Source organism: Manis javanica, chromosome 12 (genome assembly GCF_040802235.1).
Source record: "Manis javanica isolate MJ-LG chromosome 12, MJ_LKY, whole genome shotgun sequence".
Classification (NCBI taxonomy): Eukaryota; Metazoa; Chordata; class Mammalia; order Pholidota; family Manidae; genus Manis; species Manis javanica.
The window spans coordinates 21,699,024-21,987,381 of NC_133167.1; the positions used below are offsets into that span (position 1 = coordinate 21,699,024).

Consider the following 288,358-nt stretch of genomic DNA (forward strand, 5'->3'; position numbering starts at 1 on the left):
TATTTAATTCTTAGAGTGATGCTATGAGGAAAGAGGCTATCATTACAGATAACTCCAGCATTTAATAAATAACAGATAATAAGTGGTGAAGCCAGGACCCAGATGCAGGTATTCTGGCCATAGAGTTCACACCCATAAGCATTTCACTGCAGTGCTTCTTACTGGGCTGCAAATTTGATGATTTCTTTCCCATCACTCTTCCTCACAGACAACATCCATAAACTTGCTTTATTTCTCCCCATTCCCAGCATTTTAAAGCTTTGACTTCTTCTGTCATATGGATAGGCATCATCTAGCCTGAGTCATGGAATAGGATAAAGGAAAATCTTGATTTCTTATTACCTGACAAGACCTTTGCTTTGGGATTATAGCGTTCCAGAGTTCCACACCTGATCACACCATTTGCTGCTGTGAGTGCCTTATGTCAAGTCAGCACATTACCAACATCCTTTCAGTCTTAAAAATTGAAAAACAGTGACCATAAAATTTGATACTACTCATTAAGTTAAATGTAAAATAAAAATCTTGCATAAATAAAATTTAGCACTAACTCTTTTCAGCATGAAGGGTTATATATTAAGAATACTGTATTTTAATACAATGAAAGAATTTCAACCTTAAAAATCAATTTCCTGGTTGGACTGTATGGCAGCATCCTGGGGTTGTCATAGTATAGGGTCTTCATGAAAGAGTTTTTCATATCTGCAAGTTAATCCAAATTTCTAATCACTTATTTTGTAAAACAAGATTTGTTTCAAGGCTTTCCAATGCCATCTACAATTAGCTCGTCACAGAGAATGAAACTATTTGTGAATAAGGACTGTCATTAAGGCTCTTTCTCATAATATGCATGCACACTCCGAGAGCAAGAGAAGCTTTCTTTCAGTCTATTTTTTTTTATATGACTGCATGAGCTTAGCTGCATCCCTCCCCGCAGAACTGAAGATGTGTTTTAGTCCTGGGATGACCAGGAAGAGCCTCTGGTGGCCTAAGTGGTCTCATCTATTTACTCCATAGCACTGTATATACACTGTCATTTTCAGTATGTACTGTATATCCCAAGCATGTAAAGCACCAGCTAAGATATTGGCAGTGTTCCAGTTTAGTCTGTTGGTATGTCAATCACCTGTACACTGGCACATGCACTTTCAGTGAACAACTGACACAATTTGTCATTATCTTTCCCTATCTTATATTTGTTCTGATGATATTTATTGAGCCCTAAGTTTATGTTTGTTGGATCTAACATTAAAAATAGGAATTTATACTATGTATCTTTTTTTTAATGTCATTTTTCAAGTAATGCATTTGTATTATTTTACAAAGGTATCTGTCATGATGTGTGTGTTGGGGGTAGGGACTGGGGAATGGTCCTTCAACGTTGTTTGAGAAGCAGTGCTCCAGGATATATCTCCCTTGATTAATAGCAAGTTGAGGCTCTCTTCTCCTTTTCTGATGGAATTTCTCCATGTTTCTTTATATTCCAAGGCTCAGGCTTCTTTTTATTCTCTCTACATTCCAGAGTATTGGGAAGATGGTGGCATGAGTAGGGAAGCAGAAATATCCTCCCAAAACCATATATATTTTTGAAAATACAACAAATAAAACTACACCTAACAGAGAGACCAGAGGATACAGTACAACAGCCAGGCTACATCTACACCTGAGAGAACTCAGCACCTCATGAAGGGGGTAAGATACAAGCACGACCTGGAGGACCCAAGTGCTCCCCTGACACCAGCCCACAGGGGGGAGGAGAGGAGTCAGAGTGGGGAGGGAGTGGAAGCCCAGGACTGCTAAATACCCAGCCCTAGTCATCCGCACTGGGAGTGCAGACACACAGTGCATGGTGTGCTGGATATTAGGGAAAAGGAGAAGTAAAATCTGCGAGCAGGTCCCCGCAGCCGGCACTCCCTGGACAAAAGAAAAGTGAGTGCTTTTTGAAAGTATTAAAGCAACAGGGGCCTCACAACTGGATGGAGTATCCCAGCACACTCAGTCCGGCAGCTGGGAATCCTGGGGAACTTCAGGCACCCTAACCCTGTGGGTGGCAATGCAGCTCTGAGGCCCCTCACGGTGATAAACAGTCTGCCAGTCATTCGCCTCTCGTGTGGCCCCGGCAGAGCAGCCTGGGAATGGCCGCGCCCACAGAAGCTGCCCAGAGCCTCCTCCGGGCTTGCAGCAGCCTGGGCCAGACCTGGGGCCACCGCCAGTGTGCAGCTGCCCTGACAGGCAGAGGCACGAAGGAGCGCCATTCTCACAGGAGAGCACACCCAGTGAGCCGGACACTCCCCGCAGGGCTCTGGGCTGCTCCACCGGCCACGGCTCAGGAAATTAACCCAGAGCCTGCTCCCAGTGTGTGGGTAACCAGTACAGGCAGCGGAGAAGGGCAAGGTAACCAGCAAGCAGGAAGGGATTTTGTTCTTGCAGCTAACACATGCGCTACCTGCCTATGACTACCTCTATTGCCATGAAAAGTCATAAGAATTTGGTCCAGTCCAGAATCACCCACCAACCCCTGAGAGAGGGCCTGGGGAGATAGATTTAACCAATCTTCCTGAAAAAGAATTCAAAATAAATTCAAAATAAAGGTCATAACCATGATGATGGACCTGCAGAGAAATATGCAAGAGCTAAAGGATCAAGTTGGGAGGGAGAATACAGAAATAAAACAATCTCTCAAAGGACTTAAGAGCAGACTGGATGAGGTGCAAGAGGCCATTAATGGAACAGAAATCAGAGAACAGGAATACAGAGAAGCTGAGGGAGAAGAGATAAAAGGATCTTCAGGAATGAAAGAATATTAAGGAAGTGTGTGACCAATCCAAATGCAACAATATTCACATTATAGGGGTACCAGAAGAAGAAGAGAGAGAAAAAGGGATAGAAAGTGTCTTTGAAGAAATAATTGCTAAAAACTTGCCCAAACTGGGGGAGGAAACAGTCTCTCAGATTGTGGAAGTCCACAGATCTCCCAACACAAGGGACCCAAGGAGGACAACAGCAAGACATCTAATAATTAAAATGGCAAAGATTAAAGACAAAGACAGAGTATTAAAGGCAGCCAGAGAGAGAAAAAAGGTCACCTACAAAGGAAATCCCATCAGACTTCTCAACAGAAACCTTACAGGCCAGAAGAGAATGGCACGGTATATTTAATGTAATGAAACAGAAGAGCCTTGAACTAAGAACACTGTATCCAGCATGATTATCATTTAAATATGAAGGAGGGATTAAACAATTCCAAAACAAGCAAAAGTTGAGGGAATTTGCCTCCCACAAACCATCTCTACAGGGTATTCTAGAGGGACTGCTCTAGATAGGAGCACTCCTAAGGCTAAATAGATATCACCAGAGAAAATAAAATCACACCAAAGAAAGGAGACCAACTAAATACTAACTAAAGGCAAAAAATAAAATCAACTACGCACAAAAGCAGTCAAAGGAAACACAAAAGATTAAAACACCTAACATATAAAGAATGGAGGAGGAAGAATAAGAAGGGAGAGAAATAAAGAATCATCAGACTGTGTTTATAATAGCTTAATAAGCAAGTTAAGTTAGACAATTAGATAGTAAAGAAGCTACCCTTGAACCTTTGGTAACTACGAATCTAAAGCCTGCAATGGCAATAAGTACATATCTTTCAATAATCACCCTAAATGTAAATGGACTGACTGCACCAATCAAAAGACACAGAGTAATAGAATGGATAAAAAGCAAGACCCATCTATATGCTGCTTATAAGAGACTCACCTCAAACTCAAAGCATACACAGACTAAAACTAAAGGGATGTAAAAAGATATTTCATGCAAACAATAGGGAGAAAAATGCAGGTGTTGCAGAACTTGTATCAGACAAAATAGACTTCAAAACAAAGAAAGTAACAGGAGATAAAAAAGGACATTACATAATGATAAAGAGATCTGTCCAACAAGAGGATATAACCATTATAAATATATATGCACCCAATACAGGAGCACCAACATATGTGAAACAAATACTAATAGAATTAAAAGAGGAAATAGAGTGCAATGCATTCATTCTAGGAGACTTCAACACATCACTCACTTCAAAGGACAGATCATCCAGACAGAAAATAAGTATGGACACAGAGGCACTGAACAACACACTAGAACAGATGGACCTAATAGACATCTACAGAACTCTACACCCAAAAGCAGCAGGGTACACATTCTTCTCAAATGCACATGGAACATTTTCCAGAATAGACCACATATTAAGCCACAAAAAGAGCCTCAGTAAATTAAAAAAGATTGAAATTCTACCAACCAACTTTTTTACCACAAAGGTATAAAACTAGAAATAAATTGTACAAAGAAAACAAAAGACTCACAACACATGGGGGCTTAACAACATGCTCCTAAATAATCAATGAATCAATGACCAAATTAAAATAGAGATCAAGTAATATATGGAGACAAATGACAACAACAGCACAAAGCCCCAACTTCTGTGGGATGCAGCGAAGGCAGTTCTAAGAGGAAAGTATATAGCAATACAGGCCTATTTAAAGAAGGAAGAACAATCCCAAATGAATAGTCTAAAGTCACAATTATTCTCTCTACATTCCAGTGAGAGCTCACACCTGCCCCTTTGAGGTTGCAAGAATCATCGTCACTTTTGATTGCAACTGGTAGGGTCACCAAACACAAAGGCCTGGTGTTTCATCTGAAATCTGACTAGTAAAAGTCCCGCTTCCATTTGCTTCCATAAGATTAGTGCTAGAGAATCTTCTCCTTGCCTGCTGAAACCTTAGCAGGACTGCTAGTGATAAATGCTCTTTCTGCTCATTACAGTTTTCTGGAAATTTGACTGTCAAAACACTTCTCTCATTGTTACCCACACACCAAGACACCAATGTTCAGGCTTGTGGGATTACCTTATATAGCCTGTCCCCAGGTTAATAGGGACAGCATGTGTTCACTGTTCCTCATTGATCTGGAATCATCATTCTAATTTACCCACCTCACCTGGTATAAGGGTCAGCCCAGCAGTCCCATTTATTCCTACCCTTATGCTGACTTTATTATAGTGGGAAACTGTCCTCCTATTCTACAAACCCTAAGTCAAGGCTGCATCAGCTCATCCCAGCAAATTTTAACAAATGTGACTCTCAAGTGGAGAGGGATTGGGGTCTCAATCCCTTTTCTACCAAATAGCAGTTGGGCTTGATCACCAGCTTCACCAGCTGGCTTCAAGCTTTGCTTATCAATAGCCTTTACCAAAGAATATGCATCACATATATTCTGCTTCCAGGAAATCCCCTTCCATATTTTAAAATTTTTGTTAACCTTAACAGTTTTCATCATCACAGTTAATTGTAGACTTGAGCACCTCTGACATTATCCTGACAGTCAGCATCACCATAATATTTAAGTATGTGGCCTCTCTTCTTGTGTTTTGCCAATTTAAAATCTGATCCTGTCAGTTATTTCCTGGGAAGTTTCACTGGTTTCGTTCAACACTTTGCTCTGTCATTTTTTTCCCCACATGCAGCCAATATGCAAATGACAGGTCACTGGCACCAATTTACCTAATAACTTTTTTTAACCTTTTACTGGATGAAACTAACAGCAAGAAAAGACAAGAATTTATTAAATGTTCTGCTTTTGAGAAAGGAGATTTTTCAATTGAATATGTACTTGAAGTCTAGCTTCGTCATTTGCACTCGGTGAATTTAATCCAGTCACTTTCTGTGGTCAGGTCCTCTGTAGTATACTCGTACAGGGATAATACTTATTAATATTTATTGATAATACAATTAATATTTATTGAGCACCTCCATTATGCCAGGAAATTTATATTTAATCTCATTTAATCCTCATGGCAACCCTTTGAGGTCAATATTATCATAATCCACATTCTATAGGTTAGTAACTGGAAGCGCAGAGAGACTAAATAAATTTTCCAGAATGTTACTGTAAGTAACATTTAGGATAGGATCCCAGGCAATTCAACTTCCAAGTTCAGCCAAGTAATCACTATGATGTACTACCTCATTTTGCTTCTGATCTTCTTTTAGCTTCACATAAATATTCTCCACAATTCTATAGAATTTTTATGAAGGAATGTATCTTTTTAGCACATAGCTATGCTCTATCTTTTTTAATAACAGTTCTGTTTCTTTTGAACCAAGGATGGTCCTTTCATAGTGTATTCCAGTAGTGAATTCCCTCCTTTCTTGGCTCTCAGGTCAGATTTACTTCCTTATGCCACAACCCAGTTTCATTTTGTTTATCAATCATGTTTTTAACTGCTCTGGCCCCTAAATAATGCAAGGAAACAAATAAACAAGCGAACAAACCAACAGATGGATCGGCCAGATTAACATACCTTGCTCAACAGTACACAGGTTTTGATTAATACAGGGAGGAAATTGTCCCTATATTCCTATTGCTTATCCTAAATATTTTAAAAATAAGAATGTTGGAAGAAGGGTAATTTGTAACACTAAGGTTGGATGAGATTTTGGAATTCATCTAATTCAACAATCCTTATTACCTTGGAAAAAATGATGCCTGGAAATGTTAAATCACCTGAGAAAAGTTAAAATCTAATGTCTTAAATTGTTGGGGCTTTTTTTCCCCCAAGCAATGCTTTCAGCAAATTGTCAATGATTAAAATGATATTTAGCTTTAAATTTATTTATAATAACTGTCATTCTCTAACATTTTCCCCCCAATTTAATAGGTGGTAGATTTAAAATATACCCTTTTATCATTTTGTATTTTGAGTTTTTAAGGATAGACTTGTTTTAATAATATCTATAGTGGTGGATTCAGAATGGATAAGACTAGATATAGTGACATAAAAACTTATGCTTTAATTAGGCAACACATATTCTGGAAAAATACATGTGAAGGCAGTGTACACAAGAATTCTATAGCATTTCTGGTGAAGAAAACTTTCTAAAAATGTCAAATATAGGTAAAAGGAGAATAATAAAAACAGAGCATGAGTTGTAAAAGCAGTCTCAACAACAAGGAAACATCTATCAGTGGGAAAGTATACCACCACCTTTTTCTCTATTGCTTTTTCTTTTCTCCCCTTCGAAATACACAGATTTCTTCTCTTATTCTAGTAACACTGTATTTGAAAAGGTAACACAGCTATAGTTGATTAATTCATTATTTTGCCATTAAGTGTTATTTATTGACACACTTTATCAAAAATAGTCTGGTTTTAAATGTAAGCATTGACTTTAAAAAACAGCACTATGAAGAAATAATATTTTCAAAATCTATAATTTGATGATAAAAATCTTCATGAGTAAGTCAAGCTGGATATCCAGGAAGTTTGAGAAAATTAAAAATTGTGGAAAAACATGGAAGTTTCAAATATGATGTAGCTCCGATTATAACCAAACTCATATCCTTTTATGCATGTGACCTTTATATTAGAAATAAAACCCAAAGGTAAAATGGAAATTAAATTTCATTGCATATTATATATTTCATTTATGAGAATAAAATTTATAAACAGGGGCGTGTGGGTTGGTTTGACAATGATGTAATGAAAAAGAACTGATCTTGCAATAGAGTCCGTTTTGTTTCAGCATATTTCCGTTTTTTTTTTTTTTTATGGTAGTCAACCATTCTATCAAGGGCTTTCTCCTTGTAAGCCTTTGTTATCCTGTTCATGAGGGGCTTAGCCTCAGGAAGGAAAAGACTGGTAATGGACTAAAAGTACACTATCTACTTCTAAGACTTATGATTTCAAACTTAAAAAGGGATCATGTTTCAGAAAGCTAGTAGTTGACTTTTAAAATAAAAATAAATAAAGGTACTTATTATTGTGGTCATTACAACCAAACTGGCTATACACACGTCATCAAAAAAGCCAGGGCTTCCTCTGAAAGGAATATTGGATCCAGAAACAGAAGAGCTTGAGTTCCAGGCCCTACTTTGCAGCTATAAAAACTGCTAATAATTTGAAGCAAGTCATTTACCTTTCTGTTCTAATAATTTCCTCATCTATAATACTGAGAAAATGCTAAGTGTTGTATAGTCTCCATTTATCATTCTTTTAAATTTACTGGTGCATTTATACCACAATTTAATGTCAAAATAAATCTGCAGCACTTTTCAAAATAAATAGAAAAGGTTAAGTAGGAAGGTCAGAACAAGAGGGAAAATATGGAGAGTAAAATAAAATGAAGTCAAGGGAAGGGTTGGTAAACAGGTTGCCTGATATTTTATTTCCATGCAAGCTTTTCCAAAGCCAATGACTCTCTCCTAAGTGTGAATTGATGTATTCATACCTTTGCTATCAGAGATAAGCTTTTCATAGTGGGAAAGAGCAGAGAAAGTATAAAAAGCCCTAAATTACTAAGGAACACAGGGTAGGCAAACATTCTTTTATTGTTTTTCAGTTTTGTCTCCACTGGGATGTAATTGAAAAGAAAGGAGCAAATTTCTAAAAGTTAACGTACACCAGCATTGTTACATTCTCACTATACATCCAAATCATCATATAAGTTTTAAAATAAAAATCTCTTAATTCCAGAAGTTAAAATATCTTTTCCATTGATGCTGATGCAGGAAATAATCCTATAAAATACTTGCTTTCCTGACATACCCACCATTAAAATATATAGAATATTCATGAGGGACTAATACATGTAAATACTTCAATTTTTTGCCACTCTCCAATTTTTTCTTTCTCAGCCCCTAATTATAGAGGTAGTTTTCAATGTCTTACAGATGCATTTCTTTCCAATCCAAAATGAGCCTTCATAATGTTAGCATTAGAAATTAGTTCCATAGCAACTGTTGCTGGAGCTTCCATAGGACACAGATTTCTAGAGAAATTATGTTTGTAACTCACAGTAGGACAAAGAAACTTACACCAAAATTATCTTTTGCATCTGGTAGGAGAAATAGGAGTACTTCAAATATCTTGAGGATGTTTCTTAAGAGTTCTCCCTAGGTCTATTAAGTCGTATTATTTTGCTACCAAGCTCACACCACTTTAAAGCAAGATTCAGAGCCTGGAAGTGATACTAACCTCTTCTAGCTAAGTGTTTTAAATGATCATGGTTTTCAAAAGATAAATACAGAATAACTTTGCCACTATATTTTGTAATTTCCTTTCTCACATATAAAATAATTTTACTGCTCTAAGAAAACCTGCTGAGTTAATACAGAAGACATTTCCACTACAGGTACTAAAAATTCACAGTAACCCTTACAGTTCATAGAAAGAAAATCAAATTCTATTTTAGTGAAGTTGTCATAACAGCCTTTGGCTAATAATGTTGAAGAATCGTGATATATTTAAGAGATATTAATTCTAGTAATAGTCATTTATCTTTGATGTCAGAGAGAGACAAAGGCTTGGGAAATACAAGATTTACGATGACATATTATAGACTCACTTGGTAGATGTTAGATTTTTTTACTCTTCCTCTGAAACGACAGATAATGAAGCTGTATCAACTTCCTTTTATTAAGGCTAAAAATACATCCTATAATAGGATCATAAACATTTAATGGAACTCACAGCTGTACTGAATTTTAAAATTAGTTGAGGATGGACAAGTAGTTCATAGAAAAGTAAATCAGCATAACTCATACATTATGAGTTGACAACCCAGCTTGTATTAATTTAATATATCTTTGGGTCTGACCTCCCTCCTGAAGTTGGCAGACATATATTGCCAACTTCCTAAATGAGCCAGGATATCCAAAATGAGTTGATTTTTCTTCCCAAGCAAATCTGAATATCTGAGACATGTCTGTGGAGAAAGCTTAAGTTCAAGAAGATAGACCAGGATGACTGATCTTTCCTTTATTCTTATACTGCTTTCTGGGAAGGTGATGGAAATTATTAACATCTGTTTTAAGTTGGGTTCCCAGAAGCAGATGCTGAAATGAGGATTCATGTGAATGTGATTAATAGGAAGTTTTCCCAAGAACTATCAATATTGTAAGGAAATGGGACTGGTTATGGTAACTAAGCAAGGGCATGTTATCAAAGAGGCTAAGTTTGGCTCTATACCACAAAGGATGTCTGAAGACAGTGTAGGTCACACCTCACATTTATCCTAACCAAGGCAACGTAGCTGGAATATTTATTCTCCTGCACCTGTTAATCATTGGTAAAGAACTGCCAAACAACCAGGTACTTCTAACAAAATGAATTGAAGCAGTCTGAGGTCAATCGTCTAACAAAGAGACACAGTGCTGGCAACTTAAGAGTGAAAATACCCTGGGAAATAGTGTGTGTGGAAATTTAAAAAGATCCAAGCAAGTTATGGTGGGGCCCTGACTGGGTCTGCTCCAATCTCCATGCTAGTTACTGTTTGAACTTATTTTTCTGATACGTATCTTAATTCTCTTTAATTTCATTTGCACATATATTATCTTCTTTATTCCTTCTCTGTACATCCTGGGTGGGGGTATCAATTGCTGAAAGCAGAGTGCTATATATGAGTCAAAGTTGCAGCTCCTTCCTTCTATTCTGTTCCACAGTTTAAGGAGGTCAATTGATGTATATTATTGGTTAGATCAGTGTTTAAAAAATTTGATTATGAATGCCTTCAGATGAAGCATGTTCTCTCTAGTTCACCAGTTTCAGCTGCATGTAACAAAAAAATCCAAATAGTGATTCTCAGAGTATGGCTCCCAGGTCAGCTGTACCAGCATCACCCAACAGCCAACAAATAATATGGTTGTTCCATTATGTGTGGACAAGAGACCTAGTCTCTTCCCACCTTCATGGCATGAGGAGGCTGCTTTACCAGCCCCATCACCTCCCCATTCCAAGCAGGAGGATGCAGGAAGAGGCAAGAAAGGATATGCCATGAACTTATGTGAGGTGTTTTTAAGGGAGAGGAATGCAGTTTACAACTCCTTGTCCTGAACCAGTAGTATACTGGTAAATGTTTGAAAAACACCTTCCCTCTGATTTCATTGTGTAAATATTCCTGTCATGGCTGATTTTAAGCTACCAACTTGACATCATTGAACAGAGATAAGGACAAATGTGCTCAGTTGGTTCTCTGAAGACTGGCCAGCTACCTAGAAGGCTAATCTAGAGCCATCCATAGCTGTAAGGGAAGCTTTGAAATTAAGGCATTATTCCAAGGTATTAGGTGCCCAGGTTAAAATTTGAGGTTATGTTGTTAAGGATTGTGGATAAAATGAGAGGTCCTGTGGCCAGGATTCTCACCTGGCTGTGGTTGACTAGCTCACTGCACACCTGTGGGCAATACATGGCTGTTGACTCTATAAAAAGAGCTCCACCCAGTCTTCTGGGCATGACATGGTGGCAGGGATGCAAGGCTGCAGGACAGCAGAGCAGAGGCTGGAGTGATGGCAGCACCAAGGACAGAGGCCCGGAGGATGTCTGTGCGGGATGGCTGTGCAGACAGAGGAGCCTGGAGAACGGTTGTGCGGGACGGCTGTGTGGACAGAGGGGCCCGGAGGCAGAGACCGACTTGCTGCCTGAAGACTCACTCTGAGTGAATGGTATTTTAGTGACTGACCTGCGACCTGGAAATAAAGTTGGGTAAAACCCTTTCACCCCAAGAACGTTTTGCTGTCATTTTTTTTTGGTCACACTGAATCCATAACAAACTTGCCCAGGGCTGAAACCCACTGGCAAGACAAGGATGAAAGGAAGAATGGACCTTGCACAGATTAAGTGGCTCTCTGCCACAACTTTATTTCTTTTTGTCCCACACCTGATCTATTCTATACATTTATGCTACCTGCTTGGACCCTGTAAAAATAAGTCTCTGCCTTAGCTGGTACCCAAGTTCCAGTGATATGCTTTCAAATATAAGTAATTAATCAAGAAAAATACTAGGGAATGTTTTTTATATACCAAGATTAATCAGAATACATTGCATACGATCACAAATGAAAAACAGCACAAATGTGGAGATAGACAAAGCTCATTCAATAACTAAAAATATTGAATTTTGTTCTTTGCAGCAAGAAAAAATTAGAATATTCAACTGTCCATTTGGTAATGCTATGAGAAGCCATGTGGTACATTAAAGAAACAGGCTCTGTCTATTGAAGTTTGTTCATATTCTTGAAAACTGTATCCTCATAAATAAAGAACTAGTTAGATAAAAAAGGAACATATTATTTGCTACATAATTGTTCACATATACACAAAAATCCCTTATATAAAAGAACAACATTAAAAAGGAATCCCAGATACAGTACCATAGCAACATATCATAGCAAAGGATATTCCTGTTCTGTTACTCATGTGGTCAGAGTATGTTAAAGAGCCTAACTAGCTCATTCGTTAGTTCAAGAATCTCCTTGTAGAAAATAAAGCCATTAAAATTCTCCTGCCTTCTCCGCACAGAATTTCACCAGTCAACATTTGTTATAATTTTTGGTCCTCTGTGGGGAAAATGGAAGTTCCTATGGCCAGGATCCTCACCTAACCCTAAATTACTTGATGATGTAATTGGCTTACTGCTAGGCCACTGTTTCTACTTCCATAGGCAATAAGCTTTATTGACTGAGTCACTATATAAAGAGCTCTGGCCAGTGCTCTGGGCAGAGGCAGAAACGGAGGATTACAAATCTGCAGACTGCTGGATGAAGATGTGATTCTACTGCTTGACCTATCACTTGGAGAATAAAGCTGGGTATAAACCCTTTTATGCCAAGAACTTTTTGTTGTCATTTCTTGGTCTCACTGAATCCATAGTGAACTCGCCTAGAGCTGAAACCCTTAAGCAAGATATCTTCTTTTCCAAAACATATTCCAGCAATGGTGGTTGGTGATGGCTCTAACTATGAAAATCTATCTGAATTGAGTCTGTAGGGAAAATAGAAATTTTATGGCCAGGATTTCAACTCCCCTGATTCTAATATCACCCATTGTATACATAATTAGCCTGCTTCCATGCCCATTGGCAGTTTATGGGCTGATAGAGCCCCTGGGAAAAATCACAGAAGTGTTGGCCCTGGGGGGAAGAGCAGAGGGAAGCAGGAAGCAGAAGCAGCAGAGACCCCTCGTAAGCAGGAGAGATAGGAGCCTGACAGAGGGAAGTCATGGAGCCCTGTGCTAGGAAGCAGAGAGAGAAAGCATGGAGCCCCATGCTGGGGACAGGTGATGGAGCCAGCAGAGAAGGCAGTGCCAGGAGCCAGAGACCGAGACAGGCAGATGGGAGTCTAGCGCTCAACCTACTGCCATGCGAATAAAACTTGGTACGAGCCTTCCTTTATCCCTAACATTACATTGTGGTTATCTGATCTCATCAAATTGATAGTAAACTTACCCAGAACAGGGACCCCCTCCTCCTGGAGCAGCAGAGTCTCATTTATATTCTGTCACTAAAGGACTCGTGTTGTGATTATATTACAGGGCTCTAAATTCAGTCCAGCTGAGGCTGAATCTTTGAATTCATCTCAGCCACTTACTAGTTTAAAACATTAGGGATCTTACTTTACCTGTGTGTGTGTGTTCCAATAAAATTTTATTAATGGACACTGAAATTTGAATTTTAAAGAATCTGCATGTTATGAAATACTATTCTTCTTTTGACCTTTTTCAGCAATTAAAATTTAGAAATGTTCTATGGGGAAAATTATAGGTCCCATGGCCAGGATCCTCACCTGATCCTAAACTACTTGATGATGTAACTGGCCTACCTAGGCTACTGCTTCCACACCTGTAATAGCAATAAGCTATTATTGACTGAGTCACTATATAAAGACTCTGCCCAGTGCTCTGCGCAGAGACAGAGGCAAAGGAGGATTACAGACCTCCAGACTGCTGGATGCAGATGTAAAGCTAGTGCTCAACCTATTGCCAAGGAGAACAAGCTGGGTAATAAACTCTTTTACTCCAAGAATGTTCTGTTGTCATTCCTCAGTCTCACTGAATCTACAGTGAACTTCCCTGGGGCTGAAACCCATTGGCAAGACAGTTCTTAACACACATTTTGTACAAAAGCAGGCAAAGGGCCAGAATTGGCCCATGGGCTGAAGTTTGCCAGTCCCTTCTCTGTTTAGTATCTTTAAAAAAAGGCCAATAAGCAAATGGAAGGAAGAAAGGAATCACTGGTCCCAAGCAATTGAGATTGATTATTTCTGAGAATACATAGCCTGGATTATGTGCACAACCTTTCTGACTCCCAGAGTTGAATGTGATCCCAGGAGGGCTTTTCTTGGCTGTCTCCCTAGTTCTGTCTATGGAACTTTTAACTACTCTGCAAATTTGCTTGTATCAGACCTAGGAGTCTCCTCTTAATTGCTCTCCACCAAGATTTCCATTGTTCATGACAATAGCCTTAGGTGTGAAGTTCTCCACTGTCTGTTCCCAGTAAGACCAGTTCCCTCAGGTAAAGCTACAGAGCAGTGTCCTTACGGCCTGCCTTACCACCTGGGCAAAACCACTGTGCCACTGCACCAGAGCTGGGGATCTTATTTTCCGGGAGTGATACTTCCACTCTACAGGTGGTCATAAGGACAGGTGGTGGCTGCCCCGGGTCTTCTTGACTTTACACTCTCACCACGGAACTTCAATTCTATGAGGGAACTGGGAGAAGAAGAGAAGGGGAGGGTTACTATCAGAGTGTCTCTATTCCTAACCTGTTGTACCTGGGGCAGAGCTTCTGCCTTACAAATGGAAGTCAGATGGGAAGGGGAGTCTCTCAGCCATGCCTATCACTACAATATGGATTGGGGAAGAATAAGAACTTCTGGCAGCCTACCGCTCACAGGAAGACATTATAGAGCCAGACTGGGAGCTGGAGAGATAGGAAGCCCAGTCTTGGATGAACACACTGGGATAGAGCTTTCACAACACTGAGCTGGAAAATGGAGTGGGTCATTGTCCAGATTTTACAGAACCTCATTGTTCTTACTGAGATGTAGTATATTTTCTTGAGTGAATGCTTCCCCTTTTGCTGTGTGCTCTTAGGACAATTTCCAGAGGCTTAAATGAATTCTTTTTATAATGTTATTCAGTTAATTTTTTCCTCTTTTTTTGCAAAGGAGAGTTTTCCTTATTCTAGAAGTCCTGCTCCCTAACCTTCTTGTCTCATTTTCCTCATCTATAGAATGGAGATGGTGATAACGGTTATATGTGGATTAACTGAGATGTATTTTCAGTAGCTGGGAGATACTAAAGACAAAAAAAAAGTTATCTATAACTAGAAAAATACACATTTATATTCTTCTTCAATTGGAAACATTATATATTGGTAAGAATCCTTAATTGATACAGAAGTAACAGCATTACATTATAGAACAGAAAAAAATTAGGGATATGATTCTCAAGCTACAGAATATTCCAAATATGTAGACACTCAAGTTCAAATTTCAGTTCTGTCATAGACTCCTAATGGAATTTTCAATAGTCTAGTCTACTGCACAAACATTGCTTCATTATTTAGTTTTATTCTTTATTTTCAGAGTTTACAAAATGATGAAATATGAAACCTGTCCTAACGAAGGAATAGCTTTCTCAAGGAAAAGTATTTTTTTTTTCATGTGAAATGTAAATACAAAAAATAGTCCTAAAACACATTCTTGTCAGGAAACAGCAGTTGGTTGAATAAATGCATGAATATTTGTGAGATGAAGACAAAATGTTTTACTACGAGGAGGTAGTTCCATCTTTCTTCTTGGAATGCTGACACTCTATTTGACCCTGGAACAAAACTGAATGGAAAACAATCAGTTATTTCAAAAAATAAGATTAGCATTGTAGCTTCTGGTGACTCACTTAGCACTTGAACTTGCCCAAACTGGTTTTAGCTGTTCCTTTTTCTGCATTAGCCAGCCAGAAGATTATCCAAAGTAAACTGGTCTTGACTTCAGATACGAACTAAACCTGTTACTTCTTTAGTTATATAAATGGGTTTGTACACTCATTCTTCTACAGTTTCTTCCAGGAACAAATTCTATGGATTTTTGCAAATCACAAAACCTGGATGGGGGTATTAGAAACACTGCATTAGAACTTCATGACACCAGTTTTGCAAGGCCAGCCTCAAATTCAAACAACTTTCATGATGTTTCTGAGCACTTAAAACTCCAGTATGTTTTAAAATACATCACCCATTTCATTGTTTGATGCCTGTAATTCCATTCAAATGTAATTATCTGATTTTAAACCATTAGCTCTTATTTATATACAAATATTAGAGGAGTTATTATATTAACCTCTGATGGATTGGTTTATTGTTTTATTTCCAGTTGCCCAATTCTTTGAGATAAGTCTTTGGTAAATGGGAGATTGAGAGCAAAGGAAAGGCTCTGAGAATGGCTATCAATGGTCTAGTCTTTCAACACTGAAAAAATGGCATTATGAAAAACTATAAAGTCCCCAAAAGGAAAAGTAGCATCTCCAGCACACACACGCACAAAATGCAATCCTTTCACAAATGTCCCTCAGTCAATACAGAATCCTAGCTATTCTACTTTAAAGTGTTATTTAGAGGTGTACCAAAAGGCAGCACTTATGTGTGTGTCTAAAAAGCCTCAATGATTGTGTGTCAGGAGCAGTGATGCAGAGCTGTTTAAAGGGAATCTGACAGCTCTTCATAGCTCCAAAACAAGCATGAATCAAATGAACAGCATGGAAAAATCTCGCATTAAGACATAGGATTATTTTTCAACTGTAACTTCATATAGAAAACAAATAAACATCATTAACTTATTCTAGTTATGTCTCCATGTTCATTTTAACACTTATTTGTACCTTCTCTTTGTTCTTAATAAATTTTACCAGTCTCAACTATTTTATTGGTTTTCTTTATAGTTTATATTTTATTTCATTAATCTGTGCATTTGCTTATTATTTTCTACTCTCTTCTATTCGTGTTCTAAGTTCAAAGCTTACCTCATTATTTTTTCTATTTTTCTTGTTTTCCCTCAGAAATATGTATAAAGAGCTAAGAATGCTTCTGTAAGAACTTCTCTAACTGGTCCCCACAAATTTCTAATGTATTCACTGAAATCCAGTTCTAAGTCATAATTTACATTATTATTTTCTAACCCACAATTATTTAGGATCTAGTTTTTTAGTTTGCCAAGAGAACACTAGGAGTTTTCTTTATTTCTTTTATAAAGTAATTGCATTTTGGTCTGAAAATGCAGTCTATATATCAATTTCTTATTGTTTATAGAGATTTCCTCTGAGCCTAATATTTGATTATTTTTATAAATAATCTATATTGATTGAAAAGTGTGTATTCTCTGTTTGGGGATTCTATAATTGACTAATAGGGTTTTTAGATGTGTTATTCATTACCATTACCAGTATTTGGATACCTAAATTTATTGACTTTTGGGCAAGGTGTTAAAAGGATCTGATTATGATGGTGGATTTATCATTTGTACTTACAATTCTATCCATTTTTACTTTATGTATTTTGAGTCAGTGTCGTTATGTGCCGATGCCTACTGACTCAGAAATATTTTATCTTTCTGGTGAATTGAAACTTTATAATTAATTATATACCTTATTAACACTATTGTTTCCTTAGGTCTATCTTCTCTGGTATAAGTTTATCTATACCAAATTATTTTTAGTAATTATTTTGTAATATTTATTTTTCTATATACATTCTATCATGGTTTAAATGAATGTTTTGTGCAGTCATGTTCTTAGTGAATCTCTTATTAACAACATGTAGCTGGACTTTCAAAAAAGTTTGGTTGGAGAATTTTGTCTTTTGACTTCCAAGTTATACTAATATATACTATGATAATGGTACCCAGTATGCCATTTTGAATTTTTCCCTACTGTATTTGAACTTTCCATTTATTGTGCATTTTCTTTGCTTGTTTCTCCCACTCTTTCTGTGTTCTCATGGGTGGATAATTTTTCTTTCTCCCTTTTTTCCTGGAACTGGTTTAGAAATTTATATATTTTATTTCTATACTTTTAATGATAACCCTTATTATATGTTTATTAACAAAATTTGAGAGAAATTTTATACAGAAGGGTCTAATTAAATAATTTTCTTCAAACAATAGGTTATAATAAATGTTTTCTTTAATTAGGCATTCTTATATTCACTGATACAGAACAATTTCCAATTATGCAGTTTAATAAGAAAGTGCAAAGAACACTTGTGTGTTAATACATTTCTATTTTTGCATATATATATATATATATGTATGCAAATAAATGAACATGTACAAATATCTCTGCAAGTATCCCCAAGAAACTGGTAACATGGGTTGTCTCTGGAAAGAGGAAATAGGCACATGTAGAATAAGGGCGGGAAGGAAAATAATTTTTACTGAATATCTTTGCACATTTTCAGTTTTATACAATACATATATATTGGATTTTCAAAAAAACCAATAGTAATGTAAAATACGTTAACCAATACCTCTTCTCCCCCAAAATTCAAGGAACTTAGAGTGTTTTAATCCAATATTCCTTGCTTTTACACCTTAAGTAGTATCTAATCCATCAGTTAAGTATTGCTGCCTTAATTTACCATCGCAAAACCCCAGGATCATTCAACAATAAGCAATCTTTCTCACTCATGTGTCGGGGTCATCCGGGTATGGCTGAGCTATGCTGAACCTGGCTGGGCTAAACATCAAGTCCAAACTATACATTGGATCCAGATCTGCTCCAGATGCCTCTCATCTTCCTCAAACATACTCTTCTTATTGCAAAAAGTAGGACACCAAGAACAGGAAGAACAGGAATGCACATTTCAAGTCTTTTTTCTCAACACATCTGTTAACATTCCATTGACCAAAGTAAGTAACAAGTCCAGCCCCAACACTGTTGAGATGGAAAAGTATATTCCTCCCATGGATGCGAAGGGTAGAGAGTGAGTGAATATTTGCTAAACAATGGCCATATCTATCAGATCAATTACTTTAGCACTTTTATTTTGAAATGTCTCCCAAATTAGTCTCTTTTTAACACTCAGTACTTAATTTGACTTGCTTAAATTCTTCACTAACTTTTTGGCCCAACATTGCTACTTACATTTCATTCCTTTATACTTAGTCTAATTTCTCTTTTAGTACCTATTTCTTACAAGTTTTTCATCCTTAAGTAGCAGCCTTTCATTGTCTTTATTTAGAAATATGATTTTAATGATAGTTAGCTATAGAGCAGAAATGGCTGGAACTTAGAGTCAACAATTGAGTGTTTTATAGTATTAAAATATAACTTGGATTCAGTCTGATGAAAATCAGAATTTGATTGGGAATGAATGGCGTTAAAGCATGGAAGGAGTACAACTGGGTGTACTCAGACAAATATGAGGACTTGGAGCTGTCAAATCTCCCTGAGCCTGCCTTGTCAACAGAAGCAGACATTCCCCTACAATCCCAGAAAACAACTATTTGCTTGCTTGAGGATTCTGTAATAAACTCACTAACATAAGGTTACCTTGCAAAGTAAAGCCTGTTTTCTCCATGCCCTCCGAAAGCCTCCATTGTCTCCAGACCTATAACCAGAGTCAAATCCAAGTATGTCCCAGAGGAAAGTACGGAGTCTGATGACCATACCTAAAGAAGTGTGAGATTTTGCTAATCTAGACATTGACAAATTTATGAGGAATTTGATTTAACAATGTTAGATCAAGTGGGATGAAATCAACATTGGCTCAGACCAAAGTTATCAACATGAATTACTATATAGAAATTCTGCATTTAATGTATGAGTTCCAACAGCTGACTTTAAAACTTAGTTTGTTTGCTTAACTGGAACCTCGATTTCAGTGATGGATTATGACTAATGAGGTGAGATTCCAGAATTTCGTTTGCATAATTTAGAGGAAATAATACAGAAGCTTAAGAAGATGGGAGTGTCAATGTGTATATATCAGTTGTGTCCTGCACACCCATCTTCTCATAATGCCCCTCAGGAGGAGCCAGAGTATATGCCCTTCTTTAAAACATTGAGAAATTCATAGCAGACCCATAGTGTCCTGGAATAGTACTGTAAAATCTGATCTATGTAGGCCAGGGAAGATGGTGAGAAACATCATCACTGAAATGCACTTCCTGATTTCAAAGTATATGATGACATCTTGAAGTGTCAAGGCTAAATAGATACAGTCTCCTAGTACATAGCAGAGATGTAGATTGCCTGTATTTCTTATTTGCAATGTATGTTCTACTTGGAGACATCTGAGAGCTTTCTTCAACGAGACAGTGTACCCCATAGCCCATTCCTCCAAAACACACACACACACACACACACACACACACACACACACATGCACACACACGTACACAAAAGAGTCTTACGTTAGCTCTTAAGATACCATTTTGGACCTTATTATGAATATGAAAAATACTTTAAAGGAAATATTCAGGACAGTTTGGCAACTTGTAACAGGATCTTAAGGCTAGCTTTATTGTCCCAGAATTAGTTACTAAGACCCTAAGTTCAGGGAAAAAAAGCCTCACTCTCCAATAAAGTAGCAAATAGCTGAGTAAATAGTAAGATCTAGATACCCATTTTAGATATGAGGCAGCTGAACCAGCAATTTTCTCCCCCCAATCTCCTAAATATCTCTGCTGCAAACCTGTCTCATTGTCTATATAAACAGAAAACATAAGAAGAGTGAAGTGTAATGGGGTTATTTATCTTTTTCCCCCACACCCCACTCACTGTGGATGAAGACAATAGAATGGGAAGGGTGCTCCCCTTACCAATGACCAATGCAAGAGGAACTCCCTAAAATCATTCAAAAATAAAAAAATCCCTGCCAGACGTAGACAGTGACATCTCATCCAGTTCAGTCAATGAATTTGTTGTTTTGCTCTGAGCCTACCAGAGCTAAGAAAAATATAAATGGAAAATGATAACAGAACAAAAGACAAGAGGGTAATGTATGAGCCAGCTCTGCTACCATTTACTATTCCAAGGCTGCCCAAATTTCATATGAGCTAAGAAACACAAGGGGAAGGTTTGCTCCATCTTGCTGGTACCTCAGAAGAGAAAGCCTACCAATGAGAGGATGATCAGCAGAGAGTAGCCATGGAAGATAATCACGGGAGCTGAAGGGTTTTTGAAAAGGAGAACCGGGGCACTGCTGGTGCTAGGCATTTGGGGAGAATAGAACCTTCTCCAAATGTCATTAAAGAATGGCAAAGTTTTAACCATTGATTGAAAACAGTGTTTCAAGAAAAAAAAATCATTTTTGTGTTTCTGTCAGTTTACTGAGTTCAAAAGATTGAATAAATAGGTTATAATCCCATAGAATGCTGAAGTGGGTGAGCCAAAGAAGAAATAAAAAACACTCTTAGGTTTCAATTTTGAGCAAGTTGGAAAATGATGAGTCTCCAGACCAAAGGATAGGGAGGGAGAAGATGAGTTGGGAGGGAGCTGAAACACTGATCAGCTGGACATCTGAGCTCCAAGGAGTGCTGGGATTTCCAATTGAAAATATCCAGAAGGTAACTGGAAATGTAGGCAAGAAGGTAAAAAGGAGGTCAAGGAGTACAGAAATGGTAGCTGTTCAGAAAGAGATAATCACCAAATATGTGAAATGTAATGACTTTTCTATGGTAATTCTAAGGTTGTTCCTTAGGACACTCATACATCTTTCTAAGTCATAATGCATGGTTGCTTTTGTCTACTTCAGGACACAAACAGAGAACTAAGGTATTTAAATATTGCATTAAATCAATGATGCAAAAATCAAAACAGAGTGGCCTGTGCCTTTTAACTATTCTTATTATATCATTGATAAAACCCTAAAGTCTTATATTAGAAGATACAATTGTATTTGTAATAAAATCTTTTCGATTTTTTATGAAAAGGGCATTTCTTTTCAAGAAAAGTTGAACTTCATTGAAAGATCCTGCCATTTAGTAAATTCAGCTTTATTATTTAAACAGCCTGGATTTGTCCTTAATGGCCAGACAAGTGTCTGTCATTATAAAATGAAGCAAGTCAAACTTTTAACTTATGGAAACTCATAGTTAACTTTCAGAGAGTCCTCCACAGGAATGAGAGAAAAAGAGTCTAATTTCCTAAGGATATCATCTTCCTCAACCAAACATGTATGCTGTATTTATTTTCTTCCATAAGTTTGGCTATTATTAGTTGAACTTCATTCATAAAACTAAAAAAGATCAGACCATTCATTTTACACTGGGGAAATGTATATATCTAGATGTTCATGGTTTAGTAAAGCATATTCTAATATGAATAATAAAAAAAACACCTTTAGTCCGAAGGCAAGGGTGTTTTTTTCCCCTGTGGCACTTTATGACACTTGGCAGCTCATTATCACACTTCACAGAGTCTCATGTCAGCATGTCAAATTTTGACAGAATTAAAGTAGTGCCATTTGATATAATTGATATTGTACAGTTAATCAGGCAGTGGCTCCATAACAGAGTAACATTCTCAAAAGGCTTAATTACTGAACTGTGAAGATTTACTGCCATCTGGAAGTTCCTTCCCAAAGTTCTGTTCCTGAATTTTATGTAGGGTTCACAAAAATAACTTGGTCCATTTAGAAATCATGCCCTCGATTTGAAAATTAAAATTGTTATTTTTGGAATCTCACTTGGCCTAGAGATCATAGAAACCTTATGAAAAATAAAGGAGCAATGGCAAATGAGAATGAAGGAAATAAAAGTGGAAGCTCTGGAAATTATTTTCTTGATGTTATGTTTAGAAGAAGCGAGATGATTAGATTTCAAACCCCACTTCCACCACTTATTAACAGTGTAACCTTGGGTAAATTACTTAAACTCTCTGTGCCTCAGTTTCTTTTTCTATAAAATGAGGGTATTAATAGCACTTATATTACAGGGTTAGACTGAGAATTAAATATGTTACCATTTGAAAAGTGCTTAGAACCATGCCTGGCACATTGTAAGACCAATTTAAGTGCTTGCTATTATTGTTGTATTAGATTTTTAAAACTACTTTGTCCTCAGGATTGTTCTCATTCTGAAAATTACTTGCAAACATTCTTCTGGGCTAGTAAACTTTGTATGTCTAAAGAATAAGTTAAATATAAAGTAGCATCGTCATTGTTCAGGACTCCTATAGCCAGAATCCCTTCTTTTGAGTAAAACAGTGAATTGGATTCCCTCCAAATTCCATTCTGGTCTAAAAGTCTATGATTCTATAAAGTAAGTTATAATGAGAGATATGGACTAAATTATGTTCCTCCAAAATGTATATGTTGTTGATGCTACACCCTGAATTTGATATTATTTGAAAATGAAGTCTTTGTGAGAGAGGTAATTAGATATAGATGAGAACATGAGGGTCGGGCCCTCATGATAAGATTGGTGCTCTTATATGAAGAGACAGCAGAGCTTACTTTCTGCTCTCTCTTTCTCTCCACATTTGAAGACACAGCAAGAAGGTGGCCATCTGCAAGCCAGGAAGGGAGCCCCGACTGGGGAATCTAACTGAACAGCACACTTCCTTAAGAAAGAAATTCCTACTGTTTAAGCTACCCAATCTGTGGCATTTTGTTATGGCAGCCCAAACTAATACAACAGATAAGTGATCAGAAATTTCAGAATAGGAGGCTTTTATCCAAAAAAAACATTAGTTCACCACACTTTATTCTGCCAATGCAATATCTATAAAGAAGAACAAGAAAAAGAAGAATGAGAAGAAGCCAGAAGGAAGAGGAGGAGAATTTCATTATTATTATTATTATTACTATTATTATTATTATTATTATTATTCTTTATTTGTAGGAAATTGAAAATAATTTCTAGAGAGAAACTAAGGTCTTCTGTATCCTGAGTAGAAATCCAGGAATCCAGCAGGGTATAGGAAGCTATATAGGGAAACAAATAAAAGAAGTACATAAATCTTGGTCATTTCCAAGAATGAGAAAATTCCAATTCAGATTTAGACAAATCTGAATTGACTTTATAAAATCAAGCATATATTTCTGACTAGATTTTTCCAATTTAAGTTTTATTGTGAATATTTATATAGCATCATATATGCTTCTATTATTGTGTTTTCTGTTAGGGATCCACAGTGTTTATTTGAATGGATATACCACAATTTATCAAACAAACCCTGAATTGATGGGAATTTACATTGCTTTCATTTGTTTATGATATGATGGATTTTCTTAAGACTATAGTATTGGGCACCTCATAAGACTCCTTTAGATTCATTCATTCTTACCTCTTTATTTCAGACATGTCTGTGGCAACCCATGTTGTTCAGGCTCTAACCAGTTGCACACAGATACAATCAGATAGCATCTTGATGAACCTCTCACCTCCCATCCCAGGAATTCTCCATTGACTCTAAGGCATGAATTTCTAGGGAAACCCTTAGTGCCCATACCTCATGGGATGAAATTTTCATTAAAAGGAATGAAAACTGGTGGATATATGCTTATCATCTTGCTGTTGCAGGATGGATAGACTTGATGTGCATTTCATAAGGTCTCAGATAGTCCTATAGGATTTATCAACAGCTGTCCATAGTGATTTTCATCTTTCTCTTATTTGCTGTCCTTGTCCAAACATCTCCAAATAAAGCACATACATATAAGCCTTTGGTTTAGGTTATGCTCCATGGGGGGAAAAAAAGTCGAGAAAGATGGTATCAGAAATGATCTTAGAAATAAGATCTTTACAGTAGGATTTTGGAACTGGAGTACTCAGTCATCAGACACTGAGGGCTCCCCACCACACATGCATGTACAATGATGGCAAGAAGCCTTGTCATGCAATGGCATCAAAATTACTAAGGCTTTCTCCTTTGGTAGCTTGAAATGAGATATAGATAGCAGGTAAGAAATATGAATGGTATGGGACCAATTAAAACTATAGTTATTATAAGGATTGCAGTGAAGGCTAGCTTTTGTTAATTGTATTGGAAACATTAAAGAAGATAATGAAGCCTCATAATAATAGCCTGTTTTCTGCTTTAGCAAACTGTGAAACTCAGAGACCTTCTATGGTAGTTTTGGAGGAGAATCTCAGCTCCTCCAGCTATAGGGTCCACTTGGCTGAAAATCAGGCTCAGGATATAGTTATATATGTCAGGCTCAGGATATATGAAGGGTATCAGAACTAAAATGAGATTATGAGGCAGCATCTGGCTGGATCTCTGTAACAGTGTCAGAACCCTTATTAGTAAAGGGTCAGACCTAAGAACTGAAATGAGAACATTTAGGTGAAAAAAACCTAAGAATCATAAATACTCATACTCTTCTGAGCTTGTCATTTTACTAAAGCAGCCCCTTTCAGAAGCGGGGACTCTTCCCTTGCATGGAGAACGTGAAATGACCTCACCTTAAACTGATGTTTTGCAAGATGATGCAAGACCTGCCACTGAAATGTTTCATTGCCTCCAGGACAATAACTAGGGTCAAATCTCTGAGTGCATTCACAGTCTTTGCTCATGAGAGACATAGCTCAAATGCCAAGAAACTGCAGGACGTTGAAAATACGTATCAGCAGAACGTGTAGAAATTAGGAGAATGCAGAAGAATGGCTCATAGGCATGATTAATAAAGGTGTTGGAATAAAACTCTGTATCAGGGAGAATTTTTTTATATAGGGATGCACCTCCATAACCCAAAACTAAGGTTTCAATGTCTCATCAAGGATATCTGGAGCTAGTTCAGTACTTCTGGGATAGGTCCTTGAAAATTATCCAAGTTCCATTCTGGTCTAAGAGATGATTGTAGGTGCCAGAATTTCCTTGGAATGGTATTAAGAAAGTGGTCAAAAGGTTCATTGAGGTGGGAATATAAAAATGGACTATGTGAGTCCAGAGAATACATGTGACAGATTATATTTTCCAAATATTGCCATAACATTGTCTCATATGCCATGTCAGTCTAGGATATTGCTACTCTTCCATAGTGGGCAGGCCTATGACTACTTCTACAAAGTGCAGCAGAACTGACACTACATAATTTCTGAGGTTAATTACTAGTTGATCAACTATACAAATGATATCACACTAACTGGACCTGGTGAGTTGCTGACTGCCTAGAAAGAACCACAGCTGCCAAAGATCAGGTGATAAAACCCACAGAACCCCAGGAGCCTGCCACAGCTACAGATGGCATGCTAGTATCTAAATAAAGATGTGAACGTGTGGCCCAGATAGCCCAGGTCAACCACTCTGTTGCACAAATACCTCCACATCATTTTAAACTTATGGCTTCAAGGGGTTAGAGGGTCTTCTCTATAGTCCAATGGATGGAGGAGGAAAGTAACCAGGCGTGGTTCAAAGGTGGGTCAACATAATACTCTTATATTAACTGGAAATGGACTGATGGTGCATTATAGCACCCCTCAGGGATGACCTAAGTGACACTGGTGAAAGGAATTATCTGAAATGACACTGAAGGGGAATATGGTAAATGATACACTTGGTTGTTCAATTCAAATTGAAAGAAAAGTAACCTAGGGTAAGGGTCTATATAGAGCCTTAGGCAGCAGCAAATGGCTAGACTGATTTTTCAGTGATCTAAAGAGACAAGTTTAGAAAATTGATGATGAGCCAGTTTCTGAAAGAAGCATATGATTGGACCTGTAGCCCTGGGCACAAAGGATGAGGATTTGCCTGACATCAGTGCCCAACCGAGTACTTCCACCACAAAGAATAGTATGACATACCCAGTGGATATCAACCTGTTGTCTCTTTAGTCATACTAGTGCTAGGAATGCTGTGGCTCTTGTAAAAGTGGTAGAGAATATGCATGACCCCAACAATATGGCTTCCTTCTCATCAGTGTTGACCTAATTACTACCTCTGCTGCATGACCAACCTGCCAGCAGCAGCGATCAACATGTGATACAGCATCATTCCTTGAGAGGATAAGCTAGCCAGATTTTGGCAAATTGATTACATCATATCCCCTTTCATGCTGAGGGCCCAGTGCTGGCTCTGGGTGAGGGAAATCTTGAATTGATGGCAAAGAAAATAAATGATAAATAGCATTATCTCAGGACCAGCAGCATTAGCAGACACTGCAAGGTGTTTTGTCGTTTTTTTTGTTTTGTTTTGGTTTGGTTTAGTTTGCTTGTTTTTTACTCATCTTCTTACATTAAATCTTTGTGGACACCATGGGTATCCTTCACCTTGAAAGGGTGTCTGGCAAATTTGACTGATACTTCTCCTCTTTCAGGGAATGCACAATTCCTCTTCCAGGGAAGAAGTGAGGACAATTTATTCTCACAACAAAATGAAGACCCCATATCAGAGTAGGAGAGATGTATGTAATGGGAGATGCACACAGATCTCTGTGCTTCATGGGATGGACTTCGGTGGGTATCTCCTAATCACCACATTAAAGCCTCTCAGTCTCCTATTCAAGACAATTCAAAGATATTGATAAATGAGAGATGGGAGCAGGTTCATGAATGCTGCCCTTTTCCCCTTGTTTATGGCTTCCCAGAGGATTTTATGATTTCATGCAACCTCTTGCCCATAGTGATGACTGAATCGATCATGCATCCTTGTGCTAGCTCTCTCTCCTTCCCTCCTTTGCCCCCTTGCCCTCACTCCTGCTCCCTGGGATAATGATTCAATAAAGAATTCACATATATGGCTTTGTTTAGGGTTAACTTTTGAGGAATGCAGGCAAAGACACCAACTTTCTTCACATATTTATGTTTTCTTAGGATAAATTCCTACATATGGAACTGCAGAGCCGAAGCACATGGTTAAAGCTTTAGAAGCATATTGCCAAAATTGCTCTCCAGAAAGACTTTGCAGTTCACTCTCCTGAGGAATATATGAAAGTGGTTATTGCTCCACATACTCATTGATGATTGCAGTTATTTTTAGTATTCTGCAACTCAGTATGTTAAAAAATGGCACATCTTTGTGTTAATTTTTATTTTTCTATTTAAGAATACATTTGGACTTTATTCAATAAGAATATGCTTATTCCTTACATGTTTATATTTGCAGAAGTTCATACGCTTTTACAATGTAACATCATTTTTTAGGTAACTTCAATTGATCTTTAATTCATTAAAGTTATGAATAAATCCATTATCTTTCTTACATGGGGAATGTATTTTTCCAGTTTGTTTTAAATTTCCAGTTTGCCTTTTAAATTGTTTATGATTCTTCCTGACATACAAACAGTAATTGCTGTCATTTAGAAGTCGGTCCCATTGATCTGGCTCTTCCTATATCACAACATATTGTTTTATTATGACAGTTTTATTGTGTTTTAATATCTTAAGATGCAAGCCTCCTATTTTCTTTATTTATTTTTAAAAACATTCTTAGCTATTCTTATATAGTCATTCTTTCTAAATCCTACTGGTATGCTGAATGAACAAATGACTTGGGATATCTGAATTAAGAGTTCACATGTCTTCGTTTTGACTTACTTACACTGTGAATGATAGCAGTATATTCCCAAATTAGACAATTGTTTAATGTTGTGAATAAACTCGACATAATCTCACTCTCTATTTCCACTACAGCTACCTTAGTTTGGACTCAGCATTTTATATTTTGATTTATTATAATAGGCTCCCTAAAAGAGTTATTACCCTACAAGCTTGCTTTCTCTTCAAATCCGTAGGGTTTTCTTCAAAGAATCAGATCTTATGAGTTTTTCTGGTTCTCCATACTCTTCAGCATCAAGTCCATTTAACATAGTGTAAAAAACCCTTCATAATCAATCTAGCCTTTGACTATCTGTCCTACTCCATCCGCTACCATTTCCTTTCACCTCTCCCATCCCAACTCAAGCGGGCCACTCTAGTTCTTTCGTTGCTTAGAATGGACAATACACTGTCACTGGTGCCTCTGCCCAGGCTGCTGCTTCTGCAAAAAATGCTGCCTCTGCTCATCTTTATCTATTCATGATCCTTGCTCAGCCTTCATCTTCTTTAAGATGCTTTTCTTGATCCAATTTTCAATTTGTTGTCTTTCCTATGTGTTCCCAGCACATCGCATACACAGTGCTATCTTTAACAACGCTCATAATCCATGGCCATTGTTGCTAAATCTTTGGAGTCAAGGAAGATGCCCAATTATTTTTGTATCCCCAGAGTCTAGCATAGTGGCTGGCAAATAAAAACCAGTTCATATATGATGATTGATGGTATGAATGACTTATTTTCCACATCTGAAAAATGAGGAGGATATTTCAGCTGAACAATATTATATAATGATAAAATTAAATATATGAGTGAGCTTTGAACATTGTTAATTTGTATACAAATGCAGGGTAGGAATCACAGATATCAAGTTATATTCCCAATGATCTTCCCAAATGATTGGAGTGAGAGGGTTGTTACTTCCTCAATTAAAGAAGAAAGTGTTACCATTTATATATTCATTTTGTTTTAAACCCATTGATTCTCTGGAATGATTCTGAGTTTATAAACATTTCATTTGAGATTTTTTTCACTAGTACTTAAAAATGTGCTTAGGATACATAATCACGGTTATTTCCACCTAACCTTTATAGTTCAGTAACATTCTCAAGTTTAGAAACTTTCCTTTGTTAAAAGGTTGTATTTTACCATTTTCTCTTGTACAAAGCAGTTTACCAATTACTTCAAAAGAGTAAATCATATTTTTTTTTTACAATCTGAATTTTTATTCATGGAGTGGATATTTATATTCATTTGGGAATATTTTAAAGGGCAAGTATGCATTCTGAATAACAAGTTACATATATTAAGTGAGTATAGAATAAGCTGGAAGGACTGATCGTAGATATCTAACATTGCTAACATTCTTGCCACATCAAAAAAGGAATATGCAGTGGAAAGTTTTTTAAGCTACCCGTTAAAAAGCAGTTTATAATTGGACTGAGAAACTGTGATATCCTAAATCTTTTTTAATTAAAGACAAGTTTTTACTTTAACAAATGTACTAAACTGATATATAGAGGCTATAAAATTGCTGAAAGCTTTTAAATAGTTTCCTTTAGCAATATGTGTGCATATGCTTGTTTTAATATAAATTTACTTTTCAGTTGTTTAAAAGTTAATTTAATGCAACATGGTTATGATAAGTATATTGGAGACAAAATTTGTTTGGGCATACTAATATATATTTTAGGAAACAGTAGGAGTGATTCGAATCCTGTACCTATTTAATGCATATTAATTGACTAAACATCTCTCTAAAACACTCAGAAAATTGTCATAAGAGTTCACTTCTGATTTTCTTCAAGTATGACCTTCTAAAAATTCATGCTCCTTCCCATATTAAATTTTACTTTTGCATTGATTAAATGACCCTTCAATTTTTGCTTCTTTTTAAGTGTCTTAATATCTTAAGCAACGGCATTGCTTTGTTCTCTCTTTTGAGCCTCGTTGCTAATATTAGATCAGTGTGTAAAATATTTGAAAGAACAATTTTTATCTTTTGATAAGGTAATACATACATAACAGAACATTTCAGGATAGAGCATGACTCAAAATGTCAGGAATTAAAATAATACATTTCCTCAGGAAAAAGCAAAGCATTTCTGTTGGGTGTATGTTAGGGGAAAGGATAGGCAGTAGTTGTATGTAAGAAGCTTCCAACTAGCAGTTACCAAAGGGAAAGGGGTGGGGAGCGTGAGAGGGGAGGGAAGGAGAAGGGGATTAAGGAGCATTATGATTAGCACACGTAACAGGGGGGTCACGGGGAAAGTAGTATAGCACAGAGAAGACAAGTAGTGACTCTATAGCATCTTACTATGCTGATGGACAGTGACTGCAATAGGGTTGGGGGACTTGATAATATGGGTGAATTTTGAAACCTTATTGTTACTCGTGTGAAACCTTCATGAGATTATATATCAATGATACCTTAATTTTAAAAAAAGCTTCTAAATACTAAATTACCAATGCTCATCCTTTAACCTTTTTTGTTTGTTTTTATTTCTTTCAGGCTTTCAGTGTTTTGATTTCACCATCCACAGGGTCTATGACCTCTTATATACCTCATCCCCTCTCTTACAAATAGTCCTTTCTTACTGCATCTTTACTGAGCAAATATTCCATCCAACAGATGTACAAGCAAACCTTTTGTTGAAGGGAAGCAAAAATGATAGTGTACTGGACAGTATGATGTGTAATCAAAACCTAATAATCATTCCTTTCTTGTTGACTTCCTCTTTAACCCTAAATGCAAAAGTTCTATGCATTGGTACTTAATTGGACTTATGATAAATAAAAAAAATATTTTTCATCATTTCGCACTTGGCTTGTTGAAAGTAGTTCAGTATGCTTTTCACTCCCATTTGAAATGCCAGCATGGAATTTTTAGCATCCTGGGTATGTTGTGGGATCAACACAACAGACTGAGTATTGAGTCCGTAAAACGTGAACTTTGCATATTTTTAAATATACTTTTTACTTGTTAGGAAGCAAAAAAGAAAAAAAAATCAGAAAAATGAAATTAACCAAAGTCACATAATATAAGGTATAAAACAAATTGCCAACAAAGAACGTCCTATACCATATGTAATATGGACATGTGTGACTTTCTAAAATCAAATATACCCCTTTATAAAAGACCGAATACAAAAATTTGCTTAGTGAACAATACTCATGTAGCAAGGAAGTAATAATTCACATATTAAGAAAGAGAGAAATTACTGAAAACTTTCTGTAATCTTAAGAGATGGTATCAAATTTGAAAATCTGATGCCGACTTCTCCGCATTAGGGACAGACCTCCACTTCAGGAGAGACACTCTGGGGCAAACTCTTGGTTGATGGCGGGGCTGCTCTCCTCATCATCCAGCTGTATTTCTCAAACTCTTTCTCATCAGAGCCAACGGGCCCTTCTCATTTAGCACGTTCCATCTACAGACAGCATAAAACTTTCACAGGAAAGCTCGAAGTCCATGTTCCCCAAATGTTTAAGCCCATAGACCTTATAAGGTCTTTTCTCTGTATTTTCTGAGCCTCACAGAGCAAGAATCTCTTATCTACTTTTTTTTCTGTCATTTAAAAAATATGCTTTTTGTATATTTTTAAATACACTGTCTGGATATAGAATATGCTTTTTATTTCTGCAAATTGTTGATTTAAAAAAATGAAAATAGCTTTCTTTTCTGATTAGCAAAATATAGTATGTTCAATGTAAACAAGTCAGACTATACATAGCCACTTTTCATCGTACTTCTATTTTTACAAAAATAGGAACCTACTTTGACCTGCTTTTTTTCACTTAACATTACATCTTACAGATTCTGCGTCCATATCCAGAGAACTGATCTAGTATGTATTTCTAAATTACTGAAGAGCATTCCATGGTATAACTGGTATCTTAATTGGTTCATACAATCCCCTACTTACTAACATGAAATTTGTGTTCTATTTTCATTGCTTGAAACAATCATACATTCTTGTGCATACATCTTTTGCTCACCAATTGGACTATTTCCTAGGGTAAAGTCTATGAAGTGGAAAGACATACACATTCTTTTAATACGCTGCAAATCATATCTTTGAATGATGTTGCAAACTGCCCTGCAGTTTACTCACCCATCAACATTGTAAGACAATATTTATAGCCCTATATGCTCATGAATGCTGGGATTTATCAACTCCTTAGAAAATAAAATTAATGAAAAATGATGTTTTCATTTTATTTGAATTCCTTTTACGTCTAATGAATTAATGGTTATTTTCTGCCTTTGAGGTGATACTTAGAAAACATTTCCTGTTATTTCCTCCCATGGCCTTTTCTCTGTGCACATGCACCCCTGGTATCTCTTCCTCTTTTTATAAGAACACCGTCATGTTGGATTATGGCCCCACCTTTATGACCACATTACCTTAAATACCTTTTTAAAGTCCATGTCCCCGAATATAGTCACATTGCGGGTTAGGGCTTTAGCATACAAATCTTGGGAACCCAGTGAAAAAGCAGCCATCTACAAGCCAAGGAGAGAAGCCTCCGAGGAAACCAGCCCTGCCTGCACTCTGATCTTGGGCTTCCTCTCCAGAACTGTGAGAAGGAAATGTCTGTGGTTTAAGCCACACAGCCTGATATTTTGTCATGGCAGTCAGAGTTGACTAATACATTCCCCACTTCAAGATTATGACATTAGTAGTCTAAATTTTCTTCTCTACTTTATGATCTTATTTTTGCAAATCATAAATCTCTAATTTTAAATCTCAAATAGGATTCCTTTTGGTGTAAGTAGGAGGTCAGGTTTCAACTATGTATTTTTGCAAATGCTAGGACACTTTTTCCAGAACATTTTTTTGGGAAAATTCATTCAATACCATACACTGATATGAAATATCACCTATAGTGCTTACTAAATTTCCGCTTGTGTCTGCTGATTGACCTGTTTATTCCTATATTGTTATCACACAATATCCCACTGTTTCAATTGTCACACCTTAACAATATGATTTAATATGTCTTTGGTAAATTCTTACTCATTACTCTTCTTTCTCAGAATAATTCTAAATAATTCTACATATTTAGCCTTCCAATTAAATGATGATTATGTTGTCATGTAAAAAACAAAAAAATGAAAACAAAGGGGATCTCTGTGGTTAGTAAATAGGTCTGTAGAAAATTTACACCTTTATGATATCTGTTCTTCCAACAAGGACATGAAATGACTGTCCATTCATGCTGATAATATTTCCTGTCCTTCATTTAGTTGATTGGTTTATGTTTTTTCTTTATAAAGGTTGTATATATTTCCTGTTAAGTTTATATTCTTGGCATCCTTTGTACTGGGCCTGGGCTTTGCATGGGAAAATATGATGTCCTGCTGTGTTGGGTTGAGTCTGAAATTTACCCTTGCTTCTCTGGCCTGGCTTATTTAAAAAAACACCATTCTTGAAGAACTCGATGGGTTACTGATGAATTTTGTACTTGTAAAATCTATCGTTTAAAATACAGAACCAGAAATTTTGAGATGAGTCTTCTCCCTGTATGGCCACATCCACCTTGTCACTGATTCTCAGTAGCTGCAAACCTGACCTGAGAACAGGCCGGCAAAGCTTTGGTTGCTTAGCAACAAATGGGACTAGCTCCTCCTCTGCCCATTCTTTTAGAAATAAAGGCTTAAGCCTCAGGGCCCTGAAGGGAAACATCAGTTAGAACTTGCAGTAAAGGGATTTTTTTTCCTTAATCTGCCTTCGTTTACTTCCAAAAGCCCAAACTGCATTCCAGGCTTTGGTCACAGGAGGGATTTATAAAGGGAAGTCTCATCACTCCTGGGAGGAGACCTGCACTGGAAAGAACCTCAGAGAGGCCAGGGTGCCAAGGATTTCCAGCTCTCGCCATTCTCCAGGATAACATTCTCCTTCCCTGTCAGGGTCCCAGTCTTAACCAGAGAAACAGAGCTTAATAGGGGTGCTGTCACTCTGTGGTCTCAGAGCAAGAAGCAGGGGCAGGAACCACTTCCTGCACCAGGGATACAACATATCCACCCGTTTGCTTAGTCCTCTAGTGGGCAGCCCAGGGCCAGCTCCCTTCCTGTGTCCTTTTCCTACTACACTTCATTTAAGTCTACAAGGAGTTAACAAATGCGCTCCACCAACACTCTTCCACTCAACTCATTTAATTCTCCAAATTTAAGAAAGAAATCTGATCCTCTCCAAAGACTTTTTCAGCCAAGACACAAAGGGCAGGCCACGAGGCAGACCACAGCTTGGCTATCCTTGTTTATGTGTCCATCTCTGATCCAATCAGCTGGTCGCCAGGGGCCGGCCAGAGTCATGGGATGAAGAGTATGAACTTTATCCCATGGTGGGGATGGTATTACAAAGAGGGAATGTGACTGGGTGATAACAATGAGCTCTTCTACCACAGGTCCTTTTACACGAACTTTTGAATCACTTTGTTTTAGTTATCTTTTATACACTACAGAGACTGTTTCCAACTTAATTGGGTTTTTAAATAAATGAATTGTTTTTAAATAAATGTTTTTTAAATAAATCACTTTTTGAGTAAATGAGAAGTCCATTTTCATTTAGACTTAATAACAATGTTTACTAAACTAAATGCAACAAATTATTTAATTTAATAAAAGCTATCAGCATTTATGGAACATATTGCATGTGCTCTAGGTATTGCCATAATCCCTTTTTATATAAGTAATATATTATCATTTAATTGTCACATGTGAAGTGTTTATTACCCTCATATGATAGATAAGGAAACTGAGGCACAAAACAGTTTAAGAAACATGCTCAGTAACATACACCCAGTAATCAGTGACCCAGGATTGGAACTTGAGGGAACTCACTGCAGAGTAAGCTTTATTCTGTCATCTTAGTTTCTGTTTACCATGCTTTACAATCTGCTTCCTCTATTTAATTCTTTTTTCTCTTTGCCTTGTGTTTGATATTTTCTTCTCTACCTCCTCTGGTCACCTATTTCAGTATTTCATAGAAGAAAGCTCTCCTTCTTCCTCTGAGGGAACTCAGACAGCTATCAAAAGGCCAGATCAGAGAAACAAAGCGAGTAGGGCCCGGTGCTCACTTTACATTCCAGGGATGCCAGCAGGGCCTTGGAATGTTGTTGAACTGTGGTGGGAAAGAGGCTCCAAGGCCCCATCCTTTCTCAGAGCAGGGCTGCAGCTCTGATCTGGGTCCCTCAAATATCAGCAGGCCTTGCCAGAATTTTCTCTACTGCCCTTTAGATTGTTATACTCTTCAGAGAAGTGGCATCTTCCTTTAATTTGCTTCTAATCTCTACTCTTAAGTGGAAGAAAATCTTTTTCCAAAGATTTGTTTGGTATGATTTCCAGAGCAAGCATCTGCCCTCCCCCATTCCACTCCACCTTACCCATGTGGTTAGTTTACTTTAATCAAAGAGGTATTTTTTTGGCTAGGGGTAGAATATATGCCCTTATGCTGCCATCATCCTAGAACTGTTAGCTTCCTTTAGATTCATCCTACTTCAGGTAATCGTCAATTGATTTCCATCTACATGAGGAACATTTTTCAGCTACCCAATATCACCATTAAAACTCTCTCTAAATATTATAGAAATGAACAATCTGTAAGAATTTATTGTTTCTGTATGCAGACTCCATTTAAGTGGGGTACAAAATAACAATAATGAAAATAATAAATGGTAATGTTAATATTTTATATAATAAAATCATTAAATATATGTATATATTATAAACTACTACTTATCTACCAGGAATCTAAATGTCATTATAAATGCTACGTATTTATCAAAAAATCCCACTGAGACCAGGAAAAACATTAAAAGAACATTAACCTTCTTTATGGCACAAAGTTCACCAGTTTCTCATTTGTAGTTTGTATTCTGGGATGTAGCAATGAATTAAATTCTGGATGTCTGACAAAATTTCACCAACTCCAGTAAAAGTCAATGGAAGTTTTGCATGAGTCAGATCATGTTCCTTAAGTTATTTAAACACTAAGTATGAATTTGCATTAATAGATAGAAGAGAAATTGATTAAGGTCAAGAAGTTTATAATTAATGTGGAGACCAATAAGCATTACAAAAAGTTTAATTCCAAAAGTTATTCTAAAGTAGGACAAAGTAATTTAAAAATTAACTGGGAGAGCCCTTATTAAATCTTTATTGAAGGAGGTAAACAATGGTGTAATGATGTCTTCTTCTAAAGGTATTACAAATACTAGCTAAAAAATGCTCATATTCCATGTGAAATAATCTGTGATAGAACTACATTCCTGGAATACTACTAATAAAAGTAGAAATATATATATATATTTTATTATATATATTATAATATATATATTAAATTTATAAAATATATTTTTATGATATATATATTCTATTAGTGTTTCAAAAACTAATAAAAGAAAAAATTTCTTAAGTCTTCCTGGTACAGAAATATAGCAGTAAAAAAGTCTAAATATAATGCTGCTAAACCTCATAAAACACAGAATCCTTTCTCACCACTAAAGTCCTAAAAGGGGGATGCAACATGGTCAGAATTATTTCTGGTTTTGAAAACATCAATTATAAAAACCATTAGGATTGTGTTTTTACCAGCAACTGCTTACCACATATCTGGGAATTTGGTATAATTTTCACAAATGAGGTAACTAATGCAGTTTTACGCTATAACTTACCTCAAAATAGTACCATGCCTCTCAAGGAGCATCCTAGGTCTTGGAGACATGTGTGCCACACAGGAAATTATATCTATGCTCTGCAGGAAAAAGAAAAATATCACAAGATGTGTAAAACCATGAAAGGAAAGCCTGTGGAGCAGAAAGAAAACAAAAAGAACAAAAAAGGAATTAAAAACTTAAAAAGAAAAAAATCACCTCTATTTGACTATCAAATAATGATTTTAATATGAAATATTTTCCATTGCTTTCTTACTTATACTTCATACATCTTCAAGACAAGAAAAAACACTTAAAAATTGTGGCAAATGGCTAAAAGCTAACCTTATACCCTCAGTGAGAGGGCAATTAATTCAGACAGTGATTAGCATCTAATTGTAACCCTATGATCCCTACATTCACCTACTGACAAATCTGGTTCATAATGGTTTCGAATATCATTTTTTCACACTGAATCATTTCCATAATAAATTACTTTTGTGGCTCTTTTAATTGTATCTGAAATAATTGCCTCACTTAAAAAATTAAGGTAGAATGAGTCTTCTTTACCATTTTTAGGAAAAGAGATCTTTGGAAAAAATGTCTTCCAACTGTTGGGTCTCAAGTCTGAGGACTGATTGAAGCTAATGGATTGATATTGTCTTTCCCCAAAAGATACCCAAACATGTATACTATTATTCAAGGCAACCTGGTAATATCTCTTGGAAACACCACTCCTTAGCCATCCACACTTCAGCTACCTACAGTGTACCAACTTCTTCGACAAGAAGTTAAAGAATTTCGAGGTAATGAAACATGATCTTGATATGCACTGAAAAACATGTTTACAGAGTGGATTCCTTCTAGCTTTTTATTTCACTGCCCCAGCTGACACAGGTCTGGAGTTAAGCGAGCTGGGAGTAATGACAACTAATTTTATTAGTGATGTGGCATTTGAGACAAATAGCATGTATTACAGCATGCATGGAAAGGACCTAATGAATACAATAAAATAAAAAGTATCCAGAAAGAAGGACTACTCACGTCCAACAAACTCCTGTTAAAAGAGCCAGACATGTGCTGTAGATGAGTGAATAGGGTCTATGTGAGGACATGTGCATAGCTAAATGGGTAGCGGGGACTGTGGCAAATTAAAAGAGAGCAAGTCCTATCTAAAGTGTAGACTAATAATCTACTGAGATATATATATCGAATTTGTAGATACATACCTTTTTTCTTTCAGGCAGAGACATTCATTAAACATGTTTTGGCATACTCCTGGTCGACACTCAGTGCCCAGTATCCTCATGCAGTCCAATGACTTTAAATCCATTTTATGCAAATGACAGCCAATGTTATCCCAGTTCAAACTGCTCACCTGAACTTCAGATTCTCTTACCCAGCTGCCTGTTTAATGTCTCTACCTGGACCTGTACCAGGGTCTCAAATATAACAAATTCTTGATCCTTGATTCTCCCCTCTGAAATCCAGATGGGATCGTCCCTTTTTCTTTTCTATCTCAGTGAATGACTCCATCACAGGTAGTTTTTCAAGTTAAAACCTTCAAGTAGTCCTGGACACTAATGTTTCTTCCTATCTTTAAATCCAATCCCTCCACAAGTCCTATGGGCTTTATTTTTGAAATCTGCTCAGAGTCAGACTATGCCTCACCACATCCTCCATTACTACTATAATTTAATCTGTGCCCTGGATGATTGCAAAAAGCGTCTTAACCCACTCCCTGCTTCCCCTTTTGTTTCTTCATAGTCTTTTGTCCATGTAGTAGCAAGAGACACTTTCAGATACTGAAATAAATAAAATTTAAAGTGTCCTAGAAACATTTAGCTCCAAGTTGATCATAATTGGGAAAAAAATGCTATTCAATACATCTCTACTTCAGAGATTTGCCCTCTTTTTTCCCACCCCTCTGAATGTCACAAGAACATACATCGATCTCATCACAAGAATTGCTCTAGGGCCCTCTATCATTATTTGACGTACTGTACTTGTGAACTGTTCGGTTCATGCCTCTAGAAGGAAAGTCCAGAAGGGTAAGCTTCCTCTGTGTTCTTCACTGCTTTATCCACAAAGGAAAAAACTGTGCCAGGCACACAGTGGTTGCTCAATAATCGATGGCTGGATGGACGGAAGGATGGATGAATGAATAGTTAAGATCTAAATCCAGGCATGAAAGGTAATCTCAAAGCTTATGCTTTCACCACTAAACAGCTTGACCCCTGGATAGTATCAGGTCAAGAAAGGCCTTCCGAGTCAAAACAAAGAGTTTCCATTCTATTCTGAGAAAAAGAAGTTATTGAAGGACTTAAAATGGAAGTGACACAATTAGAGTCACACTTAAGAAAGATTACTTAACAGCATCCCTAAAAATATTGTGGATGGAGGGAAACCACACAGGAAGATTTGCACTAATGTAAGCAAGAAATGCTGGTGGCTTGGAATAGGATTGTAGCAATGGACATGGAGAGAAAAGGAACACACAGAAAGATTTCTTTTAAAATATACTCATCACAGACTTATGGACTGTGGGAGGTAAGCGAGTGAGAAATTAAGGATAATTTACATGTTTATGGTATCATTCTTTGCATAGGTTGGCTTGGGGGATAATTAGTTCAGTGTGGTGATGCTGAGTTTAGATGTCTGTAAATCATCCACATGGAGTTATCACAAGGCCACTAAGAGAGAGGTCTAGCCTAGTGGTTTGAATTTTGGAGTCATTTACTAAATAGATTATTACTGGACTGGAGCTATTGAAGCAGTGATTGTTCAAGCAGACCATGAAGATTAAGAGTTCCAGAGAATCTAGGATAAAAACATGAAGAAGAATATGTAAGAGATAGGCAGGAGAAGAAAAGCTTGCCAAGGAGAATAGGGACTGGTCAGCATGTAAAATAAAAAAACCTACTGTTGTTTGCCCAGAAAAAACTAAAGCAGCTTACTGAAGTAACTAATATATTCTCAAGAAGTAGTATGTAGCAGAAGGCTCTGAATCAAATTATGCCATCATCCCAAAGAGCTGATGTGTAAAATCATCAGAACAGAGTGGATGGACAAGGTGGAGAGACCTAATGGGTTGATCAATACAATGTCATGCTTGGTATTAAATATGGTATATGATAAATAAGCAATAATGGACAGCAAGGTGCTGGGAAATGTCAAGTAAAGAAATGATGATGGGGGAAATAAAAGAAAGGGAAATGAAATATCATACGGAGGCTAACAGCCTCTATACTCACTCTACCTTAATCTTTCCACTATACTCACCATTCACATCTAAAATTTTGCAACACTTTGAAATCTCTAAGAATTGCTCCTTTATGGACATGTGCAGGTGTGGGGGGGGGGGGATAGCAAACTTTTGTACAGGTTTTATTGTAATTCTATTATATACAGTGAGTCAGTTTTTTATTATTAATTCTTATAATAAAGAAGTAATTCCAACAGCAAAATCAGCTAATTTTCACTGACTGTTTCAGAGTACTATTGCAAAATCTGTGAGACAGCTCTTTTAACAATTGTAAATGCCATTTTTTCAGTATAATTTTTCATAAGTAAGATACTCAGAACTATAATTGAGAATACTTAAAAAAATACATCTTGTTTAGTAAGCACTCACATTTATGAATGATTATTATATATCTGGGAATCTTTTACATGCCATACATGGACCAACTAATTTAACTAGTGCAACAATCCTATTAAATAGGTTTTATTATTATTGCTCTTTTACACATGAAGATGCTAAGGCAAGAGAGTTTGTGTGCTTTGCTTGCTCAGTGGCAGAACTAGAAATACTTGCCATCTGATTTCGGCACCCAAACTCATTTTCCTTTAAATTCTTTTGCCTCCAATATTTCATCATGTTGGCCATTCACTTACCAAGATTTATATTTTTCCATAAGAGCCAAATCTCATACACTACGCTTTACAGAATGACCCGGAATGCCATTTCATCATTTGATATGAAACAGTATCAGTTTTCTTACGTTAACAGTAGGAACAAATTCTACTGTGTTGCCTTTTGAATTGAACAATCAACAGAGACTGAACTCAATAATGCAGCACTTACATAGAGATTTTAATATGAAATAATTGTAAAATTGTGATCAATATTTAATCTCTTACAAATATTTCCATTCACAAATGGAATTCCATTTCCATCCATATGGGCTTATTCCCATTTCCTGGTGAGAAAACCTCCAGAGATTTCAGCTGACAGAACCAATGACTAGGAGGGGACACAGTGGGGCAAGTGCTCTCAGAGCAGCTCCTGAGGGCCTCGTCTCTGCAACGACATTTTTTTAAGGGTTCATTTCATAGCACACCGCCTGAGTTCATCTTCCTATATATCCATTTTGCTGCCATAAATTTCAAATTTTCTGTACTTTCTCACACCTTGATCAATGCATTTAATGGCTGATAGGTATTTCTGGCTGTAATTTCACTCATAAAGTATATTAATAATCTGGGTATAATTTGTATTATAATATATTTAAAATACATTAAATATCTTGTCTGTTTAAAGTAAAATACAATATGCATTTATATTTTAATATTTTCCATACATGGACTTAATGTCACATACATGTGATAAACATTAATAAAATGCTGTATATAAAAGGTGAAAGAAGATGTTGGAGTGTTTAAACCAGATAGCAAAGTCATGGTTTGATATTAATAATATTGACTAGATGTCTGTAGTTCAAATAAGTGACAATTGACATGGAGTAAATAGATGAGTCCTTACAATCTCAGTTATATTCTAGGAAGAGAGATAAATATGTGTAAAGATGCTAAAGAAATGTATGCATGTTCACAAAAATACAGTCGGACGTGTCTGTTACTGAGTGTCATTCAGGGAAACTTACATCCAAAGTGGATTTCCATTTGCATATGAACCAGGCCCTTTGGAACCCAGTAGTAGAACTAGCATGTGTTGGGGTGCTTGATTCATAAGATTGGTTTCTTTGTTCATTCAGTTTTTTTCTTTATTAAGTTATTTTTAGTTTACAAGTAAGTACAGAAGGAATGAACAGAGATGATGTACTATCAGAACTGTGCAGTATCTTGACTGGGGTGGGTACAGAAATGAACACGGGTAAGAAAATTGTAAAGAACTACATTTGTGTGCGCACATGTTCACAGACTCACAAATAAGTACAAGTAACACCTGGGATCTGAATAAGATTGCTGGGTTGTATCAATGTCAATATCTTGGTTGTGATGTTAAATTGTAATTTTGGAAAGTGTTACCACTGGGAGAAACTGAATGAAGTGTATAAGGGATCTCTCTATATTATTTCTTACAACTACATATAAGCATATCATTGTGATGAAAGGTAATTTTAAATTAACTTTATTCAATAGTGGAGCAAAATAAAAATTAGTTTTTTACACCTACTTTTTATGAATTAAAAAATCTTTGCATATGAAATTCATTTTAACAGCTACTGTTTTTACTTTATTGAAAAATACCTTCTATTTATACAATTATTTTATTTTTTATAACTTTTGTACTCTTTCAGGGCATGTTTCATACACTAATTTTCTCAAATGCAGACATATCTGTTGCCTGGGCATGTGACTGAAAAAGAGTCCAGCTGTTTTTTAGGAGGTATATGGGACAATTATTTTATCATGAAGCAGCAAATATGTTTTATTGTACCTGAAAGTAGAAATAATTTTTACATGGAAAACTGCATGTGCTTACCAATCTGGATGTGAATAACAATAATATCAGAACAATAAGAGGAAGGAGGAGGAAGAGAGACAAAGAAGAAAAATAGCATTTATTATGTGTATATTATGCATGACATTAATTTAAGTGTTTTGTTTTATTAACTTATTTGATCTTTATAATAATCTTATAAGATTGATAGTATAATTATCTCCATTTTATAGATGAGAAAACTGAGACCAACAAAAATAAAATTATTCTGCCAAGGTCGAACACTTTTAAGAGTCAAGGCTTGAATTAAAAGCAAGGAAGATTTGTTTTGGTTTGGCTATCTTTAATGTATCTAAATTCTAACGTAGTTCTCTCCTTTATTCAAGATAAAGTTGCATTAGCTAACTAAAATTTCAAGATACTCAGCTTTTGGCTAGAATTACACCAACAGAATTTATACACTGATTATTTCTTGCTAATCTTTAAAACCTTAGATGAACTGTCATGACATTTTTGGACATTTTGTGGTCCATGTGGAAGAAAAAACAGAAATTACCATTAGAGCATTTCCTATAGCAAGGAACAGAAACGAGCGAATAAACAAAAAGTCAAACAATAAAACAAGGATGGTTTCATATTCAGTTGATTGAACAATTTTAGAATTATTAATGTGTGGTAAATATAGTTTGGTGCTAATGAGATCAAATGCACAAGTTCATATGTTTGATTCATTTTTCAAATATTTATTAAACACTACACATTTACTACATGTAAAGCAGTATTCTGAAAGCTAGGAGAAACATGGAAATATTTAAATTGCAGACCTTGCCCTCAGGGGACTCAAAATCTGTGTGGAAAGATAAGAAATGTGGCCAGATAAATTCAGGGCTGGACAGCTTGTGCTGAGATTCAAATAAATGGGTTAAAATAAACTATTTTAATAGATGAGTATACATGTAATTCAGAATGGTATCTCAGTTATGACTCTTGAGTCCAGAGTTAACCCACTTTTTAGACTATAGCTTATAAAAAGAGCAGGTAAGTCTTGATCCAGCAGCTCTATGGAATTCATCAAGGAACACTTTTGTTTCTCCAGTTTTTTTTTCTAGTGTAGTAAATTTATTTCTAGGCTAGTTACCTCATGGTTAAGAATGGTTACAAATAACCAACATTAGAGGATGGCAGTGAGAGAAAGAGAGAATGAGAAAATTATTGATTGACTAAATTTCTTAACAAAAAGCACCAAATTAAGTCTCAGACTGACTTTCAACCCAACCACTTAAGTCCTCTACTGGCCCTTGGCCCATCTCTGAGACCAGGGGAATTCCATGTATTGAGTTGCCTGAGGCTTTGATCCACATGACTCATCACCCCGTAAACCAATCTTTACTGTAAGCCGGATGTATCACTCCGATTGGCATCATCTATTCACAGTTCAATCTTAGAAGAGCTGAAATGGGTTAATTTTACTCAAAACATGTGGCTTCTAGTCAATGATGGTGATGTAGAGAGCATACAAAGCAGCCACCTATGTCCACTGCTGTCCACTCCACACATCCATACACATCTTCCTTCCCATGCAGAAGCCTTCTGGGAGCAGGAGGCATTTGAAGTGACCATTGAAGAGCAAAAAATAAAGGCACACTTCATTCTCTTCTTGATGATTTCAGGAGGCTCTTCAAAATCTTTTAGCAAATTGACGATATCATTATATTCAATTTGTTCGAGTGAAGAAACGCTGAAATGTCAGTTATACAAGTCCCCCAGACAGTCATTCAATTTCAGATGGAGGAGGCAGTTTCTAGAGGTAGAGTGGTTTTTGGTTCCCATTTTATCAAGATTCTGCCCTTCTATTCCTCACTTCTGCAGATAACCTCACAAAAATCAAGGTTTCCAAAACTGAAACCTTATCAGTTCTATAGGAGAGGGTGCTTAATACACCATGAGATAGTCTATTCTAGAAAGTGCAACTGACCCTGTACACCTGTGTTTGTGGAGAGGCTAGCCTCTCCTGATACCCTGTGCCTGCAAATGTCTTCATGTTATTCAAAGGCCTCTGACCCAGCTTCTTCCCCTAATTCCTGTCACTTACATTGCTATCTGAGATTCAAAACTTCCCTACTACAACTTAACTCTCTGATTTGACTCTACTCTTTTATGTTTTCATTTCTCCAGTGAGTCTACTCTTTCTACTGTACCTTATAAAATGCCTACCTCACTTGTTTAAATTTTCCTTTCACAGTTCTTTATTTATAATTGTCACCTTAAAATGTTAGTTATCATTTTCTCACCTTATTTCATTTTCCATTTTCCTGAAGCAAGAATGATTTCTTCCAAAAATACCACAGCACTTATTTACTCTCTATGACTATCTACCTTTATTTGCCCTTCTCTTATCACTCAAAGGGTAAAAGAGAAATAGACTCATCCAGGGTTTCCAGATCCTTAACTCACCATTATTTTTCCATTTTTCTTCCTTTGATGTTTAGAACATCCACATAAACTTCTTTTTATCCTTTTTGCACTTCCATCTTTCTCTGTGCCTCCATCCCCCATGCCTCCCAAGAAACACTGACCCTCCCTTGTTATTTTCAGAATTTAGAATCTGGCTCATGTTTTTCTTCTAGTGTTTAAAACAGGGTGCCATCCTCAAAAATTCCAAACCCTGTGTTTTGAACCCTCATACTATATGAGGAACTTAAAATTCTTTGCTCTCTTTAGATCCACTAAGCTGTGTGTCTTCTCTATAATGGTTCTCTACCAACATAACCAAATCTTTGCAGATAGCATTCTCACAAGGTTCAGTCTCACGAAGATTTCAGTTTTGATCTTTTCCATCTTTGGCCATAAATTTGCCTACACTCTGTCCCTCTCCCACTTCCCTCCATCCAGAGCTAAATTATTTGATCCCTACCACTTCACCCAGTTCAGCTGACCCTTCTTACTACAACCTTCTAGGGCCCAGGTCCCTTCCCCTTCCCACAAGAGAAAGCTTTGGCTGGACCTTCAAGACTGTCTTTAAATGTTTCTCATTTTCAGTTTCTCTCTCACTATTTCCCAATACAAACTATACGTCCTAGTTAAACTGGTTTAATTACTATCTCATAGACAAATCAGGCATTATTTTTTACCTTGTAATCTTTCCTATAGGTAGAAGTAGGTGTACAGGTAAGTTATTGCTCCTTCTATAAATGTACTCAAATTTATGCACTTTCTGAGGAATCACTCAACTTCTACATCCACACGATTTCTTTGCTCACTCAAGCACAGAGTGGTTCATCTGTCTTTTGAACTTCTATGGCACTTGTTTGTACAACTCATTTAGAACTTTCTTGTATAGATATTATGATTATTCAATTTATCATATATATATACACAGGCTCGTATTCTCAAGAAGATAAGATCCCTGAGGGCAGGGTCTATGTCTTATGTTTCTTTGTCTCCTCTACCAAGTACATAGGAAAGGCATGGTACAGAACTGTTGGATGAAGTAAATGAAGAAAAGATTTGTTCTAAAGCAGCAAAACCCCATTCAGTTCTCCTATTATATGGCTATACTACATTTCATTTAAACTACATTGTTTAATGACAGAATAATGGAACAATGTAAAAAGAAAGAACACAGTTAATTTTATTAACCTTTCTATGAATAAAACATAGTAATCATGCTTGCATGTTCTAGATTCCACAACATTTGGGTTTGAATTCAAGCTTATTAAGTGTGTGAGAATGGGCAAGTGTCCTAACTTTTCTTTAAGTCTCAGTTCCACATCTACAAACCGTATGGGGTTGTTTTAAACATTAAAGCAATGTATTCAGCTCTCTGCTAAATCCTTAGTAAGTGTTCAAGAAACATTAAATATTATTATTGTTATTATCAAATATCTGTAATATAAAGGGAACCTAGTAATCTAAGGGAGTACTATGTACTTAGGTGGCTTCCTAGAAACTTAAAAATATTCTCTATTGATGCACACTGGCCCAAAGCATGCCAGTTATTATTATATGAAATAGTAGCATATATGTTCTGTTAACAGGTAGCTTTGAAAGACCTGAAGTCTCATGATGTTAAGCAATGAGAATTCTCCAATGAGAAGCATCTTTTATATACCAAGTCCTATCCCCCCCAGTCCAAGTGGCTGCCAAAGCCACCCTAGGTAATGAGAATTCTCTGCAGAGGTGATTGCTAACTGTTACTCCCACATGATCAGCATCATTGTTTTCTACTATCAGGCCTTTCCGTTGAAACTCCCCTTAGCCAGTGGCCATTTTCAAATTCACAGTGCAACCCATCATTTAAATGCTCCAGATTTCATTAAGAAATGATTTCCCATCTTCAATGCAGGGGCTATTGATTTTTGTTTGCTTTTGGACCATTAATGTACTTTTTCCTGCAGAATCCACAGGTTTAAAAATAGGGTGCTAAATTATGAATTTCCTCTTCTTAAGGCTTCTCTCTTCTATTGACAATTCATTGATCTCCTCTTACACTTTTTTCAGAGTAGGAATCAAGTTTCCTCTATTGAGTGCCAACTACATGCTAGGTACAACTTCTATGTGAAGAATTAGGACCTCTGCTCCCAAGAAGCTTATGTTCTAAGGCATGAGGTCTGAGGGACAAAGAGGTAGTCACACTCCCTAATTTTGAGTATATTCATTCTCCTCGTTGGGCTACCAGGCATTGTCAAAGCTACTGCAAACTCATCCAAGGTCTAATAGCCTTCCTAGCCTTTCCTGAGGTTGATCTACTCCTCAAGATGTGTCTCCTTTCTTGTCCTGGGGCTGACAAGGAACTCCAGGAGATTTCAGGTTCTCTCTAATTAAGCAATAAATAGAAACTGTCAGTCTCTTGGGTATATTATAATAAGCTGTACCTTAAATGAAGCCGAATGCTCATCAGCTCCTAAAATATTTGCGCAGAAGGGCAATTTTAAACTTCCCTAAATCTACCTGTGGTCAGGGGTCATAGCTCTAAATTCTTATTCAAAGTAAGCAGAATTTTTATTCTCACTAAATCTTTGAAATATGGCAGTGGTATCTTCTTCCACGACTCTTTGAATTATTGTCCTGAGCTACTGAAGATGCACAAGATTTCAAAAACTAAAAAGAAAACCAATCCAACCAACAAACAAAAACATCTTTTAAATGGGTTTAGATCTGGAGTGAGAATTATACAGTCCTCACTTTATCTCTTGGCAATTATTTTTCCATAAATCTAAAATCAATCTAAAATGAAAAGTTTATTTTAAAAAAAATGGTTTCTGGCCAAAAAAAATAGAAGAGAATGTTGATATCATTCGTCTCCCATGTTAATCTTTCTGTTGTGTCAGATCTAGATGAGAACCATGAAGTCATTGCATAGAAACTTAAAATTTTTTCATTGTATAAGCTGCGTTTTAAGAGGTTTCTTATTTTTCTTTTTAAAACCTCTTGCTTGCTTTGCTGAGAGCCAAGCAGATTAAAAAAAATAGTAAGTCATTCTAACCTTCATACCAGATTTAAAAAAGACTTAAGTGCATTGACATAATACACTGTTCTTTCTATGTAATCATAAGGCTGACATACTGTCAATAGCATTCAGCTTAGGGCTGAGCAGTGGTGACAGGCGGATCCTGAGCCATCCGCAAAGAGCCTGGGAGCATGTTCAGTGGAAAATGGCCTAAAGGTTGTCCGGGTGTGGGCCTGGGACTAAACCAATTCGGGTGCACCTGCATGAGAGACAAAATAGTGTTAGAGGCAAACTAAGTACAGGTTTAAAATTATTCCTGCCTTTGGCCAGTGTATTTGCCAGGAACTGAGCTAGGACTAAACTGGATATTGGTGATCCAACAGTGTACCCTTCAACCCGATGGTTTCAGAAGTGGCATATGTGCATCCTAAGGGGGCTGCCGAAAAATCTCTTAGGGTTGAAAGAAGAAAACATTAGAACTTGAATTTTTATGTATTTTTATCTAAAAAGAAATACATTAAAATGTATTGATGTTGATATAGGGGTTGACCCTGACATTGGCACCAAATCTGTTCGGGTGATTTTCAGCAGCAGGGAACATTATTTTCTCACCCCTTGCTTCTATTAGAAGGGACTTTCCTGGCAAACCCTCAGTCTCTCCACTCCTCTGACCGAGTGCAGTCAGGCTTACCTGAGCAGTCTTCTCTCCTGGGGAGATCTGCCCCAGTCTAGCAATGTCTGGACTGAAAGGCTACATTTGCTAGTTCTGGGGCTTGGTTAGGAGGCCTATTTGACTCTCTCACTAAGTTAGATTTTTAGTAATAACAATGACAATTTGTCTTCATATGCTACATGTCATTTTATTTCTCAATTTAGTTAGGGGAAGAGGCCTTATAAGAGACTCCAGCAGTCTTTTGTCATGTAAGATAATATACAGTTTTCTGAGAGAAGTATTGGAGTTCCAGAGCTGTGGGCTTGACGATGGTACTCATTCATTCATTCACTTTTAGTCTTTCACAGCTCACACGCGTATGAGTATGATTTTAGGGGTGGGCCAGATATCTTTTTATCAGCTCTTTTGGATCTGTTCTTCACCCCCTTTACACTCTTCTTGGTACTCTGGAAGCCCAACCGCAACAGGCCATATTCAAGACTTGACTGTCAGTTTCTGGTTGGTGACATATTCTGTGATAAGCAGTGCTATACTGCCAAATAGACACTTGAAAAAATGTAAGTTATCGATCCTTTCATACAGAGGTAATGTTTTCGTGATAACTGAAAAATTAATTACTCTTAAAAATATCTCATGCAATGGAGGACACATTTTGAAAAAAGAATTTTTGAAATGATTTCTGCTATAATCTTTTTTGTAGCTGAAACAGTGTAAGCAAATCAGTTTTCTTTAAAAATGCTTCTCATACCTTGATACTTAGAAAATTTAAAAAAACAGAATTTTCTGGCTTGCATAAAAATGTATCAGTGAGTTCGAAGTGCATCTGTCAAAAACAAAACAATCAGTCTTTTGATTGCTTTGTTAGAACTACTGACTGACATCAGGGAAGATAGAAATTTAAATCTACAAGTAAAATTTCCATAAGATATTTGTCTAAATTTGTGGACAGGATTGAAAACAGAGCGCCATGATTTTTTTTAGTGTAGGCAAATATATATTTTTTCCATTTGGCTCTACCTCTGATTTTTCAGCTGTCATAGCCACTAAAAAGCAAGGATTAAAATAAACTGAACTTCTACGCAAACCTTTTAAATGCACTTCAGTAATTATTAAGTTTTAAAACAAGATTTTTTACATCTGAGTTTTAGTAATACAAAATAAAATAAGTTGAAATAGAAGAAGCCTGGTTCTCTTAATGACTGAGTGGGGTCTCATTCATTATAATGCCACAGTAATGTGTTATATGAATAAAAATAAGCAGTATATTAAGGCATTGATCACTGTTTTTTACAATAGCTATACTATCTTAGTAAGTATAGAAATTGGGATTTTGACCTGTGCTGCTGTTGTAACAAAACCCAGAAATAAGTGGCATGAGTTTTGTGACTGGCCAGCAGAAGGTGAGGATACAACATAGCAGGCTAGGTGGGTGCCTGGGGAGCTGCGCTATGTATGCTTCAGCAGATTTTCAGTAAAGCTGCCATGGGAGAACGTGGGAGGCAGAGCACAGGTCTACTGAGCCGGTAGCTCTTGGGGAGGTAGTTGGAACTGTCAGTGCCCTAGTGTGTTTTTTTGGCCACTACTTACACAGGAAGACAGGCACTCAGGTGAGGGTGGGCTGATTTTCAAACAGAGGATGGCAGGAGTAGAAAGGTCAGGGATTAAGGACCTTTCATGGTGGAAAAGTTGATAGCTTTGTGACCTGAAATAAGAAATGGCCCTGAGTGACTAAGGGCCAATGAGATTTCTCAAATAACTCAGCCCTTCAGTGAACATCAGATTAAAGAGGAACTTTCAGTTAGATTAAAGAGGTTCAGATCACATTGTTTCAGATAGTTCGTGGTACCTGCCGTTAAGTCGCAGGAAAAACATGGAGACCAGGAAACAAGGAATAGGCAAGTTTAATAACTATTTAAAAAGCTCTGGCACATGGAACTAACCAGAAGCAAATAGATCAGATACTTACTAAAATTTTTTTTGAAGAAATTGCAGTGTCAAAGAGACAGTGAGCCAGGGCTAAAAAAAAAGTCCTTAAGATCACCCTTGGGCAGGAAAAGAGATGTGAAAGCTCACAATCCGCAAGGAGAACCATTTCAGATTTTTCTGTGGAGTATAATGCTTAAGGAAAAAACTCTCCATGCAGAGAGAAGCGAAGGGCCACAGAAAGAAAAACAGGGACAGAACAAGAAATTACCCACATCCTGGGTAGTTGCCCTTCACACTGCCTACCCAGAAGGATTTAATAATCTCTATGGGCCATTGACTGCTATGTGTATACTCTTCCCTTTCTTGACTGAAAGCTTTTACTGCAGTAATACTGGGGAAAGGACATAGATCAGCAGACCAAGAGAAGGCTACAGAATTTGTGCAGCCCAGTGTAAAATGAAAATATGGGGCCCTTTGTTCAATAAGTAGAGAAAAGTTACCACTAAAGGTATGAAAATGTCTTGACTTATCATGGTATTTTGTATTTGCTACTTAATATCACTCTAAATAGAGGAATACTTATTTTTACTATTCATTGTTTTATTGTGCAATGCCATTTAAATGCAAATATGAAAGCATTTACTCAAATGTGAATGTACTGAAATTATACAATTCTTACTTTGTGGGTCAAACATGCATGTGCATTTTGTTCTTACTAGAACTGCACACAATTATTTCAAATGTCTTTATTTTGCTTCTCTGTGTGTGCACATTCTTTCAATGCTCTCTACCTCTGGCTTACTGATGAGCAAGATGGAATAAAAGACGGAACTCGGGTTGCTCTATCTTTCCCATTCCTTCCATGACATTCTGGTGTAAGTGGTTGGCTAATACAGGGAAAGATAGCATGAGAAAAAAAGGATATACTAGAGTTCATTAGTTCTTTGTGTCTCTTAAAATGCGATTACCTCTTTCTGTGTTTGAAGCAAGTGTTTGATTCAAATGGAAAGCATAGTCTAGCCCAGAGTGGTCACTGCCCTGCTCACTTGGTCACAGATACCATGTGCTTACCTGTTCTCACATCAGGTATTGCTGAACCCCCAAGCATCCTCAGTCCACTGGAATTCTGTGCTCACAGGCAACCCAAATGCTATATGGGAATGGGGTAGCAAGGAACAGAGGACACAAGAACTGCACATATCCACTCTGCTCTTTATCCCTTTGGACTTAGAAGACACGAGTTCAAAGATAAAGTTATGAATTTCAGGGCAATGAGGGCAGAGCATGAAACCACTTGGAGGACCCCCTCCGAAAATGGGAAGCTGCTCAACCCTACACACCCCTGAGGTCAATCCTGCCTGGACTCTCAAGAGAGCCGCAACAGACATGACCCTGGATAGTCTGGACATGGAGCCAGATTCAGCGATGGGAGAGGGCTTTGGATGACGTCACTTGGTGAGCAGAGGTGTTTCTTTGTGTGGGAAAAAGAGCAAAATGGGTTTGTTTGATGAATAAAAAGATACATTACTGTACAAACCAAAACCCATTTTTTTTTTCCTTCAGGCACATGGTTAGACCATGCTCCCCAGCTTCTCTGCTAGTCAGGACTGCCGATGACTGAGTTCTGTTCAGTGGGGCGTGGACAGAAGAGACGCGCAGCAGTTATGTGCCTGGCCCACAGCAACTTCCCCCAAGGTCCCCTGCTCTCTTCTTTCCCTTGTCTGCCAGGCAGGTGCAGCAGAGTCAGCAGGGGATCCCAGGCCCCCAAAGGGATGATTCAGCAAGTTTGAAAATATCCTGAATCTCACCAAACACTTTGAGCAACAAACTTAAGTATTAATACGCTGAGATAGTTGGGCTTGTTTATTATAAATGTAGCTTCTTCTGAATAGAAGGAACTTCCACCCTCACATTAAGACTTTTTTTTAACTCAGATTTTTCATCAGGGGGACTTAAATAGCAACAAGATAAACCAGGTCAAGGATGCCAGCTGACCTTGGGGACCGGATCACATATGGGATCATTCAGGGATGTGAAGGAGATCTTGGTGGTGGGAATCCCTGGGTGCAGGAGGCCACTGGTTGATTATGAAACCTGAGAGAAGGACTAACCAAGGATATGTGTGTTAAATAGCTATAGTTTTAAAGTTGACGGCCATGGTGGCTGGGGGTCGGGGGCTGAGGAGTCAAGAAGACTTTTTAAAAATCAATATTACTCTGTGAGACCTTCAATGATACCTAAGTAGCAGCCCTCCACCTCACTCCTGGTACCACATGAATGGCTATCCTATGTCCGAGCTCAGTCTTGCTTGACTGATTCATGCAGTCGGACCTCTACAATAGTGCCCACCCCACTGCTTACTTAGACTCTGCCATCTGCATGTCATTGTGACCTTTGCTCAATACCTGCCCCGCTTCTGCTTAAGTAGATCCCCTTGACTTTCTTCTCTGGATTATGACACTTTGACCTTAGTACTTCTGCATACCTTCTTGTTCCTGATGTAGGAGACTCACAATTTTGTGTTACCAAGATAACAGACACTTGCTTCATACCAGGTCCAGGATCATGTACCTTATTGCTGACACTGAGTCCAAGTGCACCCAAACAGTAGCTGCTCCGAGCCCTCCCTCTCCAAATTTCCTTAGACTTCAACAAACAACAGCTTATTCAGGCTCAGCTCTCCAACTGTTCTGAACTAAAGTGGTTCCTATCAAATGGACACTTTCAAAAATAAAATGGGACTGTCCAAATAAAGAGGAAAAGGATTTGATTACAAAATGTTTTAGTAGTGATGAAAAAAAAAGGTGACACTAATATAGACACTGATCTCAAAGAAGGGCTTGAGAGGTCAGGGACTGTGTGTGTCCTACTTTATATCCCACACGATCCCCAGCACAGGGCTCTGCACACAGCAAATACTTGGTAAATGTTTCTTTATGGATTGCTTGGTTATTGTGACTAAAGCTTCATAATTTTGACAAATATTGATGTAGTAAGACATGCCACAAAGTCTTTTCCTAGTTCCAGTCCTCTATAGCAGCCTTGACTTGCTATCCAAATGATTATGTTCTGAGGCCTCTCATAGCCACATTTCATCACAGCAGTGACAGCATTGAAGTGGCTGAATGGATGTAGTGCCTGTTCATAAAATTATTTCAAGTAAAGGGCTTCAGGAACCTTCCAGCTGTTATTCAAATCTATATCATTATTTACTGTAGAACATAAAACACCAAGGTCTCATATATTTCCTCCCTCATTGAGCTAACAGCAGCCAAGCCACGTGACAGGGCATAGAGGTACAATAAAGTTGGTCACCTCAGGATTTGTTTCCTCAGCATTCTATTTGTTCTCTAAATTGCGGATAATTGGAATGGACAGTCTCATGGACCTTAAGGGAATTAAATGCAATAAGGCTAAGCTTTGGTGCTTTGAAATGAACAGGCCACACAATGTGCATGCAGAAAACTGGGAAGTTATTATATATCTGTTGTGAGATAAAAACACTTTGCTGCTGCTGACATTTTGTAATTTTTTATTCTATTTTCAAAAAAATAGTAAAGCAAACTAGGTTGCCTTGGAAATGATTATGATGTCACAGAGGATGATGACTTCTCATAATGTATAAGCAGCAGGAGCAGATGTGCTTGTAAGAAACAAAGATCTTGTTTTCATACAAATGTCCTCAAAATAAAACACAAAGGAAGAAAAATACCCAGAGCACATAATGCAAAGAAAAATAATTACTTTTAAATAGAATGTTTTACAAAGTTTTCCATAAAGCCTCAGCTGCTCCTCAAAGCACAACCAGCTTGAACATGGATAGCAGAAGTGAAATTACAGTACTCACAAAATTAGAATTCAGGTGGCACAATTTCTCCTTTCAAAGGCTTCAAGCCTACTTTATGCATGCACAATTATAGAAGCAGGTAATGAGAGATTCTGATTTTACCCTACTGTTGTTATTGTACTTAGCTAGATAAGTCTTGATAAAAATTGCTTTGTTAAGAACAAATCTGAGCAATAATTTATTACTTCTATTGAAAGATCTTTTGGCTTTTATTATAAGATACATTGGGTAATTTTTCTAAAACACACATTATTCTGTCCATGGAGATGGGTAGCAACATACCAACTTTTAGTAAAGACTCAAAGCTCAGTGACAATTAATAACCTGCAAGCTATAGTAATTTTTTACAATTTTATTATTCCACATCACAATTAATTTCACTTCAATTATTAGAGATTTTTAAAAAGGATACTCAAAGTTTATGACTATGACCTCCTGAAATACATAGATAGGATAAACAATATATCAAATAAATGGGTTGTGTCAAAATATATTACAATGCTTTCATTACATCACTGTGAATTTAATCCTATACCTTGATGGTCATTGATACCTTCCTAAGTTAATTCTTCAAGTTCTCAAATATCTCCCATAGTAACCTCAAATATTTCTTAGAATTAATCAAGGTTTAAATAATAAAAATGAGTTAATTGTAATAAAGTTCTCACTCCCTGCAATAAAAATACTCTCCATCCAACTTGTAACATGGATTTGCCTTTACTTTAAATTCTTATATAGCTAAATGAGACATATGAACTGAGTGGAAAGAAAATAAATGAACAATCATGACAATTTGTAAAATATATTGCTCCCAAGGAAATCTACTCTAAGACAATATTTTAAATGAAAAAATAAAAGATAAGACTAAGATACATTGGGCTAGAATTCTGCATATTATAAAGTGGTAGCATATACATTTTATTTTACTTTCAATTTAGCATCAAATTTAATTTTTCTCTTTCATTCAAATGAAAATTAAATCTGTCAATCTCATTAAGAAATGTGAAAGACTAGAGTTGCATAAAAGAAAAATGAAAATAAAAGAGTAAAAATTAAAAGCTCACTACACTTCCAAGCTTGAGTTAAAGGAAATTGACAATAAGTAACAGGTGCTTCTGAAAGCTAGACTTTAATCCTAGTTTTAGTTCTGTGATCATACTGAAGTCATCTACTATTTTAAGACATAAGCTCACTTTATAAAAGTATGTAATATGAATACAATACTCTAAAAGGACACCAATATTTGAGGTGTATAGTGAGAGCTGAAATACTATGATAATAAAACTTCAAAAAAAGGACCAAAATACTTGAGAGACAGGCTTTTTATAAACAATGCAAAGATTTGGGAGAAACCAAAGAGATATTTGTTTAATAACTGCAGAAGGTAATAATAGCTTGGTTGATTTAGCCAAAGTGCAAAGACCTAAATAAAGAAAAAGCATAAATATTTGAAAACACAGAGAAAGTGAAAGGAAATTGCATTAATAGTGATTTTTAATGAATGAATGACTAGACAGCACTGAAATATTTTATACTATATTGACAAAGGATTCCATCTCTATGATAATTTTTATTAACAACAATAGCACTAAATCTGTATAAATTACTATATTAAGAAATAGGAACATTATAAAAAATGATGACCCAGTCTTTATCTAAAATTGCTCTAATATAGTAGTGGAGATAGCACACATGCATGAAATGTATTTAAAGGTGAGCTAAATTATTGATGTGGACAGTAGATGCTAAGTAAGTTAAGTGGAATTACAAAGCATGTGTTTATAATGTATGGCAACAACATAGTTCTGGAGAACAAACATAAAATGTGTTTTAATGATTCAATAGGACTCAAGCTGCTTATAAGATGCGATACAACATGTTGTCTTTTCATATACAAGGTTTTGTCTGTAATTAGGTTTTTTAAATCTTTGATTACATTAAAAATGCTCCACTCAAAATTTTCCATTTTAAAGACTCCCAGGGAGGGTGAATAAACAAAACCTAGATAGATTTTAGTCTTTAGGGAAAATACCTTAGTTTTCAAATTGTTGTAAACCTTGCACCCTCTTTGTGAGTGTGGGTTAACTTAGCAGTTGGTTGTTATGTGAGGTTTCTCTGGGCAGTGATACAGATGTTCCACTTTACAGTTGGCCGAGGTCTGTATTAAAAAAAATTTGAATCTGACATGTTTTACAAAGAGGATTACATTTTGAAGAGCAAGCAAGAGAAATGGACATTCTGATCCATGAGGCAGAGAATATGTTTTTCTTTTTAAAAAAGTGGAAGATTTAAAAATTGGGAAAGAAATCAATAGGAAAATAAGTATAAACCAACAGTCAGCTTTTATGTCACTATACTAATTAACTGTACTAACTGCAATCACACTAATTGAAGAATGACTTTGTCAAAACTCCTATTCAGAACATTTTCTTGCTTAATTTATTAAAGAAACACGTTAGCACCCTTGCCGGGGTGCAGGGCTATTCTCGGCCTTGATTTGATCAGTTACAAATATTAACTTATTTAATCCATACACGTCGGAGATAAAGTCTATTACTGCCCACTTTTATAGATGAGGAAACTGAGAGATTAAGAGCCTTGTCCAACTGCTCAGTAACATATACGTGGTAGAGCTGGAGTTTGACCCTAGGCCTTCTGGATTGAAGCCTTATGATCACTGTACCACCAATGACACTTCTGTCACTATCACCTGGGTCAAATCCCTGTTAGAGCACTGAGCTGCGAAATTTTGTGTGTGTGTTTGCGCTGATGATTACACAACCTTGCTAGACAATTAGAGCAATTAGTGTGTTTCCTCTTTCGCCTTGTTGCTGTGAGTTCAGAAGTAAGCTTTGTGTTCAGTTGTGGCTATTTCATAAATGGAATTTCTTAATTTTTTCTTTTCCCTTTGTTTCTTAGTTTCTTTTATGTTATAGGTGTTTTCATCTTATTGTTCTCTGAATTTATTATGAGTTCAAATTCTTTTAGGAAGTATTGAGGGATCAATGAATAATCAGCTTCCAAACAGTAACCAAATATCAGTCTTGAACAGAACTCCTTCCTGTTTTCCAATTCATAAATCAAAGAACTTCAGGAGACCAGACATGGGTACTATTAATCATTTGAGATTGGCCAAACTATGGAGAAAGACAAGTACCAAATGATTTCAACTCATTTGTGGAGTATAACAACAAAGCAAAAACTGAAGGAACAAAACAGCAGCAGACTCACAGACTCCAAGAAGGGACTAGCGGTTACCAAAGGGAAGCAAATGGGGAGGGTGGTGGGGAGGGAGGGAGAAGGAAATTAAGAGGCATTATGATTAGCACACATAATGTAGGGGGGCATGGGGAAGGCCATACAGCACAGAGAAGACAAGTAATGACTCTATAGCCTCTTACTACGCTGATGGAAAGTGACTGCAATGGGGGGGGGTCTTGATAATATGGGTGAATGTAGTAACTACAATGTTGATCATGTAAAACCTTCATAAGATTATATATCAAGGATACCTTAATAAAAATTAAATAAACATAAAAAAGGAAAAAAGACACAATTGATAAAAAAAGAAATCATACAAACTTGCAATTAAATTATGTTAACAAAGGTAAAAAAAAATTGGTTAAACCAAACTGAAAGTTCACCTGAAACCAGTGATCTTAACTTCTTTTATTATTTACCAATAAAACACATGCACATTTAATTATATTTGGCCTTTTCAAAGCATTCATTCTTTCCTTTAGTTGCACTCAAAGAACTGCTGGTCACTAGGTCCACTTTACATGGTGAAGATGAAGATATGGCGATCTCTTGACTTTATGGTCCCAGATAAAAATACCATGTCCTTTTATCTTACATCAAAGGCAGAGTTAAATGGTTGAGAATGAAAAACTGTCATCCTAGATAACTTGCCTCTGTCTAATCTGAGTTGTACCACTAACTAGCTGGTTAACATTAAGACATTTAAATTCTATGGGTTGAATTTTGTATGATTAAAACACATCCTCATTACACAATTCCACCTCTCTTTCCAGCTGAATACTTACATCTCTCCCTGGTATTATCCTTTCATTTCCTAAGTGAAGAAACAAGGACCAAAGAAATGAAGTGAATCAATCAGAGTAAAACAGTACAAAGGTCTGACTTCTAGAATTTTGTTTATTAATAAGTCAAACATTGCAGGTACCTCCATCCTTCTCCCTCTCAACCCAGAGGTTACTGCCATTCTGAAAGTGATATTCTTTTCCATTTTATTATAATTTTACTACATGTAAGTAAACAATACACAATATTGTTTTAAATGTTTTTAAGAATTAATGTAAGAATCATTTTATACTGGCTTATTTCACCCAACATAATAGCTTGGATTTTGTCCATGTTGGTGTATACAGTAGTATAGAATTATTGTACAGTATTTCAGTGAAGTGATGATACACCTCAATTTGTTTTCTTAAACAGTGGCTTCCAGCCTTTTTTGAACATGCAATCTATAGGGAATAAAAATATATTTTATGTGATGACCCAGTAAATCAATATGTGTATCTACAAAATCAAAGTTTACTTTTTTATTTATTCCTGTTATATATGACACACTCTTTTCCATTCTACTTTATTTTTTTAAAATGCTTGTTATGTCACACTAAATATATTGCCCATTAATGGGTTATAACCTGACATTTGAACATTGTTCTAGGGGAATATTTTTCAAACTTCTACAACACTTCCAATACACTGATATTCCTCTAGGATGGAGTGGGGAGCTAGAGGTGTGTGGGTGGCGGGAGGTGGGGGTTAGGGGTACATCCAGCTTAGATTGTTTTCAGGCAATGACAGATGTAACCAAATAGGAATACATTAAACATGTGGATGGCTTAGGTGCAGAAAACAAGTTTGTGAACCACAGTTGTCAGTAAGTGAGGCTGATTTCTTATCATGAGGTAATTCTGAAAAACTGTGTATAGATTTGTAAATAAATGATTCATATTTTAAATTGATGCTGCAAACATACTACTTGAAGGAATGCTATGGACAGTGTATTTATAAATTGGTATGAGTATTTTTAGAAAATGAATAAAAACCACTCATTTTAATTTACATATTTATTTGTCATCATGATTGAAGACTGTCCATAGCTCAAGGAAATAGCTTTATCTATATTTTAACAAACTACATCGATAAGCTTTATGTCTTAGGTGCATTAAGGTATATTATTTGCAGACTTAAATACAAATGACCTCATTGACTTAAAGGTCTCCTATGAAGATGTTATAATGGTAGTTTTTGTGTTCAGTGGAAGAAGGACTATTTCTTTTCAAATAGATCATCAATTCCAGTATGGTTACGGGTTATATTGGTTTTTGAAGGTGCATTTTAGCCTGTGGCTGTGATTAGAGACTTACAGACCTAAGAATATTTTGTTTTTAGCAAGGTTGATAATTTCTATTTGCTATTCGGCATTGTCATTTAACTTAAGTACTCTAATCGTTTTGTCATCTGCTCTAGTATACAATACTTGGCAAAACCTAATGACTTCTATGAATAACCCGGTCTTCATATTATTCAGAGGCCTTAAACTGTCTAGTTTTCTTACCCTGGTTTTGAAGGAAATAATGGAGTTGGGTTGGCAGAAAGAAAGCTGAATCTGCCAGAACTCAGAAGAAAGAACACTCAAAACAAGTGCAAGGGGAGACAAGTGTTAGGAAGCCATCATCCCAGTTAGGAACCATTGTGTGGCGATGATCCGTAGGAACTTGCATTCGGTGGAACATTTATGCAGGTCTTTTACTTGAATCTTTCACTTTGCCATATAATAACTGCTGCAATTTCTGGCCACCGTGTAAAGATAAAAATACTAGTAGGCATATCTACCTTCTAAAGGCATGGCTGTCCATCTGATTCCAGATTCAAGGGGTCAGAAAAATGATGAGACTGAAATGGAAGATGGAAGCGACAGCTGAAGTCAACTCATGTCTTCCGTGCTCAGTTCAAACATGCCTTGATGTTTCCTCTCCTCTGATTCATATCCCACTGCTCCATCCCCTCCCAGACCTTTCTTACTATGGTCCCTAGCACTCTTTTCTCAAGAAAACAAACCCAATGTCATCCAAGCAATTTCAAGCAAATCATTTTGTCTTACATCCTCTCACTTACTTTTAAGAAAATATTTATTTCCTATATGAAAGAGCTCTTTCTTGAGGCCACTTCCTTTTGAGTTAGAGTGAATATGTAATTTACGATAGAAACTAGGACACTTCTACCAGTAAAAGAGGGCACTACTAATAGGTACGTCAGGTATAAACTGGGATTGTATTGGCAAACCAGATTATGTGGTCACCCTACCCATAGTCTTCTCAAGGGAAGGCCACTTGTTTTCTTGTAATTCATCTAACTCAGGGCTAGAAATTGGGGTCAGCATCCCCCATACAATCCAGGCCATTTTTTTCCCCAGAATATTTACACTCGTGTGGAACAACAGTTCTTCTGATGCTCCTCTCCCGCTGCCTCCTCCCTACTCTTCCTGCCTGCTACTCCTTATCAGCCTTTCAGAGACTCATTCTTCAAAGACTTCAACACCTAGTTCAGTGCTTTCCTCTGTTCTCTAAGACCCAAGATAATCTCCTAATGATCCTATCTTTCTGATAATCTAAACCTCCAGAAGGCCACGACTTCTCAACTTCCATTCTGGATCCTGGCATCTTATTCTCCAGCAAATATACCAAATTTCTACTTACAGTCCTCTATACTTTCACACCTCCAAGTATTCCCTCTTAGACAAGTTCTTCAGCCTCACTGGGATCCAAGGTCCCTAAGTCCCTCTACTTTCTCCTGTTGGTTAGGGGAGTGTTTCTAGCTTATTCACTCTTTTTAAACTATTGATTCAGTTATTTTCCCCTTCACTCACAGTAAATAACATTGACACCGTCTTCAAGCCCTCCCCAGCTTCTCATCACATCAACTAACTTACTTGCATCCATAACCATCCTTTCTTGCTTGGGTACAAAATGTATTTTCTCCTCTATCTGAAGCTAATTATTTCACTTGTGCTCCAGATCTTTTTTCTGCTGTCCTCTCAGGGATTCCTTCACGTTACCATTTTCTTCAATTTTTGCTTATAAAAACCAAAACTTCCCTCAGCCCCACACACTCCTCCAGCTACTAGCCTGTCTTCCCTTTTATAGTTAAACTCATTGAAACTATCATTCTGCACTCAGCCTCTAGTCCCTCGCTTCCGATTCTCTCCTCAGCAGCTCTGTTTTCTGCTGTCATCACTACAGGCAGCATTTGTTGCTGTGAATGTCTGCCTTTCTCCTTAGATCTCCTGGCCTTCCTCTTCAGATTTCAGAATGGTTCCATTTAGACAGCTTATCTCAGAGATGCTGACCCTCATGAATCTCCTTAAGTAGGCTGGCCTGGTAGGAGCCCATGACATCCTCAAAGGTTGGGAGAGAAGACTGGCCAGATGACAAGGGTCTTGTACAGAATGCCATAATGACCTTAGTGAGCTTCACTGTCTAGGATCTCCCTTTAGCTTTCTGGGGTTACAGAAACTCAAGTTCATAGGTACACTATTATTCTTAGAAAAGACAGCTAAAAATGTCTAAATCAGTAAGGCATGGCTGTATGAAGCCCGGAAACATCATTTATTTATAGGGAAAAATATAACTGCTAAGTCTGTTTTCTCCACATAGGGAAATGACATGAAAAGTGGAAATATTATAAAGTGTGAATATTGGGTTTGAATTGATCAAGGGGTTCTTTGTATGATAGACTGTCTAATGGGACAAGGTCTTAGGGCTTGCAGTGTCCACCTCCACATCAGGAGTGATCTCTGAAGGCAATTTTCCCAAAGACTTGGAAGGAGGATACCCCTCTGTTATCCATATTAGATGGTGAAGAATGACAATTCCCATCTAAATATGTAACTAGGCTTCTGTTAAATATTCATTCTGTAACATAAATATCAGCAAATGTTAAATTATTTTTAAGACTGTATTATGAACATACCAGGTTTCTTGTTCATTTGTCTGCTATTTCATGTTTTGGGAAGCTCTTCTGGATTAGACAGATCATTCAAAATGCCCTAGAGTGAAATTCTCCCAAAGCCATCAGTCAGCTTCCTTGATAAATAGTATATTATCAAATAAAATCATTGCCATTTTTAAGGAAATAAAGAAGCTTGCTGTGTGAAAACATTTAACTTCCATACATACACAACCTGTGACAGAAAAAAGTAATAGAATGGTTATTTCTCTACTCCAGTATTCACTTCCTTGGAAATTAAAACAGAGAAAAATCCCAATCTCAGAGGCTTTTAATGGATGTTCAAAATGTTCAAATTGGCCTTTACTATAAACTGAGAGCTGCTCTTCATTAAAAAAAAAATCTATTTCTTGAAATTCAAAATGTCATTTAAGAACATCATGAACATTTAAAATACAGGGCTCACCATGGAAAGTCATTCATTCATTCTTTACATATAAAGGTGAAATATGTCTACAAAAAGGAGGAGTTTTGATGCTTACGTTTCTGGGAACAATGAGTCAGAAAGATCACATTTGAAACAAAGTATGCAAATATACTTGACGATTCAGAATTTAAAGTTAAGTCCTTGTCCATAGCTCTTTGTCACCATCATTGTTACTCTATTCTTTATAGGGTTATCTTTTAATTCATTCTCACTGATTCTCTCATGTCATTCACTAGTCCAGAAGGTATGTACAGATGAGTGTCTCATGTTTAAGTAATAGATATTAAATAGGCCATATTTCACACACAGACAGGCACTGAATTTTGTAGAGTTCTATGTTGATATACCATCTGGATAACCTTCTAAGAAGACCATGCATATCTGCTTTTCCTTTCAAGTAATTCAATATTGGACAGTATGTTACCCAAATGGCTGGATTTGACTAATAAATGTTATGTATGATCAATAAATATTCGGCTCTTTAGGAGGTAGTATGCCATTGGCTTTCTAGAACTTAAACCTGTCTCTGAGTCTAGCTCTGACATTTGGGGACCCTGGACAAGATAATATGTCTCCAAGCCTCAATTTCCTTATGTAAAAAATGTGGCTGATATTGTCTCCCTTAAAATGTATAGTTAAATGAGATAATGCATGTAATGTGTATATGATGATGCCTGTCATAAAATGATGTTGATGATGATGATATATAGGGCTTCCCTAGTCTCACTAATACTCCCAACTTCATTGAAATTAGTTATATCATCAGTCTGAAATGCTATAGATTCTGTGTAAGGATTTTTCAAAAATGGTATAATTCAAAAACAATCTTTTAATGAAGCAGTTCTAGAATATAGTTTATAGGACTTTTGATGATATCCTTAATCTACTAAGTGGGACTTTCCCAGGTATCTAGTACCTCACCATGACCTCAAGTTTTAAGTACCTTTTTGAAATTTAAACATAGCTGCTATGGGGAAAGATACTGATGGTATTATTCTCATCTTCATATATCATGTCTTGAGACAGTTCAGAATGCCACACTAACCTCTACATTAATCTAACCTTTCTCTAAACCACAAGTCATGAGAATTGGGGGAAGTGACATTTGACTTTACTACCTGTAAACGACCTTTCTTTGATTCATTTCCCTCTTCCACACCACACACCCTTTTTCAGAGTTATCAAACAGGAAACAGCTCCCCACTTCTATCCCTGACAGCTCCTAAATCCCTAGGTTTACAAAATCTGGCTAAAAAAAAGGTAGAAGGCAAATCCACAGATTCTTTCCTTCCCTTTCTGTTAGTAATGCATTCTTCTATTTTCTTCAATCTGTATAAGATTACTTAAATATGTGATTAGACTTTGCAGTACTGTGAAATAATTTTGGTTTACAAAGAGTTGAGGCTTCTCACAAACACTGGGCATGTAATTCCATGAGCTTTTTGCAGGTTAAAAATAAAACAGGATAATATGCCTATTGCACTGGTTTAACTATCAAATATTTCTCTTGAGATGCAACTTACCATCACTCTGCTTTAGACTATGGATATTTACAGCAGAATCCAACTGTTGGTACAATAGATCTTTGGGTTAGTCTGTCCTACTTCCACCTCTCAATTCCAAAGTCAAATGACCTCTTTTGGTTTTCCTTCTTTCCCCAGAGAGTGTTTATTATCTTGTATCTAAATTACGGATCACTAGATAATATGTGCTCATGATACTGTTCTCTTATTTTGTGAGCTGCATCTTCAAAAAGTTGAATCATCTTTTTCTTTTCTTGTACTAATATTTTACTGCAGGTTCCAATAACCTCATTATACTTCTTGTATTGGATAATTTTAGGGTTTCTTAGAATGTTTTTCCCAATGCCTTATAGGGTTGTTTTTTGAGCATTTGCTATCTATACTTGAGCCAGCTCAAAGTTCCTTCATTTTACATTAATGGAACTCTTTTCTACAAATGCTGAACATACCTGAATTTTAAAGCTACTATGATGGATTTTTAACGGCAACTTTTAAAAATGCGTGTTTTCATTTTTACCTAGAAACCTCTCTAGTCCTCACCCCCATGGTCTAAGTTTAACTCTTACAATTTATAATTCTCATTTGGGCTAGAGCTAGTTTATCTTCTGCTCTCACATCAAAATGAGCCCTCTAGAAGAAATCTGATATTCTATCAAAGCATGAATTTCAGTCATAATATTATCTTTTCTAGGGACTGGGTATTTGCACAAGAGCCTTATCTCTAATTGCAAGTGACACTCTTAGAAATTATTAAAAGAAACTATTGTTCATGGTGGATAGAATGCATGTGGGATTCGCATTCCACAAGGATGGACCCTCGACTATCAATGTAGTCAGGGAGGCCAAGTTGGGAGGTGGTAATATGCCTTACTTATGAACTGGATTTGGGATCTTTAGAGTATTTTCTTTGAAACTATGGTTCCATTTCAGGTTTCTTTGCTTCTTCTTAGTGCCAATCTAGGTCGACAGAAGAAAGTGAGACCATTGTTCCATTTCCCACTTAGAAAGAGAATACCATTTCAAAGAGGAACACAACACCTGACAAAAATAAAACAAATTATCAGTTTTAAAACATTGTGCCTATATGTGCTTGTTAATCTTAACCTTTTCAGGGACTCAAGTTATTATAGGGCACCTACCCTGGGTGATTATGTTCTATATCTACCATGATCAGGCCAAAAAAATTAATACGTAATTTGTTTCCAAAAACTTCTTCGACATTAGGAAAGTATTGCAAAGTTTTGAATTGTCCCCATTAACTATCTGTGAAAGATAAAACCAAGACTTGAAAACATGGGGTTAACTCTGTGAATGAACAAAAATACACTTTTATCCAAATTCCATTAAAGGGTACTAGGGCTTTAAGATCTCAAACAATAAAATAAACCACCAAAGAAAACAAAATACTTTATAATGTACCTTTTAGCTACACTGCCTTATAAAATTTTCTTTTACTAATTGTACTTAGTGGTTATAGAATTAATCTGTTGCCTTCCTTCACAGTCACCCTGGTTCATGAATGATCAGGCATTAACATGAGATAATTTGCTTATAAAACACAGGAGTCACATAAATATATTTTATTCAGAATTATATTTGATATACAATTTTAGCCACTTTTACTAGTTAAACAATTTATATTATCTACTAAGGCATTCACATTTTTCATGTTGACTATAAATCAGAGAGGACCTGCTAAGGATATTTGTAACATTACTTATGAGCCAACATTTGGCCAAATTCTTTACAGAATTAGAATGTATCTTTGATACCCTACACCTTCTGTCCCTTGAAAATGGAGATTAACACATGCATATGTGTATTAATGAATGCCAAACACTGTGCTAGTTTTGAGAAAACAATTGTTAGCAGGACAGACATAATCCCTGTCCTTAAAAAAGATGATATTCTAGTGGGGGAGAGAGATTTTCTTTTAAAAACTGAACAAATGAATAAAATATTTACAAATTGTATAATGAAGGACATGTGCAAGGTGCTAAGATAGGGGTTGGTGCCAGGAAGGTGCAGTTTTGGTAGGACGGGACAGAAGGATGAGAAAGAACCAGCTACATGAACAATGGTGGGGGGTGTTTTTTCCCTATCTCCTCAGCTCACCCCAAAGTGAAAATTTAACTGTCTAACTTGATATAGTGACCAAAGAATCTGGGTCTGCACTTCCCTGTTGCTACACTTCAATGCATAACTATGTATGTTTTTTTCAAATGTGTACAGTGTAGTTATGGCAAAGGATGGAGATAAATGTATCTTCTAGTATAAAAATACTGTTGAGAAAAATTGAGAAAAAAGTGAATTACTAGTTTATACAAAGGTTCCTCCGCACAAGTGGAACTGTGATCCCGAGCCTGGCCTATCTGACTGCCAAAGAACCAACAGAACCAGTCCCTAGTCTTGTTATGTAAACATTAGCTCGACTTCTTTGGGGTGAGCTGGCTGTATGATCTGCAAATGTGAAAGGAACATAGAATGTTACAAAGTGGGAAATTTCCCAAAATGATCTCACAAGTGGTCATGAGACCTTTGCCATTCTAAAATTTGGGAGCCATTGTTCCCTGTCCAAATCCCCAGTTCTTGGGGAGACGGGGTCGCCACGTGTGAAGTGTCTGAACATTTAGCCACTAGAGGGGGAGAGTGTGCCTCTGGTGGTTAGGGAACGAATGAAAGTAACTTAAAAAGTATAGGCTTTCAAGGGAGCTAAATTAAGCTTCTAATCAGCCAGGGGCAAGGACAATATCAACTGTGGTAGCTTCGGGAAACTTGAGGATGTTTCCTTAAAGACTTCACAATGGGTCCTCTTCAATGACATAAATTGGTTAAACTATCCACTTATTTCATCTTAATATTGAATATGTTTTAATTTGTTTTCTAAGGACCTACCTAACTGCAGATAAACAGGCTTAGTTTTAGGAAGGATTTATGGCAATTTAGATAAGTTATAATACCCTTTATATATTGGGAATTTATATATTATGAACATTCCAATTTTTAGGGTAATTTAAGATTAAAATCTTTGCTGTCTATTGGGATGATTAGAATGATTTGTGAGGTTCTACACTCAGTCTTTCCCAAATATGACTTTAGGAAAATTATTTTTATTTAGATAACTGATGATTAGGTTAAAAAAGAACCCGTTTGATCAGTATGTAAATCAGAGGAACTGCAATTTTTAAAAAAATGTCATAAAGTTGTTGCTAGCCTGAGTGCAAATGATTTGCTTTCCAATGAAACCTGTTTGCAGTAATGGCACCAGTTATCATTTCCCATAATTTAAAAAGCAGCCTATTGGTACAATTGTCACTTAAATATAATTTTTAAGTAGTAATTCATTGTAAAACTTAAATATGGTATTAAAAGTTATATGGTATCCATTATTTAGTATGTATTAATGTGAATTAATTCCTTCCACAACCCAGTATCTAAAGAAAAGTCATTATCCAAAATTTCCCAGATTGTAGAGAGTAGTGCTTAAGACACAGCTGAAGATTTTATCTTCAATGTAGCATTTCTCTTTCCTCAGCAGAAAAAAACCTCACCAACTATTTCTGGGATTCTTAAAAGGAGTAGGAGTACGATGTCTGCTCCTACTCTTTCAGCATTGATTTTCTTCACAATCTGTGATATGGTTTCTCAGAAATGCTGTTTGCAGTCCTGATAATTTCGTGTTTTCAAACTTAAGCCATCCAGACTACACAGTTCAGTATTTTCAGCTCCTTTCATTTTCCTTTTCCCTTTAATTATAGAAGTCTCGATTCCCTCTTTTTGCAAACGTGGTCAAGAAAGATACTAAATGCTACTATTTGTAGAAAGAACATAAATTTGTTTTTCTCATGACGACCCATGTAAGTTCTTCAAAAATAAAAAAGCTCTGCTATAATTAAATGATGCTAGTGATGGGCAACACTTTACTCGAAACAACTTTGAGGACCCTCCCGCGTTCCCCTGGCTTTGGTGTATGTGGCACATACCCGGGGGAGTAAAACCAAGTGCACACTCTAATTTTAAACTTGCACTGTAAAGCGTTTTCAAAATAGCAATAGTTGAGCTTCATCCCAGACCTGAATTTCCTTCTCAATCCATTCCCGAGAATCCCTGCATCCTGATTCGTGTCCTGGTCTATTCCGGCCGTTTTCTGAATCTGTACCGCATAGTTTATTGCGAAGCCTGAGTGGGTGGGTCCACGCGCACACCCCGATTCCGGCCGGGACGCCGATCCCGGAGCTCGGCGTCGGGCGTCCGCATCGCCGTCCGCCTCCCTTCGCCCGGCCTCTCCGCAAATCCCAGTCGGAAAGAGAACTTCACGCGGCAGAAATGAACCTCCCCTTGCCGCTCCAATCCTTCCTTTCCAGCCAGCAGAAAACGTGAGATTTATTACGACTCCGAGGGGGCGTGGGACGGGGTCTCCGGGGACTCTCGGAAGTGGGTTACCTGGTCCCCGCGGGGGCGGGGTCCGCCGGCTCAGGGCACGGGCGCCGCGGCGGGGCGCGCGGGTGGGCTCGAGGGAGTGCGCGCGTCGCGGAGCCGCGGGGCAGCACTTGTCCTGTAATCGATTGCCGAGCGCGCCGAGCGGCCCAGCGCGCAGACACGCGCACTCCCAGCCCGCGCGCGCGCGCACACACACACGCACCGGCGCCGGGGCCCCGCACACACGCACACGCGCGCGCGCGCACGCACGCACGCTGCCAGCTCCGGGGGCCCCGCCGCCCGCCGCCCTCCGCCCGCGGGCGTCTGCGCGAGCCCGGCCGGCGGGGGAGATGTGCTCGGGCTCCGGCGGATCGGTTTCTCGGGGTTTGACCAGCTGTCCCGGGCTAACCCTGCTCCTCGCTGAAGATGGAGGAAGTAAAAACAGGATTACCCTTAGCTACAGAGCCACTGCCTTAGTTTCCACCACCAACTGCAGTGCACAAACACACGTTAGGCACAGGAAAGAAAGAAAGAGAGAGGACACACTAACAGTAAACACAAACAAAAGGGTGATGGGATTATTTTACTGCATGCACTGAGGTAAATCTCCGCTTGGCTTTTGCGTGAAGGACAGCTCTTGTTTTATTTGTCTTCTGATTCATGGATTATATATAAATATGTGTATTTGATTTGCAAAGGGGGGGTGTTTTCAAAGTTAAGTGTAATTGTATAGCATCTCGTTTTGCACCGATGTGATCAAATGACTTGTTGCTGTTAACCAGTAATAATAATTTATCTTTCTCTGGGAGGGGTGGATTGTCGTTATGATTAGCGTAATTATTTCTGTAAAGGACGCTCAGGGAATCGTGTTGAAGATGATATCTTCTGCCTTAATTTATCGTCCCCTCTTTATAATCTTTCTGGGATGTTAATCGATTAATCAATTTTCGTCCCTGTAGCTGTCATGGATTTGGACTTGTTTTGCTTTGTTTTAACTTGAATTCCAAGAAAGGTTGGGGAGCCTGGAATAAATTGCAGCTGTCCAGATAGAAGGTAATATCCAGATCCTGCTGAAATCTAAAAAAAAAAAAAAAAAAAAAGCAAACACAAACAGCTATGACACATGTAAAAAGGCAGCAGTTAAATCACTTTGACAGGTTCTAGTATGGGCGAAGGAGATGGAATTAAGATTTAATTTTTTTTTTTTTTTTTTGCCAAGGGCGAAAAACAGTCCTGTGAAGTAGCTGGCCTAGGTTCCTTGCTGGGCTCTGCCTGACTGTCCCTCCCCTCTTACCCCCCGCCCCCCCCACCTTTTCTTTCAGTTTTCTTGTCTTAGCTTTTGGTCGATTCTTAAGGAACCGGTGGATCAAGTTTTTTCTCTTGTTAATCGCATTGCTGTAGCACTGACTGACCTCTCTCTCTCTCTTTTTTTTCCTCTTTCCTGAAAGTACGTGGTGCCATTCCTGAGTGACTTTTCCTACTAGACCATCCCAAAGGGACGAGGGGGAGGGGTGGGAGGAGGAGGAGGAGGAGGAGAAGGGGGGTGTTCCTTCTCTCTCATTTCTTGGTTTTGTTTATCAGCCGATCTGTTTGCTGGATTTGGGCTCGGAATGACCCACCTGTAAAGTGCTTTTCCTTCCTCCTCGCCTTGAACTCTGCAGGGGGCTTGGCTTGGAAGGGGCAAGGGAGGGAAGAGAGAAGGGGGAAACACAAAAAACTTCTTTCTTTCTCTCTCCGTTTATCTTCAGCCCGACATTGTCACCTCTTTGAGGGGTTAGAAGAAGCTGAGATCTCCCGACAGAGCTGGAAATGGTGATGAATCTTTTTTAATCAAAGGACAATTTCTTTTGTATGTACATTTCGTTTCTCTTTTTCCTTTTCTTTATCTCTTTCCTTCTCTGAGGGTTAATAGCCATTTCACTGATGGGGCAGACTTCTTTCGCTTCTCCCTGACGTTTCTTTCTTTTTAATATGTATGTGTTAAATGTGTACATTTTTAAAGAGATAAACTCATTTGTAAAATATCCGAAGAAACTGCTCCCCTTTTAAACTTTACGGATGCCTTTCTTTAAAGCCTTGTGTAATCATAATTTGAAGAATTTTGATAACAGTACAGCAGGTTGAAATTTAAGTGCTTATGTAGTGACTGAGTTGGGAATTTGATCTGATTATTCCATAAAGAAAGAAAGAAAAGTTTTTTTGGGGGGTAGGGAGAGTGGTGGTGAAGAAGGGGAGGGGGGGGAGAAGGGAAGTGGTTTTGGAGACAAGAAGTGAAGCTGCCTGTTTTCCAGTAAGTAATGGAGAAATTCCAGGAGCCAGGGCTAAATATACTTGGCGATCAATACAGAAATGGCTCATTGTGAATAATTTAGCTGCTGGTGCAGTGAGAGTTTTGAAACTAAAGGCAAAAAGGACCAGGGCCAAAGGAAAAAAAAAATAAGTAAAAATCTCCTCAGGACATGTCAATTCTTTAAACTTTTTCCTTCAAAGGATACAGTTAGCTTATCGATCTTTTCATTATGTGAAATCAAAGCTAGGGGGTGTCATCTCATACAATTTACTTTTGTTTCTGAGAAATTAAGTTCTTGTTTTGTGTCACTGGTGCATGAAAATAATTCCCCAAACTTTAAAAAAAAGTGATGCCCTTCCCCACAGCAAGAAGTTTATGAAATTTTCGAAATCGTTATGTATTAAGTAGGCTTGGCATTTGTATCCAACCATGATCTGGCAGGAAATTAAGGTTACATTGAACAGGTGCTTATGCATAACTTGGGGTAGGCTAAAATGTCAATACAAGTCTGGGAGTTGGGTAACTGCAGAAACCTTCCAGACACACTTGGGCACTACATTTTGTTTTGTTTTCTTATGTTGTGTGTCTTCCCCCCTCCCTATTAGAACATGATGAACTAACTTGCAACAATTGTGAATAGAGCTGTCTGTGTGCTAGGGAAGTCCTCAAACTGTGGGAAGTACTGAATGGTAAAATGCTTCAAGTCCAATTAAAAGTGGCACATTTGAGGTGTACCCTCCCTAGTTTTTCTCATTAAGCCAAGTAAATTCATAGTAAGAGGGTCATTCCTTTCTTGCTACAGCCCATCTCACAGCACACTTATCTTTCCTATCCTATCTCCAGAAGGAATCAGATCATTTGCAGAAAGAGTTCAGTGACTTGCAAATGAGCACATAGAGTACACTGTAGTATGTTTCTTGGGTACAGGTTGCAGCAGAATCATGGGCTAACTGCTTGGTGCTTCAAGTAAGTTAAGCATTTAATGGAAGATACTGAAAGGAATCATTGTGTTAAGGGTATAATATTTTGTGTTGCAGCACTGCACTTTGACTATGGAAACAGAGGTTATTGATGGCTATATAACGTGTAAGTATTCATTCCCATTAATTTGTTATTGGCAATAAAATCACGTTTGGATCACCTGTATTTTAATTTCTGAATTATGTGTTTATCAAGAATTCTATCCTCTCATTTTCAACCTGTTCACAATTCACTTTTAAATAAATTTTAGGAAGTAATAGCACGGAAGTGAAATAAGAAGGAAATAGGGAAATATGCTGCTGTATTAAGGATAATATTTAAGTCAGTGGTAGCTCAGCAGGTAAACACTTTTGTACTTGATTTTTTTTTTCACTTATTTTAGGTTTAGAATAGGTCAGGTTACATGTATGACTAGTAATATAGTGTATACTAAATATTTTCTATGCTGTAACCTAATTTTTTGGACATACAATGTTAAAAATAATTAGCCTCCTTAAGCTGATTTTTTTTTTTTAGCCAATTCTTCTTTCAGGCATCCAGGTCTCTGAGAGCCAGTGTTTTGGAAAATGCTTATTATTAATGCTGTATATTTAATGATTCAAGTAGATGTTAAAAGAAAATTTATTTTTTTTTCAATTAAAAATACTTTAGAAGACATCAACTTATCTGATGCCCTTATTTTACAATTAAGATCATTGCAATAATAAAATTCTGTAATGTTTTATATCGTGGGCTGGTCGTGGCTTTTCATCATTTCATTCATTTACTTTATGTTGCTAAATAGTATTTCCTTAGAGTTTCTGTGAAGGGAAAAACGTATTACACTAAAATTTCAAGGCTTTGCCTGCCTCTGCATGTATGAAGCAAAGTTGATAATTAGAATTTATGTCCCAATGAACAGAGACCAAAAGATTTTACTTTGTGAAAGCAGGTGACAATGAGCTTTCACCTGAAGGGGAGCACTCCAGTATGGCGATTGACCTTACCTCAAGCACACCCAATGGACAGCATGCCTCACCAAGTCACATGACAAGCAGTAAGTCTTCATTTTATGATTTTTTTTTTCCTATTTCTCTAGCGACAGACTTGAATTTGTGAGGTCTGTGAGGTGCTCTCACATTGTGGTGTAGCTGCTGCTATAGATTTTGCTAAAGAAAGAACAACACAGATTTATTCCTATTCATCCTAGTATCATAAAACATGAGTCTGCTTACTAGTCTGAACTATCCCAGCGTGGCATTTGGGAGCTGGTGCTTACCTGTATCAGGTAAGAAATGTTAGACTTTGCTGGTTATTGTTTTGACTTGCCAGGTTTATGAGTAGATGTATTGTTGTTGGGTGAAAATAATATGGAAACACGTCACTTCGAAAGAACTCTTGACAGTGAAAAAGTGAAATAATTTTATATAGGCTTGGTACAAAGCTAATCCATCAGTCGTTGAATTGCAGTGTTACTTGCTATTTTTTTTTTGTGAGCATGTGGAAGTTTCTTCTCCAAAGCATTGGAAGTGAAGTGTAATTGAAATTTGTGGAACTCATTTACATCCATTTCTCTAACAAAGTGAAAGTGTTTTGTTTTAGGCTGTCCAGAGAAGAACTGAAAAATTAGGAAGGATGTTTTGAACTTGCAGGAATAGACAATTTTGGCTACTATTCTTGATAAAGGGTCATTCATTGATGTAGTAAACATTGTTTTTTGTGTCATGAAAGAGCATTTTACAATGCTGTCTGTGAGAGAAGGCAAAATATTAAGAATATGGTTTAGTGTCTCTTAATTATAATGTTCTGTCAGTTGTTATCAAATGTAAATGCTCTATTACTCATACTCAAATGTAATTTGAAATCTTATGTTTTCCTTATACTTTTGGTATGTGTTATATTCTTAGGTACAGAGGACATATGACTTACATGTAAATGTAATTTAGTTTAAAAATTTTCTATTTGGGTGATATGTGAAGGAAAGGCATTTTCTTTCCTTTTTTTTAAAGTAAAGATTTAATAACTAATGAAAGCTGAATCATCTACTGAATTATGAACATATTCTTAAGTTAATTCTGATTATCTGGAGAGAACAAATTTTCCTATCCACTTCCCTCTTATAATGCTTAAAACTTGAGGTTATTATACAGACCAACTTTGTAAGTAGTAAAGACTTCTGAATTACAAGTGAAATATATAGAGTACTGTTGAAGACATGTTGCAATTCATTACCTTTAAGTGGTTCTAGTTATTAATGTGAAATTTTGATTTAACTGTGTGAATTTACTTATTTAAAAGTTTCTTTTTATTAATGGGAAGAACTTCTTAGGAAGGTTTTATTCTAGAAGCAGTCACTGAAATTCGTTTATCATGTAGAAAGAAAAGTTAATAATGAGTAAATGTGTATTAAATTATAGTGCTAATCTTTTATAATGGATCTTGTAACATTATTTTTTTGCTAGTTGGCTTTTAAATCAATAAAAGTTATACTAGTACTCTAATGTGGGCAATGCAGTTTTTACATTTTAACATTTTAATGTACTAGTTCTGTGGTAGAATAGATACTTTTATTTCTCAGATAATTTCCATTTAATTTCCTAAAGAGCAAAAATAAATTGAGGTGCAGTTTCTGTTAGCTTAATAGGTAGCTATTGGCTTTAGAAACATTGAGTATATGTTAATCATAGACTTTTGACTGTCATCCCCTAGCCACTACGAGAATGTCAGCAGGAAAATGCTTGTTAACTGGCTACTTGTTTGTGAATATGATTCTACTTTTGCAAGTACTTCCTTCAGAAAGGCAGTTCACCCATTTATTTTAAGTAAACATCGTGAAGCATAGGCATGATCAAGTTGAGCAAATAAATTTGAACTGTGCTTTTGACATTTGAGCTTTTCTCACCCAACCATAGTAAAACTATCTTTGGTGAAGAGTTTTGTTTTGTTTTGTTTTTAATTTCATTTACTAGCCTGTGGCAGTTCCATGTTAGTATAGTTTTTGGCTAAGCTGCATTTGTTTTCGCGTTCTTTTCCAGACTTGCAGGTTAAATATTTTGGCTCTCACTTCAGAACTGTCTGTTGCATCCTTGATGTAGCCTCTATTTACAGTATCTAGGTTACCCACTTAGGTGTTAGATGGAGAAGATACCCATTTTTCCTTTCTGTTAGATCTAAGAGAATATCAGCATTTTAGATTGCCAAAGTAAATAGTGGTAGAGAGGGACTCTGGTCTGTTAATTAGAACAGGAGACCTAGAATCGGTCAGTCTGATGTTTCTCTGTGACTTATAATAATTTTTTGTGTGTATATGACTGTCAGGTAACTTATGTCCAATATCATTGGTTTTCCTAAATCCTTTTGCATGTATTGTTGACTTTAAGTAAAAAGAGCTTATTTATTTTCAGCATTTAAAAAATATCTTCAAATATACTTCCTGAAGAGGGCTTTTGCTTCTAAAAATAGAATTGCAGTTTTGATTGAGTATTAAAGCCACAAGTAAATATGAAAACCTTTGTGATAGAGTGGGATAGCCTCCAGTAGCAGCAAGGAGAGGACAGGGATATATGTATAAAAGTGAAAAAAATATTTTAACACAGTTTAGAAAAAAGTAGAATAATTAAAACCTTTGATTTTTATAAAACAACTAATATTCTGGCAGTAATGTATCAATAAGGTGCGATAGCCTACTTATTTTGGCTTTAGGAAAGTGGTCAGTTTTACTATAAGTTCCTAATTTGTTTAGGTTATTTGATGACTATTCTAAGATGAAGGCTATCTGTACAACTTGCTGCCAGCTATTGTATAAAAAATTATGACAGCAGCTATCATTATTTGACAGGGCTAAAAGAGAGCATTGGTGACTTGGGAGAGAACTAAAAATGTTATAATACCTGCCAATTTTTGGTTTTAAAATTTAGCACGTACGATAGTCTTCGAAAGAAGTACAAGGTATTACTGATCTTAACATTTTATAATGACTACTTCCTATGTTTTAGAAAGAATTGTTTCTTAGAGAACTTTAGACTTTTTCCTCTGGAATAAGGATCTCTTTGATTAGAAGATGGGTATTGTTGCCTGAGATCATTAGTGTACACATTGAGTGTGCTGACAATCTTCGGTGTCAGGGATGACAGAATATGCCTTGATGGCTACTGGAAATACAGTGTTAAGTGATTTTAAAAATAGAATCTGGAAGTTAAGAATCTGAGACAGACAACTCAGACAGAACAATATAAAAATAATCCATATTGTATTTTGGTCCATCAGATGAGACTTACTCTGTGATTTCTTCTGTTTCTGTCTTAGCTCATTTCCAGTTCTCACACAGTTGCTTCAATATCAGATTGAAACTGTTCTATACCTGCTACTTGACTATTTTGACAGATTTTTAAGGCTCAAAAAGTGGTAATTAATCTTATTTTTCTTATCATCTACTGGTATAATGCCAGTAAGTAAATTTTTTTGGGGGGGAAATAGTTAATAGTTAAAAATACAAATTTCGTTTCAATTACTTTAAAACCTTAACATGAATCAATTTCATAGTCAGTACTATTTATCAGTCACTTTGATGGCCAGGTGGCATGTATGGAATTGGAAGAAGTAGTAATTCTAGTTTTACAAGACTCTGACCAATAATCAGGTCAGGGAATCTAGTTTATTCTTTTCAGAGGGCTTCACATTCATTTTTTTCCTTAGCTAGTTTCCATTTTTAGAGCCTAGTGAAGCAGAGGTATAGGGCGATTTCCATTTTTCTTATGTGGAAGTGCAGGCTTGAAGAAATCAGTTGGACTCTTGGGTCTTTAGCAGAAGGATGAAGTTGTCAGAATTGGGACATAAAACTGTGATGTTACCTTGTGGGTCAGCTAGATCCCTTAACTCGGGTCTCTCTATAATGCCATTATCTTAGGGTGCCTGCCATGTCCAATATTGACCCATATTTTTTTAGTGACAAAAACAGGGTTGTAGAAGAGGAGGGAGTTATTATGAGGGTGGAGTGATGTCAGGTAATCTTTTTAAGCAGATGCTCTAATGCGCTTTTTAAAATATAGCTTATATTATGGGCCTCACCAGCTTTCTGAGCTGTGCTCTCACCTTAGTTTGGGAGTCACCCTTGGTTGGATTTCCCTAGGACACACCCGAATCTAACACCAAATGGGCTTGATGTAAAAACTCACTCTGTTTTGAACTTAGGTTTGTGTATATACTCACCATACCTTCTGCTTAGCTTTTACTTGTTAGGAAGTTTCTTTTTTACAGTTTGATTTCATTTCTTTACACCTATCAGGGGTAAGTGTCATGACTGTGTACTAAAAGAAAAAGCAAAGAAACTAAAGCAAATATGTATATGCAGGGAATTACTAGCAAAAATGCTGTGTATTTTTCCTTGCACCTTGCTCCCTCCCTGCCATTTTTAGGCTGCTCCAAAGTGAGAATAAAGGTCTGTCTTTAAGAAAGAAAAGAGCTCACTAAACAGGTGTCATCGCTATTGCCTCTATCTCTGTTTGAATCTGTCTTCCTCACTGGAAGTACATGTTTTTTACAAGGGAATGTAATTGGTTAGGTTCTACTGAGAGTCTTCCTTTAAGCCTTGAGGATTTAGGTCACTGGGTCCCATGCTTGTCTCTCTTAACTTTGCATATTGATGTGTTTTGATCTTAGGATGTTCTGAAAGATCAATAGAGGGGTCATAGTCCTAAAATGAGGTAGAATATGTAGTTTTTTTCTTTGCTTCTTTCCTTTATATCTCTTTATATCAAATTTATTAATCTGGTAGTATTTCCTTTTGTGAATTAATCAAGACTCAGAATACCTCTGCTTTGAAATAGGTAAGGAGTACTTAGGAATTCTTTACTTCCTAATAAATATTTAATCACCACTGGAGTGAGAGAAGGAAGGGGAACATAATTTGCTGAGTGTACGTAGGATGCCCAGAAATATGCTAGATCCATCCATATTATTTCACTTGGTCTCCACAACAGCTCCATGAGGTACGTAGCTACCCCATTTTATAATACAGAAAACTGAGGCCCACAAGTGCTAGATTGTATGTGGTTAAAATTATGGGCTTTAGAGTTGTACAGGCCTGTGTGACCACTAACTGGCTGTGTGACCTTAGGCTTGTTATTTCATGTCTCTGAACTCCAGTTTCTTTATCTGTAGAATGGGGGATAATAAGCAATAGCTATCTGAGTGGACTTTTGTGAGGTTTAAATCAGACAATATATGCAAAATGCTTAGCACAGTTCCTGGCACAGGCTAAGATTCAACAAATCATCACTGCTGCTGTCATTCAGAGCAATCAAGTCACTCTTTCATTGAACCATGACTATAAGAGGTCATTTTCAAATCTCTATTTGTTTGAAATTCAGGTTTTTTGCTCTTTGGTTTTTACCACATTGGTCCATGGAAGAGAGACAGGGATTTCTAATAATTTGAAGATTTAAAAAAAATCATTCAGTTCTTAAAACTTTAGGAAAAGCCCTTTATTTAAAGCATCTATGAAGATTTTTGTTAAGAAAAAAGAGTTTGCCTGTATATTAGAAATTCTATTTATTGGGTTTCAGTGTTTCTGACTACACTTTTATGTTTTTGGTTATATGTAAAGAAAATCATCGCTCACCGTGAGTACTCCAAAGACACTGGTCATTAAGAATGGAAAAAGAAAAAGCCCTCTTAACAGAGTAACCTAACCATATCTAGAATTGATTCTTTCTTAGAAAAACTGTATCTATAATTTCACCTCATTTGTTGCTTCCGGTAGTACCATAAATTCTCATTTGATGATGCCTAGTCAAGTTGTAGGCCTGATTGTTGTTAATTGTACCTTTTAGAGGTAATAGTTTATGTGTCTTAAATTTGAAGTAAACTTAAAATGTAGTTATCACTTACAGGCATTTGACATGCTGCTGTTGCACTCTAAGTGGTTGATTCAGCAAATTTTCATAGGCTACCTTTTATGTGTGAGGCACTGTAAGGTGAATCCAAAGGTGAATAGTACACTGTCCTTGTCTTCCAAGAGCTCACACTCTGGTTTGAAAGACAGACATCTAAACAGGGCATTATAGTATGGTAAACTCAGTGTTGTGATCATTATGGGAAGTGAGGTGGTAGTACTAGTTTGGGAAGACTTTCTAGATTGAGAGGTTATTTGAGCTGAGACTTCTTAAAGAATAGAATTTAGAAGAGAAGTGGAAAGCTTTTTCAGTAAACGATGCACCCACAGTGGGAGCTGAGAAATAATGTAAGTGCTGGGAAATACAAGCAGGTTGGTATTTCTAGAGGTGTCCAGGCATTTGAGGCCAGACATGACTGTAGAGAATTAATCAAGGCAAGAACATGGAATACTTGTGTAAGAGGAAACTTGAATTTCATTTTCAAGGGAGCCAAGGATTTTAACAAAGTGGAAGACTTCAGGCTTCTGATCAACATGGATCATTATACTGGCTGTAATGTGGGGAAAAAAAGATTGTGGATGAGGACCAGTCAAGAGGCAGCTGCATTTTTAATAGGCTGTTACAATGACTGAGTGAAAAGGTTGTGACAGCTTGTAAAAAAGAAGAGAATTTGGAAATACTTACTAGCTTAGAATGGACAGGACTTGGATAGTAGTGTTAAGGAGAGGAGGAAATTCATGACGATGATCCCTAGATTATTGGATAAATGGCAGTAGGTTGCATCAAGGAAAATAGCAAGTACTGGGGCAAAGGCTTCTGGGAAAAGATTTAGTCTCATTTAATTCTGGATACAGGGAGTTTGAAGTACCTGTAGGATTTGGGAGAGGATAGCAATCAGGCATATGCACAGATTAGACTGCAGTATAAATTTTCCTAATTAGTGAAATCTAGTATGTAGCTTGTGGTTTGGTTACTTTGCTCCTGTATTACTTTAGCAATAGTTTAGTGTTTCTAAAAAATTCTTCTCTAAGTAATTCACAGCATTTGATCAGTGACCTTATTTCCCCAATTGCCCCATTAAGTCAAAATTCTATGTTGAAATGTATGAGCACAGGTCTTAATGAATTCCCTTTGCTTAATGGAGGCCTCTTATGCTAGTCTCAGGAGTTGAATTAGTTTTTGTGACTCACTGATTTTTAAACAAAATGTGCCAACCCTCTCTTTAAATTCTGTGGTATATTTAATATCATAACTTTTATGGTTAGATGTTTTTAAAAGTCATAGGCTAATATATACCATATACTCCAATGCCTTTGCTATATGATTTGTCTTTACTCTGTAACCTATTTCTTACTAAATATATAATTTAAAATACATGAGGAATGGTTTCTTAGCTTCACATTGGCCAATTCTGCCACATTAATAGCCAAGTAATTTAATACTTTTATCTAGAGCCTTTTGAAAACTTTAAGATAAATATATATGCATAATATATATTATTTGAAAATTATTTCAAATATACTTAATTACTTAAACAGTTTATAATATTGTGCCTGTTTGGGTAATACTACCTAGAGGAAAAAAGTTAGATATAGAAAACATCTTTTTATTTATTGCCTCAAAATATCTGTTATAGAACTCCGTCTTAAAAATATAACCTCTGATTACCCAAGACATCACGGAATTCCAAATGATATTAATAGCGGAAGTATTTCATCTGAGATTTCCTGTACATAGAGATGCAGAACTCTCTAGAGAGATATTTTTCATCTTTTGATCATTGATCCAGCAAACATTTATTAAACACTTACTTTGTATGATACACTGCTGATGCTGGGCACAAAAAATATTACAGTTTTTTTGTAGAGAAGGATGTTATCACTCATGGTCTAAATGAATTCATATTTTATCTGAGATATTAAAAATCCTATCATGTTTATAAGCAAATAAGTGTGATGTGCATACCATGATTTATATCTGTTCTAAGTGAGTGAATTGCTTCTCACCTTTTCCTGGTGAGTTCTTCTAAAGTGTATAAATCTGAAGATAGATAATGAAACCAAGATGAAAAATGTAACCAGCTTCTAAGATAGGTTCCCACAGGATAACATTTCCCCTAGAAACTTTTTATGATGCAGGATTTGGCCGTAGGCTTTGCAGGTCATGAAACTTGATTGGCAGCTCAATTAGAGTGGATCTGTATCTTGGGGTTGATGTACGTTTAGCAAGTTTACACAATTCTTATTTAAAATCAGAATGGCAACTTATATCTATGCTTTTACTAAAAGTAAAACAAAACAAACAAAAAACTCCCAACCAACTAACATAGGATCTGGATCACTCCAGTTGATTTGACCAGATCATTTTGTTCTTGTGAACTGACCTGTGTGGATAATCAGTGAATGTCATTTGGTGAGCAAGGAATCTGAACAAAGGGAATTAGTTATATAATCCAAATGTTTAAGAGAGCCTAACATACTCGACATCACAGCAGAGACAGCATTGCCATTTGGATCATTATGGTTGAAGTCCTTTGTCCAATTCCTTCTCCCTTGATGGACATAGATTTGGGTTCCATAGACACAGGCTCAGGCAAAATACCTCTGAGAGTCATTTTTTTCCCTTCAGCTTCCTTAGCTAAATCTCCCAGATTCAGTTTTTAATTTATATTAATACATATAATCAGGTTACAAACAATTCTTGATAGCGTAGAAGCATTCATTTTCTCTGATGTAATTTAACATTTGTGCTTTAGATTTGTTAAATGTTGATTTTATAGCTTAACTGTAAAAGCGGTCTTATTATGCCTGTAAAGGATAGCCCAACTATTATAACCATAAATTCAAACAGAAATGTTGATGGGTGATGTGGTCAGCAGTTTAAGAGGTCTTAATATCTATTTTAGATGAAAATGGAAAGTAAGACTGCCACCTAAGAAATACACCTTAATATAGCTGGTGATCTTCTGGTTTGTAGGTCACAGGAACAAACATTATACCAGCTTCATGAAATCATTGAAATAGTCTGCCCACAGCAAATGAGATTTTATGGAAAATTATAGTATTTTAGATTAGTTAATAGGGAAGGCCGTCTCAATTACTGAGTGTGAATTTATGAATATGTTTCAAAGCTTTATTTGAGGCCACACATTGAGATGAAGCTAATAGGAGATTTTCCAGATGTGAATCTCTGAGGATAGTGATCATGCCTTATCTGTCTCTTCATCCCCAGTATATAATACCATACTGGGACATTGTGGAAGCCAGTAAGTATTTGTTGAATTAAGGAACTACTTATGATTAGCATATTGCATATGTGTATTTAAATAATATGCTTCTGACCTATTTGGGGAAATTTGGAAACTTGGTTTCTTAGATATTGGAATAATTCTGAAATAATAATTTACTAGTGATTTTCTCTGTTTAGGTATATTTTAATTTTAATGATATCTCATTTAAAAAAGGATTTTGTACTCTTGAGATCAGCCTCAAAAAGATGATTTCTAAGGTTCTATACAGTCATGTTCAGCGGAATCAAGTTAATGTAAATTGTTTGCATGAATATTTTATAGTCATCATCATCATCTTCATTGTTAATATCTTTATATAGCACATTTAGAGTTTACAGATCAAACTCTACATGCTGTTAAGATTTTAAAATCAGTTCTCTATCACTTATTAAAACTTCTTTTAATACCATGTACAAAATTGAATGCTTTAATTAACTTTTCTTATGCACTCTAGGTATTTTGAGGAGCATATAATTAATCAGTGTAAAGTCACGTTCTAATAAATTAACATTCTGGGTGTCTACACCTTTGACATTTTTGTCATTGCTCTCTTATTATCATGGAAGCTGTAGTTCTCCTTACACCTGACTATGTCAACTCTACCTACTTCTTACTAAGAAGACATCAATATGCAGGGCTGGTCATTTTTTGAAGTGCTACGGTACTACATTGTTCTGTTTGCATCGAATTTACTTTAATAATTTCTGGTTGAGTTCTAAAGAAGCATCATATCTTCTATAACTTACTTATAAAACATCTTCTATGGTCATTTTCATAAAAAGAGTTTTTGTTTTGTTATTATTGTTTAAAACAAACATTTTAATGTAGTATTTACATATGGAAATGTAGTTCTTTTATAAGACAAGTCTTTTAGTCAGACATACATTATCTATTTATTATCCAGATAGTCTGATATAGATGTTTTATTTGCAATAGATTTGTTACTTTTTAACTGAAAAGTAGTGTTTTCATACCTTTTAGGACTGAGGATGTATATGTGTTTAATTTCTGATTCAAATAGGCCCATTTATTTCTATTAAAAGTGATTGCTTAGTTCACCCATATATCACAACTGGGAAATTGGGCTGTTTAAGAATTTCTAGGTATTGACAACAGGTAAGTAGTACTTAATCATTTTTAGGTATTATTTTAAAATTATAAACACTTTGAAAACATTGATTCTATTATATTTTGGTATATAAAATGAATTCTAGTATATTGCTGAACATTTGCAAAATAGTTGAAAGCTGTAGTAGATTTTTGTTTGGACATAATCAGGAACTAGAAAAAGAAATGTGAGATATTTTCTATGAATCTGCTGTTTTTAAATTCAAAATATGAATTATGCACCACCATCTGTCTGAACTCTGACAACAAATTAATGACCTAATGGCAGTTTTTGGATTCAGTTTTCTGAAACAAAAACAAACAAAGAAATGCCTTCCTGCCCATCAACAAAATGCAATTTAAAAAATTTTTTTTTATGTAAATTATTATTAATAGTAAGGCTGTTAGCATAAGAATTTTTTTGATGAATTGAGTAGTTTTATTTGGTCCCACAGTTTGAGTATCATAGCTGTAACAAATTTGAAGAGGGACAATTTTTTCAGCAACCAGAAATGCTGTAGCTGACTGAACAATTGCTTTCGTACAATTGTATGTATAAGAAAATGCCATTTGTAGTTTAAAAGCATATGCGTATGTGTGAGTGTGTGTCAATGCAGCGAATAAGGACAAGAAGGGAACATCAAATTATCAAACTATTGATAGAGTTCATTTTGAGGTATGTGAAGGTAAAAAGGGTGTTTATTGTTTATCCTAAAAAGTTCTGCATTATTTGGGTCTTTTACAAATGATCTTTTACTTGTGTAATTAAAAAAACACGAATTCAGTTAACCTTATTCTAAAAGATATATAGTCTGGCGCTATTCTGTAAGAGGGCTAATGACAGCTCTGATCACGTAAGTTTAACCTTGAAATTTCAGTGATGTTATACAGTCATGAAAATAGGCTATAGCACTGCCCTGATGATGAATACTGTGACATTAGGGGTATTCACGTAGGTAACTGCTGCTGTCTACAGACTTACTGAATATTATTTTGGATTTTGTCTGAATATAAGGTATGGTATCTCCTGTTTTCCAAAAGTTTGCAATTGTGCCACTGTGCTTTTAGGAAGGATCTACATTAGTACCTGTTTTTGCTAAGCAAAAGAAATCAGAAGAGGATTTTTACTTTTATAAAAAAGCCATGACTATACGAATGTAGGTCTTTTGTAAAAGTGAAGTGGGTAACTTGAACTTTCCAAGCAGGGTATCCTGTTCACTTTATGCTAGGTGAGCTTACAAAAGGCTTCATTGTGGATGCTGTACTTTCAGATAGCAAGCAAAACCTGCATTTTAAAGCTGCTGTAATATAGTGGAATTTCCAAATAAACTTAAATACTTTGAATTTTTTTAGGAGTGATAGTCATTCATAGCATGAGATGCTGTAAAGCAAATAATGTACATACAGGTGTACTTCTGAGAGTGGTGAGCAGGCACTGTAGTGTTATGCCAAAAGAAGTCGGAGTACAGTCAATTAAAATTTGGTTTTCTGTTTTACCTTGTACATGATAATCAAGTTTATTTTAAAAAAAGAGGCCTTAGTTTCTTTTTCATGTTCGATTTAAAGCTCCACTGAATGTTGCTAATTTTTTTACATTCAAACTTATAAAGATACACTGTTTTTAGCAAGACAACTGTAGTATGTTGCTAATGGAGTAGGACCTGTGAACCTGTGAAAACAACCTAAGCCATACGGAAGGAAAGAGTAGAGGTGCTGAAGTATAGAGAACACAGAAGGGAGCTAGCCCGAGAAGAAAAGGAAGAATAAAACAGGTGAATTCAGAAGTGAGGGACAAGCTGCAGGTTCCACTACAATTAGATTTACTAGAGAGGTGAATAGGGCAAATGAAAAATAAGATCTTTCCTTCCCTTTTTTTTTTCAGAAAGCATTAGAAATAAAACAAAATCTGAGTTTCTATCTTAATTAAAGCAGCTAACTGCTTGAATGATGAGGAATGTGGCAATAAGATTAGAATGGTGTCTGATAGAAGATCAATGATAAATATTGAGATTCAGTAGGAAGAAGTGTACTCTTCAGGTATCTGCAAGCCGGGGAGTGGAAGAGGGGTGTAGACTGGTCAGAGGAGCTAGAGCTTTAGGGGTTTCAGCTTCAAAAGCTGTGCCGACTGAAGCCGTGTAAAAGTTGGTTGTACCTAGGATAGATTGCTGTCATAAACCAGTGGTGTTCTTCATGGCCTTCTTGGACTAATCTACTGCTTTTATCTTTTGCAAAAGTGACTGTGTAGTATATACCATGTGTGAGAGATGCCTTAACTGCTTGTACTCCTAAATTATCACTGATGCATAACCTCTCCAGAGTAAACTGTCCTGCTCCCTCAACTGCCTTTTTATTTCACTTCAGTGGGAAAGGAGGAAAGAACTTTCTCAGCTCGTTTGCTTTCTCGTTTTCTCCTTTCTTTCTTCTTTCCTTCCTTTCTTTCTTCCTCTTGGGAGATGGCAATGAAAACTTGATACTGAGTAAATGAGACTGGGTTTTGCATCCAGGTTTTGTTCTCGGATCCATTGTTTTTCCATTTACCTCCTGAGGATCTAAGACTCAAGCACAGAGTGTTCAGGAGACTTTCCTGAGACCATACTCTGTCAGAAATTTAGAATACCCAGGTTGGCTTTTACCCACTGGAACACTCTTCTAGAATTAACCTTGTGATACTACTGCAGTAAAAATTTATCAGACATGACATGAAGTTTACACGTGTATTACTGTTGAAGGAAAGGCTTGCTAAGCCCATAAATAATAAAAACAAGATCAGGGTATATGCTTAACTTACTTAAGTAAACAATTTTTTTAAAGCCTATTATAAGTAACATTTTATTTTTAAGATACTTTATACTGTTTGAAATGCTTTCACGCCTAACATACAATGTACTTATTAAAACTTAAACTTATTTAAGCAGTCTCAGAGGAATTACTCTTTCTGACAGTAATTAAGCATTTATTTGTTACTAGAAAATAATAAACACATACTTTTCAGTATTACAGAATTGAAAGCATTTTTCTGTTTTCCTTCCTCTGTGGTAGAAAAAAGTGAGTCCTGATATTATATCCCATATGAGTGACTCCTAGACAGATATATCAGCTCTTGGTGTCTCAGTTTGTACAGCAGAGACATTAATAACTGCCTTGTCAGAGAAGTGGTAGGAACTAGAAATAATATACATAAAGTCTCCAGAACCGTGACTGGCACGCAGTAAGTTAACCAGAATGGTAGCTATTATTTTATTGTTAGAAAAAAAGAGTATGAGAAAAAACTTGAATCAAATAATAAACAGATCCTACAAACATATCAAATAGTCTCTAGGTACATGTTTTTAGTCTACTTTTAATCAACAACAATGATAAGAAAAAAAAACCCAGGCACTGTGGATAAAACATAAGATGTCTGTATCTCTGACTGGATATTTTTGCTCTTCATCTATCAGATAGTCCTTGTTTGAAAAGATATGTGTATGCAGATGTGAAGCAATTATTAATTCTGTTATATTCAAATCAATTACTAAGAGATGAAACTAAAATTACCTAATTAAAGCGAATCACAAATAAACCTCTCTGTGTGTGAAGGATATAATTGAAATGATAATTATGCAATAGTACCACATTTCATTTGAGAATGGCAGTTCAAAGAAGATGTGTTTGGTGGCAGGACTTGACAACACTTTATGCCTCCTTCCTGACCCACCCCAAGTGATCTTTTAGCAGGTACTTGTTTACCTGTTTACGAGATGTGGTGGTGAGTGAATTCCTAGTATGGTTCTGGTTCTGAAATTTTATGAATGTCCATAGTCATGGTGCTGTGTGTCCTAAATCATAACACATCTCTGTTGCATATCTGGAATTCTTAGAACTATATATCAGAACCTAGTAAAGTCCACTTTTTTCCTCTTACCTGTGAACAATCAAGAAGAAAAGTAGATATTCTTTTAAAAAGATTTCATCAGAGTATATATAAACAGACTACTCTTAAATCACTGGTTAAAAGGTACAGAAATCATTATAAATCTCAGTGAGATAATTTAAAGATACACGCTTTGCTTTTCATGTCTGAACTTCACTGTTCTTGGGTCAGGGTTACTATTAGCCTAGTGACAGTGCAAACAGTCCTTAAAACCAAATGATCCTTTTTATCCAGTTGTTCTTTAAAACTAGGAAGCCTTTATCACTTCCTATCTTGTTTTACCATTACTCTATTACCTGTGTATGTCTTATCTCCCTGGTATGACTGGAATCTCCTTGAGGGCAGGGAAATGACTCCCATCTCTGCAGTTTGAGGGTAGAAGACGGAGCATGCCTTTAGAGCTGAGTAGACTTGAATTTATATTTTGGCTGTCCTGTGTATTAGTCTTAACTTCCTCATTTGTAAAATAGGGAAAATTAGTGCTTGTCTCTTAGGTTTGTAGTGGATTAATAAAATAACTTCAGTCAATCTTCTATCACAGCATTAACATATTTTAAGAAATAATTCAAGAAATTCTAGTTTCTCTTATCCACAGGAACTAGGTAGCTGGTGTCTCAGGCATAGTAGTCTCTCACTTAAGATGGTCGCCTATTGATTTTTAAATACACTGTGAGTTAATATGTGCTGCTTAGCTGACTGGACACATTAGAGACACATTTCAGTTGTTCCTCTAAGTTATTACTCACATTAACCCCACAGGTTTGGTCACTTCTGCACTGTGTGCGCTGAGGATACCTGAGAACAAATCTCCCGGCTAGTCTTTTTTATGCACAAAGCAGTTTTAAAATAAATGGTCTAAAGTTAGCGCTAGCTTAGACTCTGAACTCTCTTCTCCACACTCATTCAAGCAGAATACTGTGTTGTACTAGGAGCTTCAAGTACTTAGAAGCTTCACATGGCTTCAGAAAAATACATCTTTTCGGGCCAGTGTCACTCCAGAATATAGAGATAATTTTGTAAAAGACTTTAAACATTCTGTAGAGAATCTTGATTTTATTTACATATATATATAAAAATACATAAATGTAAGTTTATATTTATCTGTACGTATAACTAAATATATGTTTAAATGAAAAGAATTAAAATTCATCCCAAGGCATTTTGGGCATACGTTGGTAAGAGTATGAGGTAAGAGGTATTGTTAAGAATGTTTATAGTTTTAAAGTTATTATTTTGACTAATAAAAATTTCTAAAATCATGATACAAGAAGTCTTAAATCATAACCTGCCCATTTAATAGACACACGTAAAAATGGGCTGAAACAGACTGCTGTTTTTTCAGTCAATTCTTACCTGGTAGTTAAATCCCAAAGATCATTTAAAAACATATGAATCAAATGGCTCATTCTTGAAACTGTACCCAGCTCTGCTTATGCTAGATTATGAGGCCAAGCCTGTTTTTTCAGAGCAATTGTGACAATCAATCACATTTGTCTATGAAGAAATTATTGTAACAGTACCAAGGATCAGATACATGACCTTTGGAAAAAAAATTTTCTTTTCAGTTTTTATCTGAATCCTTTCTTGCTTAACAATATTGTTTAAGTGTGTCCAAGCATTTTTAGATGAGTAATCATTATCTAGTTTTCAAACATTATTTGTCATCATTCCTATAGTTTATAAGGCTTACGGCAGTATATTTAATAGGTTGAAGAGTACCAAGTCTTCTCATTGCTTATGTTGTAGCAGATCTTCTTTTTAAGAAGTGATATTTTTATTGTTTCTCCTTTTTTTGTTTTTAAATGTTACAGCAAAATTGTATGTTACTTGGAAGCTCATGAAATGTAGTTTGCTTAGCATAAAGTGCTGTAAATTCAGCCTATAATATTTAACGGCCATTTATAGGAAAGTAATGTACTTAATCCTAACTGAACTGAAAGTGCTTGTATAGCAGCAATTTAATGATAACCGGTCCTCTCCGTTTTTACGCTAAAAAAACCCTTTGTAGTAATCAATCTGTAATTTTCTGTTTACCATTTTTTTTCTTTATTGTGTGAGTGGAGTTAAATTACTGTAAAATATTTTTAGTGCTAGCAAGGCTAGCAAGGCAGTTTTTCAACTCAAAGTACACTGTTACCTACTTGGATGGCTCCTCAGGTTGGTGGGAACCTTAGCACTCCCACAAATGCTTGCTTTTCAACAATGGAGTTCACAGATATTTTGGATATCAATATATTTTCAGGATCATGTATCTGAATGGGCACAACTCTGGTGATTGAGGCCTATTAATCATATTTGTTGCTTTGTAATATAAAGCATTTTATTGCACTAAAATGCTCTCATGCTTCAAATTTGGTATTTTTACTTTGCTGCCTATGAGAGACCCTGGGCTTGGTAATTAGTATTTATTTCCAAGTTTCGATTTTTACCATGTGTTTTGATTTTCTAGATTTTTGGCTATTGAGATAAAGGAAATGATCCAATTAGTTGAAATCAGAAAGCCAGAAGCTTTTGATAGAAAAGTAAGAAAAATCTTCTGGCCCTATCTAAGAGAAAGAGAGAAGGAATACCTTCATTAGGAGTGTCATAATCTGTGGCTCCAGTTCCTCAGTGAACAGAAAACATCTGCCGTCATCTGTTAGCAGCCCTATGTCTCCGTCTGCTGGCCCTTTTCTGTCCTTCTCAGTGTATTTCTTTAGATACTGTGGGTGTTTTGACTTTCAAATATGTATTTGGTCCTGCAGTTCCCTCAACCTCCACCTCCAGCCCCTCAGAAACCATTGGTTCTCTTCTAAAATACATCCTGAATTTATGTAATTCTTAACAGTATTCACTCCTATAACTGTAGTGTGAGCTACCATCATTTCCTAGTCCCCTATGTCTAAAATATTGCAGAAGCTTATGCCTGGTCTTCATGCCTTTGTTCTTGATCCTCTGTGGCCCATAATCCACCCAATAGGCAGAGCTGGACTTTGTAAAACCTAAATCAGATTATAACAATCCATTGCTTTAAACACAAAAGTTTTCCATTGAAACTAGAATACAACTAAAATTCCTTTCTGAAGTCTGCAAGATCTTAAAGGATGTAGCTCCTGCCTCCATCTTTGACCTCCTTTTCCTTTATTCTCCTTGTTCACCAAGTTCTCAGAATACCTCCCATCTTTCTTCTCCCCGGATGTGGCCAGTTCATTCCTATTGGAGAGTCTGTCGTGGTGTTCCTTCCATTTGGAACACTCTTCCTTCATGACTTTGCATCAAAGCCTCCTTTTTCTCTTCTCTCAACACCACTGTGACTCCTCAGAGAGGTTTTTCCTGAGCACCGTAGCTGAATAAGCCCCTCAGGCGTTCTGTGACATGGCTCATTTATTTTCTTTGTTATACTTAATACTATATGAAATTATCTAATTTATTTGTCTCTTCTCCCAACACACCCTTGAGGAACATTTGTTTTGGTCACTGATGCAGCTCCAACTCCCAGAATTAGGGCCAGGAACATAGTAGATGATGAATGTGGGCTCAATAACCAACTGGATTCCATTCCCTTCCATAAATAGAATTCTGTGTGCTCGTGTGTGTGTGTGTGTGTGTGTGTGTGTGTGTGTGTGTATGTGTGTGCGCGCGCGTGCGTGCACATGCACGCACCTGTAATAAACACAATATTTTATGCTGCAGTGTCAATTCCAAAGCCTGTATCTTTGGGATCTGTATATTGAGGCCCAAGGTAACGGGGAGAGAGTAGAAGAACAATGATTTAAAACCTGTCTTCTGCTTGGCCTGGTTGTTCTTCCCTTACATGATATGCTCATTCTTTCTTTTCACTCAGTTGTTTATTTATTCCATTTACAACAAGTATGTTTATTTATTCCATTTACAACAAGTATTAGGTACCTGTCATCTCTGGAACACAGCAGTGCCTGTGGGTGTTGCTGTTTCTGTTTTGGGGTGAGGCCCAGTGGAAGTGGTTAAGAGTACCGACTTTTAGGTTACTACTTCCCAGGTTAGTCTCTGGAGTCAAGTCCTGGCTCTGCAACTCACTTTAAGGTTAAACCTTAGGCAATTGCTCATATTTGGTTGTTTTTCATGTGACCTTGGGAATATTCCTTGGATTTTCTACATTCAGTTTCCTCAGCTATAAATAGCATCTGTCATAAGGTCTTAAGAAATAAATGCAGCAACTTAGATAAAGCTCTTTGTTCATTTTCTGGTACAATTAACCATTATTGTTTGTAGATTGTAAATATTTGTATATAGTTTTTAAACTTGAGTTGTGGTTCCTAAGATATTACTTGAGATATAAGTATTATTAACTCAGTCTAAAGTTATCTCTTGCCTTCCAGAGAATACCTTTATTTTTTCTGACTTGATTTTTATAACAGCATAGTCTTTTGCATTAAATAAACAAGAAAAAAAAAACAAGTTTGCCATCCGTAAATTTTACTGGTTCACAAAATTCATTGTGGTGTTTCACATCTATTATATTTTATAATGGTAACTTTATTTAGCTTTTCTATTTGATTTCATATTATACTTAATAGTATTTTAATTATTATGGTTGATTGTCATGGTAATTTAATAGTTTCTAAGTACTTAGGAAAGGGAATGCTTTACAAAAACAATCAAATCTCATTTCTTTAGTTCTTAGGATGTTTTGGAAATGTGTATTTGTTTAGTTAACCGGGTGGAAAAATTACATGTTATAATTTTTTTAGAAAAGAAGATTGATATATCTAACCCAAAATTCTGATGATAGGTTAGGATCTAAAGAGAAAATGAAAACAAATATGCTATAGAATCCAAATCATCTTTATTTGGATTGGATTAACAGCTGTTTTCATTCTGCAACTATTTGTGCATAATACAGAGCAATAAGATTTTTGGAACAGTATTAACTATCTGGAAGGAAGTGGTGTTATCCGTACCCTACAGCTGGTAAGTACAAGAATTAGAAACCTAATTAATTAATACTAGATCACATCATTACCCAATGATTGACAACTGATAGGTGGAACTGACATAGTGGGGTTTTCTTTTTGGGAAAATAAAATCTTAATTTTAATGGTGTTACACTTGGTATTTAGTAAAAATACAATTCACTGAGAACACACTTAGGGTTTAGAAAGAGACCTAACCTCTGTAGCTTAGTCGTTTGGTGCTTGTGATGCAGATGTGGAGAGAAGTTTGAAATTAGGATGTAAAATCAGAACAGCATGACTTGAGCTAATGCTCTGTTTGACCTTGACCTCCTCCCCACAATCTGCCAGTAAAGATAGGGTTCTTTGACAAGTGTAACTGCTTCATGCCAATTTTATTTACAGTTTTCAGAGCTAATGAATAATAATAATAATAATAATAATAATAATAATAATAATAATAATAATAAAAGGCTATCAGGACCTGATTGTTTACCTCTCTAATAGCAATTTGCAGATGGTGTGTGCTGTGGCTGTTACAAACCATGTCCTATAATAGCATTTGATGTAAGTAGCTGCTCACCGTTCAGTATTGTGGTCGGAGCTGGAGAAAGAGAAAATTGGTCATTTCCCGGCAGATAGCAGTGAGTTTCAATTCAGTTAGAATGCTGTATGTACTGTGATAGGTTTATAATTATTGCCCAAAGATTGATGGTTTTTTGGTGAGTGTAAATTTGTGCAGCAGTAATCCATTAAGAAATCAATAATCATTCCATTCTGATGTGTAGTTCTTATTCATGGTTATAAATGTGTACCCAGAGCTGAAACCAATGCCTTTTTTTTTTGAGATCGTAGTTGACACTATTGAAAGTGAGGGGATTATTATAACATTTTTTTCCTTCTGTCAGATTCCTTTTTCTTTGCCCATGTTCTCTCACCCTGAATGTCATACCTAATTAAAGGATGCTTATTGTCTTGATGTTAAAGAAGATTATTTAGACTTCTTTTAATGCTTTTGTCTCCATCTTTTACTTAAGTTGTTTAATGGCAAGTTATTTATAAGTTTAAAGTCCCTTTTCTTTCTGTAATATGGAAATGAGTCATTACCAAATGTATATGATCAGGAGAGTGGTAGGTTCTTCTTTTAAAATAAAATTTTAACCTTAAAGCTGAAATCTTATGTCTATATAAACAAATCTGACATGTATTTATTATGGGCACCTGTTAAACACTGTGCTAGATGCCACTGGGGGAAGCAAGGCTTAAGACATTAACCCTGCTCTCAGAAGAGCTTATATCTTAGAGAAAGTGAGGCTGAAATCAGCACAAATAGCATAAGGATGTGAAGAAAGATGAAAAGTGGTGGAGGAAATGTCAGCTGTGAAACCATCCATTACGTAAGTTCCGAAGTGGAACTTTGGCGGATGGTCTGATAGTACTGGGGACGATCGTTGTGGGGAGGGAGCTTCATCCCACAGGGGATGTGGCCAGTGTTACAAAATTCTGCTATGGTCTAGGCTGAAGAGTCGTCTAAATAAAGATTCTAAATAAAAGTGATATAGGAACAGGGTATAAAGTTAAAACAGTGAAGAAATATATAAAATGGAGAGTAAAAACCCCACTGCCTAGGTAATCCCAACCCTCAGTTTCTTGCGTTACCAATTTCTTAACTATCCTCCCATAATTTTTTAGTATATTCTAGCACTTTGAGTATAGTGCTAGTTCAGCTAGAATATAGACTACTGTGTATCTCTCTGTTTTGTCCTTTTCTTCTCATACAAATGGGATTATGCTGTGCATACTGATTTATGGCTTGATTTTCCATTTAGGAATTTCTTTTTTCATATCAATACTGTTCTCAGGTGCATACAATTCCATTATACACTGAGGGTGGGCTGTGGTTTCCTTATCTATTCCTTCTCATGAGCATTTAGGTTGTTTCTGGGATTCTGCTATTATGTAAACAGTGTTACAGCAGATGTCCTCATCCATCCATTTGCCTTTGCCTACATCTAGGATAGCTTGACTATAGATTTGCTGGGTCAAGGAGTCTGTAATCACCATTTTGGTGGATAAAGTATGATCAAGTTGCCCTTTGAAAAGGTTACTAATTTATACTACAGGTAGTTTGTGAATCTCTGTTTTGTTTGAGAACACTGAATTTTATCAGTTTTGGTTAATCTCATTGGGAGAAAATAGTATGCAAGGATATTTGAGATTTCTTAATTATGGTTACTTAGACATTATTGCATAAATTTGCTGGTGAGAATGTCTGTGTTTAATTTCTGTCCCTGAAGAACATTTCTGTTTCAGCCTCCAGGAAAGATTATATTTAAGAACAAAACTAAGAACTAGAAGAAAGTAAGAAAAAAGATTTTATTTGGGGCCCATGTTTTAAGGCAGATTTAATGTGAGAATAACGATCATTTGATGTTAGCTAAAAACTTCCAAATGTCAATTACTCTATAGAAGAAGATGTAGCTTTTATTTTACTGGTTCATCTTGGTAAATCACAAAAGAAACCCTTCAAAGGTATTTGGCAAAACACTTCAATAAAGTTCAGAAATTATGGTAATATTAATTGGTATGTCACAAAACCAGGCTATCCAGGTTGCAGTAATTATTTTGGGAGAAAAATTATGTGTATCTAAAACATGGAAGTAACAAGCAGAGAATACAAATAATAAAGCTTTACTTCAAATTTGATTAATTACATTTAAGATGCTAGGTGAGGTATATAAGGGATACCTTATATAAAGTTTCCAAAAAATAGGAATTGCCTTTGTGTAGGGCCCAATTTCTCCTTTCCCATTTCAAGACTGGGGGGAATCTCTGAGCCTGTCAGTTGATAAACAAGTTGAATTGCCTGGAAATTAACAGGCTAAGCCTACTTCTGAGAACTGCTGGGGTCTTGTATTCTTGTTTGTTTTTTCTGAAAACTACTTTTTCTGAAAACTACTAGGTTTGGACTCACTCCATGTTTTCCTCACACAAGAAACTGACATATGCTTGAGAGCAGAGAAGACTCATTGCATGACACGTATGTTTTTCAGGAGCATTTATGCATCCAAATGTGTTCTGTAGTTTTGTAGCCCAGACTATCCCAAGAACTAGATCATCAGGCCTTGCTAAGGAATGTGCTAGAGGTCATCAAGGACCTGGGCTGTTCTTTGACTTAGAAAGAATCCAGAGGTAGAACAGACTTGTACCTCTCTCCCTTTCTCCTTTCTCCAGAATGGTGGGTTGAGAATGTAGCGGATTCATCCTTTGCTTTTTGCCTATAAAATCACATTAAAAAATAGCCTTCCAAGTTATCTTCTGGTGCTACAAGTGTGTGTGTGTGTGTGTGTGTGTGTGTGTGTGTGTGTGCGCGCGCACAAACACCCATGTCATTTATCTCACCAGTGAAAATAACCCTGATGAATCAAACACCCACTTGGAGGTGACCCCAGAGGTCATTTAGAGCAGCTTCCCAAACAAAGTGAGAATATCCTTGACAGCGTACATGACAGGTGGTCTCTGGGATTTTGCTTGACTGCTTCCAGTACTAGAGGAAGGAAGCTCACTGTTGCATCGTGATCCACTCTAATTCTTAGAAAGTTGTTCCTCATATTGAGCCCTCATCTGCTTCTCTGGAATGTTACTGCTTTTTACTAAGATACAAACTAAATATCTAAGGAGAGTTTTAGATGCATTATTCTGAATTAGTGCTTTTAGATTAGGTTTTCATACAGTTTTTTAGAGTTTCGCATTGACCCTAATGCTTAAAAAGCTATACCAGTTTCTTCTGAGGAATAATGGCACAGGTCCCGTGATGTATGTATGTTCATTCTCTTTCCAGCTTTGCCCCCAACAGCCATGAGTAAACCATCTAAGTATGGTTAAATAACAATAACAAAAACTCTGACTTTATTTTCAGTAATTTACATTTTATTGTTGCTTTTAGTTATTTTAAATAAACTTTTAAGTCTTTTGACAGTTCAGATTAAGTTACAGTTAAGATGGTACTTTGCCTGAAACCTATGCATGTTTTGAAAACAAATCCACTGATTATGTTTCTGTTTCACATGGAATGCAAAATTTTGACTTTATCATACGTGTTTTAGCAGTTAATGTTCTCTTAACCTGGACACTCTGAGACTCAAAAGTGGGACTTAGAAGTGAAGAGCCCTATAGAGAGATGTTGCAAAATGCATGTAAAGGAAGTATGATCATCTTTCAAGATTCATTTAGCTTAGGATGTGGAAAGTTACTAAAATTTTCCAGCTGGAATTTCTTATGAAAATGTCCTAGGTGAAAAGGAATACGGAGTCCCCCAACGGAGGTTTGAGGCATCCCCATGTGTTCCTCTGAGGACATTAGCAGTATTTGAATTGGCCTATGACTTGGTGTTTCTCCCTTGCCTGAGTGACGATTTTACTGTTCCTTTATTGGACTGACTGTTGTAACTGGATATGGAATTGTGCCGGGAAGCATATATTTCAATAAGTGCACCTTAGCAATCTAAGTTGTTAGGATGGTGACTCACACGTAACAGGGAAATTAGCTAGCTTTGTCTTTGTGTGAACATTTGGGGAGGAGCTGAGCCTAGCTTCAGAGAGATACCAGTGTGCCAGCCAGATCACTTGTGGCAAAACCTAGCCTTGTGGGGGGTGGGAATTTCTCTTGGTTAGAAGGCTAGGTTTTGTCAGATTTGTCTTTGCCTTATTTTGGACATTTATCTAATTAGGGAATTCACTGTTTGAGAAATGATTGAATACACATTTAGGAAATGTGTTAGCCCACTTAATTATGTCCCTGTAGACTTGATAAGGGTGCTTCAGCAAGTTCATACAGTGCCGTGTCTCATGTTGTGGCAAGGGACATCATAGAATTCATGGGAAAGAATAATCCTTACAACCAAGTTATTTTAAAAGTAGTTACGTCATAGACCCCTGCTTCCCAAACTTCCTTGATCATCACTATCATCGGGGATGCTCGTAAAAATTAAGAGTTCTATACCTCATGTCAGGTGTACTGAATCAAAATCTTCAAGAAAGGAACCTGTGACTGGGATTCTAATAATCAGTCAAGTTTAGGCAACACTAGCACATAGTATATCCGCAGGAAACTAAGAAGGACTGCATTAGGAAAAAAGACAGCACTTGCTCGAAGGAGCTAGGAAATGATAGCATGTTACTATCACACCCTAAAGAGTCCCTCACGTTTCAATGATAGTATAAGAATATGACTGAACTGTATCTTTAGATTTTGCAGGGGAAGGGGAGAAGGTGGAGGTTGCTCTTTTCATGAAAAACAAAACAAAATGTAAACATACTATTCTGTTTTACTGCAGCAGGCAGAAGGTCTTTATTCTTTTTGTCTAGCTGCGTTTGGTCATTTTCCTTTTGCTCGGCCTTCCAGGTCATTCCATTTGAATAAAAAAAAGGGGGGGCATTTTATTTAAACAGTTTCACATTGTATTTTATGAGACTGAATATTTTCTCTCTCCTCTTCTTTCTCAGTTGTATTCTCTCAGCCAGTTTACAAAAAATAGACACATGTTCCTGTTTCAGCCAGGGAGGTTGTGCATCTGTTGACACTTCAGAAATAATCAGTTTAGATTTCAACAGCTGATTAGTGGTCAGTTCTAACCAAACTGAAAAAGAACGCTTAAGAATGGTAACAGATATTATTTTACTCGGTTGCCTGTACAGAAACATAAAAGTGATCATTTTAAAGCAATGCTGTAGTGATAAAAGGCATTTAGTATAGTTATGTTTTTCTTTATTGTACCTCAAAGAAGCTGTCAAAACATTTTGTGACCAGTCTGCCAAGAGTAATTCCAAGATCAATGATAAAAATTTCCTTAAGGTCCTTTCATTTATAGCAAATCTGATGTTAGAAAAAAATATTGGTCAAATTCCAGGAATATCCTATGTGATCTGCTAAATAGTTCCACGGGCACTCCAGCTTCCACATTGAATTACTACTGAATGTAAGAACTATAGCTAAGGGGATCAGTGTGGCACCCAAGTACTGATTTGCCTGAGATAGGAAGCCGTATCCCCATGAGCTGGAGACAAAAGGAAAGAAGAGATGTGTTTTAAATGCACTTGTGCAAACACTGACCTGGTTGACCTTATATTTCTCCAATAGTCTATAGAGATAGACTAGAAATAGGATCAGAGAACAGAACAGAATCGATAACACTAATAGAAGAGGTAGAAATAAATCAGAAAGCATAAAACTGATTTAGAGACTAGATACTGTAGGATTATTATTATGTATCTTAATCAAGTAGTGAGTATTTATTGAATACTTACTTTATGAAAAATATTGTGTAGAGGAAGAACAGAGAAGAATTCATTCTTTCTTTGAAGGTGAAATATAGCAGAGAGAAAAAATAAACAAGGAAACATTAAAGATGAGTTGAATATTTTAGATGTAAATTAAGGCAGTCAGGCAAACAGCAGAGCTTCCCAATTATATCCATGTAATCAGAACAGAGTGTACACTGATTTCTTAGGAAGAATTGGAGGTGGTCTGCCTCCTAGTTAGATTCATAGAATTAATCACTTTCTTTCTGTAGTGTTGTCACCTATTTCTATAATACAAATCTGTCATTCCTCTTCCTAAAAACCTTCATGAATCCCCTTACCTAAGGGGGGTTTTAAAGAGCTGTATTACCTATAAAGAGCTAATCAGCCACATACCCTTGCGTGTCTTAAACATAAATTCTTTCAAATTGCCTTGTCTATGCGTAAACCCTTCCATTTTGCTTGAATTTCTGTCCCTTTATCCCTATCAGGCAAACTCCCGATCCTTCTTAAAGAGCAAATGTTACTGCTTCTTTAAAACTTTAGTTACTCTCTGTATTCCTGTAGCACTGAGTATATACCTCTCTCTACTAGAATATTTAGCACATTCTGTTGTCTTGTTTTACGTCTGTCTCCCACAGTACACATCGCGATCCTCCAGGGCAGAAACTGTTCTGGTTCATCTCTGTGTCTGCAGTCTTGCCACTGTACATGGCATAGAGTAGGTGCCTCCTTCCCCAGTGTTTTATGAACAGATGACTAGGGCAGAGTAATGGGATTTCATGAAGTGGATGGGAGTGGGCACTGCCCTGAGGAAAGGCAGTTGGAGGTGACTCCTTTAGCTGGGAGGAAAAGAGAGAGATCAAATAGTAAACACCACTTTTGATGAGATTTCACCTGCTCTTATGTAAATAGGATGCTGAAGGGATCCATATAGGATGGTCACGTCTGAACCCAGGTCTGTAGAGATGGTCTTGCACTCAACATTCAAGCCTCTTCAGGCCTTGCTTCATGCTTGTTCTTGTTATCTGGAGCTAGCCAAGATGGATATGTCTGTAGGTAGGCCTCATAGTAGGCTACAGTGTTAATAAGCAAAATTCCTATGGATTTCCTTTTATATGTCATCAGTAACAGAATAAAAACTAGTGGTACACCCTTTCTTCTTTGTCTGCCTCATGTTTCTTCACTCCCACACTTGCGTCTGATCTGTTTGTGCTGACTCATGGTTTTAGACTTCTAATGGAATTTCCTCTGGCTAAACCTAGGGAAATTTGTCAGCTCATTCATTTGCCCTTTGTCAAGCTGACCTATTTCATTAAAAAAAAAAAAATGAGGTTGTGGTGGGAGAAGTACTTAGAAAGCAGGAAGGGGCATGCCACCAGTGCCCCAGCAAAGTGTATGTAGATAAGGCTAGCTGTGAAGTATACGAATTGTCCTTGGACCTCTGTGCTATTCTCTCCTCTCTCTTAGCACTCCCCTTTGAAAACCCACTTCCCTTGCGGCCCTGTCTTTCTGCTTCGCTGTCCCACTCAGTCCTGCCTTCCTTTCAGGGTTGCATGATTCTGATATGTATCTCCACAATCCCTCTTCATTCAAATAAAAACCTGTCTATGGCACAAGGAACTCTTTTCTCAGCTTTCTGTCCCATCAGAGAACAAGTCAAGTAAACTCATTTGAGCTGTGATTTTAGGAAGTCACATAAGTTTAAGTGGATCATTGTTGTTTTAGGGTAGCATATATGCTTTTGTTTTTCTAGAAATTCAGACTCAAGTTGTTATAATGAATTTCTAATAATGTGAATTTCAGATACCAGATCACACTGGAGATTATGGAAGAGAACTTTGGGCCCATGAATATTATTATTTTGCTTTCTATCAAAATAGTAACATGAAAATAACTGTTTTCCCAGCCCAAAGGTAGTACCAGACCTGAGTTGAGACTTTTTCTTTTGTGTTTCTTTTTCAACACTAAGGACTAGTTTTGTTGTTAAAAAAAAAGTTAGAAAATATTAGCATCTGGAAGTGACTCCTTAGCCATTCTTTGACCCTGCTGCAGTAATTTTTGGGGGGGTAGAAAAAAGTTCCAGGTGGTTTCTGTAAAGCCATATAAGAACTTAAGCTAATAGTAAGATTTGAATCTACCTTTTCCAGGTTGTTGGACTTGGTATTATTTACTTTTATTGTAAAATAAAAAAATTTTGGTTATGGTTTTATTAATGCAGAGCACATTTAAAAATGTCTCTGAATACTGTGTAAGTATGCACTTGATAATCTCAGACTGGAGACCCCCCTAGCCTTTGTCTGTTGATAAGCAGCACTCAGTCATACATAATGCAGACAAGGCAGGCTCATTTAGTAATGTCCACACTTGTCAAAACTCAGAAAACCACAGCTTTTAAATATCTGTAAAGATGAAAATGCCACAGGTATAAAAATATATTTTGCAAAAATATACCACACATTTCTATTTTAGTTTCCAGTGTATTTTCCTAGGGAAGAAGGGATATCTGATTAGTTGGACGACACAGAGAAAGAAGTTCATAGTATAACAGTAATTATCTTTAAGTCCATTTGTAAACCACTTTTATTTTTTATTAAGAGTGTATTTTTCTGTATCCTGAATATGGTGGTGGTTTTATGTTATCTATACATATTGTAGACTAGATGCTAGAAGGGGAAAAAGCTCAAGTTTTCTTTATGATAATTAAAAAAATAAAATAATAGATTGAAAGACTACAATTTTCATTTGAAATCATGGTAAAGTGGTTACATTTCTAGAATAACCAGTGAAAAAGCTTAGTTACTGTGACATTTAGCTGATTGATAGTATTAATAGTATTATGGAAAATAACTATGAGGATATACATTTCTAATCACAAATCAGAGCTTGAGGAAAATACTTTTCCCATATCATCAGGGGTGGGCAACAGAGCTCTGGCAGTTACAGTTCTGGTGCTAGTGGTGATAAGTGCAGTTACAGTGATTGAGGAGCTAGATGTAGGGGATCAGATTGAGAGCTGGGAGAGGACTGACTGCAAGTAACCATTAGAGGCCTGGCCTTAGCAGGCAAGGGTCTTGGCTATTGAGCAATCATCAGTATATTGATGTGCCTGGCATTTTGCACATAATAGATGCTCAACAACTGATGACTAGAATTTGGGGCTTAGGTACTGCCCAGGTTCAAATCCCAGCTGCATTTACCATCTGGATAAGCTACCAAGTGACCGTGGATAAGTTGCTTACCCTTTCTGTGCCTCATCTCCCACTGCCCTAAAGAGTGTGAAGAGCGTGTCTCTCAAAAGGTTGTTGGGAAGACTTAATGAGGTGAATCATGAAGCGGTTAGCAAGAGTTTGGGGTACCTAGTAAGTGATCCCATAAATGTGAAATGCTGTTATTGAATAACCATTGGATGAATGGCAACCACTTCTGTTACTTTCTGTGTTAGAAACAGTGTTGAATGACAGTGGCTCATTTATATGTTGGTTTGTTTATTGGGGTCAGGAGCTTTGGTGAAATTTTCTTTTATGGTACAGCACAGAGCACTCAGATGTCAAAACTTTTAATGTTGGCTTCTTTCCTTTCCTATATACCTTTAATCCTTTTTCCTACTAAATTTTACCTTAGAGGCCGTTGAGTAAAAATTATTGAGTACTCCAGTTGTTTAGAATATGGGTTAATTTTCCTGGGCTGTGATTACTGGATGTGAAAATAATGATTTTAATAAATTATATTTTAATATATACCTTATTGTAAATGTTTTTAACAGAATAAGTGCAGGTTCATTAGAGGGAAAATATGTATACATGAGTAAAAAATGGAGAAAAGCACTCAATCTCATAATCAGAACCAATTACTATGCAAAATAATAATAGAAATTCTTACATAGCATTTTCTATATGTCAGGCTTTGTTCTAAGTACTTTGATTATAATTTAACAACTAAAAGTAGCTTTTCAAGTCATTTTCTATGTCTACGTAAACATATGAATAGCTGGGATCATATAATAAAAGTTGTTTATGATATGATTATTTTTCCCTTAACAGAATATATTAAATGCTGTCTCATGTTGCTAAGCACATATATACATTAAGATTTTTCATAGCTGCAGAGTATTTCATTCTGTGGCAATGTACCTACTAGTACATCTTTTTGTGCTTCTGTAACCAAGGGAAGAGTTTACAACTTAAGATGTTGATAATGTGACTTTGTTTTTCCTGCAAGTAGTGTTATTAAGCAGAAAGTCAATAAAGTACCACTCATTATTTTATCATATTAAAAGAGGTTCAGGTAGTGCTTTGGTATATCTGAGTTTTACCCTGTTGTTTTGTATCTGCTCTACCAACCAAGAAAACTGATGTTACACGGCTATTTTTTCCATTTTCCACCCAAACAATATGATTCTGAGATAACTATTTCTTTTTTAAAATGTCTTAAAGTAAAAATAGATCTAAGTATTTATTATGCCATGTAAATACTTAGACATTCTTCACTTACTGGCATTTGGCATGTAGCATTTCTGTTATCTTTTGGTTTTGATGGGAAAAACTTGGTTTAGTGCCAGTTATGATTATTCAGTGATAGTAAATGGGACATATTTGTTGAGATCCACATGGTTTGAGTCATGCAATGCCTTTATCTCTCCCTTTAATACATTTTTAAGGCAGGAGATGAGAGTGATGGATTGGTTTTGGGGTGTGAATACCAGTCTCTGATTGTAACTTGGGAGATACATGGATGTAAAGTTGATGGGCAGGCAGGCTTCCATTATTTCAAGAACCTGTACTGATCAGTCTGCTCTCATATTGGGAGACACTATGAAAACATAATTTTTGCAACTGGCAGAGAAATAAAAGGAAATAATTTATCTGAGGTTTAATCCTTCAATTGCTTCAAGCCTGTAGAATTTCGTCTAACTATTAGAACAGCATGTTCATTCAGGAGGGAACTAGAAGGTTTTTTTCCTCTCCAGTCACCATTCCCTTTCCTCATACCTTAAATCAGGACCAATCAGGACCAATTCATATATAAGGCATAAAAATGTTTAATTTTGTTTTCCTAGGCCAGTGCCTTGCATAAACTAAAAGTTCAGTACACTTATTGAATGTTGAGAAAATGAAATTAGAGCAAAACCTACATGGCAACATGAAATATGATTTATTATGTGATTGTATATATTTATTATGTGGCTCTTTCACAGCCACTATGTCTCAGCCTCACCTAATTTAGCTGTAATTTCACCTTTTTAGAGCCTGATTGAAACTTCTCTTTTGCAACTCTTTAGAGTTAATATGCATTTGGTTTAATTTTTAGAAAACTCTCCCTGAACAGGTTTATGCTTTTGTTTCCTAAGAAGTTTATGCTTTGGTCAAGGTCATTTTAAATTAGATTTAGTGGATCGGATCTTCACACATTTGAAGGGACTTTCTGAGGAATCTCTTCCTGATTTTCACACTTTCTTTCATATACTTTATTTTGTGAATGCATTTGGTTCATGCAATGTTGACATCAATAGTCAATTAATATGATCACTGATAACTGATTTCTGAAATCCATCTAACAGGAAATCAATGGGTGAAACATAAAAGAAGAAAAAACAATACAAACTTACTTGATATTGTATTTAATCAAAGTACTCTTTTAGGTTTTTTCTTTCCTATAACAATTTACAGGTAGTATCTTGCAAAGTAAAACTATAAGAGTACTTGTCAGAGTTAAAAAAAACATTTTGTCCCTACAACCCACATGGACACACACAGACACCTTTTTATTTTAGAAAATGGAACTGGAGATGTCTCTGAAGAAGAAAACACATTTTTCAAGAACCCCTATTATTACCATTAGCGAACATGAGCGCTGAAAATTCATTGAAAAATTTCAGTCAGCTGTTTATTTTTACTTAAATTGTGGAGTGGGTTTCAATGTTGAAGTAATTCAAGGAGATATTTAAGGGCAGAGAACAAGGCTCAAGGTGATATTTAGGCAGGACTGATTGTTACAGGTGTATTAGGAAGAGGGTAGTGTTGCATTTTCAGTGGGAGACAGGTGTTCTGCCAGCCTGCTAGCACTTGCCATCTCTGTGATAAGTATGAAAATATTCATTTACCTTTTTTTTCTGTCAAACTTGTGTGTCTTGCCCCTCCTTGCTGAATAGATGTCAAATTTGCGAATAGAATCCCAGTTAGTATTAGGAACATGCTAGCACTGAACAAACAAAACCTTTCTCCACTACCACAATTAGAAAAAAATGCACAGAATAAGTAGGTACAATTGAAAGACACACACACACAGAGAGAGAGAGAGAGAGAGAGAGAGAGAGAGAGAAAATTGAGAAACAAAACCTCTTATTTCAAAAGTAAATTAACAGACAGTTGCATAGGTAGGAGGTTTCTTGAGATTGCACTTGAAATTAATGTAACATGTTTACCAGAGGTAGCCTACATATTAATATCATTTGATATGTATAGTGGATAGATTCCAGCAAGTAAACAGAACAATGAAATTATGTCTAATAAATACCTATTCTCCATTGGCTCCAAAGTGAACTTTGGAGAGTCCCTGGAATACTAGGAGTTAAGGAGGAAATAAAATTACTATTTTGTCCAGACTGGGTTTAAGATGTTGATTCGCCCAAATAACATAAAGATTAGGGTACTGCCAGCCTACCTTTTTAGACTGAGTTAGAATTGTGCCATCATATATCTCGTGGATTGTCCCTTGCTAGAGCTGGGCCAAGAGCCAGCATGGGTGTGCATTAGACTTGGTGGATGAAATAGACTCATATTTTTTTATTATTGTGGAAATGATCACTGGATACCTATGCCCTTTCATACAGATCTTTACCACATGCCTATCCCCACTTCATTTTGAATCCCCTATGAATTAGCATATAAATCTGGAGGAAGCTCTCTGTACTCTCTAGGGGGATACTTGTTCACACCACCGTATTAGTACCGCCAACCTCTCCTGTAGGAGTTCTGAATAAGAGACATTGAACTTATGTTTTCAGCACCTTGGTCATTGAGTTCCATATGACATAGCTGTAAGCATTTGAGGGTACCATTACCCTTTTAACTACTCAACCAAAAGCAGTAAAGAGTAGGGGATGGTTCATAAGCCAAAAGGTTTTCCTAAGTATTTAAGAAACGTTGCATGGAAGTGTCTATCAAGTTAACAGATTCAAAAACCTGGCTCATAAGACAACATCTACCAGAGATATTTACATATTACTGTGTAGTAGTTAAAATGTATATAATTAAGAGTCATAATATATGTTGACTTCTTTATAAGGTACTAGTAGGCAATAAGTTTTTAGCATGCCCACTGATCTCATAAAGCCCCTAGAAAGACTTACATGCATCTGTATTTTAAAAAGGGAGAATAAAATGGAGACTTTAATACTTATCTAATTCAGCAAATATTTATTGATTATCTCCAATGCCTTGAAAGGGAAGATGTGGTCCAGATCACATATTTAGATCATATTGGAATGCTCATAGGTATTTCTAATAGAAGATAGGAAGTATATATTTTAAATGATTTTTTTCTCAGTTTCTATCTTTTAGGGATGTTGTTTTTCTTTTGACAATTGTTGAGTCAAGGCAAATATTTTATCAAAACAGTTACATTTATTTTTAAAACATGCATTTTCAAGTATAAGCTCATTAAATCTTTATACCCTATGAGGTAGATACTGTAGCCCTTGTCTTACAGATGAAACATGGAGGTACAGTTAAAGCCATTAAGAGGTAGAACTGTGATTCAAACCTAGGTTGTCTGACTCAGTAATCCTTGTTCTTAGCTACTGTGACAACTTTTTCCAAACTATAGATTGCAATTTATGATGGATTGGAAAAATCAGTATAGTGTTTTGCAACTAGCAACTTAATAAAAATGATATGGAATAAAAATAATAGAGTATAAGATATCACTATGTATAGTAAATATATATTATGTGAGTATTCTTTTATGAAACCATTTTTCATAAACATAAGAGTATATATTTAGACACACATAGATATACACATGAGTTAAAATAAAAAAGGCATTTCTGACTGTGTATCTCAGTGAAAAAATATTTGTAAGCCACTGAAATACACTGTAGAGCGATTCAAAGCCTTAAAAATCGAACATGTTCAGCAAATCTTTATTAAGTTGAATTCATGTATTATTAAACAATTCCCCCCAAACACACACATACACACACACACACACACACACACACACACAGTGTTAGGCTAAAAAGCTTCTGCTAAGCATATAATTCCCTGTGGAGTTGGAATGAAAATGTTAGTCCCATAGTTCTTAACCAATGAAACTGTAGCAGTCCAACATAATCAATTAATTTGTATCATATCCCAAACCTAAAGTCAAGTCCCATTCTCCAGATCTTTCTGGTTGTTAATTTTTTTTTTTATTGCTCTAAGACTTGGCCTCTTGTAATTTAATACAGTCAAAAAATAATATTCCAAAGTAAGTGACAATTCCTATAAAGTAAATTAGTAATCAGTTGAGATTCCAAATGAGTTTATTTCAGCAATGCAAGGATGGCTCAGTAGTAGAAAATTTGCCAATATTTATCGTATTAAACTATGGAGAAAAATCATATGACAGTGAAAATAACATATGATTAAATTAACAGCTGTTTTTCATACTCAAAATAGGATTTAAACAGAAGTTCTTCAGTGTAATAAAGTATACTTATGTCATCTCCAAAACTGTTATTATTGGTAGGAAAACACACAAGGCATATTCATAAGCATCAGAAACAAAAACAATTTGGTCCATTTCCAATATTATTTAATATTATGCTGGAGGAAACTGCCAATGCAGTTAGATAAAAGAAAAAGGTTATAGAAATAAGAAAGAAAAAGGTAAAATAATTGCTGTTTATGGGAAAGATTTATGCCCACAAACTTCAGAGAATCTGTTGAAAAATAATTACAAATGATGAAATAATTCAGCAATAAGGAAATTCAAAATTAATACAAAGTTTCATTAAACTGCATAATATTTATATTAAAGAATATGCAAAAGAATACTTAAATATGGAAAGATATACTATATTATTTTACAGGTAGACTCAACATCATCCATATCTCAAACTGAACATCAGGATAAGTTCTGAACTAGAATAAAGATTTCACTGTGAAAGATGAAACCATAAAAGTAGTAGAAGAAAATATGAATTTCTTATGGTCTTAGTATAGAGAAGTCCTTTTTAATAGAATTTAAGATCCAAAAGTCAATTAAAGAAAGATTAAAATATTTGAAATTTTGCAAATCTAAAATTTCTACATGGCAAACAATATCATAAGCAAAACCAAAATATAAATGACAAACTGAAGATAAAAATTGCAACTCATTATGAATAAAAATCTAAGTTCCCTAATAGACAACAGCTCCTAATATAAATGATAAAGAAGTCCTATTAGAAATCTGGCCAAATTATCCTAACCCGTAGTTCACAGAAAAATGCTATTGGCTTTTAGACATGTAAATTATTTCTCAACTTCATCTAAAATAGGATAAATATAAACCTACAATGACAGCATTTTTAACTGAATATACGACCAAAAGTCTAAATGTGTAATAAACACACTATTGGCAAGGCTACAATGAAACAGGTCTTTCATACATTGTTGATGGGAATATAAATTGGTATAAATGTAAAATAGAAAAAATAGAACAAATTTAGTATTCCTGTTTCTACAAATTTATTGCATTTCTAAAATGTTAAGTATACAGATTCATTTCAGTATTGTTTTTAATAGCAAAAGAAGAGAATATTTTGCAATGTCCTTCAGTAGAGGACCAGTTATATAAATTAGGCACATCAAAAGTGGAATATTATGTAGGTGTACAAAATACAAAGGCTTTTATGAATATGGACAGATTTCCAAAATATATTGCTAAGTTACAAAAAAGAAACAAATGCAAAATAAATAAGCCACATTTGTGCAAAACAGAAAAGAATCTCTGATAGTTACAATGTATATAAAGAAATATAGAGGAAAGTCATACACTGGTTACTTGTTTTAGGGGTGTGTAGATAGAGGGATGAAAGCCAAGCAGATAGGGAACTTGGATGGAAGCAAGGTTCTTCCATATATACTTTTTTTAAATGAAGACTTAAGAATTTTTTTTCAAGCCATGCAAATATATATCTAATTAAAAAAGGAAAGAAAGAAAAGATAAACACTGAACAGATGAACCACACCACTCCATGTTAGTTTGTTGAGAACATAATTTTCCTATAAAGTGGGGCAAAAATGTCAGCCCCATAGTTCCTTGTGAGTCAAACTGTAAGAGACTAGCTTAATCCATTAATATGTTTTATTTAGATGCAAGTTCCTCACACTCTTATCACTTGTTGATGGTTTTATATCTTGTATACATTTAATAATTTTAATTCCACTCTCTGTTTTAGCTTCTTGCACTTTTAATTCCATCCAGCAATTATTATCCAAAAACGTATGTAAGTGACAGTTTAAAAAAAATTCGATTGAACAAAACTCAGGGCTGGAATTTAAAATTTGGCAGATATTATTGACCAACATTTCTGAAAATTATATTATTATTAAAAATCTCTGTATATATTTTATCTTGCTTATGCTTATCTCCGTGAAGTATAACTCTGGCAAACTGCAATGCTGCTTTGCAAAACTGCAAAGATGGTGGTAATAGTGGTAATCTTACGAGTTTATTTTCATTAGCACTAAAATACAGTTTATAAATACAAATATACAAGACATGAATATATAGATGAGAGCTTTGAACATCTGTTCAATATGGAATTCAAGAACTACATCTTATGTTTTGGTAGGATTCATTTATTAGCTGTATAAATTATTTAACCTTTCTGAAAATTGGTTCGTTAATTTGCAAAAAAAATGTGCTACTAGTTACTCATAAGGTTGTGGTCAAGATTAGAGTGAATATCTTTAAGAAACACATAACATAATAGATACTGAATACAAGCATTTATTGTTCCTATGGCTATGTTAATCATGATATGTGGTACTAAAATTGCAAGGTGAATCTTAATAAGGCAATATGCACAATTTGCCACTACCTATAATATTTGATTTATTTGAATAAAACAAAGGGGGAATTGATTAAAAAATTTTCATTCCTATAAATCTGTCTGCATACAATTTTCATTTACTGAGCGTTTAGTAGGATTAACTGTTAAAATCACTTTTAAAATAATTTCCTCAAATTGAATATTATATAGAGAATTACCTGTTAGATATAAATTCTTTGAAATATTTTAAATACTGGTTGATTGTTTTTAAAAATGGCATATCCATTGGATAGAATAAAATATAGTATTGGAAATCATGTGCAAAGATAGTTATGGTATAGGAAATTTTTAAAATACAGAAATTTAAAAGGTCACGCAAGTTTATATAGTAGGACTTCAAGATTGTAAGTAAAAGCCAACTATATGTAAGTGTATTTACATTTCATAAAGACGAGATGGGAAAGATAATACAAGTGTTAATTAATAGTGGTCATCTTTGAGTGTTGGAATTGTGGTATCCTTTTCTAGATTTCTAAATTTCCCACAGTGAATATGTATTGCATATATAACAGTGTGTTCTTACATGTACTTTGAGAATGGATTCAGGATGACTAGAATCTAAATATATGTACGTGCATATAAAGAAAAATAGTTAAAAGCTATATTAACTCTGTTGGTGGAATCTTATTCCAGAAGAGTGGAAGTTGGCACCTGGAAGCACTCTTGGCATGTTTTTGTATTGAGGAGGGGTTTATTTTGGTAAAGTAATACTACCACTATAGCCTGATGGCTACTGCGGTGGGATCAAATCTCAGGTCACATCAGTTCAGTAGCTCAACATGTAGCTCAGCTCTCTGAAAACTGTGGGCCACCCTAAGGGTTTATAGAAGGTGATCGCTATGTCTTTTCAAGCATGTAAACCTGCTTAACAAGACCAAACACAGATCACAGGGCACTGGAGATGGTAAAAGTAGCATATGAAACTAATGTAAGCAAGGTTATTTTGTGCTGTGTAAATGCAGGAGAAATTTAAAAACTGTGTTAAGTTTTGTAGAACTTATGCTTAATTAAAAAAAATTCCTTTCCAGTGAAATTATTCAGCATCTTATATAGTCTTCATTATTTCATTTCTTAGTAGCTGGTGTTATTCTAGTTGAAACCAGACATAACTGTTTTGAATACTTTTGGGAATATTTCGTGAGTTAAATACTGAAAATGGTGTCTTGTCATTTTCTATTTAGTAATTTCAATAATATTTTTCTCAATTAATATTCACTCCATCCTCCTGACAGTTCAGTTTGGTGTTACCTTTTGCCTATTTTAGGTTCATGCCCCTGATACTTTTCATTTCATTTCATCATAGCTTTTGAGAGATATTTCAACCCCCTGTATTTTAGAGATGTGAAAACTGAGACACAGAAAAGTTAGTGAATTGTCTAAGGCTGCACAGTTAGTAAAGAGAAAACTTCAAGTGTTTAGACTTCTAGTTGGGCATGTATTGGGGCTCTACCATGTTCCTGTTACTCTTGAAAATTCTCTAAAATATTGTCAAGGAAAGGTCTAGGATTTTTGTGATCTCTCTCTCCAAGGATTATAGAAACATGTATATATGATATATATTTAATTATTTTTTCCTTCCCTACATATCCCTGAAAAAAGATACATGTATATATATCAGGGTGAATTATCCAAATTATCACTGAAAACAGGTAGAATTTAGAGACAATTCCACAATTAGAATTTTGAGGTTCTAATGGCAACTGGAAAAATGCATGTATGTACATATACTTAAAATGAGGAATACAGTTTGTCTGGAGTTCAAAGATTCCCCTTTCTCAGAAGCTAGAACCTTGCAGCCATGAGATCGTATAATTATCATCTCTTTCTTGAAATAAATGTAATAAATCTCACCCAAGTAAGAAATAATTCTTTGTTTTCCTGCCTTGCTAAGCCTTATAGTTCTCAAAGCAAGGGATTACCAAGTATCTTTGGAAGATCATTATTTTGATTGCCTTTTATTAACAGTCCAAGTGCTGTGTGATGGCCTCTTTCATTATGTGTCTGAGGGAAAAATTCCTATACCATGAAGTACATGCAGAATTCTGATTTACAGTGTTTGAGAGGAGGTAAAAAAAAAAGGAAAAAAGGATCTTTACGCTTAAGTGGTGTTTCTGAATCTGAGCAGGCTAATTAGCCCAGTCACTCATATGATATAATTAATATCTAAATGCATGATTTTTTTCCCATTAATCAATAGCAAGATATATCTGTTCTTTACCATATGATGACTTGATGGGTGAAATGATAAATATTTTGAGTGAAAATCACATTAAATTAAAAAAAATATTTTAGCTTAAAAGACTTAAAAATTAGAGAGTACTTTTTAGTACCTTTGTCCAAGTATTACATATTAATCACATCTTAAATACATGCATTATTTAATGTGGTCATCACAGTACTAATGTGAACTAGATACATGAAAGTGGCACCTGAGATACTTTAGTTTTAGATTTTCCAATAGCAAAGGACTTTTAGATGTTTGGTATCTGAATGGAAAGCCTACTAAAAACAAGTATTTTTTTCTTAAAAGTTGTTAGGCCATCTTTTCATTTAGAAAAAGCAAGAATGTCTTAAATTAAACAGGAAAAGTTTGGTTCCTTTCATAAATTATTTTTTAGAAACCACAGAAGAAATAAAAAAAATTACAGGATCTATGTTAAAATACTTAAGTACTAAATATTTAAATACTATTTTCAGTCATTGTAGTAATGCCTTCTTTATAGAAGTAGCCAATTATAAAGTTTAACAATTTAAATAAATGAAGTGTGGTAAATTTATGAAATAGAATCACTTAATTCTTATCACTGTATTTCTGGTTACAAAAATACACAGATTGAAGAAAAAGTTCTCTAACAGATTACACATTTATCTTTTGCCCCAGAGATGTTTTATTATCCGAAGTAGGCAACAATTAAATAGAGTAAAAGAAGTTGTTTTCAAAACTCCTAAAAGTTAGTGCAAACATTAAATGAGATAAAGAGTTTCTTAGAAAGTTTGGTTAAACTGTGAGCTAGAGCATAGCATTCTCAAAACAGAGGTTTTGAACGTGATGCCAATCTTTCAATAGTTTGGGCTGAAGTATTTTTTTTTTTCCAGAATTCTGATTTATGGTGTTTGAGAGGTGGGTAAAAAAAAAAAAAAAAAGGATCTTTGCACTCCAGTCTTTTGATTTTGGTCACAATTTTACAAGTTGGTAACTTTTCTATAAATTTTAACTGTTTAAGACAGTTTATCAAGTGATTTGGGAAAGTTTGAGTGTCTGAGAGATGATATGATGTATTCAGTATACACAAATACACAAAACTTTTAGATAAGAGAAAAACCAGTTCAGGAATTAGAACATCATTCCTTCATAGGTATGTGATGTGTGTTTTCCTTTGCTACTGTGGTATTCTGCCCCCTCCTTCCCAAACCTCTTGTGTATTTTCACTAATAGTGATGTCAGGTTCTTTTGGGAGCCTTTGGAAAGGAAAACAGCAGGGGAGAGGAGAATTGGATCTTTGGGGAATGATTGGGAGGGATGGCAATCTGGGGAATTGGTTTCTATGGGTAGCTCATGGGAGAGAGCTCTGCAGTAGGAGAGTCAAATCTTTTGGGAGGTTTAGGGGAGTAAAGGGTCAGGAATTGGACATTTCAGAGAGTCATTGGAGTTGAAAGAGACAGAGTAATGAAGGAATTCTTTTGGATACTCCTCAAAGGAGACCAGTGAGGGAAAGCAATGAGCTCCTCTGAGACGATTCTGGGGTAGAAGCAAGGAGGGAGGAGGGGGTGGAATCTCTCTACTACTTCTGTCATTAGCTCCCCTTAGGTCCCTGGTGTGAGGAAGGATCTAGATAGCTGTAGTTACAAATAGGTTGGCTATGTAAATCTATTTGTGCATGTGAATGTTGTTCTGATTTCTTCTTCTTTTTACTGTCTTATCTGTGTATGAGAATGGCTGAAGGCTTTATTGCTATCGGTGCGTTGCACGCTATGTGGATCTTTTAAGGTGTGACCTTATCAAAGTTGGCATCTAAATGCAAAGGAAAATGCAGGGCAAGCTTGTTCTAGTTGGGGTTCCTGTCACCAGACCATAGCAATATGGAACAATGGATATGTTACCTGGATTTATTGGGTACATGTAGAATCCCCTTCCAGTATTTCAGATAGTGCTCAGTACTATGTGAGTACTGTATGTTAACATGAACACCTCCTTCCCATTCTCTCCTTTTCCATATCTTTTATGAATATGTTAGGGGGATGGCTTTTGTTTGAGTAGTTAGAAAATGTGGAAAAACAAGATTACAAGGTCAGGGTGAAAGTAGTACAAGATTGGAAGAATGAAACTCCTTTTCTTCACTCAAAGTAAAATGATACTCTTGGCTCAAGGCCAGAGAAACACAGGAGTTAGGATGGTGCAGACAGGACTGGCAACAAGTTTAAGGAATGGGCTGCGAGAGACTTGTCTCTGCCCTGTGGTTTACTGTTGTATTTGAGTTTTACCTCTTTGTTTTTGTCCGTTGGAAGCAGTGGTAGAGAAATTACATTAAGCTATAAAACCACAGCAAAACAAAACTTTTAAAACACTTGTGTGGTAGCCTAAGAGACTAGCAGGTTCTGTTTTAACTGTACTAAGCATGTTTTTCTGAGGGTTTGACGTACCTCTGGGTATGGAATAGTTAACTCTCTTTTTCTCCTTCCATTTTATCTATATTGAAAATAGAAATCTGAGTGTGTGAGTATTAAAATAAAGAAAACAGCACAGTTTTTATGCAGAAAATATGAATGTGCCATTTATGTAGATAACATTCCTTTTATTCAATACATTTCAAAATATTTTATTCCTTTTAGAAAATTCAAAGTAATTTTAACTTTTTCCTTATAAGTCTAATCACTATATTTGTGATTGACAATTGTACAACGTATACTTCTGTAATAATTGTTCTGTTATAACAAACACATATACACTTTAAAATAGCTAACTCTTAAGCACCCTTTGAATTTTGTATTGCATTATCATTTTCTCTGATTAAGCAAGGTGTGCAAAGCAAGCATTTATTGAAGATCAAGATGTAATTTTATTCTTAAGAAAACATTTCCTTTCAGGGAATGAAAATAGCAGTAAGACATGTATTTTCCCATTCTTTCCTTTAAAAGAAATCCTATTTATACTTTACTATCTTATATTCATTCATTGATTTTTTTCATTCAATGTTCATTTTTTGCCCACTAAACTTATATTAAGCCTTTCCTTTTTAATCTGTTGATTAGACAAATCAGAAGGTTATCTTTTGCAAACATTAATAAAATATTTTTTGATTAACCCTTTATGATTTTTTTATTAGGTTGTCAGTCTAGGTTTTGGAGACTGACAGTCATAGGTTAAAATCCAAGTGTTTCTGTTAGCTATGATAAACATGTATATGTGTCTGTCTATCTATCATTGGTTACCCTAAAGAATAATTAGCTACTGACTGAGTGACCTTGTATGAATAAATTAATATTTCTGAGCTTCAGTTGATATACTTGGATAAAGAGAAGTGATAATACTTAATGTTTTTAAAGATTGTTAGAGTTAAACTAAATGTATATCAAAGCCTCCTATTTAGTATTTGGGACATAATAGATGCTCACTTACTTATTATTTATAATAATACAAATAATATGGAAATGCAAATAATATCATTATTGTAACCACTATATGGACTTGAGCCTCCAGTTAAATCCTTGCCTCCATGCCACCTTGCCTCTTATTTTCCATTACTGCCTACCCCAAAATATCCTAGAGTCGAAAAGAACTGTTTTTGGCCATGCCATTTGTCATCCTTACTTCCATCTTGATGCCTTCCTCTGGGCTGTTGTACCGCGGCGGAGCAATGCCTTCTCCCTCCCCCACCCTTTCCTCTGGTTTTGGCAGTGTGACAGCAAGTGTGAAATATTAGATTCAGTAGACTCAAATTCAGACCCTTCCTTTAAATATCATATATAGTCTTATTAAAAGTCATGTTGCTGTATGCTGTGGGTTTTTATGCATTCATTTTGTTAGTTTCTGATAATGAGTTATTAAAATCTTAAGAGATTGACATCTTATTTCTTTTTAAAAATGTATATTACTTGTATATCAGAAACAAAGAAGAGATGCAAACACTAAACTTGGTGAATTGTGAACTGCTCTGATTTATTTTTATTTGTATTGCATTTAATGGTCAAGTACTGCGCTGCACTGTGCATTTTAATTCAGTATTGAAAATTCAGTCTGCAAGTTTTGTCTTTTTCCACTTTCTCTTTATGCTTCAAGAGCTTCTATTACCTTTGCTCCAGCTGGATAAGAGTTGGGCAAACAGATGCCTTGACAACTGCTAACAGTACCACACCTTGGTTTTCCTGGGTACAGAAACTAGTCAATTATTTCTGGTATTATACATCTGTCCCCCATCTGTATGATGCGACTCATAAATTATGATTAAAATATATTAAAATTGAAAAAAATGAAAGGATCATAACTTTAAAAATATGTATGTGCTTCTTTCCTGGTTGTACCAAAAAAGCGAAAAATCAATGTAGCAGATTCAGGTCTGCAGTCTAGAAATCACTTCTTATTGGCTGGCTTAGAAACACTATTCTTCTAAGTACCAGTTTTGAATACTAGTAACTAGTCATGGTTCAGTTATCTGAAATGGTAGGTGTATTTGATAAGGGAGGAATGACATTATTTCCTGCTTTAGACAGAGCTAAAGTGAGAATAAAGTGGTAAGAGTGTTCCTTTGCACTTTAGGTGTGAATGTACTATCATTTGTGCTACTGTTTTGATTGACACAGCTACTATCATTAGCATCTTGGATCAAACATGAAACAAGCTGTACTGTATTTCTTGTGTGATGGAATACAGACATTGATTAAAGGTACTCTGAAAGGCACTGGATTATTCATTTGATAGATGATTATTGCTTATGTTGGGGTCTTTAAAGTTATTTTCATTTGTGGATGTCAAACATTTTTAATCGCTGCTTTTTGAAATGGAATATAATTTTAAAATAGGGCCTCTGGAAGGCTTTTCTCCATTTAAAGAACTTGTTTTTTGTAATCTCAGAATCATAGGCATAGTATGTAGTGTCAGTCACCAGGAAAACCTCAGGTTGAACAAAGGTTATATACATCACAATTCCTTCTCCAAGTGCATTTGTGAGGGGATTGGAGTGAAGGTATCTATTCCATTTCATCTCTGACACCTTTTTGGGACTACCTTAGGTAAGGAGACTTTTAGTTTGACATCCGAAAGAAGAAAAACTATTTCAGATTGGAGAAATAATGAGTAATGCTAGTTTAGAGACTGCCTTTTACCTTCCTTTCCAATCCCAGTCACTATATAGTATTTTAAATAAGCAATAAAAACATTTCATGGTTTCTGAGATTTTTTTAAAGGCAGGCTTGAATGGTATGAATTGATTTATTGATAAATCAAACTTTCTCACTATAGACACAAAAAATTTTTTCTATCCATCTCACGTCATTTCATTGTATTAGTCTCTTCTTAGGGATAGGAATATAGGAGATTTTCTTTCATCAATAAAGGGGGATATATATCATCAGCCCTAAAAATGAAGTTCAACTGTGTAAGTAGGCTCTATATTGCTATTTGCATTAATGCCAAAACTGATAAGAAGTTGTGTTGAAACTATAAAAGAAGGAAAATACAAAATAATCTTATGTATTCTATAAGAAAAATGAAACATTTTATTGTATTATTGGCTTTGTTGGCTTTATACTATTGGGACTTCTCTTTGACTCTGTACAGGTACATAGCACTTAAAAAAAAATACTAACTGAAGTAGTGACATGTTCTGTTAAAGCTGCCAAGTTCCAAAATACATTGTAGTTAAATTAATTGAAGAACTTCATTTAATAATTTAAATGTAAACCTGTGAGGGTACTCTTACTTGTTTTTCATGATTTATTTAGTGATTATTCTGCAGCATAGAATTTACTGTATACTGCTCTGTTCTAAATAAGTATTAAATTAAAATCCACTTTCTTTGTTCAGTAACCTTTTAAAATAGTGTATTAAATATTATGTGTTTTTGATGAAGGGGTCAATATAGTACACTGGCTATTTTACTGTTTTTTTGTGTCTAATTTGAATTCAGATCCATACAAGTGAAACATCATTAATAAGAGAAGGGCTTTTAGTTTTTAATTTTATCACTATCCATCATTTCTAAAAACAAGCATTCTTTATAACAGTTCTACTTAATGTGTGGTTTGTGAACTAGGAAATGTTTGTTACTGACTGTCTGCCCTAAGACAAATATAGGAATTGAGTATTTAAAACTTTTATGTACATTTGATAGAGTAATAAAAATCAGGAGCTTGTGTTTTGCCTTTTCAATATTCTCTTTTATTATAATTGGTCTTTGACAATTGGCAATGTAAAAAACAATGTGGTCCTTCTTCACAAGTATTTGACAAGCACCATTTAGAAGACATACGGAGAGTCGTCTATGTGTTCATTGTCAGTTACCTTAATTGCTAGACATTAAAATGTAACATACCCCAAATCAACTTAAATTATTAACCTACTTGTGTAGGTAACCATATAATTTTCATAAAGGAAACTAAAATGAAAATGAAAACCAACTCTTTATTTTATCTAAAGCAGCAGAACTTTTACTCATACACCTAATAAGTATCATCACAAGTCTTACAATGTGCCAAGTACAATGGGTTTATTTCCCTTAATGTTATAAAAGTGTAGTGGTGTGGGTTCCAAGATGAGGATTGGGGGAGGGGTTGTTAAATGTGTAAATTTTGTATATTAAGGTAGGAGATGGTGTTTTCTAGTTTATATCCCATATTTTTAGGATTTTATTTTTAGTAATAGAGGGGGGAAAGAGATTGTTATTTTTTTGTAGATTTTAATATTTTTATGTGCATCATGCTCTAAAATCAGGAGTTGGAAGTACAAGAAGAAGGCTCAAGTATTTGTAGATCTTCAGTGGTAAGTTGTCACAGGAAATTAAGATGAGGCTTCATCACACATATTTATTTTTGCCTCAGAGTTTGCTACTAGCAATTACTGGTAAAAGCACAAAATTTTAGGGGTAGCATGTTCAAGTTATAAGGGCTACTGTTTGCAAGGTGGAATCCTCCCCCAAAAGGACATGAGATGTGATATTTTGAATGGCATTGCTACTCTTCATGTGGATGCATGCATGTAATATTTGCATCTAATAAAGCAATACTGAAGATACTTTCTCCTTCTCCAACCTCTTCAATAATCTGTTGTCACTTTATCTTTGCAAATGAAACGCAGGAAGGAAGAGAGGGAGGTGAGAAAGCCTTTGGATCTTTATCAGTAGATGGGTAAACTCAGTTGGTTTATTAGATGCTTTTCTCCTCTAAAATTCTATAATTATGTTAGTTAATATTTAGTTGGATTTATATTTTATCTTCATTTGGTTAACTCTACAACTGATCATTGATGTGTCCATTGCCTGACACCCTTTGGACTGTGTTTAAAGATTGAGGATAAAACTATCAAGGGCAAAACTAGAGTAGGTGACTGATTCCTGATTCTTTGTTGTCCTTGAAGACACTGGATAATGGAGCAACCTGCATGTGCCTGCATGTGTTGGATTTTGTTAGTTGGATCCAGCTCCAGCAAAGAGACGACTGAGGTCACGTCAGCACCTTGGAAGGCTGGGAAGCTGGAACTGGAGCAGCTGAGCCAATCCCCAGACAAACAGGTTTTAACCAGGACAGACTGAGAGAGCGCTTTGCTTTGGAGACTTCGCTCTTTACCTAAGGCTGTGATCTATTCACATCTTTTCCTTTTGCCTTTACGTTTTTGCAAAGAATAGGTTAGTTATGAAGACTTATTTCTCTTATATAGCAAGATGTAATTGCCAATTTTATGTTAGACTTGAGATTTTTATTTTTCTTCTTCAGAGTAAGAAGCAAAGGAAACATTAGTTCTTTGATAATATGTAGAAAGACCATTTGTGGCAATAGTAAAGGAGACCATTTGTTGTCTATCAGCATTTTGTGTTAAGACTAAATGCAGATTAAGTGTGGTGCCTGCCTCAATAATGTGTTTAAATATTTCCAGGTTATGTAATATCAGACATGCAAACGTATTTTGACTCTAGAATGAGATTTTCTTATAACTCTTATAAACGGAGACTTGAATTCTTGTCTCAGCTTCTTCACTGGCTTCCTTTCTACAGTTTTGTGTATCCCTTTACCGCTCTGAAAATTATTTCCTCTTTAGTAATATGTAGGTCATTGGTTCTCAACCCTGGCTGCATATTAGAATCATTTGGGGATGTTTAAAAAATACTGATGTTTTGGCCCCACCCCAGACCAATTTAATAAAAATTTTCAGGGGTGGGGCATCTGTAATGATTATTTAATTTCTCTAAATAATTCTGATGCACAGTGAAGGCCTTTGATACAGAATGATACAACTGACCTTACTTCTGGGATTTTCTGGGATTAATTCATACATACTAACTATTTTGATTACCCTACAATTCATGGTGTCTTTTGTTTTTAAATATTGAATTGGAAGAGGGTTCTTTGATATGGTCCTGTCCTTTTGGCAGATTCTTTTCAACTGCTAATAGGGTGTAAAAATATTTGGTGATGGATATGGTAAATATGTAATTATATTTTATCACACATTTAATTACAAATAAAAATTTATTTTATCAGCAAGTATATACTGATACAGAGAAGGGTGGAAGAGGGAGGAGTGAATGGCAAAGGAATAATGTTTATTGAATAAGCATCTGTGTGCTATGTGCCAGCTTCTGTAATACACTAACCTCTAGTATACGAATCACTACTCCCCCTTATACATGAGAAGTCATATCTTAAAGATTTTGTTAATTAAATTTAATTGTATTTTTTGGGTTAATGACTGATCCTTAAAGCATCAAGGTAACACATTTACTGCACATAAAGGCTAAATGTGGAGGTTCTGGATAATTAAAAAAGAAAAAAAAACACACCAGGAATGAATATCAGGATTTAAGATGTTGTTGGCAAACATAAACATAGTAAAAAAAAAAAAAAAAGTTCAGAGAGAGAATTGGTGTTATATTTTACAGATTATATGCATAACTGTTTGCTTAAGGGCTACCACAGATAAGCTTGAACATCTAAAATGATTCCATAGTTGTATTAACTAGCACAATAAACTATTTTACAAAGTATACCACTAGCCTTGCTGTTACTGCTTATTCAGTGTGTTATCCCTTAGTCTTAAAATATAAGGACAATAATAGTTTGTTTTTTGGTGACTGATATTAAAATGGCACTTAAAAAATTTTTTTGTCTTAATAGTTTGCAGAACAAACTCATCTTTATTATGTTTTGATGATTAACAAGAAATTTTCATCTCTATTTGTGGTCAGGAAATACACATTAAGACAGTGAAATACCATGTTTCACCCATGATATTAAAGGAAGATTAAAATTGTTGATATTATTTCACATTGCTAACATTTTGTTGGTTTGTTTGATAACATTACGGTGACATGGATGTTTTCACATGTTTCCATTCAAAGAAATATAAACTGGTGTCTCATTTTGGAAGGAAATTTTGTAGTATATATCAGAACTTTTATAATGTCCATACTGGTTTTTGACATACTAATGCCTCTTTAAGACTCTAATCTTAAACGAATCAGGAATGCAGAAGTTAATGTATAAATATGGTCACTGAGCATTATTATTAGAAATTATTTTTGGAAGAAGTGTTCAAGTAAATTGTGGTTATTCCATAGATGAAGTATATAACACTAGAAAATTGTGTTGATGAAGATTTTCTTAATGAAACAGGAAATCCTTAGACCAATATAGAGGAGTAAATAGTATATAGTACATATTGTATATACATACAATATGTATATAGTACATATATGTATATAATTTGTTTACTACTAATATATATAGTCTCAAATCTTATTGAAAAGAAATGACAGAGACATGCTAACATTTTAAAAGTGGGGGTAGGTTTGTGGGTGTTGGTTTATGTATCTGTGTGTATACCAGTTTTATATAATGAGGACTTGTTATTTTGATAATCAGAAAGAGAAAAAAATATCACAGTTTACATATAATTATCAGCTGCTTTATTTGGGAGACCAGGCTTGAATTGCTATTTTTAGACATTTTTAGATATTTCTATACATTCTTAGGGTCAATCATTTAGCCATTAAGTTTGTGCAATGTGTATCAGGTTTAGGGTGTGATGCTTCATCAAGCACTTTATCCTCAGAGAAAGGGTTTGTTTCCTGAGATTTCAGCTACATCTTTTCCAGTACCTCCTCTAGGCCCTTCTGGGCATATCCTGCAGGTTACGTTCTCATAGGATACGTGACGTACAGGGGTCACAGTCATCCAGAGATGGGTTCCTTACAAATATTCACTAGTATTAAGGAAACTGCAAATGGGATATTTTTACTTCAAGTAATAATATTTATATTTTAAGTATCTATAGTTCTCTCTTCAGTAAATGGAAGTACTATCCTTAGATGAGCTAGAAATACTAAATTACGAATTTCCCCTGAGTTTTGCTTCTGCTGAAATGCATGTAATAACTTATTTTCTTCAGATTTAGTGATGTAATAAAGTATACTTAGCACAAATTGAAATGTCAGTTTGTTCTTTAGCCTTTCATTAACAGGCATTTCCACCATAGGGAACTTCAGTCAAACTAAATAAAAAGCAATCTCAAAGTTGTATTAATTTTTATAAAGATATTTTTAAAGAGCTAATCTTTGAAATTTTATTGTATACCACTGAACAATTAAAGGGTTCATTGTATAATTAAAATAAGTAATATATGCATGATTTTAATTTTTTGACTCTTTAGTGTTTAAACTTTTATTACCTAGATAAGTATTACTGTTGTATTCCTCTTCATGAGGATTACATTTTTATATTTTTCTCAGCTTGTGATATTTGCTTTTATATATATTCTTCCACAAGATATTTTATTCAATCAAGCATGTATGCATTTCTCATTCATTCATACATTTGTTTGCAAAACAAACATTTCTAGGGTGTTTACTATACTTTTTTCCTAGGTCATAGATCTTCCTAAGTAGAATATTTCAAGCAAAATAGTTAGGTGACTAAATGGGATATAGTTATTTTTGCAGCCTTAGAATATGTTTTAATTCAGTGGTTCTCATTTAATTGGTCAACCATCAATGAATTAGCCTGCTTAGGCTGCCGTAACAAAATACTTTAGGCGGAGTGGCTTAAACATCAGAAATTTATTTTCTCATAATTCTGGAGGTTGGAAGTCTGACTGAGATCAGGGCAACAGCTGCCTTTTCAATGTGTCCTCACAAGGTAGAGAGAAAAATTAAGAGAAAAAGGGAAGGAGGAAGAGAGAGGGAGGGAGGGTCACTGGTGTCTCTTGAAAGGCACTAACCTCTTTATGAGGGCCCTACCCTCATGACCTCATGTAAACCTAATGGTCTCCCAAAGACCCCACAGCCAAATGCCATCACTTTGGGAGTTAAAGCTTCAACATATGAATTTGGGAAAGATACATTCAGTCTATAGCATCAGTATATTTTTTTAAATTACCCAAATGATTCGTATGCTAAGGAATCTAATGATTCCTGGATTGAGGATCATTTTCAAATGAATCTTGGGTTTATTGAATGATTTGCTCAGTGCAATATTATATAGCAGCCTAATTTTTAATTTAATGGAATATTTTGGTCAATTCTAAATTTACTTTATCCTAAAAGCTATTTCTCTGTCAATCATTCATTATAATGTCCACTTACTTAAAGAGCTTATCAACCGTTATCACATTTATGCTGATTTTTTCCTTAGTTTTTCCCAAAGTCTGTAACTTTGAGTTGAGTTCTGAACTTAAGGTTTGTGTGTCCAGCTGCCTTTAGAATGTTTAGAAATAACTATAAATAACATTTTAAGTTCAGTAGATTAACAACTCAGAATTTTCATATGCCATTTCACTCAAATTTATTCTCTTTCCAAAGTATCTTTTCTGTGTCATTAATATAACCCTCTACTCTATATGGTTCTGCAGGCTTGAAATCTTGAAATTGTTGATTACTTACTATTTTTTGTTTCTTATACTTAGTCCTCTAGTTTCTTATTTTTTTCCCCCTTAATATTTCTCTGGGTGTGATCCTGTCCTCTCTCATCCTGATTCTCCCTGTCTCATCTAACTTTTTTCACCTGGAGCTGATACTCATCCAGCTCTCACTGGTAAAGTTCTGCTCATTGCTAAAATGTTAAAATGCTTCTGCACAGATTTGTGATACAGCCTTTTCTCAAAGTCGCTTGAGTTACCCTCCCCTCCATAAATGTTAGTACCCGCCTGGGCTCCTATAACTGTGGTAATCTCTTGCCCTGTACTCTCCTGCTGTTGCCTATGGGAACTGTACCAATTTATGTCATTGTTAAATATGTAGAATATCACTCCTGTTTTTATTTCAAACTTCATAATTATTATGGTAGATTAATAGCCCCTTACTGGCCCTTTATTTATAGCTACTTTTTCCTCCAACACATTCATCATCATATCCAGATCATTCTCCCCAATTTTCATCACTCCTCTGACTGAGAGGTGGAACTCAGTTCAGACCATTTATCAACTGACCTTTCCATTCTTACTTACCTGTTACTCTATGCCTCTCTTAAATGAAGTTGAATTGATCTCACACTAGATGTTCTCATTTCTCTTTTTATATTTGTTTGTTCATCTCCACACCTCTGAAATCCTCCCTTGTACCATTCTAAGTCAAGTATTTCCTTTAAGTTTTGTGTCAGTCTTGTCTCAGGTAATTCCTCCTTGAAATTTTCTAACCTTCCAGATTATAATGACCTTTTCTTCTTAGAATCCGTATTGTAGCCCATATCTTATAAGTCAGTCCCAGAACTGAGAGTTCATGTAGTTGACATTTCTAACTTAGGAATCTTTTCTGAAAAACCTTTGATATACAATGAAGATAGTTTCCAAGCCTATAAACCTGGTGGCTCTGTCATTGGGCACTTCTAATGGTTATTCATTTATTTAATGAAATATTTCCTTTTGTTTACTATGTGTCAGGCACTGAAATTGCTCTACAGGAATAAACAAAACAGATGTGGCTATGTCCTTATACAGCTTACAGTTCTAGGTGGGAGAAGACAGCAAAAATATAAGCACATAAGAAAATGTACAGTAATAACTTCTGATAGGTGCTGTGGAGGCAAAGAACAGGGGGACAATGAAAAAGAGCATTAGGATCTTCATTTACATTGAATATTTAGAAGAGGTGAAATTTAAGCTGAAGAGTAAGTAAGGGGGGGATATGCACAGAATAGTGGTGTACGAGAGACTAGCGTATGTGTGTGTGCAATAGCCCAAAGGTAGGAGAAAGTTGCCTTTGCTCATCATAGAAGTGAAAGAAGAAAAGGGCCTAGTATTTGTGAGTGAGGTGAAGAATGGGCCATGTTGTGACTGAAGAGGTACAAAGGAGCCATGTGATGTCCATTTTCTTATAGGGCATGGGGAGAAGTTTGGATTTTTATCCTACTGCAAATGAACAGCTATTGAAAGATTTTGAACACTGAGCAGGATTTGATTTATGTGGGGGTTTTGTTGTTTTCAGTAGGGGGGCAGGCTTTTAAATTCAGAAAGGCTGATATTTCTGTATTAATAGACTTTCTTAGTTGTGGAAATAGAGAGCTAGGATAGGCATTGCCATAGAGTAGAAAGCTTTCTGACTTCATTAATAAAAGGCTGTTACCGCTTGAGAATTGGGGAGAGGAGGAGGTCAGTTTGCATAAGATGCTCAGGACCTCTGACAGAGGGAGAACTAATTAATAGTTGGTCTCTGTTGGGATTGAGTTGTGTGTCCCTGCCCAAAAAAACCCAGTCTCAAGAAAGGGCAGTGAGAGTCCTGAAATAAAATCTCCTTGAAGAAAAATTTACTTGAGGACAAAAAGGGGGGACTCAGACTGGGAACCAACACTCGGAATAGCTTTTGAGTTGATGGGGCTGGTGCTAGAAAGTTGTGTGATGTCTCTAGGGTAGTCTGTATGCTGAGGAAGAGCAGTTGATAATGCTTAATTGTAAACGAAGAGTTAAGAGCACCCACGGCTGAGTTGGGCACCAAGTGCAACCAGATTATCAAGCCACTGTGGCGTGAATGGGGAGCCAGGATGGAACCAGCACTGATGAATGATAAAAAGCCCAGTATCCTTGGGAGTAGCAAAGCAATCAGTGTTTCCCATTCCTCCTTGAATTGATGTGCTTCTAGGGCAGGTGAGAGCTCTAAGCAGTTATATTTAAGATAAAAATTTAAATATAGCTAAATTGTACCTTGAAATGACAGAGTAGGCCATGATAGTTGCAGTTTATAAAAGATGGCTTAACTAACTTGCTTCCTAGAAAATGGATTGGAAAATGCAGAAGTAGAAATGGGAAAACTAGTGGACATGAGTAAACCAGTAACAGTTAACTAAAATATATTAAAACTAGATTGATAGTAGAAGTAAAAAGTCTTTTATTAAAATTTCATGTTTTCCCTGCAAGAACTTCATTAATCCTACATCTTCCTTATATCTAGCACTGAACTTTCATACTACCTTCCTTGTTCTTTTTCTCTTGGTTAAACATCTCTGATTCCTTCAATGACTCCTGAGTTGGATGATTTCTGGAATCCAGACTCAGCCATTCAGAGGATCAGGTATCTTTATCAGCTGTGTGTCATCCACAGGTTTGGTAAACATGCCATGAATGCTTTTTTCTTTCAGTCTTGTTAAAGTAGCCCTGTGGCATACAACTTGAGACCTCTCTTCAAATTAACATCTTTTCATTAATCAATACTTTTTGGGTGTGGTTGCTCAACCTGTTATGAATGTACCTGACTCATATTATTTCCTGCATATTTCTCCATTTTGACCTCAGGAGTTTCATGAGAGGTTTTTTTCAATGTGTAAGTAAGCTCAGGATGAACAAAGTGCACATTTGCTTTGTCTACCATTCTAGTAATAATACTGAATCAATGTCTTGCCAATGGGTATCAGCCCCAGGCAAGTTCATTATGAATTCAATGAGACTGAAAAATGACAAGGAATGTCCTTAGGGTAAAAGATTTTATACCCGACTGTATTCCTACGGTGGCAGGTCAATCACTAGAATCCTCATCCATTTAGAGCAAGTCTGCATGCAGCCAGCCGGTCTCTGCCTCTGGGCCTCTCTGCCCCTGCAGCCATGTCAGTCTCTGTCCTTGGCTCTGCCACCGCTCCAGTCTCCAGTCTCCTGCAGCCTTGCAGCCGTGCCACAGGCCATTGTGTTGCTCAGAGCACTGAGTGGAAGTCTTTATATAGAGTCAATAGGAATGTATTGCTCACACGTGTGTAGTGAGCTAGCTGACCAGGGCCAGGTGAGAATCCTGCCCACAGGAACCTTCACTTTATCCACACTCCACCCCTCCAGGATTCTTGCCTCTCAATCTATGTGCCCTCAATCTCTGCAGTGGTCCCTGTGTGAGAAAGCTGGAATGTTGTAACCAAATTCCATAACATTAATAACAACAGAAGCTATGATGGTATGCAAATAACAAAAATTATGACAATTTATAACCCTCAAGCCTGAGGAGATCCATTGCCACCAAGTGGTCACCAGAAGTGGTCACCAGCCCGCCCATTTGAAAGTTGGTGGCAAACCCAATAGGAAATAAAGACTAGGCAGCCATGGGTTCCTCCAAGAGAGGTGCGGCCCCCTCCCCAGGTCATGCAGCACTCAATGCTCCACTCCTAAACTCAGGCTCAAGCAATGAAAGTACAAAAGGAAATACAGTCTGCTAGAAGGAAGAATTTAAAGGACCCTGTGAAGGTCAAAAGGACCCAGATGTGGGTTTATTTGATAAAGGCAGGAGCAGACAGGAAAAAATTGAATGGAAAGTCAAATAGAATCTTACTGGAGCTGTGGCAACAACTGGGACTGGAGCAGCATTTCCAGCCACTGAGGATGAAGCAGAAGCCAGCGGTAAAGCAACAAGATCAGCCTGGGTGTCTGCAAGACTTTCTTCTGGAAAGGCTGGAGAAAGTGGGTACTGTTAAGACCCACCCATGATTCTTTTGGTTAACTCATTTGAGTAGAACTGGTTTGAATACAACAGTGAATCCTGCTGACCATGCCAATTGTCTTGCCAATGGGTTTCAGCCCTGGGCAAGTTCACTATGGAGTCAGTGAGACTGAAGAATGACAATGGAAAGTTCTTGGTGTGAAAAGGTTTATCCCCAACTTTATTCTCACAGCGGCAGGTCAATCACTAGAATCCCATCCACTCATAGCAAGTCTGCATGCAGCAAGCCTGTCTTTGCCTCTGGGCCTCTCTGCCCCGGCAGAGAGTCTCTGTTCTTGGCACTGCCACCACTCCAGTCTCTCCTCTCCTGCAGCCATGCAGCCGTGTAGCCATGCCACCATGTTGCCTAGAGCACTGGGTGGAGCTCTTTATATAGAGTCAGTAGCAACATATTGCCCACACATGTGTAGTGAGCTAGCTGACCAGGGCCAGGTGAGAATCCTGGCCATAGAAACCTTCACTTTATCCACAATCAACAACAAAAATATTATTCTTAATGACCCCATATATTGGAACCTTTTAAAAACGTTGTTATACAAACATTTGCCTACAAATTAGGATGGTTTCATTTTAAGCTTATTTGTCTGAAATTTTCAGAATTCACATCTCTGCCTTTAAGAATTATAAAATTAGGTCATCTCTGGTTCTCTGGTGCCTTTTCTCTTCTCTGAAGTATTTCAAAAGGTTCTTGCAGTAGTTTTTTGATCAATCCTGCACCTTCTATGAGGCCAGTGGAATATATCTCATCTGAGCTTATATTGATTTTTGGGGGGTGGGCTGCTGTTTCAAAGTAATATAAACTGGCTGACTTAAACCACAGACATTTATTTTTTTCAAAGTTCTGGAGCTATCAAGATCAAGATGTCGGCAGTGTTGGTTCCTTCTGTGGTCTAAGAGGGAAAATCTGTTCTCTGCCCCTTTCCCAGCTTTGGCATTTCTTGGCTTGTAGGTGCATCATCATGATCTTTGCCTGAAGATGTTCACATGGCTTTCTCCTTGTGTGCATATCTGTGTCCAAATTCCCCTTCTTTATAAGGATGGCAGTCTAACCTTTTCTTAACTAATTACATTGGAAAACTTTTTAAAAACTTCCATTTTTAAATTGATTTATTTCTTGGTGAAAATGAGATATGATAGAAAACCATTTGTATAATTCTATGTATGGCCAGAGCATCAAATAAAAGTGTGAATACCAAAGTAAATGAGACTAGATCCGGTGACACAAAAAATCATGGTTAGTCTCCATTAGAAAGCTTAGAATAAAAGAAAAAAATTGGATATTACCTATAGGCAGAATCTAGATGCCTACAAGTGAACTTTGGATGTTATAGACCTCACGAGCCTGTGATTTCCATATAAAGACACATGCACTTGAGTGAGCAGGTTAAGGTAGTTCAGACTCCACAGTAGCAACCCCATTAGCCTGAGTCATGCATATTAGCCCTGTATACAGTGTTCCTAGTTACTTCTGGGAGTCCACCCAGAGGTATTTCACATACATCTGGAAACCATTCTGTCAGCTGTTACTACTACACGCTGCCTACAGTTCCTCTTTTGGCTTCCAAAAGTCACATCTGTAATTCAAGAAGTTCATCAACAAAGACCCTTTGCTGTCACTTCCTGTAAGATGAAAGCCAGTGTTCATGCCATATGTGGCTTCTGAGATATTTTTGTAGGAGCCCTCTCCCCAAATCCGCATTGTGTCGTGTCATCTAGGTCTTAAATTCTGCTAGTGCCCAAATTATCAGGAAGTGCCTCTTGATCAGTTTTTGGCCATAACCTCTTCTCCAGAATTTCATTTCTCATCAAACACTATTCCATCATTTATTGGCCCTCATTCCTCTACTGTAAGCATTTCATCTCAGGCCAAGAGTCCCGTGGGGATGTACTTTCGCCTCTATACTTACCTGTTACTTACCCGTAGTTCAATTTCCTCACTCTTCTCCCCTTTACTTAATGAAGGTTGTCCTGCACGTGAATGGTCACTTACAGGACTGGGGTTAAAGAGTGGAGATTACTTTTTGGGCCCCAGATCTGTCAGCCAAAAATGTTCTATTGCATAAAGCATTAGATTTACTCAAGTAAGATGTAGTAGGAACATTTTTAGAAATTTTGAAACTTTCCATACAGGATATATTTAAGAAGAGCAAGACAAGTGTGGTTATAGTGGTGTGAATGAGGAGATTAGTATGGAGTGATATATAAGTTAAAAAGGCCACTATGGATGCTCTGTGGGAAGTAGATGAAAGGAACAGTAGTGCAACCATGGTGACATTAAGGAGGCTGTGTGAAAGTGAGAGGTGTGAAACGTGGTGGTGGATCCAACCAGAACTGGAGTAGTGGAGATGGTGAGAAGTGGTCAGATGTGTTGTGTAAGTAGAACCTATAAGACTTGCTGATGGACTGGAAGTGGCATGTGAGGGAAAAAGAGGTGTCAGGAATGACTGCTAGACTTTGGCCCGAGCCGCCCCATGAATACTGATGTTATTTACTGATATGGAGAAGGAGTGGATTTGGGGATTGAAGTGAAGAGTTCCTTTTTGAACAAGTGAAGTCTGAGATTCATTTCTATAAGATGTGCAGATAAAGATCTTGGCTCTTAATCAAAGGGTCTTAGCCAAAGGATCGGAGAGCCAGGATGGTCTTACAGGGCAAATGCGGTTATGAAACTCCTTACAGTACACTCGAGGTCCAAAGCTGCCGGATATTTGAGCATCATGCCTGATTTATCGCTCTACATGTAAGCCAATCTTTTATATAATTTTTTTCCTTATCTTTATGTGTTTTTCTTCTTTCTAAATCTTTACTTGCTCCTTATGAAGTTGTAAGATTTGGCTAAGTTACTTAGTTTCTTAAGATGTGATATCCTCATCTATAAATGGGGGTAATATTACTTATTTTACTCAGTTGTTTTGCTGATAATGTTTGTGAAGGACTTAGTGCACTGCCTGGCATCTAATTAGTACCTATTAAATATCTTCAGTTATTATTATTATTTTTGGAAAGGGCATATTATTTATAAAGCTGATTTAAAATATCTTGGAATGAGATGAGGTATAAAGGAACAAAAATAATAGATCATTTTATGTATACATACATATATATAAAGTGATTTTTAATTGAAATGAGTTGCACTTTTATACCTCTTAGAATAACAAAATATCAAAATCAGTATTTTGAATTTTATAAGTGTATGTGGGGGTTTTCTGAATTGCAAATATGATTAGTGTTATGAGTTAATATTTGGTGCCTCATTAGATCTCCTATACTTCTTCCCACAGAAATGAGTCAAAATGCAACAATGTATGTGTTTAGATCACATTTTTTTTCTGCTCTACTAGGATTAATCTCACCATATATTTGCTCAGGTTTTCCATTGATTTGACTTCCTCTACCCTTTGTTGTAAAACCTAAGATTCCTGCTTTAAGTGTACTGGTATTGTGAAGTAAATGTTTACTAGAGAACATTATGTTGAGACTTTTCTTATTGCATTAACAGAGAGATCTTTAAGGAGCAAAGGCTAGATCACTTAATAAAACCACAGTCTCTTCTTTGGCAATGTGTTGAACCTGGAAGAAAGCCAGACGTGGCCAGTGTAAGGTTAGATTCCATTCCATCAGCATAGTAGTTAATAATAGTTGACTGACAGGGATGTGATGGGTGCCCTCTTTTCCTCCCCCATCCAGCCCCATTCCAGGCTAACCTCTCTAGGGAATATTCCATTCCTTTCCCCATTCCTAAAATTCCTAGCTCAAGCACAGCCAGGAGCTGCTGGACTGGAGCCTGATTATATAAAGGGTGGTGGTGGGGTGGTTGTCCCTTTGGAAGAGTTAGTCCCTGTGGTTCCTGCAGAAATCCAGAAATCTCCAAACATCTGTGGGAATATGGAAGAAAGGTGAGGTGCCCCTGCTATGGCTAGTGTTTATATGGGAATAATAACTAGACTCCTGTTGCCAGCCTGAACTAAATTAATGCCACATCAAGATCACTACTGCTTCCCCACAGCCACAGGTGACATTCTTGTTAATGGAAATTTAGTCAGTTTAGAAAGAGCTAATTTACAGCAATTTTTTTTGGTGGATCATACCTCATGTAATACACTATTTTGTGTTGTTAAAACTGTATTTTGGGGGACTTTAGCTGTGGTAAATTAGTAACATTTGCAGCTTTCTTCCAGCTTTTTTTCCCCCCTTTTTGGATGCAGGTATTTGCAGGATAGGAGCTATTCAAACAGTTATAACATTCCAGAGATTCCTTCCATGGATTCTACATGTCTACATTCAGAGTTATACTTAAATACTGAGAAGTGTTGCTGAATATTGAAGAACATAAGATTTATTAGTATAGCATTTAGCTAAATATTCAAAACTTTTTCTAAGTTCAGGTAATTCCTGTTCTTAGTGGGGTGATGATCTTTATCCTAAGCCACCTTGAGCTCTGTAGTTCCATAAAGTTAGTATTTGGTGTTGTCTGCAGTTTGGGTTCTTTACTCCACATCTCACCACGACAGAGCCACTTGCTAACTTTTAATCACCACCTTCTCAAGTTTAAGAACTTGGCCAGAGTGATCCCGGAAAGTCTCAACATTTTCCAGCGAGTAAAGTCCATCTCTTTGGGCGATCTTGACACCTATCATTAGCAAGGCTGCAACCTCCTTCAGGATAATCAAGAGTAGAGACCCGCTGTTTTATATACATAGCAGAATATAAATAGGTTATACATCCGGATAAGGTGATTCTTAAATAGAGTATGCGGTATTGACTGTCAGGCTGACCCAACGGCATGTCTCCCTCCTCATTCTACAGATTGTGTTGTGGGTTTCGGATGTTTTTCTCAGGTCAGTTTCCCTGTCATTAATGCTGCAACACCTTTGCTGAGTAGATATCCACTCTCTCATTCTTTTATTACACCACTGAAACCAGTACACTGACTCTCATGGGTTGATGAATAAACTCCCATTTTACTAGCTTTTGTAAAGAAACTTAAAAATAGTTTCTGGAATCAGAATATAGTGAATAAAGTCCTCAACCAGATGTTTTTTTAAACAAAGCCTTATTTAAGTGAGGTAACATTGACATATGTTAATGTTTGATGCTAATATGTTAATATACATGCTATTCAAACTGTAAGATGTCAATGGTATCATTTACCTTACTTGTAGAGTTGGCTGGTAACATGAGCATGTGTTTAAAAGCCTTTCTTTTGATAACATACATAATCTGGAAAATATTTAGTTGCTCTTTAGCACCTTTAATAAAAGAAGGAGCTCTCACCTTCCTATTTAAAAAAAATGCTTACTTACAATTGCTTTTAATATCACCTATTTCTATATACAAATCAAAAAGATAATGTGAGGTAGGATTCCATTTGATTCAGTAAACATTTGTGAATATTACTATGTGCCAGTCACTGTGTTAAGGGCCTGGAATGCAGAGGTGAGTAAGATGGTGCTCAGGCCACCATGCACTGTGTAATAGAAGACAGCTAAATCACATTATTCCCCTTACAACTGAGGTTCACTACTCTGATAGCAGGCATTAATTTTGCTGAAATTGGCCAGAAAGGGATATTCTCTCAGGCAAAAACATTGGGGCTCTATCGGGAATGATGGAAGCAGGGAAATGAGGACAAACAAGGACTTCCAGTGTAAAGGGGTACGGAATGAGAAGAGGGAGTTACACGTGTGTGGTGGGGAGACAGGGAAGAGCTGCAAAGCTTGCAAAATGTAACTTCAACAAAGGTTAACGGTACTGTTATATTTCAGATTAGAAAAGTTATGATATAGGAAAATAAGCCTGGAAGAGGCCATGTGGACCAAAAAAAAAGAAAAGCCACAATAATATTTTTTTATGTATGAGTGGCCTTCAAATAATGCCCATTTCCACAGGATCTTGGGTCTTTGTAGCAACTTAAAAAATACTTAAGGAAGAGACAGTTGAGGGAACTTGGTTTCCTCTAAATGGTATAACCTGCAGAGGTTTTCAAATGAGTATCAAAGAGGTTTTCTTGAGATTGAAGCCCATTAATTTTTCTATGGGAAAGTTAATTGTATGTCATTTGTACTTCATTCATTCATTTATACATACAATAATGTTAATGAACTGTCTTCTGTCCTTGGTGTTAGGAAGACATGAGGTGACTACAATAGACATGATACCTGCCATCACAGAACTTTACAGTTAGGGGAACGTTGTGATTTTTCTCTTCTCAAGAATATTCCTCTTTTAGAATAACTTAGATTATTTTTTATTCATATATTTGATTATTTTGTGATTGTTTAAAAAATATTTATTATATATTTTGTTACTTCTACAAGATCTCATATATATTCATTTCCTTTTCCCAAGCCACAATAGTAATTACTAAGCACTTTTCTAACATTGACTATAGGAGCTAACCTAATATTATATGAGCAAACTAGTTTCAGAGCATTCTTTGGAGAAGGAGTGAAAATGGAACATTTATTGAGTACCATTATGTGCTAGGCCCTATGAGAGATGATATAATTTCTTTTATACCATATAATCCTTAAAGTATCTCTGGGAAGTAGCTGTTACTATCTAATTTTTTAAATCAGGGAAGCCTTCTAGGAGAGGGAGACAGACCAACCAAATTGCCCTCAGATACTCAGCAGGAAAGTGACAGTTCTGGGATTTGAAATCAGTCAAGATGGTTGGATTCCACAGTAGGTGCTCACTTGATTATGGCTGAGAGTACTAGAATAGGAGTACTAGAATAATTGGTAAATGATAAGCATCATCTGTGGTATTTAAACCAAGGCCTGACTTGCTCCTTATCTGTTCTTTCCACTAGACCTTATGCAGGTTTCTTAAACTTCAAACATTATGAAAGCAGAGTGTTCATTACGTAGTTTTAATATTTCTTGTCTTATGCTACAGTTCTTAATAGTTTTTCGCTTATATGTCTCATTTTAACTGAAGGCTTGAAATTTATTGCCTTGTATCAAAGGTATAAATTTACCATCATGTAAGCACAAATATTAAGGAAAATAAATATAAAATACTGTTTTAGGACTTAAATGAATTGCTTATACCCCTGCAAAGCAAAGCAAAACCTCTCCTTTGAAGTTGTATTTCGGAAACCTATTTGAGAATGAAAAAGGAAAACTTGAGCAAGGAAGTGAAAATATTCCCAATTTTTATGGATATAGTAAGTTAATTTACTGGAATCCCATTTAAAACAATTGTCACTAAAATTCATGAGTCCTTTTAGTATCTGTGAAGAAATGATAGCAGGTACTTCTTCACATACTCACTGAACTTTGAGGAAGGACACTTTTAACTCTTGCTTCATAATAGGTAAATTCAGGTGGTCTAAGTATTCCTTCACATCTCATAAACTGAGGGCTTTGAGTAATGTGAATGATGTGGGACACTGACTACACAGAAAAGATCCAAACCCTATAGGCTTGAGGACAAACAAGCCAGAGGATTTTTTTTATTGTTCAGAGGATTTGCTTTATTGCCATCATGAGCACTGGTTCCATGACTGGCTTGGCTCCTTTTATTGGTATTTTTGTTATTATATTTCATCACTTCTGGCATGAATATAACATTGTAGGATATGCTAGTGAAGAAATATAAGAAATATATTGATGAATAGAAGAAAGCACTTACCTGACACTTGTCCAACTTTGTATATTTGTTCATGTATTTAGATAGCTCTTTTATTTCCTTAATTTGACTGTAACATTCTTAGTGAAGAACCATACTTTATTATTATTTTTATTCCCTAAAGTTAGCACAGTAATTTTCTTAAAGTTTATTTTGTTATCATTAATCTACAATTACATGAAGAACATTATGTTTACTAGGCTCCCCCCTTCACCAAGTCCCCCCCCCACAAACCCCATTACAGTCACTGTCCATCAGCGTAGTAAGATGCTGTAGAGTCACTACTTGTCTTCTCTGTGTTGCACAGCCCTCCCCGTGCACCACCCCCCCACATTATACATACTGATCATAATGCCCCCTTTCTTTTTCCCCACCCTTATCCCTCCCTTCCCACCCATCCTCCCCAGTCCATTTCCCTTTGGTAACTGTTAGTCCACTCTTGGGTTCTGTGATTGTGCTGCTGTTTTGTTCCTTCAGTTTTCCTTTGTTCTTATATCCACATATAAGTGAAATCATTTGATGCTTGTCTTTCTCCGCCTGGCTTGTTTCACTGAGCATAATACCCTCTAGCTCCATCCATGTTGTTGCAAATGGTAGGATCTGTTTACTTCTTATGGCTGAATAATATTCCCTTGTGTATATGTACCATATCTTCTTTATCCATTCATCTACTGATGGACACTTAGGTTGCTTCCATTTCTTGGCTATTGTAAATAGTGCTGGGATAAACATAGGGGTGCATCTGCCTTTTTCAAACTGGAGTGCTGCATTCTTATGGTAAATTCCTAGAAGTGGAATTCCTGGGTCAAATGGTAATTTTTATAGAGCAAAACTTCATTATATACTTATTGTTGCCTGAGTTGTGGTAAATTGTTTCAACATACAGTGCACAAAAATCAGTAGAACAAAACTAGAAAAATAAACTCCCATTTGACATGTTACCAAAATCCCAGATTTCTATTTTTTGGCAATTTATAGTCAGCTTTACTCAGCTTTAACTTGACCATGTTTCACTCGTTCTTTCTAGACTTCTATTAGGTTCAGATTTTTAGGTTTTTTTAAATATATGTTTTTAGAAATACCTACTTCATTTGTTTCCACTCTAATCTTCATTATAACCTTCCTTCTAATAACTGAACTTTGGTCTCCTAGTACTTTCTGTGTACAGTTGGATTGTTTGAGATTTTTCTTGTTTCTTGAGGTAGGCCTATATCTCTATGAACTTCCCTTTTAGAACTGCTTTTGATGTATCCCAGAGATTTTGAACCATTGTTTTTCTATTTTCATTTATTTCAAGGTATTTTTTGTTTCCTCTATATCTTCTTTGACTCATTGGGTTATTTAGCAGCATGTTGTACAGCCATCTTGCATCTGATTTGAGGATATTGTGGATATTGGAGTTGAATTGAATCTAATCTAATTGAACAATGACATACTCATATACCTGTTATTTTTTTCCTTCTATTCTGGCTAATATCTTGATTCAGGTGTACCTTTAAGCTATATTTCAGTTGGTTGATTGCTAGGATAACAACTCGCTAGCTTTGTATGCTGTGAGTTTTCCTGAATTACCTTGGTGCTCTTCCCACGCCAGATATGTCTCCACTTGAGTTTTATGGGCAACAGTTCTAGCTTATTCATCGTTCTAACCTCTGGGCTTATGATTTTGCCAAACTTAATAAGTGTTGGATAAATAAATAGAAACTCTAATTGCTTGCTATCAGTTTTAACTGATTTATTAAAAAAATATTTCAGGCTAATAATAATAATAATAATAAAATCTTTATAAAAGGGATTCTTAATGAGTAGGACTAGTTTAAGAATAGGTCAAGACTAATAAACTCTCCATCTCCTATTAAATGTATTCTGGAGAGAATTTAGTAAGTGACCTTTTTCCCCATTATGTATATTACATTTATCAAGGCTACTAAAGTTAGTTAAGATTTTGAGTGAGTAGTAGTTTGTATCATATAGTTTGTTTACTTACCATCAAACCACTCTTGCCATCACTAACCTATATACTTCATCTTAAATTTGTAACTGTTTTGAAAATTAATGATGTTCGTGGTAAAAGTATTCATTAGATCCATGAAAGTTTATTAAATTTAAGAATTTCTTTGAAGTGCTTTTAAACATTTAGTTCTTTTGACTTACTTTATACAGTCTTAATCACTGCATTTTACCCATATTTATCAGAGTTTGTCAAAGGTTTTTACCCTTATGATCATTTATTTTCTTTTTTAACTATTTTCAGAGTTCTATCTGAATTACATTTACTGCATTTTCATAACTATTACCCCTGGACTGATTGATTGATTGGTTTTCCCTCCCTTTTTTCTCTTTACTTTTAATATGGAAAATTGAATATATAGACAGAATTTTAATGACCTTTGTGCATCCATCACCCAGCCTCAGTAGTTACTACTGCATAGTTAATTTTTTTTTTTTAGCTCTACCCAAACCTCTTTCCCTCACAGATTATTTTAAAGCAAACTTCCAGCTTCTTTGGAATTTCACTTAATATAGTGTTTGTAAATTACTGGGTAAGAAAAAACTCTTGTCACCCCATCAGAACTGAGCATACAAAATATACATTTTATGTATATATGTGCCAGATAGTTTCAGGGTATATAGTAGTTCAAGCTTGATGCTTTTTACTTTTTCTCTTGAATGTTGTTATTCCTTTTGCTCCTTTGAGCTTCCTAGTTATGCATATGGTTGTTAAGTGTTGATCAAGTTTTTTGCTAGAAGTAGCTCATGAGGTTATCAAATTAAGTAACTGGTCTCCTAAAAGATTTGGCCAGGGTCCTAGGGAATAGGAGAAATAATAGGGGAATTTTGCTTGGGATGGGTGATAGGAAAGCATATACAGTGTTTCATTTAGGATATGGAAAGGATGGACTAGATGTTAAAAGGAGGAAAGAAGAACCTATAGGCACCTTAAAGGTGATAGCACTTTGGGAAAAATGGAAGTGGCTGCAAAAAAAAAAAAAAGATAAGAAATTCTGCCTGTTTCATTCACATTTTATGCAACAGTTTTTCTTGGACTGGCAAACATGTCCTGCCCAATTATGGTCGGACAGTATGAATTCCCTATCTTGGTAACAGGCAAGAGACTTGAGATGGTGGTTTGTAGATGGAACTTGTTGCTGATAGCTGCTATTGACTTCCCTCATCAAAATAAAGACAATTCAAGAAAACAAAAAACCAAATGCAGTATTTGCATTGTTGAAAACAGAGTTAACTTCACAATGTTAGGCTACTCCTTACATATCAAACTGATATTTCAGAAGTTAATACCCACCATGTAGTTGTCCCTCATAGATCTGGAAACAAAACTCTTAAAGAATAATGGTTTGAGTGTGAGGTTGACATGAAAGGGAAGAATGACTAACAGTGGCAGGAAATGACAGCAGAGTTCCAGTTATGTTTGGTGGCCTGCCCCATTGGCCCATGCTTATGAGGCACGTAATTGAGACCTTAATGGTTAAAATTAGGTAGCCATTCATTTCATTTCGTCATAATGTAAAATTCTCTTCTGGCCTCACTTTTCAAAGAGCAGGACAGTATTTGGAATAAAATCAAAACACCCAACCAAATCTAAGCCTACTGGATCTTTAACCTACTAGTTATGTGATTTTACTCAAATCAAATCAGTCGAGTGTTCTGGGATTCAGTTTTCCTGTAGTGCATTGGAAACACATATGCCTTATACTGTAGTGTGGAAATCTAATGAGATGGCAAATTTGGCAATGCCCTGCCATCTATACAGAACTACTAATCATGAGTTACTATGTAATATAAACTCAGATAAAATAGTGTCACAATCTGTGTAAGACAGACTTTGTGTCTGAAAAAAACTAGTAATTGTTGCTGTGGACCAAACAACTAATGCACCAAAAGTAAAAGGGGGAAATCCCCTCCTTTAAAAAATATGCATTTCTTTTGGTATTTCAATGAGAGGTAAAATGCTGCTATCCATATATTCAAATTTCCTTAACAATTTCAGCCAATTGTCTCTACACTTCTGGAATTCAGATAGCTAAACGATAAATTCATGTGTCCACAATTTCTTTTACAGGACACATAGGTAATAACTTTATAGTTGAAGAGTTGAGGATGTAGGAATTAGCAGAGTTGTCTGTGGGATCCCTAGTGGCATCATAGGCTTTAAAGCTGGAAAGTAATATGAGATCTCTTTGTATTAAGGAGAGCCAACCCACTTGTGTTATAGATTTAAAAGCAAACAAGCAAAAACTAGATTTCAGAGAGAAATAAAGATATAATTACAATATTCAAACTGGCTGGGAACGTGATTTCTTTTTTAAAAAAATATATAGAAGGAAATTCCACCTAGAAGCCCAAGGGTCAGTTAAGGAAAAAAACAAAACAAAACTGACAAACTAAAGATGGTTTTTCCATTTCCATTTTTAGCATTCATATTCATTTGCTATTTTCATTCATTTTGTTGTTTGTCAGCATTCACTGTAGATAAGAGGTATTAATAGCAGTAGTTTAGTATAAATTCTTACAAAAAATTTAAATTTGCAAGTTCTACAAACTGACTTTCTGTAACTTTAGCTATAGAATACTTCAACATAGCATATGGAACACTTGTGCTTTTCAGGAGTACATTTTAAGAACCACTAATATAAACAAATGATACATTAGTATACATATTTGTCCTCCATTATAATACTCATCTGATCTCAGAATTCAGAAATAGAGAATTAAGTATTAGTAAGTCATTAAAATAAGCGTTCTCTACACCAGGTTTCTTTAATCTCACATATGTGTGATAGATATTTCTGTCATTCTTAAACAGCCTGTATGAAGATGTTCCACAGTCCTTTTGGTAAATTTGTGCCAGTGTGTAAACAATCTTTTATTCTAAGATAACCAGAATTTTCCTTCAAATTATTTTTACATTAGTTAGATGCCTCCTGATTTTCTAAGTTCATATGCTTTCATTTTTTTTTTATAGTGAGTTGTAGAATTTGAATGTAGAAGTGGGACATCTCTCATCTAATTTAATTTATATAAATTTTCCTGAACAATTGAAGATGAATAACTATAACATAGTATCAAATACAAGGAAATGGCAGTATCCTGTTTATGTATTAAATATTAATTCCAAAATAGTTAACCATAGTTAATAAATTGTTTGGCTTTTAGAGTTAAAAAGCACTTCACATGTTATCTCATTTAATTTAAATAAAAGACAAAGTACAAGTTCTGAATTGATAGGTAGATATGTGCTGTGTTAGTATGATCACATTGCAAACCATCATATTTAATTTTCATATTAAGCATTATATGCCTGATACACATTATGTGCCTCAAAATAATTCTTTCTTATTCATATCATGTTTATATTTTTTCTTAGGAACACTATTATTATTATTATTATTATTATAGAAATGATTATGTATTAGGAAAACTTTCCTGTTTCAGTGTTTTGGAACAAATGGAATATCTAGAAGTAGGTTTTCTAAATAAGTGAAAAACTGTGTGGAAATCCATGTTGCTACATCTCTGGAAAAATTTTAAGTTTTATAATGGGGTTTTATGAGGCTTAATTTTTTTCTGCCTGTTTACAAGTCTAGTTTTCATTTAAGTGATTTCATGTATAGAACAGAGTTGGGAAATGCTACACTATTTTTTACAAATAGTGATTTTAAAAAGTCACTAGTATGTTTATAGGTTTTACAATCCGCATCTGAATTGCTGTGGCACTACATCCACTCTGCTCTTTCTCTGTGCCGTTATCCTAACTTTGATAGTCCAGTGCCTGGGTGGTGGCATATTCTTAGGGCTTGCTTGTGATCATTTTATGCCCAGGCGAAGAAAGTTTGTAAATTTTCTTTTCATATTCTTTAAGTTGCATATCTGTGCTTCAGTTACACCAAGATAGAAGTCACTTGAAAATGGGTTATTTGCCTTTTTCACCACAACAAGGGAGATTAAAATATACTTAGTGTGTTTAATAAAAATTAATTAAAACTTTATCAAGTTTTTCCTTGAGGATAACTCGTTTCATTTTCAAAGATTTTTTTATACTATCTCAGAGAATCAATATTTGTACTGGAATTCTGAAATGAGTTGATAAATAATATGTATTTAGATGATACCAAGAGCAAACACTTTGTTACTTTGAAAGAAAATTCTACTCCTGACATAATAACATCTGTGTTTGAACTCAGATATGGTATAGGATATATATATTTTCTACTGAGTGTAACCCAAACATAGTTGGCCCTTTCACCTATTTCATTGTATTGCCAATAGGCTAATTTTAAATATTTAAATGACCATTTTGCTAATAAACATAAACACATGCAAATTGTTTCAATACATTGTTTTACTAATTCCTGGCATAACTTCTAGAAAACTTTCCCAGTGAGATTTACTATTTTACATTTACTGTTAATGAATGGGAATGAAACAAATGTTAAAATCCTGATAAAGCCATATTAAGCCAGCAGAACAAAATTAAACTTTAACTGAACAAAAAGACTGTATAGATGTAAGCATTTCTCTTTAGGTGAGACGGTCTAAATCATGTCAAGAACAGTGTATCAGTTTGGTGGATGGCTGAGAAACAATTTGTATGCCATTTTAGAATTGTTTCTACACACTATGTGTGTATTTTTCAAATCACTAAAAGGTAGTTTTAATAAAACAAACCTGCTGCTCTATGATGAGGATCCATGCCTGTCTCTCTGTTCTGTTGTATATTAGGCTTATAATTAGTGAGCCTTTAAATAAAATTGTAATAATAATTTTCTGTGTCATCACATTATGCTCAAAACCTTGATAAGTGAAATTTGTATAGATTTTATAAGTTTTTTTCTCCTAATTGGAACAGTTTCAGAAAATTTGGCATACTATCACTCTAGCAAAACTTAGTAAGTACTGAAGTACAGCACAGAATCTAGATTCCAAGTGAAATTTAAACCATAATCTCTCCGTGGTAATTAATGATGTGTTAGTCTCTACAAAAAAAAAAGGTAAACAATAACCAGTCTATTGGACTTAAGGGTTTTGTGCTTTTGTAAATCCTGACTAATGGTCAGTTTGGATTTTAATCTTTGACATGAACATTTGTATATGATACTTATAAACATGTCAGAAGAATTTTATTTCTTTGTTCTGAGTTTTATATTGGGTGACCAGTGAAGGGAAAGCATGAGAAACAAATACTGTTGTTTTCATGTTTTTAGTTAGACTGCATCTGTCTTGTCAAAGTTCTTTTCTCACTTTTTGCTATTTTACTATAGTGTTAATTGGTCTGATATTAGATCAATGCTCTAGACATTTGCAACAAAATCATGAAAAATATTGTTATTTTTTTAAGTTTGAGAGGATTTTGAGTACATTCAAGGAACTGGGTAAGTATGATTATAGAAATTGGGTCAAATAGGTACAAGTTTCTGAGCCCAGAGATTAGTAAGTGAACTTGAAATTCACTTTTTATCAACCTCTAGATTTTGTCTTTAGAGACAGTTCTTCACATTTTTCAAAATTTCTGTAACTTGTGGTATTATTTATAAGTTTGTACAGACCTCTGGTTTAAAAGTTAATGTGGTTTTCACTTTCCTGATTTGAATTCTCTATCTTTAATATGAACTTTACATTTTAGAAAGGCAAAAGTGTGTGTTGATTTTCTGCTTTTCTTGTGGTTTAAGAGGTACATCCTTAAAGGGTGTAACATGCTATCAGTTGCCCATCAGATGTTGAATAATTCTCTGTCTTAACTACAAAACATTTTTATTATTGTTAGAAAATATTTGTATAATACTTCCCTGGAAATGTCTTCTGTGGTAAATATGGAGCTAGTTTATTTCCAGTTACTCATTGGGAGACTGAGATACATAATGTTTGCCTTCATTTTTACTCACTGGAGTCCATCACTAATCAGCAGTGGAACCTAGGCATCCCGCTTCTAGTTTTGTGGTTGGTTTATTGTGTATCATTTCCTAGTACCACATTAAATACATTAGTTTCCTTTATTAACCTTCATTTGTAATGTTTCTCAAGGAATGCAAAAACAGTCTTCATTTCTCTCTTCCCCAAATCATGAAGAGTATGGACTTATGGCATATCATTTAGGTAGATTTTAAGGCTTTAAGGAAATTATTTATATCTGTTCCTTTAAACCTTCTGCCTTCTTTCATGAAGACAGTACTGTACTTGTACTGGGAGATAAGTATTCTAATACTATAAATTTATGCATTATTAAATGAATTAATAAACTGAAAATTGGACATCATTTGATAGTACAGAACAACATTAAGCAGAATGAAGTTATAAAATAGAACATAAATTCAGGGTCCAAGTGGATAGTTTCAGTGCCCTAGACTTAATCAGGTTCATGCGTCACTTGCATTGAATTTTCATATAATTTCCTAGACCATATTTAATTTTTACTGAGTTGCTATGTTTAACACTTTTCAGCAAAAACTTAAAAAAGAACTAGAAAATATAAAGTCTAATGTGCCTAATATACTGGGCTTGAAAAGTTTCCCTATAAATGGGAATGAAATGGTCAATCAACATGACCTTTTCTCTCATTAGGCTTACTTTCAAGAGTGTTGAAATTCACTAAGGCGTATGTATGTTCATGTTTAAAGTCAAGATATGTAGACAGGTATCTTTGCCTTCTCGATTTTACAATGAACCAAATACTTGGTGACATGTTCTACTACAGAACAGGTCCAATATCCAGTGAATGATGATAATAAAACCTGCAACTGGGGTAGAAATAAATTCTAGACTATCTGCTGCATTATTCCTTAGCATTGTATAGTGCTATGTATTTTTGGCTAGTTTTACTCAATATATCCGCTGGCAACAGAATGAGCTTAAAGAAAAGAAGCAACTGACTGATAATATTTAAAGAGATCACCAGTGGAAATAGAAAAAAAAGAAGCCAAGAAATCTGAAAACTAATCTTTTTTGACCAATTAGTAACATAATTTTCTGACCTGCTCCTTTTTTATTTTTCAAATTGTTATCTGACTTGATTAGAAAAAAGAGAAGAGATTTTAATTTTATCCTTATTGTGCAGGGTAAGAACTCATGTTTCAAAATGGAACTGACAAATGAATTTCATTAAGACTGATAATATGGCAGCATAGTGAAAGCTTGCAATTCTTATCAGCATGTAGAAATTTTAACCAAGCTATTACTTTTTGACCAAATATTCTGTTACTTGTCAGAGTGATCTTGTATCTAATTATGGTGAATGTAATGGATTGAAGAGGTTTCATTTTAGGTTTTTATTCAAATTTTGTGTGTGGGTATGTTTTATTTTAGTTTTTGTTAGGGTTTGCTCACTTTGTGGGGCTACTTTCATGGTGAAAAAAGGCAATTATATAGCTTTGTTTATTTTTGTGATGGAGACAGTCTAGGAATTATTAGAGAGAGCTGCTAGCTGATGCTTACATGAAAATTTTCAACAGTAAATATTTTTTTGCTAGTTGTTTACATATAAAAATAATAATTCACATCAGTAAAATACAATCGAAATGAAGTTATTTCTGTTGAAAGGATATTTGGTAGGGCTACAAGTCCTTAGTTCCAGGAATTTTAATGAATCGCTCTGAGTCTTTCTCGTCCCAAATTCTTTGCTTTTATACTGCCTCCTCCCTTCGCATAGAAAGACACTTGCAGGACTGCCACCCACCTTGTCTTCACTTGATATGAGCAGAAAATGAAAGCAAAGCTATTTCTGATTTTGTCATTGCATATTTAGTGCTTAGCAGAGTACCTTGGTACAGGAGTTTCCCCCTAGATATTTGTGGAGTGACCTTAAAATCAGGCATAAGAGTCTAGGTCTTAGACCTGTTCATTGCATTTAGTTCCTTTTCTCTGCAGATTCTTTGCATTTTTGTATGTTGCATTTCATTTATTTTCATATTACTCATTAAATGAGTTTGTATTTTGCTTAATGTTGTATATCTTTATTCTGTTCTACTCTGAGACTAGTTGCTGATAAAATATGAATGTCTCAAGATGGCACCATCAATAGTATTTGTGGAAGTTAAGTTTTTACCCCATGTGGTTCCCTATGTAGCCAGTGATATACATTATGACTGTGTTTTGCTGGTCAGAGGTATTGTTCAGCATTGTGATGTGGTCCTGATCCTCAGTTTCCTTTTCTACAAAACAAAGCTAATACCTACTAGAAAGAATTGTTTGGGAATGAAATGGCTAATATTGAAGGACACCTCAAAAATGGGCCTTCAATAAACGTTAGTATTCATCCCCTTGTCTTTTCATCTACTCCTTCCATTGCTAGCTGTTTCAAACTGGCCTCATACTAAATTGATTCTAATGGCCCCATGGACACTTGATACTACCTTTAAGAACCTTGAATATTTCTTTTTTAGCAGTGCTGTTTTGAGAGGCCTGGATACCATCATTGACTCTCCTATCTTTTTTTCCTCCTCTCAAACTGTGTATTTTGTCACAGAGACCTGTATTTCCTTGACGCTATCACTGTCAGATGTGAAACTACCTACCTTCTTGGGATCATCTTCGTCTCCAACCAGACTATAAGCCGTGTTTGTTTCATTCACCTCTGTATCTCCAACACTTGGCAGTGTCTGGGTGTATAGATTGCATATATGTATTGAATGGGCAAGTGAATTGCTTATTTATCTATTTTTGCAGGAAAATGCTGATGTAAAGGCAGCATCATGAAAGCCAGTGAATTTCCTGGTTTTGAAGTACAGCCAGTGCTTTCCTAAGCACACACTATATATTAAAGCAGGAACAAGACTGTAGTATCTGAAGAAAGAAAGCTTTCTGTTTCTAAAATTTCAGAAGAATCCTATGCCTTGTTTTTCCTTTGTATAGTTAAAGATATGCCATATAAACCTTCCTTGATCTCCACACATCTCTTACTTAATAATGTACCTCTCTGCCAAAATTGACCATAGATCTGAAAAACTATATATCAAGATTTCATTGTATTCCCATTAACCCTGTAAGTGTGTAACTCTGGTGTCAGCCAGGAGTTTAAAGCTTCATGAGTTTAAAGAAGTTAGTTCAAATTTTGGAGAGACGATTTCTTTTCCCCTCTGAATATAAAAGTTGCACCAAACATTTGAAAATACATTTAATCCTAAAGTGCATGAAAATAGTAGAGTGTACTGGGTATCTACTTTTGAAAGTATTACTGCATAGTTAAAAACTACCTTGCCATTAGGTAGATTAGTTATGTGACAAGTTTAAACTACTTAGAAGTAGCACTACGAAGAAGGAAATAAAATGAATGTGAATGATAGTGTCAGATATTAAATATATTTATATATTTATATATTTATATATTTATTTATTTATTTATTTATTTATTTATTTATTTATTTATTTATTTATTTATTTATTTATTTATTTATTTATTTATTTATTTATTATCTGAGTGGTCAGCTTGACATTTTAAAGCAGGGACAAGTTGTGTCATTATTTCCAGAATACTACAGTAGTTAAAAGAAAAAGATTAAAGTTCGTGGCTGTAATTGCTGACAGCTTCCACAGAATAAGGCACATTCAGTAAGCACGTGCTGCCTTGAAAAAAGGCAGCTTACTAGGAATGTGGAAGAGGACAGTGAGCTTTGAGATGAATGTGACAAAAATGTAGATTTGGGCATTCTTGTGCCTCTAAAATAATTTCATTTCATTTTGAAGGTAGAAAAGAAGTAAAATGACTTTCAGTGGCTCATGTGTTTATGATCTTCAAGCAAAGAAAGCATCTAGGTTTCTGAAACTAAAAACTTGTATATTTTTAGTAACTTGAAGTACAAAGCCTGGTGACTGTTTGTCACAGGGAGCAAGGTAGCTAGTATCTCCGGGCTTGGCACGATCCCTGTGAAGTGCTGAGGCAATCCCTGCCGTGACAGCATTCCCCACCCGGGAAACCTGCAATTGGCCTCGTAGTCCCAGATGGGGAGGAAACTTGCAAACAGCCACAAGTCATACATAGTGTCAGGGTTCATATCCTCACAGGGACAAAGTTAAAGAAAAGGAAAAATTCACGAGTGTTCACACCATTATAGAGTCAAGGACTTCATGCTTTCTTGTGAAGGTTGTAGCATACCCCCCCTCCTTTTTTTCAAGTTTTGAGTATGTTGTGTTTGTTTTGCTTTTTTCTTCTCCTGGATGCCAGCCAGTATGCAACTGAAGGAAACACATGGGGATGGCACTTAATCATATGGCACTATCTGCTGCTTAAGTAGCTAACATTTATTGCTTAATAAAGAATATCCTGCATACACACCAACTAGGTTTCCAGTATGTATTCTCTGTATACATATAAAGTACTTTAACATTTAAACATGCTGTCACCTATGACTTTCAGAAATAGATTAAGAGTAGATTTAGGAATGCTGTTTTTAAGCCAGAAGTTTTAAATATATGATCTCAAAATAGATCTTTATCTGTACCCCAAACCTATAAAAATAAATGTATTCATTTTTAGATGGTTTCTTATTTTTTTAGCTTTATTGAAGTGTAATTGACAAATGAAATTATAAGACATTTAAAGTATACATTGTGATGACTTGTATGAATATGTACACATTTGAAAGGATTCTTCCCACCTACTTAATTAATGAACACATCCATCACCTAACATATTTAACTTTTTTTCCTGGTGAGAAAATTTTAATTCTACACTCTTAGGAAATTTCAACTATACAGTACAATGTTAGCAACTACAGTCACCATGTTATACATTAGATCCTCATAGGTTATTCATTTTATAGTTGAAAGTTTGTACCCTTTTCCCAACCTCTCCCCATTTCTATTACACTCCAACCCCTGGCATATACGTTTCCACTCTATTCTATGAGTTTGAGTTCTTTTAAGATTCTATATGTAAATAATACCATGCATTATTTGTCTTTGGCTTGTTTCACTTAGCATAATGCCCTCTAGGTCCATCTATCTTGTTATAAAGAGCAGCTTTTCCTTCTTTCTCATAGTAAAATAATATTTCATTATATGTGAGATACATATATACATGTCACAATCTTCTTTATGCATTCATCTGTTGATGGGCACCATAAGTTGTTTCCATATTTTGGCTATCATGCAAAAAAAATAAAAGTCATCCAATTCAGAAAGGAAAAATAAAACTGTCTCTATTTGCTGGTGATATATGTAGACAACCCTAAAGACTGTTAGTACTGTTAGTACTGGTCAACAAATTCAGTAAAGTTGCAGAGTACAAAATCAGTATACAAAAATCAGTTGCATTTCTATAACTAACAATGAACTGTAAGAAAGAAAAATTAAGAAAAAAAATCTCACTTAAAATTTCATCACAAAGAGTGAAATAGTTAGGGATAAATTTAACCAAGGAAATGAAAGATCTACACAGAAAACTATAAGACACTGATGAAAGAAATTAAAGAAGTCACAAATAAAAAGATATTCTATGCTCATTGATTGGAAGAATTAATATTTTTAACATATCCATACAATCCAAAATACCCTACAGATTGACTCAAATCACTATCAGAATTTTGATGAATTTTTCACAGAAATAGAACAAACAATCCTAAAATTTGTATGAAACCTCAAAAGATCTTTGATAACCAAAGTAATCTTTGAGAAAAAAGAACAAAGCTTGTGGCATTATACTTCCTGATTTAAAACTATACTACAAAGCTATAGCAACCAAAACAGTATGGTATAAGTATAAAAAGACACATAAATGCATATAACAGCATAGAGAGCCTAGAAATATACCCATGTATATGATCAATTAATTTACAGCAAAGAAGCCAAGAATATATATAGGGAAATGATAGTCCCTTAGTATGGTGCTGGGAAAACTGGGTAGCCACATGCAAAATAATGGAACTGAGCCCCATCTTACACCATACACAAAAATCAACTCAAAATGGATTAATTAAAAACTTATACTTAACACCTAAAAACATAAAACTCCTGGAAAAAAACCAGGGAGTAAACTCCTTATGTCAGTCTTGCCGTGTTTTTTTGTGTAAAGAAATTTATATTGAGATACTGAGTAGCTAATATATAACTGATCTCACAAATCACTCTTTACATAAAATTTCAAGTGTAGTTTGGTTGCATCTAGAATTATATATACCACATCAAGAATCTTGGCCTCAGGCAGATAGTTTTTTAATTGTTTCACTTGTACAAATAAGTAGTATTTTGTCCATTTCACAGAAAAGGAAGCTAACTCTCTAAGAAGGCAACCTGGCCAATTAGAGGTGACAGATACACAATATCCGCACTAAATCACAAGTTAATAGAAGGGGAAGTGAAACTCAAGTTTATATAAATTTTAGTGCACTTATGATCTGGCAAGAAAACATTAAGTATTTTAAAAGAAGTATTTTTAAGTGAATAAAGAATTTCTTACTACTGATAAACATAATAACTTACCTTTACAAGCTTTTAAAAGAAAATCTTCATGTTCTTTAACTATATTGGATATGTCTGTTGAATTTGCTTTCTGTGATACATAAAACTATGTCATCACTTTAAGAATATTTCATGTGGCATCCTACTATACTGATGGACAGTGACTGCAATGGGGTATGGGTGGCGACTTGATAATATGGGTAACTGTAGTAACCACATTGTTTTTTTCATGTGAAACCTTCAGAGGAGTGTATATCAATAATACCTTAATAAAAATAAATGAACTTAAAAAAATTTCATATACTTCAGTTATGAGCTTTAGAAAGCTAGCTAATGGATGTTCTAGATATGGAGACAGACGACTCATTGAATAATCAAAACTTCAGATCACAAATCCGTGACATGCTTAAAAAATTGCTTACAATTGAGAAGCAGCTGTATTTTTGAAATAGCGATTTTATGGGTGCATTTCTTGATTACTATTCTCCACATTTTGCCCTGAGATTTTATCATAGTACCATATTCTCAGGGGGAGGGCTCATGAGATATTGTTAACTTTCACTGCAGTATTTTACTGTGCCTAGTTGCTCATATATAAAAGCAAGAAAAAGATACATGTATACATACATATGCACATACATGCCTAAGTTTCACAAGGGCCTTGACAGCAGGAACCTATCTGCCTTGTTCACTTCTGCAATGCAGTACCTGCTACTGCAGAACAGGTGCCAGTGAGTGATTTTTGAATAGACGAATGAATGAATTTAAGGAGTTCCCTCCTTCATATTGTGGTTGTTAAAACATGGTCTGTTAATAAGTTGACAGCACTGATCGTTGAAATTATTGCCTATCAGCATTAATTCTCTTATGTCTTCCTGTATTTTAAACTTTCTTTGATATTAGTATTTTCTACTTATGCTACCTGTTGAATTGAATGTACGTATTCCAGAAAAAATGGTGTCATTCAAGCCCAACATGTTTCATATTCCTATCTTCAGGATTGCCCCAATGTTGAGTAACGTCTATCTTCACTATTATATAAAGCATATCCAACCATTAAGTACTGCCTTAAATGCTATTTCCTTCATGAAACCTCTGTACCATCCCTGTACTTCCCTGTAGTAAACATACCTTTACAGTTATATTTGTTTGATGTCCTACATTTTATGATATGCTTTTGTGACAGATCTATTAATAATAAGTAAAATAGCTTTAAGGATGTTGTGCATACAGTTGTATTTAACACTCAGAACATGCCTAGGAGGCAGGTATTATCATTTATCTTGATTTTCTAAATGAAAAAAAAATGAAACTTAGAGTGGTTTCTTAAGGTCACATGGTTAATAAACGAGAACATGGCCTTAAACCCCAGGACACTAAATCTAGATTCTGTACTCTTAACCACGGGCTATACTGCCTGCTCTCAGTGACTGCGTGCCTTCCCAGCCTTACAAGTTTCATGTAGTGGCTATCACCATACACTATAGGAAATATTGAGTGACTTCCTAATGTTCACATATATAAAGAACTTAACACAGATATTCTAGTCCAACATTTCCATCATTCACCTAGTACTTCCTATGTTGCTTTGTAATTATTTTTTACCTTTAAACAAATGTCCTCTGTATAACTGTTTAACACGTCTCTTTATTAGGGGTGGAAACCAGGTATGACTAGCATAAAAAAAGTTGCTGCTGCTACATTGTGGAAACAAATACTTGGTATGGATTTGTTAAAATTTACCAGGGTGGTTGACGAGATTCATTTTCCTTAATCATCGCTACAAGTTTTATCTTCCTTGTTACTACTTGACATGTTTGTTGGTTACATTTTTCTTACCTGACCAATTGTGCATCTCAGGGCCCCAGGTTGACTCTGTTTATTTCACACAAATAGTGTTTATGGAAGAACACCAAGGAAATAACTTGTGTAGTCTTGACGTCAGTGTGTATGTTCCAGATTTTGGCAACCAAGGATATTTAAATCCAGGGCCTGGAGAGCTGTTGGGTTCCTCTTTCACTTTAGATCAGAGACTGAGTAGAGCTGCTGAAGTAATCGTGTGGCTTGCTTCCTCCCCCTGTTGCTGTAGCCCCGTAATAGAAGCACTGCTCCGTCTCTTCCCTCTTTCTCTTTAGTGTGCAGGCAGTACTGCCTTCTGACCTGGTTTAAGCGTCCTCAGTGACCTCTGGAAATCCAATGTGTGGGTCCCTTCAGGAATATGTCCACTCAGCTTGATTTTGGAGTAATGATTTTACAACTTACAGAAGTTTGGATAAAAATTTTGTACTCCCTTTATTAACGAAATAATTTCACAATGTAATTTGCTTCACAAACCTCCCACAGTTATGTTAAGCAGATGGTTGCCAAACACCAGTTCAAAGTAGATTGCTCTTATATGAAATAAAATCCATGCTCAGAAAATTTGGCAGCATAAGCTGGTCTTCTTCCAAACCAGGCTTTCAGACTAATTTCTCTTCACTCAAACCTGGCAAACTACTACACCTGTATTAGACATGCAGTAAAAAAATGTGTCAGATGGCATGCAATGATTCAAAGTTCTCCTTCTTTCACATACTGATATCCTTTCGTTCTTTACTGATAACTAGTAACTGCTCTGCTGTTGATGACGTCGGAAATAGCACGAATTTGGTCATTAGTGAGTTCTGGGTTCCAGGTCAGATCTGGCTCTGCATAGGTGTGTGATGTGGACACTCTGAGCTTCAGTTTCTCCATATGTAAAATGAGGATAATGTTATGTACTTAGAGTGACTGTCATGATTGCCAGGTGGCACATATAATTCCTGTTAGTCCACTGGTCCTTTAATCAGTGTTATACTAATGTTGATGTTCTGTGTTTAGAACCTAATTCTACTGTTACATTTATTTGACACCTGTGGTTAATTTATGCATGATAGGTAAATCAGCAACAACGGTTCTGCAAACTTATCCGGGTGCATAGTGTAAGTAAGGGTAACACAGCGATACAACTGTGAATAAAGATAACATTTCCTTTCAAGGATTCACACATAGGGAATGTAGAGTTAAGGCAAATATACTAATTAAATCTGTGTCTTAGTGCTTAGGAAACACCATGAAAAAAAGTAGCAGGTTAGTGGGGTTTGAATGGTGTGCTACTACTGATAGAAATAGGGAAGCCATTCCAGAAAATAATAACAGGAGCCATGAAAAATAAAAAGGAGTAAGTAGGTAAGTGTAGGATGAATTCCAAGAAGAATGGCTGGACAATGGCTGGAAAAGTATGAATACCGAAGGGACTAATAGGGCATATGGCTGAAGGATATGATGGAGATTTACTGTGAATGTCCTTAAATCCCACACCAATATCTTTGTATTTAATTTGTAGACAGCCGGCAGTCATTGGAAATATTTAGAACAGTCATATGATATCTGCTTTAGGAAGATTCACAAGTGAATATAAGATGACTTGGGGGAGTGGAGTATGGCAAAAGAATGAAGAAAAGAGACCTGTTAGAAAGCTGTTGAGATTGTTCCAGGTGAGAGGTCATGGGGAATCTAACAAAAGTTTTGTGTTGCCCTTGAAGGTGCATAAAGAAGTTGGATATGCTAGACATGGCAGGTACTGAATCTTTAGGATTTGGCAAATGAAATCATTCCTTTAAATTAGAGATAGACTATTGTATGCCTATGGCATTTTTATTGAACCTAGGCTTATTGTCTCCACATTGTACGTTTCTCATGAACTAGTTGTCTGCCCCGAAATGGCAACTTCATCTCTGGACTACAATGGTGCCCCTGTGCTGGGCAATAAAGGCTTGTGGTTTGAGGATGGGCCTGCTATATAAGGTGTCATGTATTGTGGGAGACCATGAAGGAGTCAGATGTCTTGTCCTCCGTATTTTAATTTTTGTCTTCAAGGAGGTAGAACAGACACTCTTTGGTATTTATTGTCTTGGGAGGATCTCTCCTAGTGTAAGTGAAATGCTGCATAAGCTACTCATCTGTATGATTTATCTTTATAACACTAATTGACACAAGACGGTCAAAACTTGACCACAGAGAAAGTCTGAAAATGCTGTCTTCCACAAACTGTTGGTTTAGAGATAATATTGACTTACTCCTCAAATGGCTATCTTTACCTACCACTGAGAAGTCACAGCATGACAAAGGAATATAGAGAAGGTGAGGGGTGGGAGAGGACTGAGTACTGACACTTCTTCAGGAACTAGTTGTACTGCAAAGACCTACACCTGCCTTAGGACCAAAGCGAATTTGAAAACAGGAGGTAGTTGTTTTGAGTGGGCATATGCACCGCACTTTTGATAGAAATTTTTATCTGACCTTTGTGGACTTGAATTCCTGGCATCCTTTTCAACTGTTGGACATACTTTTTATAGCATCTGAAAGATCTCTGCCCGCGACTGATTTACTGATTTCTCCTAAATATAATAGGAACCTTAGTTACTTGTTTAGTTGGAGAGCTAGTACCATGTCACAGAAAGAGGACTAGGCTAAGAGGAAGATGAGCTTGATTTAAAATAAGGCTCACATGTACTTTGTATCCTTGGGAGAGTCTCTTAACATCCACGCCTCCATCTGTTTATCTGTGACTGCCCTACCTGTTCACGGTGTTGTGAGTATCAGAGACAAGATGTAAATCATAAATAATTATGTTATTTTTATATTATTATTAAAAGGGTTATAAATCTTCAGAGACTGTTTTATCTAGCCTGCTATTCTGAGGAAGCATCAAATGTTCTTTATCCCATATTTCAGATGATGCAGGTGGCTGAATCAAAAATAAACAAATCTCTCAAGGCCCCATAACTAGTTAGTTAAGTGGCCGAGAGGACGTAAAGACCCTGGTGTCCTGCCTTCAGGTTCAGGGTAACTTTCTACTGCACTATTCTTAGAATAACCGTATTTCAGAAATTAGCCTTGTCTCTATCTAGTTACTCTAATAGGTTTAAGAAATCCATAATCTCACTGTATTGGAGAGAGAAGAAGTGAGAAAGAAAGGAAAATGAAGCAATGTGATGTACAGACAGAACACTGCTTGCAAATGGTTCAGCTGCAGTTCAGTGATACCACTGTCTGGACTTGTCCAACCATTTATAAAACAAATACTTTAAGGATGTGTGAGGAGCTGTTTTGCAAGATGTACCCATATATTTATTCACAGTTAAAAGAAACGAAGGTTTTATATTTTGCAAAATTTCACGGAGGACATTTGTTTTTAAACGATTGCACATACCTTAAAATAAGTTTTGTTGTGATGGTTTTACTTTGTGTAGATTACTGGTAAATTCTTAATAAATAATTCTGCTTTACATCAGAGTTTTGAAGGCAGTTTGTTTTCCTAACATTATTTAAACAGCTGCTGGTCTGTTAACATGGATTTAATCATGTTTGGTGTTTCTGTTTTGAAAGTTTAAATGATAGAGGGAGAATTATATTAGCTCAGAAGCAACTTCAACAGATTCTTAGACAGATATATTGATTCAATTAATGTATATAACATAATTTCAAGTACCTGGCATAGACTGGGAGAAATTGATGCTTTTAAATAATAACATCCCTTAAGTGTCCTCTTGAATTGTCACACAAGAGAAACCAAGCATATAAATGTCCACTTACCTATAATACACCTGAAAGATTTTTTTTCTCAACTTGGTAAGTAAAGAATGGTTTCAGCTATCTTTTATTCAGCACTGTGAAATAAATATTTAACTCCCATAATACTTGCTTCCTTTAAAAAATTAAAAATTAAAAGCCAAAAAGTGTAATTTGGAAACTAAACAAATAAATCATGAATTCGATAGTAATGAATCTAGAAAGTCTATTTTATACTCCATAATATTAATAAATATTATATCCCTTCAAATAAAGCAAATAAATCATACCTCCCTTGAATTATTTTCCTGGCAAGGAAACTTGAATAATCTGTTTGTGGGTAGGTAGAATCAAGTCATACTAATACTAAAGTTTTAAGTTATACAGAGTTAAATTTAGATATTAAAGTGTCTTAGTAATATTATTAGTTCTGATTATTGTGATATTTCCAAAGCTTGGCATTTAAAAATGATAGGATTACATGTGAAAACCACACTGTAAGGATGAAGATAGAATTTATTTCTGTAATTTGATAACTCAAAATTAAGTGAATATATTTCACCATGCATCTTTTCCTCCCAAATTTTGAAAAATGGTATTTCCATTAGTTGAGGACATCAATGGCTAGACATTGCAAAATCAAATGCTGTTTGCATAGGTGTTTAGAGAAGGTACCGAGTAACTGAAAGTAAATGTCCAATTTATAAGAAAAGCATCTTTAGATTTATATACTATTCAGGTCAGTACATTTATTTATTTTGTACCTAAATTATAAAATATTTCCTGTACTGTTGCTCGTGAATTCTTTCATGACCTGTTTCTGACTAGTATATAATATACTTTTGATATGGGTTTCTTATGGAATTTATTATTCTTCAGGTTTTAATCTTACACTTCCATAATCACTTTTAGCAAAGTATTAGGTAAGCAGCAAGTACTTCATAATATTTAATAGCATTAATAATATTTGCTGGTTCAGCAATTTTTTTAAGAGAATTCAGTTTCACTCCTGTTTCTTTTTGGTTGAAGTTGGATGAGTTCTAGGAATGTGAGGTCTATTAGTCTGTAACGACTTCATATATTTTATTTTCCATTTCATGTTTAAGTGTTATACATTCAGGTTTTGCACTGTCTTCTTTTAAAATTTTCAAAGCATAATGATAGTGGTAAAGAAAATTTTCATTATGATACAGACTAAATTAAAATTGGTTTCTGACAGCTTCACAAAATAACATGATTTTTCTCCATTTGTTCTCTACCATTATTTTTACAGTGATCTATATCTGTTTACCTGTATAAACACCCTTATTCTATCATCTCTTTATTCAATACCATGTTAGTGAATTAAAGGCAAGTCTTGGGTAACTTTATTCATTCATGTTATGTATCTTGAAACAATGAAAAATATGAAGCCTTTGTGTGTAGAGAGCCTGAGGTCACTGAAGAAACTTTTATGATTGAAAATTGTTTGACCTTATAGTATGAGCTCCTGTGTAAATCTCTCTACTTCTCAGCATTGGCATGATCATTTGTAAATGGAGGTGATTAAACTGTGTTTTTATAGCATCCATATGCTGAATTCTAAAGTTCAAGAATGTTACTTTTAAAGCATAAAGATGGGGAAAAGGTTTATAAACCTCTGCATTATGAATCAATTTTTTGCATGAATGTATATGTGGAACTTTTTATCCTGAAATATATTCAAAGGTTTTTCTGTGCAAAATTGTTCATAAGTGTCTTTTCTATTAACTATTATTATCCTTCACCTATGTTCTCACATTTCCAAGTCTAGTAAAAAAAAAATATAACAATTAACTTCTTTTTGATCCTTCATTAAAGCTATGAAATTGTCTTCTTTGTTTTAAACTGTAAATCACCTCATCTTCTTAAAGTTATAAAAAAGATACCTACATTAAACATCTTCATTTTGTTTATTGAAATTATTCAAATATCTGTATTTTGTTATATATGACTACAGTATTGAATAACAGAACAAATGATCAATTAATTAAAATTGCATTTCACATCTCTTTTTATTGGTAATAATTTATTCTGACAAATATTGTTTATATTATACTGTTAGTGCTTGTCAGTATATAATAATGTATGTAAATTCCCACAGACATGCTGGAATTTTACATTCTTTATTTCATATCAAGGAAATAAGTTTAAAAAGTAATTCTTGGTATTGAGGTTTCTAATAACAAGATTCAGTTTTACTCATATTGACAAGTTCTGATCTTCATAGTAATTAGCCCATTTATGAGACTGTCTTCCTGTTACCATGCTGTAAAAGAAATAACTGTATAATGAAGAGTAAAAATTTAATTTCAAAGGTTTGATAACTAATGTCCTATGAATATTATTATACAATGCTTACTAGTTATAATAGCTTTATATATTATATCTACAAATAATCATACTACAACTCTCCTATTAGTATATAAATTATAATTGGGAGTACATGCAAGTTTGCCAAACATGAATTTTATCATTAATGAGTTAAAATATTAGGTGCCCTTCATTAATTAAAAACACAAATTCTTGAAAACAACAGCAAACATTTAAATATGGGAGATTCCCAACTTCACTTATAATTTTAAAAAATGCAGATTAAAATCTACAGTAAAATACCAATTTGTATCATCAGATTGACAGTTCTATGTGGTATTATACAATAATGTCTATATTAGTAATAAACAAGAAATATCTTAAATTTCTATTGATAGAGCCTAGATGAATAAACTATAATACATTTATAAAGTAGATTCCATGCAAGTATTAGAAAGAGCAATGTAGGTTTTTGTGTACTAATATGGAAAATATTACACAGATACTGTTAAAGAAGGCAAAGTTTAGATCAGGTGAATTGTACATTCCAATTTGTGTAAAAAGAGAGGCTATATATACACCCCCAACACACACATGCACACATAAGCACTTTAGCATTAGAAAATAAAGGTAGTGGTTGCTTCTGAGAGCAGAACTGAGGGGCAGTGAACATTCTGTATCCTTTATGTTGATTAATTTTTTGTTATTATGTTCATGGCTTCTTTAAACATATAAAACGAGTTTAAATAAAAAAAATTCTTAATTTAGTGAAACAGCTTAGTGGACACTGCCTTAACACCTTCTAGATGCCACAGATTTCTTGAGCATGTCAGGGATATTAAGATGGATGAAATTTTGTTCCTACTCTTCTCAAAAACCAATAAAGCAGTACTGATTTGTAAACAGGGTAAAACTCAGTGTAGTACTCTATTAGAATGGGGCCTGGATGACTCTGCATCCCTTCATAGATCTTACAGAGCAGTTTACATACTGTAAGTTAATTGATCCTCCTGTAAACCTTATGGAATAGAGCACTGTATGTCCACAGAAAAATAATAGTGAAGCCTATTTTCTATATTTACTCATTTTAGGCTCACATCAGTCCAAGAAAGTGGGTACCATTGCAGCCCCATTGTAGAGAGGACGTGGAGAACTTGAGTATCTTACAGAAAGGTAACCCTACTTGTAGTGAGTGCCAGAGCTAGTATTCAGATTTAGGCAGTGTGGTTAAAGGATCCTCACTATTAATAGCTAAACTATTCTGCTCAAACTTTATTTTGTAATTTCAGTTCATTTCCACTTGCCAATGAGAGACATAAGATTCAGAGGTTAAATAATTAGTTTGAGATGGTATCGCTAGTAAATGTCAAAGCCAGTCCTAGAGCCATGGTCTCCTGACTACACCCAGTTAGTGGTCTCATTGTACCACACTGCCTCTAGTTCACAGGGGTTCTAAGGAGCAGAGCAGAGGAAGGTACATTTCAATAGCACTACCTGTTATAAGCACTAATAGCAAATCACAGAATGTGTAGTTTCTCTAATTAAACAACTGGAGTAAAAACAACTTACTTCCTTTTTGTGAAATATTTACTCTATTCAACTAGTACCAAATGATTGGTTTTGCTCAGTAACTTTGATATGATTTCTTAAGAAATTTTTAAGATCGCTGGCTAAAAAAGTGATACAGCTTGCTTCTGCTTTGGGAAAAGACTGTCAGCAAATGAGAATGAGGGCATTACTAACAGAATTCCAAGTTTTCTGTGGGATGAGTCAGAAGCAGCAAACAGAAGGCATTGAATTTCTTAACTGTCCCAAGTGCGTGCATGCTATGCCATTCTTGTCAGTGCTTTTGGTGTACACGAAGTTGGAATACTTTGATTTGCAAACTCACGTGCTCCATAGAGAACTTCTTTTTTCAATATGGGAAAAAAAGCAGAGTGGTTTAAGAGCATGTGAGGTCTGTGTACCCTGCCCTACATTTATATAGCTCTTTACTGAATGTATGTGTTTAGTCTGATTTTAGGATATTTGCCTTGACAGTGCACCTTTATATGTCTAAGACATATGAATTAAGATCTCAAGTTGTTTCTCATGCTCAGTTCAGAAGCACGTTTACACAGGTACCCTGATGTGAAACAGAGAATGTGAAGTATATGTAGAAGGACTGTTAAATTAAGAGGAGGCATGGCTCAGCGGGTAAAGCAATGTCTAATCTTGTCTCTTCCATGGTCCTACCTCAGTCTTGGTAGCCTTAGGGACAAACTCAAAAGCCAACTCCAGAATTATTTAAGGACTTGCTTAAAAAGTATGCTACTGAGTTGAAGAAATAAATGTGTGTGGACATAAAGTGTCATTCTGTTTACCTAGAACTTTCTTGAGCCATCATCACTTTCATGCCAAAGCTTCAATAAAATATCATAAAGCACCCATATATTTTAACATTGCATTGGTGATGGCATACATAGCATTTCCAACCATGTTAATACAGTAGCAGTGGATGGAAGACAGATGTAGGTGATAACACATAACATGCATTTAAATTTTTTTCTTTTCTTCTTTTTAAATTACAGCAAATTCAGTAAAGCTAGAAATGCAGAGTGATGAAGAGTGTGACAGGAAACCCCTGAGCCGTGAAGATGAGATCAGGGGCCGTGATGAGGGCAGCAGCCTAGAAGAACCCCTAATTGAGAGCAGTGAGCTGGCTGACAACAGGAAAGTCCAGGAGCTTCAAGGCGAGGGAGGAATCCGGCTTCCGAATGGTAAACTGAAATGTGACGTCTGTGGCATGGTTTGCATTGGGCCCAATGTGCTTATGGTACATAAAAGGAGTCACACTGGTAAGCAGCTGAAAGAATAACCTGATGACTGCCTGTGACATCTGATGTTGATATTACCTGACATCTATTCTCTTTCCTTTTCATTCAGGGGTGGCAATGGTGAGACTACCTTTTCAGAATTCTGCTAGTATTGGATTGCTGAAAAGCAGAGAGTAGCCTGGGTCTTGACTTCCAGCCTTCAAATCTGAATAGCATGTCAGAAAAGAAGTTTGGGATTCAGTTTCCACAATTCTTAATATAGCAATAATATGATAAGGGTTCAAAAGGTATAGGAGAACTGTGTAACTTAATCTTTTTGTATTTCTATACATATTTTACCATACCCATGGCAGGTAATATAGTTTGCTAGCTAAGAGTTTATGCTATAAAATGGTACTCATGCATTTATGTAGGAATGGATCATTTTCAACTTATCTAGGTAACTTATTGGACTGCAATTTCCAATCAATCTTTGCCTACTATGGGTTTCTGTATTAGGCAGATACTTTCCTAGCTCAAGGATGTTACCATCTTCCTGTAATTTTTTACTGTAACTCCTGCAAGGAGATATGTAGGATGGAACATAACGAAGGATGGCAGGTGTGCTGGTAGGAATGTGTAATCATAGAATAGAGTGAGAAAAAGAGGCCTTCAATTAATTTAACCTATACTTTCAGGCATTTGAGTAATGTTAAAAAAAAACTAAATGTGGAGAAGGCCTTATTTGAATCCCTTCAAATCCTTTGGCAGAATGAAGTTTTTTTTAATTTTAAAAAGCCAGAAATGAGATTGTGGTAAGAAAGGCATATCACTGACTCTTAAAAAAAAAGTTCCAAGTTCATATGAAAACAGATTTAAAGGTTATTGATAGCTTTAAATATAATGCATAATGGTATTATATAGCAAAATAGTCACTTGTTCTCTCAAGTCTTAAAGTATGATAGAAAGGTAAATCACAATAAAGAAATTGAATTAAATTTAAAAATTTACTTCTGGATAACCAATTTAAGTAGCTTAAAACATGAGAGATACCAGGCACATTGAGTCTTTTTAGTCTAAACCTCTCATTTACACATGAACAAGCTCAAGCCCCAGAAAAGTCATTTGTCCATTATCCTCCCCATAATTAAGGGCATTGAGAGGCTAGAACCAAGGTGTTTCCTGATCCTGACGCCCAGATTTGTTTTCTTCAAATATACTATGCTTGGTATATCAATATGCCAGCATTTTGTGATAAGTTATGACAAAAGGCTGATATCCTAAAAATTATAGTAAGAAGCTACACATTAAAATCAGTGTTACCAGATAATAATTGAAATCATCAGCTTTAGAGTCTATAATATACCTTTATTCCAACCATAGTTACATTTTTACTTTTTGTTTTATTTTGAATTCCATTTTAAATAGTACATTTTTAGAACATTTATTGGTGCAAATGGATTTTTTAAATTTTTTTTAATTTTTAAAGATACCACATGGAAAAGTTAAAAGATCAAGTTTGGTATATTTGATAAGAGAAGAAGGAAAGACTGTAAACTAATGAGTCTACTTTTCTTCTATGCTCACAGTTATTCTAGCTGCAGTTCTAAGATTTCCACAAAGCTATATAAATATATTCATTTTCTCAGTGTGATTACATTGGGAAAGATAACACTCATTCAAATGTGTAACTTCTTGCACGTAGCAACATACAAACTAAACAAAATTAATCTAATGACTTTCAGTTGAATTGCATATAGTGTTCATTTTGAGGCTCAAAGGTATACTAAAAACATTTTGTTAAGATTTTTAACACAGCTTTTATGGTCTGAGTTATGAAAATTCAAAGAACCTGATATGCTGTCTTGAAAATTTAGGTTAATCAATGGTTCACCATATCTGCAATGATTGCTCATGAAGATTGTTGGTTTGTAAACACTAATACATACCTACTTTACTCTACTTGATATTTAGTTCCACAGTAGAGTTGAATTATTTTGATTCTGAAAATCATCTGATTGACATGAAAAATGTTTCTAAGCAGTTGTACATATTAACACAAGTCCTGTGAATATGAGATTCACTCAACTAGTAAAGGCAAGGAGAATGGACTAAACAGTCATTTAAAATAATCTTACAACTCTGAACTTCTATTGTTAACATATTTATTGGAGTACTGTAAAAATTATTACTTTCCTCCGATCTGGAAGGTTTTTGTTAAAGTTAATAGCCATTCATAGATGAGCTTGGGATACCTACCATACATCATTGTGGACCTTGAAATTGTGATATATCTTTAACTTAGCTATTTTTATATATATTTCTGATGATCCAGTTTATACATCTGAGGGGTCAGGATGTTATTGACTCCATTTTAGTACTCTTTGAGAATAGGAAGTCTATTGGTGCTTCTTTAATTTAAACTAGATTGAAATGAGTGTAGTCAGAATTTAGTGATTAACCAAATGTTTTCTCCTTAATACCATAGGCTACTGTTTTCAGTTTAGCACTTCTGCCTCTCATCAATTATTAATAGCTAATATGAAAGGCACTTCCTTAAACACTTAAATAGCCTTTGGGAAACATAAGTTTGTGTCTTTTTAGCTCATAGATTATCTAATATAAAATTAATAGTGAAAAAAGATACACAACCACCCAATTCATTACAATGACATGGAGTATCAGATCTAATTCACTTCTTCTTTCTCTTTCATGCTCTACTAAAGTGCCAATCCCAGTGTCTTATTAATGGCTTGGTGTTATTTCTTTGGTATTGATACTTTAGTAGATAATCAGGTAATATTGTCATCGGATACTCCAGGCACTCTTCACTGCAAATTTAGAGAGAAATAAAGAAGTAGGTGTAGTAAATCAATTCATGTTTAAACACTAATGTGAACATTATAAATACAGAATACTCTTAATTTTGCCCCTCTTGGGCAAAATTACTGTCATCTTTGTAACTTTAAGTTTTCAGCACAAAAATTGTAAATTGCAGCTTTATTCTCTTGTTCCAGGGCCCTCCCTGCAGGTGCCTGGCAATTTTCTATTTGTAGGGGGTTGTTCCATCAGACACAGGAACACCCTCTCTCTTGGACTCGCCAAAGCAAATAGATGCATGTATACTCGCATTTCAATTGAATATTGAAACGCAGATCTAGAAATATGTTCTTATGAAAGTACACAAACTATTGAAATATAATTTGTTCCATAAAGGAATAGGTAGCTTTAACTAGTGAATAACTAGAGAAGGTCCTAGAGTAGATGAGTAGATTATGAAACAATAGATTAAGACTGAAAATGGAGGGTAGCATGGCTACATTTTATTTGTTTTGAATCCAGAGTTGTTAATCCAGACTTTTGTGCCTACCCACAAGTTAGTTTATCACAGATACAACATCCTACCGGATAATTTTGAATGGGATTATTCTATATGTCACTACGTATTTAGTAAATTTGTGGTGTTTCCCTGAAATTTACTTTTATTTACATCTGAAGAAGAATATGGTTAATATATTTTCCAGATAAGCATAAACTAATTAGAAAACCATTTGATTCAGTCTATTTATTAAAGAAATAACACATTATTAAAAAACTAATTGAGGTGTGTTGTTTCAAGTTAGGTAGAAAATACAAGTAGTTAACTGAACCTTTTATTAATTATCAGATCATTTTACACATACCTCTTAATGCATAGGCCTGGAAAATACCAAAACATTGGATAAAAAGATTGCTCATATTTTACAGGGATGGCTTCTTAGAAAAATTAGTCAATCCACTTACTTTTGATTTGTTATTAAACAGATGTGGACATCACTCCTCTATTTGTATTATTTCTAATATATAATGACATATACTAAAAAAATTCCTGAATTAATCTCTGTTGTCATCCTTGTCTCCAACAGTAGTGTTTGGAGGGCTTTCACTGTAATTTCAAGTAAATTTAGTGTGGAACACACACTTGCACACAAACAGGGTTCTTGAAATAATTATCATTTTAGATAATCAAGACATTAAGAGTACTTAAACATATTCGAACTCCAAATGAGCAAAGCCATAAAATTACTATCCAAAAGTTAAAAAAACAATAAGGATGTAATTTATGTAAAGCTTTATCTGATTGAAATCAGCGTGTGTTATTGTCATTGCCCCTTTCCTCTTATCAAAAATGGGAGCATGCAGAAGATGACTGGTTAGCCAGAGACGGGTAAGATTCCTCAAGGGAGGAACAACCTAAGATAGGCGCAGTCACAGGGCGGCCATCAGGTGAGAAATTGGGGATCAACAGTGGTGAGGCTTAGAACCTCACCCCCCCTGTTTTGAGAGAAATCTGCATCCGTGGATGTTTTAAGGTCCTTGTCTAGCTTGGATTAACACATAGTCTACAGGCACACACCTGATCATCTACAATTGCTCTCTTACAACACTAAACTATGTGTTCTACCTTTATCTTGCATCTACCTACCACTTCAGCATTTTATTAAAAATAATAATAATAATAATAAAGGGAGAAATGTGGGATCCACCTATAAATCAAGTATAAAAATCAAACGAATATTCATATCTGACCTGATTGTTTATAATTCATAATGCGTGATCAAAACCGAAAGTTTCTGTGATGAATGCCCTTGTACTGTTCACTATGTAAGAACTTATTCACTGTGCAAGAATTCGTTCACCATGTAAGAACTTGTTCGTTATGCTTCAGAAGATTGGAGACTGACGAGAATTAGGCTTGAGATGGATTAATGATTGTGCATTGAGCACTGACCCCCCTATACAGAATTTTATTGTTGTTAACAACCATTTGATCAATAAATATGAGAGATGCCCTCTCAAAAAAAAAAATGGGAGCATGACTGGTTACCTTCATCTTGCCTCTACTTCCCATGACTATGGAACATACTTAGCAAATGCCTCCACGCTGACATGGTCAGCAACATAGCACTATTTCCCAACATACCTAAACCCCATTAAGTGTGGTCATACAATTTCAGAAGTAATTCTTACTAAGAAAAAAATTGGAAGATATCTGGTTACTTTGTATATGTAAAATCTAAATTACCCAATCACGAGTCTTATAAAACTCAATTAAATGAATTTAAAAATTCTCTTTAAACAGGGTTACTATTTTTTGTTTTTAGGTTAGCATTGTTTTGAATGACAAGTTCAATACTCCTGGGATTTTTAAATATTTAAATTGTGCCAGGCTTAATGAAAATCAAAGTTAGCATGCTTCAGGAGTATTTTCCAAAGGAAATGTGATTTCAAATGTTTTGTTCATCAAGCTAATTTAATTCATCTTAATGTTATTTCATAGTAATTTGTTACTTGCCTGAGAAGGCCGTCATAGAGAGATTTCAAAAATAAAATGAAACATTTGAAGTGGAGAGTATAATTTCTATTTACTATTTTCCTGCCGTTTAAAAAGTGAGTTTCATGAAGAAAGTGCCTTCTTATTCCTTTTTATTACTAATTCTAATGACAAGGGTGGAGAGTAGAAAATTCTGATTTAAAAGAGTTATGGACTACTTTTTCATTGAACAAATGCTAAAGAATTAAGTTGTGTGTGTGTAAAATAAAAAGTTACTAAAATTAGGTTTATTTTAAAACTGATTACTTTGAAGACTTCATATGAGAGGTTGTAGGTAAAGTATTCCTATTTAAGCCATATTTTTGTTGATTTAATTTGCTTGTTTTACCAAATGAATCAACCAAGTTAAATAAGATAAAATTTAAGGTAACTTTAACATGATAGATAGCTTTTTTTGAACTAATACATCAATGTGTATCACCTTTTATAAACTTAGCTTATAAGATCTCCACATTTCTTAAGAAAAAACGTTAACCCTTGATGCATGCACATACAGGTTACACTTTTTTGGTATGTCTCATTCAGGTTTAAAAGGAACAAGTACTACAGAATTCAAGATATGCCTGATATCAATTTTTCAGTTTCTTTAGGTTTTATAACAAATCTATATGATAGAATGTACAGTGGCAACTGCCAGAATTTACCTACAATTTATCTTCTTTATGCCTCCTAACTTAAATAAAAAGAATCATTGAGTTTGCTTTATTTTAAAGGCCACCCAAAATAGTGGTTTCATTATTCACCATTATTATGAATGCTTCAATTAAAGATATGAAACATGATAATTCAGTTTAAATTTTTTAAAACTGAAAATTATGATCATTGTCTTAACTCAATACAGAAATGGTCCAGTTAAACCAAAAGGAAATTGTTTTTTTGATTTTATTTTTATTCTGAACTTTTGAACTTTAACATGATATATTTGTACTACTTACATATTTATATATTAATTTATAATCTATTTCATCTCTGTCTTTAGAGGTAGATAAGCTAAAATAAATTGTCTTTTCTTCATGTTTTGATTTATGTTATCAGTTTGACCCTATCTGCCAATTTTATTGTCTCATCAACTCCATGTTTTTATGTTCCGTGATATTGGTGAAAAGTAGTTGATGGCAACAGACTAAACTGATAATTGTGGCTTAAACAACTTTTTAGCAGTAATAGGAAGAAAGAATTCCTATCAAACAACAAAAAGAGAATATACAGGAAATGTCTGTATGAATAATATTCTTTGGACGTTTCCCTGATTATATCAGGAAATTTTGCCAAAGGTTTCACTGTTTGTGACTAGGAGAATCAAAACACCTGGGTTATATTTGGTGATGTTCTGGGAATGAGCTTTGAAGCCTGGTTCATTCATTGAACCTCTTTGGTTCCCTGATAAGAAAATTATCAGCTAAATGAGAGAGTTAAACAAAAGGTCCCTTCCAACTCCAACTCAAAATTTCTATGATTTTTAAAGAGACACTATGGTACCAAAAATAGAACAGGATTTTATGTCCCATCTGCCCAAGATTCAGGTATCAGCTCCAGTACTTATCAGCTCTGTAGCTATATAATCAGATACTTTGATACTTAAACTTCAGTTTCTTCATTTGTAAACTGAAATTATTGATGCCTAATTAGTTATGTCATTATAAGGATTGAAATATTCTATGTAAAGCAACCAGCAGAGTCAGTAAAGTGATGGCACCTAGTTGTTCGATCAGTGGTCAATGCTATTATTGTTATGTCTTTTGAGTCAATGACAGGAATCCTGTAAAATTCATATGAACAGAGGAAACTGACACTTGACCTTAAGTTTAAAACTTTGGTATTAGCAAAGCAAATTACTAGGAAGATAAAGGTTTGGAAGACTTAGGAGGAAGATAAACGTTCTCAGCAGGAAACTGGGTCTAGTTAACAGTAAGGCAGATTAGTCACTTGCCCTTTGACCTACTTGATCTTTTCCACCTCTATTCATTTCTGCAGGTGAACGTCCCTTCCACTGCAACCAGTGTGGAGCTTCTTTTACTCAGAAGGGCAACCTTCTGAGACATATAAAGTTACACTCTGGAGAGAAGCCGTTCAAATGTCCTTTTTGTAGCTATGCCTGTAGAAGAAGGGACGCCCTCACAGGACACCTCAGGACCCACTCTGGTAAGTGTTCCCAACTCTATTAAAATAGGAGAATTCAGGAGAGTGCTATAGAATAATACAAAAAGTAACATAGGTTTGCTGTATAGTTAGGAATGAACTTGATAATATTTGTGTACACTGAATCACCTATACACCTTGCAGGATGGATATGGCCCTTCTATTTTAGACTTCTAGACTTGACAGAAAGGAACACCGTCAGTTGATGAGTCTCTTATTTCAAGCTGTTGGAGTAAGGAAGCATCTGTTATATACATTTTCTATGATTTTTCCGAATTGTATAATTATTAATGCAGTAGTTGTGGCTAATCTAGGATAATGAAAAATATAGTAAAATATCATGGTCACATTCTAATGTTACCATGGAAGAGATGAAAGCCATATTTTTTGACTGATCCAGTGCCCAGGTTGGGACCTCAGTGGAAAATCAAATACTGCTAGTTTTAAACTTGAAGATGTTATGCTTTTTAGAAAACCAGCTTGTTAGAGTATTACATTTAATTTTAGCTATCCTTGTTTCTTTAACTCTCAAACTATAGTCATTCGATGTTCTCTGAAACTTTCCTCTGCTTTCATAAGTCATCATTAAAAAATTTAGAATAAGTTTGATTTTTTAAATGCCAGAATATAGTGCATGAAAGAGAAAGAATGATTAGAAATTGGAATGAATCTCATTCTACTTTTAACATGAATTGCCATAACCAAAAAGTTAAAGGTGGGAAATTAATGTAAAATACTCTCAAGCCAGTTTTATGTGCTCTTTCTGTCTATAATGACATTAAAATTTAATTTTAATATGAAGATATGATGAAAGTAGTAGTTTCATCTACACTGACAAATTGTGTTAGAGATTGCTCTGGGTTGTGAGGTAATGCTTACATTATCTTTCTTTATATTTTTCTTGTTAATCCTGAAGGCTTTACTTAGTTTTTTAACATGAATGTGAAATGTACAAAACTATTTTAGACATTAACTCCTAAATTTGGGACAGTTACAGAAAAATGAAATTAATGCAAGCATTAAAACAAAATATTTTAAGTACATATATTTACTTTCCTCCCTGAGTGAAATAATTAACTTATTTCCAACTATGACATTCATATTTCACTTTAAATTGTGCTATGAAAATTATATCTTAAAGTAGTAGAGTTTTATTATAAAATTATTCTTTATTGACACATGTTTTTAAGACACTTATTTCCTGTAGCTACTCATGTACTCTGGCTTATTAAAGTATTATTGAGTTGACCAAAGATTATATAAAACATAGGTTTTCGTGACTATATGTTACATGAAGTTGAGGCAAAAATATACCTTTAAACATCTATTTCGTTCTGTACAAAATTGTGCTGCCTTTAATGTCACAGTTTAGTGGGCGTGTTACTTTACATCTGGGATCGCCAATATCCCTCTTAGAAGTTTCAGTGCCTGGTGACATCTCTGAAAGGCATTCGATATTCATCTCAATTTCTGTTTCCTTGGTCTCTTTTTTGTTCTTTTTATCAGATCTATCCATGTGCATGGTGTCTAAGAAGTCAAGACACCTAGGTTTTTGTTTAGATTGAGCAGTGCAACTGCAATCAGCTTCTTTAGGCAAATTAGGCCCGTCTAGGGGCTTCTGATTGGTAGCCAATGAAGTGAGGGGAGGGAGTGATGTCACCCAAAAAATAGGCCACTCCCACTGGCTTTGGCCAGGCTAGACATTTGACATCATTTACATGGCTCTGTGTAATTATAACATTTGTGTGTATAAAGTGAAGCTATTTCTGTGAAATTGTATATACATTTTATAAACAAATATATTGCTACTTTAAGGTTCAAAAAAAAGGAAAAGACACAATTCCTGCAAATGGCTATCATGCTGATTTTGCAATTTGGTATACCCAGTCATGATTTTTGCAGATATATAAGGAGTTAGCATACTCAGATTGCCCAATTAAAGAGAATTTAATGGAGTGGTAAGAGAGAGAGAGAGAGAGGGGTGTCATCCAGTTACTGCATCATCAAGGGGTGATATCAATTTATCCATATTCCAACTGGAATCTAAAATTTTATCTGTCACCAATGTTTTTTCATAATAGATAGATATCATTCTTCTCTAATTAGTGAGAAAGCTCAAAGTGATTATTGTAGCTTTCTTCTTCCATTACCAATTTCATCTTCCCCTAATTCCTTTTAGCATCTAAGCTGGACAGGGTTCTTTATCTGATCGGTGACTCAAACCTTAATTCCTACAAGGTCTGAGTAATTTGGTGGAACTTCTTTCCTTGGACTATTGCAGTCTTTCAATCACCAGGGTTTTGGGCAAGCTTTTAAGGATCTGGCCCAGTGAATCTCCTGAGTTCCAAACGTAGTTGTTCTTGTCCCTACCATAGAGCAAAACCCAAAATCATTTTGGTAATCTGGAAAAATTGCCAACCAATAGCCCACTTCTCTCCCTTTTGTTAAGTAGCTTGAGATTTGCCAAATAGCCAGGGAGTAGTAGTCTTTGCTTCCAATACAACAGTACCAGAATTCTGATCCCTGGTGAAATCCCTTAGGCACTGAGATGTCCAAAACCACCAATCCTAAAATATTATCACAGAAAGCAAAAAATCCTTTATATGGGTTAATTATTTGTACTGTGGCCATTCCTACTTTAATCACTTTGTTCTCAGACTGATGCATTCAGGCTATGGAAGAGATGGCTTTAGGCATATATCGTATCTCATACAATAAACCCAAACATCTCCCAGCTCCCAGTCATATATGAACCACTTCCTAGAAGGTCATTTTACCACTTGATTTAGCTAGCTGATTCTGGATGGTGGGAAATGAGGTATGACCAATATAATCTATAGGTTTGAGCCCATTGCTACATTTCCTTTGCTATAAAATGAGTTTTCTGGTTGCAGGCAATACTGTGATAATTGGTAAGGCATTCTGTTAAGTTCATATATAGAGGAGCTTGCAAAGCTAGTGAAGCAAGGGGAAATAAATCTATATCCTGAATATCTGTAAATCTATACCCTGAATATCTATTAATGCAATGAGGATAAATTTCTGCCTCCTTCATGTTGGAAGAAATGCAGTATAACCAGCCTGCCACCAGTTGACTGGTTGATTCCCCAAGGGAATTGTGCATTGGAGTCTCAGCATTGGAAATTGTGAACTCAGCAATGGTGGTAGTTAAATCAATCATAGACAGAGGGTAGTTGATGTTGAAGCCATACATGGTTTCCATCCCTGCTCCCATTGTCACTCTGTACAGGGATCCCTTGAGCAAGCACCAGAGTAACTGGGTAAAGATTCTTACATTCATAAAATAGATTGAGTTATTTGGGTCACCCATCAGATAATCTTACCCAGATTACTGAGAGCCTTCTCCACAGAGGATACCCTCCAAAGGTAGGACATCATGTTGTAACACATTGTACCAATTCTGAGAGGTACATCCACATAATTCTCTCCCAGACATCTGTCACCAATCTTCCAGTCTTTTAATTTCAGGTCCTCAATCATATGGCTATGCCATGTATCATTACTTCAGCTATCGCTCCTTCCATGCAAAGTGTATGATCTGAAAATCTGTCTGCTTGGGGGAATATCCTTTTACTACTGTATTTCAGGGCCAGCCCCCCTTCAGTAACACAGTAGTCACAGCTGGTACCAAATACCACGCAATCCACTTACAAACTAGGTCCACACGGGTTTCATCCTCCATTAACTGGTCATTGAGAACACCCCAAGAGGCCATCAGTGTGGACTGAAGGAGGGACTGTGAAGCAGTAGTAGCAGGTATTAGGGACGCCGAGCTACTTGCTGTTGAAATATATACCTAGGTTCCTAAGCCTGCTCATCTCACTTTCAGTTAACAATGAAATGCTATTCGTGTATTTGATGATACGTTGACTCAGAAAACACCTAGTTCATTTTGTGAAATTTGGGCCACATGATCATTTTGAGTGTCATAGCTCAATACTCATTTTTAAACGCAGTCCAATAGCAAGTTAGAAGCAGTTTTTCAAATGGAGAATAGTTACTGGTAGATCACATGTCTTTACTCCAAAACCGTTAAGGATCAGCACACTGATGCTTTATTGACAGAGACGTCATGCATCATCTCTTCTGCCACACACATTTCCAAAATTCATGGCATTGCTGGATCAAGTGAAAGGTATAAGGCAACTTTCATCATAGTAGAAGTATGCTGCAGATCCGTTTCTTGTCCCAGCCTCCTCAACACTGGCTGCCTTGTGGATCACCTAGTACATGCATCTGAACAGCATATCCAGATCTTGCTGGTATATTATTAATTGGTCATTTAGAACTGCCCCATGGTGGTATATCTTGCTTCCAAAATCAAAAGAAGTCCCCACATTTTGCTGCTACTTCATGATGAAAGCTGTAAGGTGCAGCAGTTTGTTATTTCCTCTAGGGGATCTATTTCAACATGTCCAGACCACTAGTCCCATAACATTTAGCCAATGTTGTCTCTAAACTTTTCATAGAGATTATCTCCTATCATTTAGTATATATCTTACCGAGACATTGTAAAAAGTTTACAACTTCCTGCTCACCATGTCCAGTCAGTATAGTACCATGAATGTAATGTTCCAGCTTGATGTTCTGTGGGATGTCAAGATGAACAAGATTTCTTTGGACTACATTATGACAAAGAAAGGAGAGTTGACCTAGCCTTAAGGTAAGATAGTGAAAGTATGCTGTCCCTGCAGTGTGACAGCAAACTGCTTCTGATTATCTTTGTTGATAAGGACTTATTTTGAAAAGAAGTTGTTAAGTCAACAGCTCCATACCTAGTGTGAGGGACTATGTTAATATGTGCCAGTAAGATACTATAGCTAGAACTGCACCTGCATTTGGCATTATGATATGATTAAGTCTGCATTCATCCACAGAACCATTTAGGTCTTGCATTAACCTAGGGAACAGTATAAATGAATATGTAGTAGGAATCATCATCCCAACATCTTTTAGTTTTAGTTCACTATCTTGGGAGAGGTGGTGATTTTAGGGCTGTGATGTCCAATATAAATAATAGTCACTGGCCACATGTGGTTATAAGCACCTAAATATGGCCAGCACATGTTGAAATGATATTTTTAATTTAATAAAATATATTGCTAAAATCAATTCCAACTTCTTAAAACCTGGCTACTAGAAAATTTAAAATTACATGTGTAACTCATATTTGGATTGGGCAGCATTGCTCTTGGCTTTTTACCCAGATTACTGAGAGCCACAACATGGGTTGTGGAACCAATGTAATGATCTTCCCATTACTAAATTTGTTTGTTCCCAACATATTGTAAGATGGACTTGAATAAAGTCTTCATATATACCTTGACCTCCATAAGCCTCCACTTTGACTAGTGGTCCACAGTGGCATTTTGGGTTCCAGGAATTAATGACAATTCAGAGTGAATATAATAGACCTGTCTTATAACCTGTGGAAGGACTGGTATTGTCCTTTTCTCGACACACAGTCATATCATAAATGGCCACAAGTTATTCTGAAATGACTTATAAGAAGATTTGTAACATCCATCTGTGGCTAGGTCTCAGGGCCCTTCTGAAAGGGACTCAGTCTCTACCTAAAACGTTGTGACTTTGGATCTTTGACTAGGCATAGATCTAGTTCCTGGATAAAGGACCACCCTTCCCACCACAGTGACTCAGGCTGGGTTCTTGCCCACTTTTCTATGTAAGCCAGTCAGCAGCTTGGTAGCCTAACCATCTGTTTCACTGTTGGGGACTCCATAATCAATTAACAATGGCATGCCACCGTGCAGCACAAGACACTGATTATCACCCCATCCCTATAGTTTATGGAAGTAATTACACCTTCCTGAAATTAATTCCTACCCCATAGCCTCTCCCACTCTGAGGTCACATGTACATTCCCATCAGGGAGCCCAGATCCACTTGCAACATCTGTCATCGTCCTCCCCCCAGCCTAGAGAAGACACCCACCACAAAGCTTTTCAAGCAGGCTTGTTCCATCCTCACTGATGTAATTCTCTGGTCAAGGGAGTATCCCACAGGCACTTCCAGGGATATAGTCAGGGGAGGCCAAACAGGATGATCCATAACCAAACCTTCCCAGTATTCTTGAGCTTTTTACTTCTTCTCCTTTACTATGCCAGAAGGATTCTGGTATTTCAAATTTTTACTATAGAAGCCATCGCTGAATCAAGGATTCAATTAACCAGTCACTCCTACTTGCTCGAGTCAATATATTAAATCCCAAATCTAAGGTGAATGCACATATATTGATAACTTTGGCCCAACCTAGCCTTTTAGTTCATCTTCTTGATATAAAACCCTTAGAATAAATCCATGCCCTTACATGCTAACTGGACTCCTGCTACAAATTTGCAAAAATTTGCAGTTCTGTCAGTATATAGGCTGCTGAATCAGACCTTCATTTTGGCCATTAGGATCTAACTTGTTATTAGCCAGGGGCCAGGGGGCAATGAGAGGTAATAGGAGTAAGTCCTGGAAAGAATTGCCGTTATCTGATTGGGTTCTTCCCCCAACTAAAGAAATTGGAAGTGTTACTATTCGGGAATCCGAGTTTATGGAAACCTTGGTTTCCTTGACTGGGAAGCTGGGGAGTGAGGAGGACTGTATGGTTTGGGAGTGTTTGGAGGTTCAACTTTAAGTCTTAGTATTTGCATCCCATGTTTCACTCTTTCCCCCTCTTATCCCATTACCAAGACCTAGTGGTACTGGTATTACCCATTTTATTCAGTATGACAACTCCGAAACCTTTTGAATCAGTTTGTAGAGTTGGTCTTCAGCCTTATTTGCCCTGAGGCTTAAGTAAATAAGGACTTTTAAAGCTGATAGAGGACTTTGATATTCCATCTCTGTTCTGGATTAAACATTCAAGGCCTTCAATTTGTTCTTTCCCCTGTGTATAATCCTTAGGGCTATTAGAAATAGCCTGTCACACTACAGTGTTTACACTACACACCACCATTGTCACTTAGCCAGTGAAGGCCACAGCCCCAGAAGCCTTACCTTGCATCAGCACTTCATTGCATGCCACCACCAGTGATACTTGGAGTAATCATGTTGCTAGCACATGCCTGGAATTACCTGTATTCCATTGACTCCCTGAGAAGGAGGCCATTCTGTTCTCTTCAAACGTGAGCAACTCAACAGCAGAATGCCATTTGGACCTCGTGAAGTCTTGGGCCACTCCTGCTACCAATAGCTATCAATCTGGGCCCTGACAGGAAAGTGATGAGACACTCAAATGGGGAAAACGTGGAGACGTTCATGAAAGAACAGATATTTACAAAAGAATGGTCAGGCATAAAGGAAACCAACAAAAAATGGTTGAAGCACTCTGAGGCTAGCAATAGCAGGAAGCCATTAGCGGCCTTGTGTCTGAAGGGCAAAGGGATGGAGAGGTCACTGGAATTAAGAGAAGTAGGAGATGGTCTTGAATCTTGACCTTCAGTAGAGGAATGTACCCCTGTTAACCTGTGACTGAGGAATAAAACTATGACCTCACTCTTTACATCCTCCAGTCTCCTAACTGATGCCTCATGTTAACTGAACCTAACCAGAAATCAGAGGATGAAGGAGATATTGATGAAACCAATAGAAATTAGCTTTCTGTAGGAGCAGAGCAGAGCAAAGAAGGGTGAAAATGGCTGTGGCATGCAATATGCCACAGATTGACTAAAATTTAAGAACCGATGCTTAAAATTACTAGTATAGGGTATTAAGTATATGATATTATCAGTACAAAGTATTTTGTTTCCTACACCTTTTGGGAAGTGACTGTTCATTGTTTTATTTATTTAGTTAGTTGTTTTCTGTAGTCCTAATACTGCATCTTAGCTTGCTATAGTTTAGATTGAAAGTTTTTCCTTCTAGTAGGTTGGTAACAATGTACCTAGCATTGATGCGTACCTATGTTTCTGTGAGATTTTATATATACGTCATTTTACAAAATGAAAAAAATATGTAGAAAAATATCTGCTAGCGTTTTTTTTCTTTTTTGACCTTGTATAATTCTATATAAGCTAAAATGTTCTGTTTGGGACTCTACTGCATAGTTTAGAGGGCAGTAGGGTAGTATCTTGGTTTTGATTATATAGGCCCAATAGTTAGGTTATATACAGATAATGTAGGCATTTCTTGAGCCCTCCCTAGATACTGAGCACTATACTAAACACTTCCCAAGGATTATTTCTTTAATTAAAGCCCTTCTATCTGACATGAGCAAAACCAGGTAGTTTATTAATTAATAGCTGTAAGTTTATTAACATGGAAAATTCTTTTAATATAAAACATCCTTATATTTAAAAAAAAATGTAAATATAAAGTGTGTTTATTCATATAACTGGATATAAGTCCAGGCCCTTTTCTTTCAGTGAGGAATTTGGTTTTGAAATTCCATGCAATTTTTCTGCCCTAAACTACACTCATATTGTATTATCTTTAATTCTATTTTCAGTTTCTTTAAGAACTTAAAAGCCCTCATGATGCAATCAAACTTCTTTTAAATTTTTAAGACTTTTCTCAATAATTTTTATGATTATCTTTGCTCATTCCAATTCTTTAGCATTTTTTTAATCAACTCACCTCTCCTGAATCTTTCCAAAGTGGTAAAACTAGCTTTTATAGAAATAATTTCCTTATTGTATTTACTTCACTATAGTATGGATATCTGAATAATTTACATAATTATAGTAGAAGGTACAGCTGGCATAAATAGGTTTGGTTAGAATCATAACTGACTCTTAGCGACTCTCTAATTTAACTACAGGAAGTATTTGTGTGATCATACCAAAGAGAGGCCTGTGAGTGCCAAGAATTTGGTGTTTCAAGTCACCCATCAGTAGGTTTCTCAAAAGGAATGGAGAGGTAGTCGGTCAAGATAGAGTCTCGCTATTATTATTCCTATTTTACAGTGAGAAGACTGAGGCACAAAGAGTTCACACAGGCAGAGCCAGGATTCAAACCAAGACATTCAAACTCCAAAGTCTATACTCTATGCTATGGGATAAATGCTACAGCCCCATATGTTTATTCTATAAAACTTTATTAACTAAAAACAGTAAAGAGAAAAAGAGTACTATCTGGAAGTCAAAAGGTCAAGACATCTGGGTTTTAGAATGGGCTCATTGCAAATTAGCTATGTGACTTTATCAATTCACTTAGTTTGATCTTTAAATCTCCCTATACTGCTAATATTCTTTGTACTAAATACAATGTGTTATCTTTTCTCCTGGGACTTTGTTGCTAATCAGTCACTATGACCAAACCTTGAAGAGTAAAAAGAGTCCCCACCACTCCCCTTGCCTTTTTTTTTTAACAGATTGATATAGTTTAATTTTCAAAATGGATTTGCATAAAATGGAATTTGTCCTTTTAAATTAAGGTTTTCAGATGATCTTCAAAGCCTCAATATACTTCTCTGTAACTGCCTGCTAACCTAAGTCTAAGAGCTGTATTTGCCATAGACACTTTGTGATTTGGCACTTCTGTCTCCTGATATACAATAGTCTGTTCACTTAAAATACATTCCCTTTTTAGAAGTATTGTTGAAAAAGCTTCCTCTGTCTTGCAAAACACCAGCAGCGGTGTAAAACACTGTTGAATTTCCCCTCTCTCACCTTGGCTATTGAGTGCCTGAATAATATTTTTCACATAGGAATAGAAAATGGATTTAAGTGTACAAAAACCTAATTATTTAATTTGTGTTTTTTAAATTGTGATACAGTAATTGATAACATTTTTTAATTTTGAAAGGATGCCCACTTTTAAAAATAATTGATCAGTCAGAGCTCTTTAAAGTGTAAAATACTTTGGTAGTTTTTACCAGTATTTTCCAGGAAAAAGTTTGTTTTTTAACAATTTTCCAACAGCATAATTTTATTATTCTGGAAATACATCAAATTAATATGATAGTCTTTTTTCCATAGCAGACAATTTCTGTCAACAGCTCCTCTATTTTATTCCCCAATTCTTAAGATAATAACAGAAGAAATCACAACTTTTCTTACTTTGGTTGTGGCAATGCTATATCCTATTTCTGCAATATATTGTCCACTCAGGGAAAAAAAGTTAAATAATACAGTCTTTATTTTGTTTGTACAACAATTGTCAGTGTTTGATTTTTTGTTGTTGTTTTTTAAAAATGTTTTCACTTATTATGGGTTTGTTGAGCTATTCTGTTTGTCCTGATTCTGGATATTTCATTAGAATTGCTGAATTTTATTTGGCTACATCTAAGCCTGTCTAGTAATTGCAACCCTCTTTCTGCTTTTGCCTCTTTGCCACACTCAAAACAAAATGAATGACTGAGAAAGGAAAACAGGAAACATGTCTTTTTACATGTGAAATTTAAATGACATTCTAGGAGGGATTGGGAGGAGAAGAAAAGGAGGGCGAAATAAAGAACTGGAGGGTACCATCAATATATCAGCTGAAGATCACAGTCAATTGTTCAGCCCAGTGAGAGTATAAACTACACTTTGGTAAATCTGTCCCAGCTTATTACATTATATGAGGTTGTAGGAAAATAAAACGTACTAGTTTGTATTTTAAACTGTTAAGATTTACCACACACATCATCTAATTCACTTTATATAAGTTTATAGCTTAACATGGTATTTATGTGAGATTTTAATGGTGAATAGGTGTCAGTGCTCCTGTGACAAAAATGATTTTTATTAGTTTTGTCTCTTAAATTTTCAGTTTAACAAGTGATTATAGTTTTTTCCTTCCTAGAAATTTGAATAGTGAGCTTCATACATTTTATATTGCTCCTATTAATTGTCTTTACTACACCAAATACACTGGGGAAGTAGTGTTTCAGTTATGCCATGGACTTCTATCATTCAAGATATTACCATACTTGTTATTTTTTTAAATCTAGGAGGAACTACAGTTGCATATTTTTTTCTACTTTGCATTTCAGATATATTGCTAACATACTCTAATGCTGTGCCCAAATTAAACATTTAAAACAGAATTGAAGCATATGTATTTTTAATATTTGGAAACAGATAATATATATGTATTTTAAATCCTTTTCTATACATTGTGAAGAGAAATAAAAACATTTAAAGAATGTCTCTCATACAGTCTCAAATGTTTTTATGCTGTACCTAAAATTCAGTAATTGTAAGGCATTCAGATTCTCATAAAAAAATTTATTGCATAAAAATGGGAAAACATTTGAAAATGAAAAAGCCTAATGTCCCAAGAAAATCTATTCATTGTTTCTTGTATTCTAATTAAGCCAGTACCTCTTACATACTTTTAAGATACTTGTTTGTTTTAACACTGAGCTATTGTTCAGAGATATATAAATAAAATATTCTTGAGTAAGCAAATCAGTGCAGGAATTGTTTCTGACTGTTTTTTTTGTCTGTCATTTTAAGAAAATAAGTAAGACCTGCTATAAAATTCTAAGGAAAACTTCAGCTTTCAATTAAAGCCAGTATTTTTTATGTAATTCTTTATTTGGATATGTCACCTAAAAAGAAATACTTCATAAAATTAGTTTATGTGATATATTTGTATAGTACAACCCTGGAATAATAGCTTTTTGAGGAAACTTCTAGTGTCTGAAAGTGTTCTTTTGACTGAGGGTTAGTAAACCTACATATTATTCTGAAGAAATATGTGGTTTATTTCCAAAACCTCAGGAAAGTTGATTTTTACAGCACTACTTTGCAACCTATTCAATGTTTGACAGTTTTCAGCTTAAGAGGTCTGTTCTTTGTGTCTCATTGTCAGTTTACAGCTATTTTGTCCTTAAAAAAACAACTGGACCAAATGTACCACATAAATATCCATCTGTTAAAACAACAACTTCTCATTGTACATTTTTTTAGATCTTTTATATAAGTACTGTCTGTTACTTTTCAAGACTGTGCAATTCCAAGGACTAGATTTTATCCATGAAAACAGCTGAGAAATATTAAATCTTGTATTAATTAATAATGCTGAGTTCTTTTAACTGTATTAGTTAAATAGTATGCTACTGCAAACTCACTTTAAAGTTTGCCTTTTATTTTTAATTCTAGCTTATGTTTTGTTAAGTTATGCCCTTTTATGAGGAAATTATGAAAAAGTATCTACAAAATAACATATTATGACTCACCCTGCTTTTGAATATATTTAGACAACCAACAGGCATTTTTAAGGCATAAAGTATATGCTCTCAGAGAAGCCTTTAAGAAAATATAACTTTCTCCTCATCTTCAAATTTTTTTTAAATAAAGCTCAAAAGTAGTATGTGACTTGGATTGAAATAGAACTAACCTTTGACTAAATTTTTAAAGATAACCACTTATTAGCCAGATGCTCTAGTTTTACATCATCTCATATGGGACAGTCTGTTAATTCGTCAGAGAATGATATGTCCCCAAACATTTCATTTCTTACTAAGGGATTTGTTACCACAGCCACATCGTGTCCTTAATTACTGACTGGTCAGGAGTTCCATAAACTAACAGGTCTTCTAAAGTACATGTAACATTTGTAATCACTCACTTTCTTTTCTAGTACACCCTGTTTCAATCTTGTTTTATTTAAATTACTTTCCCCTTTTGTCTCTCCTTTTGCCTTCTGCTTTTTGTCATTCTCATAGTTTTTCCCCCCACTTTTTCAACATTTGCTTCAGTATTTTTTACTTTTGGAGGTTACTTCCAGAAACAAGTACACAAATAACTACTTTCAGTTTATGCTGCATATGAAATTTGTGTAACATGTAATTGCTGCAGGTATAGACCTTTGAGTATTAATAGTACTGATTATCTTGTGAAATGAGTGGAGTAAAAAAAAAAGTCTGAAAATTAAGTTCTTGGCCAAAGGATTATCATCATAAGTTATTTTCATATTGAGATTATTTTAAGACCAGGTTGCTATGAATTTTCTACCAGATTTGCCAAAGAGATCCATTTAAAAAATAATCTGTGGACCAGTATAATAATAGACACATTAGATTAAATTATGCTCGTGCAGTAATTGAATCTGGTGCAGTTCATTCATAATAGTGATGATGCATTAAGTGTAGTATAATTTGTCCTGCAGGCTTCCCATGAGAAGGAACTGTTCTTACCTGATTGTAGCCCTGGCACCTGTCCCACTTTCTGGGTGATCTCCCAAGTGTGAACTTTCCCCTCTCTTCACCCCTCCTTTCCTTCCTGGAGGTGGTTGATAGAGGTGGATTACACTGATAATTACACAAGCAGTGTCAGTTGCACACATGATTTGCATAACTGTGCTTTGCTGATTTTACCCATCAAGTTTTGATACTAATGCCAGGGGTGCCTGTTTCTATGCTTTGCAATAAACACTGAAGAGAGGGGATGGGATGAGTGTCTTCAATCCTGACTCTTATAGCAGACACTTAAGGCCCTGCCCATTGAAATATGACTGGGAGGGAAAAGCCACTTTCAGACAGGCCAGCTGATAAGACAACCCACATGATTTCCACCCAGTAGAACACCTTTTTTTGCCAGACAAATAACTATACTCTATCTTATATGTTCTTTGTAAGTTAAAAACTTGAATAGCATATGTGATCACATCTTTTTCAGATAGCAGTAGTCATGCTTCTTTAAATTTCAGACATTCTAGAGGGAATTACAAAAGAGAAGTCTTTCATCTAGAACACATACTCATCTGACATAGCTCTTACATTTGGTCCAGAGACATTTATTAGATCAATTTACTGCTGGAACCTTTCTGTGCCTTTTTCCATTCTCAGGAATTCTAAAGAAATAGACAAGAATCATGGACCTATTTCTCATCCTTCTCAATCTTCTACACCGTCCTCATTCCGAAGTGTGCTAGCAGAGTTGCATCTCGTGTGGATGCTCGTGTACGGTCTCAGCTTATGGCCATTTCACATTGTCACTTCCACATCACTGAGTCTGCGGGCCTGGCATGTTTGGAACTCCATGGAGAAGTAGGACAACATGCTAACGTCATTACTCAGTGTCCAGAAGGGCACATCACACTGTTTTTTGTTTTGGTTTGACTTCTTGAGGGCTTTTTTTTTTTTAATAAGCTACTCTCCACCCTCTTTTGTTTTTCCTACTTGATCTGTATATCTGAGTCAAAGAAACCTGTTCATCTACAGCCTGTACTATCTTGCCAAATCTTGCAAGAAAACTTGCAATGGTAAAAAAAATCTTACAAACGAGGTAAATAAAAACCAATATCATTCATTATAAGCATATAAAATATATTTAGAATATAATTAAATTTTTATGAAAGGTATCATAAATCAGCTACCAGAAAGGCAGCCTTTTAAACTGTACAGGAATGTGATAATAATAAGCATGTAGATAAGAATCAAAGATCCTAAACTCAGCATCTTGAAAGAAGAGATCTTACTATTCTATTTTGCACCTGCATCCCTTATACTGTATCAATTAAATGAATGAATGAATCTGCAGGTATTTTCAGTCAAACACTCCTACATTAACTAAAAAGTTAGGTTTTTAAGATGCGTGGAGGTCAGTGGTGGTTATATTTATTTCCCAGTAAATGATAAATGTCAGTCCCTTATAAAAATAAAAGCTGATGGCTAACATTTAATGGGCTCTTGTTTTGTTTTAGCACTATTTTAAGGGCCTTAATTTAAAGATAAGAAAAGTCAAATTTAAAGAGAGGGATGCTACCTAACATACCCACAATCTGTAATTTTAAGTATTCTATGTATGGTCCCTTATGTAAAGCTGTATCTTAGTAAGATTATTATACTTTTATCTTATTTATTTATACTTTGCCAACAATGTATATTATTTAGATTAGATTTTAAACATACACACACACACATACACACACACAAAGGTGGTCAGCATAATAAAACTGAAGAATTGTATCATCTCAAATAAACAAAAATGTTCCATAATGCTTGAGGACATATAGAAATTTAGAATAAAATAGACAAATCTAAGTGTAGTATTTAAAAATTATGCTCTGGCAGACTAGCAACCATACCATCATAACTACATATGCATATTATATACAGTTTTCAGTATACTTAGGAAGAGCTGGGATATATAAACTCTGCCTTGCCTGACTCCAGAGTGCATGCTTTCAGTACCATACTCCTGTTTCCCTTCTTTTATCCATATAGCATCCAGAAAATTATTTAAGAATCCAATTTAAATCTTGTCATTCTCATACTTAAAATCTCTGAATGGGTTTCCATTGAACATGGCTAAGTTCTGCCCATCTCTCCTGTTTAATGGTATACTGCTCTACCCTTCTCTCTGTGTTCTTTGTCACCCTAGGTCACTTTCTTCCTTCCCACCCTTGGGTTTTGCACTGCTCCTAAAAGACTCTACCTTTAGCTCTTTCTCAATCCTTGGCATGGCTGCCTCATTATCCTTCAGATACTTGCTTGAACGTCATTTCCTTAGAGAGAGTGGCCTTCCCTAAGCAGGCTACCTCAAACATCCTCCTAGTTATTCTCTGTCTTGCTGTCTCTATCTTAAAGTCTAGTAAAGCTTGGGTCAGAATCTGTGGTTATCCTGACTTTTTGTTCATGCATACGTTGTATGTCTCTCCTACCATCTTCCAAATGTAAGCCCTGTAAGCTCCTGGACCTCCTTTGTCTCATTTATAAATGTACCCCCACCTCCTTGAATGGTGCTTGGCACATAATAGGCAATCAAAAAATATTTGTTGATTATTGATTGGGGAGTGCCTTGTGGTAAATATACTTGTTCTTAAAAAATTCCCATAGAAGGAAAGGGAAGAAAAACTGAAAAGCTCTAATTTCTGTAAGGTCAGTCAATGCATATTTTTCAAGTTTGTGAATCACAAAAATATTTTTCTTGTGAAATTAGATGTAGCTCAAGAGTGCTCTTATCACTCACTCTTAGACAATAAACATAGGTGAGAGCCTCTCTCAGCTGAAAATCCTGGGTGCCTTGTGAAGAAGCCTAAATAAACTCTAATAATGAAGTGACATTTATTCATTCAACATCTATTTCTTGAATATCTATGTATCAGGCATTTTTCTAGCCACTTGAGATACAGCAATGAAGAAAAATAGCTTTTGCCCTGTGCAGCTTACATTCTAATGCAGGGAGATAGGCAATCAACATAAACATAATAACTATGTAAATTGTAGTATGTTAGAAGGTGATGAATTTTATGGGGGAGGTTTACCATTTATTGAGCATTTACTGTGTGTCAAGTACCTTTTTAAGTTTTCCATAGGTATATTTTTTTATTTCTCACAAAAATGCTATGTGTTAGGTGTGACTGTTTCCTCATTTACCCTAATCCGGGATTCACTCACGGCTGGTAAGTGTTAGGGCTATGATTTGAAAACCAAATATGAAATCATATTATGGATATATGTATATATGTGCGTATGTATACACACACTTTACTGTATATAAATACTTCATAAATTAGAACAAGTTATTTGCCCCCAAATTGATTGGACCTTTTAAATATCCAAATTTGTTGCATACATGGTTTATTATAATAATGTTAGAAAGCCTTGCTTGCTTGAGTTATTGTGGTGTTAGAAAGTCAGATAAGAGAAACAGTTTGAATAAAGAATAGAAATCATATCAAAAAGGAAAATTTGTGTGATTATTTTTCATTTATTCTTAATTTATTTATTCTATATGCCTAGAAAATTCTGACTTGGCTTTCTGTTTATTTTTCCCCATGATAAATGTTTTACACGTTTTCAGTAATGAAACAGTATCAAATATGTTTGTCTCCTGTGTTAGATTTCTACTTCACCATCTCCTTGCTGTATTATAACTCTTTGTCCCTCTGTAACTTCTGTGAATCCTTTCCTAATATTCATCAGTCAATCAGTTAGTAAAATTATATTTACATGAGAAAAGTATGGCATACTTTGGAGTTCAGTGATTTATGAACATTATGTTTATTGCTATGATTGTAAATACCACAATCTAGGTAGTTGGTAATTATCTGTAGTATAAATACATAATTGACATATATATTTTTTAAAAACTACAAAAATTCAGATATTTGAGTGTCTGTCTTCATTTATTAAGTGATTATTTTTTAAGCAAATATGGAAATAGTTATGATGTTTTATGTGATAAAGAAAAGCCAGGAAACATAACCCTTACACTGCCAAAATATTTTATAATATCTATTTGCCCTTATTCCATTTAGCTTCCTTATTTCAGGCATTCAGTTAAAGAAATCTTTTGAAACTTGTTACTTAAAGTGATAGATAAGTAGATGCCAACAATTTGTTCTCTTATGAAAATAATCTTACATGAAGCCTTTTTACAATTGTGCCTATTTTTTTCCACAATGAGCTGAAAATAAAAAGTAGATGCTTTTGCTTTCAAATATCTGTGGCATTTTTTACTTAATATGCCCATCCACACTTAAGCACTATCTTCCCTGGTGTTTGTGTCCTTATGATAAGTTTTTAGTTTAATTCGAAAAGCAATTTATTACATTCTAAAACAAATGGAAATACTCAATGGTTAAGTTATGTTGGCTCTATGGACACAGGAGTAATGTGTGTCTTGTTCAGGTAAGTTTCTGAAGTCACTCAATAAATATATTAAACGAATGTTAAAGGAATTATATGTCCTTGCTCACCACTTGGCAGATCTTATGAAAAAGAACAGTAAAGTATTGACAGCAGTGTGTGCCTATTTTATTATCATAGTGCAGTGCTTCTCAAAGTACATCCAGAGAAAATATACTTACTTGGGAGAGTAATTATTAAAATACTCTTACATTTAAAAATAATTTGGGGGAAACATTGGGTTAAGCAGGTTTTGTTCCTTTGCTTGCTTTGTTATTCAATCTAAACATCAAAAAGAACCTCGGATATGCACATGTATGTTGTGAAGTGCTATAAAATCCACCTGAAATGTACTGGTTCACACCTTCATTTGAACATTTAACATTTCCCTCTCCCCAAGGGCCATTAGAAAACTTTGCCTAGAGAGATACTATTTTACTGTAATAATTTCTGACATACACATAATTACATTGTCATGATTTAGCATAACAGAGGTTCTCTTTGTAAAATAGTTCGCTTTTCAGGGAGAGATTTCTTTCTTTTCTAAAATACTCCTTTTGCACCTAAGCAGTTATCAAAAAAAAAATCTCTGGAGCATTAAAACTTCTAAAGATTTAGAAAGGAAAATAGATGTGGATATTTCTCAAAAATTCTGTCAGGCAGAATTTTGAAACTTCGGAACAGTAAAATAAATGATATAGGGGAAAACTACCACAGTTCTAGCCACATGAAAATTTAATACATCTAAACATCAAAAAAGCATAAATTACTTATAAGAAATAAGTCAAAAGATTGTTGGGGTTAATAGATACAGCAAAAAAGACAAGAGCAATAAGAATGTAATTGATAAGTAGGTAAAGGTATTTAGTAGCTAATTTGAAAGGATTGTATGCAAATGACTAATACATTTTTTGTTCAATGTTCAGTTTCACTATTGCAAATTCATAAGAAATAAAAATTATTTTGCCTGGCTCAGAGGGTCCCAACTTCTTGCAGTGCCCTAGTGTCTCAGTAATTTTTCTCACAGTGCCTTTTGGCCTAAAGGAAATATCTAACAGTCTCATTTATTAAGTAGTTAGGTCCTAATAACTTAAGTATTTCTGTCCTAACAACTTGTAGCCATTTGCAAAAATAATATACATAAATTGAAAAACAAAATAATGTTTGTATTTCAGTCTCAAACAGCCGCCAATTCCTTACTAATGGGATCATATGCCTTGTGCACTGCAGAACTTTCCCAAACCTTGGAGTCAGATTGGACACTGCCACTCTCATTTCCTGCTCCACATTTAATTTACACAGAGTACTTTATTTGTGTGACAGCAACTGCTGAAACCTAGCTTCACAAAGATACATAGTCACTGAAAGGAATGTAATGTGCTATAACATTGTAACTGGGAGAAAGTAGCTTGGGTGGTATATGAGGGATGTTGGATATTATTTTTCTCCCAAGCTTAAAATATCCTGTGCTAATCTTGCTTTACAATACCCCTCATAAGAGTTTGCTTACCCCAAAGTGCCCTGCTACAATTTGAAGATCACAGGCCTAACACATTAGTGGAGAATTTATTATTTTAATGAGCGTATTTGTTGAGAATGATGAAATGGCTCTCTCATGCACTAGTAGCATGAATGTGAATTGGCAAAACCTTTTTTGAGTCAGCAGTATAACAGTAAAGATCAAGAACATTGAAATTGTTTACATAGAGCGTGCATATAATGAAACAGACCACTGTTTCAGGCAAAGTGTAACTTATGAAACCAAAAAATCAAGTGTCAATTAAGCCATATTTCAGTGTTCATCTTTCTTCAGATTAATTTGCAGTTTGGTAAGCGATTGCCTAGTAAAATCAGATATCAGATTCCCATTTTTTGCATTATAGTATTTATAGGAAAGTGAGCACATTTATTTTTATTATAGGGCAATCAGTGTGATATATTCATAATGCTCTGTTGCTGACTGTATGTGTCATGACAAAGGTAAATATGGTTTCCTGTATATAGATGTGTTTCTTGCATGTTTTCTATATATGTGAGCATATATACATCTATATAAAGGATAAAACATTTACCAGATGTATTAGTGCTATTGTAATTTGTTTTATAGGTTTCACTAGGATAACTCTTGAAGTGACATATTTCAAGACAATATAAGTGAACAAGACTTGGTTTTGCTATATACCTTCATAACACCCTATGAATTTATGGTAAACATTACTACTTCAAAATTTTTTATGGCTTTTTGATTTGCTCTTCCTTTTGGGGAGGTATATGGGAATCATACTAGTAAAAGGGCAGGTATTTATTTCTAATTTCTCATAATGGCAAATGGAGAAAATACTAGTAAATGCTAGCAAAGTGTTTTCTGACTGAACAGTTGTTATGATTGTCACACTGTTTTTATTGCATTTTCCAATTTGTAATTCATGGCTCAGGTCATAATCTGTATCTGTATCTCTAACAGGTTATACTGATAATTCTCCCCCTCCAGTTAGTTTAGGGTTTTTGTAGCAATATTATTTCAAAGGAGACTATGTTAACTTTTGAAGTAATTGGGAACACCAGCCTTGCTATCTTCTGTATCTTAGAATCCGTAAGTATTACATCTTTCTAGACTTCATATTTATAAGAAGCTTTATTTCAGTTCCCTGACTTAAATTGGTAATAAAACTTACAAGGTTAGTATGACTTTCTTGGTATTTAATCCAATTACAAACATAACTTTTGCTTTTGACCATGAAGTATTAGGGTTCAAATTTACCCCCTGCCTTGAACAGCTAGAATACCAGACAAAATATATTGAATAACTTTAGACATTTAACAATAGAAACTGGAGGACTAGGATTCCTGGGAGAAGAAAAACAAGGGTAGTGAGCCCTATGATTTCCCAGCTCACTTCCTGGAGGCCGTTTCCAGGCCACAGCTCAGGAACAGCAAAACCCAGAGAGAGCCAGAATTGCTGAATTAAGGAGACAGAGATCAGAGTTCAGGGAGACCAGTGTGCTTATAGTGTACAAGGCAGAGTATCAACTAGGAGGACTCTGCCCAGAAAAAGCTCTGCGGTTTTGCAGAGGTGCCCCTCCGCCCCCCGCCCCTTGACTCTTTGGCTAAATAGTGACATACTTATGTGTATGTGAAAGTACGTGAAGCTGAAGCTGGGAAAAGAATAAACAGAAAGCAAACTGCCAAACCATTCCTAGAGCTCATTCAAGGGTGGGCATTGTTAATTCTTGTCAGCCAATGTAGAAAGACTTTGTGATATGCATGGCATTGAGTCAAATCCTCAAAAAGGTTATCACCTTAGTACTGGGGCTAAATTACCCTCAGATTAAAGCATGCACTGGATCTGCCTTAAAGTGTAAAAGCAAATGCCAAACATTTTACTATTCGTAGTGTAATGGCATATCAGAACAAGTCAAACACACTTTAAAGAAATGCAGCAAAATCTAGAACCCACCAACGTAAAATTCGCAATGGATAGCATTCCATTTAAAAATTGACAGATATACATAGAAAGTGGGACATATTACCCATAATCAGTATAAAAACTGTTCATTAGAAACAGACCCAGAAATGACCAAATGGTTGAATTAGCAGACAGGGTTTATAAAACAGCTACTATAAATATACTCCACATGTTTAGACTGTAAAAGAAAACATGAACATGCTGAGAAAAGAAGTACTTGGAGGAAATGTATAGCATTAAGTGCTTATATTAGAAAAGAAGAAAGGCCTTAAGCCAATGAACTCTTCTTAAGAAATCATGAAAGAAGAGCAAGTTAAATCTAGAGTATTTAAAAAAAGGAAGTAATAATGATAAAGGCAGAGATCAATGATAAAGGCAGAAATCAATGAAAGAGAAAACAGAAAAAAAGGAGGAAAAAATTCAGTGAAATCAAAGGGTGATTCTGTGAAAAGATGAATAAAATGAATAAATCTCTAGGCAAAAATAAATCAGTATAAAGAGAAAACACTCAGTTAACCAATATCAGAAATCAAAATGCAACATTGCTAAAACTCCTATAGCCCTTGGAATTATACTGTAAGAATATTATGAACAAGTTTATGTCAGTAAGTTCAAGCAGATAAAATAAATTCCTTGAAACAGAAATTAATGAAGCTCACTCAAGAAGAAATACTCTGAATAGTCTTACTTATTTATTCCAGGAATTGAAATTATAGTTAAGAACCTTCCTAAAAAGAAAACTCCAGATTACTTCATTTATAATTCTGTCAAACACATAGGAAGAAATAATTTAAGGCAATAGTTAAGGAACAAATTCTTCCAGAGAATAGAAGGCAGAGAAATATTTCCAAACAAATCGTGTGAATTCAGCATCACCCTGATGCCAAAGCCAAAGATATTACAGTGAAACACAGTATATAGCAATATCCCTCCTGAATATAGATGCAACTTTTTAAACAAAATTTTAGCAGGTAGAATACAGAAATATGTATATAGGGTAACCTATAATGACCAAGTGGGGTTTACTGCAGGAATTCAAAGTTGATTTAACATTTGAAAAAATCAGTGTAATTTTAGAGACTAAAAAGAAAACCATATAACCATCTTCATACATGCAGAGAAAGCATTTGACATAATTCAGTATCATCAAAATTCTCACATGAAAACTGATATATTTATATAATTCTCAAAGGAGCTTCCTCAACATGATAAAGGCCATTCTTGAAACACTTTCAGCTAATATCATAGTAATAGTCAATGAAAAATAGTTTACCCTTAAGAGTAGGAACAAGGCAAGAACATTTCTGTCTACTTTTATTCAGTATCATATGGGGAGTCTTGCAAATATTGTATGTCAAGAGAAAGAAGTAAAGACATGGAAATTGGAAAGGACTAAGTAAGACTGTAGTTTTAGGTGATATGATTACCTATATAGAAAATACCAAGGCATTGACCGAAATCTTTAAAGTAATGAGTGACTTCTTTAAGGTTACAAGATAAAAGATTTCAATTAAAGAAATGAAATGTGATTCTATATGCTAGCAATGGACAGTTGGAAACTGAAATTTAGAAAGCTGCGCCATTTATTATAGCACCCAAATGTATATCAAACACATAGAGATAATTTATGAAATTAAAGATGTTTATGTAATTATGTTAAGAAAAATTATAAAATATTGCCAAGAGAAATTAATGGAGACTTAAATGAATGGAAAGGTACAGGTCAAGGAGATACATGATCTTGGTTTAAGTGATTCAATATTATTAGATGTTAAATCTCCTGAAATTGAACTTACCAATATCTGGCAGGCTTTTCTGTAGAAATTGACATACTGATTCCAAAATTTTTTTGGAAATACAAAAGACCTAAAACAGCCAAAATAATTTTGAAAAAGCAAAGTTGGATGACTTACACTACCTAATTTGATAACTAATTCTATTAGTAAGGCCTACTCTTTCAGTTTAAGGATAGACAGAGATTTTAAAAAATTAGAGAGTCCAGAAATAGACCCACAAATATATGATCAATTGATTTTCAAGAGAAGTACTCTGATCATTTAAGAAGGAAAGGAAAACATTTTCTACAAATGGGACTAGAACTATTGGATATCCATATTTTTTTAAATGCTATAAGCTTTACCTTACACCATATACAAAAATTAAGTTGAAATGAGCCATAGATCTACTGTAAAAGTGAAACCACAACTTCTAGAAGAAAACAAAAGAGAAAATTATTGTGACATTTAGTTAACCAATGATCTCTTGGATAGAACTCACAAAAAAAGAAAGCGGAGTAGAAAATATCAATAAATTGTACTTCATCAAAATTAAAAGCTTTGTTCTTCAAAGAAACTCAAAAATAATAAAAAGGCAAGCCACTCACTCACAGAAAATTTTGCAAAACATATGTCTGATAAAAAAACTTGTATCCAGAATATTTAAAGAAGTCTTGCAACTCAACAATAAACTTATAGAAACACAATAAAAATCGGGCAAAAGACTAAAACAGATACTTGACCAAAGAAAGTATGTGAGTGGTAAATAGGCACACAAAATATAGATCTCATGAGATATTAGGAAAACACAGATTAAAACACCATGAGATGCCACTACCTGCCTACTAGAATAGATAAAATGAAAAATGGTTGACAATGCTGCCTTGGCATGTATGTGAAGCACTTATAACTAATATCTGCCCATTGAAATGCAGTAATACAGCCATTTTGGAAACTAGTCAAGTGGTTTCTTATCAAGTTATTCACATACTTGCCATATGACCCAGCAATCCCACTTCTAGGTATTTACCCAAGAGAAATGAAAGTACATGTCTGTACCAAGACTTGCCTGCAAATGGTTATAGAATCTTTATTCCTAATAGCCATAAACTAGAAACAACCCAACTAGTGAATGGATAAATAAACTGTGGTATATTCATACAATGTAATACCCATCAGCAACATAAAGTAATAAACGACCAATACGTGCAACAGCATGGATGAATCTCAACATCATTATGCTCAGTGAAAGAAACCAGACACAAAAAACCACATATTGTATGATTCAGTTTATTTGAAGTCCTAAAAAAAGACAAAACTGTAGTGATGGGTGTTGGAAATGTTCTGTGTTTTAGTTGCAGTGGTGGTTACACAACTGTATACACTTCTGAACTCCTTGAACTGTATACTTAAAGAGAGTGGATTTATGAAAATTCTTCTTTCATAAAGCTGATTTAAAAAATAAAAGTCTTCATATGTTATAACTCAGAATTCAGGGGCAATGCATGTTCGTGAAGAGATGATTGGCTGGCAGTGTCTGAGTTCATCAAGTCAGGGGAGTGGCAGCTCTAAAACAACTGTTTTCTCTTCCCAGCCTCTCTTTCTTTCTTTTCTTTAAGAGGTATAGTTGGGAAAAGAAAGAAAGAAAAAAAGACCTCATGGCTTTAGCTGTGTTCTGACAAGATATTCCAATTGGCATTTCGTGTGGTGTTGTAGAAAGTGGGAAACATAGCCTCCCATCATCAGCACTCTGGTAAGCCATTTATTTTCCACTAGTGGAGATGATTAATTTCCATGCTGTTCTTTCCAATGTGAAATAACACCATATATCCCTCTACAAAGCTAGCAGTGGTACAGCTTGCAATCTAAAAGAAATGGGTCAGTATAATTTTTTCCACTCGAACTTCAGAATTCAGACAGTTTAGTAGAACTGATGCAAAGTTTAGTTTAAACTAGATCACTGTCCTCAAAATAAGTAATCAACATACAGTTGTAAACTCCCGTATCAAAATTGATTCTTCTATTTTGTATTATTGCCAGTGATAAATGATACTTCATCGAAGGGTTTTTCAGATTTTAATCCCAAAATTTCTTATAGGACAAAGATAATTTTAACTCCTTTGATAATACAATTAAGATCATTATAGTAGACTTAAGAAAAGTATTCTTTCCCTTAAAATGAAATTTAACTCAATTCCAGATGTAGAAAACATGATGATTTACGATTTTCTATAGAGTCATTGTTTCTCAACTTCTCTCTGTATAAGCAACTGCCTGGAAAGCTTCTTAAACATGCAGACCTCAGGTTGTCACTCCCAGAAATTCTAGGAAATTCTAGGTCCAGCATGGTGCCCACAAATCTGCATTTTAACAAACACTCCAGGAATTCTTACAGCCTGCAGTTCATATTTTTTGAGAACCATTGTAACTGTTTTTTTAAATAAAATGTTCAAATATAGATAGGAATTTTGTATTATAATAGACAAATAGCAGAATAGAATAGAAAAGAGGAGATATGTAATTTTACACTTCCACAAATTCCCTTGTCTTACGAATGTGTGATTATTTTTTGGTGGCTAAGCCTTCTTACTATCTCATTCCCCTATTTATTAAAAGAGAATTATGATACATAAGAGCTATACCATACCAATATTAAAAGTGATATTGTATATTGCTGTTTAAACATGATTAAATGAAAAGCTACTTCGATCTCTAATTCTTGAAATTTCACTCAAATCGCAGTACGCATTTACAGAAGTACAAACCCATAAGATCAAAGACAGTAGGATAGGATAACATAGCAGCCAAGAGGAAGCTGGAAAGCAGATAGAGGGAGAAGTGATAACAGACAATAAAACAGAAGACTCTGGAACCTTTAGTGATTATAGACGGGGATAAAGGACGAGCAGCAAGCTAATTGGCACCAGAGAATCCAAAAAAGTCTCTGGACTTGGAAGGAAGAGGACTGTTGAAGGCTGGGATGAAGCTCTGGACTACTATAAAGGAATTTCAAAATCAGTATGCAAAACAACCCACAGAGCCACTCTCCCACACTACAGCCAATCAGGTAGTCTACCCCCCTCCTTATGGGAACATACATTTTTATTCCTTGGAGAAATTGGATTGGAAAGCTTCTGGGTTAGGGATTTCAGGAAATGGAATGGGTAGGGGGAAAACACAGGACTTAAAGCAGATAGGTTATGTGAAAGACTGCAACTGAATACTTAAATTCCTGGTCCCTTGCCTCACCTTCCAGAACACCAACATTCAGCTTCATATTCCCCCTTGGAGCTAGAAATTGGAAGAATCTTCTCTAAGGGAATTGAAAGGTCCTGGAGAAAAGACATGGATACTAGTCTTTGGGGGTCTGGTGATAAAAAGGCAGTCTCATTACCTGGTCACACTGCAGAGTTCACAAGCTCCACCTGTTTCCTGAACTTCCAGTTAGCTTTTGAATGCCTCATTGTTGAATATGAATGTAAGATAAAATAAATAAACTAGAAATTGAAACATATGATACTGTGAAAGCATTTACCAGAAGGATGCAAAGAAAAAAGTGAGGGATTTTTCTAAAAGTCAAAGGATAAAATGATAGTCAACAGGAGGAGAAAAAGATAAGAAATATGAAGAACCAGTCTAGAAAGTCTAACATCAAAATAATAGAAATTCCAAGAAGAGAGAACAGAGAAATATGATTGGGGATTGGGGGAGATCATTCACTTTATTAAATGCCCTTTAGGACTATTTGATTTTTTTCAGGACATGCTAAGCAAACTAATTCAACATTACCACTATTCTAGAATCTAGGAAAAAAATCATTACCTAACAGCAGGAACAAAAAATACAACATGGAGAGATGTTATAGATATTTTGCTCAGTAAAATAAGATAATAAAATATAGTATATGACACAAAATCATAACAAAATATATCTTTGTATGCACTGAAAAAAATAGAGATAATACAAAAATGTTAAAATAGTTATCTCTGAAAAAAATTATGAATTTTTTGTGAAATTTCATATATGTGCATACTGCTTTCAAAATGAGAAACAAATCTAAGGAAAACCAGTGAGAGAAAAATGTAAAGAGTTAGGAAATGATGTCATTCATGAAAACACCACTTATTAGTTCTTTCTGTGAACAAATCACTATACTGAACTCTGGAGTTTACATGATATATAAGACATTGTTCCAGTTTCTCAAGGAGATCACACTCTAACCTGGGAGAGTCAAAATGAATGTATAAATAACCACAAATTCAAGATAGAACATCTTGTTTTCTAAGTGTGAGGGCCAATACAGATAAGGTTGTTAGTGGGAAAGATCCCTTTCAGATAGAACATGTTTAGGGAGGTAAGGAAGGATAAGTAGGATTTCAAGAGGCAGATATTGTGTGAAGCCATTTCAGAAAGAATCAAGACTCAGAAGTATCGAAGTGCAAGGTGATTTTGGCTGGATCCTGGGGTAGAAGATGGGATGTATGCTTTGGGACCAGGCATAGGATGCTGAAGACTGGGTAAAGGGATTTGGGCTTTGTTCAGTGGAAGCTGAGAGTCATTGAAGGTTGTTGAAGAGGAGAGTAAAATAATTACAGAAGGGAAAGAACACCTGTTTTGAAGTCTGTTATACTAGCTCAGGCTAGTAATGATGATGAATTGAGCTATGATATTGCTTGTAAGAATGAGAAGGAGGAATACACATGAAAAACATTGAAGGAATTAAGTATATATAATATAGTAATTATTTGGATGTGAGAAAAGAGAAAGATAGCAACAAAAATGGCTGCCTTGTTGTGAGACCGGATTATTAATCAGTGGTAACATGAACACCAAAGAACAGTCAAAGCAGTAGTTTTGTGGAGGAATATAATTTGGATATGCTGAATTTTAGGTTTCAGAGGAATATGTATGAGGCAATACTTAAAAGGCATTTGGAGGTTTGAAGTGCAGTCACTTAGCAAGTACATATTGAATATCTCCTGTCTTTTAATAACTACCATAACCACTGTCAATTCAAAATTGAGTAAAACATGACATCTGTCCTTATGACAGAACTCAGTGTTTGGTCTAGGGAGGTTATCAAATGCATAATTACGATGCCATTATCATAAGTAACATATCAACAGAGTATGGGCAGAGTACAACATGGGCATAGAGTAGAAAACTATGTCTTTGGGTTCACAAAGAGCATTTTTAAAAGGTTTAAATGACAAGTAGCAGCTTACAAACATAGGAAATTATTCTAGGCATAATTTGGACACGTCATAGAAATGAGGATTTAATCTTGAGGAAAAACAGGGAGACTAGTGTACTGAGAACAAAATAAGAAGCTTCATGTATACTTGCCAGGTAGGAAGAGGCTGAGAAGCCAGTGAAGGGGGAACACGAAAACATCCCAGAAGCTTAACACAAGAAATTTAAGACAGATGAAAGTTTGATAGTGATCAAGAAATTATGAAGATTCAGGATTGATTAAAATCTACTAGATTCAGTGATTCAGAAGCTATTGATGACTTTTTACAAACATTTCAGTAATATCAGAATGAAAATGTTTCCAATGGTGAGAACGTGTAAAAATATTTATAAAAATAAAAGCAAAATACTGGTCTTCTTCTATGAATATATATGTTATACATATTAACTCATAGTTTTTAAGTATTATACAGATAAGCTCATCCTATGTAGAGAATTAATGTATGTAATAATATCATGAACTTCATTTTTAAGAAATATCAAAGAACTGACAGGAAATGGTCTTGTAGAGATAGTAAAGCCATTGGATTTGGCAAGAATTGTTGGTGATATTTGGAAATAATTTTCAAAAGAGTGGTAAGGACATGATCTCAACTTTAAAGTTGCTAAATATGTGAGAGCAAATAGATGGCAGCAGTTCTGGGAAATCCTGAAATACTGCCTTTCCTCTACCTTACCCCTTTACCTAACTTCTACTTTTCTTTCATTATCAGTCTAATAAATATTCCTACCTCAGGCAGACCTTCCTGTTCAACCTTCTTGAACTAAACTAGGTTCCCATGTTATAGTAGCATACAATTCTTTAGCTACCACAATTTTAATATGCTGTTTTTATATTTATTAAATATCTTTTTTCTTCACCAGACTGTCAGTTATGTGAGGATAGGCACCTGAAAATTTGTTCTCTATTTTGCATTTCAGCCTCATCACAATGTTGGTACATAGTAGGCTTTTAACAAATACATACTAAAGAGGTAGAAAGATAAGGTGGAGCATTATCTGATTGGAGTATAGGTAAAGATTTGGGGAAGTTGAGAAGGAACAAAACAGCAGCAGAAGCACAGAACCCAAGAATGGACTAATAGTTACCAAAGGGAAAGGGACTGGGGAGGACGGGTGGGAAGGGAGGGATAAGGGCAGGAAGAAAAGAAAGGGGGCATTACGATTAGCATGTATAGTGTTGGGGGTGGGGCACGGGGAGGGCTGTGCAACACAGAGAAGACAAGTAGTGATTCTACAGCATCTTACTATGTTGATGGACAATGACTGTGAACAAGGATGTGGGGGGGACTTGCTGAAGGGGGGAGCCTAGTAAACATAATGTCCTTCATGTAACTGTAGATTAATGATACCAAAATAAAAATCAATAAAAATAAATAAAATAAATAAATAAATAAATAAAATATTTGGGGAAGTTGAGTTTATCTACTTTTAGAACAATTTACTCAAATTTGGATGAAGAGGAAAGTGATGTTTTAAACTATGACAAAATGGGAGAAGCTGAAATAAAGCAGACTTGGTAAACTTCAAAAATGAGGGTTGTAAGAAGATGAGTTTTGAAAGTAGTAAAGTGCATACTATCCTTTCCTCCTTGTCAATTGAGTTGGAACTCTTTAGAGGGTCATGAGCCAAGGGGAGTGGAAGGGAGCTATGTTTTAATTAAGTTGAGAAGATATCACATTTCCTTATATAAATAAGAGGAAGAAGGTATTGGATAATATTTTCACAGTAACACATAGGTATCATAGGACGCAATGCAATAGAACTTACAAAGGGGTAGACAGAGATGGAACTGGTTTATAGTGGGTTATTAACTACAGTGTCTGTGCTTAGTGCTAATAGGTTAATAGACTTGTTCAGTGCAAATTCATCATTTATTTGTAGAGAAACAGCACTGAAGAACTGGAACTGAGGCTTTTTATAATAGGTAGTTCCGTGGCTTGAAATATAATTGCATCTGAAGATATTTTTATTATTTACACCAAATGTTTTGAATAAAAGTATTTTCTTGCATTGTTTAATGTTTCACAGAGTGATACAGATTCTTCACAATCTATAGAGCTATCTGGTCTCTACTTCCCAGAAATTCTTGGTTCTGAAAAATCAAAGTTACTTGTCTAGTATTTTTAGAAATGACTAATCCCGCCTATGGTACTTTTGTTTTCTTAAGACGGCTTACAAAAAAATTGTGATGAAATAACTGATTTTACTTTATGTGCATCTCTAATATAATGTACAAGCTTATTTTTTTTAAAAATCAGTGCAGTGAAATATTGCTCTTGCCTTTGTCACAGTATTTCGGCTCTGTGTATGACCAGAGTCATAGCATGGGTTTGTAAGGTGACTGGAGTTAGGGATGCTGTCTTTGACCATGAAAAAAAAGCTGTCTGTTTGTCCTCTGGACAAAACAGAATGATTTCTGTGGGAGTCGAATGAGAGCCACTGACCTGATTCACACCGTGCTTTACGACTGAGGGTTTTGGCACAGACCACCTGGTGTTTTATGCTTTTCAGTATCCATTCAAAACCAAGAATCGAAGTGCTCTGGGATATCCTTGTGAGTAGCCATACATTAAAACATATATCTTTCCATAAATGTGTTTTTCTTCTTCTTAATCAATTTTTTAATTTGCTTTTATGTGAGCATCACCATATTTTACCAGGTTTACTGAGATGCAGTTGACATATAGTTCTCAGGCTATTAGGAAGTAATTCATTTTCTGAATGTGAAGTATATTGAAAATATCACTATCATTATATAACTAAATGTACTGTGGGCTTCAGTGGTTATTGTTAATCCTGACGCAAAGCACCTAGTAAGTTAATTCTCGGTAATGTAGGAACAGTGCTGATGTAGGAGAATGCACTTACCTGCTGCAGTTTTGCATGTGTGAAGTTACTACCAAGGTGGAAAGAAAAGGGAAACTCTGCTTTTATCTGTACTTTTTCTCATCACTTGAATTCTTTTTGTCTTGGTGACCATAAATAATCTTTGCATTAAACAATGGCATTTTGAGTTGTTGGATTTTAGTGTTTTTTTCAGTAAAATTATCTATCTTTAGCCCTGGCAAATAAATAAAAAATAATTTTCACCATGTATCTAGGACACTCCTGATTTGTCTTTTGACTGAGTCAAAGCTGGGAGAATTGTGTAAGAGTAAATGTTAGTGTTAAGAGCCCGATCATTTGAAAATTGATCATCATGCCCTCATTATCTAGGATACAGTCAGAGCATGAACTGATTCACTGTTTCCCCTTATGCCAAAGGTACCATCTGCCTTGTCTTCTTGCTGTCTTTTAGTCTTGCTAGAAATTTGTTATCTTTTCTTGCCTAAATCAGAGTGTGGAGGAGGAAGAGATTTAAGTCTGAAAAGCATAAAAATGCTTCCTCCAGACTATCAAAAGTTAGCTGTTAATTTTTGCCTTGGACAAGACTGGCAGCACACTAATCTTGAGCTCTCTTCACAGTGGGTAAACCTCACAAGTGCAACTACTGTGGACGAAGCTACAAGCAGCGCAGTTCACTGGAGGAGCACAAGGAACGCTGCCACAACTATCTCCAGAATGTCAGCATGGAGGCTGCCGGGCAGGTCATGAGTCACCATGGTGGGTAGAAACGGCATTCACAATTTTCATTCCCCCCCTTTTACTGCTTGTGTAGTTTTTTATGGGTTAAGCAGTTTTCTCTACCCTTCAGCCTGAAAATAAAATCCTACTCTGCTTAAAACAATTTTAGATCACATTAACTTTGTATGCAGTTATCTTCTTAAGCACTTGAAATGAGTTGAGCTTTGGGGCACTTTGCAAACAAGCTATGTGGAGTTTTTGTGATACCCCAAAATTATTTCTGATAACATTCTGATAATGGTTGAATTAGCATGATAATGGCAGCCAACCCAGAATAAATTAAAGGAAGATAGTATTTTTCTCTTTCATTAACTGCACTGAAGAGAGATGGTTTCACATAAGCATGCAGGTTTCCTAAAATAATTGATTATTTGTGTACTTTCATGTCTCTTAAATAAGTGATAAGTGATGTAACTATAAATTTCTCCAGTCTCCAACAAAAATTATATTGTTGTATTGTCTTGTGATTTCTCTTAGAAATTACTGACTTTGCTTTCTACAAGTGCGGGGAATAATCTAGACTAAAATTAGGCACCACTTTCCTGCACAAAAATCAAAACCATGCATAACATCCTGATCTGTGCAATAAGCAGTAGCGGTCAGAAGGCGTTCCCTAAGGTTTACCAGTTGGTATCTGTTACTGAAAAATTAGTGTTAGTAAGTCAGCCTTACTGAAGAAAGTTATGAGTTTGGAGCATCTGTCTCATCCTACCAATTATATTTTTACTCATTTATTTTATTATTCATACAAGTGCGTACAAAAACCTTAACTCATTGATACATTTATATCTTTTATTTTAAAAAGATTTGGCTAATATTAAATAGTATAAATGGGGAATGCTATAAAAATATAAATATTTAGTAACTTACAGCTTAAGAACTACATGTGGGGATTTTTTTCTTTTTTTTACATAATACGGATTGTGGAATTGTGTTTATTGAACAGCTAATAATTATTTGTTGTTGAATTGAGAATTTTTTAAAGTTTTTGTGTTGTCATCCTGAATAGTCATCGTGAAGACAGTTTGTATAATCTAAAGAATCAGATTTGGTTCTATTCATTGTGAGTCCCTTTATTTTTATATTTTCATTATTAACAGACTTTTAAAAGCCTGTCTGTGTTTTAAGTCTTAGTAAATTTGATATTGCAAGCATGCATCACCTGGGCTTACGAGGGTAGCATAGGATCCAGAGCATGGAAGTTAAAATGGTGAGGCTAGGAGTCCAGTAAACGTGGTCTGGCAATATAGTGTCTACTAGGAAGTCATTCATAAGCTTCATGTGAGATTAAATGTGATTTGATGTACAATAAATACCCAATAAAGAGTTATTTTTACTATTACATTTCAGGGTGTTAAATATTAAAAAATAGTAAATGTTGCATCCCTTATAAAGTTACATTGCCTACCAGCATTAACTTAGGCATTTGAGGTTTCATTTGTCTGCTAAGTACACTGTTTCTGTTTAAATTGTGTGTTTTAGAGGTAGCTTGAGGCAGGGTCGTTGATAGAGACTTGGAGACATGCTAAAGCTTTCGAGAGACACCTTATGGCACTACTACTAGTTTTTCCATGTATTGTTCTCTCTTTGCAGTTTTAATGTTTGACTGAGTGAATTCTATTAATTCATTTTTCCATTCACAATGATGTATGAAACCCTATGTTGTATACTTAGCTGAATAAGAAATAGAGTTTTTCCGAAAAGACTTGATATATATTGTTATAAAAAGGTAAAGTGTACATAAATAAATACGGTCAACATTTAACTATGTGTTGGAAGATTAACCAGTTACAGCAGAAATGTTGATAAAAAATTTAAGCCAGTATATTTTGGAGGGAAATACTTTCAAACAAGTGTAGTCTCAGCATTGACCCCCATTTCCCAAAGTGTTTAGCCCTTTACAGGCAAAGATTCTTTATAGATGGCTTTGAAACTGGAATACAGGGGGCAAAATGGGAAAGGCACTCAGATACTTGGTACAGTAGAGGGCAAAGACAAGGAGGAGTGGCGGGGGGAGCAGGTGTTTTGATATCATTTAGAGACTAGACCCAAATATTTGTTTTCCAATATTGGATATAGTTCTAACCACATAAATGTATATTAATATCAATTCATGCTGTACTTTTTCTAGGTGCATTGTAATAACATTTGAGATAATCCTTTTATCTCCTTTTCCTTTTGTTAACATGTTTAATGGGAAATTGACTGTATGAAGTAGGAATTGATAAATGCCATAAAAGAGAAAAATATGGGTAAAATGCTACGAGAGTTCATCATTAACTCTGTCTCATCAACAGAGCTTAGTGTGTCTCCTTTGAAACATAGTCACAATGAAATTCATATTTTCCCCTTCCCTGTCTTACTATCCTGTTATAGCTTGTCTCTTTTTTGTCTTTTAATGGTAGGTGTGGGAGTTGCCATCATTGTGGTTGCATTTAGCTCCTTGAAATTAATTTTTTTGGTATCTGGCATAGTTATATTTTTTTAGTCCCTCTTCCCCAAAACACATTCTTCCCCTTATTGGCTTTTCTAATGAAGAGGTGTCTGAAGTCAGTGAGGCACTTTTTTTTCACTTCATTCAAGAAACATTTATTGGGGCTTGCTATGTGCCAAATTCTACAGAATATTCTGGGGATATAAAGATAAATGAACATGCTTTTAAAAAAGATAAATACAGTGAAGCAAATATGAGGATGAGAAAAATTGCACAGATTTGACAGATTCACATAGAATCTACATTGCAGGCAGAAAAGCCTTGGAGGTATAAAAGATCATTAACGGGCTCCAAGACATTGAACATAGTCAGAGTTAAAGGAGAGGAAGCAGATGAGACTGAAATAGTGGGTTGTAATGCAGAGGTAGAGCCTTGTACGCGAATCCAATGTTGGAATTCCACTGGGGTAATCCATTCTGTGTCTTGTATAGAAAATTTTCAGCAATGTAGAATGTAGGAGAGATGTCTAGCTGGGGTGCAAGGAGAGACTGGAAGTGAGAATGCCAAAGAAAAGATAAAAAGCCAGTAACAGGAGATGAGAACAGGGGGAAACACTGAAGACATATTTAGGAGGTAGGAAAAAAGTTCTTGAGTTTGAGGGAAGGAAAGAATTTCATGACTTGTAGTTTTGGAGATAACACTAATAATGAATTGGGTTTTATGACAGATGATTTTATTTGAAAGTTTTCTTTTTTTAGTTTCATTTTATTTTTAATTAAGGGATCATATACAATCTTATGAAGGTTTCACATAGCAACATTGTGGTTTCAACATTCACCCATATTATCAAGTCCCCCCCACCCCACTGCAGTCACTATCAACATAGTAAGATGCTATAGAGTCATTACTTATCTTATTTGAAAGTTATCTTTCTGTTTACTTTTCAAGTCTGTTCAGCTTGAAGACAAAGCTTTAAAAGCTAAAGTATGCAATTAATTTTTTTCCCCCTTGAGTGAAGACAAAATGAAAACATGAACCAGAAAGATGGCTAACTTTAGAGCAAGAATATATATTCTTGCATTATTTGGGAAAGGAAAGTTCTTCACTTCAGGTGCAGAGACATAACTGAGAATCTGTAACTTTTCTAGTAAGCTTCTTCTACCTATTTCCATTGGGTAATATTATTTCCTTCAGTAATTTGGTAAACATCCATTGAATTTTAATTTGTCTCACAGCATGAGGTACTAGAAACACAATTCAAATAAAATGCAGCACTTATCCTAAGGTTGCTTACCAACACTGGAAGAAATAAACCAATCAACCAACAGAGCACTTTATGACCAGTGTTATGGGCATATAAATATCTAAATCAGAATGGGTGTGCAGGAGGAGTTTCTAGGGGAAGTTACGTTGGAGGAGAGTTTTGAAAGGCAATAGAGCCAGTTAAATAAGTGGAGAAAGGTGTTTTCATGCAGAAAGCAAAGTGTATGAAGAAATAGAAGTCTAAAAGAGCATAGTGAGGTGAGGACCTACCAGTATCTGTGTGCAACTGGAGCCCAGTTTGTAAAGGCAAGGAAGGGTGGAAGGTGCTAAGGCTAGAGAAGAAATAGCCTGTAAATAGAGCGTGAAGGGCCTCTGGTGCTAAGCAAAGAACTGTGTACTTTATCTTAAAAAGAACCTTAGTACATAAAGACTTTATTGCTAGAAATGTAGGAGATAGAAGAGTCGAGATAGAGGCAGGTAGACCATTGCAATGTCCACCCGATTGGTTGAGTAGAAACTGAGAGCAACTGTAGGTGTGGAATCTAAAACACTTGGTACCATCATGTGTGTATATAAGGGGAGGGAAGGGATAAGGTAGGAGTGTGGGGGACAGGAAACTGGGTGAAAGGAAGAAATCTTGGATTTGCCGCAGGTATCTAGCATGGATGACCAGCTAGATAGCAGTACCATTCACTGAAATGGAAGTTAGGAAAGCAGGAGAAAGTTTGGGGCATGAAGTGAAGATTTCAGGTTTTGAACGGATCTTTCAGGTACCAGTGAGAGAGAAACGAGTGAAATGGTCTAAAAGGAAATTTAATATATAGATCTTCAGCTCTTTATAGAGAGGTCTGGGTAGGAAATAAAGATGTACGGGCCATTATTATTTAGGAAGTAGCCTGAAGTAACTGGTTTTCTAAGTTGATAACGGGTTAAGTATGGAATGAGATATCTGTAGATCAGAACACACCAGGAAAGGACAAAAAGAGCCATGAAGATGAGTCAGAGCAGAGAGGGGGAAATGGAAAGAGTGATTTCACAGAAGCCAGTGCAAGTATTGGCACTGTCCAATGTTATCAAGAAAATATGAAACTGAAGTTTATTTTTGATTCGGCAACATGAGAAAATTTGTGACAAAGCGAAAGACCTCTGTTGTTTTCTCTGCCTAACATACCTTCCTCCTTCTTTTTATAGCTAGACTTCCATTTTCCTTTAGAAAACTGTCTCCCATTGTGTGAAGCCACAGCAGGACTGTCAGACTAGGTCCCCTGCCTTCTCCTGGCCCAAGGGGTGGGCATGTGACCTACTGAGGACCCCTCAGACTGTGTCTTCTTATAATTTGAGTAGTTTCTTGGTAAAAATTTTGAGTAGTTTCTTGGTAAAAATAGCTATGTTAGGAACAGATAGATAGTTCTGTTTTTAAAATTTATCAATGAGATAATGAAATAATAAAAGTATGAATATATTTTTTATCCCAGTTATAATTTCAAAGTAAGGTCAAGTAAGATATTTGGTCATGAAGTTTGCTCTAACAAGTGAGGTCACCATATTGGTGTTTTCTTAACCTAGATAAATGTCTCTAATTACGATGTAATCAATGCACCTTTGATTCGTGTTTCAAGTAGTATATATCCAGAAACATCTTGATGACTTGCAACCAGATCCAGGAAAGTAAAAAATTCAGATTAGTTATGCAATTGAGAAAATATATCAGATCTTTTCCTAATGGCAGACCTTAAACATTTCTCAAACTTGTTAATAAAAAGTCAACACTCAAATTATGTCTATAAAGAATAGCATAGTGGCTAAGAGCCTGGGCTCTGAGCCAGACCACTTAGATTAAACTCATATATACCCCACTAACTAGATGTTAACCCTAAGGTATCTCTGGGTCTTTGTTTCCCCATCTATAAAATACAAGTGGTAGTTGTACCCATCTCAGGTTGTTGAAAAGATTAAATGTTCTATTAAATGTAAACCCTTAAAATGGTACTTAGCACATAGTATTCATCAATTGTTGTTATTGCCAGTATGGTAGAAACAAGATCAATATTTGATAGGTAAAGGGCTGTTGTAAAGTAGAAGTTAGACCGGAGCTCTGCCGAAGTCATTGTTTTCAGTTCACATGAGTTTCATTGAACTTGGGACAAATCATCTGAATTGAGGTGGATGTGGTGTGGGACGGTTCCCACACCCAGGTTTCGTTTTGAGTGTTAAATGTGTGCAAATATGAAAATTCAAGGTGAGACTTAGAGCAAAACTGCCAAGTTTTAGACTACTCATTTCAAAACTACTTAGTATATTCAATTTGGGGCAAACCCTTTTAACCAATTTTGCTGTTTTTTAGCAAAATTTATAACAACAAACTTTTTTCTTTCCTTCTTTCATTTTGGATCTTGGTCCATGACATATTTTCATCTTTGGTCCGTTCACGCATGGCCTGATTTTTAGTTAAATAGTTATTTTTAATAATGTAATAAGTGCCTGTGAATCTACCATCCAAAACAAAAGTTAAGATATTTTGACAATAATTTATATCTAATTACATTGTTCCCTGCCACATCACCACTGCTGTTCCATTCTCCTGTCCCCTCTGCCAACCTTGTTGGAATTCTGTGGTCATCCTTTGCTTTTCTTGCTGTTTTTTGTTGTTGTCGTTTTAAATTTTAATTGTTGCTAAAAGAGAACAATGTTTTATGTAACATCTTGGGGCATACTTTTTCACCTTGACAATGTCATAAATTACATCAGTATGGAAAATAACCTTGTTTCCTTGTTTCTGACTCTCATATTGGAATTTTCTTACAAATTAACATTCAGTGATTGCAGAATCCCTTGCCAGTCATAGCCAGAGGGTCTCTTATAACGTAGAGACTGAAGAATACATTTTTCTGGCCCATCCACTAGACTACATTAGGTTAACTCATACCTTAGGCCGAATAGTGATTTCTTTAAAGATGTCTAAATTAAGAAGACATATTTTTGATGCCATATTTCATTTTTTCAAAATCAGCAACCTATATTGGTTATTAAATGAATTGTGCACTGCATTTTCTGAACTTTCATCTTTTGCTTTCTCACATTATTTTAGTGTCTACTCTTATAAATAGGGATGCGTTCTGTCTCACACAGTGGAACTATCCTTTACAAACAAAAAAAAAGCAGAATAGATCATTTCACAGTACATGCTGAACAAGTACAGCTATCTTAAGGTATGAAAACTTTAGGCTTCCAAACACAGGTGCAGTTGGAGAAAGCAGCAATAATTAAGAAGTGATAAGTATGGTCTTTCCTGTGAACATTGGTTTCAGTCAACCAATTTCATCTGTCTCAGATGTTACTCTATCCTTAAACATCCTTTGACAGTATTTTTATTTCAAAACAGCTTTTATAAGTCCTTGTCTACCCTTGGAATGTCAATATCTAATGTCAGTATCTATAAGCTAATATATTAGTCCATAGCAACTTAGACAAGTGGGATAAAGAAGGAGCAGCATTAGAGAATTTCTATCAGATGAATTAGAGTAGTCATTTAGTAAGCAAATATGCCAGTTTGGAAACAGATAAACAGATTATTTTGCTGAAGAGCTCTTTTTAAAATAAATCACAATCAGAAAGCTGCCACAGTTCACTACGCATAGACATACTCGGTCGGCATCAGTCCTTCACGAGGGCTGCTTTATGCAGGTGTTTAGGTCCTGCAAGAGGACTAACAGCTCCCTCAGCTCCTCAAATAGAAAATCTGCTACAGGAAAATGCATGGGTGAAAAAAGAGGTGAAGTTTGTGCTGTTTTTCTGTGTATCTGTGTAAGCTTCCCTCCAAAACAAGTTGACGTGCTGAAATAGTTTCAGAAAAATAAACTCCAAAACCTTGAGAATAATGCAGTCTTAAACTAGTATTGATTTTAATCAATGTTAAAAAACACTTTCAGAGGAATAAGATGAGAAACAAGATGAACATGTTTGCCACGAATCGTGGCAACAGTTTATGTCATTGATCTGAGAGCGACTCGGATAAAAACAAAATCCTTTGTGTGTGTGTGTGTGAGTGAAATTAGTGTATTTTAGTACTGGAGTTATTCTTTCAATATGCTTTTATTCAAGCATACTAGCTTATGTCTGTATAATACATACTGAGGTGACAAATCCAGCCTTGTTATCTTTTAAAATGAAGAAGTTACCAGATTGCATATTTTGTATGGTTTTACATAGTACCTCCTATGGAAGATTGTAAGGAACAAGAGCCTATTATGGACAACAATATTTCTCTGGTGCCTTTTGAGAGACCTGCTGTTATAGAGAAGCTCACGGGGAATATGGGAAAACGTAAAAGCTCCACTCCACAAAAGTTTGTGGGTAAGCATTTCAAATGATTTTATTTCCTTAAAAGATGGTTTGTGGGCAAAGGCATGTTTCTATGTATTAGAAATATATATGGTGTATTTTATTTCATGAAAAAAATACCCATCCTTTTTCTCCATTATTGTTCTCTACTTTATGCCATTGCATATATACACACTTATATACACACACACAGGCATATGGGCCTATGGAAGAGCAATAAAAGAAAGGTTTTGAAAGTAAGTTCCCATCTCAAAATGAAATGATATATAAAGTGAAATAGCATGTAAAAAAACATTCATTTATTTTAGAAAATACTTCTAATTAAGGGAAATGGTGTAGCCTATAAGCAAATTTTATAATCTGTTTTTAAGTTTGCATTAGTGCCAGGTTTTTAAACTGTTTTCTTTCATGACATTAATCCTTTTACTAGTTGATCTACAATGAAGAAAAGTTCTTTTATTCTTTTTTCTAAAATTCTGCACTGGAAAAATCATGCCGCCAAGTACCTTGAAGATGTCTCAAATTTGGATCTATATTTTGATCGTTGTTTTCATCCAGCCTATGATTTTGAATTGAAAAGATTAAATATGATGTATTTAGAATTTCCTTTTTCACTTCCAAGCTCTTAGGTATTCTTTGTTACACTCAGAGTCGGCATCATTCTGCATAGTGTAACTTATTAAGTATCCCTGAGGATGCAAAAAGCATCTATCTACATTTTCTAAAATGTGTGAAAAATAGAAATTCTGCATAAAGGATTGTCATTAATTATATATGTAATATATCCATTTTTATACTTTAAACAGGGTAATAAAAATTAGATAAAAATATTCAAGCAGACTCTCACATTCCAGTGTTACAGAGCATTGTGGACACCCTGATGTGAATTGACTGGTGCCTGGGAGAGAATCTTCTCCTTAGTTATTTCAGGCAGGAAAGAGTACTAAATTCTGTTACTCCAGTAAATGCTTAGAGAAGATTTCCTTTCAATCTAAAGTTGAAGAACTAACAAATCACCAACACATCACTTTAAGACAAACTGGAGAGATTTATTGATAGACCTCATTGAAAAAAAGCTAAAGAGTAGCCCTGAGGGATCGGTATATACTAGGTCACTTTTAAGCCAAAGGCCTGCCCTGGGCCCTTAAGTAACTTTTCTTTCTATTTCTGTTTCCTCCTTTTTATATATAACTTCCTTTTTCTAATGCCATTTCATCTATTTTTAACATTGATTAATTTAATGGTTGTCCATTAAATGCTTATATCTCAACTAGATACTAGTATAGTGTAATAAAAATTCATTATTATTCTTTCTGTCTTCTGAATTTATTTAGTTCTACTTTTTGTAATATTTTCATGTTCCCTGTGCTACTCCCAATTTGACCAACATTCCTTGGAAAAGAGGGACAGGTTTTTTTAAAATTATAGTTTGACTTAAAAGTAACATATTTTTATCAGGAATTTGATGGTATTTTTTCTTTGTTTGGATTCCATCCTGGTAGTGATATGTAACAAATTGCACAGAAACTGGCTCTATGATGTCTTCCAAGACAAATTTCATCATTCTACACTTACCATAAATTCCTTTTTATTATGTCCCTCAGGTAAATACTATTCTTTGACCTCATCAAACCCTCCAGGTCAATGGTCCCTGAACTTTGTGCATATCTTTTTGTGTCCTCCTTTCTTTCCTTATCTAGCTTAGACACTGTGGTTCATCACTCTTGCCAATATTCTTGACTCTTGTTTTACTGTGCTTTCATTATCTTCTCCTGGTGAAACCCCTCCCTCTAGTGAAGCCAACTAAGCATCTTTTCCATATATATATATATACATAGCTTCAAGTATTTTTGGAGAAAATCTACAGCCTCACAAATTGGTGTCACTCTAAATAAATGAATAAGTGATTTCACATTATCAGTTGTCCCATCCATGCAGTGTGGCATCCCACCTTTAATCCATCCCTGAATAGACTCTCTCGTACTCAAACCTATGGCCATTTCGCTCTTTCTTTACTCTCTGCAAGCACAGTATCTCACTCCTTGATGATACTGGATCTAGACTCACAGGGAATAAAATCAGTTGAAATCATTTCAATATAATGTTACTAACCCTGTAAGATCATGTGCATCCACATGAATACTTCTTTTCTCATTTCAGTGAAAGAACTATCCCTCTTTCTGGTCATGGTTAATTCCTCATGTTGTGTAATTCTTCCGTCCAAGCCCCCCATGTACCTTCCCCTGTTATTTTCCTCTTCCCCACTTACATTTTCACCTCTCTTCTATCTAGTAGTGTTTTCCCTTTGGCATTGAATGGGAAAACCCTCATCATCAAAACACACCTTCCCTCAAACCCAGTCTCCTGCTTTCCCTTTGTCCCCTGAGGCGGGGCTGCGGAGGAGCTGCCAGTGCTTGCAGCTCTTGCTGTCTTACTCTCATTCTCCAGTCTGTGCGACCTGGCTTTGTCCCTTATTTTTTCCCCTCATTCTCACTGAGGTCACCACTAACTTCCAGAGTGCCAAGTCCAGGGGACCCTGTCTAGACGGTTACATAACTCTTACAGAGCGTTCGCCACTACTGAGTAGTTCATTCCTTTTGAAACACTCTTTCTTTAGTTTCTATGCCGCTGATCTCTCTTGCATTTCTTCCAGCTTCTCTGGCTGCTACTTCTCAGTTTTCTTTAGGGATTTACCATTCACAGTTACGTAGCCGAGGCAAAGGGACTAATGGAAGCCAGAATCAAGCTGAAAGCTATTCTGTTCAACCCTCCTAACTTGGAAGAGTTCAAATAAATACAGAATTATCAGATTCCTTGGCATTCTGCCCCAGACCTTGTCAGCCTGGGCAGAACCACCCCTGGCCTACAGCCACATTCCTCTCCTGACCCACTCCTGGTCTAGTACCAGAAGAGGCCTCGTGCACAGAGGTGTGGACTCTTCCTCCTGTAGATCCAAGTTAAAAGAACTTGCCCCTCATACAACACATAAAGGGTAGTGTGTTGGTCATTCCTCAGATTGTGTATAAAGAGTATACATGCCAGCAGCACAACCGGTATTCAGAAGGTTGGGCCCTTTGAAGAGGATTGCCGACTCTGGGTGCAAGCTGAGAGCTATTTGGCAAGGAATTCTGGGGTCTTGGTCACCCGGAGTGGTCTAGGGAGTAAGCTCCAAACAGGCATATTCCCTTAGCCCTACCCAGTCCTCATTCTAGGAGGAACAAGACCCAAACTCTCTAATCATGAGGCCCAGCGCAGGAATCCTACTTGCCCTGGTCTAATAGCAGGCATAACAGTCTTTGTGTCCTCCCAAATTCTATTTATGACTTTTTCTTCTTCACGCTTTACCTATGCCTGGGTGATACCATCTATTCCTGTGGCTTCAAAAGTTAATTTCTATCAACTGATGACTCTCATATCTACATCTCAAGTCCAGATCTCTCTCTCCTGAGTTTGAGACTATCTTTCAGTACTTACTGGACATAACTATTACTCATAATCTTCCCCATCCTGAATTAATCATCTTCTCTCTTTCACTGCCATCTACCAAGTTTCCCAGACCAGAAACCCAGGCTTCATGCTTAACTTCTTTCTCTTTCTTGTTATTTATGTGTAGAGAATCACCAAGCCCTAGCAACCATATTTTCTAAACTTCTCTCCATCCAGTCGAATTTTCCCCATTTCCACTACTACTGTGCTAATTCAGGCCACCATGATTGCTACAGAAACAACTTCCTAAACTGTCTTGCTAAATAAATTTCTAGTCAAGTCACTTCTCTGTTTAACCCTTTCAACCCTTGTTGCCTAAGGATAAAATTCTAATTTCTTAGCTGTCGAATGAGCCCTGTATTATCTGATTTCATCTCTCTCATCTATTTCTACTCTCAGCCATAGTGAAGTATAAGTAATCCCTTGAACAAGTCATGCCCTCTTCCCTCTCAGCCTTCCTACCAACTCCTCCACCCCCCATGTGCCTTTACTTGGCAAATGTTTGCCATCACATTCTTATCTCCGATGCCCCTTCCTTCAAGAAGTCTTTCACTCCTCTCATAATGAATTTTGTATGCCTTTTATTTGATCCCATAGTACTTATCACATCGCATTATAAATGATCCCTAAATTGCTGTTACTCTCTCTAAACTGTAAAGCTTAACATTTTTTTTAATTTTGAATTTTTTTTGGTTATAGATCTAATTTTTTTTGAAGTTTAACTTTTAAACTCTTCACATTGCCTTGTCTTAAATTGGATGCCACAAGATAATGTCTCATCATTTTTTCTTCTATTTTCATTACTCTGATCATCACTCTCATCTCATTTTGGGGACCTTTCTTCAAACCTGAAATAATAACTATCTACCTGAAAGCACTTTTCCAGAATGCAGTTCTGTGGATCAACATTTCCTGTTGGCATCCCAAGTAAAGAGCCATCTACAGCAACATGCTAACATTTATAAGAAGTCCATGTGTATATTTAAGATGCATTTGTCTCTAAGAGTTACCTATCAAAGTAAGTAGGTAATTAGGAGGAGACCACAATGTGTTAGCAGCAGAATTTTAGAAAGAAAATATTCTCTCCAAAGCTGGCAATATTGTAGGAGAAAAAAATAAAATTTCTTCTGTTTTACATAACAAACTCCTATGGTTAAAATTAAGTTTGTTGAAGTAAATATTAACAAGAAAACTGTAAATAGCCCTCAATCAAGAAAAAATATGGAAAACTAAACAATGGATGTACATACCAGCACATATCTGAATAAAGAGGAGGTAATGTAAACGTGAGCAGTTACCATTTCAAGAAGCAAAATAACAAACACAATATTTTCCTAGTTTATAAAAATATAATAAGTACTTTTGGAAATAGCTCTAAATAACTCTAAATTTCTCTCAAAATACCAGACAATCTAGCTTTTAACAGTACTTCAATAGTGTTTTTTTTGAATCCTCCAGAATGACAGTACTGGCTCTATAACTTTTCTTAATATAGCAGTTAAGTCAATAAAATTAACCTTACACAAATTAAGCCTGTCACAAGTGAGGTGACAGATTTTGTAACCAGATCACTCACAATTTTCTGATCTTTGTGGCATTGTCACTGATGGTTAAAATATGCAAAAACAAGCCATAGTCTCTGACTTATTTCCACATTGTATTTCTTCTTTGTTTTACAGTGGCCGAGCTCTATGGAAACTTTGATAGAGAATGAAAATAAGATCACCCAATCATACCTTTTAGGCTAGATGAATGTTCATGATGGCATTAGAACAAGTGCAAATGGCTCGTGAAATGTGCATTACTAATCCCCTTTACAGGTTCAATGTATTTGTGAATCCCAGCAGAATTAAAGAGCCCAAACACTTGGTCTAAAGAATAAAATGTACCATATTATAGAAGATGGAGGTGATCAGTTAATTTTGCACTTTGATATTTTTAATACATCACTAATTTTATTGCATGCTTTTTTTGCCTTTTGCTTCTCTCCCCCCACCCTCTCAGGGGAAAAGCTCATGCGATTCAGCTACCCAGACATTCACTTTGATATGAACTTAACATATGAGAAGGAGGCTGAGCTGATGCAGTCTCATATGATGGACCAAGCCATCAACAATGCAATCACCTACCTTGGAGCTGAGGCCCTTCACCCTCTGATGCAGCACCCGCCAAGCACAATCGCTGAGGTGGCCCCAGTTATAAGCTCAGCTTATTCTCAGGTCTATCATCCAAATAGGATAGAAAGACCCATTAGCAGGGAAACCTCCGATAGTCATGAAAACAACATGGATGGCCCTATCTCTCTCATCAGACCAAAGAGTCGACCCCAGGAAAGAGAGGCTTCTCCCAGCAATAGCTGCTTGGATTCTACTGACTCAGAGAGCAGCCATGATGACCACCAGTCCTACCAAGGAAACCCTGCCTTAAACCCCAAGAGGAAACAAAGCCCAGCTTACATGAAGGAGGATGTCAAAGCTTTGGGTACCCCCAAAGCTCCCAAGGGCTCCCTGAAGGACATCTACAAGGTCTTCAATGGAGAAGGAGAACAGATTAGGGCCTTCAAGTGTGAGCACTGCCGAGTCCTTTTCCTAGACCATGTCATGTACACCATTCACATGGGCTGCCATGGCTACCGGGACCCACTGGAATGCAACATCTGTGGCTACAGAAGCCAGGACCGTTATGAGTTTTCATCACACATTGTTCGAGGGGAGCATACATTCCACTAGGCCTTTCCATTCCAAAGGGGACCCCGATGAAGTAATGAACTGCACATGAAGAAATACTGCACTTACAGTCCCACCTTCCCTCACATGTTAACATACCTTTTTTTTTAATATTATTACTGTCACTAATCCTTACTTTGTGGATGCAGTGTCATTTGCTCTGCCTAATAACAATATGAAAGAAGCAGAAGAGAGAAGGGACAGGGGATATTCTTTCTTGATAACTTGGCTAGTTTATATTTTGTGGGAATTTAAGAGCAGTTCATTTCTGCCATGCATTGATATAAGGCATATTATGCTTTGGAAAAAAAAATCACTTGATTCATATAGGTTCACCTAAGAGATTCTAATTTGCCACTGATGTTCGGGAATATGATTTGAAGGCAGGAATGTTGAGAATTTTCCAGGTAGGATTTGTGCAGTTGAAAATGGTACAAGCAATTTTACTCTTTAAAGAAGAATGTTTCAAAATGTAAACTTATTTTTCCCTCTAGAGATCATGGAACACAAACGCATTGTTATTTTCAGTGATAACTCCTTGGATGAGTTATTATTGTATGTTTACTTCCCCTATGGAATTTATAATACAGTATGTTACACACTGTACCACATAGTAAAACTTTTAAACTACAGGTAGTTAAGGATACCTACAGTACATCCGAGGTCCTATGATCTTATTTTTCTAAACTTAAGCACTGTTTTTCCATAGTTTTGATGACTGGCATTTTATAGACACCCTGGCAGCCTTACTTTTAACACCTTTAACTAATAGTGTTTTTATGTAGTTTTCAGAATAACATATGGTCTAAGAATGGCTAAGTCAATAGTTTCCAGAAGGGACCTCTACTTTTCATAAATTTGTTTGGGAAGTTTTCCTTTAAAAGTTGTAAGGTGATGGCAGCATAGTATATGTATTTGTTTTTAAAAGTATGCTTGTGATTGTCACTTTAACAACATTTAATCAGTGTTAACAAGTCAGCAGAAAAATATAATTAGGCTAACAGTAGGGGGAAAAAATCTACTCAGAAATCTCTTTTCTGGTATTTCTCTTTTCACGACTTTTTTTCAAGCTGTGACCACCCAGTGTTCGTCCATAGTCCATTCTGCTTGTGCTCTTCTAGTGGAAGGTCTTAAAAATCTTGCTGTAGGCTCTTTTCTTCAACATCTTCTTAGAGCAATTGCTATTTTGACTGAAATGTGGTAACTTGAATGCCATAGGTTATGGAACTAGGGCTATTTATTCTAGTATTTGTTCAATAATTATATTTCCCACTTTTGGTGCAAGAAAAGGGGAACTTTGTAACCTATACATTGAACTACAGATGAAATGAAAAACAGAACTTATTTTTACCCTTCTTGGAGTCTAGAATGTGACTGAACCTCCAAGTGAAAGTGACTATGTCCTGTACTTATCAGAAGTGAATCTCAATCCCATGTTGCCATATTTCATGTGCAGATTTTCATTTCATTATTGTGGGTGCTCTGTGTTTTCTTTGCAATCCAACAGCATTGGAGGGAAGGAACCAAGTGAGACTGATTAAAGTCACTTTGGGGGACACTCTTGGGAGGCAAAACTTGCTGATTTGTTTAGGAAGGACAGGCCTGAACATGACTGGCTTATCAATAACCATTTATGAATACTGAAGTTCTGTTAAGTAGTAACTGATAACTACTCTAAAAAAATCATTAAATAGGATACTGAAACTATGTTTCTTAATACAAATATTATGAGAAATCGCAAAACCACAGAGGTCTGTGGATAGATAAGCAAGTCTGGCCCTAACACTGCTCTTCAGTCATTTTCTTGCTTACCATCTGCTTATTTAAACAACTTCTAAGCATGAACTCAGCTAGAGCTAAGCAAAAATGGTTACAACTCAGTTCTCTCCTAAGGGAATCCAAACAATTCCCTTAAATCTAAGAGAATGCACCAAAACAGAGATGTGAAATGTTTTAAATAGAATGTCAACTCTCATTTTTTTTTCCTGCATGCTTTGGTACATTACAAATGTACAGTTTATTTAAGGTGAAGCATGTCTTTGAGACTCCCTTACCCCACCCACTCTAACCACACATAAATGAAATTGTGTTTGTTTTGCCTTTTGGAAGGGGATAATTTAAGGTTGGTGATTTTGTGTTTTACTTCAATTTAAGGAAACATTTGGATGGCAGTCAATATGTTCATAACTTTGGCTGCGTGTGAATTTTTACTGGCGCCACCTATGAATCTTCTTCCTGCCTACTATGTTGTGGGTTTTTTTTTTTCAGTGTATGAGCAGTCATGTACCTACCTGCCCTTGGATGAAACTGAATTTAGGTAGACCTGAAGAGTTAGTTGTATACTACTCCTATGAGACAGTACTAATGCACTCTCCTTTTCTGATTTCATCTTCTGGGGAATCTATTTTATTAAAGGGACTATTTGTGAGAGTGTATTTGTTACCAGCGTATACTTGTACTTTCTTAGCTTCATGACGTGAGGATCAGAAAGAGGTAACAGTGGCTCAGGGTATCGCAGGGACAAATGAGGACAAGGTCAATTCAAACGTGTAGGTTAGAAAGAATTTTTATGGACACAGTGCTTTCTGGGAAGCTCTTGCTGGCTGGCTCTAATTCACAAAAGGAAATATGCAAAGTGGTAACACCTAAAAATAAGTAGGGGGGTCAGACACCAAATAAATCAAGTTTTACACAACAGTTATATTCCCGGTTTATTTAGGTGAGATTTTACATTACACTTTTTTTGAGGAGCTTGAAAATGGGTTAGCCTCTGTATTTTCCAGTTTGGCAAAGATTCAGAAATGTATCACATTGCTCTGCCCTAATTTTGCCCAGAATTTTATTGCCAGTTCCTGTTGGAGAAGTGTGCTGCCTCTCTCTAATAGTGGTCAATCACTTTTAAAGAGCCATTGTAATCTGGCTTTTAAAAACAATAAAAGTTACCAATAAGCAGATTGGAAGAGATTTTGAGTTGTCAAAACATTCCAGTGTTGAGAACTTTCTGGAGGGACAAAATGGGAGAGTAAGAGATTTAGGTCTGGCTACAAGGTAGGGGATGTCTCTCTACATACATACAAGTATGTATGCATCATAGTGTGTATTTGTGTGTACACACACATTCTTTCAAACAAAATTCATGAAAAGCAATTAGAGTGATCAGATGTGTTGTAAAAACAAAGGGAAAGAGAGTTAAAATTGCAGTTAATTCCTGAGAAATTTAGCAGGTTTACTTTACCAGACTGTATTAGGAAATATTTTTAGTTACTGGTGTATCTTCAGGACTAGTGGCGACTAATAGACTTAAATCTGGGGTCTTTACTGTTTACTTCCAGAACAAATAAAAAAAGTCAATCCAAAAAAAAAAAAGATTTTAAGCTGATTTTACATAACCTCCAAAGTGAAAAAAAACACAAATTAGTTTTGAATAAGAAGATACAGAAAGCGAATGATCACCTGTTGGCAAATGGAGAAAGACAAGAATATTTTAAGTGAGTCTGATACCGTTTTTATTTACAGTTTTTTTTGTCCCAGTTATGCAAACCACAAAACCATGAAGTCTTTATGATATTTGATAAGTGTTTGATAAAATCTATATCAGTGGAGGCATTTAAATGAAAATTATGTTTTATTTATTTTCTGAATGTTACTTCATTCTGTCTCCAGAATGATTCCTTAAGGTAGAGAAAGAACAGGAAAGGCAGCAAAAGTACAAACAAAAAACTGTATTCCTCTAGTTTCAAGACAAAACCTAGATCATAAAAGGTACTGGCTGTATTACTTTTTTTTTAACTTTGAATTTCTCACTTTACAAAAAGGGATGTTATATTTGTGCTCATCTTTTATAGTTTATATTTTATTCTAGTAAAGCACTATGTGTATGAAGATAATTCTGAAACAGAAGACTCCCCAAATGCAAAAGAAAAAGAAAAGGGGATGAAACTGAAGTTTGTACATAGAAAAGCTATCTTAGAAATGTTTTTGAATCTCCAGTTTCTGCAAAATAATTAAAATATACAGTAACTGGTCTCTTAAGATCCTGAATTTAATGTATTAAATACTTACAAAATTTCTGTTTATTGGTGCCTTTTTAAAATGCATTGAGAAAGTGTTGGTTAGCTGTTGTAGCTCTCCAACACTTTTTATTATGTATTTTTAAAAATCACTTAAAATTGAGTACAATATAGTTCATCTCTGTTTTCTTAGGGCAAAACCATTAGAGGTATTTCTAATACAGAGACGTTTAGCTCATCTCTTTAAAATAAAAGGAAACTTTGAAACCAGATTTTAGTACCTCATTAGTTTGGTAATATTTTCTGAATACTATTACAAGATTATGCAGGTAAAATATGAGGTAGAGGGATATTTTAGCTGTGAATTGTATTATGGTATGTGTTTTGTTTTAAGGAAGAATGAGTTTTAGTGTCATACAAGGATTATTAGTGGAATTTTGGTCAATGAAATACAGTATTGTTTTGGAATTTCATTCTCAGACTACTGCTGTTCTAGTCTTAGAATCTGTCTTCTAATCTGTTCATGTTTCCTGGAGTAATGTAAAGAAGCAGGTAATTAATTCTTCTTGAACAAAACTAAACTCAACAGTCGTATAACATTGCTGTTCTCCAAAGCATAATCTCAAATGGTTTCCTTACCATGGTTGTGTATTACTTGCAATGGATATGTTAGGATATGACAGCTTTTTCAAAGTGAGCTGCTTGGTATACAAAGCAAATGTCATATGACCAAGAAGCTGTGATATGCTAGTGTTTCTTTTTAATCATAGTGTATTGCTAGGCCAAATAATGACACCTTGAATATTTTTACGTTTATTGCAACAACCTAAAATTTGGGGATTTGCATAAGGTTTTTATGTAATATTATATTTCTAGCTTTTTAGTTTTCTCTTGCTGTACTGTAAGTTTCTAGATATCTTTCACATGCACTCTTAAAAATATGTTCCTAATTCTGTTTGTGGGGTTTTTCTCCCATTACATTACATTTGTATATTTTCTGTATAAATTTGTTGTGGATTAACCTTTATCCCATACAGAGAATGGTACGTGAATGACTAGTTTTCTAAGATGTCCTTTTTATTGTGAATAAAATATAAAATGTAGAGGCCCTCTGCTAAGCCACATAGAGTACAACATATAACTTCATTTAGGTACAGATAAGCCAGTTTGCAGTTAATTGGGCCCTTCAAATTACCTCAAGTGACAGTAAGAAAAGCTTCTCAAACGGGTGGAGGTCACTGAATCCCCTACTATGCACTTATCAGGATTCTACTTAATTTAATTTACTGGAAATGGACTTTGAAAAAATGAATACACTGTAACAAGGGAAGGATTCTGGGTTTTGGTTTTTGTTGTTTTTTTTCTTTTGTGTTTGTTTTTTTAAAGTAGGTCAATTTCTGAAACTGTGATAAAACATTTCAACTGTCAAGCACTCCCAGATTTTGAACAAAAATCACTTCCCCTTTGTGTAACAAAGTTCTTTGTTATCTCTTAAATTTTGTCTACTCTTCCCCACACACTTCCTGTCTGTCCATGTCCCTTCTGTCATTGTCTCTGCCTCTCTTTCCCCCCACTAGTTTGTAGACTAATCAATTCTTATTTCCAGTTCATTGGTCTCTTAAGTCTTAACTTTTTTGTGTGTGATTTTTGTTGGCTGTATAATCTGCTGACATTTTTATACTCAATTGTAGTTTTTTATTTTAAAAAAAGTAGTTGGATTAAAAATAATAAGGTATAACCCTTGTGTTACTTTCACTTTCAAATATTGGGTACATAAAATATTACTTCAGACATTATGTAATCATAATATGATATGTTTGCCTTCCTTTTTTGTTGGACTTTGTGTTCTGACTTGGTTTCCTCCTAAAATGTATATTATGAGATTGAACAGTTTTTTGCAAGAACTTAGAAAGATGTTAAAAATCTAAAGCAAAAAGTCTTAACTGTCTCCCACTTGGGAGAAAATGCTTTAACATTACTATAATAATATTCCAGGTTTGGAGGGGACTCTCCAGGCTCCATATTTGCTCTTAATAGTTGGACCTTTTAGACCATGTGCTATTTGCAATCTCAGAATAATTGTTTCTGCTATTTAGTTTAAAAGATATTTCTCCTTTTTTTTCTGTACAAGTGCAATACTTTCCTTGAAGTCTTAAAAACTGTGGTTTTATTTTTTTTTCTGTTCTGACCTAATCTTTAGGTAATGACAAAAAGAAACCCTTAAAAGTGGTGGTGTTAGTTAAAGGACACACAAGCAAAGAGAAAAACACTCCACAATCTAAAGATTAGAGAATGTGGAAACCACTGGTCTAATCTCATGGTATCTTTAGTAGGCTAAATTTCAGTGAAATTAGTAATATTTTGCCTGAGAAACATGTCCTAAAGTTGAAAAAGTTGATGAAGACCGAATTTTTGTCTTAGACCCTTGCCCAATATTTTAAATTAATAGACTATTTTTTATTTCATTTTTCTCCTTCTGAAAATTAACTTTAAAATAAAAGCAAAGCACTTAGCTCAATTTTAAACACCACCTATTGAAGAAAATTTTTAAGAAATACTTGGAGCACTCCTGTTTTCATACAAATTTAAGTAAAAAGTATTTTTCGTATCATACATATTTATATGTAGTATGCTGGTTTTCTTTTTTTATACCTGTGACCCTGTAGTAAAACTGCTGTAATTGTAAATACATATTTTGTTAAAAGATAACATTTCTTTGGCATTTCTTTTAAAGGCAATTACTGAATTTGTACAGTATATGTCTTGGCCATTTTAGAATTTTTCTTTAACAATACCAAAGGTAATTAGACTACTTTAAAAACTAATTGCTTGACAGTTTCTAGAATATTTTGAGTTTTAGAAGCAAAAAAAAAATATATATAGGTCAAACCAGTAAACCTCATTTTTTTTCAACTAATGATTTGGGAAAATAAAAACTGTTGTTTAAAAAAGAAATATATATATAAATATATATGTAAAATTAAAATTCCAGACCTTGTATGTCAGGTTTGCTCAGTGTAATGTAGTTTTTTTAAGGCTCAGATACCATACCTCAGAAAATGAGGTTTACTATGGAAATACAGAAACAGTCTTTGCAGCTGTGTGACAACTCACTCTGCTATATACCAATTTGGAGACCTCTGCTAGACAGTTTTATCACTGCAGACTAAAATGTGGGACTTGTATTTTCTTTGTTTTTAATGCACACACATACATACTTTGTACGTGTATGTGGGTACTGTGTATACGTGTATGAGTGTTGTATATGCATGTGTGAGTGTATGTCTGTATGTGTGTACAACTAAAGAAGCTGCAGAAACTTTGTAATACTTTGTGAAAAGGATTATATTATAAAGGTTTGTACTGTCTGAGTGCACAGCTACTGGAATAAATTTAGGGAATCTCAGGAACAAGCATATAATTTGTCCAAGATTTATTTCTTCTCAGAAGTGTAAGTGCAGTTTTTAATTCTGTATATTATTTAATATTTTACCAATAAAATAAACTTCTGACATAAAAAGTTTGCTATAAACACTTTCTGGTGACAATTCTGTACACGAACACATCTTCCAAATACAGGAGACTAAACTTTAGAATAGTAACAGGCTTGTTTAAGTTATCATTGCCATTGTGTATGTGTGTCACAATTCCTGCCCCAGAGTTTGGGTACATGTGAGATCAGAAATCTCCATCATCACTGGGTACTCCACCAGAGTAGGATACAAACTACTCCATGATTTGTTAAATGGACATCTCTTTGCTCTTTAGACAATTCTCATATTTATTTTATTTTACCCTTAAAACAAATCTCAGAGGTATGTATGTCAGAGCATATACCCTAGTTATAAAAAAAAAAAGAGAGACCAGAGGGAAGAAAGTTGTGACTTGCCCCAAAGCACACAATGAATGACACAAGCAATCCAACTAATGATCTGTAACTGTTAAAAACTGGCATTTCTTAGGAGTCAGACCAGGATTGAATTAGGGATTAAATCATAGAGACTGTCCAGTCACATAGGCAAAAATGTAGTTATCTGTTCTGCTTCACATTATACTACCACTGTATGAGTCATAAACTTCTCAGATTTTACAAATTTAGCGTATGTTTTAATATGAGAAATTCGTTCTATTACAAGTACCTTCATAGCCAGAAATGTAGAAGGGCACATACATTGCACACTCATTTTGTGTAACTTTTTCTATTTACTTTCCCCCCAGGTCAATTTAAAGTCTATTATCACCAGTGAGATATTTATTAGAATGTTTGTTCATTTGGAATTATTTGCAGATTTCCATGGATATGTATCACATTCCCCAATCTCATCACTTCTAAATGCCACATACAATGAAAAATACTACAAAATTGAATGAAATTTTACTTCAGTTCAGAGTACCTATTTTATGGAGGAAAAGTACAAACAAAGGAATTATCAGGGCAACAAAAACAACAAAAAAGAGTAAATTTAACAAATTACTCTCTAATATTAAGTTTATGAAGATCCCTTCAAGATCAGCAAAAAATACCAGGTTCTCCTGGTTTATAATACTGAGAAAGGCAAAATGAAGTTTATCGATTTTTTTAAACATGCCATTGCTCTTGATTTTTCTATTACAGTGGAGTCAGAGAATAATTGAAATCTTCATCTGAAGACTTTTTATTAATAAACTCAAGCCAAAGGGCTGTCCCTTGACGTGTGAGCCACTTGGTGAAGAAGTTCATTTGGCCTTTAAGGGACTCTACCCCTTGCTCTTAGGGAGTTCTAAGATGGTGCCATTAAACTCCCAAAAAAATCTCATGTTTTGTTAATAGTCCTACTGAAAATTCCCACCTGATTTTTTTTAACTTCTCACCAGAAGTACCAAGGAGAATAAATGGTAAAATTGAATTTTGCTGCTTTTCTCCAACTTGGCACAAAACTTGAGGGAGGTGCTTCCATGAACTAGCCTAACAGGCAGATGGTAGGAATGGACAAGATAAAGTTTCCTTAAAAAGAGCAAAGATAGGGGGAGATCCTGGAAAATAAAAATATGCTCAGTTTGAGAAAAAGAAATGTTAGCTTTTTTTCCTTTTTGTCCTTACTTCTGTTCTATAATCCTAGAGTATGTCTTGCATCAGACCAAGCTTCTAACTTGAAATTCTGTCAAGACAGGACAAATTCCTCAAAACAGTGAAAACATACTCTTCATATTGGTGTTGAGTTTTTGGCCCTAGAAATGCTTAAAAGAGCTGTATGAACCTGATCATCCGACCATTGGAACACACACAAAGAAGGAAAGTTTTTAAGTGCTCCAGGACGAACCAAAGGTAAGGGCGTTGGGGTGGGGTGGGGTGGGGGAGCTTTTGGGGACAGGTAAGCCTGTGTCTAAAGAGGCAGGAGTCACTCAATGTTGTCACTTTATCTCAACTGACGGCGACTGGGATCAGAGCAGGGTCCTCACTGGGAGTGTTTTGTGGTATCCCTTAATGGGGAAGAAGAATTTAAGAGGGAATGGGAAAAGTCCACGTTGTGTAACTTTTGTAAATTACGGAGTAGTTTCCAACTCTCACATTCCCTATTCAAAAGTAGGGACAAGGCAACCAAGGGCATCTGGCTATTTAAGAAGCAGCAAAAGCAGATACAGATCTTGGAAGTGGAATATCTCAGATCTTGGAGTGAGTGGCCTTCTTCCCTGTTTTTTTTTTTCTTCATTATGTCTTATAATTCATCTACATTTCTTTCCAGCTCCTTTATCATCCCTGATCCGTATCCACATCAGCCCTTTTTCTTTCCCTTCTCTACTCTGCATCACCTGTTGTGCCATTTGCTATTTGTTCTTCCTCACCCTGTCGCAATTCTGATTAAGTAATCTGAAATGTAATCTTTTTCAATATAAGTAATTGAATGCAACCAGAATATGAGTTTTAACTATGTCCTTTTTTACAAGTGTTTTACAAATAAGCACAATTGTTATTGACTTTAATTCGTCCTAAAAATTTTCATGGGAAGTATAGCGTATGTGACTTTATTTTATTGACAAGGAAACAGGTTCATGTTGGTTGTGACTTTGTTCATGAACACCCCAAATAATTGAAAAAGCTAAAACTAGCTCCAATTCCAGCTATATTTAGCCCAGTGTTTTATGTCCTAAAGTTAATTCAGCATTTGATTGATAAACTCCATAATAAAGAGGAATAGCAAATCTATAGCCTGAATGTTTGTGTAAGCCCCAAATATCACATTGAAATCTTAATTCCAATTTGATTGTATCAGGAGATGGGGCCTTTGGGAGGGGTTTAGGTCATGAGGGTGGAGCCCTCATGAATGGGATTAGTGCCTTTACAAAAGAGACCCTACAGAGCTCCCTAGTCCCTTGCACCATGTGCAGACACAATGAGAAGACACCAGCTATGAACCATGAAGATGGCTTTCGGAATGTGACTGTGCTGGCACCTTGATTTCAGACTTCCAGCCTTCAGAACTGTGAGAAATAAATTTCTGTTATTTATAAACTACCCAATCTGCGGTATTTTGTTTTAGCAACCCAAACAGACTAAGACAGCACATATTACAAAGTAGCAGGTAACAAGAAACAATGTTTCAGTAATCATAGCTTGTAAGTAATGTATTGCTTATTCTAATTTTTAAACAGAATGATCCCAAATGAACTCATTGACACAATCAGGAAGGCTGAGAAATACAGCAGTAAGTAGTAGGCCAAAAAACAACCTGGAATTAGAATTTTTTTGCAGAAGTTTTTAAAAAATGGATAAATCATCCTAACTTGGTCTCTTAAAGACTCTTTATATTTAAATAACTGTGGTCTTTTGGTAATTTACCAAATTTCCTTCAGAATTGATGGAATTCTTTGCCCATTTCTAAAGCACTCCATCCATATGCCCTTATTCATTTTCTTGGCCTGTTGCAGAATGTAATTTCCAGTATTTATACTGGTCTATCTGATTCCTTTCTATTTAAAAACCTTGAGCTGACTGTCAGGAGTAATATGAAGTTATCAGTACTGGAAACCCTGGCCATGATATCCAAGTGTTTGCAGTGATGAGTTAGCATTTTATTACGTCTTCGAAATTCATTGAGCAGCCTGGACATTATGCTTGTTATTCTTAGATGCCAAAACCTATCTACTAACCTAATCTCTTTACTTTTAATTCTATAGCATAAGGATGTTTCCAAGATTCACACCCCAGTTCCCAATTTGATCTATTGTGGAGTGATACATTGATGATAAAATCCAACCTCATGTTGTCTGCCTTCAGGAATGGAACATGTACAGCCATTTGGAATTTCTTGGCTTTGACCTGACAAGGTTCCCCAGTCTTCAGGGATGGGTGCTGTAGTTACGCATACTATCGATGTTCTCCTTGTCTTACTTCTTCAGTGTAAGTAAGTAACCTGATATTATCGCTTTCAAACAGTCTATTCTTTGTCTCCTCACCCCACCCCACCCCACCCTGTTTTGTTTATTTATTTATTTACATCAGATTGTAATGTGCATATATATTAATAATCTGATAACACTCAGGGGTAAAAATCTGGGACAGCAAATGACTCATGAATTCCCAAACTCTTAGCCAAATTACTTTGTAGTTATTCTAACAAATGGCAGTTTGACTATCCCATAACACTGAAAGGGTAAGCCCAGAACCTTCTGCTTTCTTTAATGTTTTGACAAGTCTGATTATAGCTAAGACTGTGATCACTTGATTACATAATTAACATGAAAAATACTGGGGCACGCATGGATAATGGGACAACAGCACATTATTCACAAGAACTCAAGTAGTTTACTTGGATCTTGAGGGATGAAGTTGGTAGTTGCCAAATTCTTTTGAAATAAAGGTGAGCTTGTGGGTATTATATCTCTTATTTTTCTTTGTTTTTAGCAGAAACTCTAAAGTGGATACACAATATTATTTATTTAAACTGCAGTATGCTAAAAACTATATTCTCTGCCTTAATTATAAAAATATGTTTGGGGTTTTAAAAAATTATTCAACATCATTGAGAGACCAGCCGCCATGTTCAATAATGTTATCTCTCAGCTTTAATAAAATGCTCATTTTTGCTAACTAATGTATTTTGAATTCTTGTTAATTTATCCTGGTTTATAATTTCTAACCTATAGAAAGTTTAACACTCAAGAGCTTGATATGGTGTGGTGACTTTGGGGCTATATGACAGTTTACTAACATTCCATCAATGCAGATGATCTTAAAAAATGTAAGTTCTCTTTTTAAGATGAAGTATATTACAGTATGCTTGGGCTGGTTCTATTCTACTCCTGTACCTGACTGAGAAAACATGGCACAGTCAGCCAAGTTAAAAAAATAGTCTTCAGAAATGACCAGGATAATGCAGGGTATGTTTTCCTTTCTGTGATCATCTGGCTCATATTAATATCAGTAAGCCTTGCCAGCCATATTTCCAATGTGTGTATAACCCAACTACAATTATTAGTCACTCCATTAAAGTTTGTGAGTAGCTTTGGGCAATGTTAGTGTTCCATGGTAACCCAGCACATCCAAGCATCACACGTCACTAATGGTGTTGTCAGTGAGTGTCACTATAGTCCTATACCAGCACAGGGTGAAGATACAACTCATGTAATTTATTCACTTGTTACATTTTAAATCTGCAGACTCTCTGGTTTCTATTTATCCACTGTTTGTTCTTTAGTTCTCTGGAGGCTGAGTTATAAATAACCCCTGTATTTCTCAGAAGCAAAGCCTTTTTCTACTTTTCTTATTTTTAAGTAAGACTTATTTTCACTATTTTGAGACTGTGTAAATTACAAATGCGATAGTCTAGGAAGAGAAAAGAGCCTTAGTTTCTAAATTTGTTTTGGTCTGTGAGACCTGAATTCATCCCATTTATCCAGCTTTAATGACAGAACTCCATAATAAAACTAATTTGGAGAAGCTAGGAGAGCTACATCATTGGCGTCTGAATGACAGTAAGAGTGAATGACTCATCCCACCCCATTTATCACGATGTACAAAGCAGGCCTGATTTATATGTAGTGACACTTAACTCGTGACACAGCAAGGCTCTTTGATATTTTACTATTAAGTAAAGTATACCTGGATAATGGGTCTAAGTGTGACAAATATCCTTGGCCATTTGACTTATTAAACAGAGTATTCAGAATATGTAGTTATGAAAGAATGTATACATTTAAAAATCTAAATTAAACCCGATTCAGTTGAGGTAAAGGGAGTAAACATTTATCACTTGAAGGTGGCAGGTTTTTGGTGCATTTCTTTAGAGAACCCTGAAGAAATTACTTGGTAAGTAGTTCTAAGAAGAAGAACAACAACAAAACAAGTATAGAACAACATATGCACGTTTTCAGTCTAGGACTCTGGCCCAGTGGACATTACTTATTCTGGGATTCTTGGCAAGGTCACTTTGTGTCCTTGGAGAAGTTTAAGCAAATGGCTACAGAATTAGCCTGTAGGATGAAAACTTCAAGAGGACAGAATGTGCAGAAGATTTTTTTTCAAACATTAAATTTGAATCTACTTGGGAAGTTTGAGGAGGCCATAAGCTCTGTCCCTTTCCTCCAGACTTTTTCTTTCTGCATGATTGGTTCCTATTACAATGTTCACTAGTAAAATCATTTAAAGTGTATGGGATTAAAGTGTCTACTTAGGCAATGACTTTGCTTAGAACTACAGGGAGTTCAGTCATTTATTCAGGACTTTCACTGTGCCAGAGTGGGTACTTGGGACTTCCTGCTGAATGAGACACAGTCCCTGTACTCAAGGACATTATCTTATGGTGAGGAAGCAAACAAATAATTAGGGATAAGACATGATAGTCACTACTAGAACTGGAAAGATAAAATGCTATGGAAACAAATGGAAGAAGAACCTCATTTAGCCTTGGAGTGAGGAAACGCATCCTGGTAGAAGTGCCGTCTAAGGCGAGTCCAAAAAGATAAATGGAAGTAAATTTGATGGCAATGGGAAGGTGAGAGAGGAAGATGGAAAATGTGTTCTAAGCAGAGGGAAGACATCTACAACGTCCTGGAGGGGAAGTATGGGGAGAAAGAGAGAGGAAGAGACAATGAGAGATGGAGAGAGACATAGAGATAGACGTGGGAGAGAGGACAAAGGAGAGTCAGAGAGAGATAACAGAAAGAGAGGGAATGAATATGAATATTTACCTTCAGGGAATTGCTGTTCAATATGGCTGGAGCACAGGATGAAAACAGGGACATATAACAAGAGATAAAACTGGAGAGATGTGTAGAGTTAAGTATTAGGACTTTGTTTTTCTAACTCAAGGCATTTGCATTCATATCAAGGGAAACAAGCTGGGGAGTGACATAATTAGATTAGCAAAATTGCTTGGACTTCAATAGGAGATCATAATGAAGGAAGTAGAAGATGCTGCAGTAAGTCCTGGAAAAGGATAATGGTGGCTAGTTATACGGGAGTGGTCTGGAAATAGAGAGATGTGGTTAGATTCTGAAGGTAATTAAAAGGTAGAAGGTGCTGGACTGGTGACTGATCTAGGTAGTAGTGAGGAAGGATAAATTAAGGATGATACCCTAGTTCCTGAATCAGAAAAGTAAGTACATGATGCCACTTATTGACATCTAAATCACAGGGGAGAAATAGATTTGAGGGATAGGAAGTTGAGAAACATATTGAATAGTCAAAATCAAGGGGTCAAAGTGTCAAGTATAAAAACAGTTCTGTCAAGGAATGCATAAAACAGTAGAAGGAATGGGACTAGTATAAAAATGACTGTAATGAAAAGCTGTTACCAAGGGTCAAAACAGAGGGTCAAATAACCTTGGGGCTCATAGTGGGAGAAGGTTTGGGGGCTAAGACCAGCCTCAAAGGAAAGGTTATGTTTAAGAGGGACTGTAAAATTTTACTGGGAAGTTTTCAGAAAGACAACTAAAAAGTTAAGTTGAATTTCTGTTACAGAAGAACTTTAAGGGAAATGTACCTCTATTTTCTGTTCTTCTGAATTTAAAGGTGTCTAGGAAGGAGAAATAAAGAGCAGAACCTGAGAGCCCAACCTTCACAAACATAGTGCAGTGCATGAGCCCCACACACCTCAGCCAGTGGAGAGGACGGGGCATCTGGGGGTAGGGGACAGTCTAGCCATGTGTCTCTCTGCCCTCATGAACCTTTGAGCAGTTTGTTTCTCTTTGGGATCTATATGGAAGAGTTATATTTAAAGTTATTCTTTTCGAATCTGTGGCATATATAAGTGTAAAAAAGTAGGTGTATGTTCAAACTCAAATTTATTTGAATGTGCAAGGTCTTGATATATTTTGAGCTAGAGGTTATGGGAGAGCATCCCAATATACAAAGTTAGAAACTGAGGCCAACATCATGAGATCTTTGGTGAATTTATTTAAATAAACCTTTTTTCTTCACAGCTAGTTAATCACATGACTGGCAACTGGGATTTCATCATAGGAGATAATATTCAAGGTCACACAAAGAGGTAGGATGTACAGTTATAGAGCAACCCTGTATTCCAACGCAGGTTTTAAGCAATTTCTTTTACTTACGTAGGCTTCTCTAGGACCACTTTTTAACCATAATCTATTATTGATCTTCTGGTAACCTGCATGCCTTGTAGTAAAATTAAGTAAGTTTTCCCATTTATTGTCGTGTAGATCTTTAATTATGCACGCAGATATAAATTAAATGGGTACATAAATATAAAGTGCCCAAGTAAATCTTTAGTATTATTTTCATAGGTTATATAAAAGGGGGGCATTTGACAAGTGCGATATAAAAATAATTTCAAGTTATAAAATGTTAATCATTTAAAATCTGTAATCCTAAGAAAGCATCTCCTATGTATCTTGTAATAAAAGATTTCAAAATATTTTAAGTGTGTATATATTATAAGAATAAAACTTTATTTTGAGTGAAAAATTTCACCTGAGAAAGTTTATGACAGGACTTCTAAGTAAAACTGAATCTACTCATGAGTTTGTGATTGTCATTATCTTTAGTAGCACTGTGCAGTAGAAATGTAGTATGTGTCACAAATTACAAGCTACATATGCCTTTTAAAATTTTTCTTACAGCCACATTAAGAATTTAAATGATGGAAATTACAATATTTTATTTAATCCAGTATATCTAAAATACCATTTTGACATATAAGCATATGAAAATTTATGAAATATTTTACCATCTTTGGTTTCCATAAAGTCTTTGAAATCCAGTCTGTGTTTTACATTCATAGTGCATCTCAGTTTGGACCAGCCACATTTCAAGGGCTCAGTGATCTATCTTAATAATTAAACTCAACTACGTAAAGACTCCTGTGTTATAATAATGACCACAGCTATCTTTTATTAAGTCCTTATCATGTCCCAGTTACTGTGGTGATTTCCATGCTTTTCTTATTTCATCCTCAAACAATCATATGAAGTAATTTGCCATTTGTCAACCCCATTTTCTAGATGGTGTAACAAGAGACTTCAAGGACTTAGTGGCTTGCCTAAATTTATGGAGTTAACAAGTGATAGACCAGGGATTTAAACTGAAGATGAAAGAAGTATATTGAATATTATTTACATTTCATATTTTTAGATATTGTGTTTGTAATTTTCAGTGAAGATAGCCAATCTAATTTTAGGGGAAGTAAATTCATGGTAAAGTGATGGAAGTGAATTGGTAGTTGGAAAAGTGAAAGACCACAGACCCACTTTCTTGTGGGTTAAGAGGATTTATAAAAAGCAAAGAAAAATAAAAGAGATGATGTTATAGTCATAATGATATTGAAGAAGGTGACTACAGAGATATACATCTTTGCTGAATTAAGCTAAAAATAAGGAGAAGTAGGAAGGATAATAGTATATCCTGGATATGTTTTAATCAGATGATATGGAAGATAATTAATTCTTAGTGAGACGCAAGAAGTCAAACCTCTACATTATTAGGTATATTGAAAGAAACTGAGTTATTGAAGTATTAAGAAAACTGGAGAATTGATTAAGCTCTTAATTTTCTATACGAAGTTACTAATTTGAGAGTGAAGAAAGTTGACATAAGATACTGTGTTTAAAGAACTAAAATGAGTATTAGGTAAGTCTTATTTGGACAAAATCAAACGTGAACACAGGGTCAGTGGCACGGAGTTGGAGGTCCAGGGAAATCCTTAATTCGGCTGTTCCGGCTCTCTTCTCTAGATTGTATGGAGAGTCTCCACTGCTCACCCACACTGCAGTGGCTCTTTCTTCACTCTACCCATCATCCGGATTTGCCTGTTCTCCATTTGTGTCAGTTCCTTCAATATCACGGGCCTTTCAGCCTGAAAAGTAAACCTCTTTTTCCAAACACTAAGCTGTATTATTCACTACCATTCAGGATATCACTTGGAAACATTCTATTCCAGGAAGGCTTCCCAAACCACATGTGGGAAATGCAGTATCCTCCATGGAGGGGAACAGTGGCATGGCTAATTTATACAAACGCTCTCATTCCACAGGTTAAGTGATGCCATAGGGTAGAGCTGTATCCTTGGGTCTGGTTTGCTTCATATAATCTCGTTCTCACCTCAGCCCCCACATTCCTCTGATTCAAACCACATACTCTTCCTTATTGCTCAGGTTTATATTCTTTGGTTCTAAAGCATTCTTCATCTGCCCTTCCTCCTTGCTGCTCACATAAGAGTCTATAAAATAAATCAAGCAAAGAAAGTATTAATATTCACAAATAACTGGCAAGTAAGAAGAATTGATTGAGGCCAAGAAATGCTTTGCTTCCATTCCTAGAAGAGGTTTTATCTTACTAGGTGACTGAAGGAGATATAACAGAGTTGAAATAGAATATGCGCTCTGGGGTCCACAGACCAAGGATACCCTAAGATTTATTTGCCTTGTAATGTGACTTAAGTTATATAATCTTCCTGGCTTCAGTTTCCTCCTCTAAAGTGGTAACAAGAATATCTAGATGGTAGAGCTATTTTATGTGTTCACCTATTAATTAATTTTCTGGGACAAATAGAAAAAACACAAGATAAAAAATAAAATCAATTTCCTGCCTTTATGAGATAGTAATGGAGTAAAGAGAAATAGAGACAAAATCAAATGTTAGAGTATCATAAAGTGGTATGTTGGGAGTAACTGCAGAGTACAGTGGGGCAGAAAAAGGGAAGTTATGTATTTTGCTGTGGAGGATGGAGAGATCACTCAGGAAATTCAGGCTGTATTAAACAGTTGACATTTGAGCTATAGCGGAGGAAGGACAGACTACATAGTTTTTAATATAGTCATTCCTTAAGCAAATATTTATTGTGTTCCCAGCGCATGGTAGTGAACACAGAGGTGAATAAAAGGAGAGATGGTTTCTTTCTGATATCCATGTTTCTCTTGTCCTCACAGTGCCTACAGTCAATGTGGAAGAGAGACAGACTATGTTGACAGAGCATTCTCAATAAACCTCCACTAGACTGACTTGGCAAATTAACTAATACTATCAGTTGCCTTTGCACAACAAACTGATTAATATTCAGTGAATACTCAGTGAAAGCTCAAAGCCTGTAGGCTGTGCTCCAGTAAGCCTACACACTTCTCTCATTGGGCTGAATTGCATGCTTGCCAAGAATTAGTTGTCTTTATGCCCAAACTATTTATGACAGTTGACTTATTATTGTAACCATGTAATATAATTAAGCATTGCTTGCATAATTCAATGAAACAGAGTGTAAAATGAAAGAGTTGTTTCTTTGAAAATTACGTAGACTATTTTAGAGAGCCTCTGTAATGGAGAATCATTAAAAACTTTTCTATCAAAATGAGGTATAGGATCTACAACCAGAAAAGACTCAAAAGAAAGTCTTAATAATCCATAAAATTCTACATTCAGTTTAGTTGGCAAATGTCCTTAAATTTTCACTTCATTTAAGTTATCATCCCACTTTAAATAAAGTGAAACTAGAACTTACACATGACGTACTGTAGTAAAGAAAGACAATGGATCTTCAGTCAATGTTTCCATCTCCAAATTAAGATCCATAGCCCTACATCAAGAAACTGGTGAATGATTGTACATTAAATGCATTAGGCTAAATGTTTAAGGTTATATAGATAATATTTTTTTATAGATCTTCAATGTGAATCTACTTTAATTATTAGCACTCATGTAGGAAGTTAGCTTCTAGTAAAGTGGTATGATGTAATGATATGCAAAGTAGTGGGATCTTAGAAACCTACAGTGGGTAGACATAATCAATCCTGAAGAATAGGATCTCTGAAGTAGGAGCAAGCCAAGAAAAGGAAGGGAGTAGGGAGAAGAGAGCATCCCATGCAAGCAAAACAGAGATAAAAAGAAATACAGGGACTGAACAAAGTTCAATGAAGGTAGACCATACAGTGTGAGCGTGGTCTTGGCATGGTACGTGGCTGGTAGGTGGCTGGTGGGTGAGGCCAGACCCAGGTCTTGGAAAGCCTTGCCAGTCATGTTAAATCTTTGAACTTTTTCTTGAAGGGCTTTATAGGAAGTTATATTATCAGATTTGGATTGAGGTAAAATAACCAGCTGAATGTGGAGAAGGAAGGGTTGGTGAAGAGTGAAATCAGAGGGAGGAGACAGATTAATCTAAGTAAGAGATGATGGCCACTGGAATAAGGTGGTAGCGATGGATGTGGAGACATGTGGCAAGTTTTAAAGATATTGTGAGGTATAATTAACAAGGTATGATGACTGGTTGAAATGTAGGGGCCAAAACAGGGAGAGGTCAAATCTAGATTCTCCTAGATTTCTGGCTTAAGAAATTGGATGGGTAGTGCCATTTATGGAAGTGTGCAATTTTGATGAAAAAAGCTTGGTTGGGGAGGATGAAGCATTGATGAAGTCCTTTCTGGAACTACTGTGCTTATGTTACTTGCAAGACCAAGTGGGAAGTCCTACGAGCAATTGGGTAGATAGGGTTCAACCAAGAGGTAAATCCTTAGAAACAAAGGATTTGGTGGTATCTGCCTACTGATGGCTACTGAAACCATGAAGAGTAGAGATGATCTCCCAAAGAGAGTTAGAATATAAAGAAAAGAAAGAAGAAAAGAAACCTGTGTAGGAAAGAGTCCTAGGGGCAGAATATGGAAGTACAGGTGGAAGAAAAAAGGGGTAGATGTGATTGATAAAGGAGCAGCCAAAGAATTAGGAGGAAAGGCAGTGTTCAGAGTGCCCACTGCTGCCAAGGGGAAAATAACCAGGACATTTAGCAGCATATAGGTCATAGGTGCCCAGGATGAAGGGCACATTCAAGGGAGCACCTGGAGCCTGAGGCAGACTACAATGGCATGAAGAACAGTGGCGAGACATGAGGAGAGGGAGGTGAAAAATGCCTTGCTTTTGCTGTTTTACAAATGATATGCAAGGTGAAGTATAGAAAGAGAAAAGCCTGAAGAAGCTAACAGGGCTCAGGTCTGGAGGGTCTTGTGTGCCAAACTAAAGGGGGTTGAGTCGTGTCCCATAGAAAATGCAGGACATATAGTAAAGTCTACCTAATAGAAACTAGCTCACTTTGTCAATAATGTGGAAAATGGGATTAGTGTGGGGTGAGAGAACTGGTAAAGGAAGCTGGTTAACAAAAGCTTTCAACCATGATGTAGATACATACAGATGTGCTGCAAGCACTTCGCTACTAAAAAATACAGCAGTCAGATTTGCATAAGACTTAAAAAATAAATTGGAACAGATTCAAGCTAACCTCTAATAATGTCACTCTTACTTTTATTCCAGTATGTTTTCTTTCTTTCTTCTATTCCAGTATGTTTTCCAAGAGCTGGTGTTACAGCCTAAACTTCTAGAATTGTACTTAACATTCACCATGCCTAAGGGAAAGAATCACACATGTGAACGTCACCCATCCTGTGGGTTGATGTCAGGAAAAAAGGTTGCATGCCATTGAGTTAGAGAAAATTGCAACCATTGAAGCAGAAGTGACTAGACCTTAATTGGGCATTATCAGCAGGGATGATAAAGAGGGAAAGGATTGTTGAAGTGAAGTTACAGGGTTAGAAATGACAGGATTCAGAAATGGACTGGATGTGAGAAGTGAGGTATTAACCCCAAAATAGCAATACTCTTTATCAAGTGCCTTAGTATGTCACAAACTCCAATAAGAACATATGTAATATATATACGTCATTCCATTTCATCTTCTCAACAGCTTTACAAAGTAAGTATTTTTATCTTCATTTTACAGATGTAAAACTAAATTTATAGGTTTTGAACAATTTTCCCAAGGTCATCCAGTTTTTAAATAACACAGATAAGGTCAAATCCAAATTTTCCTGATTCAAAATCATTGCCATTTGTCATTATCCTATAGTGCATCCCAAGTCTTGATTAAGTCTCATATTAGGTGTTTGGTTGTATGATGGTAAAATCAAATTTAGTTGGTAAGTGCAAGATGAAGAACAGATTTAGGGAGAAAATGTTGAGTTCAGTTTTAAACATATTCTGTTTTTAAAAGCCTGGAGAATATCCCTGGTGAAGATGTCTAATAGATAGTTACATCTGTATGTGTAGAATTTAGGCGAGATGTCTGGGAGGAGATAAAGATTTGTGAGGCATTAGCATTTAAATTGTCACTCAAGTCATGGGAATGGATGAGATTTCCCAGGGAGACTGCAACATGAGAAGAGAATCAGTGGAGAGCTAAGAAGCACTAACATTCAAAAGGAGGTCAGAGAAATATCAGTGAAGGAGACAAAGAAGGAATGTTAATACAAGTTAGAAGGGAGTAGCAGATGGTGACACCACAACCACACTGAAGCAGGAGTTTCCATGAGAAGGGAGAAGACGACTAAAATTAAGTCCACCAGATTAAGAAGATTGTGAGTGAGAAATGCAAGTTAAAACAGCATGAAACTCAGTTTTAAATTATTGCACCAGTATTGTCTATGGTCTGGAAATATACAGCTCAGGGAGAATTATCAACCTTTGGAAGGTCATTTTTAAAGCCAGCATTCTCATTCTAAGGATCTTTCTAAGGGAAAGTAAGAAATGATGACATTCATTGAAGCATTATTTATGATAGCAACTCTACCGTAGTAGTTAAGACAGCTTACTGTAGAGCCAGACAAACTAAGTTGAAATCTGCCCCTTACTAACTCTGTGACCTTGGGCAAGTCACTTAACCTGTCTGTGCCATGATTTCTTAACTTATAAAATACTAGAAGTATTACCATTATCAATAATAGGTTGTTATAGCTTAATTGGGTTTTATAAGAATTAAATGAGTAAATACTATAAGTATGTAATATTGAGTGTTTGTTAAATTAATACAAAAATAATTAAAATATTCAATGGTAAGATTGATTTTTTAAAAACATATATCTCCATGCCCGTAATAACATACAGCCATGAAAAAGGGTGCAGTTAACTATTTAACACTATGGAAAGATAGTAACAGATAATTAGAAAAACACTTTTAAACCAAATGAAAAAAACAGTTCCACTTACGAACAGCATATACATATGTATTGACTATTACAACAATTTTTAGGAAGCTATGTATCAAAGTGCTTATGTCTGTATAGTTGGGTTATGAATTTAGTTTTTAATTTTTACACATTTTTAGATTATGTATATATTGAGACACTATCTTTTATGATCAAAAAAAGTAAAGGCATCTTGGGAGTCAGGGTATAGAATAGCAAGTAGCATTATTCTTAGTCAAAAATTATCTGCAAAAGAGATTAAAGGTCTAGTAAATAGAATGTATTTATAACTGGACGAGAAACAGAATATATAAAATGTTTTACAGAGTCCTACCACCTGGAGGCTTCCTGTAAATGAGGGCTCCTGCTACTACAATTATCATCATCGTCATCATCAAAATTTCCTCAGGCCTTAGACTTTAGTGGCAGTACGACAGTACTGGTAGCCAAGGGCAAACTGTAAAAGAAAAAAAGTTAAAAATAAGCAGCATTCTAGAAAAGAACTCTCTTGGCAGAGTGTTCTGGACACTGTTGCTGGTGGTCAGGGCCATGTCCAAAGCTAATTATCTATAGGGGCTGCCTCAGGACCTGGGACGATAAGACTCAAGGTACCAGCCAAACTGTAAAGTAGCCAAGATAAATAAGAATATATTGTTTTAAGGTCTTTCTTCCCACCTGTTGTTTATAAAACCTTGTTTTAGTATTTAACTATTTGGGCTAAAAATGTTCTACTTTATCTTTCAGACTGTAGTACAGATTATAAACCCCAACAGAGTTATGGATTATACCCACCCTATAATGCCTCCTCCTCCTGTGCTAATAATTTTACATATCCAATAAACTACTGAAGTAATTAATGGCATGAGCAGCGTAAACCCACCACAATTAAAATCATTACAATTTCCACTAAAATCATTTTAAAGCCCTATAAAAAAATAAACAACTTACTTCATTTTGAATTTCTGATCTCCTGGTTCTGTGATAGACTGTGGAACCAAAAGTAACAGCAAATAAAATCCCAGGATACCCTGCAACCACGGCTCTTACACAAGAATACCAGAAATAAAACTTGGTGACTTTAGAACTTTGTCAATTTTAAGGATAATATTTGAAAAACCGCTTTCTGAGCCAGGTATATCATCAAACTGCAGCAATATGAAAGTAGAAGCTCCTATAATTATAAACTGTTTTTTTTTTAAAAAGGACTTGAAGTGAAATGAAAGCACAACTTTAAAAAGAAACTCAGAATATATTGTGCAGATGCTTCAGAATAAAGACAAACATATGACTTAAAGAGGAGTTAAATTCACATGTCATTTCCTTCATTTTGAGTCAGTGTCTCAATCAGCCATTGTTTTAAAATTTTAGACTAGGATAATAAGTCCGTTCAGGTCTTCTGAACTTTCTAGATATTTAAGACTCCACATTTGAAAGAAACACAGCCATGTTATCTAAACAGACAAGTCTAACAATTGCAAAGTTCAGGTAGACATATAACACAAAAGAGGGACCTATCATTACATCAGTGGTTTGCCACAACTCCATAACCAAGCACCCGACTTCCCTGTCCCCTTTCTTCAACCCCACCACCCCATCCTAGTCTGTAGACAAACCAGCTCTCCAATCTAATTCTTATCAAGATGGAAACAAGGCCAGACCTGCTCTTCTAGATAAAATGCTTTGGCTTCTAACTGCCTGGCTGCTTATCTTTCATCTTGCAGTGTTAACCATAACCCCTTTCCTGACCTGCTCTACTTCTTGTTTTCAGATGAGCAGTAAGGACTGGGGGGAAAACATGCTTAAATGGACAAGTTCACTCTCTTACGTCTCTATTCCTTTTCAAGTCTCTTCTTCAAAACTCATCATGTTCAAATTCTCTTTCTAAAATTATCAGAAATCATGTTGCATGCACAACATGTAATTTGATTTGTTATTAAGCCCCTTCTCCAACTTTATGTTCCTACTCCACATCATCGCCTACATAATTTTTTTTAATTGAGATTTCCTGTTGATTTTCTGGGGGAGGGAGGAATTTTACCTCCTCCATTCTTTCCCCATTTGCCTGACCAAACCTTAATAAGCTGAATTATCTTCTTGGCTAAGCTGTTTGGTTTTGCTTACATGAATTCTCATGTTTTCATTCAAACAAAGCATTGCACCTTCCTGCTTTTTCCTGAGCAGGTGAAAGAACGCAACATGGACCTTGAGTAGTCAGGCGATGTTTAGACTAGCTTGTTATGTGAGGTTAACTGTGTCACTACCCTCTTCTGTAGCCCTCATTCCTTACACATGAAGTAGGAAGATGAAAAAAAGCTCGTCTCCTATGCATGAGAATTTTAGGAAACACAATTCTCCTATCCTTGGAGACAACTACAAAGTCACATGGCGTGAGATGGTACAGGGCTCCAGTGTTGTAAACACCCTATCCTGCTTATGACACATCTGCCCCATACAAACATATACCTGAACCTGCATGTCCTTGAAACTGGGAGTCTTTCCAAAAGCACTTGTACTCCTGGAAAGAAAATCATTCTACTAATACAATGAGCTTTTTTTTTTCTCTCAATCTTTACTTTTTAGCATTTATAAATAAATCCACATGACATGTTAGGAAATTATCTCCTAGGTGCACCGTTCTGATTCAGGTCCTCCATTTTATTTTCTGAGCTTAGAAAAGATGAAATCTGGAATTATACTGCTTTTGTTCTTTTTGCATTTTCTTCCTGCAAATTACATATCTAATTGACCCTTTGAAGCCAGTTGTTTAACTGTTTCAGTATTATTAGTATTGGGGAAATAGTATCACTGAATTCAGTTTTAAAATACATATTATATGCTTGCTATGTATAAGGTATTTCATGAGGTGCTAATAGAAAAAAAAACATACCTGACTTCAGAGAATTAATAATTTTATGCCAGAATAATCAACTGTGATATTTCCTCCTAACTATGGCACTTTAATTATGTTAATGATTCCATGTCCAGGATACCACATTCTTGAAAACCAGAAGATACATTTCCTATTTCATGTCCCTCTGCATCCATAAACAAGATTCTAATGTTTCTTTCATTCTCAAAATAACTGATCTTGAAATATTACTTTTCTTAAAGGAGAATCATGCTTATTAGAAAATTGTTTATTTCATATCTGTTTTACAAAATACCATAAGGAACTAAGCTTTCAAAGTTTATTGCAATTATAAGAAATATTACTTTCCCATGACTTTCATTTCAGACTGGGAAGTCTGAAGGGTAACTGGGCATTTACCTAAGTTGAACTTAACTACATTTGTTGAATTTTTAATTGAAGAAAGGGGATCTTTATAACATCACTTCTGAAAACTATCCTTTAGTTGCCTATAGTCACAGGAATTTGTCCTTTTTACCATAGAATGAAACTCTAACTGACCTCATTCATGTCTTAGAGACTAGAGAATTTTCACTGGACTTTTGTTTTTAGGGTCTTGAATGACTACTCGGCAAGGGACAAGTTTAAATAAAATAGAATACTCAGTATCAAGTTACTGAGTTATCAGACTAAATAGAGTACAGTTTAAGTAGAGTAGTAGTCCTGGGAACCAAATTCTGTGATGGTTTCTGCATTTCACAGTCTTTCTGCAAAGTCTTAATAAGTGTTACTTAAATTAGTGTATACTTAAAACCTTCTACACTTAAAGAATAATTTTTTAAAAACTAGCTAGTTTATATGTAAATAAGAGTAAAAAAACAGCTAGACTGGAGCAAGTTAAAAGAAAGAGGGAAACAAAGCTAGAAAGGAAAACTGGGTGGGGTTTGATTTGCAAATAAATGTGCTTTAGAGAGCTCTATCTGAGGAAATGGTGTGAGGCAGGAAGTCTACAAGTGTGATGGTCAGTTGGGTTTTCATTCAGGCATGAGAAAATAAGAGGGGGAATCAACAGTGAGAATGAAGAAGAGAAAACATACATGAAAGATATTTTGGAAGAAAAAAAATTGGCCAGGGTATGGTGACTTACTGGACTAGAGGAAGTAGGACAGAACTAAGTCAGAGATGAAGTTTGAAGTCTGAGTGACAGAGAGAAGAACGGTGGGAGAGCCAACACAAAGGCCCTGGGAGGGTGAGCTCTTGCAGGGTGGCAGGCAGGCGGTGCAGAAGAGTCCAGAGCTGGAAGGAATGAGATTTCCAAACACAGTTGTCTGTATAGTGGCAGAACTATAGCCCTGGAACTCAAAAGAGAAGCTGGGGTTGGTGGTTCTGCTTTTTTTCCCCCTATGCTTTTCTTTTTCAGAGCCTTTAGCAAAAAAGTGATTATGGAAATTGTGAGAAAGTTTCCATAATTCACTAAGGCCAGTCATGTTTAGAGAGAAAAGTTCAAGTCAACAGGACCAACAGGAATAGCCGTAGTTGGGGAATTTAAAAAGGAAAGGGAAGAACCAAGTTGGAGGGCTAACACTACTTGGTTCCAAGACTGATTATACAGCTATAGGAGTGAAGACATTATGATATCACTGTGATAACAGACATACCCATAGAATGAAATAGAAAGAAATCCATAAACATACAGATGACTAATTTTTTCCCATAGTTGCAAGGGTAATGCAAAGGAGAAAGGGTTGTCTTTTCAACAAATGATGCTGGAACAGTAGATGCTCTAAAACAGACATTAATTCATACCTCACAACATAAATAAAAATTAATTTAAAAATGGATCACAGACCTAAATGTAAAATTGAAAGCTAAAATTTCTAAAGCAAAACATAAACTTTTGTGATCATGGGTTAGGGAAAGATTTCATAGATATAAGACCAACAACAAGATCCATTAAAGAAAAATGAATTAATTAATTGGATTTTGTCAAAATTGAAAACTTTTTCTTGAAAGACACCACTAAGAAGAAAATCATGGACCAGAAGAAAATATTTGAAAATCACATTTAGCTGATAAAGGACTTGTATCCAGAATAAAGAATTCTCAAATTCCACATAAGACTAAAAACAACCCAATTAAGAAAATAAAACCATCAAAAGATTGGAAAAGATACTTCACCAAAAAAGGTATACAAATAACAAATGTATGAAAAGATGTTCAACATTTTTAGTCATTAGAGAAATGCAAATTGAAACCACAATGAGATACTGTTGCACATCTATCAGAATAGCTAATATTAAATATTAACCACCCCAAGTGTTAGGAAGGATTTGGAAGAACTGTAACTCTCATACACTGCTGGTGGGCATGTAAAATGTACAGCACTTTGGAGATGAGTTTACCAGTTTTTTTAAAAGGGAAATATGCTACTCCATGATTTATGCATTCCACTCAGGTATTTCTCCAATAAAAAATGAATACATATGTTCAGAGGAAAGCCTGCCTACAGATGTTCATAGAAACTTTCTATGTAATAACCAAAAGCTGGAAATAATACAAATGTCTGTCAAAGAAGAGATATAATAAAATCTGCCCACTCATTTCATTTCTATTTGTACAATGAATTGAAACTCAGTAACAAAAAGGAATGAACTACTGATACATGCAGGAGCAAATCAAAAATCATTATGCTGAGTGAAAAAAGCCAGACCAAAAAAATAAATATTGTCTCATGAACTGGAGGGTGGAGGGCAGTCAGGGGAGAGTGAGTATAAAGGGTCATGAGGATGAATATGGGGGTGATGAATATGTTTCCTACCTTGACTGTGGTGATGGTTTTCTAAGTGTACAAATACATCAAAACATCAAGTTATGCACTTTAAATATATTCCATTTATTGTATGTCATATAGCTCAATAAAGCTGCTAAAAAAATTTAATACTCATTACATCACCACTACGAAGAAGCATAAAGTAGAACAAATAAGAAAACAAAAGGAAAAATAGGAAAGGAAGCTACTGAAAATTGTAGGAAGAGACCAAAAGAGACCAGGGATGAAGCCAGAGTTTCAAAAGAAGAGTGAGCAGTTAAAATAATACCGCCCTGAGACACCAAGAACAAAGACTGTCCCATGTATATGGCAAGAGAAAAACCACTGAACACTCATGATAGGGGAGGGGGGAGGGGCCAGAATGGCGGAGCTGGAGGGAGGGCTGTGTGAAACAGTGAGTGGCGAGGGCAGTGCCCTGAGACCGCTTGTTTTCAAAGCCCAGCAATGAATATAAGAGAAATAAACGGTAGCTAGAGGGGACAGCAGAACAAACTTAAGTTTTTTAGTGAAGTTTAAAGGCAGAAAAAAATAAAAATGGAATGAACAACTGAAGATTCTAGAGATGAAGGGAAAACATGTGCTAACAAGTTTATTGAGGAATTTGGAAGTGATGGGATCGAGGCACAGGTGCCAGAGTGAGCCCTGTAAAGGAGAAATCTGTAATTGTTAACTCCTGACAGTCCTCCCAGAACAGTGGGTTGCAGAGCAAGAAGTGCATTATTTTAAACATTGAGGAAAAAAATCATAATTCTTCTGTAGGCAGATTTCTTAGAAAACCAGATGCCTGGACATTCTGACATTTCTTAAAACTTATCTTGATAAAAGATGACATCATATTAATCATCACTTCTGAATTCCAAAATGTGACCTTTCCAGGCTGCAATCTGACCACAACCCATAGGTCATTGTCCCAAGTGACATAATAGTACTTCTGCTTTGTTAATCTCAGTGTCTTGCTACTTCAGGAAGATTACTCTGAGTCAGATGCCTTAGAAGGAACAGAGGGCAGGAGAAGAGTCAGGGATAAGCTGTGGGTTTATGTGTACAAGGTAATGGGGAAATCTCTGTGGAGGAAAATGCAACCATAACTGGAAGGCTGAAGGCATTACTAAGGGTTACAAAATAGTGGAAAGGATATGAGCCTTAGAACTAGACAGATTTGGTGGCAGACCAGGCTCCTCTGCCTCCTCCACATGCTACGTTACCTTGAGTAAATTTTTCTGCTTCCATTAATGCCGTTGCATCGTCCATGTAGTGTGTATACTATTTATCTCACAGTTATTCAAAGAAATAACCTGATGGGTTTAAGTATGTAGCAGAAAATAGGCAAGCTACACTTCTTATATTATTATAGATTAAGTGTTCTTAATCCATAAAATTACCCCAGGTGGTCTTATTTCCATCATTCATTTTCCATGGATGGTCAGTTAATGCCTGTGCATATTTAAGTGATTGATTTAGCAGTCCTCTCTGTACAATAGTGGCAAATTATCTGAAGGTCAGATAACACAACAGCACACAAGGATGAAGTGAAAATGCAGGCCATTGGCCTTTCTTTGCATCAACATGTTGCTTTCTCTCGGTGCATACTAGAACACAGTACAACCATTCTCCTCTCTTATCCCAAGTGAAGGCATGCAATGAGGAGAAAGTACCTGGACGGGGTCCGCTGACCTAAAAGATGAATCCCCAAGGATTTCAGCATGCAATCCCTGAAATCCTTGCAATTTTGTAAGGCCACACATTATGGGCCATGTTCCAACAGATGCTCAAACTTTAGATTATTTCTAAGTATAGATCCTTAACCAGAAATGAAGCAAAGTAACTCAACTATTCCTTGGGATCAAAGGAACTCTTTAAAGGAAAGTAATCCTTTAAGTGCATACCACATACTACCCTGAACCTATGTGAATTATAGCATTAGGCCCACTGTTGAATTATGGCTTTTCCCCATCATTAAACTGTGTCCTTTTAGAACATCTTGTAGTATATTTCAGGCATTCTCCTTCTGGCAATTTAAAGGATCTAGAATTTGTGGATGACATCTTTTCTCCATATATGAAGGTGAAAGGAAAATTTTTATGAAACATCCTTAGAATGAATGCATAAACTCAGGAATAAGGTCTCTCAGTCTTTACTGGAAACACAAATACGTAAAATACATAGTACGAACAAGTCATGATAGCCTTAACTATTGGTGTTTGAGGGTAGGTCACCTTTTTTTTCAATTTTATCCTACAATTAGGAATTAGTCCAAGCATGAAAATGGAATATGGTCGTAGTGATGAGGACACATTTGCTAAAGACAGCACACCCCTTGCCCATCTGATCCCCCTGGTGGGGTTCACTGCACACTGAGTCCTGTGACTTATGAGCTATGAAGGGTCTGGTATGAGCTTTTTTCCCTGCTCTATATCATAGCTGGAATTAGTTGATAACCCAATCCTGAGCTTTGGTTTGGCTCTAAGCACTACTAAATTAAGTCATATTACTGCTAGAAAATCTGCCACAATTTTATAATTTCCTGGGTCTCTAGAGACCACGTGATTGGGCAGACTATCATGGAAGCAAGTATTGTGAGTTAAAAGAGAGAACATCCTATCTGAGTCAAAACCTACAAAAACTGTCCACACTTGAACTGAACTAATTGTGTAAACTCAACATGCAAAGTTAGTATTGGGAAGTTAATTTGACCCATGTTTAATGATACAGTTTATTGTGCTGCATGGTAATTAGGCATAAATGGTAAGCAATTAATATATACAGCCAAAATTAGTAGATGTTTCTTACAGCCAAGGCAAACTCAAATTGCCTTCCCTTTTATTAATTTTTCATTTTCTGTAAACAGTACCAATGTTCACAGCTTCTCTAACACCTTGTCTTAGGAATTTCAGTAGAATATTATTGTGCCGCTTTAAAAATGCACTCTGAATCACTCATTGATAAAAGGTTTGAGCTGCTTAGCCAACCTATGCTAACTGCATAGATGCTTATAATGAAGTTTTAAAGGGGTGCTGACTAATGTCCCCTCTGGATCTCTGCACTACCCTGTGGCCTGCATGGCCACAGTGTGTGGTGTGACCCCATCCACAAGCCTCCTCACTCTGACTTCCAAGCGGAGGATGGAGTGCCAGGAGTGAGGCGTATGCATGCCTCAGGCCCAGCCCCACATGGTTGCAAAAGTCTCAGGTCTGTCCAGTTGCCTCTTCACAAGTTCCCTGTCTGTCCCCAGGTTCAGAAACGTCCTCTTTGCATGGTTCCTGCAGGTTGGAGTGTTGGACAGAGTGCTTTCCCACTGGTACATGCATAGACCCTATAGGTTCCTTTTACCCAGCTCATAAAAGGGACATCTTACTCTTTTAAAGTGTCCAGATTTGAATGTGCTCTTTCCTGCTTGGACCCTAACTGATTCAAAAGGTTTGATTTTACCTGTAAGCGTTTGTTTGTCATGGTTAACAAAAAACAAGGTTCTCATAATATTCCAGGATTTGTTTTACTTCTGCTGTATTGGATTGGTCTTGATGTACGGTACATAGTAGGTACTGAATATATACTTATTGAGTGAGTGAATGAACCTATGTAATGTATGTTTTCTGAATTAGTTTCTACCATCAGTATTATTCTAGTAAGATAATTAATGATCAAGTTGTATGTTGCATATAGAGTAGTAGAGATAAAGAATTAATATTTTTTTCATGGTTGCTGAGACGCCAATGAACAAAAAACGTGCTCTAGTTTGTAGTCATCCTTATGAATTTAGAAACAGCCTATATGCGTTGTACTAAAACCTTGTTTTTCAAGCTTTTTCTTATTCTTTAAATTGCCAGAGTTTTATTACCTTTTCACTTCCAGCATAACATTGATATAATCATTTGAATCACCAAAATAATTTTTTCTTTGCACAAAATATATGTTTAATAAATTCAGTTAAACAACTGATTATTGAGTGCCTAACATTGGTAAGATCATATTTGATCAGTCGTGTGGAGAATGGATTGGACAGGACAGATTGGAAGCAAAAAGATTAGTTAGGAATCTATTGCAGTAGTCCAAGACAAGCTAAATATTTGTTGAGCTTTGTTAATGGCTTTACTCTGGCTGTTTCAGTCCTGCTTAGTTTTGGGGTGGAGCTTGTGGAGCAAAGCTGGTATTTGAGATGTTCTAGCAAATTCTTTGGAGTTACCGTGTTTACTTTCTTTTTCTTCATTACCTTTCTTTTCTTCTTTGGTCAACCAATTAAGGGGAAAAAATATACCTTCCAGGAACTTCAAGTTACTTATAATGTAGTTGGGGAATGAAATATTAATACAAGGAGAGTAATAACAAAATATCAAATAACAACAGAGGCATTTTCAGAGAATGGTTTGGGATTCATATCTAAATGAATGGAATGACAAATACCAGAATTTTATGAGACCAAGAGATGGGTGTGGGCTGAGTGCCCTGGGAAATTTTCATGAGGAGCATACTCAGTCCCAGCACCCTGGATGCTAGGCAGAGGCTAGAAAGAGAAAGGAAGGTATTCATGGAAGAAAACATTCTAAGAAAGGCAGAGTGCAAGAAAGTCTCGTTTTTCTTATCTTTCCTTTTATCGTTCTCCTCTTCCTCTCCAAGTACACAGCTGACTTATGAATGGGGTGGAAGGGTGTTATCTCTGAATGGGGGAGGCTGTTTTACTTCCTTTTTCCCATTCCTCAAGGGTTAGCCAGACCTGAAATGCTTGTCCAGCATGTTGAGTTACTAGGCGTTTTCAAGTCTGGCCTAAGTTCTTGTTAAAGACCCACTTAACATTTCAAACAAGAACCAAAATGGAATATATTTTGTATTTTAAATCTAAATTTCATAGGTGTACTATTTCTTCCAGGAATATTGTATAAATAGAAGGTCTCTATTTTCTTTAAATTATTCTAAAAGTTGTGAGAAAAAGTTAAAGTGCCTCACGTGGAAGGAGAGTTGTGGAAACAAGTTTCTCATTTACTGAGCGCAGGTAAGTTACAAGGCCTGATCATTTATTCCTTGCAACAACCTTAGGAGATAGTACTACTAAGTCATCCCAATTTTGTACACACGCAACTATGACAAAGAGGTGAAGCAACATGCTTAACGCCTCACAGCTGAAGAGTGCTAGAGCCAGGGATCAGGCTGACATAGTCTGCCTCCCAAGCTTTTGCCACTAAACGCCTTGAGAAGCTAGGTAACTGACCTGCTTCCTTGTCTAAAATCTGGGAGGTCGAACTGGATAATCTTGATACTTGTCCTCGTGTTAAAAATTAAGTGTTGGGTTCACATCCTCAATTCCTACTCTCCTCGCATGACTTGGCTTTGAAGCTCTTCGTCCTTGCCTCCAAAAGAATTATAATTCCCCCTTCATAGAAATTCAACATTAACTGTCCTGGGTTTTTGAATCACTTAAAGAAGATCAGACTCCAGATCAGCAATGTAATCAGATTTGTAATCTTCCCAGCGTTTCCATGTGATAGAAGACCTATTTTCAGGATACAGATAGAAAGTTCCCCTTTATTACTGCAAACTTAGACATATTAGTAACTAAGTGGCTCAGTTTTTTTCAGTGACGTTGAATAGGTAATCTAAATTGAATAAATATACCTGCTCTTACAAAAGACCAAATGAAGCTATTCTCATGCTGAATTTTTTTAAGTGGCCTATAAACAGTTTTTTTCTGAATTGGTTCAAATGACAAAGAAAATTGCTCTTCCTTGCACTAGCTCATGCATCACCAGACTTGGGGATACCTACATATTTCACATCTTCCCTAATCACTTCAGTACCTGAGGGATGATGGGCACCAGACAGGGAGGAAAGAGAGGTGAAGCCTGGCTTAGAAGCTGACTAAAACCCTGCTTGTTCACCAGGAGTTCCGTGTCTCGGTCCTGACTAGGAGAATTTCAAACCAGCTCCAAGTCTCATTATTATCAATACTTCCTGGATGTGGGTGCACAGCAGTTGCCACTGGATCAGCCTCTGAACTTCCTCCAGTGTGAAAGAGACCATGGGAATGAGAGCAAAAAGCAGCTACCACTACCACCTCCTCCATCTTAAACTTAATGAGAGACATTTATTTTCAGGGCCTGTCTCTTAAGTAAATGTGGCATAGTAACCGAAATGTTTTAATGGCAAAGCTTTACATTATAGAATTGGGTGTGAGGGTTAAAATGCAAATCCCCTTAAAGAGAGGAGCACCCTGAGAGGACAGTCCTCGGAAAGTGTAAATGAGTGGAAAGGGAGGAGAATTTTCTAGTTGACAGCCCTGAAAGAGGAGAGGGGACAGACGGACACAATTGGGATTTAGCTCTAAAGACAAATTGTTCAGCGCTAAAGACTTAATTATTTTTGTTTTCTAAACTAAAAAGACTCCATAAATTTAATATTTACTATTTTAAGTAACAATGTAGAGGTAACCAAAAGAGTCACTGATTGGATCTGTAAAAGGCCTAAGAGGTTCCCGCAATAAATATGAAACATCAAAATTCAGGGAGGAAAGCCAATATTTATCCTTTTTATGATACCCAATAAATCATAGGAAAACAGTCTGCAGGAAAGAAATGAGATGGGGGTGGGTCTCTGGGGGCTAGAGGGTCTATTTTCAGAATTTAGCCCATCATTTTGTTGAAGCCTACCTTTATATACCATTCTAAATATTTTCAATTACAACCTGCTGAAGGCCTTTAAGATGTTAAATCCAGAATAAGAATACATTTGAACCCACCATACACATTTGGTCTTGCTTACGTTTCATGTGACATATCTTCTTGCTCCCCTATTAGCATATAGTAAGATTCCACAGTGTTCTTTTTGCCAGCTGCTTACCTTGTAAGGATAAAAATACAAATAGATGTCAGATTTGCTTATTTGGCCCTTTCATTGTCTTTTCACATAAAGAACATATTGTCTAAACTTTTAATGTTTCATCTTAGCTAAAAGTCTGCATTTAGTCTCAAAAGAAACCCAAACGGATCATGGAAGAAGACTTTCCAGTTGATTGGTAACAACTTGTTTGGAGTAAATAGATCCCTGGAGAGTTCGGTCTGTCTTCTCTGTTAAGTTTGGAAAAAAAATTAGCGTCTCAACATACCACTTTTCGAGCAAGAAGAAACATTCTCAGTAGCAGCATAAGGCACAGAAAAATTCAGTTGTGTTAAGTGTCACATGGATTAGGACAAACACATGGGATTTAAGGGCAATTCCACGTTCTTCTATAGAGCAGACATGTCTACCCTAATCTTGAGGTTAGTTTTAGTCAATTTACATGGCAGTACTGACATGAATCAACTTTTTCTAAATCTTGAGTGATGAGGAAAATGAACAAGCTGGGTGGAGCTCAGAAATAAAGAGAGAACACACAGCAGGTACAGGCATGATTTAGACTGGTGTCGGTTACTGTGAACGTTGAAGAAGAGGACATAATGTGAACAATTTTTAAACTGACCATTGCAAACACTTTGCAAACAAAGCATAGCGGAAGGAGTATTCTAAGCATACAAGACCGCCGCATGGAGTTAATATTTTTGTGTTAGAAGAGAAAGGAAGCTGAATTGCTTGATTTCTCATGACTGTGCAGTTCTCTGGGGTAGCTCATGTAATCTGTCCTCCTCAGAATTCTGTATATGAAGGGTGGGGTGTGGGCTTCGTGCTTTCCGGATCCTCTACTGGGCTTTCTTCTTGACATGATATTTTGACTCACTATGTGAATTCTGACTAATTGCTCAGTACTTTCAGGCCACTGGTTTTCCCTAGAAGCATAGTAAGTGCTTACTTGCAAAATATTAATGCATGAAAATTTGTGTGAAAGACCCACTTAAAGATAATCCATAAACGTATTTTAGAATTTTAAGTATTCTGTATATGAAGGACCACATTTAAAAGTGTTGGTTATCACATGGACTATTAAAAGCATGTTCCTGCGCCGACAGCCTTTGTTTCCTCTTTTTCCTAGGTGTTAAATTTAATCTAATTACATGTAGCATTGCTTTCAGAATTTGAATAGATTTCTTCAGACTCTCTATACTGGTTCCTCCAGGACAGAATAAGCTTTCTCTTACATTTACAGCCTGTGATGTTTTCACTGGTCTGTTTGCTGATTCCAGATTTATTATTCTAATTATGAGCTAATGAACACAGAGCTTTGCAAGGAAATTTGCATTACTTGCTTAAGTAGGAAAAATTAACAGCTTCAGCAAGATAAAAGCATCTCTTGTTGTTTGAGACCCTTTAACTCACCAAAAGGGATGCTGATCGCCTAGTCAACTCAACACCAGCTATCAGAGAAGGGCGCTGACTGCTACCTTGAAAACAGTAACTCTACTGCAGTTTTAAGGAGTCGTTTTGGCAGCGTACAAACGTCTTAAGAATCTCTTCCAGTTAGTGCTCTTTTAGCCACTTCGGTACCCACCTCCTACTATTTCTAAGAAGAGTAAGGAGGAAGCTATTGAAGGAACTCCTTACAGCCAAAACAGTAGTTTAGTAATAATTTTCCAGAAAGAAAATACAGTACAAGTGCAGACTTTTTACGTCAAATAGGCTTTCTTCTCTTAACAAAGTGCAAATTATTACATTTTGATTTTTTTTCCCTTGGAGCCAGAAGCAATATAGGTGTGCATTTTACTTTCATTTCTCTTTCCTTCATATTTTCTCACACAATGAAACAATTTTGGAATTTGTTTTGAAGTTAGATGATCATCACTTAATAAAAGTTAAAGTCCTTATTTTTAACATTTCCTTCCTCTTTCCAAGTGTATCCTTCTAATATTAAGTATAATTTTGAGAGTTTTCTGAGAAACTATACTAAGTGTAATATAAGGGGGTGTCCCTAAGAGATTAAGTAGAAAAGGTGAGTAAGCAAATGAGTCAGCTACATTAACTAGCTGTTTGAGAAGACATGGATCTTTAGTGCCATCACAGTATGCCTCGTTAGCTCCATTAGTTGCTTGACATGTCATTATTCTACCCGCTTCTTTCTGCTCAGTTTTACTGTGTCAGCTTTGATTTCTCCTGTACTTATTTTTTCCAGCTTAAAGCTATTATATCAGCTTCCAGGAGCATTGATTTTTAGTCAGGTGTCACAAATTTCCCACTCATCATTTCTTTGCAAGCATAAAATTGGCTGTTGCTGCTATGGCTGTGCCCCTTCATTATTTAAGAATTAATCACTTATTCCTATTGGCCAGTTTTAGCATCCTCCTTCCCTATTAAAGTCAGTGTTTAATTTTTAATGTTTTAATTGGCGAACATTGAAATAACCTCCCATCAGTGTGATTTGGTAAAAATGAATCACTAAGAGGGCAAGGAAAAGTTAGGTGGTACACACATTTGTTTCAAACAATCAGAGATTTATAGAGCATCTGTTATTTGCCCAGATTGTAATAGATGATGTAGGAGGGGTGGCAGAAATATAAGATACTACCACCCCTAATCCTTACTTAGAATCTTGCTATGTGAAGCAATTTTGAAAGATTTAGAACCTCAACTATAAAATTCACTGTCATTATGTTTAGCTTAGTTTTAACTTGCCTGAATTACTTTAAAATTTTAGAAGGATTCAGTAAGTCAGTAACTGGTGATGTTTTTCATTTTATTTTGTTTATTTTTTAACATTTTTGGAAGTTCTAAAAGTTATTGCTATTTACAATGAATTTACATGGTAGACATAGGAATAAGTTTTACCAATTGAAATTGTAGCACAACTCTCATGAGCAGAGATTTACATACTTTTACCAAAAATACAACATGTCTCTTAAAAACTGGTAAGATACATCACTGCCTTCATATTGTTAGAGTAAAAAAAATTAAGGAACAAGTCATTTTTTTCCTCTGGAGAAATAAAAACTAAAATAACCTATAGCAAAAAGTCCTAGAAAATAACTATTTTACAATAGTATCTGCATTAACTGACATAAAGATCATTACTTTTTTTTAAATTGAAGTATCATTAATATACAATCTTATGTTGGTTTCAAATATACAACACAGTCATTCAGCAATTAACCATACTATTAAATCCTCACCCCCTCTAGTGCAATTACTATCTATCAGCATGGAAAGATATTACAGAATCATTGACTATATTCTCCATGCTTTACTAGCATCCCTGTGACCAACTTATATTTGATTATAAATTATTGTGCCCTTTTATTCCCCTCACTGTCTCCCCCACCCACCCCAACTCCTCCCCTTTGGTATCCACTAGTCACTTCTCAGTTTCTACGAGCCTTCTGCTGTTTTGTACCTTCTGTTTTTCTCTGTTTTTACATTCCACAAATAAGTGAAATTATATGTTATTTGTCTTTCTCCATCTGGCTTATTTTATTGACCATAATACCCTCTAGATCCATCCATGTTGTTACAAGTGGCAGGATTTCTTTTCTTTTTATGGCTGAATAATATTCCATTGTGTATAATTGCACCACCTCTTCTTTATCCATTCATCTATTGATGGACACTTAGGTTGCTTCCATATCTTGGCTATTGCAAATAGTGCAGCAATAAACATAGAGGTGTGCATATCTTTTCAAATCAGGGATTTTGTTTTCTTTAGGTAAATTCCTAGGAGTGGAATTATTGGGTCAAATGGTATTTCTATTTTTAGTTTTTTGAGGAACATCCATACTGCTTTCCACAGAGGTTGCACCAATTTACATTCCCACCAACAGTGTAGGAGGGTTCCTATTTCTCCACATCCTTGCCAGCATTTGTTATTTCTTGTCTTTGGGATAGTGGCCATTCTAACTGGTGTGAGGTGGTATTTCATTGTGATATTTCTCTGATAATTAGCAGTGTGGAGCATCTTTTCATGTGCCTGCTGGCCAGTAGTATTTCTTCTTTGGAGAAGTATCTGTTCAGATCCTCTGCCCATTTTTTAATCAGGTTATTTGTTTTTTCAGTGTTGAGGCATATGAGTTCTTTATATATTTTGGATATTAACCCTTTATCAGATAAGTCATTTATGAATATATTTCCCCATACTCTAGGATGCTTTTTTGTTGTGCTGATGATGTCCTTTGCTTTTTGCTTTTTAGTTTGATGTAGTCCCACTTGTTCATTTTTTATTTTGTTTCCTTTGCCCAAGGAGATGTTTCCAGGAAAAAATTGCTCATGCTCATATTCAAGAGATTTTTTACCTACATTTTCTTCTAAGAGTGTTATATGGTTTCATGACTTATATTCAGAATAAAGACCATTCCTTTTTAAGAAAAGATGGTATAATTTCACATGGAAATCATGGCATATATAGACAACATTTCTAAGAAGGACACAGAAGATATTACAAATACAGTTAGTTGGCCCTTGAACCACATGAATTTGAACTATGAAGGTCCATACACATGTGTTTTCTTTTTCAATAAATATACTAAAAATGTTTTTGGAGATTTGTGACAATTTGATAAAACATTCTTTTCTCTTGCTTTATTGTAAAAATCCAGAATATAATACATATAACAAAGAAAATATGTGTGAATCAACCGTTTATGTTATTGGTAAGGCTTCTAATTAACAGTGAACTATTTGTAGTTAAGTTTTGGGGGAGTCAAAAGTTATAGGTGGATTTTTGACTGCTCGGGATACCCTAACTTCCTCATTGTTCAAAGGTCTACTGCATATTCACTACATTTTGTCAAATGTTGTATACCTCAAGGTTGAAAGTAATAAAAATTTTTATTTTTAGGGGAAAAGAAAAGGATGGAGTCACGTGGAATTTGTATCATACTCCATTGCTGATCAGATATCTTTAAGCTTCTCTTTGAGATATGTGGTAAAGAATACTTTTGAAAGCAAGTAATATGTATTAAAAATATCAAAAGAAAAAAATATTTCTCCAGAGCATAAGTGAAGGGTTAGATTACGAAGGCCGACCACACCAACCCAAAGGGTTATAAAACTTCATGATCCTCACCTGCCAAGCCACCTGTTTGTCTGTCTCTGTCTTTTAAAAAGTACTTTCTTCTTTTTAGAGTCATTTCCAACTTTCTGTTGAAGTCTATCCTGCTTCTACTTCCGATAAGCAGCAAGCTTTATTGGAAAGAATCTCACGGTGATAGAGTTGTGGTCTGAATACAAATTCCATATTACTTTCCTTGGGCAGGTTAGCAAGCTCCTTTTCTACAGTAAAATATGAATAATTCTAAAGGCCAAATATACCCATATCAAAGGAATGTTGTTAAAATAAAACAAGGTAATGGATTTGAAATTACACTGAGGGAAAACATTTCATCCAAATGCCAAGCGATATTCTGTTTTCTCCAAACTTGTGAACTTCTGCTTCTCTACATTTCCGAATCATGAGTTCTATGCTTGCATATGGTAATTTAAAGCTCAAATAAACTTTAAAGCACTGTTGGGAATATCATTGAAAAGTAAGTAGGATGTATTATAGTAAAGAAAAACTTAGAGAAAGGACTTCTTATCCAACTGCTAAGCATTAATAATGCTTAATCAGATTTTTCAGACGTTTCTAGAGAGTCATTCCTGTTTCCAAAGCCTTTTGTAGTTTTGAGTATCCTGAGTTTAGGGTTTTATTTTTGATTGAATTATATTTGCTGTTATAAACATGTCCTGTTATTCTCAGCACACATCATTTGATGTTACCAGCATTAGCTGCAAAGTTTCCTTCTATCTTTATTCCATGGATTCTTTGGTAAACACCTCTCCCTTCGCAGCCATCCCTTAAGGGGATTTCCTGCTTACACACCTACTACCATATCATTTATTCTATTATATAAAATGGGCAGCTCTACAAATAGTAATACAATACCAGAACATCATATGCCTAGATTAATTTTTTTCTCTTTTCCTTTTCTTTTGTAATTAAATTTAGCAATCTTAGAAACTCCAATTCAGTGTGTTCTCTTACTTAAGGCAAAATAAAATGTACTATTGGGCAGAAAAAGATATATTCAGTATTTTTTCAGCTGCAATATCTGACAGTACTTGGCAACGGTGGCTGTTATTTAATTTGAAAGACAGCAAACATTTCTTATTCACTTAATGTGACTTGGAATTACTGTCTTATCTAATCCCAGGTACTACACAGAGAGACCCCACAAAAACCGCCTAGGGAACGTAAGGTAATTAATACACTGGCATTTCTTTTCTGGAGTAATTATCTTCCATCTTACTGTGAAGCTACTTAGAGGAAATGCATCTTTAAGACTTTCAACCTGATGCTCTTTTGAGAATGTGAAAGGGAACTACACACCTATGCACTCAGTATACCTTTGCAGACTAAAAATAAAATTCCTTTATAACTAGTGAATCTTCCAATCAAGATATCTCAAGATAATGGCCTAGTTTTTGCAGTTACGTACAGAGATATGAGTCTTGCTTAAGATGATCTGCATCTATGCTATATTGCTCAAGATTCCTAATCGTCCACAAAATTTTCTCATCACCCCCCATGGAAGCAGGAGTAGATTAAAATTATTGCAGTAATGTCTTCAGAGCTGCAGCAAATTACTCAAAATATTAGCTTTGCTGCCCTAATATTTGTCCTGCAGTCCAACCATGCATGTTGACAGCACTTTTTAGTTCTAAGAGTATAAGGCTTTTACTTCGCTGAATCTCTTTTTTCCCTTTTCTTTAAAGGAATTTTCTATCTAGATATGTATCTATATATCTTAAGGCTTAACTTATGCAAAAAAACAAAAACAAAATACCCTAAATTTCTTAATTTTTCTTAAGACTTCCCTTCTCATGTGGCTGCCATTTCATGCTGGTTTTGCCCTAAATCATTCCTTCCTCAAACGAGTAAGTGAATGAGCAATATTATATATAGTACACAGTTAAGTATTTAAATTTAAAGAGAAAGAGATGAACTAAAGTATCTATACAGAACAATAAATATATAGTAAAACATGTCAAGCCCCTTGTGTAGTACCCAACATTGAAGATACCTAATAATTGTTAAATATTATTTTTCTGTACTCTCTCCACTCATTTCCATCAAACTTTTGGCATTGTAAGAAATTGAAATTCCTTTTGAATCAGAAAAAATAGGGTTATATTCCATATCATTTAGTTTTATATGTAATATTTATTTAAAAGAAGAATAAAATCCATTTCCAAAGGTGTAGGGGAACACAGGATATACAGGGGGAGAGCACCTCATTTAGTTAACTCCAGACAGAGCCAGCCTAGCAGTAGCAGCCTTTCCTGTTCCCAGAAAATTCAGGGATGTCAGGCCCCAGCAAATTCCATTCCCTAATAATGTCAGAGTTTATTGTGTGTACTATGTTTTGGTATTCTGCATTGTTTGAGGCACATTTCTCATCTATTATCTTTGGTCTTCACTATTGTTTCTTGGTTCACCATTCATATTCAAGACCCCCCTTCTGTATAGAAATGTTCATCTAAATGCTACTAATTGGTTTTCGCTGATTGGATCACATAATTCTTTTCTGAAAAATCCTGCAAATGCCTGACTTGGATTTTAAGGTCATCTATCAACATTGTGCCACTATTATACCTATTGCTCTATTTCTCACTTTTTCTCCTATCTGCTTCTCCATGACATGACTATAAACCTTTCACCACACTCTCATCTACACTCACTTTTAAACTTTCCTCAATACTCAAATTCACTTTATTTACAAAGCCCTTCTCAGTTAAGTAAAACCAAATGGATCCCTAGAGCCATTTTCAGAGTTAACATTTCACACTGGGTTCCAACTTGAGCAACGCACCCCACCTAAAATGAGTTTAGAGACACTTACGTACAAACATGAACGTGATCACATGTATTTAACTCATATCAGACTATCTCAAATGTAGTGACTGCTCCAAACACCTATAGATCAAATGCATGGATATAAACAACAGAACTCAAACATATTTTGGGTAGTTCATAAGTAAAACACATTGATCTATGGCCAGGTGCAGAGATCCACAGTTGAGATGCAAACATGAACCTTCTCCTGTTCGTCTACATCTCTAATCACTACCCCAACTCCCAATAATTCTATCTCCTATCATTCTAAAGGTCTGGTAAGGATTACCAGATATGTAGAAATATGATGCTTTGCATGGGCCGTGAGGCAAAGAAAATACAATCTTTGGGAAAATTTTTTATTTTCATATATTCTTTTGTATCCTTTCAGCTGTTACTTCTGTACTAGGTGGTAGCATTATATGTTGTAGTGTTGGTCTACTTTTTCCATCATCTTTCTAGTCTTTGGTAACAGAGTCACATCTGTTTGATCACCAGTTTCTTAGTTTAACCAAGGGCATCTTGGCACAAGAGCCCAACTTAGGATAAAATCACAAGTCTAAAGTCTTATTAGAAGATATCACTTGATTCAGAGAATTCAGATGCTGATACCAAGCTAATAAGGGAGATGACGCCTTGTTTTTCCTTGCACACCAGGCATCCTCTGTGTCCTTTACCGTCACAAGGTGAGAGCCTTGTATCCCTGCTCAATTTGTCTAGGTGGGAAGTCATTTCAAATAAGGTGACCTCAGGTGTTCAAATACACAACCAACCAAGATGACTGTGGAATTGGGAAATAGGGTGCCAAAGTGGAGCAGTTTAAAATGGCATGAAGTGCCTGGATAAGATCAAAGAAAGTTCCCTTTATGGTTGATACCACTTCTGGGTGGGAAATGGCACCTAGCTGTGGTTGGTATTTGTTGTCTGCGCAAGCCTGAGACAATTCTTATCTCTGGTTCCACAGTGTGAACAGACTTGGATTACCCAAGAGAGTGCAGGAGCAGAGCAGATGGCAGAGGACCGTGGCAGCCCTGCCAGTTGAATAGCTCCTAATTAGAGGTATTTCAGGGTCACATATAAGTGGCATTAACATGCAGTAGGAAAGTTGGTTCTGGCTCACACTTCTGAATAGGAAAAATATTTCTAACATTCTCTAGTTATACATAAAGAGAATGCTTTATTCATTTGTTAAATAAAACCGGCATCTGATAACTTAGTAGAAGTCCAAAGTCTCCTTCTCACCAAATGTAGTTTAGAATTTCATGTACATGAACTCTTATTCCTTCACGCAATCAGGTGTATGTTCTGTGAGTCTCGATGGAGGTCACACTGAATTCGTGCTGTCAGTTGGAGATCTTACATGCACTTCCTAACTCAGAGCTCTGCCTCTTCCTTGTGTCCCGGAGGTCCATTTTGTGCTTTGCAAACTCTCTGTATAACTCATGCCACAATTTTTCCTATTCTTACAAAGAGATACAGAACAAATCAATAGACACTGAAGACAAGTACCCCTCATCTGTGACAATAAAGAACTATAAGCAAGAAATAGGAAACATTGGGCTATAACATTCATGGGAAGAGAAGATAATGCCCTCCTAAAAAAAGACATTTAATGTGACGTCCATCAAAAATCACAGATCATCAACAAATATGTTGATGACTACGTCACAGGCTTAAATTTTTATAGAAACCCAATGTCTCTTAGATTTCAGATCTAGAAAGAACCTTGGATATCAAGTAGACCAGTCTCTTCACTTTAAAAATGAGAGAGCTGAAGCTCAAAAATGCCAAGGGGTCATAGTCAGACTGCATAGCTGCTGCCTCATCCTGCCCTCCCTTTCTCTTTCTAAACAACCATGATGTCTCCCATAGAACAGTGAAAGAATGCAAATAGTTATTCTGCAAGGTATACATATAAGGTGGTCATTTGGGAATGAAAGAGGATAAAAACAGTGAAAAAACAAAAAAAAGATTTTGGAGGATGAAGATTTAATATTGTGACCTCGATTGTAGTTACTCCCATCATACCACTTTTTAAAAGAGTATTATATAATGTTTCAGAATAAGTAAAATAGGCCCATTGTTCTGATGCACAACGATCATATATAATCAGTTAAAACCTCTTAGGAAAGCAGAGATCAGAAACTCCTTAGCCAGTTTTCCAACATATTCTTTTTCTCACATAGGGTTGTCCCCAGTTGACTATTTTTTTTCAGCCTTACAACCTACTTTAGTTTTTAGACCATTGGAAACTTAAGGTTCATTCTTTTCTTTGAGAAGATAATTCCAATGTAAATCTATCTTGGAAATCAAGATAGGATACTTAGGAAACTGATGCACGGCACAGAAAACTTTTTGCATAGCATTTGATAAGGAGGCCACCAAGTGCCATCTTAAGATCTGAAATTGCCTGGGAACCTCCCAACATCACTTAACAAGTGGCATACAACCAGGGCAAGGAACACGACTGCATTCCTTATTAACCAACCAGGGCCATTTGGCAATTGGGATATTATCTGGAAAGGACAGACATCTAGGATGCCTGAAATGTAAAGTAAACTCAGGCCTGCTTGCCCGGACAAATCCCCAGTACAAGGAAATGTATAGTGCAGTTACTTGCGTGCCCTGGAAGGAGCTACTAGCCAGCTGAGCAGAGTGAGTGACATTTGCTTGAGGCTGGGTGTGGGCACAGTACTCCAAGCAATCTGGCTTTCATCTTCTCTAGTATTTCTTTGGCAAACTCAGCCATCATTCCTCACTACTCCCCCTTATATCTGAAGCTGTCGTCTTGGGGTGAGATGATCTGTTATGAATTTCACATTGTGTTACACTTAAAAGAGCTTTCCAAGGGAAACGGATGCTCCTAGAAAACACGGCCAGGTCAAAGAGAAATGAAGAATGGCAGCACTAACTCCGCCCTGGTCTGACTGACCTCAACCTGTTCTGGCTTCCTTGTGGTCTTGAGACCTCCCTTTGTACTTTTTAGATGAGCCCTAATCAAGTTGCAACCTCTTTAGATAGGGGAGTGCGAACACCCCAGGAGACAGAAGCTCTGTTTTCCTCACTAAGCTGAGGAGATATGAGGGCCAGAAGGAAGAAAGGCATTCAGTCATCTTCTTTGTTCATTGCTTCTATTTAGGGGAAGGTCAGGGTTTCCTGGTCTGGATAAAGGGTGGTCAGGAGATGCCTATTCCCAGATGTCTCTTTGGTTCTGAGCTTTCTTTGTTCCTCCTCTGTCTGACCTGCTTATTCAGGTCAAAGTTAGGGAATCAACTGAACTGTAAGGGATTCTCTGGTGCAGCAGAGTTCAAAGGAGGAAGGCCGCACACGTGCACACACACATATGCACACAAATAAGTAGGGGCTGTTTCGTTCCCCCAGTGTCTGTCAGCCTTTTGATTTCCTTTGTGCTTTAATCAATAAGTAGGGCATGTGACTAGGACAAGGAGGTTACGGTTTGAAGGTGGTAATGGGATGGGTTACATTTGTTCCATTTCCTATGCTCTTTACATTCATGAGATGATTATCATGAAAACGGATTTGTGCTGTGCCATTTCCTGTTCTTGTTACAATCTTTATCATGACAAGAAGGTACCAGGTTTTAACGCCTGGTGTTATATTTAACTGTTTTCAATAACTGCTGTGTAGTGTAACTTTTCTTCCCATATCGTGTTCTCTGCACCAGAAGTAAAGGTTTGAGTGTTTGAATGAAGTATGCTGAGTTGTCTTGAGGCTCTAAAACATTAGGAGCCGGACACACTTCTGCCTTCTATATCCCAACCTACAGGGGAACCTTTGCAGAGGCTCTGAATTGTTCCTCTATCTTCCATATAGACTTCAGATGCCCACTTTTCTTATCCCTGGCTCTTTATAGCTCAAATGACACTCCTAGTGACAGTCAGATTGTGTAACTTAAGGGGCAAGACAGAACAGTTTCCAATAATCATCAAATTCCCGTAGCATTACCATACTGAGACTTCAGGCTGTTGATACGGATTAGATAAAAAAATAGAACATGGTATAATAAGAACCTTTGCTTCCTGGCATGGACTAGAATCTGAATAGCTAATGGTGCAACACTTTCATTCCCTCTCTCTCCCTCTCTCTCTCTCTCTCTCTCTCTCTTTTTTAAAGTAGGCTTAGTTCTTGTGAAAGCTGCTGAATGGACAGCTCAGGATACTAAGGATAGAAAAATGATAAGCTTTCCCTCTCTGCTTTTCCCAGTACACCTTTGGCATGCCCTGGAGGGAATGTCTCAAGAAAAGAGAGGTTAGTCCTTTCTCCAGATACTTTTAATCTTTGAATTCAGGAGTAGGAGTATTATCTAAGCTGCTTATTCTGAAGAATGTTTCAAGACATGGCTATGTTTTCCCTAAGATCAAAGCTAAAACTGACAGATCATTTCACAGAGGCAACTGCATGACCAACCCAGCCAGAGACAGTTTTGAAATCATGTGTGTCTTCTCATAAGTGAACTCCTGAGAGCTCCAAGTGGGTTTTGCAATGCATTATCTGTGGCTGAAGTTTTAAGAACTTAACCTTTAGGGGAAGACAGGGTAAAGCATTTGCTTCACAACTGGCCCTTATGAGAATTCAGTCATTGCTACCCCTGAACCGCCAGCGTTTCTCGATAGCAGAGCTCTGAACAGTGGGGCTGATGAGGAAGACACCAAGACTTCAGCCGTAGGTTGAGGGATGGTGGGGGATCCAAAGTCTTCCAAAACTTGGTGGAATTAAAATGTCCACCCCTTCAGGACTTACCTGATGGCCCGATACTTTGGGTTAAAGAGCTGTGATGCCTGTCAGGGGGATTCTGGAATGCCTGAGATTCTATATATGTATATTTTTTTTCTTCCAATAGTATACCTTCCTAGAGTTTACCTAATTTTCAATGTGACAGCCCACATTCTAGTACATTCTAGTAGTCACTGTTTTAGGCAATGAGGTTTCATTCCTCACTTTTCCCCAGCTCTGGGACCAATTGTTACCAGACCCACTGAGAACACACTTAGAGAAAAAAGGCAGTAGATCACTAACAATAATGTCTTCTTAGAAGTAAACTGTTTGGGTGCATCTGTAATAATGTACATGCTCACCTACTAGCGCCACCCACTGCAAGAGAAAGGATTCCCTTAATGAACACTATCATTTTAAAAGAAAGGGAAACTTAAAAGATAAGAAAAATGTCATCCAACTTATAAAGGATGGAAGTCCATTATCAAATATAACAATTCCTTCTGAGAAATAATCTCTGAGTGCCAATACAAACATAACCACATTGCCTGCTCTAATTAAAAGGAGAAAATGAGAGCAAGACAGTAAGAGAGCTAGAGAGAGAGAGAAAAGCTAAAGAACAGCTCCTCATTTTCCACCTAATATTGTTCTGTGGAGTTCATAAGGCCAGGAACTTGACACTGGTTTCGAGTGGAAGCCAGTCAAGCAGGATTTCTCTGCCCTCTGGACAAATGGTTGGCCCAGTTCAGGAATTTTGCATAATTATTACTGTTCTCTTCAGCCAGAAGTTTACCTTTCACAAAGAGAAGAGCTTGTGGCATTGATTTCATCCCATTGCCCGAGTGCACAAAATCAGTGCTGCACTGCAGAGTTATCATTCCTAATTGATGAGTCTGAGACCCAGTTTCTCTCATTCCTTGGGTCCTCATGAAAACAAGACACTCAGAGCATAGCTTAGAGCCTGACGTAATGCCCAGCACCCTACACTTCCCTGAAGAAAACCCCCTCACAAATAGAGAGTAGTAAGAGGAGCATATTGTTATTCTTGCTGTGTACAATGTCATTTTGCTCCAAGGGGCATAGAAGGAGCAATGTTGTGCCTGCAACCATGACCCCAATCATTTTTCATCCTTGCTATTTTCCCACTAAAACTACTCCTAATAATTCCTATACAGACAACCTTGTAGTAGCTGAACAATTTGTAGCACCACAAAGAGAAGAAGTTAGTTGTCTGTACTGAGATCATTAGTGTGCTGTTATAAAACAAGCAGTTGAATAAACTTAATTCTTCAATAGTCAAGTTCTTGAGCAAAATTAGCATTGAAGCTGGTCTGAAGAGAGCATGGTATTGGCAACCACTTGGCCAAACTGCCAACAGCTTTACTTTCATCAGAAAAGCAAGGTATCCTTCGTTTATAACTCCCTCTTACTATTCCTTCGTGGTTTCTATTGTTTTGGAATCATTCTCTACCATACATAACAAGTACTGCTAACCATATGGGATTACCTATTTAAATTCCCAGGGAACAGAGAGTAGCTGTGAATATTTTTGTGTGCCTGCTATATTATTTGCCTTATGTGGCCTCACATTACTAGAATAATTTTTGCCAAGAATCCCCAAGCAAGTGATATCTCAGGAATTATTCTATATCTAATGGGAAGCCCATTAACTCTGAGGGAGAATATATTAAAGTATTGTTTCACAAACACTGTATTGACTTCAAATGTATATATACTTTGATCTAGTATAGAAGAATCTTGTCTGTTTTCTGGTAATCTGTGAAGGCTTTTAAATATTGATGTGTGTATGTTTTACAACATCAATCATTCCTAGGCATTTATCTTTCAGCCCAGTGAAAACATACACAGCCTGAATCCCTAATTTTTCTACAACCCTATGCAATTGACCTTGTATCCAGTTATACAGGCAACAAGATTAGTGTTTTGCAGAGTACATTTCTCAACACTTTTGACTCCTGTTTGTTGATTGCTGTATCATTGTCTTCAGCACCAAAAAAGTTTCTAGATTTTTAAAAATCTCATTTATTTCAGTGATCTTGTACACAACTTGCTTTGGTGTCTTGTTCAGGTTCTTCAATTGCATCTTCATATCATCATTTCATGGAAACAGTAAGAAAAAAGTGACATTTACTTATTTACCAAGTGTTTTGATCTCTTTAGATAAAATTATATGCCCACAGGGAACAAGTTAGTGGCTTGGCCAAATTTGGGGGATGTGACAGAGTTAAGTTTGTGGATGTGCTCTACTTTGGAATTTTGTTTGTCAGAGCTTAATATGCTAGGCCACGTGAATGCAGGTGGCCCCAACCTGAGGAACCCTTACAAACCTTCACTTGGCTTGCTTGAGAATATCCAGATTTTCTTTTTACACTTTTGTTTTAACCTGTGGTAAGAACACTTGACGTAAGATCTACCCTCTTGCCGAGCCTTCAGTGTATAATACGGTTGTGACTATGGGTACTTTGCTGCACAGATCTCCATAACGTATTCTTCTTGGACAACTGCTACTCTATACCTGTTGATCAGTTACTCTGCGTTTCCCCCCTCCCTCCAGTCCCTGGAAACCACCACTGTGCTGTCTACCTCTATGAGTCTCCCTATTTTAGTATCTTTGTATAAATGGAATCATGAAATATTTATCCCTCTCTGACTAGATTATTTCATTTAGGATAATGTCCTCAAAGGTCATCCGTGTTGTCCTATATGGCAGGATTCCCTTCTTGAAGGCTGAATAATATTCTGTTGTGTATATATACCACATTTTCTCTATCCATTCATTTGTTGATATATAGTGAGGTTGTTTCCACATTATGACTGTGAAAAATGCTACAGTGAACATAGGAGTCCAAGTCCTTGTTTCAGTTATTTTAGATAAATACCCAGAAGTGGGATTGTTCTATATAGTAGATCTAAATTTGAGAAACTTTCATACTGTTTCCCATAATGGTTTCACCATTTTTTACTTTCCCACTGATGATGTGCAAGGGGTCCAACTTCCCCACATCCTCACCAACACTCAATTTTTTATTGTTGTTTATGATAGCCATCATAACTGGTGTGAGGTATTATCTCATCATAGTTGTGATAGGCATGTCCCTGATGAATAGGGATGGTTATTGAGCTATGTATTTTTTCCTTTAAATCAAGTTATTTGGGGTTCTTTTTTTTGGTGCAACCCCCCCCCCTTTTTTTTAACTATTGATATTCAGTGAGATATCTTCTAGGATAATAACTTTTATATATTTAAAAATACTTTTGCTGGTGACATTTAAATCAACACTGGGAACATTTCTTTTGCCCACAATGGTAGTGTTAGAGACATCAGTGAGACAAAGTTAATTCCTGGGCTAATTTTTGTACTTTGTAAGTAGTTTTGTTATCTCTGTTACCCCTTGATTGCCATCAGTGTGCAAACATAATATAGCCCATATACAAAACAAACAGCCCTCCTGTGGTGGCCATGAAAGCTTGCTGCTCAGGTCTGCCTTTAAGAAAGACCTTGCTGATCAGCTTCAAGGAGCTCAGTTAGCTGAGAGCCTCCAGCTACAGCACCTTTGGGATCCACTGCAGCCTTTGCTCTGTTTGATCATTGACTGGGCTTCTCCCAAATAACCCTAGCCAGTGATCAAATATGGCAAGGCTCTTAAATCCTTGCCATTCTAGCTCACAGGACTCTTCTATGGGCAATCTTTAGGACACAGCTCCCCATTGGGTTAGCCGAGCTTTTCTCAGAGCTGCACCATAGTTTCTTCCTACTTGATTCTCCTGCCTTGCCCCTGTCCTTTCACACGTGTCAGACCTGTCATTATCTAGAGGCTGTCCCCAACTACCTGCTCCCTCTCCATGACCTTTCATAGGCATTATCCTAATCAATCCCCTGTACTTTATCTCCATCTTGTGGTCTGCTCCCCGAAGGCTTAACCAGCACACCTCCCTCAAGTCCCAAATTCCTCTCTAGCTACAGCCCTATTTCTTTATTCTGCTCTCTAGTACAGCTTTGCCCAAGAGCTGTCTAATGCTGTTTCCACTTGCTATTTCTGCTGATTTGTTAACCCCCCTCTATTACCAAAGTTCTACCAAAAAAAAAGCTCTCTCTATTGAAACAACAATCTCTGTGTTACAAATCCAATGGATACTTCCCTGTCATCTTGACATTTTTTAAAAAGGGAATGGAAAGGCTACTTTTTATTTGCAAATCAGAGAACCAATATGAGTTCCTAGTTGGCTTTTGGAATTAGATGTCTTTGATTTGAGTCTTACATCTGCATCTTAGGTGCTGTGAGAAATTGGGCCAAGTAGTTAACTCACTGTGCCTTAGGTTCCCTGCCTGTGAAATGGGGTGATAATAGCACCTACTTCTTGAAATTGTGAAAATTAAATTAGTTTCAGGCAATCAAACCAGTATTTGGCTTAGGAATTGCTAGCAATAATTGCATCATTCAGTGACACATTCTTTTGTTTTTCTCCTATTTTTTTCTGAGTGCTCCATTTCCATTCTTCTATGCCAGTTCCTTCTTATGAGACCCCTGAATGCTCCAGAACCTGATCAGATACCCACTTTTCTGGTTATTCTCTCTCCTAGCCCAGTGAATTTACATGTCATCTAGATGCCAGTAGCTCCTAAATGTATGGCTTTAGCTTTGACCTATATTCAACAGTGTATATGATACTTCTGCTTGTGTATTATAAACATATCAAGGCTAACGTATCAAAAACAGAACTCTTAACAACTGCTGCCGGTCAAAACCTGTGCTAAGCTTCTTCACCAGTTTTTCTCTTTTGCTGAAGCTGAAAAATCTAGAAGTCTATGTTTTCTTCCTTCGCTGTTTTTCACTACCAACTTGGTCTAAGTCACCATCACCCTCTGGATTATAGAAATAGATACCACCCTGGCCTCCTAGCTTTCATTTTTGCTTCCCTCAGCAGCACATTAAGCACACAGTTGCCAATGTATTGGTTTTAATACATAGTAAGATTATTCTCCTTCCTCTTAAAATCTTTCTTTGGCCTCCAAAAATTGAATTCAGAATAAAACCTAAATTCACCCATTATCTCCTCTCATATTTGTTTATATGTTGTACTCCCAACCCTACTGGTCTGCGCATGGGTCTTCAAACTTACCAAACTCCTAGGTTCCTCGGGGGCCTTGGGTGTGTGCTCCCCTCTGCATCAAGGCTATTGGTGTTGCACTGGCTACTTCAGGTCACATTTCACCGATGGCACCACCTCTGGGAGGCCTCTCTAACCAGCTGCCTAAAGGAGCACAGATTTCCTTTGTTCAATATTCCTTGGCCTTTTCTAGCCCTCTTGAAGATCTGAAATTGTTTTGGTTGATTGTTTGTACTTTATCACCTGTCCTTCCACCCTGGAATTAAATCTGCTTCAGGTCAGAGACCTTAATCTGCCTTATTCACCTCTCCGTTCCCACCACCAAGAGCAGTGTCTGGTACACAGCAGTTGCTTACTAAAGACAGGCTCAATTAATAAATGGCTGAATCTTGGCAAACAGTGACCATTTTGGCAAAAGAGTGACATAACAATATAACAAAAAGAGTGACAGAACAATCATAAAATAATACTTGATAAATTTCCTGTCATATGGAAATAAGAGCTTAGGAATCTAGGAAGCCATTTTCCATTTGAAGGATCATGCATCTCCCATTTTAATACATTATTAATCAGAAATAGAAAATCTGCCATTTCATTATAAGTAAAATACTTTCCTGAATATTTTCAGTGATTACATAAGGTAAAGGGAGGCATTTAAGATAAAAATGACAGCTACCATCTAAATGTGGAGATGATTCACTAAGTATTTTACCAATAGACTTCAATGAGGTAGCTCACTGTCCATTTTACAGATTTAAAAACTGAGGCTTAGAAAAGTTGAATAACTTGCCTAAATGCACTCAGTAATTATCTCAACCAAGTTGTGAATCCAGATGATTCTGACTTCAAAGCTCTTAGCAGCTGTTATGGACTAAACGTTTGTGCACTCCCCCTAGCACATAAAATTTATATGTAGAAGCCCTGACCCTGCTGTGGGAAGTATGTAGAGGTAAGGCCTGTGGAAGGTAATTAGGTTTAGATGTCATTATTGTGGGACCCTCATGATGAGACTGTACCCTTAAAAGGAAAGGAAGACAACTGTGTTGTGTACTTGAAACCAATATAAGATCGTGTATCAATGATACTTCAATAAGAAAAAAAAAAAAGAAAGTAAAGGAAGACAGATCTCTCTTTTGCTCTCTCCAAGGGCATGCCCCAAGGGAAGGCCATATGAGCACACAGCCAGAACGAGGCTATCTACAAGACAGAATGCAAGCTTTTACCAAAAATTGAAGCTTGGACTACCCACGCTCCAAAAGGAAAAGAAACCAGTTTCTCCTGGTAAAGCCCCCCAGTCCATGGTACTGTGTTAGAGCGGCCCGAGCCGACTAGCACCACCACACGGCTGACTGATTCTAAAGCATGAAAAGTAACCTTAATGAGAAAAGGCTGAGTTCTTCACGGCTCCCACTCTATAAGTAAACTCACAAAGGATCTGGTCTCTCGGTTCAAGTAATATTTTATTAGAAATTAAGTTATAAAAGTGTATGATGAGCTTCGTCACCAGAGAGACTTAGATCTCTCTCCGCCGAGTTGAGGTTGAGGCTCTATTGGGGATCCTTTAGTGTATTAAACTGTAGCAAACTCTCTGGGGTGCCCGCTTTCATGAGCACTAAAACTCCAAATGGGTACTGGAGGGAAGACTTGAAAGGCCCCCCGAGCCAACTCAGAGTCTGAACGGCTCTCAGTTATGCTCCTTAGGAGATTCTGGCTTGATCAGTCTCAGATTTTCACTCACAGCCAGCAGCAACGGTATCTGCTGCTAGGCGGGACTTTAAGCTGCCGGAGGGATGAACTGCCTCATCACTCAGCAACCACTTTGGCAGACGAAAGGGTGACATTGATTGGCTCTGAACAAGTGAGTAAGAGAAACAGTGTCCGAATCTTGGGAGGAAACTACAAGAACAAAGAGAAAAAAGAGAGAGAGAAAAAAAAAAGCAAGCAAGCTTTTAGTCCTATCCTAAAATCTTTCATGGACCCATAAAATAAATGCAAATTGACTTGCAGTGGGAAATCCAATCACTTGAATGAGGGTCCCAGCAAAGTCATCCTTAGAAAGTGACATATTAGTTATTTTATTCATTGATTCCATGTTTCCCGAGCCCCTGTTATGTGCCAAATATTGTTCTAGGCCTGGGAATACAGCCTGAACAGAAAGTCCCTTGTCCTAAGGAGGAAGATAAATAAACAGATAACACATCAGGTGGTGACAAGTGGTAAGAAACAGTGTACTGTGAGGGTGGAAATGAATGCTGTTTCGTGGTGGTCAGGGAAGGAGGGCCCATCTGATAAGAGACCTGAAGGAGCCAAAGGAGCAAGCCATCCCGATGTTCATGGAAAGGGAGACTGGCACTAGCAAGAGGGCACACGAGCCGTCTGAAGAAGTCCAAGCGGCTGGAGCAGAGCTAAGAGGGGAAAGAGGAGGTGCGAGGGGTAGGGTGGGGCCAGGTCAGGTACCACCTGATAAGCTGTGCTGAGGCTTCAGCTTTACTCCCAACCAGAAGGAAAATGGTTGGAGAGGCTTCAGTGAAGTAACCTGATAATGGGTCACCATTTAAAGGGATTGCTCTGGATAAAAGAATATAGGAAGTGAAGTAGAAGGAAGCTGAGCAATTGGTAGAAAGCTATTCCTGTTGTTTAAGAAAGAGCTGGTAACTTGAACCTGAGTAGATATGCAGTGGAGGTCATGAGAAATTTTCACATCTGGATCTATTTTGAAGATAGCACTGACAGGCTTTGCTGATTGCGTGGATATGGGTTGTGATAGACAAAGAGGATGGTGTAATGATGACCTAAATAGAGATATTTGTGGATATATAAAACTGGAGAAGAAACAACTTGATAAAGGTAAAACAATTGAAAGTTCTTGCATAGACCTGTTAATTTTGTGATAACTTTAGATAACCAAATGGAGTGAACAGTTGGATATAAGTCCTGAATAAGGGACATAGTTAGACACAGGGGGCCTGGAGAGATCACCAAGGAAGTGAGGCACAATGGCAACACCTAACAGCTGAGAGTCGTTAGTTAGTATGTGTCAAGTATTATTCAAAGTGCTTTATTTAGCATCAAACTCACTTAACCTTCATAAGGCTCTGAGGCAGATACCATCATTCACCACTATATGAGACTGAGGCACAGAGAGGTTTAATCTGTGCCAGATCACACAGCTACACAAGTGGAGGAGGCAAGATTCGAGCACAGGCAGATTATGTTCCAGAATCTTCCACAGAGAAGGCTCAGATGACACACATCATTTTCAGATCTTGTTTCTGCTTCAGTGCCTGTACTCCCCAGTGATGGTCAGAACAAAAATTAAAATAAAGCACACAGTGTCCCAGCATTTAAATTTTAGGCTTATACAATCATTAACACTAGAAAATGGAAAACTTCTAAGTTCTTAAAAAGCAAAGCACAAAAACAAACTTTCCCTTAAAAGAAAGGCAAACAACCCCAGGGAAAGAAACAAAAATCCTTTTTATTTTATTCTATTTACCCAATTTCATCTATAGATTATAAGATGCCTTTCAGTTTGAGAGATCTAAAAGGAGAAAAATATGTATCTTAGAAGTAACGAAAAAAAAATTCTTTTAAACAGCTGTATACCTTGTTCTATTGACTGGGTTTCTAAGCTTTACTATTCAGAAATACATTCTTCTTAATATACTTTCCATTATATTAAACCACAATGCCTCCTCTTTAATAAGAATGATTTTCTTCTCTAGGAATAATATTCATTGGGGCTACCAGTAAGACCATTATTTTTAACTCTTCATTTACCTTACTGCATATAGTATATCAGAGTGATTTCATAATGACGGCTGATGATGGGAGTAAGAGACACAACTTTCACGCTGTTTTTATTGAGGATAGGATCTTTATCTCTGTGATATAATCTCTTGATAGCTCTAACATAATAAGGGCTTGACAAATATTTGCTAAACTAACATAGAAATTAAAGCTTAATGCTCATTCCCAGTGTGGAAATATTGTTACATACATGTGGAGAATGAATACATAAAACTCCCTTTTTGTCACTTTAAATTTTACTTTTTCTGCTCAAGTGCCAGTGTTTATGAAAACAAACGGATTATCCTTGCTTGGTTAGTCTGTATATTTATCAAGTTTCTCCATCTTGGGGTATCCCTGGATATGACCAAACTAAGCATTTCACCTCAGAGAAGTTTTGCCACTATCCAGAGACAGCAAAGAGAACAGCTGAACACTTACGCAGAACAGTAGGGCAGACACATGAAGACAGTACATGAAGTGGAACAAACCCGACAGAAAAAGAAAATATGATTCCATGTACATGAGGTACGCAGAGGAGTAAAGACAGAAAGTACTCAAAGGTGGGAGGAATAGCAAGCGTTTGATAGATACGGAGTCGGGATGACGAAAAAGTCCCGGATCCCTAGCAGTGATAGTTGTACAACAATGTCAACTGAATTGTACACTTCAGTGGTTAAAAAGCTAAATTCTACGTTATGTGTATTTTACTACAACAGACAACACATGCACACAGTTGGGAAGCTACAATGCTACATTCCTTCATTCTTGCTTAAGTGGTTCTCTGGCAGCATAAGTAAGGATGTTGGTATCCACTTATAGACAGATGATTGTGTGAACACATTTACCACCTTTGTCTCCAAACAAATGATCCTCTTATCTCCTCCAAGCCTGTCATCAATCCAAAAATTTGGTTTTCAGTTTATTTCAAACATGCAATTTACCAATTGACTTTAGGATCTCTCTTAACTCAGTTCTTACTTATTGACCCCTGAATTGAAGGCCTAAATTTGCCTCTGGTTGGAATAGGGAAGGGCTCATTTGGACTCAGGCTATTTGCTCCTGAGCAGTTTACAATGAGACCTTATCACTTACTGGGAGGATATGAGAGGCTCTTTGAGAAAACCTCAGAAACAAACTTCCCTAGAGTTGAGGGGTCAAATACTTTGTAAGATAGGGTTTAACATCTTTTTCTGCTAGTAGTGGATATGATAAGAGGTCACATAACTTTTCTGGCCAGAAGGTCTGGGTGCAGTCCCTAGTCCTGCCCCTAGTACCCATATGATTTACGTACATTATTTCTCTTATCTCAGCCTCCTTATCTATATAACATTGGAAACACTAGTACCTATTCTGTTAGATTTTTGTGAGTCTATCATGCTGGACACAGTAATAAAGTTCTAAGTGTCTTTCCCTTCCCTAATTAGGGATGCCCAATAAGAGTTTGGATCTTGAGATTATAATTATGGGCAACCCACAGCTGGTCCACAAGCCAGTGTGTTTGGAGAGGGCTTCGCCTGTAATCCTGTGGCAGAAAAAGTAAAGTCTTTAATAATGAGAACCATTTGCTATAATGTAGAAAAGGCAAATGGTTATTTAAAACCCAAACTGTAGCTACTTTGGCTCTAATGGAGAAAAGACAAAACTCATCAACAGAACTTAATCAATATGGTTCCCTTTCCTAAGAGTCCAGTGGTAAGGAACAGAATAAAGCTAAGTCTAGAAAGGCAGTGAATCTCTTTGGACTGCCAAAGTAAAGGGCAGGAGTATACAGTCCATTGTTTAGGCTGGTAAATTGATGTGTCTTTGCATCCTCAAGGGAGGAGAGAATAATTTCTCTGCATAATAAAGTGAGGGGAATAGATATTAAAAGTGTTTTGAAGAAGAGGCATTTTAAGGCTACTTCTGTAAATCCCCTTGTTGTCCCCAAACCTTTAGTAAAAAGTTTCACACGTTACATGACTAGTGTGAATGATATTTTAGAGGGGCCATCAAGGAGATGGTTCTGTATTCTGCTTCAAGAGGGATGTGGTACAGTAAAGCCATAACTACTAGGGAAAGCCTCATTGTCCATAGTAAATTTATAAAAAGCAGTTCAGAGCCAGAGTTTACCAGGAAAAGCACGCACCATCCTTATCCTCTCATTTCCCCTGGCAGAATTTCTGGAGAAACTCTGATGAAAATGGGGCCCCCACTGTATGTGGAATAAGGTTCGAACACATTCCATCTGAATTGAAAAAGTCAGAGCACCTCAGAACTGATGTCTGAGATACTCTGGCGGCAGTGGGCTGGGGTATAGGAGGAAGGGTGTCTGGACAAGCTCGGGTGCTGTCATATTCCCCCCCAAGCCAAATTCATGGACGGCAAAGGAGGAGCATCACTCCACAGTCCCCTTCTTACAAAGGAAGTATCAGATCGTCTCTGGAGGAAGGACTATAGAATATGTTATATACCTACATATAAAACATGATCCTAATTTCTTAAATGGAACTGGCTTTACTAGAGAAAATTCATCAAAATTTCCTTTCAAACCTATTTGTTAAGATGTGCATTTCAGACTCAAGTTTCCAGTTTGGATAAAATAGAGATTCACAACTTCCATTTTAAAGACCCTCTCGCATTTCTTGGAGGAAAAGGAAAACTGTGCAAGAAGTGTGTTCTTATGCTACAATTTAATCACTGTTAGATATTTTTTTAACCCCAGTTAGATATCTGATTTGGATAGTACTTTTCTTTGATATTCAGTTTTTTCTTTCCTCTTATAGAAAGCAAGTTACCATTTTGATATTAGTGAAACAAACTCAAGTCTCCTTGTTGCTTTCTCTATAGAATTACAATAACATTTTCCAGTTTTCCCATTAGCTATGTGAAAGGGAAATAGCTGTGCTAAGGACAGGGCTTGAAACATAGTAGGTTCTCAGTAAACACTCTAAAGGAAATAAAGATTGACTAAGTCAACAAATGAACCAATGAGCATAAAGAGTTGGCCGTATTTCAAAGGAACTGGCCAATAGCTTTCAGCTTGTATAGGTCACAGTTCTGCTGTCAGCCTACCCTTTGAACTACCTTCCCATCAACAACCTTCCCACAATAGTGGGCGAGCAGACACAGGGGCTCCAGGGTGTCCACCCGTTTGTAGAGGAAAGTGGCTAGCAAGAAATTTTAAGGTGTCTAGTCTTATATTTACCGGTGGAAGTCTGAGGAAGGATTAGGAATCTCTCTTCACCTTCCAGTGCTTTCCTCTTTGTTTAGTGAGTAATGATCGATTGCATGAATGCATGAGTGAGTACTCAACCCTCTTCCATCTGAGCCCTCTCGACTATCCCAAAAGATTTTTGTCAGTATAAAATGGGCATTTTGATTTTTAATAAAATATATGCCTTTAACTATATTATTGCTTTCTCACAAAAGTAATATTAAATATTATATTTATGCAACTTTATTAGAAATCAAATGAAAGTTCCCTGCCCTCCCACCTTTCAACAAAACTATTGTCTTCATAGGTCTGTGTTTGTGATAAAACAATTACACCACTCCATCTAACTAAACCTAGAATTCACAATGAATTTGTAATATTTCTTCATTTCTGCGATCATAAAAAGACATTACACATAGCCCTGATGGAATTATAATAGTTAATATTCATTGTATTACTTGAATAAAATGTTAAAGTGATCAATACCTACAGATGACTGAGATTTCTGTTAAGGTTTATACTTGCAACCCTGAGTGGCCTTGCCCTCTTCTTTCAGTCCATTGGTACAGTGGAGAGATAGGCAATTAGACCATTTGCCCTCTACGTACATAACAGCAGAGGAGTGCACCTAGCATGGCACATGAGCAAAAGACTCAAAGAAGCCTCAAGTTTATAGGACTATAGTGCATACAAAAATATAGGCTGCAAGTTGATAATTTCAAGAACCAAATTAAACAAAAATCCAAAATATTTGTGTTAATTTAGAAAGACTCAAGATATTTGCAATCAAAGGATTTAGTGCAGATTAATACAAAGGCAACAAAAGGAGAGGTGTTGGCATTTATAAGTTGGCTTCGGTAAGTTCCAAGGGCCAGCAACTGAATGTGAGTTCTGATTCTTTCCTGGCTTCGCTGTATTGTTTTGAATTAGAATTGTCTAAATACCATGAGTAATATGGAAATTATCTGAAGGATAGGTTAGTGCTATGATTAACACTTTCTGATAATTCAACTGGAAACATAATTGAAAAACTGTTCTGGCAGGTTCTCATCTGAGATGGGAGTGATATGCAGAATCACTCTGCTTAGAACTTTTATCAGTTCATTCCTAATTCCTGGCAGAATGAATTCAACATTTGCTTGGTCATTGATGCTACCTTTTCATGCATAAGAAATAAGGGCTACTCCTTAAATAGCTACTGCCATTGTCCTTAACACCATAGCACACCTTCTTCTGTCTCTATGCTTCTCATTTCCAACTCTACAGAATATTCTATCCATGGTATTTCTAGAAGATGAGTGATACAGTATGCCATGCTTTTCTCTAAAAATGTGCTTGCGATTTTGAGCTTATAGCTTATACAGATTCCACTGATAGTTCTGCACATTACATCTCCTATGAAGTTAGCTTGGATGAGGTTTTATCCTATGGGCTTTGGTGATTAACATTAATATAAATGATATTGGTGTAACATTATTTATCACAGTCCTCTGTAGTGGAGTCAAAATGTCAAAATACTTTGGATGTTTCCTTCTTTATATCGAAATGTTTTCATCTACTACCACTGGCTTATTTTTTCAACAAGTTTATTCTTACTGAAATACTTAGTCATGTAAAACTAATTTCTCTTATAAAAAGAAAACTATGAAAACAAAAAGGGCATGGTTCACTTCTTTCATACATTTTCTTATAAGTCATTTAATAAAGTACCTAGCTTTTGGACTCCACTGAATTCTCTTATTGCCCTCCATTATCGCTTTGGAAGGCCAAGTGGGTGTTGTGTTTTAATCTCAGGCTAAGGACAACCAACAACAGATAAACAACAATTAAAGTGACTACAAATTAGTGAAAAGAGCACCAAATTGTAACCATGTATTAGCATGATTTATAACGATTTTTATGGTTCTTCAGTGTTTCATGAATTAGGATCCATATTTTTAAAAATACACCTTAGTTGCTCTTAAGTTATAATCAACAATAGTTATAGTGAAGGGATTTTAATACTACAGATTTCAAGAAAATAACATCTGGGATAATGATTTACAGTGAATTTTAAATGTATAAAACAGACTTTTTGGCTGCCCAGAAGGTTAATTTTTCCTGATCCAATAAAATTAATAAATAATTCCAATAGATGAAGTTCCTTAAAAACTTCAGGAAACTTCCTAGAAGTCTTTTCCCTACATTTGTATATGATATTAAAAAGCTTTGGAAAAGATTCTACTAGAGTTCTTTAAAAAAAAAGTAATGAACTCTAGGTGTCCTTTCTTTTTTTACTGCAGGTTTTTAGACCTTCAGCTCCTTAGATAAAGTTCATGTGGATACTAGAATCTAATAACACTGCCTACCTTAAAATTTGTTCTCAATTTATAGCTAGAAATAATTAGAAGTGTTCATTTAAAGTCATTCAAGATATGAACAAATCGTTGAATGACATTTTAAGAACTTTCCATTTAAATAAGAGGAACAGTGTATAGATCATGTCATTTTCTTGACATTTGCAGTGGTAAAACCCCTTCACCGTAACTATGGTTTTTGGTTGTCTATAGGCATAGTTACAGAAAGAACGAATAGGAAGTGCTTTTTAAAAATAAGGATCCTAACCTAACAAATTTTAAGAGAACTCTTAAAAAAAGCAATAAAATTCATTCTAAATCAGCTAACATCTGATTATAATCTGATGACCTCTCAGTAACTTGTGACTTCTTCAGGGGCTTCCCATTCTAATACAATTGGTTTCCCATTCCAATGTTTCTTGTATCAGTTTCTTCATTTCCAGGGTCCATGAACTAGTCATCAGTGACTCTAGAACCTGTTAGGTTTGCCACTATCTGTAGGATTTTGGGTGAGTAATACAGTGGCATAGAAGCTCTGTGAACCCCATAGATGTAAAATGTGGGAGTGAGGGGGGATTCAATTATATGTAACACACCTCTGTCCTCAAAAACTACATTATACAATTCCAACTCCAGCTCCTCTTAGCTCATACCAGAACCTATCCTTGATGATCAGTCACTTAACACTTAAGGGAGAAAAGAGAACACTTTTCTTCTTAATCTGTGGATTGGGGATGAATGACCCAATATTTGCAGGGTCTGGGTCAAGTACAAATGGAGGTCCATATACTATATATGTAAATATTTCAAAGTTCAAGCCAACAAACACCCAAATGAAATATCTTCCAACCTATGTTCTTGACCTAGAAAGCCAGGTTCAAATTTAGTATGCATCATAGCCCTTAAGTAGAGGTCTGTCCACAAAAACATCAGCTACCCTTAATCAAAATCTTGGGAAATGGCACAGTCTACTCTTTCAAGGATGAACAAGACAAAGAGGCCACTGTAGGACCAGTAGGCTCAGTGCCTGTTGGGCAGGGAACTCTAGAATCTAGACAGAGGTCCTAGACATGGGGGCACAGACTCAGTGGTTAGTGGCAGAGTAAGCAGATGGCTAGAGTCAAATCTCTAATGCACCATAGAAGCTGGCAAACACAACAAATCAGGCTGATCTTCCCCCTGGCGAGCCTTTTGTTACAAGTTTACACAGTTCACAATATTACCAAGGATCAAAGTGGGCAAAAATATCAGATAAATAGCTCCTTTAGTGATGCTGATTTCTGAGTAGGCTATGTATTTATTGCACATGCAAGCAAGCATCACTTATATACATGTAAGTAAATCTCATTTCAATGTATATTTGTCCAAAATACTTTAGGTTTTGTTATCAGATTATAAAAGAGAAATATCAGTATTTAAAAATCATCAGCATTAGCCCTCAGATTATTTTATCCAAATGTGATTTCAAAAGCCTGATTTATCTCCCAGAAAGGTAATAAAAATTAGTTCTATGTTTAGGAAAAAGGGGGGAAAGAATTCTCCTGCACCTGGTCAGAAACTGCTGCTGAGCTTTTGAGAATAATTTGTAACAGCACAAAAGCGTTCTCATGTTGACGGGTTTCACTTGGGGGTTTGCTTTTTGAAACTGCCTAGAGCACCAAATCCCCAAAAACAGGTGTGTGTGCATTTCCTATGGGAGTCTGTCCTCCTTTTGGTTGCCCTCTCCTGGAAGAAATAAAAAAAATTTTAAGTTTCTTCCTTCAAGTCATGCTTCAACACGTCAAGGGCAGACATGACACACCTGCTCCACCTTCGTGGCGCGTCACTCATCATCCGTGGAAAGGAAGGAAGGCATGGAGAGGGAGCAGCAAGAGGATGCTCATGAGCCACCTGAAGGCCCAGGCCGCACCTCAGTTGCTGTATATGTCTGAAGGCATAAAATATGGAAAACTTAAAACTGCAGGGCTACCTAGCTACAGCATTCCTTTACTGGAAATGGGGATGGAGAACAGTTTTTACCATTTGTCAGCTTGCAGCAATTTGGAGAATATGCAACATATGTCTGTTACTCCATCCTTGTTCTAATTTATTTGCAACATCTGTGGAGAAAAGCACAGGCTAGAAAGAAACTACCTTGACAACTTTTTTTTTTTTTTTTTTACCCAAAGAGCTGTTGTATTTTCTTGATGTTCTAGTCTCTCCTTGTTCCGAAAGCACATTGGTGGAGTTAAATTACAAAATTTCTCACTTGAATTTACTTTCACAGTTCTGATGTGTTGGAGGTTAATGAAAAATATTTTGATTCCTAATGAAATTGTAAAAAATAAATATTTACAGTGGGCATTATATTACACACACCCATTCATTCATTTACAGTGGTAGGCTTAATAGTGACCCCCAAAGATGTTCACAGTATAAATTCCAGAACCTATGACTATGTGATGTTACGTGGCTTAAAGGACTTTGCAGGTGTGAATAAATTAAGGCTCCTGAGATGGGGAAAGTAGTTTGGATTATCCAGATGCATCCAGTATATCCTCACAAGGGTCCTTATGAGAGGAGAAGAGAAGAGGGTTGGAGAGATTTGAATGTCGTGCTGCTGTCTTTAAAGGTGAAGCAAAAGGTCTAGAGCCATGGAATGTAGATAGCCTCTGCAAGCTGGGCCATTCAGGGAAGTGGATTCCTCTCTCAAGCTTCTGGAAGGAATTCAGCCTTGCTGACTCCTGGAGTTAAGCCCAGTGGAAGCCATTTCAGACTTCAGACCTCCAGAACTGTAAGAGAATACATTTGTGTTGTTTTAAATCACTGATCTGTTATAGCCAGGGTAGGAAACTGGTATATTTACAAAGCTAAAGTTAAAAATATGTTCAACTTTAATAGGGAAATTGTATCTGAAGCCCATAACGTTAGAGACCACGTGATTATGTTTCACCACACACTGATACTTGTCACAATTATATACAAATGACTCTCCAGATTTTATAATCAACATATATGTGTTTCAGCAACAATATTGTTTTTATTTGAATGCTAAAAGGTAATTTTTAGACTTATGGTAAAATGTATAATAATACCAATAGAGAGAGATATATGTAAATACTAACCAGACTCAGCACTGTTGAAGCAGGTAGGCTGCCAGTTAATTGTGATAACCTGACCTTTTGATGAGTAAAATCTCACCTTCTGTGGAAATGGAGTTTGTGTGTGTTTGTGTGCAGTTAAGTGGAAGGATTGTAAGAAACAAAAGAATCCATGTTAAGAATGTTATTTAAAACTTCAAGGGATGTCTAAGTTTGATTTCCCCACCTCAAAACAAAAAAAAAAAGGCAGGGGAGGTACACAGGTGTCGTGCAGATGGGAAACAGCCCAGTAGTCAGTGGTTTATGCACTGTGGGAATGGAGCTGGTAAGACAGGCAGGGCAATGTCTTTAGGAAGCCTGGAAATGAGGCACAATCCTACATGAACCATCAATCAGAGTACAAATTTTTAACCATCTTTTCTCTGACCTAAGAAACCATACAATGAAAAAAGAAAAACTTGTATGAGGAAGAGGCCTACCTTGGAGAAAAGTTGGAACAAATCTGTTGTTGTTTGCATGTGGGGAATGGATCCCCCAGGGTGAATGAGGAAGGAACAAATAGTCAAAAATGGTCACCCAGTTTGGAAAAAATCATCTCTAATGTCCACTTGCTGTGAAATAAGGAGAAACAGTGTAACAGGATCTTACATGTTAAACTGCCATTTCTGAAGTCTGCTACCTTGATGGGATTTGGGGAAACTGTCTAGATTTGGGATGGAGCAACACAAATCCTGATCCATCAGCTTCTCTCTGTTTAACAGATAGAGAGCTGGGGTGGGGGCCAGGGGGAGGGGAGGGCTTTGGATTTAAGTTTCAGAACTGCGTGATAAGCCAAGCACAATAGCGAACAGGTCCTGAACTCATTTGTACCGTGGAACTGCTTAGAAAAGCAGTGCTTGCAGTCAGTTTCCCAATGAATAGCAAAGCTAGAAACTTCTGTCTAGAAGAATAAGACAATCGTGTCCTGATGTCCTTCTATTGGAGGGGTGACATTAATTTTCTTTGACTCCACTCAGTTGCTCCCAATGTACAGTTCCTACTTTGCAGCAGAACCAGTTCTCTGTGTCTCACGTCCATGTCTACCTAGCTGGACGTGCTTTTAAAAATTGTGTATGGGAAGGGTATGCACCACACCAGTGTCCCTTTCCCCTTCCCTACTGCCATTATTAAAGCCAGTCAATTTGGACCCCAGTGTAGAAGTTTGTAAACTGCATTGTCTCACAGACTCCTTTAGAAATCTAGTCAAAGATGTGCAACTCTCCACCGCGCCCAATCAGGAGACTCTACTTGTGAATGTAATCATACACCAAACGCCACATCTAATTGCAGGAGTTCATGAACCACCGGCCAAAGCCCATTTATGGAAGCCCATGCAAAATAGCCCTGGCCTTGAAGGATTTTTTCACCTTGTTTTAGGGTTGCCAAGAGCTTTAGAAAGAGAGAAGGAGTGCAATGAGGCATGTGCCTATCCTTTTTAGATAGCTTGGATCTATCCATGAGCTGTTGAAGAGTCAAAAAGTAAATAAACGTCAACAGTTCTGAATCCTAACATTGTTTAATGACAACCTTCCCATGTTTGCCAACTTGCTGCTTAACAACAACCCTGTTGACACTGTGTAAAAAGGCTTTCCAGGCCCTCCCGGGTAAATAACCTGCTCCTACTGATCACCCGGCCGCCCATCTGAACTCTTCCATATATACAGAGTTCATGAAGAGGTGTCGTTCTCTTTGCCAAATGCACCTTGACATATTAAAGATTTTACTTCTTCATGAGATCTTTTCATGTACTAATCTCAGCAAAGACAATTATAAGAAGGCATCAATTTTAAGCAAAACTCTATAACTAAAATGAAATGAATTAAGTTTTCATATTTGTGAACATGTATATTAACCCTCAAACCTTCCTGAGCCATTCCAGTTCCTATTGCTCTAATATGTTTAGTGCACGACTTTTTGGACAAGTGAAAAGATCAAAAAAAAATTTTTTTTTTTTTGTGCTTATTTCATTTGCTGCTGAAGTTAAGTTTCCCTAAGCTGCTTCACTGTAAACAAATGGATCAAGTGGTGGGTTTCCTTCGGAAGAAAAAGAACCACTAAGAGTTAAAAGAAGCAGATCGTTTGATGTAGAAAAGTCGGGTCGTGGAGTGGAGGGCAGGTAAACGGCATTGTGCCCGCTGGCTTCACTGCAAGGTAATTTGATCACTCAGTGCACCCCGGCAGGAAGCCTGAGGCAGGAGAGGAGAACGACCCAGGGAAGCAGAGGGTGGGGCATGGAATTTCTGGGATTGGTTCATCAAGCCCTTCCCTAACAGCCAAGGAGGAAATGAATTACCTGTGGCTGTGACTCAGGAGCCTTTGGCCAACGAGACCAGTTGCCTGCAAGGAATTCTGCCAAGAAGCATAAGAATAGTTGCAGTTTTATTTACATTTGGAAACAAGTGGGAATATCTGAAGTCAGGTGACCATTTTAACTTTAAACAGCAAATGAAAATAACGAAATATTTCCCCAAGTTGAAAGTGATTGAATTGCTAAAAACAACCTTAAATGCCACCTACTGCATCTTCCACCAGAGGAATTAAAATGCCCACTGGTAGAAGAGTCACTTTCTGCATGGACTCCAGGCTGAAAATAAGCTTTCTCTTGTGCAGCCCCACGGTCCGTTCTGTGTCATGCCATTAACTCCTGCTCCCAACTGATCAACTATAGTGGCTCTAGGATGTTACAAGGTCATTGCTGCCTGTGCAGTATCACATAGGCTACATGTATGAACACTATTACCCAAGGCTTTTTCAGCAAAACCTATGTCAGTGTGGGAATCCAAGTTAAGATAGACTAAACTGGTGTCCTTTTATGTACTCAAAAAATGGTACTAGACAAATTCAGCATGATGTTTATCTCCAAGAAGGTCCCAGTTAGTGCACATGTAGTAACAATGCTCATTTCAGTGGCAAGTACTTCTTACAGAAAGGGTATTCTCATATCTTCTAATTAGGAAAAGTACTAAGATAAAAATTTTTATGAACTTAACTGGGAAAATAAAAACTCCATTAGGCAGGATTCTGGGAGCATTTGAGTGCTGTGAGGTTTGTGGTAAAGGTATGACAAGATCCTTGCCTTTATGATACCACCACTTAGGTAGAGACAAGTCCAACACAGCAAATACTTTTATCTTTAATGAATATTCCCTACCAACAAAGCATTAATGCTTCAGTGAGACATGCCTAAGGCTAAATCTCATCTTGTACAAAACTACAGAACATTAAAAAACAAGGCAGCAGTTCCAGGAGTGAGGGAATGACAAAAGGGAAAAGAGAATTTGAATACATTGTATCAATCAAGAAAATCAAACCAAAATGGATGGAAGGTTTTAGGAGCTGAAAAAAACTCCAAAAGCATCAAAAATCATCACAAGCCATTGCCAGAGACAGTCTGACAGGCTCAGGAACCAGTTTATGAGGGGGAACAGAGCATCAACACCCAAATGCACAGGGGGAAGACATCGAGCTACTTGGTGCATGAAATAAGGCAGAGAAACCTTTTGTATCCCACATTAACACACTATTGCAGTGTACAGTGTAGAGGGAAATGGAATGGAAATAATGTCCGCAAAACAAAGAGAACGCAGTAGAAAAAGAGAGTACATTGCCCTGGACTGGCATGTCATAGTGACTCTCTGACTGCTGTAGGCAATTGTGACAAGGAGGAAACCCACAGAGGAAAGTCAGCGGAAGCTTCTTGGAAAACGGGCCTCAAGCCATGCCTTGTAAGATGTGTGGTGGAAAGGGGAGGGCCCAGGGGATGGAAACACGGTAAGTAGGATGGTTAATTTTGACGTGCCAACTTGACTGGGCCACAGGATGCCCAGATATTTGGTCACCTATTATTCTGGGTGTTTCTGTGAGGGTGTTTTTTGGATGAGATTAACATTTAAATCAGTAAACTGAGTAAATATCACCCTCTGTAATTATGGGTGGGCCTCACTCAATAGTCAAGGCCTAAAGGAAACAAAAAGTCTGACCCTCCCCTAAGTGAAAGAAAATTCTTCCTGCCTGATTGCCTCCAAACCAAGACAGAGGCTTTTTTCATGCCTTGGAACTCGAACTGAAACGTCAGCTCTTCATGGGTGTTGAGCCTGCCAACCTTGGGACTGGAACTCACACCATCTGCACCCCTGGTTCTCAGGCCTTTGTGCTTAGACTGGAACTAAACCATCAGCTCCTTGGGGTCTCCAGAATGCTGACTCACCCTACAGATCTTGAGAGACTTGACAGCCTCCACAATCACATGAGCCAATTCCTTATAATAAATATCTTCATATATGTATCTCCATCATATTGGTTCTGTTTCCCAGGAAAACCCTCATACAATAAGCTAAGGCACAGAATATCTGCAGGACCAAGGTTTGGCCTGACCAAATTGGAAAGTACGTGTTGTGGAAAAATTCACGATTAAGCTAGTTTTTTGGAGTAGCAGATGACGAAGAGTTAGGAAGAAGGGTTTAGACTGGAGATCCAATTAAGATACTCCACTCTCACTTAGTTCTGGTGCTTTTCCACTGAACCTAAATTTGAGAATTTCCTCTTTATGGTATCCCCAGGTACTCACTATGAAGCATTTAGAGTAGGTGCACAAGATTAAACCTTTTAAAATTCACCTGGGGATCAGTTTAAACATGTAGATCCCAATTGACGAGGCCCAGAGCAGAGCCTTAGTTCTGCATTCCTGAGGGATGCAGATGCTGTCCAAGGACCACACTTTGAGTAGGGAGCACGCCTTGTTTAGTTCATGCTGCTTGAGTCAAGGAGCCACTGAAGAAATAATACCTAGTCTGTGAAGAAATAAGGTCTGGCCTGGGGACAAAAAAAAAAATGAGAATATTTTGGAATTGTTTATGAACTGTTCTATACATAGTAACTTCCTAAATATTGTCCTGGGAATGGGTTGTCAAGAATTTGCAAAATCATAAAACAAAACTTAAGAGGAAATCAATATTCATCCAGAATATGTCATTTGAGGTAAGCATCATGAGTTTGTCAGAGACAATTTAAACAGCCATTTTACTATTAAGAGATGGCACTTATAACTCTAAGATGCATTTGATATAATCATTTATAAAATGCTAATACTAGTTATGACTGGCCTGGATAAAACCTTGATAGGAAGAGGTCAAGGGATTTAGGTGATTCATCCAGAACCTGCCAACGAGGTTTTCTCAAGAGAGAGGTAGCATGCAAGTGGAAATTCCAAGGAAACCAAGTAGCTAGCCTTTTGATCAAGAGCTGTAGTTTTCCTATCAAGACCCTGGGTAGAAAAGAGGAAAGCACAAGTGAGCATTTACATCCAGGAGGGATAGTCTGTTTGAAAGTAAATAAAAGGAATGAACAGATTTGTCATCTGCCATTTGTGGAGAGAGGATATTATAAGATACAAGGTGAAAATTAGATACGAAGAAATGAAACATGAGGCTAAAATCCAAAGTATGCTCACATTAAAATATTCAGAACAGCATAACAACAACAAAAAAAGTAATACAGTTACTGTGATAATAAAAAGAAATGGAGGCCAAGAAGAAGTTGATGATTAACAGGAGTTTCCAATAAATAACACACACATATGCACACACGCAGGCATGTGCTCATCTCACTCCCTCTGTGTATTTATGGATGTTATTGTTCAGTGCCGATGGGGGTGAGGTCTGAACAAAGAGATGAAAGAGTCCGTAACAGCTTTTATAGGAGTAAGGATAAGGACAAGGGCCATCACATGAGGGGCATGGAATCTTGGCCCTGGAGCTCTTGAAAACTTTCAGGAAGCAGATATAAAATGCTGAATTTAATGAAAGTAAAAACAGTTTCAAATGTGTTCCCTTTGGTTCATAAGATGTATTTACATGTTTATGTACTTCTCTGTGTGTAATTTTTGATTAAAGAAATCTCAGATAAGATGGGTGTATACGGAGAGAGATCTTGTGGTCTTAGCCTAGTTAGCATGTTGGCAGACCCCATGTCCAGCCTGGTAACTGTCACTTCACAGTGAATGGCTGGATCTAGGTTCAGGTGACCTAATCAGTTCAAACCTCAAGCTGCTCATCATTTCAACTCCACGTGGCCTGGTAATTGAGACCTAAGTGAATTTTACCTGAATTGTCCAAAAAAAAAAATTACTTTCATTCCTTGTAGTATATCTTTAGAACATACATTGAGCCTAACCCAGGAAGATAGTTTTTTACCTGGAGAGGCACTGGTCTTCCTTCAACAACCTCTTATTGGCTCTGACAACCCCCTAGAAGGGAGACTTTGACAAAGCTCATGTACAAAAGAATTAAACTTTATTTTTTCCAGTGATGATAACTCAAAATGATGAGGGTTTAGAAGAAATGCATGAAGAATGAAAGAGAACTCTTATTTTTACTACATGTAGTTACTTGTATCTGTTATGACACAGTTTAGATTCTGGTATATGATGTTTTTTAGCAAGAAGAGTTCATCATAACTGAAAATGTTATAATTTTTAAAACCAAAACATTATCATCTCATTGAGGATGATAAGAAAGAATAAAAGCATTTATTAAAACTTTCAATAAAAAAGAAAGGACATTGTACTATACCAGTTAATGCAAGCAATAGAATCTACCTAAGAGAAGGGTGGAGGAATGTGGAGTAGCTCCCAATACCTAAGAAATGGAAGCACAGCCAGACCTCAACAGAGAGAGAAGCAAGATAATGGCAGGGATCTGGGTGAGGTAAAAGGGGCAATGTCTTTGGGGACTTGTAATCAAAAGACTCAGCTACAACCATGTCCTGTCCTTGAACCAAATTTCTAGGACTTCTATCTGGTCTAGGCAAGTGATAGTAGAGATGGGGAGAAATGCCAATCTACCTCTTTGTTCTTAGATCCATAGTTTGATCGTTGCACCGAGATGGTACAGGATGGGGATGGGCAGATCCCTAGAATATCAGAGGGGAGTTATCAAGCCCAGGGGAAGGGGTGCTAAACTGGCAAAAACAGCAAATGTTCATTCACCACAGGAACTTTGTTTTATCAGAAAAAAAGAAGCCTTCTCTCTAAGTTAGTCTAACTGATTCAGTGTTGCTGACATCTTTCTGCAACACCTACATCAGGAGTTCACATGCCATTTTCAATGAAAGACCAGGGCACACTTTATCATACATTAGTGATGATTTTAGAATGTTCCTCATAAATCATGTTGCAGTTTCATAAGAATTAAGCAAGGTAGGAATTTTCAGTAGATGTTTCCTTGCTAATCATTTCACTTCTTGGAATGATCACATTAAAATCTTTTTTTTTTTTGTACAAGCACATAATTTGTGGACAAAATAAGCATCAAACATTAAGGAAAAGTACTTATTGTTTTTTACCTTATGTAAGGTAAGTACCCCCCCTTCCCCAACATGGGATGCTGAAAGTTACTCAGCTTTCACTTTAAATCAATAACAATTGATGATTATTTTAAGCATAGTCTGGGTTTGGCTTGTCTTATATTCTCCCTAATATTCAGTGATGTGGAGAAGCAATAAAGAAGATGTCAGATGTTAAATATAATTAATGTTCAAAACACATCTGATGAATCAGGGTTGTTATTTCTGAAGAGAATGACTCAACAAAGCCTGGCTGGTCACAATTACTAAAAATTAGTCATTCTGTGAGATCCTTTTGTGATACTATTCAATGAAACACCCAAGAGGGAAACCCTTGTGAAAGTGCTGCAAAGTGACCTCAGAGAAACATGCATTTCCAGACACAAAACTTGTTATCGATTCATCCAAGAGGATGTGAGCAAAATTTTCTGAGAATTTCGGTATCACTGAAAAGTACAATTATGAACAGAATGCTTTCCTTAGCTAGATTCTGAGTAAGTGATTTTTGCTTTTCATTTTGTATTCCATCAAATCACTCAAGGCTGAGGACTTAACTTTTGTAAACCTCAGTTCCCTAATCTGTAAAATGGGGACAATATCTGTGCCTACCTCCTGGAGAAAATATCATATGTATATTTAATTTTTAGTATTAAATATATATAATATAATATGATATGTTTAACCAAGTAGAACATGTAAAGGACTTAGCATAGTACTGGTCACATGCTAGATGCTTAATAGATATTAGTTAATATAATGATTGTGAAACAATTTTGCAATGATCTGCATAGTCCTCTAATTTTCTCAGCACATTTGGGAAGTCTTTAATTTTATCACACCAGTGGTTTTTATCTGCCTCCCAATGTATGTGGCATCTCCTCTTCTCTGTGGCTTGTCAAGCTCCTTGTCCATGTCATCTGTAGTGAGCAATCAGCCGGATTCTTCCCCTCTCAGCTTTTCATGAGCCAATGAAGTGGCACATCCCTCTCATATCCAGGCCAAAAAAGTAGACCAATTCCCTTAACATTTCTCCCTGTTCCTCTGGGGCATCTGCTTTCCCTTCTGCCTCATCACCTTAAGAAAAATCTCCTTTTGTTCTCATGATTGCCAGCAAATACTGTTCTCACAGTTTGCCAGGAGAGGTACTGGCATTGCCGGTGATGATGGGATCCTAAGAAATGACTATAAGTCCTTGAAAACGAAATTTGTACTGATCTGGACAGAGTGATGATAAGAAAGATGGCCTGTTTTAGAAATGTTAAGTAAATTACAGAGAATCATAAATTGTTAACATATGATACATCTCATATGAAAGAATGGAGAGATATATCACTGTGGACATTTTTTCCATATTACTTGAACTATGTCATTTTTAAATAGTATTTATTTCCTTCTTAGAACTACATTTAGGTTTGCAGGGAACACTAATGTGTGAAAGGAATGTTCTTAAATTAACATATTACTTTGCTAGATATGTCAGTTGTCATAACTCAACAGCCCCCCCCCCCCTTTACTCAGTAGAGCCTAAGGGGTCCTGAGGAAAGGTTTGATTAACTGACTGCTTCTTAGATACAAGGGACAGTTTTTAAACCCAGAAAAAAAGAAGAGAGAAATATTCAAATATCCTTTGAAATAGTTTTAACTAGTATTTGTTGAGTTTCTACATCTTATTAAATACAGAACATTCTTTCATTTAAATCTTTTATTATGGAAATATTTTTTCTTAAAGAAAACATAAGACTTAAATAGTACTTTTATGTTCAATTTTACAGACTAGAAAACTGAGATTTAAGAAGTGTAGATCACTTGCCCAAGGCCACAGGTTTCTTGGCGGCAGAAACAGGAATTCAATAAATTCTTTTTAGTCCAAATTCAGTGTCCTTAATGCCCATGACACACC

The 288,358-nt window shown here is 36.0% G+C and overlaps 1 protein-coding gene across 20 annotated transcripts; it reads left to right on the forward strand.

Moving 5' to 3' along the window:
* Positions 1-68,768: 68,768 nt before the first annotated feature.
* Positions 68,769-221,507, forward strand: IKZF2 (IKAROS family zinc finger 2). 20 transcript variants are annotated; one of them, XM_036990770.2, is made up of 9 exons: positions 68,769-68,907; positions 70,699-70,799; positions 72,278-72,326; positions 73,150-73,257; positions 160,336-160,602; positions 167,909-168,076; positions 199,569-199,706; positions 207,634-207,777; positions 213,256-221,507. In XM_036990770.2, the coding sequence occupies exons 3-9, from the start codon at positions 72,293-72,295 to the stop codon at positions 213,978-213,980; spliced, it is 1,584 nt and encodes a 527-aa protein (XP_036846665.2). In that variant the 5' UTR covers positions 68,769-68,907; positions 70,699-70,799; positions 72,278-72,292; the 3' UTR covers positions 213,981-221,507. The 20 variants fall into 20 exon arrangements, with proteins under 20 accessions (XP_036846665.2, XP_017504574.3, XP_036846662.2 ...); XM_017649085.3 differs by having other exon boundaries at positions 73,153-73,257; XM_036990767.2 differs by having other exon boundaries at positions 70,699-70,762.
* The last annotated feature ends 66,851 nt before the right edge of the window (positions 221,508-288,358 follow it).

Coding starts and splice junctions, on each gene's coding strand:
- IKZF2 (XM_036990767.2), top strand. Junction 73,258..160,335: donor ACCAAGTCACATGACAAGCA/GTAAGTCTTCAT, acceptor TTTAAATTACAG/CAAATTCAGTAAAGCTAGAA. Junction 168,077..199,568: donor ACACCTCAGGACCCACTCTG/GTAAGTGTTCCC, acceptor CTCTCTTCACAG/TGGGTAAACCTCACAAGTGC.